Here is a 271,157-nt window from a genome sequence, read left to right as displayed (position 1 = left end):
AAAAAATATATAAATCAGGCCCTCAATAAATGTTTTGGAGAAAATTAAAACAGGATATGGGACTACAGGGTGACAAGTGACTGTTGAGCAGAGATCTGAAGGAACCGTAGAAACAAGCTGGGTAGATAACTGGGAAATGTAGCATTCCTGGACGGAACAGCAGCTGCAAAGGCCCTGAGGCTGGCACATGCTAACGTAATTGAGGAGCTGTGGAGAGGGCAGGGTGGCTGGAGCAGAGTGAGAGGGTGGTAAGAGATTAAATCATAATATGAAGCAGGTGGGGAATCTTGTAGGTTAGTAATAGCTAATATGTATTTTCCCTAGGCAAAATACCTTTTTATTATTCATTCAACAAATGCTTATTAGGAACTTGTTTGGGAATTCCGTGGCGGTCCATGGTTAGGACTCTGCGCTCTCACTACCGAGGGCCCTGGTTCAATCCCTGGTCAGGGAACTAAGATCCCACAAGCCTCTTGGCACAGGCCTCTCCCCCCGAAAAAAAAAAAAAAAAAGAACGTGCTTGTCAACGATCAGTCTCTGTGCTAGGGATAGAGCAGTAAAAAATTTTTTTTAAATTTTTAAATAAGAATTAAAAACAGCTGCCCTCTCATGGAGTTTAAATGGGTTTTACATGGATTATTTCTCTAACCCTTGCAAGAGTGGATAAATTCTTTAATATTCCCATTTCACAGCTAAAGAGTCTGAGGTCCAGAAAAGTTAAGTATCGATATTAGTGGCCTGAACAAAGTCTTATATCTTAGAAGTAGTGAAGCTAGGATTCAAATGCAGGCCCACGTGCTTCCTCAGGAGGTTATACTGCTGGTGGTACATTAAGCTCCTACTATGTGCTCTGACCTTGTCCACTGAGGTACATACCCTATGAACCTCAGAGATAGATATTTCCTCCCCTTTTACAGTATGACTCTGAGACTCAGAAAAGGGTAGCAATTCATCAGAGGTCAAAATATCATTCAAGGGACTTCCCTGGTGGTCCAGTGGTTAAGACTCCACACTCCCAATGCAGGGGGCCTGGGTTCGATCCCTGGTCAGGGAACTAGATCCCACATGCTGCAACTAAGAGATCACATGCCACACGTAAACATCCCTCATGCCGCGACTGAAACCTGGCACAGCCAAATAAATAAATAAATATTTTTAAAAAATATATCATTCAAAAAAATATGGAGGGACTTCCCTGGTGGCGCAGTGGTTAAGAATCTACCTGCTTGGGCTTCCCTGGTGGCACAGTGGTTGAGAATCTGCCTGCCAATGCAGGGGACACGGCTTCGAGCCCTGGTCTGGGAAGATCCCACATGCCGCGGAGCAGCTAGGCCCGTGAGCCACAACTACTGAGCCTGTGCGTCTGGAGCCTATGCCCCGCAACAAGAGAGGCCGCGACAGTGAAAGGCCCGCGCACTGCGATGAAGAGTGGCCCTCGCTTGCCGCAACTAGAGAAAGCCCTCACACAGAAACGAAGACCCAACACAGCCAAAAATAAAAATAAATAAATAAAAATTAAGACAGATAATGAAACTAAAGTAATTTATAAAAAAAAAATAATAATAATAATCCACCTGCCTATGCAGGGGACACGGGTTCGAGCCCTGGTCCAGGAAGATCCCACATGCCGCGGAGCAACTAAGCCCGTGAGCCACAACTACTGAGCCCGCGTGCCACAGCTGCTGAAGCCCACGCGCCTAGAGGCCATGCTCCGCGACAAGAGAAGCCACCGCAATGAGAAGCCCGCACACTGCAACGAAGAGTAGCCCCCGCTCAGCACAACTAGAGAAAGCCCGCACGCAGCAACAAAGACCCAACGCAGCCAAAAAAAAAAAAAAAAAAAAATATATATATATATATATATATATATGGATATGGAATAAATTATGTAAACATTTAGGGACTTAAAACAACAATAAATATTTATTATCTCTTAGAGTTTCTGTGAATTGGGAATTCAGGAGCTGTTTGGCTGGGCAGTTCTGGCTCAAGGTTTCCCATGGGGATGCGGTCAGATGACACGTGGGACTACAGTGTTCTGATGGCATGGTCGAGGTGGTGGGGCAGCTCCCCTTCCAAAGCGACTCACTCACATGGCTGGCGAGTTGATATTGGCTGGTGGCTGGGGACCTCAATTCCTCTCCCTCTGGGCCTAACCACCAGGTTGCTGGAATGTCCTCTTGACATGGCGTTGGCATCCCCCAGAGCAAGTGATCCTCAGAGTAAGCTGAGAGCGGGAATGCTTTTTATACCTCAGCCTTGAAAGTCACACATTGTCACCAATATCCTATTGGCCACACACTGGCCAGCTCTGTTCATCATGGGAGGGGATGATAACAAGGGTGTTACTACTAGAGGGCAAGGATCATTTGGGGACCATCTTGAAGGCAAGTTACCCCATCGACTATGCATCGTGCCCGGTGAAAATAAGGTGAACAAGGGAAACAGATCTGCCCTGAGTGGTGCTGACACTCTAGTAGCGGAGACAGACAGTATTTCATCAGTCAAAGACTTATTCACAAACTCAGCTACTCAACAAATATTTACCAAATCCTGACTATGCATTGGACTTTGTGCCAGGCCCTGGGGATAAAGTCATGATAAAAATGGACACTCTACTGCTTAAGAGGCAGTCACAGCCCAGTAGGAGAGATAAATTAGTCGAATAAAAATGAAGGGGAAAAAAAAAAAAAAAATGAAGGGGGACTTCCCTGGTGGTCCAGTGGTTAAGACTCTGCACTTCCACTGCAGGGGGTGCGGGTTCCATCCCTGGGAACTAAGATCCCACATGCCACACAGCACAGCCAAAAAAAAAGTAAAGGGGGGATGGGGGAAGGGGAGGAAGGGATAAATTAGGAGTTTGGGGTTAACATATACACACTACTATATGTAAAGTAGATAAACAACAAGGACCTACTGAATAGCACAGGGAAATATATTCAGTATCTTGTAATAACCTATAATGCAAAAGAATCTGAAAAAGAATATATATATGTGTATATATATATATATATATAACTGAGTCACTTTGCTGTACATATGAAACTAACACAACATTGTAAATCAACTATACTTCAATTAAGAAAAAAAAGAAATAGAAACTTTGAGAAGTGTTGTCAGGAAAAAGAAGAGGGAGCTATGATTAAGCCAGTGTCTGGCTTAATGTAGGAGTCAGGAAAAGATATTCTGAGAATGTAAACTCTCAGCTGAGCTTTACAGAGTCAATAAAGGTTAAAACTACCAAAGCAGGGAAAGAACCCCAGGCAGAGAGCATGGGCTGCACCTGCCAAGACCCAGAGTTTAAGTTCATTCTCTTTGTCTGACTCTGCCTCCCTGAGGGTCTCTCCTTGGCCCTCATCACCACCCCTCCCTCCCAGACTCTCTGTGGGAGGTTTAAAACGTCCTCAAATCCTTTGATATTCTTCATTTATATGGGGGGGGGGCAGGAATCTATGTCCCCTGTCTTTGAATCTGTCCTCTATGACTGCTTGATCAATAGAATATGATAGGGCTTCCCTGGTGGCGCAGTGGTTGAGAATCTGCCTGCCAGTGCAGGGGACACGGGTTTGAGCCCTGGTCCGGGAAGATCTCACATGCCGCAGAGCAACTAAGCCCGTGCACCACAACTACTGAGGCTGCGCTCTAGAGCCCATGAGCCACAACTACTGAGCCCACATGCCACAACTACTGAAGCCCGTGCGCCTAGAGCCTGTGCTCCGTGACAAGAGAAGCCACCGCAATGAGAAGCTGGCACCACAATGAAGAGTATCCCCCGCTCGCCACAACTAGAGGAAGCCCGCGCGCAGCAACAAGGACCCAACGTAGCCAAAAATAAATAAATAAATAAATAAATTTTTTTAAAACTAGAATATGATAGAAGTGAATGCTGGGCCAATTTCTGAGTCCAGCCCTTAAGAAATGGGCAGCCTCCCCTCAAAAAGCTAAACATCGAATTATCATAGGACCCAGCAGTTCCACTCTTAGGCATATACCCAAAGAATTGAAAGCAGAGACTCAAACAGATATTTGTATGCCAATCATTATGGCAACATTATTCACAATAGCCAAATGTGAAACAACCAAATCCATCCATCAGGTGATGAATGGATAAATAAAATGTGGTAAATCAATACAATGGAATAATATTCACCCATAAAAAAGGATGAAGCACTGATACATGCCTCAATTTGGATGAACCTTGAAAACATTATGCTAAGTGAAAGAACCCAGATACAAAAGGTGATGAAAAAAGAAGTAGGTAGTGGTGATGGTTGCATGACACTGTGAATGTACTTAATGCCACTGAATTGTTCACGTAAAAATGGTTAAAATGGTGGATTGTATGTTATACATTTTTACCACAATTTTTAAAAAATTAATAATGTAATATACCCAAAATGACTGAATTGTACACTTTAAATGAGTGAATTGCATGGTCTGCGCATATCTCAGTGAAGCTGTTTTTAAAAAAAGGAAGTGGTCAGCTTCCACTTTCTGTTTCTTGGGACACTTGCTCTTAACCCCAGCCTCCATACAAGCACAAGACAAAGCACCTTATGGAGACGTCCACATGGAGAGGAACCAAAGCTTCTGACCCTCAGCCCGGCCAACAGCCAGCACCGTCTTGCTGGCCACGTGAGTGAGCCGTCTTGGAAGGAGATCCTCTGGCAGACAGTCAAGTCACCCCAGAGGGAGGAGAGAGAAGCCATTCTTGCCAAGCCATGCCCAAAGTGCTGATCTGTAAGAAAAATAATTGTTTGCTGTGAATTCCCTGGTGGTCCAGTGGTTAGGACTTGGCCTCTTTCACTGCTGGGGCCCCAGTTCCCCTGGTTGGGGAACTAAGAACCAGCAAGCCCTGCGGCGCAAGGTTGCTGATCACTTGCTACAGAGCATTAGATAACCCGAATATTCTCCCCACCCAATTCTCTCTTCTCCTATTCTCTCCGTTTTTGCCCAACCCCAATTCTCTTTCTCTCCCTCACTCTAGTTCCTTTCTCTGCTGAAAGTGGCAGAAAAATAAACAGAAACTTTGAGAAGTGCTGTCACGGAAAAGAAGGAGCTATGACAGTGTCTGGCTTAGTGTAGGAGTCAGGAAATAATATTCTGAGAATGTGAACTCACTCTCCATTTTTCTGAATTTAGTCTCTCTGATAGTTTCATTCATTTACATTTCCCTGAGGACGTCCTCAATGCCCAGCCCTGTGCTAGGCAATATATAACCTCTAGGGGGAGTATTTTGTACTGTGGTTTCAGGGACCATCTCTCAGAGGAAGTAATGACCAAACAGACTCGGGAGGAACGAAAAGAAGTCAGGTGACTGTGCCATGGTGACCCCAGGGGACAAAGGGATCATTGAGAAACCAGATCATGAATTTTTTAAAAACTGAGATATAATTGACATATAACATTGGATTAGTTTTGTGTATGGTCTTTTTATTTTATTTTTTTATAAATTTATTTATGTATTTATTTATTTTTGGCTGCGTTGGGTCTTGCTGCACACGGGCTTTCTCTAGTTGCAGCGAGCAGGGGCTACTCTTCGTTGAGGTGTGCGGGCTTCTCACTGTGGTGGCTTCTCGTGTTGCAGAGCACGGGCTCTAGGTGCACGGGCTTCAGTAGTTGTGGCACAGCGGCTCAGTAGTTGTGGCTCATGGGCTCTAGAGCACAGGCTCAGTAGTTGTGGTGCACAGGCTTAGTAGCCCCGCGGCATGTGGGATCTTCCCGGACCAGGGCTCGAACCCATGTCCCCTGCACTGGCAGGCAGATTCTTAACCACTGCACCACTAGGGAAGTCCCTTTATTTTTTTTTAAGCCTGGAAATCTATTTGATAATTGCAATAGTGTGATCATTGTACTTTGAGGCAAATAGAGAATGTAAAAAATTCAGGATCCTAGGGAATTCCCTGGCGGTCCAGTGGTTAGGACTCTGTGCTTTCACTGCGGAGGGCCCAGGTTCAATCCCTGGTTGGGGAACTAAGACCCTGCAAGCCACTGGCTCAACAAAAAAAAAAAAAAAAAAAAATTCAGGATCCTGAGTACTAAAGATGCAAGTCTACTCTTCCAGAATGAGCACTGCTTTGCTTAGAATAATTTGAGGCTATCTTTGAAATGAGCAAGTTTGGGAAGCACATGCCTCTTCAGATTTGTCATGTTTCTTCCAAATATTGCTGGGACCCCTAGGAAAGGCCCTTTCCTAACTGCTTTCCTGACCCCCAATTCAGCCTCCAATCATGACCTTACCCCTTATCTTACTCTAGAGGATGAGATGCAGGTGCAGATGGTTTGAAGTTCAGGGACAGAATGAGAAGAGCCATTTGATCATTTTATTTTATTCTGTCAAAAATTTTTATTTTATATTTGGGACTTTTAATGGGCCCTTTTTTGTCCTATGAGTTATACTGTACTGTATCTTCATAATTAGTTAAGTTATGGTTTATGATATTGATTTATATAACTGATATGTTTGTATCATTATAGTTAATTTTTAATTCTAATGAAGGGAAAAAGTGACACCAATAAATCAAAGATGAAGTTAACCAATTAAAAAAACTTGGATCTTCAAGATTAAAAAAAAAAAAAATCTTCAAGCTTACAGAAAGTAGTCCAGGGCTTCCCTGGTGGCACAGTGGTTAAAAATCCGCCTGCCAACGCAGGGGACACGGGTTTGAGACCTGGTCTGGGAAGATTCCACATGCCGCGGAGCAACTAAGCCCATGAGCCACAACTACTGAGCCTGCACTCTAGAGCCCGCGAGCCACAACTACTGAAGCCCACATGCCACAACTACTGAAGCCCGCGTGCCTAGAGCCCATGCTCTGCAACAAGAAAAGCCACCACAATGAGAAGCCCACGCACTGCAATGAAGAGTAGCCCCCGCTCGCTGCAACTAGAGAAAGCCCATGCGCAGCAACAAAGACCCAACGCAGCCAAAAATAAATAAAAATAAAATAAATTTATAAAAAAAAGAAATAGTCCAATGAATATTTACATAACTTTATGTAGATTCATTAATTTTAAGTTTTGACACATTCTCTCTCTCTCTCACATGCACACACACATTACATATATATTTATATATATATAATTTTTTTTTTGCTAAACCATTTTAGAGTTAGTCATCCCAGGTCTTTAAATAAATGCAGGGAAAAGTTTTGAGAATTTTTTTTGAGAACTACAGATCTCACCAGGAAACTCTGGAAGGCCAGATTCTCTTAAACATTTCTGGTACATAAAAAGCCAAATATGCACAAATTTCTTAAACCAAAAGATTCATTCCTGGGACTTGTCTGGTGGCGCAGTGTTTAAGAATCCGTCTGCCAATGCAGGGGACACAGGTTTGAGCCCTGGTCCGGGAAGATCCCACGTGCCACGGAGCAGCTAAGCCCATGTGCCACAACTATTGAGCCTGTGCTCTAGAGCCCACGAGCCACAACTACTGAGCCTGTGTGCTGCAACTACTGAGCCCGCATGCCTTGAGCCCATGCTCCGCAAAAAGAGAAGCCACCACAATGAGAAGCCGGCGTACTGCAACAAAGAGTAGCCCCCGCTCAGCCACAACTAGAGAAAGCCCGTGCACAGCAACAAAGACCCAATGCAACCAAAAATAAATTAATTAATTAATTTAAAAAAATTCATTCCTGAGGTCTGGGTCACTTGAACATTTCTATATTTAACTCCAAATATTCCCCAGGGTTAAATGATGTCAACTAGGGAAAAAATTATGGTGACAAGGGGATTCACTAAGTTCTCTTTTTTTTTTTAATCAATATTTATTTATTTATTATTTTTGGCTGTGTCCGGTCTTAACTGCAGCATGCAGGCTTCTTTCTAATTGTGGCACACAGGCTCCAGAGCATGTGGGCTCTGTGGTTGAGGCACACCAGCTCTCTAGTTGTGGCACGCGGGCTCAGTAGTTGCGGTGCGCGGGCTTAGCTGCTCCGTGGCATGTGAGATCTTAGTTTCCCAAGCAGGGATGGAACCCGCATCCCCTAGATTACCAGGGAAGTCCCTCACTAAGTTGTCTTGATCATCACTGTGGCTGATGGCATTTTGCAAAGATGAGTACAATAATATCTCTCATCCTACATACTCTTCTCGCAACATCCCTTTGACACTACTTCCATTGAAGGGGTGGGAGGTCTATGTTTCCTTCCTTGAAACTGGACTGGATTTGGCGACTGTTTGACCAATAGAATGTGGCAAAAGGGACACTGCTTAACTTCCGAGCTAAGTCAGGAAAGAGGAGGCCACTTCCACCCTGTTCATGGGAACACTTGAGTCTGAGCCCTGAACTGCCTGATAAGCAGTCCTACTGCGCTGAGGCCACCATGTTGAGAGGAAGCCCAACCAGCCCATGAGGAGACACCGTGCGGAGAAGCCCTGAAACTACACAAAGATGGAGAGGTCCCTGCCCAGCCCCCAGCTCTCCATTCATCCACTGTTCCAGTTCTAATCATATGATCTGCAGTCATATGAGAAGTCCCAGGCCAGAATCAGCCATCCTGAATTCCTGACTCACAGATACTGTAACAGATAATAAAATGAAATTGGTGCAGCCACTATGGAAAACATCATGGAGGTTCCTTAAAAAACTAAAAATAGAGTTACCATACGATCCAGCAATCCCACTCCTGGGCATATATGTGGAAAAGATGAAAACTCTAATTCGAAAAGATACATACACCCCAATGTTCATAGCAGCACTATTTACAATAGCCAAGACATAGACGCATCCTAAATGTTCATCTACAGAGGAATGGGTAAAGAAGATGTGGTACAAATATACAATGGAATATTACTCAGCCATAAAAGAAGAATGATACAATGCCATTTGCAGCAACATGAATGGACCTAGAGATTATCATACTAAGTGAAGTAAGTCAGACAGAGAAAGACAAATATCATATGATATCACTTATATGTGGAATCTAAAAAAAGATACAAATGAACTTATTTACAAAACAGAAATAGACTCACAGACATAGAAAACAAACTTATGGTTACCAAAGGGAGAAGGGGGGAAGGGATAAATTAGGAGTATGGGATTAAAATATACACACTACTATATATAAAATAAACAAGATTCTACTGTGTAGCACAGGGAACTATATTCAATATTTTGTAGTAACCTATAATGGAAAAGAATCTGAGAAAGAATATATACGTATAACTGAATCACTTTGCTGTACAAGTGAAACTAATACCTCATTGTAAATCAACTATACTTCAATAAAAATTGTTTGTCTTGAAAAAAAAGAATAAATGTCAGCCACCTTAAAAAAAAAAGATAATCAAATGATTGTTGCTGCTTCAAGCCACTAAACTTCAGGGAAGTTTTTTTTTTTAATTGTGGTAAAATGCACATCACATAAAATGTACTAGCTCACCCATTTCTAAGTGTACAGTTTGGTATTGTTCAGTACATTTACCTCATCGTGCTACCAATCTCCAGAAATTTTTCATCTTGCAAAACTGGAACTCTATACCCATTAAACAATTCTCCATTTTTCCCTCCACCCAGCCCCTGGCAACCACCATTCTACTTTTAGTTTCTATGAGTTTGACTACTCTAGATACCTCATATAAGTGAAATCATACAGTATTTATCATTCTGTGACTGACTTATTTCATTTAGCATAAGGTCCACAAGGTTCATCCATGTGTAGCATGTGTCAGAATTTCCTTCCTTTTTAAGGCTGAATATATTGCACTGTAAGTACATACCACATTTTGTTTATCCATTCATCCATCAATAGACATTTGGGTTGTTTCTACCTTTTCCACTAGGATGAATAGTGCTGCTGTGAACATGGGTGCACAAATATCTCTTTGAAACAGCTTTCACTTCTCTTGGATATACACCCATGGGCAGTTTGGTTTTTAGCAACAGCTAATCAGAACAGCTGCCCAAACTGAGACTGTGTAACTTAAAAGGGTTGGAGACCAGTTATTCAGTAGATCAGGCTCCTGGGTTTAAGGATTACATAATTACTTCCACCCAGGTGACTGCTCACCGTTAACCAAGGCAGCGGTTCTCACCCACCTGCACATTAGCATTATCTGGAGAGCTTTTTAGCAAAGGCAGTGCCCAGGCCCCACCTTCAGAGACTGCTTAATTGGTCCAGGGTGGAGCTGAGACATTGGGATTTTTACAAAATGCTCCCCAGATGATTCTAAATTGCAGTCACTGTGGAGAACAGTGGAAGAAAGATCTGAGTCCTGCTTCATTCTAGCCTGAATTCTTTTCCTGTTCTTCCTGTTAGAACCATGTAACTCTTAGGGCTATTTAAAAGACACTGGGGGGACTTCCCCAGTGGCGCAGTGGTTAGGAATCCGCCTGCCAGTGCAGGGGGCACAGGTTGGAGCCCTGGTCCAGGAAGATTCCACATGCCACAGAGCAACTAAGCCTGTGAGCCACAACTACCAAGCCTGCGCTCTAGAGCCTGCGTGCCACAACTACTGAGCCCGCATGCCACAACTACTGAAGCCCGCGCACCTAGAGCCGGTGCTTTGCATCAAGAGAAGCCACTGCAATGAGAAGCCCGCACGCTGCAAGGAAGAGTAGCCCCTGCTCGCCGCAACTAGAGAAAGCCCACGAGCAGCAATGAAGACCCAATACAGCCAAAAATAAAAAAATAAGTAAATAAATTTATATAAATAAATAAATAAATAATAAATAAATAAAAGACACTGGGGGGAATTCCCTGGTGGTCCAGTAGTTAGAACTCAGCACTTTCACTGCCGTAGGCCCAGGTTCGATCCCCGGTCAGGGAACTAAGATTCTGCAAGCCACGTGGCAAGGCCATAAAAAAAGAAAAATTAATTAAACAACAAAAAAAGATATTGGATTGGGGGCATAAATTAAGAGTTTGGGATTAACATATACACACTACTAAATAAAAACTAGATAACCAACAAGGACCTACTGTATAGCACAGGGAACTATACTCAATATCTTGTAATAATCTATAAGAGAAAACATTCTCCAAAAAAATGTATAACTGAATCACTTTGCTGTGCACCTGAAACTAATACAACATTGTAAACCAACTATACTTCAATTAAAAAAAAAAAAAAGACATTGGCTTAAGCTCTGGGTATCTCTCATGGGTCTGCTTTTTTTTTTTAATTTTTAAAAATTTATATTTATTTTGGTTCTACCAGGTCGTAGTTGCAGCACATGGGACCTTTTAATTGCGGCATGCATGTGGTATTTAGTTCCCGGATTAGGGATCGAACCTGGGCCCCCTGCATTGGGAGTTCAGTGTCTTACCCACTGAACCACCAGGAAAGTACAGGTCAATTCACTTTCTGAGCCATTCTGTACACACGGTCTGCTGTTTAGAAGCTATGAGAGTCAAATAATACATGGAGATTTAAAAACTAATTTTTTAAAATAAATTTATTTTTTTTCGGCTGCGTTGGGTCTTCGTTGCTGCACGTGGGCTTTCTCTAGTTGCAGCGAGCGGGGGCTAATCTTCGTTGGGGTGCACGGGCTTCTCATTGCGGTGGCTTCTCTTGTTGCAGAGCAGGGCTCTGCGCATGTGGGCTTCAGTAGTTGTGGCATGCAGACTCAGTAGTTGTGGCACGCGGGCTCTAGAGTGCAGGCTCAGTAATTGTGGCGCAGGGGCTTAGTTGCTCCGCGGCATGTGGGATCTTCCCAGACCAGGGCTCGGACCCGTGCCCCCCCCCGCCCCCGCACTGGCAGGCAGCCTCCCAACCACTGCGTCACCAGGGAAGTCCCCAAAAATAATATGTTTTAATAAAAGTATAATATGATAAAGTACATACATTTCATTATACAGATTGATGAATTCACATCTGTATGAAGTGTTATGGGTCAAACTGTGTCTCCTAAGAAGATATGTTCAAGTCCCAATACCTGCTTTGTAGGAATGTGACCTTACTTGGAAATAGGGTCTTTGCAGATGTAATCAAATTAAGATGAAATCATTAGTGTGGGCCCTAATCCAATATGACTGGTGTCTTTCTTCCTTCCTTTCTTTCTTCCTTCCTTCCTTTCTTAATTGAAATATAGTTGATTTACAATGTTGTGTCAGTTTCTGGTGTACAGCAAAGTGATTCAGAATATATATATATATATATATATATATATTCTCTTTCAGATTCTTTTCCATTACAGTTTTCTCTGTCTGTGAGTCTCTGTTTTGTAAATAAGTTCATTTGCATCATTTTTTACATACATATATATCTATTTTTTTCAGATTCTTTTCCCTTATAATTTATTACAAAATATTGAGTATAGTTCCTGTGCTCTACAGTAGGTCCTTGTTGGTTATCTGGCTATGAGTTTATCATTGTTGAAGTTGGATGATGGGGACATGAGGGTTCATTTTACTCTTCCCTTTATTTTTGTGTATCTTTGAATTTTTCCATAATAAAAAGGTTTTGGGTTTTTTTTTAACTTTTTTCAAAGTTCTGATCTAAAGCTATCGAACTATGCCGTGCTACTATTTACAATCACAGGATCAAATGACCCAATGACAGGATCAAATTATCTCTGTGCAGGAAAGACTTTTAGAAGTCATGGAATGACTGGGCAGCAGAGGGCTATATCAAGTATCTTTTGGATAAGCCTTTGGAAATAAACACTTTTGCTGAGTTGCCTTATATTATTAAAGAGAAATGTAAATGGATCATAGAAGGGAAAATAAAGGAGTCAATCTCTTTTGAAGAGCGAAAACAGATCCTTAGCGTTGAATGATTTGTGAATATGTTGACCTTGAAATTGACCTTAAAGATCCATGGCATGTACTCATTTGCATTTGGTTAGGGAGTGACCTGAGCCTTTACCTGTGAGTATTTAGTAACTCTTGTCAAATGATCACTTTGTTAAAAAGAGCCCTGAAAAGTAAAGCTAACTGCTCTATAAATTATTTTCTCTGCACTTCTAGACTCATTCAACATCTAAAAGTGTCCCCTTTCCCTCTTTCCCCTTATACTTTTCTAAAGCTTATAGAGAAATTTCAATGTAATGATATATTCTCAAATTTATATATATTTAAACTTTTTTTTACAAAAGTGAAATTCACATAACATAAAATTCGCCATTTTATTTTATTTTTTGGCCACCCCACGTCATGCAGGATCTTATTTTCCTAACCAGGGATCGAACCCGTGCCCCTTGCAGTGGAAGCCCAGAGTCTTAACCACTGGACTGGGAGGGAAGTCCCTAAAATTAACCATTTTAAAGTGACCAGTTCAGTGGCATTTAGTACAGCCACCATTGGCAACCACCATCTCTATCAAGTTCCAAAACATTTTTATTACCCCAAACATAGTGGTATACATTTTGTAAATTTCCAGGAGTCTACCATGACTTTGCTATGCACACAATTCCAAAAGAACTGGAAAAGTTCAGCATGACAGCTTAATATACCTTAGTGTAAACTGTTCTTTCCATTATTTATGAACTATCTTTAACTGTGTTCATTAGGTAATCATTCATTACCAATGTAATGTTGCAGGACATCCTATCATCTCCACTCCCTATCCTCTAGTGCCGGTAACAACCTCCTCATTATTGTGATGCCCAAAAGTTCACGCAAATTTCCAAAATACCCCCAAGGGAGCAATATTGTCCCCTTGAGAATCAGTTGAGGACCAAAAATAATTTCCCTCCATAATTTTCAAAATGTCCTCTAGGGGGCGACATCATCTCCTCAAGAACTAGGTAGACCAAGGATCATCTCCTAAACTGGACTTCTTCACCTCCGACCTCCCCAATAAATCCAAGGTTGGATTAGCAAGAAAGAAGGTGGAAATCGCTATTGGGTTGGCAATCAGTAGGATCCAACACACCGTAATGTCTCTCTTTGGCCAATGGTCTCCTTTTTTCCCCAGGGTTTCCAGAGGTTGGAGCTTCTGGTGCTGCTTCTACACCGTGTGATGTGTCTTCTCTCTAAAGGACTGCTCATCCGTGGCGCAAATAACCCATCCTAGAGCCACCCCAGGAACTAGAAAAATCAAATCTTTTGCCAGAATTATGATGTTCCAAGAGTACAATGAAACAGGTGCCGTGGAGGCATTGGTTAGACTTATGGGCATTACAGAAGGTTCTGTCTCAGAAAAATACAGGAACCTGCCAGCTCAAAGATGTTTTGGAGATCCAAAAGAAGAGGTATGTTGGAATGCAATTTTTTTTCCAAAACAAAAGGCGAGTTGCTGAAACTTGTGTCTCCCCCGCCCACGCACTACAAAAAAGCCAAATGTTTGGAGGCCCTCTTGGAGTTTTGGAGGCAATTTGCATCATGGTTGGGAGACTTGCTCTCACTCATCAGCAAAGAAAACTCTAAAGCTTCTGAGCCCCATGCAAGAGGAGGTTCTCTAGCTGGTCCAAGATACAGTGTATCGGAGAGCGGAAATTTCCCTCTTAACCCCTCTTGAGTTCTTGTGGCTGGATTAGTAATAAAATTGACACAAAACAGATTAACAGGAGAAAAAGAGACACATCTTAATCCTTGCCCATGGAGGTCTCATAGAAATGGAACCTAAGAAGTGGCCAAAACAGGCAACTTCTAGACAAAAATTGTTTCTTTTAGACAAAGAAACAGTAAATTGGAGAGAAATTGACAAAACAAAGAAACTTAGGTTTGGGTGCTTCATTACTAAGGAATTTAAGCAAAGTTTGGGCTTGGGTAGTAAATTAGTAAAGAAGTAACTGTTTATATTGTTTATATAGCCTTCTTGGCCCTGAATTTCCTGTCTCTGGTGATAAGGGAGTCTTTCTACCTCTCAGTACAGGGAAGACACCTTTCACATGGGAGATATATTTCCTGTTTTCAGGGAGACAGAGAGGAAGGTCAAAGTGTCCCTCTTGTATCAGTCATTTTCTCAGTAACTTTCATTCGAAATAATCAATATGCTGTTGAGGTATATTTTGGGATGGCCTGCCCTAGGTCCCTACAAGTGCAAAGGACTCTGCCATTTGGGTCTTATAATGCGGTGATCCAGGGGCTCTCAAAAGTGGTGACTACACTACAGTTTGTCTGGTTTACTATTGATGTGCATTTAGGAAGTTTCCAGTTAGGGGCTCTTTCGAATAGTGCTGCTGTGAGCATTCTTGTTAGTACCTTTAAAAAAAATTTTCTTTTAAATTGAAGTGTAGTTGATTTACAATGTTGTGTTAATTTCTGCTGTACAGCAAAGTGACTGTTTTATATATATGTTCTTTTTTTTTTAATTTATTTATTTATTTTAGTTTTGGTTGCTTTGGGTCTTTGCTGCGCACGGGCTTTCTTTAATTCCTGCGAGCGGGGGCTACTCTTCGTTGCAGTGTCTGGGCCTCTCGTTGCGGTGGCTTCTCTTATTGCGGAGCACCGGCTCTAGGCGCAAAGGCTTCAGTAGTTGTGGCACGCGGGCTCAGTAGCTGTGGCTCACGGGCTCTAGAGCGCAGGCTCAGTAGCTGTGGCGCACGGACTTAGTTGCTCCGCGGCATGTGAGATCTTCCCGGACTAGGTCTCAAACCCGTGTCCCCTGCGTTGGCAGGCGGATTCTTAACCACTGCGCCACCAGGGAAGCCCTATATATTCTTTTTATATTCTCAGTTTTACATGTTTTCCATTATGGTTTATCGCACTGAATATAGTTCCCTGTGCTATACCGTAGGACCTTATTGTCCATCCATTCTATATGTAATAGTTTGCATCTACTAACCCTAATCTTGTTTGTGCCTTTTGTATGCACTTGTTGGATATATACTTTGGGGTTTGTCAATGAAAAAAATTAATCAGTTGATCTAGGAAAGAAATGGAAAATTTTATTTGAGCCAAATGGAAGATTATAACCTGGGAACAACCTCTCAGAAAGCTCTGAGAACTGTTCCACCCATTACAGGTCAAAGCACAGTTATATAGGTTTTTGAGACAGAAGACTGTACATTAAATGACATAGATAGTTTGCACAATCCACATCTGTGAGTACAAAGTGGTGGGTCATGTGGCCCCTTACAAGATCCAGAAGGAATGTTATCTTTTAAGGAGTTGTCTTGTTGATGCCTGGAGAATGTTTCTCTTTATGGTAGAACAGGTATTTCTGCCAATGGGGGAGGTTTGGTCGATGCCTAATGCAGATACACAGAGCGCTGCAGAGGGGAGAGAGGAGGCCAAAGGGCAGAGAAAAAAATTTTTATGTTTAAATTTTTCTTATCTTGCCATAAAACATGAATTTTATTTCACAGGTTGGAATTGCTGTATCTTGGTGTAGGTGTATGTTCAGCTGTAGTTGATAACTGCCAGGCTATTTTTCAAAGTGGCTCTAAGGGAACTCCTGTGTTTCTCCACTACTAGAATACTTCTGTATTTTGGTCACCAAATGCGTGGAGGTTTTCCCACACCAAGCAATTCTCCAACCGGTATGGGGTCCTACACTTCAATTCAGTTCTGACACTAGCTGGAGTTAGCATGAGATCCTGCAAGTTAAGGGCTCGTTGCAGGAAGGGGGACCCCTTCCAGGGCCCGAGAGAGGGCTCTTGTCTAACACTTGGAAATGAATTGTCCGAGGAGACACACGTGCTGACAAAAGCAAAAGACTTTATTGGGAAGGGGCACCTGGGTGGAGAGCAGCAAGGTAAGGGAACCCAGGAGAACTGCTCTGTCACATGGTTCGCAGTCTCAAGGTTTACAGTGACGGGGTTAGTTTCCGACTGTCTCTGGCCAATTATTCTGACTCAGGGTCCTTCATGGAGGCGCATGCATCTCTCAGCCAAGATGGATTCCAGCGTGAGGCTTTCTGGGAGGTTGGCAGGACATATCATCTCCTCCCTCCTCCTTTTGGCCCCTCCTGAATTCTTCTGGGTTAATTTTACAGGACATACTATGGGCTGGTGTGTCCTCCCTCCTTTGGGCCCCTCCCGCATTCTCCCAGTTAGTTTTCGGTGGCAGCACCCTGATCCTTATTGGGACCTCTTGCTGCGAAACAACTCATACAAGTGGTTATCATCATGTCTAGCCAAGGCGGGCGGTTTCGGTCAACGATTCCCTAACAGGCTCAGTTCCAGGAGACGGCCCACCTGCAACTTCAAGTGAAGTTGGCAAGTACCTACAGATTGGAGGTTCCCACAATCCCTTCTTCCAGTTCAATTAATTTGCTAGAGGGGCTCACAGAACTCAGGAAAACAGTTTACTTAGAAGATTACCAGTTTATTACAAAGAAGATGAAAGAATGCTAACAGAACAGGTAGATGAAGGGATGCATAGGGCAAGGTCCAGAAGGATCCAGAGCACAGAACACAGAAGCTTCAGGAATTCCCTGGTGGTCCAGTGGTTAGGACTCCGCGCTTTCACTGCCGAGGGTGCGGGTTCAATCTTTAATCCCTGTTTGGGGAACTAAGATCCCTCAAGCCATGTGGAGAGGCCAACAAACAAACAAACAAACAAAAAAACCCACAACACAGAAGCTTCCTTCCCCTTGGAGTTTGGAGTGTACCACCTTCTTGGAACATGGATGTTTTCTTATTCACCAACCCAGAAGTTCTCCAAACCCCAGAGCTCAGGGATTTTTAGGGAGGTGTCACTATATAGGCACGATTGATCAGATTAGATCATTGGCCATTGGTGATTAAGCTAATCTCCAGCCCTTCTCCTTTCTCCTAGGGGTTGGGGAGTAGGACTAAAAGTTGCAAACCTCTAATCTCCTGATTGGTTCCCCTGGCAACCAGCTTTGTGGCTTTCCAAAAGTCACCTCATTAACATAAACTCAGGTGTGGTTGAAAGGGGCTTGTATGAATAAGAAAAGGCACTTTTATCTATAGCTCTTATCACTTAGGAAAGTCCTAGGGCTTTAGGAGGTCAGTGCAAGGTACAGGGACAAAGACCAAATATGTATTTCTTAATATAAATCACAATACACATGGTTAGACCAATTTATAGTCCTGTCAGCAGTGTAGGAGAGTTCTAGTTGCTCCACATTAGCACCAATACCTGGTTTAGTCACACTGTGCAATACTACACAGAAATGAGAATGAATGAACTTCAACTAAATGTCACAAATCTAATGTTGAGTGAAGGAAGCCAGATACCAAAGAGTATAGGTTAGAAGTCAGAAGGGTTATTACCCTGGGAAGAGGTAGTGACTAGATGGGGACAGGAGGAGACTCTGGATTGGCTTATCATTTTCCGTTTTCTTTTTTTTGTTTGTTTTTTCCACCCTACCCCCTTTTTAAAAAATAATTTTCCGTTTCTTGATTTAGGTGCTGATTACATGGCATATTCACTTCATGTAAACCTATCAAGCTGTATAATGCTGAACTAAAACCAATAAAACACCGGGTTATTTTATCACCAAAATGGGTTTATCCAGGAACAGAAGAACTGCAATTCAGGGGTCATAATTTATGAGGAACTACAGGCAAGTCCAAAGAGCAAAGGAAGGGAGTCTGCTTTTATAGGGAAAAGGGGGGAGTTGGGAGGGGCTGTTCTACATGAAAGTTCGTTGGAGGAAAGTAGGAGTTCATGGGTGCCCATGACTTCTCATTGGCGGGGCTGTAACATTTCTCATTGGCTGGGCTGTTGCTAAGCGAGGAGAAATTCTTCCTTTGGTATAGTAAAGCCGTTGCCCCTCCTGTTTGGGAGTGCAAGGTAGTTTCTTTCCGTGGGGTACACAATTGGCATAAGGAGCAGGGCATGAGAGCTCCCTCTTCTGGCCTCTTGACTCCATCTTTTCTTTTTTTTTATAAATTTATTTATTTTTGGCTGCGTTGGGTCTTCGTTGCTGCCCTGGGCTTTCTCTAGTTGTGGCGAGCGGGGGCTGCTCTTCGTTGCGGTGCGCGGACTTCTCATTGCGACGACGTCTCTTGTTGCGGAGCACGGGCTCTAGGCACGTGGGCTTCAGTAGTTGTGGTACGCGGGCTCAGTAGTTGTGGTGCATGGGCTTAGTTGCTCCGCGTCACGTGGGATCTTCCCGGACCAGGGCTCGAACCCATGTCCCCTGCATTGCAGGCGGATTCTTTTTTTTTAAAGTTGAATTCATACTGTATTTTCAGGTTTTTTTTTAACTTTGGGTTTATTTATTTATTTATGGCTGTGTTGGGTCTTCGTTTCTGTGCGAGGGCTTTCTCTAGTTGCGGCAAGTGGGGGCCACTCTTCATCGCGATGCGCGGGCCTCTCATTATCGCGGCCTCTCTTGTTGCGGAGCACAGGCTCCAGACGCGCAGGCTCAGTAGTTGTGGGTCACAGGCCTAGTTGCTCCACGGCATGTGGGATCCTCCCAGACCAGGGCTCGAAGCCGTGTCCCCCGCATTGGCAGGCGGACTCTCAACCACTGCGCCACCAGGGAAGTCCCTGACTCCATCTTAAATGAGGTTTCTGTTTATTAATGTTCACAACACTTGTGATTATATTTTTTCTGTATGTATGCTAGTCTTTAATAAAGTAATAAAAATAAAAATAAGGGTAGTCTGTGGACCTCTGGTAAGCCTCAAGGAGAAATAAACCTTGGGGTTTTATAAAAAGCCATGGTCTGTCTGGTGATTGATTCTTCTAGTACTAATAATCAGCTCTTGGCATATTCATGGGTTCTGTGAAGACCACTGGCTGGCCACAGAATCCCAGGTGATGGTGCATTATCTGAGGCACCAAGAGATGAAGTGGGCAGGCCCAGCATCTAGTGAAAGTGTTATATTGGGGACTGAACCCAAGCTGGTCCTCAAGGCACAAGTAGTTCTGTGAAAAGGTCTCACACTTACCAGCCACTGGTGGCAGATTGTTTACCTTGGATCCTTTCCAATTGGAAGGGTCATCAATTCCCCTTCATTGGAATAATGATTGTCATCACTGTTGGGAACTTTTTTTTTTTTTTGCCTCTGCCCTATTTCTGCCAGCATCACCATCCCTGAACTTTACTATCTGTTTTCACAGTATAAATTTTTAAAAGTTAAAAACATCACCCTCACACAAAACCATGGTGAGCACGTATCAAAGATGTTACTTAACTTATCAATGGGGGAACTAGCAGAAAAATAAAGCTGGTTCAAGGGAGGACATGAGATATGAATATGTACAGACAGTGGGGAAAAAAAAGCCGGAATTAAGTTGGAAAGTTTGATACAAAACTGGTTAATGTCTTTCAGGGTTGTCTTTTCTGGCAGAAAAAAATCACTTTGAAACATGAGAATCTTCCATAACTTTACTGAGTCTGGACCCTAATCAACAATTAAATATTAAGTCCAAGTGTCATCTAGAATGTCAGAAGCTCGTGATGGACAACGTTGTAGTATGACACTGAAAAAGCATGGAGAAATCTTGCTTCCTGGGATTCGCTGATATTTTCATTTTCCTCATTACCTAAAAGCAGATGGCCCTCTAGAATTGTGGCTTATTGAAGCTTCAGAAATGGTGCCAACTGGAGACCACATCTTGAAAAGACGGTACCATCTTCCTAGACGTGGTCTGTGGTCTCACCTAGTATTGTTTTGTCTATAACTAGAATACACAGGGTTCAGAAATCAAGGCATAGAAGGGGAATGGCACGTTTCACAATTACACATAATGACCCACTTCTGTGCTTTTCCTTTCCATTCTCACAATCCTGCTCTACTAGCTCTCCGTGTGTTAAAAAAAAAAAAACCTTTTTTGGACAATTTAGTTATGAGCATGTGCCAATGTTTTATTACAATCATGCATGCAAGGAAAAAAGGTCTCTTGTAGGCCAACTGAAACATTTTCTCTTGGTAAGGTCATTTTATAGAAGAGAATTGTTAAATCACCCTATTAGACTACAGATTAGATCCAGAAAGAAAGATGATCCGGTTAAAGATAGCAGATTCTTGGCTGGCAGTCAGCTGACTGTTAACTGGGTGGGCCACTGATTTCCCAGAAGTTTCATTCCATCAAAATTCAATAGAAAATGGCTTAATCATTTCACTTTATCAGGAATGCCAATTTCTTCCCTGAAGGAGGTTGTAAATTACCCACACGAAGAGCTTGTGTCCCAGACCAGGTTTGGGACATTTTAAATTTTATAGTAAGATTAATATAGCGGGTGATCTGGCGCCTCTGTCTCCAGGGGTTTCTCTGTTCCTGGAAACTAAGTGGTCCTTGCCTTGTTTCAGGGCCTGAAATAAGCTATTTCTTCTGCCTGGAATTATCTCCTCTTCATGTCTCAGCTTAAACAACCCTGTCCCCCGCTTACTCTTCAACTTACGAGGTTCTTTCCCCTGGGGCATTATCAGTTTTTAAGCTCCAAAAAGAAACTATGTTCCACTCGCCCATCACAGGACTTGGCACTGTACAAGGAGCTCACAAAAGCATCGAATGAAGATCCTCTCTTGAAAACAGGACTGAACAGAATTTTTGCAGGAGGCAATGGAATACTAGCTCTGATTAAAAATCTTGTTATGCTCCTTAAGGCTAATCCTATGACCTTGAGCCAATTACCTAGACACCGCGAGGTTCAGTCTGCACCCATTAAACGGGCAGCTTGGACTTCCCTGGTGGCACAGTGGTTAAGAATCTGCCTGCCGATGCAGAGAACACGGGTTCGAACCCTGGTCCGGGAAGATCTCACACGCCGCGGAGCAACTAGGCCCGTGCGCCACAACTACTGAGCCTGCGTGCTGCAACTACTGAAGCCGGCGCGCCTAGAGCCCGCGCTCCGCAGCAAGAGAAGCACCGCAATGAGAAGCCCGCGCACCACAACGAAGAGTAGCCCCGCTCGCCGCAACTAGAGAAAGCCCGCGTGCAGCAACGAAGACCCAAAGCAGCCAATAAATAAATAAATAAAATAATTCTCACTTTAAAAAAAATTTAAAAACAAATGGGCAGCCAATAGTAGCTTCCCTTAGTACAGTCGTGAGGATCAAAAGATTTTACGTTTTTATACTCGAACCCAGTCAGTGCTCCCATGTCCAGCATTTAAGATCTTCCACTTACTAAGCGAGCTCTAGGTTCATAACTCCCCTAAAGCACTACCAAGGACCGCCCTCCCCGCCCACCCGCACCGCCCAAGGATAACATCATCAACCCAGGTCTCTAATGATGTCATCTCCGGGCCTGTTCAGCTTCATCCTCCGGAAACCTACAACTCCAGGCAACCGGTCTCCAGCCTTCGGTTATTTTTTTCTCTCCATAGCCCGAATTCCTTCTTTCCCATTCTTCCACCTAAAACTTTCGACTCTTCCCGCCTTCCCTCAAGGTAGCAATTTTCGGTTCTCCCCGCTTGCTCTCGAGCGAATTCCTCAAAGTATTTTACTCTCTTAATTAATCGCTTCACTAGCCCCACACTTCAGCTCTTTCCGTCTAAATCCTATTACCGCCGCCGGTTGTCAGTCGGCTGTTTCCGCCTCCTGTCACCCACCCTAGACACCGCCTTCGCTTCTTTCCGGATCACCTCAGTTCCTTGTTTTTTCCCAGTCCCGATTCGCTTCGGCTATTTCCGGCTCCCCGGGGCCTCCCATTCTTTCTCTAGCCCCACCCCCGTTAACAACTTCGGCTCTTTCCGCCCCTCGCGATCTTCAGCTCAGATCCTTCCGGCTTTTTCCGCCTTGCCTCGGCCTCACTCTCTCCCTTCGGCTCTTTCCGCGGCCCTTCGAGAGAGCAGTCTGTGCCTCTCTCCTCCACGTGACGCCGCCTCCACCTCCCAGTTCCCCCTCCCACCTCGCCCTTCCTCCCGCTTCAGCCTCTTGGCACGTCCGGGCCCGAGCCGCCATTTTGTGTGAATTTCTGACTGCGGCGGGGCCCGGGAAGCCGGGGCACCAAGGGCGGGCAGACAGACAGACCGTCGGCCTGTCTCCGCGGCCCGTTTCCTTTTCCTAAATTCCTTTTTTTTTTTTTTTTTTAAATCGCCCTCGCTCGCTCCATTGCGCGCGGCCCGCGCTAATTACACCGAACCACCCACCAGTGTCCGTGTCCCCCGGGTCTCCCATCCCCGGGCCCGCAGCGGTGTGTGTGTGTGTGTGTGGTGGGTTCTCTCGCCCCGATGAGGGCCCCGCGCCTGTGAGCGAGTGACCCCAGGGGCGGGCTGCGGAGAAAGCAGGCGGCGAGCGGCCCGCTGAGGCCTAGGCCGTGCGGCCTACGCGGAGGTCGGCGCAGAGGTGATTCCGAAACTGAAAAAATATATACCCATTCCTATCAGGAGCCCTCAGAGCTGAAGTGTGCCCCTCCCGCCACGCCCAAGCAGTCCTTTTTCGTGCATTAACATCCCCTCCCCCCCAAAGGAACTATGGAGGCCGCGCCCGGGACCCCCCCGCCGCCGCCATCAGAGTCGCTGCCGCCGCCATCGCCGCCACCGCCATCAACGCCTTCGCCTCCTCCGTGTTCCCCCGACGCCTGCCTGGCCACCCCGCACCTCCTCCACCACCGCCTCCCGCTCCCTGACGACAGGTCAGGCCCCCGGCCCGGCCGGGGCGGTGTCCCCGGGGGGAGGTTGAGGAGGAGGAGGAAGGGGGCGGCCGCCATGTTGGGCCGGGCCGCGGAGGAGGAGGAGGAGGAGGAGGAAGGGCGGGGTCGGTGGGTGTCTCTCGCTCGCTCGCTCTTTCTCACTTGCTTTCTCTCCCGGCCTCATGCGTTTCCCCCCCCTCGCGGCGCTCGCCCGCTCTCCCTCGCTCTCGCTCTGTCTTTTTTGGGCGCCATGCTGAGGGGAAGGTGAGGAGGCGCCCCCCGGACCCCCCGCGCCCGCCCTGGGGAGGGGGCGCCGGGGGCGGGGGGGCTTCGGAGGCCCACCGGGGTCCTGGCTGCCCCTGCTCCCGGAGCTGGCAGCCACGGGCCCGCCTGCCCGTCGCCTGGCTTCGGGGAAGGGAATGGGGGAGGGGCTCCCGGACCCTTTTGGGGGGATCTCGAGCAACAGCCCCGCTCTTAGGGGGTTTGGAGTCGGGGGGGGGGCTCCCAGACCCCGGCAGTATCCTTTCTCCTGGGGGAGGTGTGCCCTGCCCTATTTGGAGAGGTACCCTAGCTTTTGTAGGAGGCAGGAAGTGGGGGTTCGTTAATTTCTTTCCCCATCCTTACGGGGGGTGCTTTCGGTGGGGGCCTCTTGCACTTTTTTTTGGCGGGAGGTGTTTCCTAGCTATTCTCTAGGGGGCAAAATTGGGAGGATCTTTCGCCCCTTTGGAAGCCCCTGCCTCCTTTTGGGGAGAAGACCCTTCCCCATGCTTTCCTTAGAGGGAGGGGTCCTCCTGATTTTCGTAGGTAGGTGATGCGTTTATTGGCGGGGGTTGGGGGGGAAGCTGGTGAGGTTTGGTTTCCCTGCCTTGGAGAGGAGAGGAAGTTGGTCCCCTCTTTTTCGTGGGGTTCCCTCCTTTTTCGGGCTAAAATGGGGCGCCATCCCTTCCGGGAGAAAAAAAACGAGGTTTCCTTGTGCTTTGGCAAGGGGTGAAAGGCAGGGCCCCCCTCCCCTTTATTAAGTGCGAAATGGGCTCGCCCCATGTCCTTCTCTGGAGGGTGATAAAGGGGCCAGCCCGGCGCGTTTCAGCGAGAGGTTGGGGCCCCATTTACCCTGCGCTAGCAGAAGGTTGGGGTGCAGGGTTCGCCCACTCTTTTTTGGTGGGGCAGGGGAAGAGGTGGCTAGAGAGTGGATTTGGAAATCGTAGAAGGGTTTCAGCCGGCAGGAAAGTGAGTCTTGGAGGGAGTGGGGGTGGGGAGGGGAAGAGAAGGTCCTGGACAGATGGCTGGCCCGTCGCAGCCCGGGGCTGGGGAGTCGCAGAGGACCCTCCCTTAGACAGGGGTCTTAGCTAGGGCTTCCCATGCCAGGCACCACGGCCCCTTCTCCCCACTCCCACCTCCCCTTTTCCCTTTCTCCTTCACAGACCATACTTTGCCTTTTAAAAGAAATGCCACCCACATTCAGAGACACAAGTGCAGCAGTTTGGTGAGCTTTTACAAATTTTTTTTTTGTTTTGTTCTGTTTTGTTCTAATTAAATGTATCGTCCTGGGAATCGCAGCCCATCGCAGCCTGACTCCAGTTCAAGGAAATAAACAGATTAGCAAAGGTCTGTTCGCTAAGCCCACGTTGGGCTTCCGGGCCCCCTCTTGGGGGCAGGTGCATTACTCAAAGGTGCTTACACGCTTTATTCGACCTCTAAGGAGTTCTCTTATGTCAGAAGTGTATGTCTTACAATGGGTTGGGATGGTAAGTAGCCTCTTTTATTGAGTAATTCAATTATCTCCCTCTTTTTGTCCCTTTCCTGCCTGCCTTCCTCCTCGCCTTTAGACCAAAGTGATGCTTGAGAGCGTGAATTTATATGTTCAAATCAGGATTCTAACCCTGTTGAGCCCTTTTAGACTTGCACATCCTTTTCAATGTATAATTTTTAAAATTTGATGTACACAGTTTTCTCAAAAGAAAGTGTATTACTGTAACATGACAAAAACCTCTGTAGAAAGCCCATATGTTTTCAAGCCTTTGGTACCCCTCTTGACATTTCAGTCCATTGCTTTGTCTCCAGCCTTCATCTTTGAAGAAAGTGGATACTTCAAGTCCATTTGTAGGAGACGAGGTTACTGAATTTGGTTTATGATGCTTGCGTGCAAGTTAATGTTCTCCCTCCCCTCTGCCCCAACCGCCCCAAAAAGATTGTGGTTCAAGTAGATCCAATTTTCTCATTTGACTCCGATGTCTCTTATGGTGATGGACGTTTAAATTAAGCAAGTCATTTGTAAAGTACTGTTTAAGCACCAAATCTGTAAAGTGTGTCAAGCCTCAGTCTCCTCTCCCCGTCTCCACTGTTCCTTTGTTCGAAAGCACATGCCTGACCGTGAAAAGTCGATGCAAACGTGTTACACGCCCAGCCATGGTGGAGAGAACACTTCCTCCGGCCCCCAGTCCCCCCTTTCCTACATGTACAAGGAAAAAAACAGCAACAGAAATGACTTGCAGAACCAAACACTACTTCTGATGTGTTTTACAAGCATAAGTTCTTCCGTTAAAAGACAAAACACGTTGAAGTTCCATTTTCCCTTTTGCCCACTTTTGGTCCCTGACATACTTTGTTAGAGAAAACTTTTTAACACACAGTCCTCTTCCCCTCCCAAGATCCTGTTTCCTTTTTTCCATTCTTAGGAGAAAAAAAATTCACCGACATTTAGATGAGGAAACATGTAAACTGCAATTCAGTGGGCCACTTGTTTTGTTCTTCCTCTCGGTATGTTCACAACTTAACTGCCGTGATGATCTTAGGTATGTAAAATCATTTGTGGGAGGAAGAAGTGTCTACACAGTCCAGTATTCTTGCAAAACAATGTCTGAAGCACAAACTGAACACACTATCCAGTGCGCAGGGTCAGCCGAAAATGAATTGCATTTATTTGAAGTTTCCCATCCTTTGTAAAATTTCTCCTCCAGGAGCCAAGTGCAGAAACTGGATGCTAACAGATGAACCTTCCAAGTGACAAGGGCTACTAAGTGTAGAAGGATGCTTTTTTAACTTTACTTTTAAAATGAAATGTTAAGGAAATTGCATTTCTTTTATAAGTGAAAATTTTAGCTGTGATTAATGTTAAAATATTTCCTCAAGCACTTAAAAACGCTCAGGCATATCAACACATGGGTTTATTGTTTTTTCCTTCTCAAAGGAATCTCATCCATCAAATCCAAGAAGCCCCAGTAATTATGTCAAACTATTTCAGTAGTCTTTGTTTTTGAAATGTCACAGTACTACCTTTCCCCCCTCAAACTGATGTACCAGTATTAGTTAAATTTCAAATTAATGGATGTTGCAAAAAAAAAAAAAGGGTGTCACTCAGAATCCCTGATTTAACAGCAGCTCTTGTACACTTGTAATCTTTAAAATTTTTATGTTCTCTGGGGAGAGCTTTATCTGAAAGCAAATAAAAATCTCCCAGTAGAAACAAAATCACTTGTGACCATGAAAACATAGTTATTCTGGTCATAAACGCCTTTATATTTTTTATTCCCCTCAAATTTGCTCTTCAAAAGAAAAAAATGTGATTCCGCAAAAGGGCTTTCTAATTCATCATCTACTATCTCCCAGATAGGGTTTCGATTTGCTCTGAAGGTTTAAATTTTTGATTCTTAACAAGCCGGAGTTTTCTTAAAGTAGAGCTAGCTATTTTAGAAAACCACTAGTATGGCTTTGCCTCAGCCAGGAAGGCTGATCCCAAGGGAAAATTGTTTTGCACCTGTAGTAATGAAGGCTTTCCCAGCTGTTGACTGGCAAGTTAGAGATGAATGGTTGATTCTGAGTTTGTGATTTCCCCTCCAGTTGAACGTAGACAATTTCATATCGGGCTGGTTCAGTAATCTGTTGTTGAATAATACCTCTACCTCCGCTCCTTTCTCTTAGATCTTTTCCCTTCCCTGATGTGCGAAAAATGGATGTCTCAGGGTTGCCTTACTTGTTGTTTGCTTGTGTTACATTTTTGTGGTTATCAGGTTCCTAGAACCATCTTGTTGTGTAGGCCAGATCCAGTTACAGTAAATAACCTCTATGGCGAAAATCGCTAATGAAACTATTTCCAAGCCTCTGTGGGTAGCTTCAGGTCAAACCGTATTCCAGAGAACCTAATGTTGGTCCCTGTAGACGATATTTTCTGGTACCAGTGACTGGTTCTGACCCAGCTTAGGAGGTTAGAAGAAAATAATTCAGAGCAAATAGGAAGTGAAGTGGCTGAGTTTCTAAATGAGCAAGGTGCTCACCTGTACCTCGGTAACATAACTACTGACATAATAGGAGGAAAAAAAGGATTGTTTCTGAGATTTCTGGCAGTTGGTATTTAATAAGCTGATTCCAAGATCCAAGATCACGTGCAGCAACGAAGACCCAACGCAGCCAAACATAATAAATAAATAAAATAAATTTAAAAAACAAAAACAAAAACTGAGATTGTTTGGTATCATGGATTTGGCTTTCCAAATTTATCGGCTGAGTCTTTGCTGCAGGCCTCTTTTGCTTTTGATAGTTCATGAAGATGCAGTCTTGAAGACATTGTGCAAAGTTTTTTGCCTGGATTTAGTAACTATGAGGTTATGAGAGCAGTTCTTCAAATTTTTTTTTTTTTTTAGTTTATTTTTGGCTGCCTTGGGTTTTCGTTGCTGCACGTGGGCTTTCTTTAGTTGCGGTGAGCAGGGGCTACTCTTCGTTGCGGTACATGGGCTTCTCATTGCGGTGGCTTCTCTTGTTGCGGAGCACGGGCTCTTGGCCTGCGGGCTTCAGTAGTTGTGGCTCACGGGCTCTAGAGGATAGGCTCAGTAGTTGTGGCGCACGGGCTTAGTTGCTCCGCGGCATGTGGGATCTTACCGGACTAGGGCTTGAACCCGTGTCCCGTGCATTGGCAGGCACATTCTTAACCACTGAGCAACCAGGGAAGCCCATGAGGGCAGTTCTTAAAATACATTTCTGACCCTTAGTTGATGACCAAGATGAAGACATGGCCTCTTAGTTGGTGTAGACGTAGTTGCATCCTGCTTTTAGAATAATTTTTGTAGTAGTACATAGGTTATTTGCTCAGAGCATACTTTGCTTCTGTTGGCCAAATTGCTCTGGGTAGAGGATCTTTCTCTTGTTTTGTTTTTTTTTTGTTATTTTTCATCTGTGTGAGCTGGTGACTCAGCTCGCTATTTGTAAGGCAAATGGTGACATCTTTTGAACATTGGAGGTGGCAACAGGATACGAAGGAACAGCGTGGGTTTGGAGGCAGATAAGATTGTGTTCAGTGTGCAGTGGCCACCGAGGATAATGCCCTCCTCTCAGGGGCATTGCGGTCAAATGGGCATATGCAGAACACCCACACAATGCCTGGCATTCAGAGAATCTTGGTTTCTTTATCTTCCCGCTGTCCCTACTAGAGAAAAAACTCTAAATAGAATTTACAGTCTGGTATATAAACAGAAGTAAGAATAACATCTGTGTTTTTGAAGGAAGTCAATTTATCTTTCACTTCTTAGGTTTCTGGTCAGCAATTTAATTGCAAGGAGCTGATTGGGGTTTCAACTAAGTGGAAGCCATCTTAAGGCATTTCTTGCTGGCTCAGTGTCCTTATTATACGATGCTGCAACAGTCATGCTTTCTTGAGCTCGTGTTGGCTACCTTCCCCTGCTCATCTTTTGCAATTAGAGTCTGAGTCAGGGCTACAGCCTCGGTAGGCCTCCTGAGGCCAGGGAAGCCAGCGCTCTAGCACCTCACCCACTGCTAACCAGTCACGTCCCCTGAAGTAAGTCCTTTACCCTCACCAGAGTCCGAGAGAAATGAGCAAGGTCTGTCCCAGCTCCAAGATTCTCCCACCCCTTGGTGATTTGGCTGAGTCAGTTAAGGTTTTGTTCATTCAGCAGCCAGGCTTGTCTCGTGCTTTTCTTGGAGCCGAACAGTTTTCAAGGAGCCCTTCTCTCCTCGGGACTTTATTTAGAGTTGGGCAGAAGTTGGTACTGCCTTTACCAGGCCTCATGTTACCTTCCCGTATCTGCCCTGCTTTCTGCCACTTCTGGCCACAGCGAGGCATGGCTGCTGCTACTGCAGCTCCTGATACCCAGCTGCAGGGTAGATGCCTTGAAAATGAATTGTAAGGGCCGGCTAAATGGCTAGATCCCAGGAAGAGCCGGTAGAGAAACCTTGGCTCAGCAGCTTAGCTGAATTCCAGGCTGGATCCCTTGTCCCTGCTGAGTGATCCCAGAAAACCCTACACTTCAGAGCCATAAAGCTTAACAGAGCCTGGATGCCGCCTGCTCCCTCCCCACCAGGCAGGCCCAGTTCTGGTAGAGAGATGGTGGGGAGTGGTGGCTGGCTGTGGACGTGGGTGTCAGGCAGACGGGATGTGCCGCAAGAGTTACTCATCTCCTAGGTCGTCTCCTGGCCTTCCCAAAGGTGTGACAGTACCTCTTGGGCATTGTCATGTGAAGGTCAACGATTATCTGCCCGGGGCCGTCTGAGTGCTTTTCATGCATTAGCTCACCTTAGCCCTACTGCTGAGAAACTGAAACAGAGGTGAAGTCACTTGTTGAAGGTCACAGAGCTGTTGGGTGTGGAGGCAGTTAGAACCCAGCCAGCCTGTACCCAGCCCTGAGGTCTATACCCAGAGGCCGTCCTGGATCTGGCACAATATCTCTCAAACTGCAGCATGCAGGCATTAGTGGGATATAAGGTGCATTTATTGATTTGCCTCCTGTATGTGGAAAACAAATGGAAGAGGGTAGAAAAAGCAGAGTACCGCAGAGGTTAAATGTGGCTTTGTGAAAGTTTATAAGCTGAGTTTGATTGGAACATTCGTTTATCTTGTCTGCGGCTGCTTTTGGCGCTGAACAGCAGAGTTGACTAGGTGGGACAGAGACTGTGTGGCCCGCACGGCCTGAAGTGTTTTTTGCTGCCCTCTGTGCTGGTCTTGTGGGCCTAGTGCCTGGAGGGCGTACACAGCAGCCACCGTCGTTTATCTTTGTTGTGGTGGTGGAGGTGTTGGGGGCAATGGGAGGGGACTTTAAAGTTGTCCCCAGAGAGGGGGGGGCTGTGCTACTGCCTCTCCCTGACTTGTTGAGGTTCCATCATCCCTGTGTTCCACTCCTTCCAGTGGATGTAGAGGCCCACACCCAGGCTTTGGAACCTTTAAATTGAAGGGATGTTCATTCATTAGAAGGAACCGGAGACCTCTTGAAGCCCAGTGAGGAAATGGACGGCAGCTAACACATCCCTTCTATGGCCCGACCTAAGGGAGCTGGGCCCAGACGTGAGTGTCACTTGGCTAAACCTCCACTGCAGGTGGCTGGGATTATTGCCCTCCTCATTTTCCTAACAGACACCAGGGCTTAGGTTTCCTTGGGATTCCAGGCCCTGCCGTTGCACGGGGCACCAGAGCAGTCCCCGGAAGCACAGCCTTTCAGTGACAGAGGCAGCCCCTGGCTGCAGCCCTGAGGTGGCTGACTGGCAGCCATGTTCATCTGCTCGGTTGATGCACCAGTCACATAGGGGCTCTTGTCATTTATCCTCTGGTCTGTCAGGAAGCCCTCGATAAACACCTTGGTGAATGAGTTTGTGACCAAAGGCAACCCCTCAGTGACCTATTTAGAGTTTTAAGTGATCCAGGTTGCTGCCTGGGAAATGGTCCAATGTCTATGTTGATGAAATTGACAAAGAGGGTGTGGATGGCTGAGATTGATGCCTGTTTGTGTAGACCATATCCCAAGCACCCACCCAGTCTATACCTGGCCCTGTGCTGGGCCCTTGGAAACTCAGGGATGACTGCCAGCCTCTTTCTTCTCCGCCCTCCAGGAGCCCACCGTTGACTGGAAGTTAACAAATAATTGTATACAGATAATTGCGTATATGAACAAGAAATCTTTGCGTCCTAGGCCAGGTCTCTTTTAAGAGGAAAATGTTAATACTTTGTCTTGGCTGAATGGAACCAAATTGATTCCCCTGAAAAAATTACAAACAAGAAGTCTTAGCTCACAAGTTTCATGGTTCGATTTTCCTTTCTGGAATAATAAAAATCGTCTCTCTTTGGATGAGAACCAGCATCTTTCCAGCTTTAAGCAATCCAAAGCATGGTTGGCCGGAGAAGGTGGTTAGGAAATTCTTTGTTGCTGCGAAGCAGATTTCAGAGGTTCATCTGACAGGAAAAACTTGGATCAGAGAGATGCCTCTATCAAGAACACGAGCTGTTTTCAGAGTGAGTGGGAGTAGGAGAATAGCTATTTGAGCAAAGAAAAGGACACTTTTGACTCAGAGATTCATCTAGCAAGCTGGGTTTTTCTTGGTCAGCTTGTTTTAAACTCTACAGAAATGTTCTGCCTAAGAGGTTTGTGTGCTTGGACGAACCCCAGTGTGGATGCCACACACTTGGGAGTGTAGCGATCCTTCTAGCATTGGAGGACTTTGGAATTTTCTTCCCTTGGATTCATGTTGCTTTCTGTCCCTCTTGGGATAAGTCCTATTTGTTTTTTTGCTAGGATTCCTTGGACCTTTGTGGGCACGTCTTTTTTTTTTTTTTTAAGACACTATTTATTTATTTACTTACTTATTTTGGCTGCGTTGGGTTTTCATTGCTGGGCGTGGGCTTTCTCTAGTTGTGGGGAGCGGGGTTACTCTTCGTTGCGGTGCGCAGGCTTCTCATTGCGGTGGCTTCTCTTGTTGCAGAGCATGGGCTCTAGGTGCACGGGCTTCAGTAGCTGTGGCACGCAGGCTCAGTAGTTGTGGCTCACGGGCTCTAGAGCGCAGGCTCAGTAGTTGTGACGCCTGGGCTTAGTTGCTCCGTGGCATGTGGGATCTTCCCGGACCAGGGCTCAAACCTGTGTCCCCTGCATTGGCAGGCGGATTCTTAACCCCTGCACCACCAGGGAAGTCCCTTCTGGACACCTCTTATTCCCTAAACTATCCAGATGTCTTTTGGTCATATTTTTGAATGTCCCAATTCCATTCATTTGATGTTGGATGGCCTGGATTGGCTTTGTGTCTTTGCATGTTGATAGTTTTTACTCCTAAGCAGTTATTCTGGGCCAGGTTGGTGCTAAACACTTGATTTACATGGTCTCAGGGAATTCTTCCTACGAGGATATATATCCATCCTGGAGGTTCCTTTACTGCCTTCACTTCACAATTGAAATAGGGCACAGAGTGTTTAAGGAGCTTGCCCAGTGTCTTAGTATCTTACTTTGGCATTTTTTGCAGTACTGTTTCATTTAATCTGTTTTCTGTACCTATGTCTTACTTTTTTCCAACTCAAGTATAAATTTCAGGGTGAGAGTTGTTTTATTTGTTGGCCTGTTTAGTAAATTATTCTTTTTTGGATAATTTCTAATTGTCTCAAGGGTTGAGGTTAAGAGCTGGACCTGGAGTCAGAAAGTCCTGGACTCTGGTTCCAGTTCTGCTTCTTCCTGCTGTGACCCTGTGGGCATATTTCTTCCCATCTTTGAGCCTCAGTTTATTTGTCTGTAAAATGGGAATACTAATGAATTGCTACTGCATACGTTTGTTAATGCGTTTCAGTGACAGATGTGCAGAAGTGGAGAGCACAGCAGTGTGGTGCCTGGCATGGAAATTGCTGCTACAGGATGTTAGTAGTGAATATTTCCTATGGCTCTTGGATTTTATAAGACCCTGGGGTGCCCAGGAAGGTTTTGTAGTTGAGGAAACCACAGAAGAGAGGTGAGGGCTGGTGGAGGCCCCCACCTTGAACTCCAGCTCTTTGCTAGGGAAATTAACTTCTTGAGGACCTTGATGAGCTCTCTTCACTTTACTGAGAGGTTGTCCCCACCCAGGGCATCTTTTTTATTTTTTAACTTTTTCTTAGGGAAATTTTCTAACATATTTAAGAGAAGAGAAAATAGTATCATAGATTGTCTTATACCCATCACCAGTTTCAACAGTTATACACATTTTGCCAATTTTGGTTCGTCTCACTACCTCCCTTGAGTATTTTAAAGCACATCCCAGACCTCATCTTATTTCACCCATACATTCTTCAGTATGAATCTTTTTTTTTTTTTTAAGTATTTGTTTATTTATTTATTTATGGCTGTGTTGGGTCCTTGTTTCTGCGTGAGGGCTTTCTCCAGTTGCGGCAAGTGGGGGCCACTCTTCATCGCAGTGCGCGGGCCCCTCACTGTCGCGGCCTCTCTTGTTGCGGAGCACAGGCTCCAGACGCGCAGGCTCAGCAATTGTGGCTCACGGGCCCAGCCGCTCCGTGGCATGTGGGATCCTCCCAGACCAGGGACCGAACTCGTGTCCCCTGCATTGGCAGGCAGACTCTCAGCCACCGCGCCACCAGGGAAGCCCCTTCAGTATGAATCTTTAACTTAATTTTTTTTAACATAACCACAAAACCATAATCATGCCTAACAAAATTAACAATAATTACTTAGTATCTCAAATACCCAGTCCGGGTTCAGATTTCTCCAATTTCCCCCACGTTGACTTCTGGCAGTAGGTGTGTTCGTGTCAGGGTCCTGGCACTGGACAGGCTGTCTTGCTTCCGTTGAAGTGAGGGGTTCGGGCTGCGGCTTGGGCTTCTCCTGTGGTTGGTTTGTGCTTGCTGCTCAGGTGGTGTCTGTGATGTGGGCATGTTGCCATGGAAATGCTGTGATGTCACTGAGCCAGTTATGGCCACACCTGAGAATGTTGAGGGGGAGGGAGACACAGTGCTTCTTTGCTCTTGATCTGTGGTTGATGAACCTAGGTAGTAAGGACACTGAAAAACATGTGCAAGACCCAGAGGATTATTTCAAGAATTTTCTGCCTCTGAAAATCCCTCAGTGAGGTTCCCCTCGTGGCTGCTTCACCACGACCTAAATCGAGGGAAGGTCTCGGGGGCCTTCCTCAGCCATGAGCCCGGAGCCAGTTTTGTAAAGGAAAGGCTCCGTGCCTTCACTCCTAGTAAATGACTGTCCTGCAGGGTTGGATTTGGGGATCCTGGGCTTCTGCATTTAGGCCTGTTGTTTAACATTTGAAGAGGCGGAGCCTCCTTGTAATTTTTGTAATCTTGTCCCTAGTTAATGGGTCATTCAGAGCCTACCCAGGCAATTTGTTGAGAGTTTGGGCAGTTAATGATCATAACCCTGACCTTCACATTAACCTAGCCGCCTCTTGTCAAGGGCTCTCATGATCTTCAGGTAACAGCCACTGCTCCCATGGGTTTTCATCTTTTTTGTTTCTTGCCTGTCTCTCCTCTTTCTCTCTTTTTTTTCTTTTGTAAATCAGGTAGATCCATAAACCCAGGCCCCTTTCAGCTTCCATCCAACTCTGTCTAGAGGATTTCCGTGTTGCCAAACTTAATTTTTGTAAGGGACCTTTCTCCCTTTTTCCCGGGGCTCAGCTCTCGTTGTGCCTTTTCCTCCTGGTCAGCCACTTGGTTACTTTCTCATACCACCTAGATGAGAGCTGAGGAAGGGGAGATGTCGATTTGTCAGTTTCGTCAGCAGGATTTATTGGCAGAGGACGGTGGCATAGACGGGCCAAGAAAAGTGAGAACTTGTTGGCCAGCAGTTAGCAGTGGTCCCCGAGGGGAGTTGGCTGTAGCTTCTCCATAGAAAAAAATGCTTCCCAGTAAGCACTGCAGCTGGTTTAGGATTATCCATGTGGAGGTGTGCTCATGCTAGCTGGTTCTTAATACCAGTAACTATTATTTGTCTGGTACTTACTTTGTGCCTGCCCCCCCATGTCAAGGGTTTTATCCATGTTATCTCGTTTAACCCTCACAACCCCTTGAGGTAGGTACTACACTTATCCCGTTCTGCAGATGAGAAAACCGAGGCTCAGGTTCCGTACCAAGAGCACACGCTAGGGAAGACGCAGAGCTGGTTGAGTTACTTGGTCTACAAAAGGAAGCAGGATGCCCAAATCTGTAGACTGGTGGGTGGGCCCAGCCTCCTTTGAAGCATGAGGTTTCTTTCCAGTACTGTTTTTGCCAAGCCCATGGTATGTGATGAACCTGAAACACTTCTGTGCCCTGTGGAGTTGGCCCAGTAGGCATTCCTTAGAATGGGCACCCTGATCTCTTCTTTGACCCAAAAGGAGGAGTTGGCCATCACCAGCTCTGCGAGTGGAAACTTAAATGCCCTGGATGCTTAGTCCAGGAGGCACAAGGCAGAACTGAGCCCTCAGCAAGGCATTGGCCTTTTCCCGTTTCCTCCCTGGCATCCATTCCAAGTTGGTCGCCCAGCGTGGTTGGTTTCTAGTTCCTGATGGCTCTGGCGGACCAGCCCTGGTGCAGCCATCCCAGCGCGTTGCCGGTCCAGGCTCTGGGAATTAAGTGGTCTCTGCCCAGGCCGATGCTTCAGGGTTTCTCCTACATGCTTGTCTCAAGAAGGTTTGGCACGTCTAGATTGAAATGATTAGTGCAGTGGGGCTTCCCCCACTTTTCTTGGGGGATCATGTCACAGTCTATTCAGCGCGCTCCCTCGGTATTTAATCCCACTCTGACATGGATTTTGCTGGCAGTCTGTTCAGTGGCACCACTTAACCCCAGTTGCTGTTTTATGGAGGCAGCCTTTGTGTGGTTGTGTCAGTGGCCCACAGGATTCCTGCCTCTATCCCAGTTGGCTTGATTTTCTTTCTTTCTTTTTTTTCTTCTGGTAAACAGAGTCTGAAGAAAATAGGCCCTGTATTCATGCAGGACATTTAGCTTGGAATCTCCAGCGTTATCAAGGGGAACCTCCTCAGGTGACCAGAGCTGGGCCCAGGGCTTGGAAGAGTTGGAGAGCATGGTGGGCCAGATGGTAGTGAGAATGCGCAGTGGGCAGTCAAGTGTCACCATCCCCGCGTCCTCTCCAATATCCCATTCCCCTTCAGAAATCACCAGGGATTTTTTGATGCTATTTATTTTGCAGCTGCTCCCAACTCCAGGGGAACAAAGTTTCAAGTATTCACTACCCGGTTTGTAAAAAGTTGTAGATTCTCACTGAGCCCACATCTGCCTGGGGCTGTTAATATAGATAATGCAGAGAATTCCTCTTTGGCTAAAAGTCTTTGAAGGGTGGATTTGAATGCTGTACCTCCCTGCCTTTGGAATGAAAAGGCATTCTTCTGGAGCCATTCTTGAGGATGGTTGAAGCTCTTGGAGTTGCTTGGATGGTCTTTTGTTCCCCCCTCCCGCGAGTGTTAGCAGTGATGTGTAGCAGCAGGACAGGGATGGAGGCCTCAGCTGACCCTGGGCAAGCCCTTCACTGGCCGTGCCATGGCATCCTTGCCCGTGAACGTAGAGGTGGAGGAGTGTCTGCGGGTGCCAGCCTCTCTGGCTCAGCTGCCCCGGCCCTGTATCACAGACACTGCCCTGTGGCCTGGGTTTCTTGTAATCTGTATCTTTTCCTGCAAGGACAATGCAGAACAGGAGGTGGTCAAGGACCCGGCACAGAGAAGATGCTCAGAAATGTTTGTGGCATCAAGTAGGCGGTCGATGAGTGGGCTCCCCCTTCCCTTTCTGTCCTCACCAATTGAGGAAGAACGGCGAGCTTAGAGCCAGTTTCTGGCTTTTTCGTGTCACCCCGTCTATCTGACCTCGACAGATCCTTTCACCTACTATCCCTTTAAGTTCCTCCTGTTTGAAAATGAGGGGGTTGATGGTGCCCCGCTGTCCCTTCCACTCTGACACGCCTCTTCTGGTTCCAGGAGGGTCTTTTGCCCTTTGTGATCTTGGGCTTTCTTCTCATCCGGGCTTCTGGGCCCCCAGGCAGTTTCTGTCTTCCTGGGTTCCCTCCATCCCTGCCCTGGGATTCTGGGTACTTTCAGCTTTTTCCTTTCCAGACTAAAGTGTGGAGAGTGATGCTTTTGTTTAGCTTTTCTTCATAGAATACCAACCCCTTCCTCTCCGGTCTGTCGCTGGGCCTTCCCTAGTTCCGTAGCGTCTGTCTAGTCTGTCTGTCCCTGTATTTCTCCTGAGGTGTGGCGACCTGGCCTGCCCAGCAGTATTCCCAGCAGCAACACGTAGCTCCAGGAACCACTCTCCCAGTGTCCTGTAGAACTCCAGGCGGCGGCGGCGGCAGCAAGTTTGCCCTGCCCATTAGTAACAGCTTCCCCCTCAGCTTGGCGAGCTTGCCAAAACCAGTTTCCCCAGTTAGGTGGCGCTTTTACTGCGGACAAGGCCATTCTGGCAGAGTTGCCTCATCCCATGAGAGCTTTGCTCCCACGAGAGCGGCTCCTGGTGTGGGCCGCACCCAAGCCAGAAGGTGCCTCACTTGTCAGGAATGCCACCTCCTGCCTCCTCCACAGTTGACTCGACGTCTTCCCTCAGGGCTGGCCCACGACAGCCTGGCGGTTCCAGGGGAACAGCATGAGGCACCCATCGGTCACCTCTCTGTATTGTTTCCTTTGAAACGTCGGGAGGAGTTTTTGGTCCTGCATTCTGTTTGAGAGCTGCCCTTGACCTCTGCCAGGGTAACCGTGGGGCTGTACCATTTGGGTTTGAAGCTGCCCCGACCCCTTTGAGTTGGGAGTCAGAGTTAATGGAAGGGTCCCCTTGTTGGTGGGGAGCAGCGTGGAGGCGCACAAAGGGAGCAGTGCGAGAGAAAGGGCCGTGGAGGATCCTCAGAGAGGTCGGCCGTTGTTTCTCCACAAAGCCTGTTAGAACCTTCAGGGCTCCAGGGGCCGGGCTCGCCTGACGAGGTTGTTCCCACGCCGAGCGGCTCCCCTCTGAGCGGCCGAGGCCTCTTCGGCCTAGATTAGTTCTCTCTGTGGTTCGCCCACTAGGTCCTGGGTTCGTTACGTGACTCTTTATCTTCTCTTCATTCTCTTTGTGGGTCTTAGTTAATGGAGAAGGAAGGAGTTTTTTATGCTCTCACACATAGTTTGCCATCGTCATGCATGAGGAACTTGAGGAGCTTTTGATTTTTTTACATTTGTTTATTTTTTTAAAGCAACTCCTGCACTTGTGAGAACTGTGTCTGTGGGTTTGGCTCAAAAACTGGATTCTTTTTCCAGCTGCTCCTTTCTTAACCGTATTTATCCCCCCCACACCCCCCCACCCTGTATGTATTTTGATGTTCAGAACGTCCTGTCAGCAGCATCTGTCACATGTGGAGAGTGCTTTTATTTTGTAAAGTAAGGGAGATTGGGGTGACATGTGGGGGATTTTGCGGAGTCAGGAAGTTGTAGGACAGGGAGCCAGAAGGGATACCGGGAGGTGAGGCAAGTCAGGTGGGAAACAAGGGTGTCAGCAGCAGGTGGGGGGTGAGCCCTCGTGTGGGCGCTTCAGGAGGGGCCTGGTACCCTTCCCCTCTCTCCACCTGCTCAGCTCCCCGCCTCTGGCCCAGAGCCGTGGAGCTGGCGGAGCGGGTCAGGCCTCGAAACCCGGGGACCGGAGCCTGTTGGCTCGTGGCAGCACCTCTGGCATCCACAGCCCCACCCTGCCCCCCGCCAGGACAGACAGAGCCAATGCAGCCCTTTGGGGGAGATACAGGATGGGACGGGGAGCGGCCCCCGCCCCGTCTCTCCGGGCCTCTTGCCCTCAGCGCTGGGCCCCCCCGTTCCCGTCGCCCTGGGCCAGCCCACAGCCCCCGCGGCTCTCCCCTCAAACCCCGTGCTCACGTCGGCTTTGGGGTTGGTTCGTAGGGAAGATGGTGAGTTGGAAGAAGGCGAACTGGAGGATGACGGGGCCGAGGAGACCCAGGACGCCTCCGGAGGCCCCGAGAGGAGCCGGAAGGAGAAGGGGGAGAAGCACCACAGCGACTCAGATGAGGAGAAGTCTCACCGGAGGCTGAAGCGGAAACGCAAGAAAGAGCGGGAGAAGGAGAAGAGGAGATCCAAGAAGAGGAGGAAATCCAAGCACAAAGTAGGTCCTGGCGGATGTGCTGGGCCTCCTGGCGCTGGGCCCAGCCGAGCGCCCCAGGGGCCGAGCTCATCTTGTCCGACCAGAGGGCACTCTTAATCAGGCTGTTTTTCCTTTCCCCAAATTGGATAAAGACCTTTTCTAAAAGAGTTGGTAGCTCATGCTCCATTGCTGTTAGATGCCCCTAGGTGAGGCGTTTCGCACGGAGCTCTTCCGGCACATTCCAGCAGTGGCTGTGCAGGTGGCCAGCCCTCCGCAGAAGCTCTAATCCTCTGCCCCTGTCCTTGCAGCGCCACGCTTCTTCCAGCGATGACTTCTCTGACTTCTCAGATGACTCGGATTTCAGCCCCAGCGAGAAGGGGCACCGCAAGTACAGAGAGTACAGCCCCCCCTACGCGCCGGTGAGTGACTGCTGGTCAGGGGCCCCCATGGGGCTCGGAGCCGGGGGAAATGAAATCGCCCGTGTTTCCTGAGCACTGGCTGTGTGCTGGGCATTCTTACGTGGCACTTTACACGGATTTTAATTCTGTAAGATTAGGTATTGTTTTTATCCCCGCTTTATAGGTGAGGACACTGAGACTTCGAGAACTTCAGCCAGGTTGCATGGCTCTGAAGTACAGGAGCTGGGGTTGAGCCCAGTCAGTGGCTGATTGCCATACTTCTCTATGCCACCTTTTCCCATGGCCTTGGCAGGGCTCGTCATATCCCCTGTCTCCAAGAAAGATGATGATTTGTCCCTGTGAGAGCTGACTTTTCCACTGTTCAGCAGTGTCCTTTTGTGGAAAATTGGCAAGAGAATGAAATGGTTACGGGACTAAATCATCTTGGATGTCGTGGGGTCAGAAGTTATATACCACTGAGCTTAACCATAAATTTAAATTATTTGTGTGGTTTGTATATTGTTTTATTTTCCTCAGGCAAAACCAGTAAGAAGTAAATCAACATAGATTTTCAAGTTTTGATAAAAAGTATTTTTAAAGTTAGTAGTTCTTAAAGGTATCCTGTGACTCAGCATCATCCATCATAACAGATAATTTATTGTAAGGAATAAGTTGACATTGATCTACTAACGTAGATTCAGACTTTAAACCTGAGGGCAGCAGGGAATGGAGAGAATACCACCAGCTTTGATTGGGAACTAGGGGTTGAGGCATTTTAAGATCTGCTAAAGTGGGACTTCCCTTGTGGTCCAGTGGTTAAGAATCCATCTTCCAATGCAGGGGACACGGGTTCAATCCCTGATCGGGGAACTAAGATCCCACGTGCCGTGGGGCAACTAAGCCTGCGCACCGCAACGAAAACCCAGCGCAGCCAAAAAGAAAAAAGAAAAAAGGATCTGCTAAAGTAGTTGTGTACATCTCCATGTTTTATATTTTCTTTTTTTTTTATAATGAGTGTGGATTTTTTAAATGAATAGACTTTATCTTTAGAGCAGTTTTATTTTTTTTAATTTTATTGAATATAGTTGATTTACAGTGTTGTGTTAATTTCTTCTGTACAGCAAGGTGACTCAGTTATACGTACACATATTCCTTTTTCATATTCTTTTCCATTGTGGTTTGTCACAGGATATTGAATATAGTTCCCTGTGCTATGCAGTAGGACCTTGTTGTTTTTAGAGCAGTTTTAGGTTGGGAGAAAATGGAGCAGGTAGTCCAGTTCCCTCCCCACCCCACCCCACCCAGTTCCCCAGTTTTTAATGTCTTGCATTAGTGTGGCACGTTTGTTGTAATTGTTTAGCCAGCGTTGGTACATATTTGATGAGAGTCCATAGTTTACATTAGGGTCCCCCTTCGTGTTTTATAGTCCTTTGGGTTTTGACAAATGCATCTTGTTATATATGCACCATACACTATCATATAAAATAGTTTCAATTCCCTAAAAGTCCTCTTTTCTTTACCTACTCATCAGTCCCTCCCCCCAAGCCCCTCGCAACCACCAGTCTTTTTACTGTCTCTGTAGTTTTGCCTGTTCCAGAATGTCATTTAATTGGACTCATATGTAGCTTTTCCAGATTGACTTCTTTCACTTAACAATATTCGTTTACAGTCCCTCCATGTCTTTCTTATTTCTTTTAATTGTTGAATACTCCATTGTCTGAATGTACCAGTTTGTTTATACATTTACCTATTGAAGGATATCTTGGTGTCTTCCATTTGTGCATGTTATGTGTATTTTTAAACTTCATCCAGTATCTCTTGGAACTAGCACACTTTGGAAAGCATCATTTTAAATGGTTTTCTAGTTTGGTTGCCCGATAGTCATTAATTGAATTCTAAGGTCCCAGGAAAATTTTGACTGAGGAGCACCCCTCTTGCCTATCAGGCCTCCTCCCCAAATGAGATTGTTCTATATCCCTGGGAAATACACCCTTCTTTTCCCTGTCCAGTAATTCAGGGGTCATGGGGCCTGTGTTTCTCAATTGTCTTTAAAGCTGTGGCTCTTTCTGAAGAACAGAAACATCTGGACTCACAGCCCAGATCTCATTCAGGTGGCTGGGGGCTAGCATCTCACCCCAGGGACAGCAGAGACACCCAGACAGCTGTGCCAGTTCAGGGAATAGTGGGGATCTTGGTCTGAATCCGAGGCCCCAGGGCCAGCTCACTGTCCTCTCCCCATCAGTCCCACCAGCAGTACCCCCCGTCGCACACCGCGCCCCTGCCCAAGAAGGCCTACTCCAAGATGGACAGCAAGGGCTACGGCCTGTACGAAGACTACGAGAACGAGCAGTACGGGGAGTACGAGGGCGAGGAGGAGGAGGACATGGGCAAGGACGACTACGACGACTTCGCCAAGGAGCTGAACCAGTACCGGCGGGCCAAGGAGGGCAGCAGCCGGGGCCGAGGTGAGAGCCGCAGCTTCTCCTCCAGGTTGTCGGAGCGGACCCGGGGCTGGGGGTTGGGCGCTCAGTGCAGAGCCAGACAGACCTCATGGGCCACGTGCTCATGGAGCGTCAAGTCCGGGAGAAGAGATGGGCAGTCATGCAGGGCTGAGATAAGCATAGAAGGAGACAGGCAGGGAGCTCCATCCCAAGCACAGGGGACCGGAGTTCTGCCACGTGAGAAGAGGGTCCAGTGCTGAAGCCGTGGTTGGGAAGAAGCCAGACTGGCGTGAGGCAAGGAGAAGACTGCTGCGGCTCAAGGTGGTGGTGGTGGTGGTGGTGGTGGTTTTTGGCCACACCCCGTGCCGAGTCCTAACCACTGGACCACCAGGGAAGTCCCTGAAGGGTTGCTTTTTAAATTCACTTCCTGGTCAGCTGTGAAGAGATATAGAAGGGACAGCTCTCACCCCTGGGGCCGGTAACTGACAGCTGGCGCCTCCTCCCCCAGCCTCCCGTCTCCCATCACCTGACAAAGTGTGACTGCAGCCACGGGACGGCCACACCTCTGAACCTTGAACCTGTGGCAGTTAGGAGGATGGTGGGGGAGGGCAGAGCACCAGCGACCCAGCCCGGCCTCTTAGAACCATCTCCTGCCAGTGATATTTCCCAACCCCAGAGTGCTTCCAGAATTTTCCAGCCCAGCAGTTCTTAGCCCTGCTTGAGGCCCAGCTTGTTGTTTGAGTGGCTGGTCAGTCATTCTTTCTTTCGGTGGTCTTTCTTAGACTCCTCCCTAGATAGGCCCTGCTCTTTGGGGAGATTCTGGACTAGCCTGTCCAATAGAAATATAATGCAAGCCACCATGCAATTATAAATTTTCTAGTGGTCACATTAGAAAAGTAAAAGGAAACAGATGAAATTAATTTTAACAACACATTTTATAAATACATTCCAAATCTCATTTCGACATGTTAATCAAAATAGATAGATGTGATATTTTATATGCTCTCTCTCTCTCTTTTTTAACTAAGTCTTTGAAATTCAGTGTACACTTTATACTCACAGTGTTTCTTAGTTTGGCCAGCCACATTCAGGTACTCGGTAGCCACACGTGACTGCTGCCTCTGCGTTGGACAGCGCCTCAGTCAGGGTAGTGTAGTGAGTGCTACAGCAGGCGTGTGTCCACGGTGCTCAGCTACCCCTGTCCAGGGGCCCAGGGACCATGAATCAGCCTAGAGCAGCCGGGAAGGCTTCTTAGAACAGGAGGAGGAGGAGGAAATGATTGACCTTGGGCAGACAGTAGGTTAACTTCTCTTCTGCTGGTGGGTCCTGCTTGCTCAGATTCTCACTGTCTGAATCACCATGCAGGCAACCGAGGCCGTGGCAGGGGCTACCGAGGCCGTGGAAGCCGTGGAGGGTCTCGAGGCCGAGGCATGGGCAGGGGCAGCCGAGGCAGAGGCAGAGGCTCCATGGGAGGAGACCACCCGGAGGACGAAGAGGACTTCTATGAAGAGGACATGGAAGTAAGGCTTTCTCCAGCTTGGGGGGTGGTGGTGGGAGTGGGGTCGGGTGGCTGGTGGGCTGCAAGACTAAGTCTGTAAGACTAAGGTGGAAAGGAAGCATCAGGTGGCAGGTTTATGTGTTTAAAAATGTTCATTTATTATTTGGAATAGAGAAAACCTTCCTATGGTTCAAAATTGAAAAAGTACCAAAGGGTGAGCTGTCAGAAACATCTTCATCTCACCGCTCTCTCAGCGAGCGCCTTAGTTCCCATCCCTGAAGACAGGGTTCCCCAGGGTACTCGAAGCATTTAATGCCTTTGCAGTCAGGTGCCTGTTCAGTTACCTCCTGCACACGCACAAACGCATGTGCGCGCGAGGAGAACTACCACACTCACTGTTCTGTCCCTGCCCGAGACCTTGCCCCGCTGCCCCTTGTTCTAGTTGCACAGCTGTCCCTTGGGAGCTGCCCAGTGGGCTGGGAGCCCTACGAGTGAAGGCTGCGCGGGGCAGGACTAGGACCAGCCACCCCGTAGGCTGCGGCGTGTGAAGAGGGGGCACAGGTGGGAGTCACTGGGTTGCTCACTTGCTCTTCTGAGTTTGACATTGTCCCGAGTGTACAAAAAGGCCGAAAGGGGTGGAGTATATAGTTCAGGACATTGTTCATTGTTCGCCAAATGACACTTTCCTGCTTCCCTTCCCTCCGGAATTCCAGTACGGAGAAAGTGAGGAGCCGATGGGAGACGAGGACTATGACGACTACTCCAAGGAGCTGAACCAGTACCGCCGGTCCAAGGATGGCCGAGGACGAGGTGGGCGGGGGCCGCGAGGGGCGAGTCAGTGGGGCGCCTTCTGGCAGCTGCTGGCCTTGGGTCCTGGAGAGAGGCCTCAGGTGAACGCCGTTTCTCTCTTCTGCAGGGCTAAGTCGAGGCCGTGGCCGGGGTTCCCGAGGTCGAGGGAAAGGGATGGGCCGGGGCCGTGGTCGAGGTGGCAGCCGAGGAGGGATGAACAAGGGTGGAATGAATGACGACGAAGACTTCTACGACGAGGACATGGGCGTAAGTCGGCTCTTCATTCTGATCTGATGTTTTTACTCAAGGCTCCTTCTTGAAATTTTTTTTTTCTTTAATGAGTTATCCTCCGAGGCTGGTCCTGTCCCCCTGTTCCCATCAGCCGTTCCCCGTAGGGCCTGTCAGCACTAATTATCTTTCATGGGGGTTGCGCTGCTGGTGAGACCCTCTGTTTTTAAAACCATATCTTTGTAGCACCTGCAGTCACCTGTTCTCTGAGTCCCTGAGTTAGCCCTGGGGAGTTTTCCAGGAAGGCTTGTGCCGCCTCTTCTTGGAATGAATGTGTTCCCGCGCAGGTGTGTGGCGCGCGAGTCCTCCGCTGCCCACACTCCACGCTCCGGGGCTCAGACCCCACAGAGTTGGGTGCTGGATGGAAGCTGCTGGTCAGCACTCCTGTTACACGGGGGCGTGCTCATCCCTGCCAGCCAGCCTGTCTCACTTTCCCTCCCTCAGAGCCCATCTCCACCTGGCCTGCACAGGCCCCTCCCTACCCTTCCTCTCCATTTCCCTTTATAGTCACGCTCTGTGTTCCTAACAGGATGGCGGCGGAAGCTACCGGAGGGGTGACCATGACAAGCCCCACCAGCAGTCCGACAAGAAAGGCAAAGTCATCTGCAAATACTTCGTGGAAGGGCGGTGCACATGGGTAAGGGGCCAGTTCGAGTACCAGGGTGCCCAGAGCAGGGACACATGGGCCTCTGGGAATGTTCTGGAGGCCACACTCACTGGGGGCAGTGTTCTGGTGGGCTTGGAGTGATTGTCTGAGAGATGCCTGGAAGGCCTGGAAGACGTAGTTCACTCCTCAGAGTGACTGAAGAGCCAGGACAAGATTGGTGACGCATCTGGGTTTTTTTGGTTTGGGAGGGTTTTTTTTGGCCAAAATTTTCACCCAATCCATATGGCCTCAAACATTTTGTTAGAATTGATGCTCGTGCAAAGGTGTAATATATCGTGGTTGAGTTACTGAACTTCAGTGTCGGAGAGGGAATCATTAAGGCATCCAGACAGAAAAGGTGGTCAAGGTCAGCCTTGACCTTCACAGCAGAGTATAATGCCAGAAGATGGGCCAATGACCTGAAAGTTCTGAAGGAAACAAGTATAATCCAGTGTTAGTTCAACCAGGCAGCTTTTTATTCAGGTATACAGGCAGCAGGCAGATATTGGCAAGCAAGTACCCAGAGAGTACTGCACCTGTGTCCCTGTCTTAGGAAAAAATATTATTGTGTTTCAAACAAAGGTGTGTTTGTGTGTAAAAAAGTCCTTATTATAGTTGCAATTCATATTATTTTTAGAAACTTGAAATATACGTAAACAAAAAGGAGTAGCTATTCCTAAGAGAAAGGGGGAACGAGTATCGAACAGTTCTCTTTTCAGTTTACCTGGATGTTGTTTTGTTTGGATTGTACAGTTTGACTACAGATAGCAGAAAACTCAACTCCACTGGCTTAAACACATAGACGTTTGTCTCTCAGAATAGTCTGGGAGACCCCTGGTGGTCCAGTGATTAGGACTCTCCACTTCCACTGCGGCTGGCATGGGTTTGATCCCTGGTTGGTGAACTAAGATTCTGCATGCCGCATGGTGTGGCCAAAAAAAAAAAAGTCTGGGGCAGGGACGCGGGGGCATTACAGGGCTGGTACAGTTGTCAGTGGCACCATGGGGGACCCAAATTCCTTCTTACTTTTTATTCTGGCATCTTTAAGCGTGTGGCTTTCGTCCTCATGGTTGCTGAATGGCTGCTGTGCCTCCAGGCATCACATCCAAGGGCTAGGAGGAAGAAAACTGTGTGAAGGGATTTTTTAAAAAATCAGGGCAGTATTGTCTTCCCTGGGGAGTTTGGGGTTCTGTTAGAAATTGGGGTTCTGTTAGAAAGGAAGAAGCATGAAACTGGATACTGGCTGTTATGCAGCAAACAGTAAGTGGGTAAGAGAGGCGAAGGCAAGAGGAGGAAGAGTTAGAAAGAAGCAGTGAAAGGCAGCAGAATGGAGCCGGGAGGACTGAGGACATGGGGGAGGGAGGCAGGGGCAAGAGAAAGGGCCACACACTTTGGCAGAAGTTTCAGGTTGGTGAGAAACTGCATTTATGTGTCTGCCTTTCCTGGGCCTCCTGCCCTTTCTGGGGTCGGGGTGGGGGTTTGTTTCTGTCGTTGGTCCCTCTGTGCTTCAGCAGTGACAGAGCAGTACTTCCTTTTGCAAACAGCTTACCTTTTCACTGCTTCTCTTCCAGGGAGACCACTGTAATTTTAGCCACGACATTGAGCTACCAAAGAAGCGAGAACTGTGCAAGTTTTACATCACCGGATTTTGTGCCAGAGCTGAGAACTGCCCCTATATGCATGATATCCTTTGGTGCCCACATTTGACCTGATTGAGGGTGCAGAGCTCCTTTTCTCCTTATTGGTAATAACAGCTGATCTTCCCCACACTTTCGCTCTGTGTACCAGTAGTGTGCCAAGAGCTTTCTGTGCATCCATCTCTTAACCCTCACATCTGCCCTGTGATGGGTCTGCTCTTCCTAGTCTGCAGATGACTAAACGGAGGCACACATGTTATATGTTCCCTTTACATATACAGTTGACCCTTGAACAACATGGGTTTGAACTCTGCAGGTCCACTCAGAGATTGGATTGTTTTCAGTAGTAAATACTGCAGTACTACACGATCTGTGGTTGGTTGGATCCACAGATGCAGAACTGAGGGTATGGAGGACGGATTATAAATTATACTCAGATTTTTGACTGAGTTGGCGCCCCTAACCCCCATATTGTTCAAGGGTCAAGTGTACTCTCGAGACTGGCTTATACCATTGCCTGTTATCTTTCTGAGATTTTTCAAATGGCTGTGTAACCATGGGCAAATCGTTGAACTTTTCCCCTCTTCCTGTTGAGTGAGGATCTGAGGACACAGCCTCAAGGCCAGTGTGGTGGGGCGGGAAGCACTCCAGAGTGGGGGTGTCAAGAACTGGGGTCTCATCTTGGGTCAGCTGCCAACCTGCTGTGCAGCTCTGAGCCAGTCACTTCGCCTCTCTGGGCCTCAGTTTCCTTGTCTCTAAAACAGAGGGGCTTGGATTCTGTCCTTGGGTGGGTTTCATGAGGTGAGGCATTTGCCTTAACTTGCCGTGAACGTGATTTTCCGTGTAAGTTGTACCACACGACCGGGAACTGCATCAACGGCGATGACTGCATGTTCTCTCATGACCCCCTGACCGAAGAGACCAGAGAGCTCTTGGACAAGGTAACGTCCAGGCTGACAGCAGCCGTAGCTAATGGGGACCAGGAGGTGCACCTGCCACGGGCCTGGCACTGCAGCCCGCCTGTCTGGCCTCTGTGCAGGACCAGAATCCCCAGTTGTGTTGATTGGAGCTGGGCCATGTTCAGGAGGAAATGGGGACTGTATTCTCTGCAGGGAGAATTGAGGTGATCACATGTGTGTCTTCTCTCCGGCCGGGACGGTTTTCCCTGGAGGGGCGGCTCCTTAAAAGGAATGTTGCGTGGTGTGTCTCCAAACATACCTTGTGATTTCTTAACTGTCCTTTAGAGAGAGCCCGTGGTATACAAAGAGGAGGTGAGACTTCGGATGGGTTCTGTTCTTTAATTATTTTTTAAGTTATTTTTTTTATTTTTGGCTGTGCTGGGTCTTCATTGCTGCACGTGGGCTTTCTCTAGTCGCGGTGAGCAGGGACTACTCTTAGTTGCAGTGTGCGGGCTTCTCATTGCAGTGGCTTCTCTTTTTTGCAGAGCACGGGCTCTAGGCGTGCGGGCTTCGGTAGTTGTGGTGCCTGGGCTCTACCGCGCAGGCTCAGTAGTTGTGGTGCACGGGCTTAGTTGCTCCGCGGCACGTGGGATCTTCCCGGACCAGGGCTTGAACCCGTGTCCCCTGCATTGGCAGGCAGATTGTTAACCACTGTGCCACCAGGGAAGTCGCTGGATGGGTTCTGTTTTGATGGAAGGGTCAAATGTTTCTTTCCAAGTCTTAAGGATTCTTTTATGTAGTAGAAAAAGTATGGGGCAATTGGAGGCTCTCACGATGGGGAGACTTCCTCCAGTGAGGTGTCAGGGCTTCCTTACCAGCCAGATGACATTTGAAACTCATCCTCATGTCTGTTGTTCTCCCTGAGGAGTCAGGCTGAGGACTTTGGGGCCCCCGGTTCCTGTCCTTGATTTTCTGACATCCATCACAGGGTGAATGGGTGCGAGAACACGTGTCCTTTCACATGACGGCTTTCCTGCCTTCTCTCTGGTTCCCAGAAAGTTTAAGGAGATTGGCTGTTTTTTGAGAATGGAAAGAATCGGTACCTCAGCCAGGTTCAGGAATCCGCCCATGTGGGCCGGGGCTGCCTGAGGGGTTGAGGGGAAGCCCTGCACAAGTAAAGCAAGAGAACGTCCACTCCTCATTGGGAGAGCATTCATGGAGAAAGTTCTCATCTTTGCCAGGCCCTTTGGCCTATTATCCTAGGAATAGGATTTTGTAACTGGTAGCTGTCTGGAATCTGTGAGTCATTCTCAGGGTAAGGAGTGGGAAAAGTCATGGCGGCTTCATTTCTCATTTGAAGAACTAAAGAATCTCTGACTGAGGACTGCCCCCTGCTGGTGGTTCAGAGTTTGCTCTCTAGACCAGTGCTGTCCAGTAGGAACACCACAGAGCCACAAATTTAAATTTTTAGTAGCCACATTAAAAAAGTAAAAAGAGATGAAATTAGTGTTACCAGTATATCTTATTTAGCCCAGTATATCCATGTCCAAAGTACCAATTCAGCAGGTAATAAATGATGAAATAATTACGATATTTTGGGGGTTTTTTGTTTTTTTTTGTACCAAGTCTGAGCAATCTAGTGTTTATTTTCTACTTATAGCCCCATTTCAAGCACCCAATAGCCACACATGGCTAGTGACCACTATATCGGACAGCACAGCTCTAGACACCCTAATAACTCAAAGCAAATCAAGGTGGCACGTTTCCATTTCTGGCCACAAACATTTTGAGAGCATCAGTAACATCCCCTATCTAAAGTCAAGTCTCAGTAGGTTAAAAATGAGTGTTGAACCTGGAAAAACCATTCCAGAATCGAATTTGGGTGGTCAGAAAGTAAAACTTAAACCTTTACAATGGGCCCAGAGTAACCCTGATCAACATGTGGGGTCAGCCATTTCCTTCTCTCCTGGACAGAGTTGCAGCTTGATCAACTAGGGCTGGGGCCTGAGGCTCCTGGGCAGCCCTTGGGTCCAAGCTGTGAGGACAGGGCCTTCGTCATCCTCTCCTGAAATGTCTGTGCTCTCTTTTCCACCCTTTTCTTCAGCTTTATTTTCCTGCTTCTTGGTGACATTTCTGTCTGTCCAGATACATCAGCTTCCAATCATCCACTCTAGGTTTGAGACGTGCTTGCCTTTGGGGCTGTCAGTGACTGTAACGTGAGAGCGAGTGGCAAGAATAATGCAAAGAATTCCGTCCACCTGGATTCCTCTGTCAGCATTATTTTGCCCCCTTTGCTTTATCACTTTGCTCTCGTTTATTTTTTTTCCTTGAGCCATTTGAAAATAAGTTGCATACATTATGGTTCTTTACCATTAAATCCTTCAGTTACTGTTTTATACATATACTGTTTTATAGTCAGGTTTGTCAAGGTATAGTTTGTATCCAGTCTAAAAAAAAAAAAAAGTGTCCCTGTTTAGTTCTGTGAATTTTTTTTTTTTTTTTTTTTTGGCTGCGGTGGGCGTCATGCAGGATCTTAGTTCCCCAACCAGGGATCGAACCCATGCTCCCTGCAGTGGAAGCGCAGAGCTCTAACAACTGGACCGCCAGGGAATTCCCTAGTTCTGTGAATTTTGACAAACACAGAGAGTCATGTGACCACCTCACAGTCTAGGTAGAGGAAATTCATTCTTTCACCCCCAAAACCCCTCCCCTTTTGTAATCAGTGCCTCTCCCATCTCCAGCCCCTGGAAACCACTGATCTGTTTTCTGTCCCTGTAGTTTGCCTTTTCAAGAAAGTCATATAAATAGACATATGGTATGTAGCTTCTAAACATGTGTGCGGTTTATATGGCCTTTTGTTTTTTGTTTTTTTATAAATTTATATATTTTTTTAATTTATTTGTTCACTGTGTTGGGTCTTCGTTGCGGTGCGCGGGCTTCTCATTGCGGTGACCTCTTGTTGCGAGCGCGGGCTTCAGTAGTTGTGGCATGTGAGCTTCAGTAGTTGCGGCTCACGGGCTCTAGAGCGCAGGCTCAGTAGTTGTGGCGCACGGGTTTAGTTGCGCCACGGCATGTGGGATCTTCGCGGACCAGGTCTCGAACCCGTGTCCCCTGCATTGGCAGGCGGATTCTTAACTGCTGCGCCAGCAGGGAAGCCCTGTAATAGCCTTTTGAATCTGCCGTCTTTCATTCTGCCTAAGGTGTTTGAAATTCATCCACGTTGTTGCAAGTATTGGTAGTTCATCACTGTTTGTTCTTGAGTAGTACTCCACCGTGTGGATGATCTGAGATTGTTTATCTAGTCACCAGTTGAAGAACATTTGTTATCAGTTTGGGGCAAAAGCTTAGATTTTTTTTTTTTTTGTCCATGTTGTACAGGATCTTAGTTCGCCTGTAGGATCTTAGTTCCCCGACCAGGGATCGAACCCGTGCCCCCTGCAGTGGAAGCCCAGAGTCTTAACCACAGGACCACCAGGGAATTCCCAAAGCTTAGAATGTTTAACAAATGGACATGAGCTTATTTCCTTGGCCCAGTGAACCTTGGCCCACATGTCTATGTGTATCCGCAGGTGTGGCCATCCTTTTCCATTGAGAGGATGCCTTTGACTTTTGGAAACCCGGGAATCATTCAGAATCAGTGTTGGCGGGGGAGGTTGTGGGACCCAGCAAGGCCCTGGTTGTGTGGTGTGAGGGAGCTCCTTGCTGCAGAGGCCCAGGAAGGGGCGCGAGGGAGTTTCTAGGGGTAGATGTGCTGAAGGACTGCCTGGATGGTTTGGGTTCAGCTTTTCAGGGTGGGGGTGGGGTGTTGACATCTCCTATGTATCTTATGCATCAGTGTTCTGGGCTCTGATGCGATTCAGCCCCTGCTTTTGAGGCAGCACTTGCGGCCCAGTGGGGGTGGCGGGTAAAGAGATAAGTGCAGGGAGCTGGCTGTGTCCCGTGCTGGAGTCCTCGTCGGGGCGTCGTGGGGTCTGCGCGAGGGGTGAGGGGGGTGAAGTCCTGGAGCGGGAGCCCACCGTGAGGTGAGACTTCTCCCCAGCGTGGAATGGGTGTGGAAGCCCCGATTGCGGGGCACAGTGGGGAAGCGGAAGTGACGGGACCCAGGGAGGTGAGTGTGAGAGAGAGGGGGCCCGCCTTGCCTGGGGACCGGCGATACGCTCGTAGGGGCTGTCCTGTGGGCCAGTGCTTCAGTTCATTTGGTCACTGAGTTCATTGCGTGGCCCTATGTGTTGAGCACCGTGCCAGGCTGGGGGTGGCAGTGGAAGGATCACCTCAGCCTCTGTCCCCCGCGCAGGGGCCATTGGTTGGGTGTTCCCGAGTGCGGAGCCGTACAGAGATGTGTGACCCTATCTCGGGGGCGAGGGGAGTGTGGCGCATTTGGTGGCTGGACCATGGCATCCCCTCCCTGGGCGGGGAGGAAGTTGTGGTCAAGTTTGTTCCTGTTTAATGAGGTATAGCCTCCTCCTTAGGTTTTACCTACACCTGAGGGCATTTCGTTGCCATTGAGAGGATCTAGCAGTGCAGGGCTTTTGGCTCTGTGACCGGAGGCTGCTCTGCCTGAGTGCGAGTGCAGAGAGGCTGGGGCAGGGTCCTGCTGAGAGAAGGTGGGGCCCAGGCCGGAGGGCGGGGCTGAGCTGGGCAGCAGCTCCAGGGCGGAGTTTGGGGGTGGGGATAAGAGAAGGGAGGTGTGCGGGGTCTGCCCCTCACAGCCCAGCTAGTGGCCTGCGGAGGAGCAGGAGGCGCGTGGAATGAGGTGCGGCCAGATGGAGATGGTAGCTGTAGCTCTGGCCAGAGAGGTGGTGTGGGAGCCCCAGCCAAAGGCCGGGGCGGGGAGGCGGTGTGCAGGGGAGGCGAACCCAGAGGAGCACCAAGCAACTGGGTAGGCCCGTCAAAGCCTTAACTCCTTTAGTCCCCTGTGCCCCACCCTCTGGAGCCCGGGGAATGCAGGGGAAGGTGCGCTTGTCTGTTTTCTTTGCTCATTTATTTAACAAATGTATGGTCACGCCTGCTTTGTAGCAGGCACTGTCCTGGGCACCTGGGGACGCAGTGGTGAGGAGACAGGATCCAGTCATCAGGTAGACGCCGATTACACACTGGGATCGGGGCAGTGGAGGGAATGTGCAGGGAGCCCAGAGGCCCTCAAACAGGCTGCCATGGGGGGAGGCTCAGTGAGGAGGTGACACTCGCTGGCCCCCGGTGAATAACAGGCAGAAAGGAAGGGCCGGAGGCATGTGCTGGGCCGGTGTCACAGTGCGAGCAATAGCTACACACACGATTGAGGGACCAAAAGGGGCCAGCTGGCTGGAAGGGAAGCGGGCGGAACGTGGGGCAGTGGAGCAGTCAGGGCTGCCTCTGTGGCTGCGGCCTCTCCCCCGCCCCCGAGAGCAGTGCTAAAAGACACCATGAGGTGCGGGGCTCTCTCAGCACAGCTAGTCTCGGGCAGCGTTTCCCACACTGCGGTGGACACGTGTGAAATGTGGTCCTAGTTCAGCGGGTCCCCCTGTGCTGCTGGCCCACAGACAGACCACACCTTGAGTAGCAGGGCTCTAAGGGACAGATGTTTTCCACTGATCAGACTTCCAAGTTTTCCATCCCCCTTGAAGCCAAATTCTTCTTGGACCCTGCGTCCCTGGGTCCACATACCGTTGCTGATGGTTAGGAGGGAGAAAAGCTGGGAACTGCCTGACACCCGCCAGGAAGTCCTGCCTCCGCCACCCACGCCGCCACCACCATCCCTGGGCGGAGGAGCAGGAGGAGGAGTTGCCTTGAGCAGTGCTGAGGCTGAGGTGCCGGGGCATCTCAGAGCCCCGCGTTAGGATCCACTCAGGCATGTGTGCCGAGGTCCCCAAGGCCACCTGGGCCCAGGTTGGACAATTTGCTGGGGACACTCCCAGGGCCGAGCTGGCTGAGATTTAACTCCAGCGAAAGCACACAAAGCAGAATGCACAAAGAGAAAAGGCAGGCGGTAAAGGCTGAAACGAGGTACCAGCTTCCAAGAGTCCTCACCCCCTGGAGTCACATGGGACGTGTATAACTCCTCAGGTTGTGACAGAACGTGTAGAACGCTGTCCACCATGTGCGTGCAGTAGAGACTCAGTCAGTGCCCGGGGTTTTTATTGAGGGCAGCCTCTGCCTGGCACGTACCAAAATCCCAGACTCCCAGAAGGAAAAGGGATGTTCCGCAGAAAGCATGCTGTTTGTGCAAACGGTTTAGACACAGTGAGCCCCTCTTAGCAGTCAGGGAATCCTGGGAACCCTCTCGAAATCCAGGTTCTCAGGCACCAGCCAAAGACCAACATTGCAAGCTGGCCTTCCAAGAGAAGCAGGCAGGCCTGCAGTGTTAACTTCTGCCTAGGATCCTAATTGGTGAGACGTTCTGCTTGAATCCAGACTTTGGAATTGTCCACCTACCCTGTAACAGGCCTTATGGTGGGCCCTGCGGGTCTTGCCCTTGTGGAGTTGGTAGTCGTCGGGCCAGGAATAAACAAAGATACAACTAAATGTAAAATCTTACAAAGCTTGGCAGTGCTTTCAAGGGAGCTAATGGTGTTCCAGTAGTAAATACAGGAGACCTGGCCAGTCACTCTGAGTTGACCTTTAATAAGAGACCCCAGCAATTGGGGGATATGGAGCCATACATTAAGAATGGAGGGGAAAACAAATGCCTGGGGAGAGGCCTGGTCCAGGCCAGGACCCTGCTGGGGAAAGAGCTTAGCTGTCCGCAGAACTGAAACAGAGCTGGGTGCTTAGGGTGGAGGAGTCCGCACACCATAGAAGGAAATGAAGCTTCCAGGGTGCTGTGAAGTCCTCCCCAGACACCCAGCCCTGCTGTCAGGCCCTGTGGGTCCTCGTAAGTGATTGGGTTTTGATTGCAAGTGCGGTGAGGGGCCCTTAAAATTCAAACAGAACAATGAACTTTCTTTTTTTTATATAAATTTATTTTATTTTTATTTATTTTTGGCTGCGTTGGTTCTTTGTTGCTGCACGTGGGCTTTCTCTAGTTGCGGTGAGCGGGGGTTACTCTTCGTCGTAGTGCGTGGGCTTTTCATTGCGGTGGCTTCTTTTGTTGTGGAGCACAGGCTCTAGGCGTGAGGGCTTCAGTAGTTGTGGTGCGCGGGCTCAGTAGTTGTGGCTTGCGGGCTCTAGAGCACAAGCTCAGTAGTTGTGGTGCATGGGCTTAGTTGCTCCACGGCGTGTGGGATATTCCCGGACCAGGGCTTGAACCCGTGTCCACTGCATTGGCAGGCGGATTAACCACTGCACCGTCAGGGAAGCCCAGAACAATGAACTATTAATCAGCCATGAAATAGATAAAATAGATGATACAGCTACAACATGGATGAACCTTGAAAATGTCATGCTAAGTGAAAGAAGCCAGTCACAAAAGGCCACAATATTATAGAATTTCGTTTCTATGAAATGTCCAGAATAGACAAATCCATAGAGACAGAAAGTAGATTGGTGGTTGCCAGGGGCTGGGAGGGAGCAGGGCATGGGGAGTGACTGCTTAATGGGTATGGAGTCTTCTTCGGCACTGTGTTAGAACTAGATAGAGATGGTGGTTATACAACATCGCGAATGTACTTAACGTCCTTGAATTGTCCACTTGAAAATGGTGAAATAGTACATAGTATGTTGCATGTATTTTGCTGCCAAATAAGAATGGCTCCCCTGTCAGCTGTTGACCGAGAAGGGATGCGGCAGTGGTATGGGGCGATGACTTTTGTGCCAGAGAGGCTTTGTGGTCGTTGGCCTGATGCTGTAAGGCAGCAGTCCCCAACCTTTTTGGCACCAGGGACCGGTGTTGTGGAAGACAATTTTTCCACGGACCCGGTTGGGGATGGGGGATGGTTTCAGGGTGATTCAAGCGTGTTGCATTTATTGTGCACTTTATTTCTGTTATTATTACATTGTAATATATAATGAAATAATTATACATCTCACCGTAATGCAGAATCAGTGGGAGCCCTGAGCTTGTTTTCCTGCAACTAGATGGTCCCATCTGGGACTGATGGGAGACAGTGACACCCGAAGTGTGTTGCTTATGTCCAGTCTACTCCGTAAGATGCACCTTAATTGTCACTTGCCACTCACTGATAGGGTTTTGATATGAGTCTGTAAACAACCGATTTATTATGGTCTCTGTGCAGTCAAACCTCTCTGCTAATGATAATCTGTATCTGCAACCGCTCCCCAGCGCTAGCATCACCGCCTCAGGTCCACCTCAGATCATCAGGCGTTAGAGTCTCATAAGGAGCGCGCAGCCTAGGCCCCTCGCATGCGCAGTTCACAGTAGGGTTCGAGCTCCTATGAGAATCTAACGCCCCCGCTGATCTGACAGGAGGCCGAGCTCAGGCAGGAATGCTGTAAATACTGACGAAGCTTTGCTTCCTTGTCTGCTGCTCACCTCCTGCCGTGGGGCCCGGTTCCTAACAGGCCACAGACCAGTACCAGTCCGTGGCCCGGGGGTTGGGGACCCCTGCTGTAAGGGCCTCAGGGTATTGAAGAGTTATCCTCTGCAAATTCGGCTCTCAGCCCTGGAGGAGTGCATTCCAACCCGCCTCCTCCCCTGTCCTGACTCTCACTGTTTTGTCCTTCTGGCCCGCAGATGTTGGCTGATGACGCAGAGGCAGGCGCCGAGGATGAGAAGGAAGTTGAGGAGCTGAAGAAGCAGGGCATCAACCCCCTGCCCAAACCACCCCCTGGCGTGGGCCTCCTGCCCACCCCGCCCCGCCCACCTGGCCCCCCGGCCCCGACCTCTCCGAATGGCCGGCCCATGCAGGGTGGCCCCCCGCCCCCGCCCCCACCCCCGCCTCCGCCCCCCGGCCCCCCTCAGCTGCCCATGCCCGTGCACGAGCCGCTGTCCCCACAGCAGCTGCAGCAGCAGCAGGACATGTACAACAAGAAGATCCCCTCCTTGTTTGAGATCGTGGTGCGGCCCACAGGACAGCTGGCTGAGAAACTGGGTGTGAGGTGAGTGCCTGGGGGCTTTTCTGGCCTCAGCCAGGCTCCTCTGTGCCAGGGCCCTGTGGCCTGGAACCTAACCAGGCCAGCATCCTGCCTCTCTCCAAAGCCCTCAGAGGCCTGGTCTGGAGCCCTCTGCTGCTCAACCATGAGCCGGCCTCTGTGTCTCCTCAGGGATGTGGCTGCCACCCTTCCTCTGCAGCCCCTCTCACGGGCACCATTTTCTCCTTCCAGGTTCCCTGGACCCGGAGGACCCCCAGGGCCGATGGGCCCCGGGCCCAATATGGGACCCCCGGGGCCGATGGGGGCCCCGATGCATCCTGACATGCATCCCGACATGCACCCGGACATGCACCCTGATATGCATCCGGACATGCACCCCGACATGCCAATGGGCCCTGGCATGAATCCTGGCCCGCCCATGGGACCTGGTGGCCCTCCAATGATGCCCTATGGTCCTGGAGACTCCCCACATTCTGGAATGATGCCCCCCATCCCACCAGCCCAGAACTTCTATGAAAACTTTTACCAGCAGCAAGAGGGCATGGAGATGGAACCAGGACTCATTGGGGACGCAGGTATGCAGGGCTCAGGGTGGGGGCCAGCTGGGGCTGCTGGGGTCTGCACAGTGGAATGTAGTCAGGAAGATTTGGTTTTCCTTCCTCGGTCTGAGTCTTAGAAAACATGAATCCAACTCCATCTCTGTCCCGTGAGTGGTTGAACGTTTTCAGTGACGTGGGATTCACTGCCCTGTTGAGTCTAGGAGGAGTGTTATGATTGCCATCACTATAACTTATTTAATTTCTGTAAGTTTTGCTTGGTATGTGTGGAGTGGGAGCTTGGGAAGTTAGAGGGACGGGTGTGGAATGGTGTTGAACTTCCAGGCTGAGGTGCCCTCAACCAAAGCGGCCTCCTTCTGGGGTGGTTCTTGGCTTGGAGCTGCCTTGCGACTCTGCTTGTTCTGTCCCCACAACTGACCATCTTCCTTCTTCCTTTCCTTCCTTTCTTACAAAACGAGAACATGTGTTGGTAACAAACTAAACGTCCGACAGTCGGATGCTTGGACGACAGTGCCGCGTCAGTAGGAGGTGGTGTGCAGCCCTCAGAAGGACGAGATGTGTCATTGTTGCCAGGGGCCAGGCGTGCTTCTAGGCGTGGGGTCAGAGCAAGCAAAGCACGTAGTCCTTGCCTTAACTTCATTTGAGTGAAGGGAGACCGACAAGAAATGTGCAAACAAGGGCGTCAGGTCATTTCGGCATTGGGCATTGCTGGCGGTGAAATGGGGCACCGTGTGAGGGTGACGGGTGGAGGCCGGACCGGCTGGGTGCGTCACAGCCAGCGGAGGCCTGTCTGAGAGGTGAAGGCGGGGAGGGAGTCGTGGGCTTGGCTTAGGTGGCAGCTGCAGCAGGTGCGGAGGCCTCAGCCAGTCACCTTGTTTGTGGAAAACAAAGGTGTCCATGTGGCTTGGAAAGGGAGGACGGGGGAGAGAAGTCCCAGCACACAGGACCCTGCGGGCCATGGCGAGGTGGACTCGGTGGAAGAGTGACGGGGATAGTGGAGGAGCGCAAGGGCGATGGATGCGAGTAGGGGCCGGAGGGGAATCTTGGGAGCTTGTGGGCTGCCCTTGAGTCGCCCTGGGCAGAGGTGAGGTGGGTGGCAGCTGGGAGAGGACAGGGAGCCGCAGGGCTAGGTGTGGAGGTGGAGCCATAGGGCCAGCGTGGCCAGGCGGCGGGGGCGGATGGGGGCGGCGGGGGCGGATGCCGGCGAGTCGCTCTGGGTGTCCAGGCCGAGCCAGGTTGGGGCAGGGCAGCACTTCTGCTTTGGCCACGTTAAGCATGAGGTGCCCGTGCAGACGTCAGGGAGCTGACCAGGCTGGAGGTCAGTGTGGGAGTCTTTGGCATCTCAGTTGTGTTCAGAGGCATGAGAGCAGGTGTTTGGGGCAGGGAGCCAGGTGAGTGACATGTTCTCAAGTGAGAAAAGCAGGCGACCGGAGGGGGCTTCCTCCCCCTTTAAACAACGTGTATGAAACGTGCATGGAAAAGGTCTGGGTGGGGAAGAAAACCCGAAAGTCTGTCAAGCTGATAACAGTTGGTATCTCTGGAGTAATTCACTCTAATGCCCATATCATGAAATCTACCTTTTTAGTACTATTCAGTTGTTTTTAATATATTGAAAATAGCAGAACCGTCAAGAAATTCACTCTTGAATTCTGTGCAGGGGGGACTGGGTGGGACCGTTGTTTAAGGCGTGTCCTCACCTCCAAGCCAGGGTGTGGCTCAGAGCAGACTCGCCCATCAAGTTCACATGTTGTGAAGTTCAGGGGCTAGAAGAAAGTGACCTTTCACTTTATGCTTTATACACTTTGTGTATGACGTATTTACAGATTTAATCACTTTAATCCTGAAAGTTTAGTTTAAGTTACAGATTCACTTTCTTGGTAGTGCTGGCCACATTTTGGCTGCTCAGTAGGGGAGCCACATCATCTCACGGTGCAGATAGGGGATATTTCATCGTTGCAGAACGTTCTGTGGGACAGTGCTAACTGGACTTTGTCTCCGACCCACACACACGCGCGCACACACGAGCCTCCAGGCGTGTCGTTGAAGATCTGCCCACGATGTTCCCCTCGTCTTTGGCTCTGACTTGGGTAGGGTAGCATTTGTGAAGGGAGGTGGCTAGTGCCGGGTGCCTGCCCGCCCTTCAAGAATGAAGGCAAGCCCTTCCGCCTTGTGCTTCCTAGATGCTGTATGGGAGAAACACCCCCCCCCCCACCCCGTCCCTTTAAATGCAGCAGCACGCTCATAAACGTTTGTGGAGTTAGGAACCCATAAAGGGAGGAGGAGGAGGAATCACCCGTCAGCCTCTGGGTTGACATGTAGCCATAGCAACATTGTGGTGTATTTTCTTCTCTTCTTTACTAGTCTTTGTTTACCATGGTTGAACTCATATTCTGAGCTCACTGAGAGATTAGGGTGTGTTTTTCTTTATTGATTATTTATTTATTTATTTAAAGAAATCATAAAATTAATGCTCATCAAGAGTAATGAAGACAGATCAGCAATGTGTGGAGTAAAAAGTGAAAGAGCCCTCAGCCCCTCTCTCCTGTTCTCATCCCCAGAGGGACTGTTTTCTGTCTGTCTTTTCAAAACCTTTTCTTTGTGTTTTACAAACATCCGTACGACGTTCCATCCTGTTTTCACCTCATGAGCATTTGGCCATGTCACTAAACCTCACCGTGAACCCCATTCTCAGTGGCTGCATCCTAGGTGGGACCCTCCCCGCCCCCCATTGGCTGCTCCGTCCTCCGCTGCTGGGCTTTCCGTGGGGCCCCTCCTGGGGAGGGTAGGAAGGGACGGGCTACACATTCTCACCCATCGCCATCAGGGGGTGGTTTTCCAGTTAAGGGCACGGGTGGGTCGGAGTCGGTGCCGTGAGGCCCTGCCCGACATGAACCCTCGGTTCTTCCCTGCCACAGAGGACTACGGGCACTACGAAGAGCTGCCGGGGGAGCCTGGGGAGCACCTCTTCCCCGAGCACCCTCTGGAGCCTGACAGCTTCCCTGAGGGAGGGCCCCCAGGCCGGCCGAAGCCGGGCGCCGGTGTCCCCGACTTCCTGCCCTCGGCCCAGAGGGCCCTGTACCTGAGGATCCAGCAGAAGCAGCAGGAGGAGGAGGAGAGAGCGAGGAGGCTGGCTGAGAGCAGCAAGCAGGACCGGGAGAACGAGGAAGGCATGTGTCCCCCCCAGGGACAGGGGCCTTCCCCGACGGGCGCAGGCCCCCCGGGCCGCCGTGCAGGGGAGAGGTGGGGAGCACCTAGGTCGGGTTCTGTGTCAGAAAGGGACCTGTGGCCGGGGAGGACCCCTGCCCAGAGCTGCGGAGCTGCTGGGGCTGCTGCATGTCCCTGAGAAAATTAGACGTCGGGGCTGCCCTTCTGTGTCGTGGGGTTCGGGAGAGACCCTGATGCCATCGAGGAGGGAGGTGGGCTGGTCCCTGGAGGAGACAGCAGGCAATAGGATTCACCCCCTGCACCCTTACAGAGGAGGCTGTAGGGAGATTCTCAGTCCCCCTTTCCCCAGACCATGTTCTCGGGAAGCCAACAGATGAGAGCTAGTCATCGACATAAACCAGTAATAATCACAGGCACAGCTGCCAAGTCTCATGGTGCCGTGCCAGTGACCTGATGGTATCCACCCCGGGGTGAAAGGGGGCGGACAAAAACGGTATCTAGAACCTGAAGCCAAAGGCCATGGGTGGCCCTGACCAGAGCCGAGGAGCAAGTGGGACAGTGAGAACAGGGGACAGCCCCCTCCTCTAGGGGCTCCGGTTGCACCTGCCTAGAAAGTTGGACGTGGGCTAGCTTCTGAGTCTGCCCACCTGGCCCCGCCTCTTATCAGCTGGTGACTGCCCTGCCCTGGGTCGCGGGAACGTTTTGAGGGGCCTGGGAGGCACGTGTCTGTGAGCCCCAAGCGCAGTGAGAGCCAAGGCAGCAGTAGCTGTTCACAGGCACTCAGCCTGCCGTGCTGGGGCCTGAACCTGCCCAGGAGGTGAGGAGGTGGCGGCAGAGCCCTGGGCTCGGAGTCTGAGCTCAACCCTGGCTCCGCCCCCTATCTTATGGCACTGTCTGTGCCTCTGTTTTTCTCATCTGTCAAATGGGCGTGATGATGACGCTATATCCTGGGTGTTTGTGACAAATAAGACAAAGCACTTAGAATGGTGCCGGTATGCGGGGAAAGGTCCATAAATGATAGCCAGAGACCTGCCAAGATCGGTGCTTGGCCTGCCTGAGCTCACTGGCTCTTCGTGGCGTCCTGTGGTGGGGGTGGGGTGTTTTAAGAGAGGAGAAACAGGTTCTGAGAGGTAAGAGGCAGGGGAGTGGGCTGCCATGGGGTCCACGAGGGCTGGCGGCGGATGTGGTGGCCGCTCACCCTCTCCCTGCGCCTTTCTGCTTTTTCTCAGGTGACACTGGAAACTGGTACTCAAGTGATGAGGATGAGGGTGGGAGCAGCGTCACCTCCATCCTGAAGACCCTGAGGCAGCAGACGTCCAGCCGACCCCAGGCTTCCGTCGGGGAGCTGAGCAGCAGTGGGCTGGGGGACCCCCGCCTCCAGAAGGGACACCCCACAGGAGGGCGGCTGGCTGACCCCCGCCTCAGCCGGGACCCCAGACTTACCCGCCACGCCGAGGCTTCCAGCAGTTCAGGCCCAGGTGACACAGGACCCTCTGACCCTCGACTGGCTCGCTCCCTGTCCACCCCCAAGCCCGAAGGCGGCCTTCATTCCAGCCCCGCAGGCCCCAGTGGCTCCAAGGGGTCTGGGCCACCCCCTGCAGAAGAGGAGGAAGGGGAACGGGCCCTTCGGGAGAAGGCTGTGAACATTCCCCTGGACCCCCTCCCTGGGCACCCACTGCGGGACCCGCGATCGCAGCTGCAGCAGTTCAGCCACATCAAGAAGGATGTGACCCTGAGCAAGCCAAGCTTTGCCCGCACTGTGCTCTGGAACCCTGAGGACCTGATCCCCCTGCCCATCCCCAAGCAGGATGCAGTGCCCCCCGTCCCCGCGGCCCTGCAGTCCATGCCTGCCCTGGATCCCAGGCTGCACCGCACCACCACCTCGGGCCCCCCCAACCCCCGGCAGCGCCCAGGCACCTCTACAGATCCCAGCACATCTGGCTCCAACCTGCCTGACTTTGAGCTCCTCTCTCGCATCCTCAAGACTGTCAATGCCACTGGCCCCTCGGCAGCCCCTGGCCCCGGTGACAAGCCCAGTGACCCCCGAGTGCGGAAGACACCCAGCGACCCCCGGCTGCAGAAACCAGCAGACTCTGCTGCCTCCTCCCGGGCGGCCAAGCCTGGCCCCACCGAAGCGCCCTCTCCAGCTGCCAGCCCCAGTGGGGAGTCCTCCCCGCCAGCCACCGCCCCCTACGACCCCCGCGTGCTGGCAGCCGGAGGCCTGGGCCAGGGCAGCGGGAGTGGGCAGAGCAGCGTGCTGAGCGGCATCAGCCTCTACGACCCCAGGACTCCCAACGCCGGTGGCAAAGCTGCAGAGCCGGCCGCTGATGCAGGCACCCAGCCCAAGGGCCCTGAGGGCAACGGCAAGAGCTCCGCCACCAAGGCCAAGGAGCCCCCATTTGTCCGCAAGTCTGCCCTGGAACAACCTGAATCGGGGAAGTCCGGGGCAGATGGGGCCGCAGCCACGGCCACAGACAGGTACAACAGTTACAACCGGCCCCGGCCCAAGGCCGCTGCGGCCCCCGCCGCCGCCACGGGCGCCCCGCCAGCAGAGGGCGCTCCGCCCCAGCCCGGCGTGCACAACCTCCCGGTGCCCACCCTCTTCGGGACCGTGAAACAGGCACCCAAGACGGGCTCCGGAAGCCCATTTGCTGGCAACAGCCCGGCCCAAGAGGGTGAGCAGGACGCTGGGTCCCTGAAAGATGTTTTTAAAGGCTTTGACCCCACTGCCTCCCCCTTTTGCCAGTAGTGTTAAGCCGAAGTCGAGCGCTCCCTGCACCCAACCCTTCCCAGGGCAATATTTAAGGGCAGCAAGCAGAGTTGGGGACTTGGGGGGAGGGGGGAGGGGGTCTGGGTGTTCTTTCCTTTTTTCCTATTCTTTTTTCTTTTCTCCCCCCCCCCTTTTTTTTTTAAAGTAGTACTTTCTTTGAAACATATAAATTGTATATAACCATCTTTAACTTCTGGTCAGTGCTGCGGGGCTCCTAGGCTCCCGCCGAGAAAACCTACATGTGCATGTGTACAGTTGCGAGTCCCCTGGGTCTCAGCCCCAGCTGGCACTCCACCTGGCCTGGCCAGGCCTGATTTTCAGGGACTCCTTAAAGGCTGGGGCCCCAGTTTGGTGGCTGGGAGTCTGGTGGGTTTTCTGGGCAAAGCTTGGCCCCTCCCCCCCATCCTACCCCCCCCCCCCAGGACAAAGGGAACAGCAGGCATCGAGAAGGCACTGAGCGCTGCTCACCCTGTGGTGCATGAGCAAGAAGAGACGGAGCCGAGATGGTGGGCAGGAGCCGCATGGAAGCAGTTCTAGGCATTTCTGCGTCTCCTCTGCAGTGTGCAGGCCATGATGACCCGCTTCAGGGGCCAGCGGAAGTGAGAAAGTGTCAAGACAGAAGGAAAAGAGAAAGAGCCTTCGGAAGCTGCCTGGGCCGGGAGAAACAAAGTCCTTTTCCACTGCTGTCTCATCTGGATTCACACACCGGCCTCCTTGCCATCCTCCGTCCAGAGTTCATCCCAGAGCAAATGGCACCCTCCAGCCTGCGACAGAAGACTCCGGGTGAGAAATGGACCTGGAGTCGGCAAGGCTGGTGTGGCCAGGAGCTGCCTGCGAGAGGCAGAGCGCGCGCTTTCCGTCGGCTTAGCCCGTCCCGTCCTGTCTTGTCCCGGCCGTGCCTTTCCCCCTCGTGCTGGGCTCTGTCCTGGGCTCAGAAGGCAAAGCTCCCAGTGAGCCGGCCCCGGCCCTCTGGGGACAGTTCAAGGATCCATGGCATGGCCACGCCACCAGGCTCCTGATGGAGGGATCCCTGGGTGGTTCTCGGCAAAGTGTTTTGCTTTCTCCACTTTCTTCACACCTCCTTGCACCATATTTTTAGGGCCCGTGGTTTTGGTGTGTTTGGTTTTCTTCCAAGCCAACAGGTGCATGGGTTTGAGGCGTGTACAGAGTTGGATTTGTGGCTACTTCCAGGAGGGGGCCTGAGGACATGGTGGGAGACTAGCCAGGGCAGGGTGTGGGCTGCTGGGCCCTCTCCAGGAGAGGGACTGGGACCCCCACTGTGGGCAGGGGCCATGGGACCCAAAGCCTGTATCCTACTCTCCTCATCCGGCTGAGCCGGGAAGGGAGCATAGATGCCTGCCCAGGCTCCCCCCCACCTCCCCCAAGACCCTGGCTGAGGTCCCATCCTGTCCACAGAACCCCAGAGGAGGCCCACCCCGTGGACGTGGCCTGAGGGGAACTGGGCAAGGCCTGTGCGGCCAGGGCTCCTTCCCGCCTGTGTGTCAGTACTTGCCGGCTGTCTCCTGCCTTTTTCCTCCTCATCCCACCATCTCAACCACCTCGCTTAAGGGCCCTGACTCTTTCTTACTAATAATGAGGAAACATGGTGTCCCAGCCAAAGGGTTCCCCCTCCCACCTCCTTGGGGTAGGAGGTTAAAGAGGGTTCAATACCAAACGCCCTGCCCCAGAAGAGAAATAGTCATTGAGTTTGGGGCCAGGAGCAAGGGCGGGAGAGGCAGTGCGCCATGATCAGGTTGGTTTGGTTTGTCTTTGTGTCTTTTTGTTTTGTTTTAAACAATCATCAGTGAGATTTTTCTTCAGCCACCAGTGTTGGCCTTGAAGCAGAGGGCTGCAGCCCTTAGTGTTTGTAAAATAAGAAAGAATACACAGTGTGGCTGTGGTTGGGTTTTTTTTTCCCTCCTTTGAGAATTTTTTTTATAAAAGCAAAATTAAATACTTTTTTAAAACTGAAATCTGTGGATGAAATAGAAGCTGGAACCCTCCTCTTGGAATATTCAGCCTAAGAACCTCATGGGACTATGAATTCACCCGAAATTTTCATTTGCCATCAGGCCGAGCTTTTAAAGAAAAATTGTTCTCTAACCAGGATTGTAACAAAAGTGTAAATACTATTTCAGAGTTGAAAGTTGATGGTGCAAATATGTATATAACGTACTGTATTTTTACAATGATCGTCGCATGACTCTATTCCACCCCCTTTTTGTACTCCATATCTGTCTTCCAGAAACGTCACCTGCCCTTTCTCCTGTGGTCTCTTAATCCAATAATTGTATTACTGCCATTAAAGGATGCAGTTATTTTAAAAAGCCTGTGGGTCTTGTTTCTCCGTGCTGCCCCCACCATCCCTTGCCCCAGAAATGACGGGGCGGGGGTGAAACCTTGAAACCAGGGTCTCGGTGGCCAGTCCCAGGGTGACATTCATGGTGACACTGTGGGAATGGTGCCTCCCAACAGCCTCAGCTTCCCTTAGCGGCTGACGACTGCATTCCACAGTGCCTGAGCTCTGGCTCCGGGCCAGTCTCAGCCTTTAAGGACACAGGTGGCCCACACAGGCATGGTCCTGCCCCCGCACAGATCACAGAAGAGGCCAGTGATGAACTCAGGACAACTGGGCTGGCTTCTAGGGATGAGAAATGGGAGCCCTCCAACTGCTGAAGACTGTTTGTGTCACCTCAAAATTTATATGTTGAAACCTAGTCGCCCAATGCAATGGCGTTTGGAGGTGGGGCCTTTGGGAAGTGATGAGGTCAGGAGGATGAAACCCTTAAAGAATGGGGTGAGTGCCCTTATAAAAGAGACCCCACAGAGTATCTTCGCCCCTTCCACCGTGTGAAGATGTGGCAAGAAGACAGCCATCTGGGAACCAGGAAGAGGATCTTCACCAGACACTGAATCTGCTGGCACTTGATCTTGGACTTCCAGTCTCCAGAACTGTGGTATTTTGTTATAGCAGCCCCAGCGGACTCAGACATTACCCACTTGTTAACCAGGGGTCTTCTCGGGGGAAGCCGCACTCTGCGAGGGTGAGAAGGGAGCAGGACTTGGCCTGGAGAGTAGCCATGTCTTCTTTGGAATTGCGTTGGTTTCTGTGTTTCAATGGGCTTGTTTTAATTTTCCATGGCTGCCATATAAATTATAGAAGCCAAGTGGTTTAGAACAGGAACTCAGGGAGGGGGGGGGGAACAAAAAACAAAAACAGGAACTTGTTACATTAGTCCTGGAAGTCAGAAACATGACACGTCTCACTCAGCTAAAATCTAACGGTTGCCAGGGCTGCCTGCCTTTCTGGAAGAACAGGGAGATTCTGTTTACGTGTTTTTTTTCAGCTTCTGGAGGCCACCCACCCACGTTGCCTCGTGGCCCTCTTCTGTCTGCAAAGCCAGCCACATCACATGTCTCTGGCCCTTCTTCCATTGTCACATCTTTCTCTGACCACAGCTGGGAAAGGTTCTCTGCTTTTAAAGACCCATGTGATTAGATTGGGTAATCCAGGATCATCTCCCCATCTCAAGATCCTTCATCACATATGCCGAGTCACTTTTGCCATGTAAATTACATATTCATGGGTTCTGGGATAAAAACATGGACATCTCTGGGGAGCCGTCCTGCCCTTTAATTGGGATCCTGGGTATTTCTCAGAGAAGGGTTCTCACAGCCCTTACACTGGTTGCTGGTCTAAGCAGGTAAGCTCTAGGTCTCGGTCAAAAATTCAGGGTTCAGCCTTTGAATTTCTTCTAATTCATCCACATCGAGTAAGGATGATTTCACCTGTAACTCAAAACTCCAACTCGGGGACTTCCCTGGTGGTTCAGTGGTTAAGAATCCGCCTTCCAATGCAGGGGACGCAGGTTCGATCCCTGGTTAGGGAACAAAGATCCCACATGCTGCAGGGCAACTAAGCCCGCGCGCCACGAATGCTGAGCCGACACACTCTGGAGCCCACGTGCCACAACTAGAGAGAAGCCCACGTGCTGCAAGGAAAGTTCCCGTGTGCCGCAACTAAGACCCGACGCAGTCAAAAGTAAATAAATATTTTTTTAAAAACCCAAAAAACTCCAACTCAGCTGCCTTAAACAGGCAGGAGTCCATCATCTTAGGTAAGAAGGTAGGGTGGTTTCAGGGTTGGTAAAGTCAGAGTTAACTCCAAATTCACTCAGGTTCAGCCCGTCTTTCCACACTGCCGGTCTGGGGCAGCAGTACCCCTCGTGATGGCAAGATGGCTAGAGCATCTTCCAGCCTTCACCTCCTCACCCAGCCAAGTACAGAAGCAGAAAAGAAACTTTCTATGTATCTATGAGCAAGGAAACGCTTCCCGGAAGTCCCTCAGTCTTCCTTTCAGGTCTCATTGGCTGGATTAGATGGTGTGCCCCTCCCTACGTTGGTCCATGGCAAGAGGGGAAATAGAGGTCTGACATCTGGTTCTTAGACTAAGCAAAGATCCAGCGTCCTGGGGCCGAGCACATGGCTGCTTGGAAGGTGAACATGCAAACACCTGTGGGGCTCGTGCAGGAAGAAGGCGGCGCAGGAGTTGGAAGCCGCAGCGGCGGTACAGGCATCATTCAAGTGTTTGGGGCATGGACCTTCTCTGCACCAGAGCCTGTGCTTGGCACCGGGCTCCAGCAGGAATGACCCACTGTCTGGGGTGAGGTGTGCAAGGAGAAGGAAGGTGGCACCTGGGGCTTGGGAAGTTGGCAGGTCCTGGAGAGCCTTGAAGGCTGTGTTACAGACATGGGCAGGGAAGAGCTTGTATTCAAGCAACGACTGGAGTCAGAACGTTCCATCTGGCGGAGGGGTAGGACATGGGTTGGCCAGGGCAAGATGGGGTGGGGGTAGGGCGAGTGGGGAGCCTGGTGGGATGACAAAGCAGGAGGATCAAGGGGCTAGGCATCAGAGGGATTTGAGACTCAGAGAGTAGCGCACATAGGCGTTGTAACTGGGTCAGATGTGGCAGGTGACAGAGATGAGGGGTCAGGACAGGATGTCTGAGGCAGCCCAGAGGAGGGCAGTTCCCTTACTGAGGTGGCACATGGGAGGAGGAGGTGGTCTCGGAAGGGGCTGAGTGCGGCTTTGGACCTGGAGCTCTGCGCTGCAGGCTGTGAGAGGCCCCTCCACAGAGCTGGTCATCAAAGCTGCAGGAACGGATGGCGTCACTCGGGAAGCACGTGGAGCTCTGAGCAGCCTCGCTGTTGGAGGAAGAAATGGAAACTGAAACGGGACAGGAGTGGCCATCAAGCATCGGCTGGTGAGTGGGGCTGAGAGCCTTCCAATGGGACGTTGGGAACAGCAAAGAATGCCAGGTGTTCCTCGGGTGCCTGCCCTGCCCCACCACCTGGATTCTACAGGTGTGAACATTTACTGTACTTGCTTCATCATACATTTAGCCAACTGTCCATCCCTCCATCCACCCATACATCATTTTTTTGTTTTCTTTGTTTTATTTTGTTTGCTTTGCATGTGGGACCTTAGTTCCCCGACCAGGGATCGAACCCGTGCTCCCTGCAGTGGAAGCGCGGGGTCTTAACCACTGGACCTCCAGGGAAGTCCCATATTTTTGGATGCATTTCAAAATAAGTTCCAGACATCAGAACACCCTAAATCCTGCAGCATGTGTATCATTAACCAGAGTTCAATATTTATTTACGTTCCCTTTTTTTTTAAGGTGGAATTTCCATATCGTGAAATGCACAAATCTTACATGTACACTCGTGGAGTTTTGAGAAATGCATCCATCTAGGTACCCCAAACCCCTATGAATCTAGAGAACAAAGTTCCCTCATGCCCCTTCCTGGTAATTCCCTGCTCTTACCCTCCCACGGGCAACCACTCTTCTGGTTTCTTTCCTTCTTAGATTACTTCTGCATCCAAGTAATCTTGGATGGTCGGTGTCTGTATCGGCAGCTCATTGCTTTCATAGCGGTGTAGTGCCCCCTTGGACGGTGGACCACAATCACTCCCTCACCTGCTGAGGGATATTTGGCCGTTTCTACTTTGGGGCTGTTATAAATAAAACTGCTGTAAACATTTGTGTACAGGTCTCTGTGTGACCATAGCTGTTCATTTCTCTTGGGTAAATACCTAGGACGGAGATTGCTGGGTCATAGAGCAGGTGAACACGGAGTTTTATGAGACTGCCAAACTGTCTTCCAAACTGATCATACCATGTTACAATTCCCAGCACAGTGAATGAGACTTCCACTTGCTCTACATCTTTGCCAGCACTTTATTTTGTAATGTATTTAATATTACTATTTTTAATTGAGGTGAAATTCACATAAAATTAACCATTTTACAATGAACAATTCAGTAGCACTTAACGTACATTCACAATGTTGTACAGCCATCACCTTTTTTTTAGCTCCAAAATGTTTTCACCACCCCAAAAGAAAATTCATGGTTAAGCATTACATCTGAAAAGATCCTTTTTCCAAAAAAAGGTCATATTCACAGGTTCAGAGGCTTAGGATGTGAACATATATTTGGGGGGGCCACCCTTTAACCCCCTACACTACTCTTTCAGCTGGTTCCAGGGATGCGGGCAGAGAAGGGTCTGATGGTCCTGTAGGACCTTACCAACTCCCTCTGACATCTGTCCTGGGATGTGTGTGCCACGCTTGCTGCTACTAGAGTATTTCTCACCTAGCAATAAAACCTTTTGGATGAGATATGATCATTCAATAAGATCCCTAGGAACACCTTACTGGGTATTTGCAAAAGACCCACCTAGGGGAAAATGAGCTAGCTGCTTTTTCTCCCAAGAGCGTTGTCCATGGTGTGAGCCTGGTGAGCATTTCTTAACGATACTCGGAAACAAATTTTTTTTTTAATAAAGTTATTTATTTTATTTATTTATTTTTGGCTGCGTTGGGCCTTCGTTGCTGCGCGCGGGCTTTCTCTAGTTGCAGCGAGTGGGGGCTACTCTTCGTTGTGGTGCGCGGGCTTCTCATTGCAGTGGCTTCTCTTGTCGCGGAGCACAGGCTCTAGGTGCGCGGGCTTCAGTAGTTGTGGCACGTGTGCTCAGTAGTTGTGTCTCGTGGGCTCCAGAACGCAGGCTCGGTAGTTGTGGCGCACGGGCTTAGTTGCTCTGCGGCATGTGAGATCTTCCTGGACCAGGGCTTGAACCCGTGTCCCCTGAATTAGCAGGCGGATTCTTAACCACTGCACCACCAGGGAAGTCCCAACACCTTGATTTTAGATGTCTGATCTCTAGAATTGTTAACAAAAAAATTAATTTGCATTGCTTTCAGCCACTAACTTCGTGGTAATTTATAACATCAGCCATGGGAAACAAATACACAGACTAAACTAACCTGTGGTATTAAAGTTATTCAGGGGCTTACCCTTGGCAGTGGCTACAGTGACTAGGAAGGGGCTCGAGGGGTCCCCTGGGGGCAGTGATCATGTTTATTTCTCAATCGGGGAGCTGGTGATGTGGGGTGTGATTTTAAAAAAATTCATCAAGTTATGTGCTGTGATTTTTGTACTTTTCTGGATGTGTGTGATGCTTTAATAAAAAGTTAAATAAGAAATTCCAGGGCTTCCCTGGTGCTTCCACTGCAGGGAACACTAGGTTTACTCCCTGGTCAGGGAACTAAGATCCCGCAAGCTGTGCAGCCAAAAAACAAACAAACAAAACAAAACAAAAGAAAAACGTAGCTCCTAAGAAGATCAGATTATATACACAGAAAACTACGTAATTCTGTTCTACCATTCCATGCTAAATCCTCACTTTACAGGGAACGGAAAAAAACAGACAGGGAACTAACTTACCTGGGGTCACCTGAGTCGGTATAGAACAGACAGCCAGAACCATTTTAAGGCCTCATATGCTATCACATGTACTAAAACAATAACCGCTAACACATACACACACAGTACGTGAGATGGTGCTGGCCCTGGGCTGGGTGTTTGCATGCATTGAATAATTTTCAGAACTCCATGAAGTAGGTCTTATTATGTTCCCATTTCACAAATGAAGAAATTGAGGCCCAGAGAGACTAAGCAACTTGTCCTAGACCAACAGCTACTGAGTGGCAAAGTCAGTCTCCAAATACAGACAGTCTGGCTCCAGAGTCATCTTACTCTTGGGGAGAGAGAGCAGCTCCAAGGAAGAGATGCCATGCCCCAGGGCTTGCGGTTGTCAGAGGAATCCAGAGCGAGATGCCCTTCCTTCCCTCTTGATCAGTATCTGATCAGGAAAACTGAAACCACTCCAGGCATTTAAACCAGAGGGAATGTAATACAGGGAATTGGACACCAAGAGGCTGGAAGGGCTGGAGGAGTAAAAGAGGCATAATCGGGTTACCACCGATTCGTAGCTGCAGGAAGCTGCTAGGATCCCCAGGGTCAGTGTAACAAGAAAATGATGGTGTCACCCAGAGACTGCTATGTTGCTGAAGTAGGAACCAGGCTGCCTGAGCAGGGCTCCTGGAGCTTGAGCTTGACAACCATCCCTCAGGGCGTCACCAGAAGCCAGGGGGAAAAAAAGCTTCTTGCTTTTCATGCCTTCCAACTGCCAGAAGCTAACAGGAAACCAGCTGGCAAAGGAGATGGAGAAATGCAGTTTGCAGGCTTCTAGCCCCTGTTGTAGAGAGGAAGGTATAGGAGGGCAGCGAGTGTGGATCTAACATACTGACTCTCTTTTTCGTGCCCCAGGCATCTGCTGTCTTTGAGGGGCATGTGAAACCTTCTGCTGTGTGAGCTGTTACTCTTGTAGGGGACCCAGCCGTCACCCTGTGGTGTCCTCAGAGTCACAGCACAACTATAGAGGAGGGTCTGCAGTGAGGAGGAGATGGGACAAGCTGGTGGAGGAAGAGGGGAGGGGGACGATGACCCCTTCCCACTAAGCCCTGCTTCACCCTGGGCACCTCCCTTTCTCCCGTGTGTCCCAGAAATTGGAAGAGCAGGCTCTGCATCTTCCCTGAAAGGGCTCTACTTCACCTTTCTCTTCCCCACACAGCTCACTTTATCCAGCCTTCTGTCTGTTGCTTCTGCTACACCTCATGGATGATCTGATGTGTCTTCATGGAGGACTTAGTTAAGACAAATAGCTAGTGCTCCAAGCCAGTGGTCATCTAAGAGCTAAACACACAGAACCACATCTTGTGGGAGAGGAACGCAGGAAAGCCTGGAGAGGGAGTGGATGGATGGATGGGTGTCCAGGAAAGACCCAGCTCTCTGGGCATCTGCCAGGTGTATAGGACATATGATCGCCTTGTACAGTTGTGCAGGTTTAACACTGAACAAGGACATCGCACCTAAAAGGACATCATTCACATGGAAATCATAGATTTGTAGACTGATGATGACAATTTACTAGCATTTCGCAGAAAATTCTCTTGTTCTAACCAAATCAGTGTAGTAGGATAATTTTCAGGTAAGTGGAGACACTAAAGGAGAGTCTTGATCCTTGGATAGGCTGGGGGCCAAGGAAGTGGGAGGGAAAGGAAGGAACTGTGTGAGGGGACCCCCAAGAATCCCAGAGGGAGACACAAAGGTGGAGGGAGGGAAGGTCTGGCAGCCTGGGGGGCGAAGTCGTGAGATCAGAAAGGGGAGTTGCTTTTAGCAGAGAGATGGATGAGAAGTTCAGGGTTAGGTGGGGTCTGAGGGGCAGGGAGAACAAGGCTCCCATCCAGAGCCTTCAAACCCCTCCGTTTCATCTCCTCATGTCTCTTCCTTACCACAAGTGGGCGGAAAGTCTGTGTCCACCAGAGGGATATCCAGGTCCAGAGATGGATAGGACCCTGAAGCCGAGGCAAACATCTAGGAAGCCATAGGGAACAGAACAGCTCAGGGGGCAATGGGAAGGGCCCCAGCCACTCCCTGTGGCTTGGCCTGCCCTGACATTTCTGCTTTCAGAATGACGTTTCTTGGGAAATAGGTGAAGGTGGGCAAAGGATACAAACTTCCGGTTAGAAGATGAATGCATTGTGGGGATCTAATGAGTACAGGTAACAGTACTCTCTTGTATACTTGAAAATTGCTAAGACGGTAGATCTTTTAACTTTTTTTCTTTACCGTGCCACGCCGCTGGCAGGATCTTAGTTCCCCCACCAGGGACTGAACACGCGCCCTCGGCAGTGAAAGCACAGAAAAACAGATCTTAAATGTTCTCAACACACACTGAAAAGAATGGTACCCGTGTGAAGTGAGGGAGGCGCTAACATTATATTGTGATACACATTTCGCAATATATATGTATATCAAATCATCACACTGTACATCTTAAACCCAATCTTATTCACCAATTATATCTCAATAAAGCTGGGAAAAAACCCCAAAATGATATTTCTCCTCTCTCCCACCCCCCACCCCAGGTTACAAAAGCAATCTTTTTTAAAAAATTTTATTTATTTATTGGGTCTTCATTGCTGCGCGCGGGCTTTCTCTAGTTGCGGCGAGTGGGAGCTACTCTTCGTGAGGTGCACGGGCTTCTCATTGCGGTGGCTTCTCTTGTTGCGGAGCAAAGGCTCTAGGTGCGCGGGCTTCAGTAGTTGTGGCACGCGGGCTCTAGAGCGCAGGCTCAGTAGTTGTGGCGCACGGGCTTAGTTGCTCCGCGGCATGTGGGATCTTCCCGGAGCAGGGCTCGAACCCATGTGCCCTGAATTGGCAGGCGGATTCTTAACCACTGCGACACCAGGGAAGTCCCCAAAGCAATCTTAATGGTAAAATTTTTGGAAAACTCCCTCCTCCCCCCAAAAAAATGGGAAGAAGAAAATAAGTATTACCCAGAATCTCATAAAGCAAGTTATTCAGATTGTTGTCACAGGGAGACCTTGTTCCCTCACATGTAAAACCCTCACAACCCATAGCCTCCTCTTCCCTGGATTCACATGTTCACTTTCTGGAGTACATCCTTGAAGTCATTTTTACAAGGAAGAGAATACCTGGGTGTGGGGAGGATAAAAAGTGGAGAGGTGTTATTTAGTCAAGAAAAATGCTATATACCAGCAATAGCCAACCAGGAAATTAACAGAAAATCAGATAACCTTCCCAAGAGTGATAAAAAAGTAGAAGGTATCTCGGAAGTAACCTAATGAAGAACACACAAGGACTTTCTGGAGGTGTCAAATACTCCGAACTGAGTTACTTTTATTCAAAAAGCCCACTGCAGTAGAGAGAATGCTCTGAGCTCCAAAATCTGCAAGCAGGAATTCCCTGGCGGTCCAGTGGTTAAGACTCCGCTCTTTCACTGCCAAGGGTCCAGGTTCAATCCCTGGTCAGGGAACTAAGATCCTACAAGCCGTGTGGTGCAGCCAAAAAACGAAAAAAAAAAATCTGCAAGCATCTCAAAAATCAGACAGAAAAAGACATTGCTTGTCTAGGGTAAGAGGGTTTCGCAGTCAAGGGGAAGTTGCCTAGATGAGGAAAAGTAACCACGGTGGTTTGCAAGACACACAGGAAGTGTGTCTTCCTGGGGTCAGCGGGTTCTCAGGAGAAGCTGATGAGGGGGCATGTCCCACTTTTCAGTCCTTCGGAAGTGAGGGAAGCTACAGTTGAGGGCCTGGGGGGAGGAGACAAGCCAGACTTAAGTTTGCGTAGAGCAAAGCAGAGGGTGAGAGACGGGCTGTGAACACCTGGTTGGACAAAATGTTGAAATCTTGTTCAAGGACAACCTGAATAAATGCCTTATTGGTGGTTTTCACAACTTGACATTGTAATTCCCCTCCACACTCTGAAATGTCCTGCCACCAAAGCTGATCATTTATCTCCTTGGTTCATTGGGTTCATTGTTGTGTCCATGGGTGTTGGAACAGTCCCTGACATCTAGTCAGTTCCTTTTTTTTTTTTTTTTAATATATATATATATATATATTTATTTATTTGGTTGTACCAGGCCTTAGTTGTGGCAGGCAGGCTCCTTAGTTGCAGCACGTGGGCTTGTTAGTTGCAGCAGGCAGTCTCCTTAGTTGTGGCATGTGAACTCTTAGTTGCAGCATGCATGTGGGATCTCATTCCCTGACCAGGGATCAAACCCAAGCCCCCTGCATTGGGAGCACGGAGTCTTATCCATTGCGCCACCAGGGAAGTCCCCATCTAGTCAGTTCTTTTTTTTTTTTTTTTAATAAATTTATTTATTTATTTTTGGCTACGTTGCGTCTTCATTGCTGCAAGCGGGCTTTCTCTAGTTGCGGCGAGCAGGGGCCACTCTTCATTGCGGTGCGCGGGCTTCTTATTGCGGTGGTTTCTCTTGTTGCGGAGCATGGGGTCTAGGCGGGTGGGCTTCAGTAGTTGTGGCACATGGGCTCAGTAGTTGTGGCTTGCAGGCCCTAGAGCGCAGGCTCAGTAGTTGTGAGCACAGGCTTAGTTGCTCCGTGGCATGTGGGATCTTCCCGGATCAGGGCTTGAACCTGTGTCCCCGGCATTGGCAGGCGGATTCTTAGCCACTGCGCCACCCAGGAAGTCCCTTTTCTTTTTTTTTTTTAGTCAGTTCTTGATAAAAATATATTCTTTAAAAAAATGTTTAGGCACTAATTATTAAAGAAATGCAAATCAAAACTACAATGAGGTATCACCTCACACCAGTTAGAATGGGCATCATCAGAAAATCTACAAACAACAAATGCTGGAGAGGGTGTGGAGAAAAGGGAACCCTCTTGCACTGTTGGTGGGAATGTAAATTGATACAGCCACTATGGAGAACAGTATGGAGGTTCCTTAAAAAACTAAAAATAGAATTACCATATGATCCAGCAATCCCACTACTGGGCGTATACCCAGAGAAAACCATAATTCAAAAAGACACATGCACCCCAATGTTCGTTGCAGCACTGTTTACAATAGCCAGGTCATGGAAGCAACCTAAATGCCCATCGACAGATGAATGGTTAAAGAAGTTGTGGTACATATATACAATGGAATATTACTCAGCCATAAAAAGGAACGAAATTGAATCATTTGCTGAGACGTGGATGGATCTAGAGACTCTCATACAGAGTGAAGTAAGTCAGAAAGAGAAAAACAAATATCGTATATTAACGCATGTATGTGGAACCTAGAAAAATGGTACAGATGAACTGGTTTGCAGGGCAGAAGTTGAGACACAGATGTAGAGAACAGACATATGGACACCAAGGGGGGAAAACTGCGGTGGGGTGGGGATGGTGGTGTGATGAATTGGGCGATTGGGATTGATATGTATACACTGATGTGTATAAAATTGATGACTAATAAGAACCTGCAGTATAAAACAAACAAACAAACAAAACAACTAATACTAAACTTTCATTGGGTTATTTGTATGGAAATGTGTTAATATAAATGTTTCAGGCATTACATGAAATTTCTAAAAATCTTAAAAAAAAAAAAAAATGTTTAGGGAATTCCCTGGTGGTCCAGTGGTTAGGACTCCACACGCTCACTGCCGAGGGCCTAGGTTCAATCCCTGGTCAGGGAACTAAAATCCCACAAGCTGCGTGGCGTGGCAAAAAAAAAAAAAAAAAAAAAAAAAAATTAAAAAATGGAGATATAATTGACCTATAACACTGTATAAGTTTGTATTGTAACTGTGATGATTTGATACACATTGATCTATACATACAATTACATATTGCAGTATGATTACCACTGCAGTGTTGGAGCACCTCCATTGCATCACATAATTATATTTTCTTTTCTCGTGATGAATAAAAATATATTCACTGTAAAAGGATACCAATGCCTGATCTCACCCTCCGACCCGCAGGTCCTGACTATGTTGCTCCAAGATGGGGCTGGAGCATTAATGTTTTTCTTAAAGCTCCCGATTGATTCGTTTTAGAACCACTGATGGAATCACAAGTGCAGAGGCAACTGGCCAGCTCTGTCTCTTTAAAGAGGATTTGTTTTCTCTGCAATGACCCTTTAATCTTTTTTTTTCTTCTCTCCTTTCTCATCTGCCTACAACCTTACATCAGCCAAAAATGTGAAAAATGTGTTTCAAATATTTTCAGTTCCCATTTAAGCCCATTTAATGCTTAGCGCTCATTGCCAGCAGGCAGACTATCTAGTACAGCCCATTTGAATTCCCTCCCCAAGTTTAACCCCCCAACCTGCCTCTCCCTCCATAAAATCCAAGCTCTTCCCAGTAGGAGAGGAAGGAGCAGAGGTCAACAGGGGCCTGGCCTAGCCGGCCTTGCAGCCATGGTTCTGGAGGGTGATGGAAAGCTGTGGAAGATCTTCACCCTCATAGGAGGGTTTAAGCTGGGGAGAAACGTCACTTGATGCTCATTTAAAACCTCTTCCGGGGACTTCCCTGGTGGTCCAGTGGTTAAGACTCTGTGCTTCCAGTACAGGGGGCTGGGTTCAATCCCCGGTCCTGGAACTAGATCCGGCATGTCACAACTAAAAGATCCCGCATGCCACAACTAAAAGATCCCACACGTGGCAATGGCAATGAAGATCCCACGTGCCGCAACTAAGACCCGGTGCAGCCAAATTAATTAATTAATTAAAAAATCTTCCAGCTGCTAAGTCCGTTTTCCACTGAGCCCTCAGCACCACATTCAAAAGACATACATCAGATCATGCTACACCCCAGCTCAAATTCTCCCACTGGCTCCCATTACGCACTATGGCCCACCAGACCCCAATAACCCACCCCTGCCCCCCATTCTCTCTCTGACGTCCTCTCCTCCCACTCTCCCCATTGCTTAGTTCTGCTCTAACCATACTGGCCTCCTGGCTGTTTCCCCAGCGTGTCAAGCACACTCCGGCCTCAGGGCCTTTGCACTTGCTATCCGCTCTGACTGGAGCACCCCTCCTCCTCATGACCTCATGGCTGACTCCTTCTTGTTACTCAGATTACTACTCACATGTCACATCCTCAAAACTTAGCGATTTAAAACAATAAATGTATTATCACACATAGTTTCTGTGGGTCAGGAATCCTACAGGAGTGGCTTAGCTGGGTGGTTCAGGCTCGGGGTCTCCCATGACCTTGGGCTGGGGCTGGGATCATCCAAAGACTTGACAGGGACTGGAGGGCCCACTTCCAAGGAGGTTCACCTGTGTGGCTGGCAAGCTGTTGCTGGCTGTTGGCTAGGGCCTCAGTTCCTCTTCACGTGGGCCTCTCCGCAAAGATGCTTGAGTGTCCTCACAATGTGGCAGCCAGTTTCCCACAGAAAAGGTGATTCAAGAGACCAAGGTGGAAGTCGTAATGTCTTTTGGGATCCAGCCTTGGAAGTCACATTCTGTCACTTCCACAGCATTCTATTGGTCACACAGAGCAGTCCTGATTGGATGTGGCAAGAGACTATACAGGGGACTTCCCTGGTGGTCCAGTGGTTAAGACTCTGTGCTCCCAATGCAGGGGGCCCGGGTTCGATCCCTGGTCAGGGAACTAGATCCTGCACATGGCAACGAAGATCCCGTGTGCTGCAGCTAAGATCCGGCGCAGCCAAATAAATTAAAAAACAAAACAAAACAGGGACTTCCCTGGTGGCACAGTGGTTAAGAATCCATCTTCCAATGCAGGGGACACAGGTTCAAGCCCTGGTCCAGGAAGATACCACATGCCACAGAGCAGCTAAGCCCATGTGCCACAACTACTGAGCCTGTGCTCTAGAGCCTGTGAGCCACAACTACTGAGCCCATATGCCACAACTACTGAAGCCCACATGCCTAGAGCCCATGCTCCGCAACAAGAGAAACCACCGCAGTGAGAAGCCTGCTGACCGCAACAAAGAGTAGCCCCCGCTCGCCACAACTAGAGAAAGCCTGCACACAGCAACGAAGACCCAATGCAGCCAAAAATAAATAAATAAATTAATTAATTAATTAAAAACAAAACAAACAAAGAAGGGCTATACAAAGTGTGAAGATCACTGGATCATCTTAGAGGCTGGCGGCCACACTCTTTCATCATTTTCTAGCTCATCACCTTGACTTATTTTCTTCATGGATTTGACACTACCTGAAATTACATTAATTATTCCTTTGTCTCCCTTCCCCAATAGTGTCATATCCATAGGGGCTGGGACAGTTTTCTATTTTGTTCACTGCTATATCCTCAGTGTCTCAAACAGAGGTTGGTACATAGTAGGTAATCAATAAATATTTGCTGAATTAATAAATGGAGAATCTACTTTAGGGGCGGTCTTTAGATCATTGAATGGGCTTTTTTTCAGGTGTCCAGGTGAAAGATAACAAGGGTTTGGACTAGGGAAGGATTGGAAAGAAATAGATAGGTATTGATATGGTAACCTGTCCTCCTGCAAGTTTCTGATCTCTCCCTGCTACAATCCATCCTCCAAAGAGAGGCAGAGTGATTTTCTTAACAGATAAGTTAAACATTGTCTGTTCCCTGCATAAATCCTCCATAGCGCCATAGCTCCCTAGTGCACAGGATCAGGAATTAAAGGTGACCCAGGAGCTAAATGGGGTGATTTTGGAGGGTTAAGATTATCGATGCCTTGCTCTGGTTGGGATTAGGGAGAGCAGAGAGCTGCTTTTCTGGATTCAAAAGATCTCTACACACTCTAGGTCATCTCAGACAATATAATTATCACAGCTGCCCACAAGAAACTAAGGAAACTCTCTCATGATGGTAAATAATCGGCATTTATTTTATTGTTATGTTCAGTTTCCTACACTCACAGGAATATTTCCTGGGCCCCAGATTCTTTCTGCAAGTCTCTGATCATGCTTTACCTGGTCCATGCCTACTCATAGTTCCAGTTTCAACGTAGGCACCCCCTGTTGACCCCACATCCAGGCAGGGTTAGCTGCCTTATCTGGACTCCTCTAGTGTGCCAGACTTTCCCTAGAATTTACTTATTCAGCATATTTATTGCTTATTTTCTGCCTTCCCCTCTAGAACAGGGGTCCCCAACCCCCGGGCCGTGGACTGGTATCGGTTAGGAACAGGCACGCACAGCAGGAGGTGAGCAGCGAGCGAGCAAAGCTTCATCTGCCACTCCTCATCACTCGCATTACCACATGAACCACCCCTCCACCCCCCAATCTGTGGAAAACTGGTCTTCCATGAAACCGGTCCCTGGTGCCAAAAGTGTTGGGGATCACTGATCTAGAATGTAAGCTCCGTGAAAGCAAGGAAATTTCCAGTCCATGAACATGGATATACATGTCCATTTATTTAGATCTTCTTTAATGTGTCTCAACAGTATCTTATAGTTTTCAGTATAGAAACCTTGCACATCTTTTGTTAAATTTATTCCTAAGTATTTTTTTTAAGATTTTTTTGATGTGGACCATTTTATTTTAAGTCTTTATTGCATTTGTTACAATATTGCTTCTGTTTTATGTTTTGGTTTTTGGCTGCGAGGCATGTGGGATCTTAGCTCCCCAACCAGGGATTAAACCTGCACCCCCCTGCATTGGAAGGCGAAATCTTAACCACTGGATCACCAGGGAAGTCCCAGTACTTTTGTTTTTGATGTTAATTGTAAAGGGAATTATTTTAAATCTCACTTTACAATGGTTTCCTGCAAGTATATTAACATAAGACTGATTTTTGTATATTGATCATGTTGCTGACCATCTTGCAGCCTTGCTAAATTCATTTATTAGTTTCAGTAGTTATTTCGATTCCTTAGAATTTTCTATATTAACAATCACATCACAGGAATTCTCTGGCAGTACAGTGGTTAGGACTCCATGCTTTCACTGCTGAGGGCCCAGGTTCAGTCCCTGGTCAGAGAACTAAGATCCCACAAGACGAGCATCCAAAAAAAAAAAATTACATCACATGTAAATATCGACAGTTTTACTTCTTCCATCTGATCTTTATGCCCTTTATTGCTTTTTCTTGCCTTATTGCACTAGCTAGGATCTCCAATATAATTTTGATCAGAAGTGGTGGGAGTGGAAATCCTTGATTTATTTCCAATTTTAAGGGAAAAGTAGTAAATATTTTACAACTAAGAATGATGCTGGTTGTAGGTTTTTTTGTAGATGCCCTTTATCAGATTGAGGAAGTTCAGGGCAGAGAATTTTATCTGTTCACTGATTTATACCAAATGTGTAGCATAATGTTGTCAGAGAGCAATTTCTCAGTAAACACTTGTTAAATGAATGAATGCGTATAAGATGCATGGCACAGTGGCTAGTAATTTGGCGTTGGACTTTAATTAACTGTGTGCTTTAGGGCAACTAATTTAACCTCTCCTCTTCCTTCTCTGTAAAATGGGGATAATAATGGTACATATTACCTAGGGTTGAGGATTTAATGAGAGTATCCATGTAAAGGAAGAGCACAGTGTCTGACATGGTTAGTGCTCAACAAACATTAACTTTTATTACCTCACTTCTCTGAGCCTTATGTTTTTTTCCCTCTATAAAAGAGGGAATGTTCTAATCCTTAACTCCTAGGGTTATGATAGGGTTAAATGACATTATGCACATAATGTGCCTAGCACAATTCCTGGCACAGAGAAAGTCATTAATAAATGTTTGCTATTATTATTTACCAAGTCCCCTACCTATATTGAATGGAGGGACATGGAGATCTGTTGGTCAAGGACCCAGTCCACTGGAAGCTCACAGCCTAATGGCAGGGACAGATAAGTATAGAAATCATTACAACACAGTGTAATAAGGGCATATATAAAGCCATCTGTGGACCCAGAGGCAGAAGCTGGCTGCTGAAATCTGACAGTTAAATCAGGTCCCTCTCAACTCAGACATTGGCTTAGACCTAAAAGAAAACAATTGTTTATAGCAGGAAATATTGGAAACAATCTAGGGCTTGGAATAACTTGTGGTACGTCCTTATAATGCCTCAGTGTGAAGCTTTAAACTTGCTGCGGAACAGGGGATGGGGACTGGCTGGGGCACCGTATGTGAATTACTTTTCATTAGACCACTTTGTAACTTGCATCTTGTACCATGTTCAAAATAAATAAAAATTTTAAAATAAAAAAAAATTATGCTATGGAAAAATATTCAATGCCACCGGGCAATGTTCACGATAGACTGCTACCATATGAAAAAAATTAATTTGTCAAACGGCAACCTTTTACACCCGCCTAGAAAAAAGGCGGAATAGGGGTACAACAAAATATTAGCAGTAACCGCTCATTGGTGGGATTAATGTTGAATTTTACTTTCTCCTCTGGGCTCTTCGAGATTTTGCAAAGGTTCTACATTAAGCACCACGAGTTTTGTTTTGTTTTTTGGCTATTAAAGTTATTAACAAAAACTACAAGTCCCGGTAGACATCGCGCCTCCGACTTCTGAAGACCGGCCTTCCCCCTCGCAATGAACGCTGGGATTCGAAGTCCAGCCCCAGAAGCAAGGTGGGACGCACAGTACCGGCACAGATGACAGAGGAGGGATCACCGCTATTTCAACCAGTGGACAGTGCGCACCGGACCTGAGTGGCACACGCAAAACCAATAGATGAGCGGCTAAGCCTGAGTGACGTGCGCTTCAGCCTACGGGCGGCCCATGGGGCGGTGCGGTGCGCCGCGGCCGTAGTGCGAACCATGGGAGGTGGCTGGTGGTGGGCTCGGGCTGCCCGCCTTGCCCGGCTCCGCTTCCGGGGGGCGCTGCTGCCGCCTCCGCGGCCCCGGAGCGGGGGCGCCCGGGGGTCCTTTGCTCCTGGCCACGGCCCCCGCGCTGGGGCTTCGCCGTCCCCAGTGTCCGAGCTGGACCGCGCAGACGCCTGGCTCCTCCGGAAGGCTCATGAGACAGGTCTGGGGCTGTGGCTGGGGTCGGCCCGGATGGGAGAGGGGGTTCCGCATAGCTGAGCTGTCCGCGCGCGCGAGTGGAGGATGGTGGTGGGATTTCTGCTGGAAACGGGGCCCGGGCTCAGGAGGGAGAAGGGCTTCCGTGTAAGCGCAGGGAAGCGCTGGCTGCAAGAGCGCAGTCTGTCCGCATAGGAGAAGGGCTTGTGGATGGGACCGTGGGTCCGGTTTATGGGGTGCAGTAGGGATTGGAGAGGTTGGTCGGGCCAGGACGGGCAGCCTTATCAAACTGCGCTGTCTGGGTGGGAGAGGCTTCCAAAGAGGGCTATGGGCGGGGGAGTTGCCTACAAGAGGGGGCCTCGTTGGAGGGGCCAGTTCAGATTAAAGAGGCGACCACTCTGCATAAAGCGGGAGCGTGGAGCCCCACAGAAGAGGGAGGAAGTTGCGGATTAGAAGAGGGAACAACCAATAGAAGAAAATCTCTGGGCTGATTGGAGGGCGTGCTGCTCCTGGCTGCAGGGGCGGGGCCTCATGTGGGCGGTGGGGGTCCGGATTGGAGAGGACTGGTCTTGTAGGTACAGGATGGGGTAGGGGTGGGGGGATTGTAACCCGACTAGTCCCCGTTAGTGCCACACCAAGGACTTGAATGGATGTGAATGACCAAGGAAGAGCATACCCAGCAGCAGATAGTGAGGTTTCAGAAAACTGAAGGGGGAGGCTGGAGAGAGGCCTGGGGGAGTGGGGGGGTAAAAATTTGTCGGGAGGTCTGAGGAAGAAGTGAGGGGGCACCCCTTGGGGATACACATATGGGGAGGACGTTGACCAAGATGATCTCTTGGGACCTTGCTGTCCTCAGATTTAGGTTCTGCAATTTTGATCTTAGATCCTCCGCCAGATTCTGCAGACTCTTGAATCTTTGGTGTTGCAGAGTTTGGGGTGGGGAGGGGGGTCAGAGATGGAGACGAGAGAGGGTTTTGGGGGGATAGGGTTTGGTAGGCGGACCGCCAGGACAAGGTGGGGATTTGGGGCCAGACTGGGTGGTGAGATGAAGAGGCGCCCCTCAGTTTGACTGTCTGGGCTGGGGGGCTGCAGAGCAGGGTTTGGGCTGATGCTGATTTCTCCGCCCCGCCCCACCCCCTCCAGCCTTCCTCTCCTGGTTCCGCAATGGCCTCCTGGCATCAGGCATCGGGGTCATCTCCTTCATGCAGAGTGATATGGGTCGGGAGGCCGCCTACGGTGAGTGCAGACCCCAGTGTCGCCCCCACCAGGGAGTGTGGGCGCTCCCTCCCCCACTGGGGAAGGTAGACTCCTGCCCCCTCCCGTCACCCCCCCAGAGTAAACGTCGCTAGGACCCCTCGTTCTTCCCCCACCGGAAGCGGCCTCACCTTCACTTGTGAGTGTCCACCTTCTACCCACCCCATCCCTACCTCCTGGGCACTGGACCCACCAGAGGGGGTGGCTCAGGGCAGGGCTGTGGGTCCTCATCCTTTCCAATCTGACTTCTCAACAAAGATGAGGGTCCCTGTCCCAGCCCCACCCCCAGCCTGGTCCTGCCCCTGCCCCTCCGACCTTATCTTTGCTCTCAGACCAGCCCCCCACCTCCAAGCCTAGCCACCCCTCCGATTCCTTCTCCTGTCCCCGACCTTGGCTCTGTACTGTCCCTGACCCCTACCCCGCTCTTGAGTGTGCCCCATCCCCTTTCTAACGCCACCTCAGTCCCGTGAACGGCCTGGGTCCCCAGGATCAGCCTCCCTGACGCCAGCCCGCACTCTGTCCCACAGGCTTCTTCTTGTTGGGCGGCCTGTGTGTGGTGTGGGGCGGCGCCTCCTATGTGGTGGGCCTGGCGGCGCTGCGGGGGCCCATGCAGCTCTCGCTGGGGGGCGCGGCCGCAGGCGTGGGCGCCGTGCTGGCCGCCGGCCTGCTCTGGGCTTGTGCCGTTGGCCTCTACATGGGCCAGCTGGAGCTGGACGTGGAACTGGTGCCCGAAGACGACGGGACCGCCGCGGCGGAAGGGCCGGACGAGGCGGGCCGGCCGCCACCGGAGTGAGCCGCAGGGCCGCGGGGAACGGCCGGGCGCTGGACTGCCGGGGCCCAAGGACCGGGACATTAAAACCTGACCCTTCCCTCGCTCCCGATTCCGAGTGGTGGTTGCTTTTGCGGGGATGCCGAGCGAAGGAGGAGGTTAGGGGCGGAAGGCGCTGGGGGGCACGCAGAGATACCTAAGAAGGAAGAAAAGGAGAGAGGAGCTCCTTGACCCCAAAGAGGAGCCACAGAGCGGGAGCAGGCGTTTAATTCACCGGGGCTGAGAGCCCTGGTCCCCACCCATCCCCCAGGTCCGGCCACGTGGGGGGCTGTTCCAGTCCTCAGTCCCCCTTCCGCTGCACCCTGGTGCCCAGGGGCCCCGGGTAGGGCAGGCCCAGCGCGGGGTAGAAGGCCTCGGGGAGGGTGGGGCCTGGGCCCAGCCTCTGCAGGTGTGGGTACATGAGGCCCAGCTCGGCAGGGCCGTAGCGGATGGTGCCAGGCGCGCACAGGCCCCGCACCACGGGGGGCAGGAAGCCAGTGTGCAGGAGGGAAGGTGGGGGGTCCCCAGGAGGCGCCAGGCCCCACGGCCCCACCAGGTCCTGCTTCAGGGCCCCCGCCCGGATGACCGACGTGAACTCGGGCCTCGTTGGGGCCAGGTGGCCGGACGGCTCCTCATCCCCACTATCCTCCGGGTCTTCAGTCTCCCCCGGGCCGGGCTCCACTTTGATGGGTTTGCCCCTGGGCTGGGGGGCCTTGTCCTCCTGCGGGGGGGCGGCCTGCTTTCCTTCCACTGGAGGCTCTGGTTCTGCAAGAGGAAGATTCTGAAGGGCTCCGTGTACGCGCGTCCCCAGCCCTCAGCCTTCCCATCTGTGGAATAGAGCGGCGCCCGGTGGTCAAGACCCGAGACCGTGGATCTCTGCTGGAGGGGTTTTGTCCCCTTAGGGGACATTTGGCAAAGTCTGGAGGCATTTTTGGTTGTCACAACTGGGGAGGAGGATACTCCTGGATTCTAGTGGGTAGAAGTCAGGGATGCTGCTAAATGCCCTACAATGCATGGCACGGCCACCACCACAAAGCGTGACCATGCCCCAGACGTCAGAGGCTCTGGTCTGGACCCAGGCTGTCCAATGGGACTTCCTTCGAGGATGGAAGGAAGTTCCATATCTGCACTGGCCACCTATGGCCACCAAGCTCTTCAAACGTGGCGAGTACAACTAAGGAAATGGAATTTTAATTTTAATCTTACTGTAGATAGCCACATGTGAAGCTAGTGGCTTCCGAACCAGACAGCACAGGTCCCAGAGGCCACTCGGAGCCTCCCAGTGGCTGGGGTGGGAGGTGGGCTCACCTGTGGGTGCTGGCTCCGGGCTGGACGTGTCCTCATGGGCCACACTGGCCGGAAGCTGGAAGGCGTCCAGAGGTATCTGGCCCCCCTCAGCTTGACTGGGACAAGACAGATGGGATTGGGAGTTCGAGTCCCGGGCCACCCAGCCTCTGGTGAGGGGAGACTCCCTCCTGCCTGCCAGTCTTGTGAGTGTACACTTCCCCTCCCCCTCTGAGTGTAGACGCTTCCCCCCGCCCCCCCGCAGTGACTGGAGAGCCCCCTCCCGAAGCACTCAGGACTCATCATTGGACCCCAAACTCCAAGTTGGCTTCTAGCCCAGCTTGGCCCAGTCTCCCGAGGCCAAACCTTTGCAGCCCGTGGCCGCCTGGTTGTCACCACCTAAGTGTCCCCTGGGTACCTCATGCTCATCTGACCTCAGCATCTTCCTTCCAAACCTGCTCCTCTCAGAGGCTCAGACCCAGGCCCCGCAAAGCCAGAGGTGGCCAGATGGCCACCTCCCCTCCTCCGCCTGTGCTGCCTGGCATTTCCCAGGCCCTGCCCCTGGCCTCCCAGTCCCTGTCTTGTCCCACAGACCTCCCTCTACATGGCAGCCAGAGTGGTCTTTCCAAGAAGCAGATTTGACTGTGACTCTCTCCAGCCCTAAACCCTTCCATGGCTCCCCAGTGCCCCCACCATCATCCTCAGCTTCGTCTCTCGAGACTCTATACTCCAGCCTGGAGCACTCCCTTTAGCTCCTCAGATGGGTCCGGCTGTGACTCTGAGCCTTTGCCTATGCTGTGCCCTCGGCCTGGAACGTCCTTCCCACCTCCAGCTTCTTTCCATCATCTGCTCTGCTCTGTGGTGGCCCTCCCCTGGTAAGAGCCTGCCATGGCTCCCCAGTGCCCCAGAATCAACCTGGGCCTGAGGCCACTTCCTATCTGCCTCTTTCTCCCTGGAAGCGATGGTCACTCCCCCACCCACCCCTGGCCTCCTGCAAGCTCATTCCTCCTCCAGGCCTTTACTCTCACTGGACGCTATTCCCCTTCATGTTTTCACCACCACCGCCCACATCTGTCCTTTTCTAGAAGCCCTCCCTGCAGAGCCCCCACCCGAAGGTGGGGAGAGCTGGCAGAATCTTCTGGAGGGAGTTCTGAGCTCCCCGTGGGAGAGGAGAGGGGCGCAACCCTCACCTGAGCACGTAGCTGACCCAGAGCACGTGGCGCTCTCCAGGGCTCTTCCCACTCACGGCCACGGTGGCCACGGACTGCAGCCACACGAAGCCCCCGGCGCGCTGCAGCCAACGGTAGTAACCGGTCATCACCTGGCCCTTGTCCAGCACTGGGCCCAGCCCAGGGACCGGAGACACCGGAAGGGATGGGGTAGGGGCGGGATGAGGTGAGAGGGGCAGAGAGAGACAGGCAGTGGGAGAGAGGTGGACAGGGAGACGGGCAGAGAGGGGGCAACAGGGAAACGGGAAGGGTGAGACGGTGTGGAGAAGAGAAGGGCAAAGTACAGAGAGGGAGGCAGAGAGAGCCCGAGTCAGAAAGACCGAGAGGTGAGCCGGCATCAAGGCCCCTGGATTTTGAAGGGTGGGTCAGAGCGACCCCACGGTTCCCCTTACTCCCCACGCCCCCATCCTGAGCCGTTGCTCAGAGTCTCCTTGCTGCTCTTCCTGTGCTGGGTGGAGCCCCCGGAGGTGGCAGCAGGAGGGACTGTGGTCAGCCCGGGAGAAGGACTTCCAGGGAGTGGGGCAGTGGGTGTGCTCAAGTCTGGGGTGAGGGGTCCTCACGGTCCAGGTGGCTTTGGCGGATCCTGGTTGCATCCTGGCCGTGGACAAACTGGTAGCAGCTGCGGCCCACTAGCTCCGAGGGCCCCAGGTCCATGTGGTCGCTGACTCTGAGAGCAGGGGGCAACAGAGAGGAGGGGAGAAGGGGTCCCAGACCATGGGGTGGGGAGAAAGAGGCAGGGTTGGCTCTGGAATCCCTCAGGGTCCAAACCCTGGCTCTGGAGTGCTCTGGGTCTCAGTTTTTCCCTCTGTAAAATGGGTGGGAGAATATTTAAAATAATAGTGTCCCTCCTCGGGCAGCTATGGGCATTCAAACAGACGGCACTCCTGGGTGTGGGGTGGCCCGGGCACTCCGGAGGCGCTCGGTGCGTGGAGAATATTTCGCTATTTAATTTCCCCCCACTGCGTGGTGCGGGAGAGTGGACGAGAGATGAGAGGCCGGAGAGGCAGAAAGAAATAGGAGCAGGGAAGGGCGGAGCTCTGCACAAGGGAGGGCCTGGGCCTCTCGGAATCGAGCACAGCCCCGCCTCCATTCCAGAGGCCCCGCCCCAGGCCCCGCCCTAGCCTCCGCCTTCACTCCCTCTTCCAGTTCGCCCTCCGCTACTTTCCCTCCTCACGCGGCTCCCCAGGGCCCCAGCCGCCCCCACCCCTCAACCCCGAGCTCCTCTGACTTCCTGCCTACCCCGCTCTCCCGTGCGCCCCCATCCTCCCACCTCAGCCCCCAACCCCGGTACCTGCTCTCACAAGCAAGGATGGTGAGACCCAGGCTGAGTCGGAAGACGATCATGTGTCCGTGCAGCGGCAGCTCAGCCAGTGGGGCCGGGGGCAACGTGTGGCCAAGGGCCACAAGGCCCAGGGCGCGGGCCCGAAGGCGACCGGTCACATGGATGACCTGCAGGTGGCGGGCGCGATCGGAGGAGGGCAAGGCGGGGCCAGTGGGGCGGGAGGACCACAACCTGGCCACAGGGCCTGGCTCTGGCTGTCATCGCCAAGAACTGGGGCCCGTGGACAGAGCTGGCATGAATACAGGCGCTCTCCTCGGGCCAGGGAGGGGACCCGGGAGTCAGAGGCTGGGGCGGAGAGCTCACACCCACCTTGTACCCTGAGGCCTTGACGTGCAGCCCCCTCTTGGTGAGGGTGGATTTCATACGGATGAAGAAGGAGCGCTCCTGGACCCGGGAGGAGGGGGGCACCTCGGTGGGGCTGGCCTCTGGGGCAAAGAGTGAAGGAATGTTATGGGGTCCTGAAGAGGACACGCACAGGCCACCCCTGCCCTCTACGGAGCTATCCAGACACAGGGTCATGGCCACAGTCACACAGACGTACCTACTGGTTCTACAAGCCCACTGACATCCTACACCAACCTCCCCTCCCAGCAGCACCCAGCCTGGTCTTTCTAAAGCTCAGATCTGACCCCATCCCTCCTCTGCTCTGAACCTGCCATGGCTCCCTAGTACCCTTGGGGGAAAGCCCAGCTCCTCCTCACCATGGCCTAAAACTTTGGCAAGAACTGCCTCCTGCTGACATCATCTCTAGCCACAACCTCCAGGTCTCAGATCAGACATCTCCTCCAGGAAGTCCTCCCTGACCCCCAGGCTGGGTCAGCTGCCCCTCTGGGGTCTCCTACCCCAGCCCTGCCCACTCTGGGTCATCACTGTCTGGGGACAGGGTCAGTCTCCCTCACTGGACTGTGAGCCCTGGGAGGGTGGGGCTGGGGCTCTTGTCACCACTGTGTCCCCAGCCCTGCCCAACAGAGGGCTGAGCACAGAGTGGGGGCTTGGGCTATAGCAACAAATAAGCCACACAAATACAGATTATTCTATAAACCCTGTGAAATTGTCTAATAAATATGCTCACACCCAGATGACCCTGTGCCTCAAACTGAGATGTAAATATAATCACGCTCCCTAACAGTCCCACACGTGTCACAAACATCTCCCCAAGCTTGCAAGCACTGCTGATAGCTCAGATGGTTTGGGTATTAAGCAAACCCCATATAAGAAAAGCTTATTTATGAGAAAGATAACCTCAGTCCCCCAATATCTCAGAGCTAAAAGGAACTTTCAGGGTAATCTCCAACACCCTCCCCAAAATGGAGTGGAATTTTCCACTGGAGAGAAGGAGTAGAAGCACAGACGCTGGAGTCAGACAAGCCTGGGCTGGAGTCCAGCTCAATCACACAGCTGACCTGGGACACTTAACCTCTCTATGCTGTGCCCCAGTTTCCTCCTCTATAACATGGAGATAGTCATAGCTCCTGCTTTGTGGGCTTGTGGTTAGGATTTAATAAAATTATGTACTTAAAGGCAGGGCACGTGTAAATGCCCAATAAGCACACGTTGTTATTATTATTTACCAAAGCCTGGTTCCATCTGTCGCCCACAGGCACCCACCTCCACTCTGCAGCCAGAGGGGTCTTTCTAAAGTTCAAATCTTGGGGATCCAGGCAATCTTAGGGAGCCACGTCTCGCTACCTCAATTTAGACTCTGATTCATTTTACAAAAACTTGCTTGCAAAACTCTAACAAGAGTGTTTTTGTATAAAGGAGACATAGTTGGATACACTGTACCCAGCATCCCCTAAGCTACCCTCAGGCCTCTTTCTTTGGGGATCCTGAGAATTACCGATCTCAGGGGTATCCGCAAGCGAGGAGGACGATGAGGAGGAGGAAGAAGAGGAGGGGACGGAGGGCGGGGTGGGGGGCCCGGGGGTCGGGGCCCGCAACCCCAGTTGCTCCAGCACCTCGGAGTGGTCTCCCGGATGAATGTAGTCGAAGAGGCTGCTGCCCGTCAGCTCCACCTGCCGGCGAAGGAGGGGGATGCAGGGGGCGGGTGAGGTGCGCGCGCAGTCACTCGCCCGCCTGTTCTGCCACAGACTCACTCGCCTGCAAGCAGGTGTGTGTTTTTATTAGAATATATATATATATTTAAACCCTTTTAAAGGCGGATATAAACAGGCGCTTCCCGTGCCCTCCCACTTCAAACCCAGAGATTATGAAGGATTTTCTGCCCCTGCCTACAGTATAAAGAAGCTGTGTATGTGGTTGGGATGGGGGTGTCGTAAGCTTTCATTTACGCAGCTCTTGCTTACTCACTCACCCCCATACAGCAAACAACTGCGCCCTGAAATGACTCACAGGATGGAAATCAGGACACAAGCAGTGGAATGGCTTTCAAACTCTTTAAAGAGTTAGAACCTTTTAATTAGACAGACTTTTACATTCAATTCATCCCTCAAATCTCTCACAGCAGTCCCCTTATCTCCACACCTTCCCAGTCCCGGCACCCATCTTCTCCCTGCTGTGTTTCTGTCCCAGCGTCCTCACTGGTCTTCTGGCCTTCAGTCCCCACGTACATACCCCTCCCTAAGTTACTCCCCTGACCATGGCCCTCCTCCTCTCAGAAACCTCCCATGGGACTTCCCTGGTGGTGCAGTGGTGAAGAATCCGCCTGCCAATGCAGGGGACACGGGTTCGAGCCCTGGTCCGGGAAGATCTCACGTGCCACGGAGCAACTAAGCCCGTGCGCCACAACTACTGAGCCTGCGCTCTAGAGCCCGCGAGCCCCAACTACTGAGCCCACAACTACAGAAGCCCGTGTGCCTAGAGCCCGTGCTCCGCAACAAGAGAAGCCACCGCAATGAGAAGCCCGCGCACCGCAACGAAGAGTATCCCGCTCACCACGACTAGAGAAAGCCCGCGCGCAGCAACGGAAAGCCAACGCAGCCAAAAATAAAAATAAATAAAATAAAATTTTAAAAAAAGGAAAGAAACCTCCCATGGCTCCCACTGCCCCTGGGCTTGGGGTCACATGCTTCCCTCTATCCCTTAAACACTCCCCCCCACACACACCAGCTTCGAGCCTTTCCCCCCACTCTCCCTTCCTCTTGTCCATATTCTCCCTTCAGGGTCTTCCTCCTCCAGGAACCTCCAACAACTCACTGAAGAGCTGCTCACGAAGGCCAAATACCAACGCACTGAATTTTCTAAATTTACCATTTGTCAAAATCTTTGTAAAAATGATAAAAGTTGACAGCAATTTGTACTGATTGGATTGGCAAGGCCTAAGATGCTGCAAGGAGCCAAGACTCCAGGGATGGGGGCTTTTGGCTTCTCTTTGCCCTCCTTTTACCTTTCAGCCACCAGCTGCAGGAGCTGGAACAGAAACAGTGGGTTGAAATAAAGGCAAAATGCAAACTAGTCAACTAAAATGCCACAGAAAATCTTCCAAGCTGGAAAACCCAAGCCCTTCCGGTACAAATTGCTGTAATCCTTTAAAAGTGTTAAGAATAAACAAGTTTTGGTAAATACGGTACAGTTGGCAACCACTCATAGGCAAATTTATCTTTCTGCTATTTTGCTTTCTCCAAATCGACCTCTTACTTTAATAACCCTCCTCTGCCTGGGAGGAGGAGCCATGTTAGGTGCCATGTGGGGTTCCAAGGAACACACTTTGGGAACCAAAGATCCAGTCCTTTTTTTTTTTTTTTCATGCTGGGATGGTGAGGCCAGGAGAGAGGAGGGCCGGCAAGGGAGATGGCAGCTGAGCCAGTCCAGGCAGGCTGCTGCGGGCCCCTTACCTGTGAGAGACCCAGATAAATGGAGACTGTCTCTGAGATGTAGAGGAACTTCCCTTCCTGGTTCAAGGCAAACACGAAGCCGTCCAGGGACTAGAGTGGGGAGAGACGGGGTCGGGGAGAGGAGGGCCTGGCATCTGTAAGAGGTTCTGAAATCTGGACCTCAGCCTGGGATGGATTATTCTGGGGTAAAGCGCTTCAGTGGCCCTGGGGGGGGAGCAGGAGGGGGAGACTGAGCATTCAGCCTCCCAGTTCTGGGGCTCCCCCACGGGACCGATGCTGGAGAAAAGGGTGCGGTTCTCCCGAGACGGCCACCAGGTGGCAGCAAGGAGCAGCAGGCAGGGAAGGGGCCTCACCTGCAGGATGTGTCCTCCCAGGTGCTGCTCGAAGACTTCGGAGACCAGCGCCACGGGGCCCCTGCGGCCTGGGGCTAGGGAAGAGGGAGGGCTGAGGCCAGGGCCTGTTGGTTTGACCCCTGACCTTCTGGGCAGACCCCCAGGGAGCCAGGCTACATATCTCCCTCTCTTCTCCCCAGTCCTGTAGCCATCTTGGGGGGTTGGGGGGACGTGGGCCCTGTCAGGGAGAGACCTGGGGTGTGGGGAGGGGTGGGTGGGGCAGGGGTGGGCGGGACAGACAAACTGAGACACACAGAGACACAGAGACACCAGGGGATGCAGAAAGGGATTCATTCATTCATTCACCCATTCATCCATTCAGTCATTCAGCAAACTCCCTGAGCATCAGCAGTGCTCCAGGCCCTGCGCTGGGTAGTGCTGGGGACACATAGGTGACCAGGACAACCCAGCCCTGCCCTCACAGGGTACCCAAGCCAGGGCAGTTATAAACAAGCAAGAAACTAACAAATATAGAACTATCATTTGTGGCCAGTGCTATGAAGAATCGAATAGATGGTGTGAAATAAAGAAGCATGGGGGGTTTCCCTGGTGGCACAGTGGTTAAGAATCCGCCTGCCAATGCAGGGGACATGGGTTCGAGCCCTGGTCCAGGAAGATCCCACATGCTGTGGAGCAACTAAGCCCGTGTGCCACAACTACTGAGCCTGCACTCTAGAGCCTGCAAGCCACAACTATTGAGCCAACGTGCCACAACTACTGAAGCCTGCGCCCCTAGAGCCTGTGCTCCGCAACAAGAGAAGACACCGCAATGAGAAGCCCGTGCACCGCAACGAAGACTAGCCCCCGGCTCGCCGCAACTGAAGAAAGCCCGCGTGCAGCAACAAAGACCCAACGCAGCCAAAATATTTTATTTATTTATTTAAAATAAATAAATAAATAAAAGAAGAAGCATGGGGTAAGGCCTGTTGAAGGAGGGGGTGTTTGAGCTCAGACCTGAAGGGTGAGAAGGAGGCAGATAGGAGACAGAAAAGGAGAGAGACAGAGAGACAGAGAAAGAGACATTGAGAGACAAAGACAGACAAATAGATGGACAGAGAGATATAAGGAAATAGAGAAAGAAATAAGGACGTTACAACTCAACAACAAAAGGATGAACAATCCAATTCAAAAATGCGCAAAGGATTTGAACAGACATTCTTACAAAGAAGATGCACAAATGGCCGATAAGCACATGAAAAGATGTTCAACATCATTAGTCATTAGCAAAATGCAAATCAAAACCACAATGAGAGATCACTTCACACCCACTAGGATGGTTCGAATTTTTTTAAAAAATAGAAAATAAGTGTTGGCGAGGATGTGGAGAAATTGGAACCCCCGTGCATTGCTGGTGAGAATGTGAAACGATGCGCCACTCTGGAAAATAGTTTGGCAATTCCTCAATAAGTCAAACATAGAATTACCATATAACCCAGCAATTCCACTCCTAGGTATACACCCCAAAGAATTGAAAACAGGTGCTCTAACAAATACTTGTACATGAATGTTCATAGCAGCATTACTCCTAATAGCCAAAAGGTGGAAACAACCCAAATGTCCATTAACTGATGAATGGATAAATAAAATGTGCTATATTCATAGAATGGAAGATTATTCATCCATAAAAAGAAATGGAGTACCGATCCATGCTACGACGTGAATGAACTTTGAAAACATTATGCTAAGTGAAAGAAGCTGAACACAGAGGCTACACAGTGTAGGATTCAATTTATATGAAACGTTCAGAAGAGGCAAATCCAGAGATGGAAAGCAGATCAGTGGTTGCCAGGGGCTGGGGGGAGGGGGAGGAGGAATGGGGAGGGACTGCTAATGGGACAGGGTTTTTGGAGGGTGATGAAAATGTTTGGGAACTAGATAGAAGTGCTGGTTGTACATCACTGTGAATGTGCTAAGTGCCACCGAATTGCACACTGTAAAATGGTGACTTTCATGTTATAGAAATTTTACCCCAATAAAATTTTTTTAAAAAGAGAGAGGGGTAGAGACATATATAGACACAGAGAAACTGAGACAGAGATAGGTAAAGACAGAGAGACATAAAGAGATGGAGGGACAGAGGGAAAGAGATGCACAGAGACAGATACAGAGAAAGTGGCAGGAAGACAGAGATGGCGAAGTAGACAGAAACAGAGACACAGGCCGACCCATCCCCCGCAGTGAGGACCAGAGGGCTCCAGACATCCATGCTGGGCGTGGGCAGAGGCCCTGTGTTCCTGGACCCTGTTCCCACTCAGGATGCCCTCCCTGACCCTGCAGAGAACGACCCCCGCAAGGGGTCCGTGCCCAGATTGGGGAGCCAGTGACCTCGAGGGTCCCCAAGCACCTGGCTCCTGCAGGGCTGAGGGTCCAGTTCTGGTGTTAAGCCCCAGGACTGTTCCTCTCTGGCTGTGTGCCCTGGGACCAGTGCCTTCACTTCTCTGTGCCTCAGTTTCCTCCTCTGTCAGGTGGGTTTGCTAAGCGAGCTGATCTCACAGGGGTGTTGAGCATTCAGTTGGCTTAGGGAGCTGAAAGGGCCTACCAGGCGCCCGCATGCAGCAGGTGCTCTGAAACAGAGCTGGGATCAGTATTAATAGCGTGATTACTATTGTTATTTCCAGACCATCAAAACACCAGGCGGCGAAACGCCGCCCCCTCCCCCCCAATCAGGACGCAGCTCCCAAGCCCCGCCCCCAGCCCCTTAATGTTTGGTCACGCCTCCTCTCCCAGGAGCACCCCCAACAACCCCACGGCTGTTCACACCCTTTTTCCACCCCCGCCTGGAGCTCCAGGAACAATAACCGGGGGGGGGGGGGTGATGGGGACCCCTCCCCCGAGATGCAGCAGGAACCAGCCGGGTGACAGGCGGGAACAATACCGCCTGCTAATTGTCGCAATTTTCCCCTGTCATTTTTGCTAATTCCTTCATTTTCCCTCTCACAGGATCAGCCCAGGTCAGACTGAACGGCTGCAATTAACAGCCTTAATGGGCACGTCGGGAGGGGGGTGTGTATAGGGGGAGGGCTCAGCCACTTGCTGTTCCCCCATCCTTTCCCCGGCCTCTGTCCCCATCCCTGACTGATGTGTCTTATTACCCCTGGCCTCCCCCTGCCCCAAATCCACCAACTCCCTGACTCCTCTCTCTGTGTTCCCTCCTCTCTCCCACAAATACCTCAACTCCTGTGTCCCCCAAATTCAGCTGCGGGCTCTTCCCTACTCTCAGATCTGCCCCCTCCTCACATCCGGACCCCAACCATCATTCGCTCATTCAACAAACATTTGCTGAGTTTCTTATCAGAGCCTGCCTCTGCTGGAACAAAACTGTCCCAGTTGTCATCTTCCCCCACACACAGAGGGGGCGCTGAGGGGCCGAGGGGAGAAGCCAGGACTTCTCCCAGGGGTTCCCCTCCACCTCCCATTCTCAACTGCCCTGAGGGATTTGCTGCCCTGGGCTAGGGCAGCTAATGGAGGGCTGGGACTTCATTAGCTTTGGAAGTCTGGGAGAGGGAGCCCCCTGCCATAATCAGAGTGCCTTGCTCCCTGGGAGCAGGCCTGAGGACTGGAGTGGGTGCATTTCTGCCTGTACTTTCCTCAGCTGCATCTGTGAAATGGGTCTAGGGCTGGAGCTGAATGGGTTCATGCATGCAAATGGCACACAGCCAGGTACACAGTAGGTGAGTCCTGCACTATTCTTAGGATAAGCTCTACTTCGGGCACCTCTACCTTTTGGGGAGGCTTCCTTACCATCCACCTTGACTCTTGCTTTCTCCCACGCCTTCACCCATATTCTGCAAGTCCTGAGGCTGGCCCCTCACTGCATCACCTGAATCTGACCACCTCTCACCCCACTGCCCCCACCCTGGTCTAGCTGCCCCACCTCCCACCTGGACCACTGCTCTTGCCTCTTCACTGGGCTCCCAGCTTCTGCCCTCACATCCACCACCTCTGTGACTCCCATCTCACTCGGGGTACAGCCAAAGTCTTCACCACGGCCCGAGAGGCCCTGCAGGACCTGGCCCCTGACCTGCTGACCACTTCCTGCCTCACTTACTCCTCTCTGGAGCCCCTGACCTCACAACTGTGGCTTGCATCTAGCAAGCTGATTGCTGCCTGCCTCAGGGCCTTTGCACTTGCTGTTCCCTCTGCCTGGAAAACTCTCCTTCCAGCTTTTCTCCTAGCTTTTGCTCCCTCACCTCCTTCCAGTCTCAGCTCAAAGGTCACTTACTCAGAGGGGCCGTGCCTGACCTGTGAGTTGTGATGTCCCCCCTCCTCCCCTCACGCAGTTCTATAGTCACCCAAGAAATATTTAGTGACCCCTTACTGTGTCCCAGGCACTATTCTAGGCTCAGCACACAAGGTGCTGTAGGGGAGAAACACAATAAACAAGAGAAATAAAAAATATATAGTATTAGATGATGATTAGTACTATGGAAAGAAATAAGGCAGGAAAGGACGATAGGACATGCTGGGAGCAGGGGATTGTCTTTTTTTTTTTTTTTAAGCACCTACTATATGCCACGTGCTATTCTCTCTCTCTTTTTTTAAAAGTCTTTATTGAATTTGCCACAGTATTACTTCTGTTTTTTTTTTTTTTTTTTTACTTCTGTTTTATGTTTTGTTTTTTTGGCCCCGGGCATGTGGGATCTTAGCTCCCTGACCAGGGATTGAACCTGCACCCCCTACATTGGAGGGCGAAGTCTTAACCACTGGACCACCAGGGAAATCCCAGGGTTGTCATTTTTAATAGAGTGGTCAGGGAAGGCTTGACTGAAAAGCCCACATTCTAAGGGAAGGGAGTTCCTGGTGGAAGCCCAGCAAGTGCAAAGGCCCTGAGGTGGGAACAGGCTTCTCTGAACAGCAAGGTGGCCCATGTGGGGGGGGGGTGTTGAAGAGGTCAGAGGGGTAGAAAGGTGATATCAGGGAGGTGGGGGACAGGGGACCTACAATGTCAGGTGTGTAGGCCCACCTTTGAGGGCAGGGACTTTGTCCTGTTCCCTGCTGTGTCCCCAGCACCTAGAACGGTGCCTGGCACAGGGAAGGTATTCATTGGGCGTTTGTTGAATGAATGACAAACACTGATAGGAGATCAAGGCTGTCTCCTCCCCAGACTTAGAGCCCCCTGGCTAGACTTCAACATCTGTCATCCCATTTCACAGATGGTAGAAAGGCCCAGAGAGAGGCCGAGACCTGTAACATAGGACCCATCCCTGGAGACCCACAAACATGCCAAGGATGGTGGTTGAGAAGGTGGGCTCTGGAGCCAGGCCACTTGAGTCTGAATCTCAGCTGGGCCCCTTCTCGGCTATGTGACCTTGGGCATAGAACTTCACCTCTCTGGGTCTCAGTTTTCCCCTTCTATAAAATGGGAACATAGCCTTGCCTCCCTCCAAAGATTTTTGAGAGGATTAGCAAGTGAATTTGGATGCAGCACTCAACACTGTGTCTGACTGGTATGTTATTGCTATTATCTTTGAGGAGAACACGGGAGCTCCCTCCTTTACAGAGAGCTTGAGGGCACAATGCTTTGCTCTCTGACGGCAGCTAAGTCACTGTCCTCAGTTTTCCCACCTGAACTATTGAAGCAGGTGCTTGGCCTCTTGTTGGGGACCCGGGAGAGCAGGAGATGCTCCCAATTTCTTAATTTTGGGGGTACAGCGGGAGTCCACGCAGTTCCTCCCCTGCACACTGTCCTGCCCCTCCCCCTTCCCACGTACGGGCAGGGAGGTTGCTGAGGTCAGTGGTCTTGAATTACCCGTCGAATTACCCATCCCGGCAAGCACGGAGGGGGGAGGCCGGACGCCGGTGGGCCTCTCTCAGCGTCCCCCCCCCTTTCTCTCCCCGGGGCTTGGGGACAATAGACAAGATGTTTATCCCCCGCCGGCGCACATGTTGTTCGCGGTAATGACAGTAATCAGCGGCGCTAATGCCGCATTCTCTCCGCGCCAGTCAATTCGCCTAATTACCGCCTGGGAAGCCGGATTATTTAAATTTAAATGGTGATTTATTGCGAGTTTAATCAATGCTATTTTCTCTCCCCCCTCCCCCCTGAGACCAGGGCAGGAGGGGAATTGGAGCCCCTCCAACCCCACCTTAAGGACAATCCTTCTTGGGGGCGGGGGGAAGTAGCCTAGGGTGCCCTGTCCCTGTCACCTGCGACCTCAGATGAAGACGATTCGCTCTCTTCTCGTAATAAGAGTAAAGCAATAAAACATAAAATAGAAGTAATAACAATCACATAACACTTCTATATAATTAAGTCTGAATAATATAATGAAAGTAGATATCTATCTATCTATCTATATATATCTGTTTTACATATTCTATATTTTAACATATTATTGATTGCATTTCGTTATTGTGTCTTGGCCAGTAGGATGTCAGCCTGTCCAGGGCAGGCACTTTTATGCAGTTTGTTTCCTGCTGGATCTCGAGGGCTCAGAACCGTAGCAGGCACACAGTAGATGCTCAATAAACCTGCAGGTAACCATTGATAACAGTGCTTGCTAGACATTGATCGTTTACTCTGTGCCAGGTGTGTTTAGGGTCTTTACACATGTACATATTACCTGGTAGATCTTCTTCTCTTCTCAGCCCTGCGGGTGGGGGAGGGGCTTCATCATGATTCCCATTTCACAAGTGAGGCACAGAGAGGTGAGGCGACCTGCCCAGGGTCACAACGGTGGGGACTGGCTGAGTGGGGACAGGGACCCCGTCTTTCTGAAGCTCACCATCTTACCTGCCATATAATCCTGTCTCCCTCCCGCATCCCAAACTGGGAATTCAGACTCTAGAGGTTCCCTCTGGGGTCCCTCAGGTCTGAGTGCGGGAGTTTCTTGCCCATTAGTGGATAGGAGGCCCAGGCTGGGTCCCCTCTGTCCCGTCCATGGAGCTGTGATAATCTCCTTTGTGATAATAATGATTCATTTTCCCTGATAACAATAATAGCATTAACTGGTGGTATGATCCAGTGTGGCCAGGCCCGTGATTAGGCCAGAATTCATGAAATCGTTCCCTACCTGGTGAGCCCGTTTTAGAGATGAATAAACTGAGGCTTGGACAGTAGAAGCCGCCTGATAGGAACACACAAAAGGTCTGACTCCAAATCCTGTACTCCCTCCGGGGGCAGGAGCTGGGCGAGAGCCGGCGCGCACCCTCAGATACCGGGTGCCCTGCACCGGGGGAGCTCACCTGGACCCCCCGACCCCCGCGCATGCGCACTCACCTAGGCCAGCCTGCGGCCCCGCGGACCTCAACCCCCAGGGCGGCGCCCCGAGAGCGGCGAAGCGGCGCAGGCGGAGGTAGGTGACGCTGAGGCGCACGATGGACGCCTTGTCCAGCTGGCTGGAGATGGCTCCGGGCAGCGGGAGTAGCTTGGCCAGCTCGAAGAACTCCAGGTTCTCCTTTCCGCGCCGCGAGCGCGCCGCGTTACGGGACTTCTCCTTGCGCTGCGCCTGCAGGCTGGGCGGGCGGCGCGGAGGGAGCGTCAGCGGGGCCCGGGACTCAGGGGTCTGGGGTTGGGGGGCGAGCCTCGCCTCTTGGGGCCTCGGGAACGGGACGGGATGTTGAAAGTGGATTCAACACTCCGGAGGTGGGGCAGAGCCTGAGTGTGACTTCTACACCCGGCCGTGGAGCAGAACCTGGGGTGTAAATTCTGGGGGAAGGAGGAGGAAGAGGAGAGAGATAAGAATGTTGGGTAGGAATTCCGAGGAAGGGGGCTAGGAACAGAACGTCAGGTGTGTGGGGTGGGTGTTACAGAACAACAGTTGAGCAACTCCGGGTAAGAAATTCTGGCCCGAGGGGGCGGGGCAGAAGGTGAGTGTGAATCCTCCCGGACACCGCCTTGGGGGCGGGGCCACAGCCCGAGGGGCGGAGCTTTGCTCACCAGGGTCCGGGCGGGGTCTTGACCACGAACCCCGGCAGAAAGTCCCAAGGGACGCTGCCGCCGCGACCTCCCCCGCACCTGACCTCGCCTCCACCGCCACTGCTGGGGTAGGGGGCCGCCATCTCCGCGGAGACCCGCTCAGGCGGGCTCAGAGCAGCCTGCGGAACTCGAGAGCCGCGTCTCCTGCAGCGGGAAGGAGCGGGAGGCAGCGCTCAGCGCCCGAGGGGGCCGGTGGGGCACCTGCTAGGGAAACCGAGGTCCGCGTGGGGCGCAGGGTCCCAGCAAGGAGCTGCGGCTGGATGCTGCCTCAGTTTCCCCTCCCTGGGGGCCCCGCTACACAGTCCGAAGCTCTCACCGCGCCGGGCTCTGGGAGAAGCTCAGGGCGAGGACGTGCCCCGCCGCCGCCTCCCCCGCGCCGCCCGCTAGAGCGCCCGCCTCACGCCCGCGCCGGGCCGGCTCCCGCATACCAATAGGCGCACGCGGCGCGCATACGGATCCGACTGGCCCGCGCGCTGCGTGCCAAGCATGCCCAAGCCGGGCGGGGGGCGGGCGCCTCGCCGGGGCCCGGGCGCGCCCGGCTGCAGTCCCCAGAGCCCTCTGCCCCGGGGAATCCGCCCCCCAGAAGCCCATCCCAGGAGTCCGGTTCCTTGCATCTGCCGTGCGCCTATTTCCCGGGCTGGGCTAAGGAGGTAGGGGGGACAGAGGCCAGGGACCCCACCCTATGCTCTGCCCAAGGACCACCCCCAGCCCCTCGGGGTGATGCCACGTGTCCGGGCAGCCAAATCTCCGCAACCACAACTTCCTCCCTGAAGGCCCGGACGTGCGAGCCTCAATCCCAGATGCAGTGGCCAGAGCCTCAGCCCGAGGACGCCCCCAGGATGGACCAGACACTCGGGCCCCAAGTGTCCTGGTAACCAGATCCCCCAGAACAAGGAACGTGTTGAATTAGGTCTTCATTCCTCCAGGACTAGGCATTCAGGATCCACCCCCGCTCCCCATATCCACACCGCCCCCAAGCCTCCCCAACCAAGTGTCCCGATGCCCTAGACCTTGGCGTCCAGATCCGCCAGCCCCCTATTTCTCCAGGACCCAACATCTGTGCGCCCCCTCCCTCAGCCTCGGGATATAGGCGTTCCGTTGCCCTAGCTCCCAGCACACTGGAGTTCCGGTCCCCTTCTCCTCCAGGACCCAGGAGTTCCCTGTCCTCTCATGCCAGCCCCCAGGCGTTCCCTACCCGCAGTACCCACAGCCTCGTTACCTGGCCACGGGTCAGGCTCCGGGCGCGGCGTGGGGCCGGCCGGGCGGCGCAGCGGAGGAGCGGCCCCATAGACCCCGGGGCGGGCCGGGCTCGGCGAGTCGCGCGGGCTGTGGCGCTAGGCTCTCAGCGCCCACCGAGGCCTCGCAGACTTCGAGACGCGGGGACAGCGCTGGCGGGCGGGGGCGGGGCCTGCTGGAGCCCCGCCCACAGACTCTCCGCCCTTGGGTCCAGCCCAGCTCCGGCCACTCTGGCCTTTTCCGTGATAGGGGGTTCCAAGCAAGGGAGTCCCGGGCTGCTCAGGTGTCCGAGTCCCCTCACCCCACCAGAACGAGAACGTCGAAGTCAGCTTCCCCACCCCGAGAGAAGAACACCAGAGTCCGGGCACCATCTCTATACCCCACTGGGAGGGACTATCATCCCATCTTCCCCAAGAGAACCCGGCACCCCAGCAGCCCCTCGGGATAAGGCGGGCACCTTGCACCTGAGTCTCTTTTAGGGGTGGAGACCCAGACGTCGGTGCCCTCTCCAGGGGCGCAAATCCAGGTGTTAGAGACTCTTTTCCAGGAGAGAATTTAAGGGTGTCAGCAAGACCCCCTGGACAAGAAGGTGACCTTGCACCCAAGCTCTGCCCCCCTCCTTATAAGAGCAGGATTTGACATCTGGACCTCCCAGGGACTGGGACACAGGTATCCGAGGAACTTCAGAGACCAGGATCCTGGGGTCTTATATCCACCACTGCTCCCACAGGAACCCCGACATCAGAGCTTCCCATTAGACCATAAATGGGAACTAAGGAGTTATAGCACCTCCCACAGAGAAATGGGAACCCAGGTGACTGAGCCAGGCCTTTCCCACTCTGGTAGGAGATACTACACCTCTCTCTCCCAAGCCCCTCCAGCAGCCTGGCATGGGGGTTTCCAGGCGCTTAAGTGCTCCTAGGAGACCACAATGCAACTAATGAAGGTGGGACAGGAGTCTTAGGAGAGGCAGGTGGGTGGAGGCTGGCAGAGAGCAAGGGTTCCTCTGGTTGGACAGAGGAACCGAGGCACACACCTCTGAACCCTCATGTGCACTGGCTGATGGGAACACTCTTCAAGTGGCTCTGGATAACCACACTGAACAACTTGGGAACTAATCTTTTATGTTCTGCTAATTTTTTTCCCCACAGCAAGGTTCTGAGCTGGGCTCTATTACTAAGCCCATTTTACAGCTAGGAAAACTGAGGCATAGAGACTAGATAGCCTGTTGATGATGGTCTGTCAGCCAATAATATTTCCCTGTTTTTTCCCAGAGAGACTTGTTAGGGTGTCAGGGTAAGGGATTCAAGCTCAGAGCACTGGCTCTTAACTTCTGATGCTACTTCCTGGCTGTGTGACCTGAGCAGGTGCCATGCCAGGCCTTGAGAAGTGCACTTATACTATACAATTTGTTTATGATCACACACACACACACACACACACACACACACACACACAGATCTTGTTGAGGTTAAGAGCCTATTTCTGAGGTTCAGACCGCAGTTCTACCCCTTACTGCTGTGTGACTTTGGACAAGTAACTTCACCACTCTGGGCCTTTTCCCTTGTAAAGTGGGGATAATTTCATTTTAGTACCCACCTCCTAGCATCATTGTGAGCATTAAATAAGTTCAGCCAGCAGTTCTCAAAGTGTGACCTGGGCACTGGTTCCTGAGACCATGTCAGGGGGTCCGTGAGGTCAAATTTTCATACTGAGACATTTTCTGCCTTTTTCACTTCATTCTCCCATGAGTGCCAGGTGGGGTTTTCCAGAAGCTGCGTGGCATGTGATATCACAGCAGACTGCATGCAGAAGCAGCCAGGAGGATCCAACTGTCTTCTGTTATGCTGGACTTTGAGGAGGTTTGCAAAAGTATAAAATAATGACATTATTCTCACTAAAATTTTTCATAAAATATGTTATTTATATTAGCCTGTAATGTGTTTATTATTGCTATTTAAAAATGAATTTTGAATCATCTTCAAGAATTTCCAGTTTTATTTTTATAAATTTATTTATTTATTTATTTTTGGCTGCGTTGGGTCTTCGTTGCTGCGTGTGGGCCTTCTCTAGTTGCGGTGAGCGGAGGGGCCACTCTTCGTTGCAGTGCACATACTTATTGCAGTGGCTTCTCTTGTTGCAGAGCGCGGGCTCTAGACGAGGGCCTCAGTAGTTGTGGCACGCGGGCTCAGTAGTTGTGGCTCATGGGCTCTAGAGCACAGGCTCAGTAGTTGAGGCACACGGGCTTAGTTGCTCTGCAACATGTGGGACCTTCCCAGACCAGGGCTCAAACCCGTGTCCCTTGCATTGACAGGCGGATTCTTAACCACTGCGCCACCAGGGAAGTCCCAAGAACTTCCAGTTTTAATTTCTGATATGGCTTATGAAACAGAAATAAAAGCTCTTTGGTTTTCCCTAAGAATGTAAAGAGACCAAAAAATCTGAGAATCGCTGAGTTAAGCCATTTGAAGCTGAGGATAGAGCCAGGCATTAAATATGCTAGATGTGATATGTACATCCAAAGACACATCGCCCTCATATACCCAGACGCAAATCATGTTACCTCTACACCACTCAGGGAGTCACTGAAAAACACACACCATTTGGGGTCTCAGCTTCCCATCAGTGAAATGGGTGGGCTGCTCTGTGATGTCTGTGCCCTTCTGCAGCTCTGGTAATACAGTTGGGAAAAAATAGGACAGCTTCTGGGTCAGGGTGTGCATCAGGCGGGGCCCCAGGAGGAGACACCTGGGGCCCTCCAGCTGGGAACCGAGGGGCATTTCAAAAAGGACTCTTGACAAAGGTTTGGGGGAAATCTAGGAGGGCTGGTGTTACCATCTGGGGCCTGAAGGGGTAGGGAGGGGGTTGTTAAGGGACCCTGGGACTGTGGCAGTCGAGACCTTCATGGTCTCATATCCGACACCTCCTGCCCTAGCCTGGGTTCTCAGCTGCTCAGCTGCATTCAGCTCTCCTTGGCCTTCCTCAGCTTTGGAGACGTTTCCCATCAAAGCTCGGAGACCCCACCACTCCCAAAGCTGCCTGGGTGGAAGAGATGGGGGAGGATGGTATATGTCCTTGAGAGGTGGTGAGCTCCCTGTAACCAGGGGGAATCAAGGAGAGGGACAAGGGTTTTAGTAGGCAATAAGAACATGGATGTGTGTGTGTGTGTGTGTATGTGTTTGGAGGGTTCCAATGACTCCTCCTTAAACAGTCTCACTTTTCCCTATTAAGAGAGTATACTTTTAGGGACTTCCCTGGTGGCGCAGTGGTTAAGAATCTGCCTGCCAATGCAGGGGACACGGGTTTGAGCCTTGGTCCGGGAAGATCCCACATGCTGCGGAGCAACTAAGCCCGTGCGCCACAACTACTGAGCCCGTGTGCCACAACTACTGAAGCCCACGCGTGCCTAGAGCCCGTGCTCTGCAACAAGAGAAGCCACTGCAATGAGAAGCCTGCACACCGCAACGAAGAGTAGCCCCCACTCGCCAAAACTAGAGAAAGACCGCGCGCAGCAACGAAGACCCAACTCAGCCATAAATAAATAAATTTATTTTAAAAAACTATACTCTTTTTAAAAATTAATGAATTAATTTTATTTTTGGCTGTGTTGGGTCTTCTTTGTTGCTGCGCGTGGGCTTTCTCTCTAATTGTGTTGAGCAGGAGCTACTCTTCGTTGTGTTGCGCAGGCTTCTCACTGCGGTGACTTCCTTATTGCGGAGCACGGGCTCTAGGCACGTGAGCTTCAGTGGTTGTGGCACGTGGGCTCAGTAGTTGTGGCTCGTGGGGTCTAGAGTGCAGGCTCAGTAGTTGTGGCGCACGGGCTTAGTTGCCCCGTGGCATGTGAGATCTTCCTGGACCAGGGATCGAACCCATGTCCCCTGCATTGGCAGGCAGATTCTTAACCACTGGATCACCAGGGAAGTCCCAGAATTCTTTTAAACTAAATTTTTAAACCATGTATGCGTTTGACGAGAATGTATAAGTAAACATAACGCAATTCCTCAATCCTAAAAAAGGTATGAATACCTACTATGTGCCAGGGGCTGGGGAGACATCAGTGAACAAAACAGACAAGGTCCTTATGTGTGTATATGGGGGGCAAACAAGTAAACAAGTAAATTAAAAAGATGATTTCTGCTCATACTGAGTGCTGTGAAGGAAATAAAACAGGGTGAGGCGAGAGAGTGACTAGAGGGTAGTTATGGTGGCAGGAAGCCTTCTCAAGGGTGGTGACATTTGCTGGGAAGCCTGAGATGAGATGAATCTATAGGAAAAGTGCTCCAGGCAGGAGGAATGGCAAGTGCAAAGGCCCTGAGGTGGAATGGAAGAACTAGGGAGGAAAAAAAAAAAAGCCTGTGTGTATCTGGGCCAGCTGCAGTGGGCAGGGACTTGCGGGGAGGGGTTTGGCTTTCACTGGGACTGCAGGTTGTTAGGTTGGGGAGGGGCCTGATCTAATTCCATTTATTTATTTATTTATCTATCTATCTATCTATCGATTTATTTATTTATTTATTTTGGCTGCTCTCTGTGCAACATGTGGGATCGTAGTTCCCCAACCAGGGATCGAACCCACACCCCCTGCACTGGAAATGCGGAGTCTTAACCAATGGACCACCAGGGAAGTCCTGATTTTTTTTTTTTTTTTAAGTGTGATGAAGACATTTATTTTACCTCTAAGAAACTCATGTTACAAACTGATTTAGATACTATTCATTTAAATAGGGTACAACTTTAATGTAATAAAAATATGTCTGAATATATGAAAAAGACTGAATCCTTTTTATTTTAATTTCTATTTTATCATTTTCGTTTTATTTATTTATTTATTTTTGGCTGCGTTGGGTCTTCGTTGCTGCACACGAGCTTTGTCAAGTTGCAGCGAGTGGGGGCTCCTGTTCGTTGCGGTGCGCGGGCTTCTCATTGCAGTGGCATCTCTTGCTGCAGAGCACGGGCTCTAGGCACACGGGCTTCAGTAGTTGTGGCACGTGGGTTCAGTAGTTGAGGGTCGTGGGCTCTAGAGCGCAGGCTCAGTAGTTGTGGTGCAAGGGCTTAGTTGCCCCGCGGCACATGGGATCTTCCCGGACCAGGGCTCGAACCCGTGTCCCCTGCATTGGCAGGTGGATTCTTATCCCCTGCGCCACACGGAAGCCCCCCTGATTCCTATTTTTGAAGACAATTTGGGCTGCTGGGTGGAGAAGGAAGTGTAAGGGGTGAGAGCAGAAGCCAGGAGCCCAGCTGAGGAGGCGACTGGAAGAGTCCAGGAGAAAGGTGATGGTGGCCCCCAGGGAGGCAGTGGGGGTTGGGAGAGATGGTCGGATACTGGGGATATTTCAAAGGCAGGGCTGCCGGGATTGGCTGGCAACCAGATGTGGGGATGACAGAAAGAGAGGAGGAGTCAAGGGGATGCGGTAGTTCTGGCTCCAGTGCCTGGAGGATGGAGCTGCCCTTGAATAGATGAAACAGGAAGGGCTGGGGAAGCAGGTGTTGGGTCTGAGCTCCCAAGGGGGTTATAGCGAATGAAATCCCTCAAAGCTGAGTCTCATTGTTCTTGAGACCTCCTGGCACAGACCTCTGACTCCCTGAATCTCCAGCATACTCCAAGCTTTCACTTTCTGGAAAGTCCTACCACACATCTGATCTTCATCTTTCCTGTTTTCACTCCTGCACTTTGCAAGCTTATAGTGAGAGTTCCTGGAGCCAGACCTTGTTGGAGGCCAGGATTCTGAGAGTCAGGTTGTCAAGGAGCTGTCTCCCCTGACCACCAGGGGTGCTAATGGGGTACAGCACCCCAGGAGTGTATTCCTTGAGCGGAGAAGCTCGTGTTCAGGTCTGAGAGTATTCGGGGGCTTCCTTGGTGGCGCAGTGGTTGAGAATCTGCCTGCTAATGCAGGGGACACGGGTTTGAGCCCTGGTCTGGGACGATCCCACATGCCGCGGAGCAACTAGGCCCGTGAGCCATAACTACTGAGCCTGCGCGTCTGGAGCCTGTGCTCCGCAGCAAGAGAGGCCACGATAGTGAGAGGCCCGCGCACCGCGATGAAGAGTGGCCCCCGCTTGCCACAACTAGAGAAAGCCCTCGCACAGAAACGAAGACCCAACACAGCCAAAAATAAATAAATAAATAAATTTTTTTAAAAAACAAAAAACTGTTTTCGTTTAAAGCACATTAAATGGACAATGAAGGGTCATTTGAGGACTGGGCAGCCCAATGTGGCCCCTGAGTTGTTCTGTTTTTGGTTTTGATCCAGCCAGCAAACATTTATTGAGCACCTACTGTGTGCCAGAAGCTCCAGGGATCCAACAGGGAAGAAACAGGCAGAGATTCTTGTCACTGGACCTCGCATCCAGGTGGGGGTGTAGGACAACAGATAAAACAAGAAAATATCTGCATCAGGTGGAGCTAAGTGCTAGAGAAAAATAAAGCGGGGGAGTGTGCGTGCATATGTGCACGCGCGCGATTTTAGGTAGGCTAGTAAAGTACTGACAATTACTGGGAAGAATAAAGGAAGTGGGGAAATGAAAGAAAACACCACCCATCAACTCGATAAATAGCCCCACATCCAAGTGTCACCCAGCCTGACACTTGGGTGTTGTCCCGGGCGCCTCCTATCTTCCAGCCCCATCTTGTCCTCTTCAGGCCACCCAAGGTGTCAGGGAACAACTCTAACTTCACAGCAGACATCAAGGCCTACCTGTCACCTGTCCATAGGTGCCGAAAGAGGACAGCAAGCCTCAGGGAACAGAGAGAGATGCTCGTTACAGCACAGCCCACAGTGGGAGTGTTGGCATTGTTGGGCTGGTCCCCTGCCCCCAAGGGACACCAGGCAAGACCATGGACCCAGGTGGAGGCTACAGCACTACATGAGTAGCAAGCAGCAAACTAGCCAGTGTGCTCCCCTAGGGAGGGGGCAGTGCCTGGTGGTCACTCTGTTGTCACCTTTACGCATTTGCTTAGGGGACCAGCTACAGAGACCTCAGGGTTTGGGCCAGTGGGCCAGTGGTCCTGCCTACCCAGGAGGGGCCTGTGGGGATGCCCAGGGAGCTCGGCTGACTGCTCTCCCAGCCCAAGGGCTGTTCCTACCAGGGACAAAGGGACTCTCTCCACTACTGACACTGCAGAGTCCCCCTGGAGAAGGGACAAGAGGCTGAGCACCAGCAGGGTGAAGGTGGGGCAATGATGAGATACCTCTGCAATTATTAATTAATTAATTAATTAATTAATTAATTTTTGGCTGCACTGCTCAGCACGCGCCCTCTTAGTTCCCTGACCAGGGATCGAACCCGCGCCTCCCGCAGTGGAAGTGCGGAGCTCTAACCACTGGACCGCCAGGGAAGTCCCTTCGATTATTAAATGTGCCTGCTTCTCACTGTCCCTGACTTCCCAACCGCCCACTTGGGCGTCTCTGACTTTATTCCAGCCCCGAGCTGCCCTTCAAGGTCATAAGCACAATACCGATGACAACAATAAGAATAATAGTATCATGGGGAAGAGTTGTAGGGGGTTGAGTAGTGCCCTCACCCCACCCCAAGCGATATGTCCATGTCCTAACCCTGGAACTTGTGAACGTAACCTTATTTGGCAAAAGGGTCTTTTCAGATGTAATTAAGGATCTTGATATGAGATCATCCTGGATTATCTGGATGGGCCCTAACTCCAGCGACAAGTGTCCTTATAAGAGATAGAACACGAGCGAATGCCCTGGCGGTCCAGTGGTTGGGACTCCCTCGCTTTCACTGCCAAGGGCCCGGGTTCAATCCCTGGTTGGGGAACTAAGATCCCACAAGCTGCCATGCGGCCAAAATAAATAAATACATAAATGAAAAAGAAGAGGAGACGCCCAGGAAAAATACAAATACACAGGGAGAAAGAAGAGGAGGCCATGCGAAAACGGTGGCAGAGATTGGAGGGAGGCCAAGGAACGTCTGGAGCCACCAAAGGCTGGAAGAGGCGAGGAACAGCTCTCCTCTAGAGACTTCGGAGAAGCACAGCCCTGATGACACATTGATCTGGGGCTTCTGGCTGGTAGAGCTGTGAGGGGAGGCATTTCTGTTGTTATGACCAGTCTGCGCTCATTTGTTACAGTAGCCACAGGAAGAGCCATGGGCTTTGGGGTTCAAATCCTGGCTCCCACTTACTAGTTTGTGATGTTGGACAAATCACTTGGCCCTTTTGTGCTTTGGTTTCCTCATCTGGAAAGTGGGGATAATGGTAATGCTTACTTCATAGAGTGTGTGTGAAAATCGATACATGAAAAATTATGAAAACAGGGCCTGATACCTTGTAAGTGTCCAAAAATTGTTCGCTTTTTTTTTTAAGATACTTTTTTCTTCTTTAATCAATTTATAAAAATTGAAGTGTGGTTGATTTACTGTTAGCTTTTATTTTTATTTTTAAAAATTAATTAATTAATTATTTTTGCAGTAGGTCCTTATTGGTCACCCATTTTATTATTTATTTATTTATTTAAAAATTTATGTATTTATTTATTTATTTTTGGCTGCATTGGGTCTTCGTTGCTGCGCGCGGGCTTTCTGTAGTTGCGGCGAGCGGGGGCTACTCTTCGTTGCGGTGCACGGCCTTCTCATTGCTGTGGCTTCTCTTGTTGCGGGGCATGGGCTCTAGGCTCGCGGCCTTTGGTAGTTGTGGCTGGCGGGCTCTAGAGCGCAGGCTCAGTAGTTGTGGTGCACAGGCTTAGTTGCTCCGCAGCATGTGGGATCTTCCCGGACCAGGGCTCGAACCCGTGTCCCCTGCATTGGCAGGCGGATTCTTAACCACTGCGCCACCAGGGAAGCCCCGCTATTTTAAATATAGCAGTGTGTACATGTCAATCCCAAACTCCCTGTTAGCTTCTATGAATATGATTTGTCTTGCTAACATTTATGGCAACTGCATGCATGCTCTTTAATCCCCACCTAGGAAGCAGAGTTCCGGTGAGCAGTATCTCTCAAATCCCCACTTTCTTCTCCCTCCTCCTCAGCTCCTGCAAATCCGACGCAGTCTCTCCCATGCTCAAACTACCCCATGGCTCTCCAGGGCCCCCAGGACAAACTTTGAGCTTATTACCTCGCCCTGAATAAATGGATGGAGGGCTGGTTGGATGAGTAGCTCACCCCCTGCTTCTCAGCCTGCTCCTGGGACACTTCCCACCCCGTTCTCACCCTCCCTTAAAACGTCACCGACCCGGCTTCCAACACTTCCCAGGCCCGACCACTGCTGGGCAGGGCGGCGCTCTGCTGACCCCTGGTGGCCGCATGGAGTAACACACCGCGTTCTCCACTTCCGGGCAGTCGGCCTGGAGCTGGTAAGAGCCTAGTAGGTGCTCGGTGTTGGCTGCAACTCGGGGAACAGACGGTGATTAGATACACTTTGTGTCAACCCTGGAGTCGTCCCATCTCCTCTCTCTCACAGCCACGTGCAATCTTGAGCAGATTCTGTCGCCCTGACCTTTAAGATATCCGGACTCCCACCTCCTCTCTTCACGTCCACTGTCCTGGCTTTGGTCTCATCCACCATCACTTTCCTCCCCACTCCAGGCTGTCTTATCGATTTCTCCTTTTGCCTGGGGCTTCACAGCACTGTTACTGAATCTGTTTTTTACCTAAAATTTTGATCACGGATTTTGGGGAGCTGACTTTGATTTTTTAAAACATGAATTGAAATATATTTTATCCTGATCACTGAGTTTGTGTCCCTTTAAGTTTTGTATTGGAGGCAAGTCATCCTGGTCTCTGCCTGCTGCAATGATGTCACGTCCCCAGAGAGGTCTTCGTGACCACCCCAAATAACATCCCTGCTCCCCCTTAATACCTTATCTACACCCGACATTACGGCATACATTCATTTCTTTGCCTGTTTACTGTGTCTGTTCCACTAGGGGTCAGCTCCCAGCTGTGTCCCAGGGGGCCTGGCACAGAGTAAACACTCAGGAAGCATGAGTTAAATGAGCGAATACAATCTGAACGAGTAACAGAAAAGTGCTGTTGAAGAAGAGAACATTTTTTTTTTCTTTGAAAGCAAAGGAGTTCATCTTGGTCTCGGGGGGAGGGGGTGACTTTCCCAAGGAAGAGTCCGTGGAGCTGAAATCTAAAAGTTAGGGAGGGAGTTAGCAAGGAGGGGTGGGCAGCTTTCCAGGAGGGAACAGCATGTGCAAAAGGCCTGAGGTGGGCAGGCCCTTGAGGAGTCAGAGGGCTGGACCGAAAGGTGTAAGGTAAGACTCCCTGGGGAGTCGGCGGGGGCTTCACAGGACCTGCTGAAGAGTTTGCCTCTGAGGGCACTGGGGAACCCCAGAAGGTGTTAAGGGAGGGGTGGCAGGGCCAGATCTGTTTTGAAAAGCTTGCTCTGGCTGCCACAGGGAGATAGAAGGGAGGGGGTGAGACTGGAGGCTGGGAGACCTGGGAGGAGGCCAAGGAGGAAGACGGTGAGATTCAATCAGGATGGTGGCAGGAAATGAGGAGGAAGAAAATGGTGGGATCTGAGAGCTACATGGAAGGTAAAACGGAACTTGGAGGTGGGCCGGGTTGATGGGAAAGAGAGAGTAACACCCTGAGGAGGTCTCCAGGGTCTCTGGCTTTGGGGAAGCATGGGGGATGAACACGTTTGGAGAAAGGGGTCGGGAGTGTGGCTGTGGGTATGTCACGGTCAGCAAGCGGAGTGTCACAGGCAGGTGAATAGGAATGTGGCCCTCGGAGCGGAGGTCTGTGCTGGAGTCACATGGGAGAGTTTGGCTTATAGACTCAAGTCAAGGGCAAGGTTGAGACCGACCATTGCGTTCTACAGACCGAGGACCTTGGTGGGCACCTTGTTCAAGGCACCTTGGTGGGCATTCTGAGAGGACATATGGGGGAGCCACAAGCCCTGCCCCCCCAAAGCTCTCCACTTGGGTGGATGGGGCTGAGAGGTATAAGTATACAAGTACACGTGACTTGAGACAAAGGTTTATGTCAGCACACATATTGAGTGCCAACTGTATACTGTATAAATTGTTTTGAAAAAGAACAAATGCTGAAGCATTTATGGGAGTCACACGAATCCCCATAGCAGGCAAATGGTTGTTGGGTGTGTCAATGTGTAAAAGGGTCTGGGAAGAATTTCTAGAGGAAGACTGACTTTGAAGGATAGGCGAGGATCTGATGGGCAGAGCTGAGGTTTGGGGGTGTGTGGATAGAAGGAATTCCAGGCAGAGGGAACAGCACAAGCAAAGACTTGGAAGCCGGAAGGAGCCAAGTGCATTCAGAGAATATGATCTTGACAGATGCTGGGAGTCTGACTGGAGGAGTGGGAGAGAAGGGCAGGCTGGGTCCAGAGGGAGGGGCCCCTGGCTGGCCCGCGGTAGACCTGTGAGTGACTGCTGGCTCCTGTCGATGGGCAGCGACTGCCTGGAGGGGCGTGTAGGGCCCGAGGTCCGGCGGGGGAGGGTTGTGATCAATGACTGCGCCTGCCATGGGCACGGGAGGGGAGAGAGGCATCTCGTTCGGTGACTAGTCCCCACTGCTGCTGCAGGTAACGCAAAGCCAGGTCTTCCTTCTGGAGTAACTTCGGGGTACGAAGACTGAGGACGGGGAGGCCACTGAAGGTGTGGGAGTGTCCATCAGAGTCCAGGTGAGCCAGAATTAGGACCTGGGCCAGAACGGAGGCGGTGGGAACAGAGAGGTCACGGCTGCAGGTGGCATCTGGGAGGTGACCTGGAGAGCCTAGAAGGAAGGAGGGGTGAGGAGGGAACAGGGATAGAGCGGACCGAGCCTGAGTGGCTGAGGTGTCTTCGAGGGGCAGTCAACCTCCATCCCTGGAGCTGCTGTCCTGAGAGGCTGACTCTCTTGGGTCACCCAGGGGTAAACCCTGGCATCTGACCCCAGAGCCACTGGCGTGGCCTCCGCTCAGACAACAGGGAGTGACGGGGAAGGACAGGAGCTACCGTTCGGTGTCTCCTTGGCCTGCTGGGTCCCTGTGGCCACAGGGGTCTCTGGGTGGTGCTTCGCATGATGACCTAAAGTAAACTGCAGGAGTGACTGTAGACTTGGGGGGAAGCAGATCGCTCTGCGAGAGGAGAGGAGAGGAGAGGAGGTCAGCGCTGGCCCTGCGCAGGCGGGAGCTCCCGGCAGCGGTCCCGGGAACGGAGGCGGAAGGTGCCAGCAGCTCCCCACGGGGCCCAGCTCTGCTGGAGAATGCCTGCTCCCAGGGGCGCTGTGGGACCCTCTCCCTCCATGGCCAGAGACCCACCGCGCTCCTCCTGAGGGTCTGAGGATGGAGCCAGCGTCCCCACGGGGCCTGGCCTGCTGGCCTGCCCGGTGCGGGTGTGCTCAGGGCCCGGGGAGGAGGGGCCACCTTCATCTCTCTCAGGTTTGGTTTTTTACAAGATTGATTTATTAACTATGATACAGATCACATAAGGCCTTTTCAGTTTTTTACACCATTCCCATTGAGACAAGTACAATACTCTGTAGCAAATACATGATTTTAAAAAACAAAACCAAACAAAAACACCTCAGTCAGAGATGCCTCAGCCTTAGTTGATGGGTGACCATGCACTAATCAGGTTGGAGCCTCAAAAAACCCACGACGTGTTTAAAAAAAAAGTTTGGAAATTAAGCAAACATTCCTAATACCAACTAGAGGATGTCCTGGTTAAAGCCCCTAAAATACAAAGAAATAATTGTTATACTTTCTTTACATACAGTTCACTTTTGCTGCGAAACAGAATTTTGGGCACACAGCCGGACTACTAACACATTTCAATACCATTGTTTTTTTTTTTTTTTCCTCAGGAAACTCAAAATATTTGTTAATTCAACATATATAAAGATCATTTAACATGTGAAAATACAAGTACCAGAAAAATAAGCTGGCAGCAGCACTATTCCAAATTTTCAAACAAGTTTTATTCCCATACAATTCAGACTTTTTAAAAATTTTTTTAAATGTACACAGGGAACATGATTCTTTTTTTATGCAAACAATAACTTACGCCCTGTCTCGACTACATTGAAGTGTAACATCACTGCTGTTGGAGCTTGCAGGGGGGGGCTGCTGGGCAGGAGCGGCAGTCACCTCTGACCCTCGAGGAGTCTGCATCTGCAGGCGGGCGGCCGGTTGAAAGATGGCTCTCAGAGGTGAGAAGAATCCTTCCCTTCTAAGACAGCGGCTGCAGGCCCAGCCCGGGATCTTAGACGAGAGTGGCCCTTCCCCTCATGCCAGGCCTTCTCTGGTGCGATCACCAGCAGTCACGGATGTGACTTAGGCTTCCGGCATACACGACTCAGTCGTCCTTTCACCTAAGCACGAACGAGCGGCTTGAACCTGCCCAGCAACTGGAGTGAGGGCAACTCTTCCATCCACTGTCTGCGGAAACCAGCGGTGCCAAGGAACGAGCACCGTGACTGTCCCCAGCAAGCTGGGCCCGTTCCCAGGCCCCGCGGCACGCCGTGCCCATCGCACACGAGGAAGGTGGAGCGAGGGAACTTGGTCCGCAGCAACCCACCCAAATCCCTGGAGCTTCCTCCTCTTGGAAAAGCAGAGCCCTCAGTGGCAGAGCCAACACTTCCTCCAGCAAACATACCCCCAGCAGTGTGGTTCTCCTCGCAGGAGAGGACTGGGGAGGGCAAAGATGGAGATGACCTTGGATTACAAATGCAGCTGACTGGTTTCTGAGTTTCAGGGCTGAGGCTGGAACACCCGTGGCCTAGGGGATGGCATCCCTCCAGGTCCCCCCCACCCCCGGCCCCCCGGAGGAGCCAAGGCGCAGGGACGAGGGAAGTCGTGCTCTCCCAGCCCCTTCTGGCCGGTGTGCTGCCCCTATGCTGTCACCCTCTGTCCACCCTGGCAAGGACAAACACATTCTGCTAGAAGAATCTCACCTGCAGCATGCATTCTGCTTTAAGCAGGAAGACCAAGATGGCAGTGGGATGTAGGAAAACCCAGGAAACAGTACTCAGTATTTCACATTCCTCCTCAAAACGTCAAGTGATGGGAAGAACTTGACAGAACGCAGGAATAAATGTGCTGTGATACCCACATGCAACACAACCAAGAACTGAGGGCAAATTCACAAGCCACACCTCCTAACCTTGGACCACTTCCCCCTGTGGAAGCATCGGTGCTGCAGATCCAGAACCAGCCTTATACTTACAATTGAGGGCTGTTCATTTCCAGCTCTTGGTGCCTACACTCTCGTGGATGTAGAAAGAACACTGGACAGGGAAAGAGCTTCCGGACACACCGCTATTTTGCTGTGAGGCACGAAACAAGCCCCATACCCCCACTAACATGCTTACCCATTTTGGCAAAAGATAATTAATGCCTGCCACTCCCTCAATTCCTAGAGCTGTGGTGCAGCTCACATGAGAATGACTTGTCAGAGAACTTTCCAGAGCTTAACACTAGATGAACGGGAGGCGGGGGGTGGGAGGCATTCCAGTTACGGGTAGCCTGCCCCAACACACTCCCACACTCGCCTTCGTGGGTCCCCTCCAAGTGCCCATTTGGTCCAAATGCTGACCCCCCCCCCACCCCCAGAGGCCAAAGCCCAGGGCCCAGCACTGCTACTGGTACCGATGCCAACTGGGAATGAATGTCCTCCAGCCCGAGAAGCAGAAAATGTAAGAGTTAGCAAAGCAAACAAAGAGGAACCCCTGGAGCTTCCTGTCCAATTGTGGTTTTTGGGGCATGAGCCACCAGCCCGCACCTGCACAGGTAAAGTCCTGGCAAGACATTGGGGGCGGGCACGTGAGGGGGTCCCTGCAGCTGCCCAGAGTGTCTAGCCGGAGGCACCGTGGGACCAGAGGCTAACCTGTGGAAGCCTGGTCTCTTCTATTCCCACATGGGTAATGATGCAATGCACAGGTGTTTGCCCTCACTGTGGCCCTTCCCCATCCAGAAAAATCACCTACCACTTACAGGACTGTGCAGTCTCAGGGATGGGGGTGGCCTGGGAAGGTGGGACAGCTGGGGTCTTGTAAAGTTCCTGGTGCAGAGCCAAGGTTGCAGCTAGCCCAGTGTGCCAGCACAAAGGGGTGGCAGTATAGACTGGGCAGTGGGAGGGATCCGGGCCACTTCTGTTTTAGTTCACACATGGGACAGCGGCCCCAGGCCACCCCCACCCCAAACTGGGACTGACTGGGAGTAGGTGAGCATGACCTAGAAAAGGCAGAGATTAATGGAGTAATTTCCTCACCTGCCTGGGGCTCAGAGCTGAGGGAGTTAGAGGGCCAGAGAAGCACGAGTCTGCCAACCTCAGTCAAAACTAAACACAAACACTGCCTTCCAGCCAAGCCCCGACCTATAAAGCATGAAGCACAGATCCACCAGAAGAGAAGAAATCCGGCATCCAACATTTACATAAGACATTCGTGTACCTTGGATTTGTTTTTTGACTTGTATCCCTAAGGAGGCGGTAAAACTTGCAGGGATAATTTAGTTTTTCCAAGCACCTTATTTTGTCAAACAAGACCTAGAAACAGTGAGATATCCAGCTTATCCAGAGGAAGAAGTCAGTGAGCAAAGGGCCTACCCCGCCCTCCCAACAGCCAACAGGAAGCGTTTGGGGCTGGGAGTGGCTGAGATTGTTCCGAGGCATGTTTTACTTTGTCAGGTCACCCGGCTGAGGCAACCCAGGGCATCCTCGAAAATACCACAGGTGCTGCTTCTTAAAGTGCAAAGAGACCCCAGAGGATTATGCAGCGTGTGGGCCTCCACCCCACGCCCAGGGTACCTTAGTGTCAGGCTTCTTCACTGCAGAGGCCATGGCCCAGCCACGGGGAATGGAGGGCAGCCAGTATCTGTAGCAGCCTTAGCAGGGTCGCTGTGTTTGGAGGGCGGAGGTGGGAATGAGAAGGGTTCTCAGGGGCCAGTGGAAAGGCCAGGAAGGGCGGGGGAAGGCCACGGGAGGAGGATGGTGTCAGGCAGGCACGATGCCCTCCTCAAGACTCTCACGGTCTCTGTACCTTTAGCTCCTCTGGGCTCTGACAGCCTGGGAGCGTGAAGGATGGCCCTACATGGCACCAGCAGACCACCGTACTTCAGAGTTCCCCACACACGGCCCACTTCCCACAAATACCCCTGCTGGCGCAGTATGAAAATGATTCCACTTCAACACCAAACACACTGAACCAAACCCCAAGTGCACCCTGGCACCCTCCAGCTGCCCCCCCCGCCCCCAACCTCGCGCACGCACGCACGCACACAGCAGCAGCGTTTCTGTAGCATTGTAGTGTGTTCCAAGGCAGACCAGTATCTAGGCTGGTCTCCCTAGCTCTTCCCACCAAGGGCTCAAACCGTCTTCTTGGGGTGGGGGGGGGCATCTAGTGACAGGACGTAAGTGGGACCCCAACAGGCTCTCGGGCAACCACCCCCGGGCAGGCACCCTCGTTCTGCTGTCACCAAGACGGGTCCGTGTCCACCTGTCTGCCTCTCGGCAGAGGTGGGGAGAGAGCTAAATCTCGACGTCTGTAGCTTTCTTCCTTTTCTTTTTAAAAATCATTGGAGGGGGTCTTCCCATCTTTCTTCCAGTGTTCCTTTGTTTTAAAGGGAACGTATCCCCAGAGCCTGTGAAGCGAGGAGGGGGTGCGCGGGGGGTGGAAGCGGCGACACCCTCTCTCGGTCCAGGCATGAAGCTACCCTCCCTCTGTTCTGATCTGATCTGAGGGCGAACGCCCTCAGCACTGTACCTCGGAGTGGCAGAGCCGTGGCCTACATGTTCCCAAGGAGGCTGCTAGACAGGCTGCACGGACAACGGGGGTGGGGTGCAGATACAGAAGGTGGGAAGTGGCAACAGACGGGAAGTGTTCTCTTTAGGGGCTGCCGGCCCTGCCCTGGGGCAGCCTGAAGCCCCAAATCTCCTCCTCCCCTGGCCAAAGCCCGTGCTCTGTCCAGTGGGCAGACGCCCTGAGGCTGGTGTGCGCAGACAGGTGAGGGAGGGGGTCCGGGGAGCAGTGAGCGGGTGGAGGGCCACAGGGCCACTGCCTGGCTAGTTCAGTCCTCAAAAGGGTCCAAGTCAAAGGGCAGGGCCCCGGCTGTGGCCTGCAGCCAGCCCCAGGTCTGCAGTGCTGGGCTCAGGGCACTGGACGGCCCAGCCTCCGGCGGACTGTTGGCTGGTGGTGCTACCGCTGAGACCTCGAGAAGGTGAGAGGAGAGAGGGGACACCCTCCCCACCCCTGCCCCAGGAGACCCGGTTTTGTTCAAGGCCAAACGCTACCCCGTCAAAGAGAGAAGACCGTGTCTCCTTTCGCCCTGGGCCTCGGGGGCTCACAGCGTGTGTTCGGCTTGAAGCTGGGAGGGGAGCAGTGGCTGCATCGGGGACTGGGGGGTGGGCGGAGGCGACTGGGGCGGTGATGGCTGACTTGTGACAGGTGTGGACGTGAGGAAGGGCACGGTGGAAGCCAGGGCAGAGGGGGAGCTGGGCGTGGCGCCGGGAGGCTCGCTGATGGGCCGGTTGTGGAAGAAGAAGGGGCACTGCTGGATGAAGAGCTCAATGATTGTCTGGTAGGTCCGTGTGGCCGTGAGGGCGTCCATGGTGCTGAAGTCGGGTCTCATCAAGGTGGGCCAGAAGCAGATGGACAGGTTCTCACTGGTCATGAGATTCACCTTGTTGTTGTGGCTGACTCTGTAGGCGACACACCAAACTCAAGGTCAGAGCCCCGCAGCAGGCCTGGTCGAGGATCTCGACCGCCTGTGCTCATGGTCACTGCCTCGCCGGCTGCTCTCCTGGCCCGCCCACCCGCAGCCCGAGAACAGAAAAGGCCCAGCACAGCTCTCCGGGGCCCTGGCCTGCGAGTTGAGGCCCGAGCCCCTCCACACCCCGTCCTCTGTTCCAGTGTCTCCACGCGGCTCTGAGGCCCAGCTCACGGGAGGCACCCCGCCCCCCCCAGCCCCGTGGGTGGGCAGGATGCCTCAGGGACTCTCCCCAGGCCCCCAAAGCGGGGCAATGCTCTGGCTGTACAGAGAAGAAGCGTGTGTATCCCAAGCCAGGGTTCATAAAACACCCCTTCGTCAGGAGAGGAATAGGTCTGGCTGGAAAGCAAACCTATTCTGTGTGTGAATAAATGTGGGAACCACGCGGCTAACTGGTTTCCTGACTGTGGCTCCGGGCACTGGCTTGACTGGAGTCCACTCTTTCACACTGCACACCTGTCTCGGCCCAGCGTTCTGTCACGCCAGTCAGGAAACACGAATCCTGGAGAAAGGACTCTGGGTGTGCGGGGGCCATGCAGGCCTCTCTCAGGCAGAACCAGGGCAAGAACCTGAGGTGGAGAAGCCAAGAGCCCAGGATGCTCCTGGCGAGCCGGCACCCCCACAGGCTGAGGACGGAGCCTCGCTCAGCCTCACTCTACAGCCAGCTGGCCCGGACTGGGGGTTTTCAAAGGAGGGGAGACCAAACAGCAAGCCCTGCAACGTACTTGTTCAGGTGAGAGATGACATATTTGAAGACTTCATGGTTTTCCTTTGGGAATTTCTTGAGTACCTCCTTAAGGGCGTGTAACTTCTGCTCCCGGTCATTGATTTCTGAGGAAAGAGAAAACCAAGACCAAGGCTGGTGGGCCTGGGGCTCAAAGCAGATACTGGTCCTGGGCAGTTGGTCAAACTGGTGGGTTGGTGGCCAGGGAAGAGTACGCTGTATACTCTACCTTCTCTGAGGGAAGCCCAACCCCATCCTCTCCCTGCAAGCCAGTTCCCAAGGCTGGCACACCCGGCAGTGGCATGGGGCTAGGGGTCAGGCCTACCTCCGTGTCCCAGGCCCCTGCTGAAGGGGAGCGCTGTACGCCTGGGGCTTCCTGGCCCCCCCACCCGAGACTCCACGATCCAGAGAGAATCTACCATAAAGAACACCATTCTTTGCTCATCCAGTTGCCCCTGGAGACAGGCATCCCAATGCAGAAAGCCTGCCTGCTTCCTGACCAGACGGGTGAGCGCTGCCACCCACCCACGCCAACAGACGGTCTAGGGAGGGAGTTTGTCACAAGACCAGGGCTCCGTCCTTTTCCTGGAGTCACAGGGACCCTCCACATATCTCCCTATTGGAGGAGCTGATGGAAACAGTGGGGGAATTCTTATGTAGTTCATCAAAGGGACTACATACCCCCTTCCCCCACTACCGCCCAGAGTTTGCCCATCATGGGATCCTAATGTACTGAGAGAGGGAAAATAAGCTAACCCAAATGAAACGCTTAATCCATGCCAGGCCTGGTTCAGCGAGTCCTCACAATCCTACGAGGCTGGGGCTGTTATCACCCCACTTCAAGGATAAGGAATCTGAGGCCCAGAGAGGTTGCAGAAATCAGCCTCTTGGTCTGGGAACCAAACCCTCTCCAGATGGCTTCAGAGTCTGCGTGAGGACCACTGTGCTCCCTGGGGCCCTGGCTCCCCCTTCCTGAGGAGACCTGGCCTGCCTTGTCTGGGAGAGCCGCCCTGGGCTAGTGAGACAAAAATGGTCCAGAGACCACTTGGAACCAGTTGGTCGAGAGATCTCTCTGAGCATGGAAAGATATCCCTATGGCCACTTGTCGGAACTGAAGGCTATCTCTAGGACTCCAGGGCTCATAAAAATCACAGGAGGATCCCATGAAGAGATGGCAGCTCTCCCACAACTGATGGCTGTGGGTGGGTGGACAGGGGGTTCGTTAAGAAATATGATGGTTCCTAACTGGTCTGGGGACATGGGCTCCTTTAGGATGGATGAAAGCTCTGGACCCTCTCCCACAAATAAACTGTGTATAGCCCTGTCTACGGTTCCTGGAGCTTCACAGACTCTCTAGACCCATGTATTCTTTAGGAAGCCTGCGGCCTCCTAGTTAAGAACTTCTGTAGGAGGTGACGTTCCTAGAGGGTCACAGTCTGGGAGCCTCAAGCTAGACTTAGAAGGACAGATGGAACATAAACGGCTGGTGGGGAGGTGTGGGGAGGTACAGGGAGGAAGGGTTGTGTGGTGGTCTAGATCTTGTCTCTGACACCACAGCTGTGTGATCTTGGGGAAGTGACACGTCTGAGCGGCAGTCTCCTTGTCTATAAAAGAGGCTCATGACAGTGCCTCCTTTACTTGGCAACACACCACACCATGAAATGAAGAGCTCACAGCCAGACACACAACAAGCACCTGGGAGCAAGTCTGAGTTTCAGGGGACCAGTGGAAGAGGCGGCTGCAAAGATGGCAGGCATGGAGCTATTGAGAGTGTTCGCTGGCAGGCTAACGAGCATGAAACCGGTGAATGCTTTGACTTGAGAGCGTGGCTTGATAAAAACAGTGTTTTGGTAACATTTGTCTGTTAGAAGATGACTACAAACCCCCCACAGGAACTAATTATGTGGCGCCATTATCAGTTTCATTTCTCTGAACCCAAGACTTATTTTAAGGGTTCAACTTCAGGGGCACACTTTTTGTCTGGCCTTGAGTTTCAAAGTCCTTTACTGTTACGTTTCAATAAAAAGTTTACTTAAAAGAAGGAAACTGCTCAGGGTGGGGGCGGGGGTGGAGGGAGGAACAACTGTCCTGGAAAACACGAGAAGCACGCGCGCTGAGCCTCACTTAGAACAGCTGCGCCCTTGCAGACGGGGCTTGGCACAGGCCTCTCCGAGGTGCCTGCACGACAAGAACACAGCTGTGTACGAACGGCAGCACCTTCACGTGAGAGCCCAGCCTCACCCGTCCTCCTGGCTGGACGCAGGAAACGGGGCTGCTACTGGCACCGCCGGCCCGGGACGTCCCCTCTCCTTCCTATCCGCTGAGCAACAAGGGCGGCTGCTCCTTCTCTCTCTTCCAGGCGGTGGGCCGGGGGGATTACAGAACCTGCTCGGATAGTGATTCAAGGGCCACCCTCAGGAATGCCAGCCTCTCTCCCCGTCCCGGTGTAGCACGTCAGCAAGGCGCCTAACAAGGACCTAGATGGCCAAGCTCCCCGGGCTTCGTCTCCCTCTCCCCCGCCGGCTGCTCGGGGCAGGTGCTCGGGAGCGCCGGGGAGCAGCAGAAGGCTGGCAGGAGGAGGGGAGGACGGCACAGCGAACAACGGGAAGCCTCCCAGTGCAAAGCCGGGCCCCGTGAAAAACAAGGTCCACCTCGCGGACATCCTTCTGACCTGACCTGTCCTTCTGTCTTCATTTCCCTCCAGCAAGCAAACCACCACCAGTGTTGAGGGACCCACTCAAACTGGCAGTCTTTCCATGGTAGTCACGACACCAGTGACTTTTTACCTCTGGAGGGTGCAGGAATGTCGGCGGGGCAACTTCACAGTTGCTGTTTGTGCAGCCCTCCCACCACCTGAGGGAAGGTGGGGCTGGTTTATCCAACAGGCTGGCTGAGAAAACCCACTCAAGAGGCAACACCAAGGACACAAGGCTGGTGAGGGGAAGGAGGGTGGGCACCAAGCTCTGTCTCCAAGTCCAGCACTCCTGCTCTGGATCCCCTGCCTGCCACCATGCTCAGAGCCCTCGCCAGCTTCAATAATCCTCTTTGAAAGGGGTGAGGGGCTCTATAGGGCTCAGGCCTCCTCAGCTAAAAAACCATACTTTTGAAACCATGTGTCTGTCAACTGAGACATCAATACAGGTTCAGGAGAGGCATCTGAGGTCAGCTGAATCAAGACGAAGTCTGGGGACTTCCCTGGTGGTCCAGTGGGTAGGGCTCCATGCTCCCAATACAGGGGGCCTGGGTTCGATCTCCGGTCGGGGAACTAGATCCCACATGCCGCAACTAAGAAGTCCGCTTGCTGCAACTAAGAGATCCTGCACGCCACAACAAAGATCCCGCGTGCTGCAGCACGAAGGCCTGGCACAGCCAAAATAACTAACTAGATAGATAGATAGATAGCTAATTTTAAAAAAAAAGACGAACTCTGGATACAGACCAGGGAACTTGGAACTGAGGTCCCAAGAACTTTGGAGCAAGAGGAGAGGACAGGACTTCCCTGGTGGCGCAGTGGTTAAGAATCCGCCTGCCAATGCAGGGAACATGGGTTTGAGCCCTGGTCCAGGAAGATCCCACATGCCGCGGAGCAATTAAGCCTGTGCGCCACAACTACTGAGCCTGCGCTCTAGAGCCCGCGAGCCACAACTGCTGAAGCCTGTGCGCCTAGAGCCCGGGCTCCACAACAAGAAGAGCCACTGCTATGAGAAGCACACGCACTGCAACGAAGAGTAGCCCCCGCTCGCCGCAACTAGAGAAAGCCCACGTGCAGCAACGAAGACCCAACGCAGCCAAAAATAAATAAATTAATAAATTAAAAAAAAAAAAAAGAGAGGCTAGCCAGAGGCCACTGGGGACCTCAGAGGCTAGCTTGCTACACCCCTCACAGTATACAGATAAACCAAGGCCCAAAGAAGTAAGAATGCTGGTCCAAGGTCACACAAATTGGTGTCAGGGGCCCTAATCCCAAACATTGTTCTTGCCCTGGCTGTGTCACTCTGCTGCCATCTCTGGTACCCAGGCTGTCAACCAGGCTCTAGGCTTGGATCTGCTACCGCTCAACTCAGTGCCTAGAGGAAAATCCCTGATGGATTTTGACCACCATGCACATCTGCACCACCAAAAAAGGAAAACACCGGCTCAGGTCACACCCGCTCAGTGATGCATGCAGGCACACATGGCATGCAACTGCCACCTGTCCTTCTGGTGGGAAATGACTCCAAGGCTGAACTCTCACTCTGTTGGGCCCAGAATGGAAGTTTCAGGGTGTCCTTCTCCTGGAGGTATGACCTTGCAGTAACCTGTCCGATGTCTCCTACCCAGCAGATGAAGGCAGGGACGGCACACTTGCCTGTCTGCTGCCATCTGTCCCGGTCCCACACAGGGCCTGGCACACGCTAGGAGACGAGGAACACCCCCGTGCTCTCAAGCAGCTAACTGGACAGACAAGAGGAAGCAGGACCCCAGGATTAGCAACATCACAAGGCAGCATGTGAACACGAGCCCAGTGAGCAGCCAGACTGGTCCGCCAGGTGACCTTGCCAGTCAGTCATTTATTAATCTCTAGCCCCAAGCTGTCTCATCTGTAGATGGAAAGGGTGAGACGATAAGCCAGCATCCTGAACCATCGGGGGTCATGTATCCCTTTGACGATCTTTTTTTTTGGGGGGGGGGGCCACACTGTGTGGCTTGTGGAATCTTATTTCCCTGACCAGGGATCGAACCCGGGCCCTTGGCAGTGAAAGTGCGGAGTCCTAACCACTGGACCGCCAGGGAAGTCCCATCCCTTTGACAATCTGATGAAAGACAATGGTCTTCTCCGTAGACTTAAATGCATACACAGAACTCACAAGCAGTTTATGGGGGCTAACGAGGCTCTGAAGCCAAAGGTCCTTAGGCTCAGAGCCTCTGGACCAAGACACAGGCAGCTCTAGGGCCTTTTCTGGCACAAAAGACATAGGACAGTGTGTGTGCGGACTGCTGGACCAGAGGGATTCCGGATAGGTGGTGGTGGGGTTTTGGGGGGGGCTGTGAGAGGGAAAGAAGATGTGGGGCAAGAATAAATGATACTGTTTCTTGAAGGCTGGGGTGAAACGTAAGGACGAGACAGAACGGGGAATTCAAGCCCCCTTTAGCTGCCTCCTGAAATCCTGGTCCTCTCTGAAGCCAAGCTCAGGTGCCATCTCTTCCACGAGGCCTTCTACCTTCCTCTCTCCTTACTGCGTTTCTGCACTTCCAGCTCAGGTTGCTTCACACTGTCTGGAAGAGAACTTAAATGAGCACCCGGGGAGGGCAGGAACAATGTCTCAGCACAGAAGGTCACGCCCAGCTTGCCACTCCCTAGCAGTACGGGCTGCGGCTGCTGCTATTCATTTCTCAATCTCCCACACATCACCTTGAATGTGGTAGGAAAATAACTGGTGAATAATCACAAAAATCTCAATTTGTAGGCACAATTTCAGCAATGTTCACTATTGTGAAATTTTGGAGCTTACAAAACAATTTGATAGTGACCTTGATATTTGTTGTGATGGGATCGGAAACCATTTCCAAGCCCTTAACACACACAGACACAACAGCTCTTAGGTACTACGTGGAAAGAGCTGGTCAAGTTGACATTGCCATGGAAACCCAGCCAGGCTGAGAATAGCTACTTTTGGGCATGAGAACCTTTGTTCCATCATGTCCTTTAACACTAACTTTGGCACTGCCTGGTCGGTATTTCTGGCTCAGTTAAGCTCTGACACACACAGCCCCACTCTCACTCAACTGTTAAGGCCGTGAGAGGTGCCATGTCAGTGAGATACACTTCTCTCTACCAGGTTCAAGACAACGGAGTTCCAGCTGACTAGCTTGGGGCACAGGAAACACACAATGGGAAGAGGAAGCGGAAAATCTCCACCCTTTTCCAGACTGCAGTAGCAGCAAGAAGCTCCCTTCCTCAGCAGGGGCAGGCGGAGGAAGCTGCTGTAGGAAGGCAGCTGATTCCCTATCAATAACACCTTCCTCTCCTGCCCCCCATGACCCTCCCAAAACAAAAAGATGCTATGTCAGCAATTCCCGCAGAAACAATGGGATTCTTTCTGTGGGGTGCCAGGGCTCTAAAAGCCTCTAGATGGCGCCAAGTCAAGACAAACGCTGTCAGGAATCTCTGGGCTTCCAGCAAGCTGGGTACCAGCCCACACCTTCTCTTCCTAACTTCTGCCCAGAGACAAGCTTAGCTTGGATGGAAAGAAAGCTGGCTCTGGATGGAGATTTCCCATGTGTTTCACATCTGAGCCAGCCTGGAGCCTGCTAGAGAAGTGACTGCTGGGAGGACCTCTATCTTTGGGTGGCAGGACCAGAGCAGAAGCTGGCACCTGTCCCCACCCCCTAACTCACCTGGAGAAACCCAGACTCCTGTCCTGAGAAGGCAGATGGGGAAGAAAGCCAGGGAACCCTATGACAGTCCCAGAAGCTGCCAGTGCTTCTACCCCATCCCTGGGGGCTTGGATAAGACTGGGGGTGTCAACAATTTCAATCAGCTAAGACGGTGTGCGTAAAATATGGTGGTGAAGGCGGCACCTAGACTGTGGAAACATCATCACAGGAAAGGCAGCCCACAGAACAGTGACTCTGGGGGCTTTGTAGCGCTGACAGCAGTCAGGTTCTGACAGGGACACCCCTCCCCTCCACAGTTGGGCTTCTGTCAGCACCTCTATTTCCCGAAGCCACTAAGAGTCTATGACCCACATCTTAAAGTCCTGCGAATTTGTGACAGCCCCCCGATTTTTGCCCACACCATCAGCTTTGTGAGTAAATCGTGTTTGCTTAAAACTCCCTCTTTTGAGTTGGGCAGTGGCAAGATAAGACTAATGTGCTGGGGTCCCAGGAACACAGCTCCCTTTCCACTTCCCCACCCCCCTGGTCGCTGGCAAAGACACTCCCTTCTGTAGCTGCACAGCAGCGGTTGCTTCTGGGGTCTTGGCCCACCACAGGTACAAAGTAGAAGGCTGCCTTTGGCTAAAAAAGTTCAGAAGTGTCACCCCATGGAAAGCTTGGAGAGGTCAGGCCCCCCCCAGAGCACTACACGAAGTCCAGGAAAGGCTGCCCAGTGGGAAGGTTCCCACATGGTGGACAAATGCCTCTGGAGAGAGGCGAGCCAGGGCAGAAACAGCTCTCGGGGCAGGCAGGATGCCGTGCAAGGTGACCATTAAAACCAGAGATGCTAACTTGCTGCAGCCTCAAGTGATCATGTGGTCAGGACCACTGGAGCTGTCCTCTTCCCTCAAGAGGATGGCTTCCTCAGAGGCTATCTGGCCCTGCACCACACGTTAAATTCCTTCTAAGAGAGCTGGGAGAAGAGGGGTGAGTGAGAGGAGGGCAAAGGAAAGTAATATACCTACCACTTAACAGGTCTGTGACATAGCCTTGCCTCCAGACCTCTCCTAATCTCATTTAATAAGTACGAGAAGGGATGGTAACAGAGGAAACTAAGGGCCAGGGAAGGTCACGCTGGCCATGCACACACCGTGAACAAGCAACGGAGCAGAGATCTGCCCCAAGGCCGACATCAAAACCAGGCTCTCAACTCACGGAGTTCTGGGGCCACCCGCAACTTTCTTGACAGAACCCTCAGAGAAGCACCTCTGGTCAACCAAGGCAGGGGCCTAATGTGTCAGCCCCTTCGGTGCCACCTTGCTAGCTCCCTTTCCTTATGTCCTTCACATCTCAGTTCCAAGAGTCAAAGTGTCAGCTCTCTGAGGGCAGGACCCATTCTTACGGTGCTGCACCCCCTCCCTCAATTTGCCCAACACAGAGTCCGCCTGGGGCGCTGCCAGGGGCCCACAAGCTACACACGGTTGCCGCTACTCACTGTGTGCCTCCACCAGATCAATCTGCATGTTGTATGGGACCAGGGGGTCTGGCAGTTCTGAGAAAAAGCTCTTCATGGCCCCTGCCACAGTGTTCACTGTGAAGTCCTTCTCTGCCAAATCCAGGTTGTGATCTGAAAGGAAGTTGGGAGAGTGAGGCCAGATCAGTCTAAGCTGGGCAGAAGCAAGGAACACTCAGCGCTGGGGATAAGCAGAGAAACGAGGACCCAGGGACGCTGCCCAGGGCAGGCGTGGAGCCTGGGCAGGGACTCGGGATCATCACAGACTGGACAGAAGGTGGCATCCCTGGGTGCTGCTAAAAAAAAAGAAAAGAAATTCTGAGATTCACAGACAGAGGCTGACACCCAACCTTCCAAGGTCAGCCTCTGAGCAGAGGAGCTGCACCCCCATTCTGTGCCGTCTAACTCCCCGTGTTTGGCCTGGATGTGCTGCTACCTTTTCCTTACACCCTCGCACTCAGGGAAAACAGGAGGAGGCTTTCCCAAAAGGCCAGCTCCCTTTTCCTGGAAGGTTACAAAAACGTTACCAACAACCTGGACTGCCATCTCCATCCCTGCTCCTTGTGGTGATCGGGCAACGAGGCTCATTTCCCCTTGCTGGTCCCTTCCAGCTCATGATACCTCTGACCTCTGTCTCTAATTTTTCTTTACATACTTTATTGCATTTCTGATCGTAACAAATCATCTACTGATAGATATCAGCTGTTTCTATTTGGGGGTTGTATGTAACCCATGTTACAGATTCTGGCATATAATCAAGTGTATACCCAAGGGTGGCTTTACCCTCATTTTGACCTCCTGCTTCCTATCCTGCAAGACGAACGCACATTTTCCTTCTCTCCTGGGTCACCTCCTCCCGCTGCCAGCCAGCACAGACTGACTGTGGTGTTACGAAGCGCTGTGGGGCCCAGGGTGCTGGGGTGGGGTGCCTGCTCCCAGTGCACACTGGTTAGCTGCTTGGTCCTGCAGGCCCGCACAGGCTGCCTGGCTTGGTCTCCTGAGGCCCAGTCACATGCTCAGTTGGACCCTACTTTGATCCCCAGCTTACTTTCCTCTTTGGTCAGTGACATCTGTGAATTTTTACTGCTTTGGCTCATTTGCTTCTGGCATTGGTGGGTGTTCAGTTCTAAGAGTTAGAGTTTGGCTGTTGGGTTAGGGTGAAATAGATTTGGCCATCTGGCTGTAGGCCTCTCAGACCTGATCTAGCTTAGGAGACAGAAGTCCCTGCCAAGAGCCAGTCTAACTCATGAAGAGTTCAGCTTTGGGAGTCTGGGGCCCAAGGCTCAGCTCATCACAAAATGCTCCCTTGCTTTGTTTCTCTCCTGCAGGGACTCTGTGAGGAGGGTACTCATGGTTGAGGGTACTCCTGTGGCCCTGGCAAAAGAGGATTGTCATCTCAACCCAACCTTTACATCATGTGCCTGAGATTAACCCCTGCACAGCCCAGTCCAAGGCAAGCAAGGCCCTTTCCTGGTGAACGCGGCACGTGCCGGGGCGAGCTGGGACAGTGTCTGTGGATGGTGAGGTGCGGGAGCAGCCCGGCTGAAGCAGGTTTGGCGGGGATGACACTTCTGTTTGCTGACAGGGGCCAAACACTTTCTCCTTCTCAGTCACCCAGCCAGCACCTCTTGGCTTTGGGGCTGTGTGGCAGGAGCACCCCCGAGGGGCTCCACTGGCAGTTCGGCTGTTGCGTCTGCCCTGACTGGCCTCCGGTGCTCGGCTGGGCTGTGGCCTTACCTTGATCAAACTGTCTTTGCAGACTCTCCATCTCTGACTTGTTCCCGCTGACCCGGTAGATGCCTTCAGTGCTCAGTCCTGAGAAGAAACAAGCAGGTGTCTTAGGAGCAGGAGGTGGAGAGCAGAGAATGAGGAGGACTGCACTTGAGGAAAGAAGGCGAGACTCCATGAGACACCCACTGGGAGAGAGGAACAGGGCTAAAGCGCTCCTGCCTTGCCGAGATGCTTCAACCCACTTTTGCCCATTTTCTTTTTCACTTAAAAATGTAAAAATATTTGTTTTTTGTAAAAATTAAAATGATACAGAAACACATGAGACAAAGATACTTTTTGTCCACATTTTGATGTATACTCTGGAATTTTAATTTTTTTTAACAAAATGGAGAGAACACTGTTTTAACCCACCCATTTCATTTACAAAGTATGTTGTGAATGTTGTGAAGTATGTTGTAAATCATTAAATGTTTTTTTACAATATGATTTTAAAGACATCAAAGTATACAGTAACTTAAAAACAATCTATTGTTAATCATTTAGGTTTTTCCAAGTTTTCACTGTTAGGAATAACCCACAATTATATTTTTTGATAGCTAGTTAAGTTTAAAAGATTCTTGGCAGTGTGTATTTCTTACTTTGTGAATTTCCTATTTATGTTCTTGTTCATTTTCCTATAGGAGTGGTTCTTCTCATTTTGTACTTGAATATTAAGGAACTGACTACGTTAATGTTATATATCTTTACATTTTTTCCCTTTTGTTATCTGTCTTCTAATTTTGTGTACTGAATTTTTTGGAAGTACATAATTCAAAAATTTTAGGTTTTCAAGACTCATCAATTTCTTTCTGATGTCTTCATTTGTTTTTATGGTTAGAGAGGATTTTCCTGTTCCTAGATCAGATAGTCTCTATTTCTTCTATTTCTTCTTTCTTTTCTTTCTTTCTCTCTCTCTCTCTCTTTCTTCCTTTCTTTCTCCCTCCCTCTCTCTTTCTTTTCTTTCTCTCTTTCTTATTTATTCATTCATTCATTTATTTATTGGCTCTGTTGGGTCTTCGTTTCTGTGCAAGGGCTTTCTCTAGTTGCGGCGAGCGGGGGCCACTTTTCATCGCGGTGCGCGGGGCTCTCACTGTCGCGGCCTCTCTTGTTGCGGAGCACAGGCTCCAGACGCGCAGGCTCAGTAGTTGTGGTGCACGGTCCCAGTTGCTCCGCGCATGTGGGATCTTCCCAGACCAGGGCTCGAACCCGTGTCCCCTGCATTGGCAGGCAGATTCTCAACCACTGCGCCACCAGGAAAGCCCTCTTCTATTTCTTCCTTCTTGCTCTTTTACAACTTTTTTTTTTACGTTTAGCTCTGTGATTCTTTTGGAACTTACTTGGTGTACAGTGTTAGGTAAGGAAAAAAGCAATGCTAAAATTCAATTAAATAATAACATGGGAGGATATAAAGTACCAAGTGAGAGAATGACTCCCTCCACCCTTCACTCCCCACCCCTCGGCACAGGAAGTACTGTGCAGCTTGCAGTGGACTCCAAGCACTGTCTCTCAGCTTGGTTCTCCTTCTCTCCAGGAAGGAAAGTCCACTGTTGTGCCCCTAAGACCATGGATCTAAAGGACAATGACGTCACTGTGAAAACCAAGATGGGATCTCATGGCCAAACCAACCCTGGCTCCCTTCTGAAGATCATGGTTTTGAGCAACTCTGACCAGCTGAAGGGGCACTGAGGAAGCACCCTGGAGCCACCACTGAACACCAGAAGGCAGTGCGGACAGTGGAGAGAGGACTAGGCCCTGAAGTCCATTAGGAGGCTCTTGAGAGCCAAGTGTCTCAACGCCAGTTATCACCGTAATTGATGCCTCTGGAGAGGCACCCATCAGGCGAGATAAAAGCAGTCAGCCTGTTTCTGGAGCCCCAGATTGGTGGCAAGTGAACTGTGAAGAACATCAAAGCAAAAGTCATCAATTCCCTAGCCTAAACGCTGTTGACTGCACATGGGCCCTTTCACCCCAGAGAAAAGGGGGTTAACGGACCAGCCTCAAGGACACCCTACTGTGCAATGCCCAGCTACAAAGGAGCTGCGCCATCACTGTACTCGGCACAAGAAGTGCAGACACTATCCAAACTTGAGGCCCTGGACACACCCCAGCCCAGTGGTGGCCTTTCCCACTGCCCTCCCTTTTGGAGTTAATATTTCCTGCATGGTCACCATGTTGTGCACTGGGCTACATACTTTCCCACATCCACCACTCATTTATTAGATGAATGATGATGCCATCGAATCCTCAACCCCTTATGGTGGGGCTACTGGATGGAGAGAGAATACAGATGAGAAAAGGGAGATTCAGAAAGGTGAAATCCGCACCCTAAACTGCATAGCTGGTAAGAGGCAGAGTGGTCTAAGTCCAGGGCCTCTGCTACTCTTCTGCCTCCACACTGTTCCAGAAGATGCTTGACATTCATCCACCATCAGGCTGGGGCCCAGACCACAGTCTCCCCCCCGCCAATCCCCTCAAAGAAACACCACATTTGAGTGAAACCCACTGGCCCTCAGTATTCTGGGTAGCCAATTTTGAGATGGTCCATCCCCTCTATTGCTGTCAACCTCCAGAAGTTAGAGGTCAGGACGGCCCCCGTTTACCATCCCTAGTTAGTAATTTTACAATGGTCTCTTTCCTCAGTGACTTTTCTAAACTATTCTCAGACATATTTAAACTTTCTACCTATTTCACATCTCGGGTAACACGTCACATGCTTACACATGAAATCACCCACGTTTTGACAAGCCCTGGGTATGTGTCAACAGATTCAAATCTTCACCCCCTAGGTTTAAAAAAATCACTACACTTTTCTCTTTACCTGAGTATCAGCCCTCTCTAATACAAAGAAAACAATGCTACAAACGGCAGGAGCTTAAAAAGTCCTCGATGAGGTAGCAATGTCCACAGTTGCTGAGCCCCAGTGTGGAGAGGCACTCTCTGAACTGGAGAAGATCCTGACAGCCTCAGGCCATTCATCATCTTCTGGCAACCCTGACCTTCAGCGCGGACAGGAGTCCTCTGCATTGTCTCCTAATGACCACCTGCCCCGGTATTACAGGGCAGAAAACAAACTGCAAATTAGCTATCGGGAAATTATCAGAGGTGCGGCCCTGCTGAAACCTCACTAGATGGATGATCACAAAAATGGAAGCATTTGAAAGCGCAAGGCCAGCTCCATAGCATCAATTAATCATCAACTTAGTATTTCCTGTAATCTGGACATGTGTTTATATTACGAAATCCCACTTTAAAATAGCAATTCTGCCACTGCTCTACACAACAACATGGCATAATTTAGGAAAGGTATCATCTGCTTGGCCAGTACAATTTTTCACAACTACTAATTAGACATCAATTAAATAAAAACAAAAATCTTAGAGCAGACTGCAAACTGCAGGCTGCTCGTGAAACAGAGAGCTAGCAACACAGGTGAGAACGAGGATGCCTGACAGAGCAAGGGCAGCTTGCCAAGGAGCCCAAGACCGGAGCAGGGAAAGGGCTGGGGGCCTGGAGCAGGCCCCTAGGCAGAGATGCTGGATTCCAAGGGGTGTGCGTCCTGGGACCCACAGACCCACACAGAAACGCTCAGGGGCTGACTCTGGCTCACATCTGCCAGCAGAAAGCAGTACCCCTTAGCCACAAGATCTGTTCCATGGCTAGAGGTCCCACTGAGAAAGCTTCAATCTTAAGCTCTGAGGCATCTCTACATACCAGAAATCTCCAAAGACCCATTACCATAGCAGAATCTCGGCAATAGGTCTTTTTTTTTTTTTTTTTTTTTTTTTTAACAGAGCCCTACTGATTTCTTTGGGAATCTTTTAATCTTTGGGAATAGAACAAGAGAAACAAGTTAACATGTGGGAATAGAACAAGAGACAGTTCAGAATAGCCAAGGCTGCTATCTTCAAAAATCTAAACAATTTCTATGTAGAACAGTCTTGTTCCAATGGCTCTAGAGAACAGAGCTATGACTAGAATGGGAATGACAGGAAGGCAAATATTCTCTCAATATATAAAATAATAATAGCTACAGCTGTCACTCATTATAAAGGGCCAGAGCTTTTGAACTCCCTTCTCACTGGATAGCCATCTGTCTGGGACGCTGTTCAAAAAGATTAATACCTGGTCTAAGAAGACAGCTAATAACACCAGTAATAAACCATTTATTGAACGCTTACTATGTGTGAGGCACATAATGCTAAGTCCTTACCGTGCATTTTTACATCAGTTCTCACAATAGCTCCTTCACAGAGATTATTACTAATCTCATTTTACAGATGGGAATGCAGAGGCTAAGAGGTAAAGTAACACGCACGAGGTCAGAGAGCTAGTGAATTGCAATCTGAACCCCATCTGCTTCCAGAGCCTGTGTTCTTCTACTACTGCATTTTAAGTCACTAGTTTTCAAACTTGAGCATGCAGCAGAATCACCTGGAGGGCTGGTTATACTATAGGTTGCAGGGCTGCACCTGTAGGGGTTCTGATTCTGTTGGTTGGGAGTGGGCCCCAAAATCTGCATTTCCAACACATTCCCAGGTGACGCTGATGCTGCTGGCCCAGGAACCATACTGTGGGAACCGCCACCACTCTAGAAGACGGTCCAGGCCTCTAAGGTCTCTCTGACTCTTAAAATCTATGATTCAATAACATTGGGGGGCAATACACAAGGAAAAATAAATACCAGATACTTCAGGAACAAAGCATCTCCAAAAAGTGTTAAAACTGGTGCTTTTTATTTGTTAGCAAGCCTCTACACATTATTTAAACCACGACCATGTGTGATTTTTCAAAAGGACATTAAAAAAGAGAAAAGCAAAGAGGCCTTATTTTTTCTTTCAATAAATATTTACTGGGCTTCCCTGGTGGCGCAGTGGTTAAGAATCCACCTGCCAATGCAGGGGACACGGGTTCAAGCCCTGGTCTGGGAAGATCCCACATGCCGCAGAGCAACTAAGCCCGTGCGCCACAACTACTGAGCCTGCGCTCTAGAGCCCACGAGCCACAACTACTGAAGCCCACGCACCTAGAGCCCATGCTCCGCAACAAGAGAAGCCACCGCAATGAGAAGCCCACGCACCGCAACGAAGAGTAGCCCCCGCTCGCTGCAACTAGAGAAAGCCCGTGCGCAGCAACAAAGACCTAACGCAGCCAAAAATAAAAATAAATAAAATAAAATAAATTAAAAAAAAAAATTTACTGAGCACCCAACATGGCAGGTAAGATCCTTCACAGAGCTTTCAGCTGTGGTCTTCCTCAAAACTATTTTGGCGACAGAAGGCTAGATGACCCAGCAATGCCAGCCACGAGGCGTTCCCTATGGGCTAAGAACTGGCATATTTTACCCTTGACTTCCCCATCACAGCGGCCAAGAGATGCCTGTGGCACTTGCCACACCAGGGGCACCAGGAGAATGGACAGGTGACCTGCAGGAGCTTGGAAACCGAGAGGAGAACCACCTTCTGCTCTGGTACATGTCTGATTTTCTGAAACGTCCAAAAAAGTTTTTATTCCTGGATCCCAAGCACCACTTCTCGGCACCGGCATTCTTGGCCTGAAGTCTTTCCGTAGTCTGCCCCGGCCAGGCTTCGCCCCTGCTCGGTCACACCAGGACTCAGTTCCTCCTAAGTTTCCTTTCTAGCAACAAATCAATACTTCCTCCAAGACAAACTCTGACTTGTTTATTTTTCACTTTCTATATTTAGATATAAAACTCAGCGCTTTAGTCCTTAAAAAATTTTTTTAATTGGTGCTGCCAGTGCTGTAAAACGCCCCACATCAGACTAAACTACTTCTGTCAACTTTTAAGGAAATGCATCTAACAGACCATTCTCCTTTTCTTTCCTGTATCCCAGAGGTAAGTCTCAGGCAGGCTAAGTTTCAAGACCAGAGGGGTGCTGAGAACTCTGGGAGAAAAGGAAACTCCGTCGAGCATAAAGTCCAAATTGTCTTGAAGGGGGCTGACCTCTCTGGGTCAAATGCCAACAGTGTCACTGCAGTCTGTCTCCTCCTGAGGGTCACACTGCAGCACCCCCGCCACGACGGAAGGTGAAAGGGCTGGGGTGTGGCTGAGCGTTTAGCATGGAGTCACAAGCCACTTACCGGCTGTAAGATCCCGGGCAATCGCGCTTCCTTTCCTTTTCTGCACAACACAGAACGGTCCCCACCGTACACCCTGGTGGGGTGCACTGAACGAGGTCTTAGCACAGGGCTAAGGGAGCAGCTATTATCCTAACGATCTAAGTGGAAAGCAAGCTAGCAAGTGGAGGAGCACCTGAATTTTGCTGTCAGGGAGATCCGGGTTCGGATCCTGACTCTAACTTCTGCACATCTGACTCTACAGTGGATTAACCCCCACCTTCTTAGACTACTGCAAGGAACAAATGAGATAACCTACGTAAAGCCCACAGCATAATGCCTTCCCCCTGCCCTTTCTCTACATTTTAACAAGCTTCAACAGCAGCGCCTCCCTGTAGGCATGGCCTGCTCTGAGGGCTCGGCCAAAACAGGCCAGTTGGCAGAAAAATATTAAAAACACACACGGGCTTTGACACCAAAGTAACCTCAGTTTTGATCCTGGCTCTGTCTTACAGCTGCTGGGTGACTGAGGACAAATCACTCCACCTCTCAAAGCCTTGGTTCCTCATCAAATACGGGGTTGTTTACTAATGACTATCAAGATGTTGTGAATACTGAGATTACACATATGAAAGCACGTAACACAAATGGCTGGCACACTGAAATAATAATGATAATAATAAAACAACAATAATAACAGTTAACTTTTGCTGAGGGCTTACTATGTGCCAGGCACTTTCCTAAGCTCTGCACTAGAATTATCATAGCGAATCCACCCAATAATTCCTTGAGGTAAATATTATTATTTTTATTCCCATTTTACAGAGAGCAAATAGAGGCTCAGAGAGGCTAAGCCCAAGGCCACAGAGCTGTGTGTACATGGTGGGGGGAGCAGGCTCTGAACTGGCTCACTCGAGTCTCTGTCTTGGATGACCGTGCACTTATTTCTATTTACTTTTTCACATCTTTATTGGAGTATAATTGCTTTACAATGGTGTGTTAGTTTCTACTGTACAACAAAGTGAATCAGCTATATGCATACCTATATCCCCACATCCCCTCCCTCTTGAGCCTCCCTCCCACCTTGACTGTGCATTTAAACATCATGCTACTCCCGCCAATGTTAATTCCCTGTTCCCTTATCCTTTAAATATTACATGTAGGCTTTACCCTATAAATGCCAGATTCATTACGGGTTAGAAGGATTTTCCATTCCTCCCTTGTTTACTCGTACGCATTCATCTCTTCATTCACACCCCACTCAGTGTTCTCATCTGTCAGTTGGAGGATAAGCAGGGAGAGCCAGAGAAAAAATGCTGCCTCCTCTCTCGACAGACAGCAGCCAATGGACAGTGTCCGTGCTTTATTCCTATGATGAAGTTCTACTATTGACAACATTAAAGAATCCCAACTAGATCTCCCTGTTGCCTTCCTGTTTTGGATGTGCTTGGAATGATTTTCTGGCTCTTCTATTACTTGAACACTAGGGTCACTCTGGCCCCTCCAGTGCCCCTTTGTTAGCTGTCTTCCCTTGGTAAATCCCTCGCCAATCAAGATCTGTTTCTGGCAATGCCAGACCTCCTTTCTCCCCATGACAGAATGCCACTAGCACTCTATTATGACTGCCTGACCGGGTGTTAGCCCCACAACTAGGCATTGTGGCTTTATAAATTTCCAACGCCATTGCATGTACACACGGCCACGTCATAAATCTCAAGGCTGAGGAGGAAGGGAGAAGAGATCTGAAAGGGAAGAGATGAAAATATCACACCAAGTCTGGGGCATCATATGGCTCTAGCATCTGGCTGATCCTTTATAAGCTACCCATGTATTTACTGTCATTAACTGTGAAAGAGGGCTTCTGGACCCTGCTCTGAGCCAAATGAGGGACTCTGTTTTTTTCCTGGCTTTCAAGAAAACGCATAGCCCAATATACGTGTTTAAGAAAACCACTATGACAAAGTGAACCTTAGGCCAGCCCAGAGTTAATACTGCTCTTTCTGGGCAGCACGGGACGGAGGGGAGAGGAGTGTGACCTATAACTGAGGTGAGCAGACTGTACTCTGCAAAGCAGCAACGAATGTTCAAAGCCAAGAGCAGCTGGGAGACCCTACTGCCAAGAATGCGAGCGTCCTTCGGGCTCCAAGTGTGACTTCGTTAGCACACTCAAGCCCAGTGGCACGGGGGTGATGGCAGTGTGACTCGGAGGCGAGCTAGTGCCACTGCAATGGGGGGGGGGTCCTCACTGACTAAACAAAGAGCCACCAACAAAGAAACAGTCAAACTAACACACAGGTACAATACACACCCCCCCGTGCATACAATGCCAACTTCCCTTCCACAGCAGGCCCCCAAGTAAAGCCCCTTGAGGTCATAGGCAGATTCCTCTCAAGCATTAATGAGGGCAGAGGTTACCTTCTTTCCAGTTCCTCATTCCCAATGAACCACGAAAGGTTCTGTGATGTCACCAATCACAGCCCAGTGTCCCTCCTTTCCTGGCCTCTCTTTCCTCACTAAGAAAGTACACTTCATAGGTTAGAAGGCTGTTAACACTCTGGCATTAAATCTGATCGTGGTCCCCACCAGCCACCAGCCTACAATCTGTGCTCTGCATCTAGGATACAACACAAAGTTGTCCACGTGTGGCCTGGGTGGCCTGCATCACCACCTGATCCTGCGGCCCGCCCCCAACCCACTTCACTCCAATCACGCTGGCCTTTCAGAGCCTCGAAGCGTGAGCCCCTCCTGCCTCCGAGCCTTCCTATAAGTTGTTCCTTCTACTTCTACCTCCACCTTTTTGGCTGGCTAAACATTGCTCCCTCAGAGGTCTCCACTGACCCCCAGATCTAAATTAAGTCAGTTATAATAATAAAAACTGCTTACATTTATGCAATCCTCATATTTTGGGCCAGGCACAGTGATAAGCGTTTTACATGCATTATCTCCAAAACCCTTACGACAGCCCTATGAGTTGTATACTACCATTATGACTATTCCCATACAGACTCCAAAGCCTGCGTCTAACCACCGCACTACACTACCCCCATACTTTCTCCATATAGCACTGGGCAAAACTTGAGAGTTACTGTACAGCTGTGTGATTATTCGCTGCTTGCTGGTCCCCCAAGGAGAGAACAGGCATGTTTTCCGATTACCGTTCTATGTACTTGGACTTGGCACAGTAACTCGTGCCTGGAGAAGGCATTCAGTAACTATCCACAGAAAGGAGGGAAGGAGGAACACATGCCTCAAAATAAAAGTGCAGTTTCTCTGGCTGAAGAGAGGAAGGAAGCAGACTGAAGTAGTTTGTTCTCAACCACGCTTGCGCCTCAAGGCATACTGGCAGGCCTTCCAGCCCACAGAATATGGGAGAGAAAGCCTCAGGCCTGGCCAGCACAGAAAAGGTGCTTCATACACAAGCGCACCCAACTCCTCCCTTCCTTTACGGACTGGTTTCCCTGCCTCCGCTACTCCCTAGAGAAGTCATGGGGACTGAGTGAATTCCTGATCTCACCAGGGCAAGCCATCTGCTGTTCTACATGTGATCTCTAGATCTGGCCTGCTCACTTTTCCAGAGCAGGGCAACGGCTTCGCTTTGCCTGGGATCCCCCCCAAGAGGGTTGCACCCTTTCCCAGAAGCTGGACAGAAACACGCACGCATGCGCACGCGCTCACGCCCCCCATGAGAGGGAGAGGGAGGGAGAGCGCGAGGGCCCTCGGTGGAGAGCGGGTGCGGCTCCGCAGGGCGGCTGTGACAGGACACAGCCTGCTGCGCTGCCTGTCGGGGCAAAAGCAGTCTCATCTCCTCTGCGCTGGCGAAGGGCGAGCCGGTCTGTCCACCAAAGCTCACTGCTGTGGAGAGGGAGAGTGCAACGGGACAGCCGGGCAAGGCAGGCCTGTCGGAACTGTCTTGGGGATTTGGGCTTCCACCCAGATGATTTCTGTCTTGGATGGAAGGGCGGGATTACTCTGTGAAACAGACTTCACTTCGCTTTGGCTGCTGGGCTCTCCAGGCAGCTTGCCAGGGCATGCTGTTCCGATCAGGGCACTGGGTCCCAAGGAAATCCGCTAGCACTGCCGAGTCACAAGCTACATGAACGCTGCTTATCTGAAAGAGCCCAAAGTGGAGCTGACTGCCTGCTTTTATGGCAAGAAGGCATTTCTGGAATGCAAATGACTTGTGTTTAACTTATAAGCAAGCAGAATACAGGAGGGTGGTGAGAAATGGGCACATGGGAAGTAGTCCAAAAATGTGGAGAAAGCTTTGTTTTAAAACTATTTGGATAACGAGAAAGCAACTAGCTAACCTAGAATTATAGGGGGAGGGAGAGATTAAGTAACACAGAACCCCCATAAAATCATAGCATATGAAACCACATACCTCGTATTTTAGCACTTTACCATCAATTCAAAGCAGCATAAATATGGCAGTTACTCACATAAAGCCCGTTGGTATATTCGAGCTGTAACTAACTGCACCTATTAAACTATTATAGCGATAGACAGGAGTATCTCTACTGAAATTAGCTGCCTTTTCTGAAAGACAGAATTACAGAGATCTAGGCTGACTGCAGGGAAATAACTGACTAGATTTAACAGCTCTAGTCCCACCAATTCTCTTCCATGATAACTGTAGAAAGTGGCTATGATAAATGTGGATGGAAATATGGAGGCTTTTTTTAGGGCAGTCCCAAGTGGGAAGGAACTTGGTAAAGTTCTGAATCGGTTCAGTCTGATGCTACAAAGCTCACAGCTTCGCCAGCCTGAAGCGCAGAAGAAAGGGCTGGAATGTGGGTCCTTTCCATTCTGATGGCTGTGAGTGGCCTCAGCCCAAAGAACTCCAGGATTTGTTCCCTCTCTTATAAAAAGGGATTAATGCTGCCCTCTAAGTCACGGGAGAGCAGCTAAGAAGGCAGGTAGGTGCTCTAGGAAGAAAAAGCCCTGCATGAGCACAGCCCTCCCGGCATGGCAGGAGGCACACCGGCCGAGGGTGCGGCTCTTCTGGCTGCTCCTTCCCAGCCTCAGAGGTCACGGGCCAATTCAGCCCTAGGTGTCCACAGAGGGGCTAAGGAAGCCCACTGGCAAGGTTTTAAACGCAGGAACCCTGTAGGGAGGGCAGGGACAGTGTGGTATAAAGGAAATATATATTTGGTCTTTGTCCCTAGTTCCTGGTACAGAGCTCCTAAAACCCTCAGGAATTTCCTGAGTGATAGGAGTGTCTTTTGTTATTCATAACAAGCCCCTTGTTACCCGATACCTGAGTTTATGATAATGAGGTGGACTCTTGCGGGGGGGGGGGGGGGGGGGGGGCTACATAGCTTCAAGATGGGGGCTAGTCACCAGAAAGACCCAGCCTTGATGAAAGAGTAGAACTTTCAGCCCCACCCCCACCTCCAGGGAGGGTAGAGGGGCTGGAGATTGAACTCAGTCACCAATGGTCAATGATTAATCAATCATGCCTATTTAATGGAACCTTTATATAAAAACCCTAAACAACAGGGTTCGGAGAGCTTCCACGTTGGTGAACACATCGAGGGTGGCGTGCCCAGAGTGGGCATGGAAGCTCTGTGTCCCTTACCCCATACTTTGCCCTAGGCATCTCTTCCATTTGGCTGTTCCGGAGTTGTATCCTTTATAGTAAACTGTAATAGTAAGACAGTTGAACCCTGAACACCGTGGGGGTTAGGGGTGCTGAATCTCGACACAGTTGAAAATCCGCCCATAACTTATAGTCGACACTCCATATCTGCGGTTCTTCTGTATCGGTGGTCCAGCATCCACAGATTCACCCAAACGCAGACTGGGGAGTACGGCTGTACTTACTATTGAAAAATATTTGAGTATAAGTGGACCCACGCAGTTCAAACTGTGTTGTTCAAGGATCAACTGCATAGCATTTTCCTGAGCTCTGTGAGTTGTTCTAATAAATTATCGAACCTGGGGGGAGGTTGTGGGAACCCCCGACTTTCTGGCCAAGTCAGACAGAGTGTGCACAGCCCAGGGACTTGCAACTGGCGTGGTGAAGTGAGGGTGGTTCTGTGGGATTGAGCCCTAAACCTGTAGAGCCTGATGATAACTCTGGGTGGTTAGTGCCAGAACTGGGTGGCAGGACACCTGGCTGGTGGCGGAGAATTGACGTGGTATTGGAAAAGACCCCACACAGTTGGTGTCAGGAGGGAAAGAAACCCCCCCGTGCAGTCAGAGGGAGGGGATGTTGGTGCGGGAGGCCAGAGGCCGACATCAGCTGCCCCGTCCCACTGCTCCATTAGTTGGCAGGGCCCAACTGACCTGTCTTCTTTGGGCTTCAAATCACCCCAGTGAAGGGAGGCGATGTGGCCAAAAGGGTAACAAGAGCTCTGGGCTAGAGTCCCAGCTCCAATCTCCATCTTTCTGAATCCCCTTTTCCTCTTCAGAAAATTGGAAATCACACCCTTCTCAGAAGACTGCTATGAGAATGGGATGAGACTCATGGAAACACTCAGCACTGGGCCTGGCAACGTGAGGTCCTAATTGGCACTTGGCACGTGTTCTCTCTTAATATGCACAACTACCCTTGCAAGGAAGCCAAGGAAACACAGACTCAGAGAAGGTAAGGAACGTACTGAGGGTCACGCCTGCCTCGCTGCCCACAGGTGCCGTAGAAGGCTCTGTGCCGCACGCTAGGGCTAAATAAAGAGCATTTCCCAATTAGATTAAGCAGCCTGGGAGTTCACCAACAGCTGTAGGAAATCAGCTCGAGAAAGAGTCTGGCCTTTTGTCCTGCTGTCTCCCATCAGGGCAACACTGTAATTTGCTCTCAGTTAGTTATAAAGCTGAAATATATGCATATTACTTATTCCGAACACTTAGCAGCCATTTTCCATTTACTAGTTTGGTGGGGTTTTTTGGAAGGCAGTTCCAGGAAAGACTGGGTTGGTGTTTTCTGAGGAATGGTACACCACACATCAAAGTGCTCACTGACACTGGGCGTCTGTTTCTCGCGGTCACTGAACACACAAGGGAGACAGATGTGTGCTAAGCCATCTCTCTGTGGGGAGGGATAAAACCGAGGGAGTTATTAAACTCCAGCACCCAGGAGGGTTGTCTATTTTCAATCTGTAATATGGAGGTGAGATACTGAAAATAAAGCCAGGAGCTAATGTTACCACATTATACGTTTTATTAGCTGCTATTACTGCTGTTTGTCATGAGTATACGAGATCAGTGACTCTCTATTCTGGAAAGGATCCAATGGGAGCGGATGGGCACACAGTGAAACTGGAGGTGGGCTATAAGCAGTTTGGGCCACCAAGTCGCATGGAATCACTGGGAAGCTATGAGGCCTCCTGTCTTGGAGAGCTGGGAAGAGAAAACTATTTGATCTAGTCTCAATCACTTCAATGCTACTCATCCTTCAAGTCCTAACAAATCTATCTCCCAGCCCTCACTGATCTCTCTTTTGCCAGCTCTAAGAGGCTTAGGGTCAAATCTTTTAATCTTTATTGGATCATAAACTCCTTGAGGACAAAGGTGTGCCATCATCCCCGCTTGCTCTGGATCATATGGAAGGTATTCCACCAACACTCGGCTGCACAGTAGTCTTTAACCTTTGGGGAGGAGGAGACTCCTCTTACTTTGATACCCTAATGAAGGCTGTAGATTCTGGTGCATCCACATTGTGCGTGCACGCACACACACATACAATCTCACCAACAGCTGTAGGAAATCAGGGGTTCACAGGCCTCCAGAAGCCTATCCATAGTCCCTAGGTTATGCGCCCCTAAGTAAAAATAAACCCACACAGTTCTTCAAGTCACAGATTCCAGGGGTTTGAGAATCTGCTTTTCCCCAATTTCCCTGCTCTGACCGTACTAGGTCCCTTGAACAACAAATATTTACGTAAACTCCAAAGATAGCTCTTGTGGCAGCAGCCCCCTACAGCATTCAAAGGGAAACAAAATTTTATGCAATCAATTTAAGAGCCTGGGCAGGGAAAAAGAGAAGCAAAAAAAGCGAAAGTGTAGACAGACTTGCCAAGAAGAGATCTTTAAGTGATCAATCCTCAAGAATTCATCTTGCATCTAGTGACTATTTCCTTATCTGCCCTAATCTAACTAATTTAGTACATCGGACAAAAAAATCACTTATTCCTTCAATAAATACCCAAGTGCCTACTGCACGTCAGGTGCTGTGCCAGGTGATGGCAAAGAAGAGACAGTCTCTGCTCTTGAGTTCCTTAGTGTAGCAGCGTTGCAGGAAACAAAGCAGCAAAGTGACAAAGACAATGAATGCAGCGTGGTGACAACAGGGCTGCATACCAGTAGTAGACAGCCTACTGGTTCTGCCAGTAGTGACACCTTACCTTGCCTTGGGCAGGTGGGAGGGTGGGTATTCAGGGAAGGATTCCTGAAAATGGAGATAAACTCAGAAGCCAAATCCAACCCAAGAATACTTGTAGCAAAGAGATCTAACAATGGCACAAGTAGATCTTTTTCAGAGGGCAAGGAGAGAAAATTGGTTGCTTCTTTGAGGCTGACAACACCTCACAGACAACAGTTCATTCAACTGTTAGACAGTCAAGCTCTCTGTCTTTACATCCTTGAAGGAAGAGTGTTCGCTAACAGTCTGCCCATTGCTGCTCAGATTAGCCTGGATGTAAATGTTTACTTAGAGTCACGGAGACTCCAACGCTGTCTCCGCCCAGCCTCTGCTGGCTCCCGGTAGCTGAACAATAGCTCGAGCAGTCCCAGGGTGCATCAGGGAGAAGAGAAATCACCAGGTAATGAGGAATCTTTGTCAGAGCAGGTCTCTGCTCTAAGGACCTCTGAAATGATACAGGCTGCAGTGGACTGAAAAATTTAAAGTGCCAAATCCCCTGGGGTGAAACATCTATCCACCTATCCTCCATTTATTATTACCATCATAATTATTATAACAGCTTTTTTTCTTTTTTTTTGGCCGTGCTGCGTGGCTTGCAGGATCTTAGTTCCCCGACCAGGGATCGAAGCCGGACCACAGCAGTGAAAGCGCCGAGTCTTAACCACTGGACCGCCAGGGAATTCCCTTATTTTTGAACTCTAAACTCTAAAGTGATTTATAGGCAATTCCCCCAACTCAGAAAAGGTGCACCTGAATCTTCATGGCCAGCCACACCCTCGGGACACCAAGTCTCCCATTAGCCCTGGCAGCCGGATTCACTCGCTTTCTTTCCCCCTGCTCTGCTGATTCGCAGCTCCCTTCCTTCTGAGCCCCTCTATTTAAGTATCCTACCTCGAAAGCTTCACTTTCCAGGGACTGTTAGCAATACACCCTCTACCCCTCACACTAAGAACACGGGGAAATTAGTGCTCACTCAGATGTTGCAACCTTGCTCAAGACCTTAGTATTATATGCATCTTTTTACTTCTCCCTTTCTTTAGATACAATTCCACGTTTCCACTGAATGGCACTTTGAGGAAAGAGGTCTTCTGAATGTCTCTACACCATTCATTCGTTCATAATCATTTATTAGAGCCCTGTGTCTTGGTTTGGAGGATACAATGATGAAGACCCAGTCCCTTCCCTCAAGGAACTTAGGATCCATTGAGGAAGGAAGACAATCAGAGTCCAGAGTGTAAGTGTTCACAGAGCACTGCCCAGAGCACTACAGAACACAGGGTGGTGGGCACTGGCTCAGAGGGGAGGCCAGAGAAGGACGCCAGGAGGGGACTCTTGAAAGGGAACAGCAAGTAAAGGTAGAGCGGGTGAGAAATATCACAAAAGCTTAAGAAGCGGCATGCCGCTCTAATCTGTGCGGCTGAAGTTTATCATCGTGGATGAAAATGGCAAGAGGTGGGCTTCCCTGGTGGTGTAGTGGTTGAGAAGCCGCCTGCCAATGCAGGGGACACGGGTTCAAGCCCTGGTCTGGGAAGATCCCACATGTCGCGGAGCAACTGGGCCCGTGAGCCACAACTACTGAGCCTGTGCGTCTGGAGCCTGTGCTCCGCGACAAGAGAGGCCGCCATAGTGAGAGGCCCGCTCGCCGCAACTAGAGAAAGCCCTCGCACAGAAACGAAGACCCAACACAGCCAAAAATAAATAAATAAATACATAAATTTATTAAAAAAAAAAAGAAAATGGCAAGAGGTGAGGCTAGATGATGGACAGGGGCCAGTTTTGCTGGCAACAGCATTAAACTTTATCCTGGAGGTAATGGAGAGCCACTGAAGAATTTTAAACGTGGGAAGGTGATGTGATCTCATTTATTTTACAAAGATATTTGCAGCAGTGTGGCTAAAGGATTGAACGGACATGAGACCAGAAGGAGAAAGACCAATTGCCAAGAGGCTATGATCATAAACCAGGAAGAGAGTGAGATTAATTGCAGTGGCAGGGGCCAGATTCAAGACCCACTCAAGTGGTAAAAACAACAGCATCGATTGATTAGGTTGACTGATATGGGAAGGTAACAAGGGAGTGCCCTCCAAGAGCTTCAGCGAATTCTCTCAGATAAAAACCTTCAAACCCTGCCTTCCCACTGATAACAAGGGTTGATAAGCTTTCTCAAGAGCACCAAAATCCTTTTTCCAAATAAAATCTTAAACTGAGCTTTAAGGGTGAAGGACCCAGAATCCTAGTGGCCTGCGTTCCCCGTTTCCACACAGAAAACCTTCCTTAGAATCCTAGGGATCCAAGACAGACAATCTGAAAACCCCTGTCCAAGTCTAAATGCCAGAACCTGACATTCAAAGGATTCTAGGGCAACATAGCTATGTGGTCAACAGCACCTCTCACCTCTACACCTGAATCTTGTTCAGTCCACCTTCCCTACCTAGAAGATTCTTCTCCATCCTTTCTTTGTTACAGAATCCAACTTATGTTTCAGGCCAAGCCCCCAGCCCAGACAAGTACCAAGCCAGCTCAAGGGATTTCCTTCCTTCCCTGACTTCCACCTAACGTTTCGGCCTCATGGACTTGAGGCAAACTCACTGCCGTGAACTATTAACTATTAATTTCCTCTTCCATGTAGCTCTCTTTCCAATTGGACCTGGCCTTAGGCTCAGGATCTCCACAGCATTGAAAACGCCTTGCACTCAATAGGCCCAGATATTTACAGATTGACAAACTAATTTATTACACTCACCCGACCTCATCAACCTTAGAAAGTAAACACAAACAACAGCAATGACTAATTATGAGAAAAATGAGGAGAAAAAAATACACAGAGATATCATGACCTTGAATTGAAAGACCATACACTACACAAAGATGTTGAACTGCATTTTAAACATAAACCAAATAAAAATCTCAATGGCATGAGGACTTCCCTGGTGGCGCAGTGGTTAAGACTCCACGCTCCCAATGCAGGGGGCCCGGGTTCGATCCCTGGTCAGGGAACTAGATCCCACATGCATGCCGCAAGTAAGAGTTCGCATGCCACAACTAAGGAGCCCGCATGCCACAACTAAGACCCGGCACAACCAAATAAATAAATAAGTAAATATTTTTTAAACATCTCAATGGAATGGTTAAATGCACTAAAGAAAATAATTCAAAAAGTCACATTAAGATACTCTGTAAAAAAGAAAAAAATAGCAAAACTATCTTTAAAAGATCCCATAAAAAATATCACACAGAGGCAGTCTGGAAGGTTACCCTGTAGACCTCGGTGGCTGCTGGGCGTATAAGCTAGGCAATGGGGCTGTAGAAAAATGGAAGCTTTGCCGCCAACTACTTCCTTTACTAACTTGGTCTTGACTATAATCTTCACTAGACTGAGAGCCCTGCTAGGGAAATATGAACTGTCTTATTCATCTTTGAACCTCCAGCACCTAAGGGGAGCTGGCATATAACAGGTTTTTAATTACTTGTTTAGGATAGTGTGAGGCTATAGAATATTCTGGTAAAGAGTTGAAAATGATTAATTCTACCAGTTATTAGAACACATTATAAAATAAGAATTCACGAACCATGATTTTGGTATAAAAACGAGAGTGAAATCTGTAAAACAAACATCTTAGAAAAGACCCAATTTTTAGGATTTAACGGTTGATAAAGTAATTGTCACAAGACACAGGGGATGATACAAAAGGTAGTACTATGATAACTGAATAAAAATTTAGATCCATGCTTCATATTTGGACAGGCTACCAAAGACTTATCAGGACTATGCATTTCTGTAAGTTTTTGAGACTTTTATAGTCTCACCCTGGGTTCATGTTGGCTTATGCCTATTCTATCTTTTCAAAGAATTCACATATTGATCTTAAAACCCAGGTAAAATCTTCTTCCACTAAGCTCCAACAAACCACATCAACTCTTCCACTGAACTGAAACTGCCCTGACAAGCAAATACTACCCCCTAAATCCAGAGGGTCAGCTGAGTCAGTCAGAAATTGAAAATAATTTTGTCACACAGTTTTTCAATGGAGGTTGACCTATGGTGTAAAGGAAGACAAAGAAAGATGCCACCTGCTCAAGTTTGCAAAATAAATTAGCAATTGAATTTCCTATTTATAGTAATCGCATCTCTGATGATATGACACATGGTGGTATTTGGGCAACAGGGTATCACAGCAATAAATCATTACTGAAAGCCTACTACCTGGGTGACACTACACTAGGGATATAAAAATCACCAACACTGTCATATCCTCTCAGGAGGTGACAATTTAGGGAGAGAAGGTAAAGATGTGAAAAGTGTAATCAAATTAAAGATGAGCTATAAGGTAGGACATGTGACTGCTAAGCAGAGTACACAGACAATATTGGCACAGAAGTCCAGAAGAGGGAGGGCGGGGTCAACAGAAGTAAGGATGGCCAATCAGTGAGAAGGCATAATTCAAGCTGGATCTTTGATAACAAATTGATTTGCTGAGGCCAGAGCGGAGGAAGGAAGCAGAGGGTGAAGGGAAACAAAAGGGCAGAAAGTAGTGAGGTGGGGTAGGGGCTTGGAGTGAAGTCCAACATGAGAATTTTCTACTGAGAGGGCCCACTTACAGAAGGCCCCGCCCGTCTGGTTCAAAATAAGGACTTACCAATTTGGTGTCTCTTCAATATCATATCTGGAATGTCTTCCCCCAGCATTGTATTTACCAGTGCCCCTTTAGAATAGATCAGTAACTACCTTTAACATTTCCTCCATGTGTCAGGGATGTTTAAGATTTAAGAGGTGGCCATTCTGGACTTTACATGCTTACCTAAATTTGCATAAATCAATCTCTTGGTATTGTCAGGACATGGATTCGGCCATGATAATAAGACTGTATCACGTTAAGAGGGCTGGCTCTTGTAATTTAGCCATTATTTCTAACTCATGATCAAACGGGACATCCCACACAGATGTGCTACTAGCACTAGCAAAGTCAATAGGTATGTGCATGCCAGCAAGTGCTCAGAATACATCTTAATCTCCGATCAATTTTTTGACCACAAGGAAAATTTCTGACCACAGGAAATGCTCAAACAACCCAACTATGCTTTGACTCACAGAAAGTTTCCAGATAGAATCTCCACAGCAAAATAAAGGAATCCTGGATGCTGAAAATCCTGGAGTCACACACCACACAAAACAATTCCTTGGAATCCACCACTCCACCACCCTCCTAAAGCAGGCCAGGAAGGATAAAACAGAAATCTGTTTCTTTTTTACTTTAAACAAACAATTTTACTGAAAAAGATACAATTATCTAAAATAGGGACTGGCCTGAAAACAATTAGAAATAAGCAGTGGAAAGTACAGATTAGGATGCAATGAGAAGGAGGCTCAAGGAAAAGAAATCATGAGTGAGAGGCAGGCTGGAATGACAGAGAACTGGACTTTTCCTCAGCTGTAAACCTTCTGAGCTTGTCTTATCGACTGGGTGTGTGAGGCCTGTGCTAGGGTATTCCCAAACATGGCAGCGTGCGCTATAAAACCAGAAACTCCATTTGACACAGCAGCTGGCTCTCAGACACACCATTATTCTTCAAGGGCCTCAAGGTGAGAGACACCGTCACACATTCACAGCCTTTCCGAGTGCCAACAGCATCACTAGTCCAATATTGGCAAGACAGGATGGGGCTCCAGAGCCAGCATGAGGCTCTCAGGAAACCTCAGCTGCATCTGGCAGGAGAGGGAGGAAAGCCTTCAACTCTCGGGGTCTTAATCTATAAAACCAAAGAGTTGGACTAGATGCTTTAAAAAACAAAAAACTCTCATTGAAGTATAATACACATTTATAAGTTTATAGAGAAGTGTACAATGATAAATTTTCACACACTCAACACACCATGTAAACAGCACCCAGACCAAGATACAGAACATTTCCAGCATTCCAGAAGCCCCCTTCTAGTCTCTATTCCTCACCAAGGATCACCACTGTCCTGATTTATAATAGCACAGGTAAGTTTTTCTGTTTTTCTTCTTTATATAAACAGAATCACACAGTATATATTCTTTTGTCTCTGGCTTCTTTTGTTCCACACGTTCGTGAGATTCACCCATATCGCAGAGCTGAATTAGATGATTTTTTGAAAATAAATTTATTTATTTCTTTATTTTTGGCTGCGTTGGGTCTTCGTTGCTGCGCGCGGGCTTTCCCTAGTTGCGGTGAGCGGGGGCTACTCTGTAGTTGGGTGCGCGGGCTTCTCACTGCGGTGGATTCTCTTATTGCGGAGCACGGGCTGTAGGCGTGCGGGCTTCAGTAGTTGTGGCTCGTGGGCTCTAGAGCTCAGGCTCAGTAGTTGTGGCGAACGGGCTTAGGTGCTCTGCGGCATGTGGGATCTTCCGGGACCAGGGCTCGAACCCGTGTCCCCTGCATTGGCAGGCGGATTCTTAACCACTGTGCCACCAGGGAAGTCCCTGAACTACATGATTTTTAAGGCATCTCGCAATTCTAACGTATGACCATTTAAAAAACATGTGCTACCCTTATACACTGAACAGTATTTTGGCAATATCCATCAAAACACAAAACGTACCCTTCGGTCCACTCTGGGGTATTCATCCTACAGATATATTTGTACACCTGTGTTTGAGTGTGTATACACATGCCTATAGACAGATATCCACTGCAGTACTGTTTATAATAAAAGACTAGAAACAATGTCCCTCAACAGCAAATAAATTATGATATATCCAGACCAAGAAATACTATGCCGTGAAAGGGAGGAGGAGGAGGAAGCAGAAGCAGAAGAGGAAAAAGAAGTAGTGGTGGTAGTAGTAATAAGCAGTCTATACCTACCAATATGGGAAAATGTACACAACATGTTTTTTAGGTGGAAATAAATAAGTCACAGGACAGTATGTTTAGTGCTGCTCCAACTGTGTATAAACACATTGTGCGCGTGATGCTTACTATGTATATGTATATGCACAGAAAATAAATCTCTGCAAGGGAACCATTCAAACTCCTAACAGCAGATATCTACGAGGAATGAGAAAGCAACTTTACTTTTCCACTTCAAACAATTCTATACAGTTTAATTTTTTTTAAGTAATATACATTTATTGTTAAACTTCTTTTCATACAATATAGCAATTACGTATAAACAGTAAAAGCCCGATTTTCCAACACTACCCCTATCAAAAATCTCCCTCCCCTCCCAGAGCCACCTGGGAGGCACTCCTGAAACCCTTGCCATTTTCAGACATTTTTCACATCAAGTCATAAGCATATACCTTGACATAAGCACAGGTTTACTTCACCTTATAATGGGATCACACTACACACATAATTTTGCAACTTGCTCTTCCCACCTTACAATAAATCATGGACATACAGTCCCATATTGGCTAGATAAACCTCATCTTTTTAACATCTACTAGAACTCCACTGTACAGGTGCACTATTCTATTAACAGACATCCTTGTACACACCTTTGTGTGGACATATACAAACACTTCCATAGGACGATAAATTCCCAGAAGGGCCAGTGGCTGGGACTGAGAACGTAAGCGGTTTAAATTTTTAACAGATACTGCCAAATTATCTTTTTTAATGGCTATGTCTATTTATATTCCCACCAACAGTACACAAGTGCACCAAATTCTAAGCATTCTGCCTTTGATTATTTTTAACAAGGAGTACCTATTTTACAACAAGAACAACAAATGCTTTAAAAAGGAGTAGAAATCTTTAGGTTTAGAACCTAGCGAAAAAAAGTCTTAAGTTTAACCTATTTTAAAAGCTGGTCTCCCAATTGCCAGATTTACTTAGCAGGCCAAAGAAAGCACCTGACTTACCGCTATGCACATCCCCACCCACGAAGAATGCTGGCCCTCGACATTTTGATCAGAAACTATCAAGCCACCATGACTTCTGGTTGCCAAGGTCCATGCTACAATCAAGCAAGAGAAGTATAGTTTGTGTTGCCATGAATCGTGTTTCTCCGCCATATCAAGACTTCCACTGTAAAATTATTTGGGCTTTGGTTCCTTGCTTCTAGGAAATGCCAAATGTTGTAAACAGGGCTAGCATTTCAAAGCACAGACAACCAGGGCTGTTATGCTAGTTTTAGGAAGGCAGGCTTTTTTTTTAAGTCAGCAAGGCCGTTGTAGACAAGATAGTCTAATAAGCTTCCCATTTAAAAGTTGGGGACACTCAGGTCTTAAGATATAAAGATTAAGAGCTTGAGTTCTGGAATTAGATAGATCAACATTTGAGCTGAATCTGCTATTTATGAGTTAAGCCACTTTTGGGCAAATGACTTAATTTTTCTCAATACCAGCTCACCATTAATATAGGAAAATAATAGTCTCTGCCTCATAAGACTCTATGGGGATTAAGTAAGATCATGAAGAAGAGAGAAAAGCTCAGAACCTTTTTCCTCTGCAAAATCACTCAGGAAGTTCTATGCAGAGTTGGGCACAGACATTCCAATCCACTGGTATGCTAAAAGAAAAACGTACAAATTCAAACACCAGAAATTCTAAATGGAACACTTGCCAACTCTGCTGAAACAACTGACAGGTAGCCATGGTTGTCCTTAATTAGTAGTTCTGTCAGTGTCCCACTCTCCTTTCCTGGGAACAAGGAAGAATAAACTCCTTTGCTCCCACTGTGGTTGGGCAAAGTCATGTGACCAGTTCTGACCAGTGGCTTGTGAGCCGAAGTGAGGTGAAGCTGAAACATTTAATTGCTGGAATGAGATCCTCCAGAAGTTTCTTTCCCTTCGCACCTAGCGTCGTTCAAGAGGGTGGCTGCTCCATCAGCTGGGTCCCTGAATGAGGACAGTGCAGAGCAAAGCTGCCAGAACAAATATCATAAATGAGTGGGAAAAAAAAATCTTTGCTCTTTTAAGCCACTGAAATTGTAAGCTGGCCTCATCTGACTGATATACTATGGCCAGCTGGAAAAGAAGAATTTAGCTAAAGAAATGACAGTAATAATTAAGGCTGGGGTGAAAAATAAAATCTATTCTCTAAAAAGAATCTTTCTTTATGTAGACTAAAGAATGAAAATCTACGAAATTCACCATACTACAAAACCTAAGGAAGCCACAAGGGTCTGTGTGGGTCTGTTACCTACAAACTCACAGAGCTTCCTGTTTTGGTGACGGGACCGGCCTGCATTTACTCCGGCCACACACACTGCTGGATCATAAAGGAGACATAGCTTTCTCAAGTTTCTCAGCAGAGTGATATATACACACAAGAAGATGGGTAACCGAGCACAGAGATCTAACTGAAACGCTCATAAAATCAGAGGGAGACAGAAATAGGCTAATGGAGAGAACACAGGAAAGGGTCTAAACACATCCCTCTCACTAACCCCTCAAGCTGCTCCCTCAACAAGATCAGATTACCTTTAAATGACACAAAAGCAGCAATTTCCCAACCAATGGTAGTGAGGAAGTTCTCATGAGTAGGCAAAAAATAAGGACTGTTTAAAAAATGAGTTTTTCAGAAAGCTAAATTTATTAAAGTCAGAAGACTGTACTTCGTTTTAAAATGGCAGAACAAAGACTTTACCCCTTCTCCACTAGAGAACCACACAAAAGCAACCAGGAGAATGAGAAACAGAAACATCACGTCTTTGACAAAACTAGAGACATCTGTGACCCCAAACCCCAATATGTGAGTAAGAACCACCAAATGCTGTAAAGGTCAAACAAGGGTGTGGGAAAGCGATGAGAGAGAACGCCTGTTGTTACAGATGTCAGACAAAGCATGCAAGTCCACTTCTAAAACGTAAATGCTTCATTCCAAGGGGGCAATACCAGCAATCCATTGTTTCTAACAGTGGGAACTGGCTCAGGGACTGGTGACTGAGGTTTCCTCAGACCCAGTCCGGCATGAAGAATCATATACACAAGCCAAACCTACAGGAAGCAGTCTGTCAAGGAGGTAGGGTGACAGAGAGAGAATGCCTGGGGCATTACAACTGCCATTTCCAGATGTCTGAGGGCAAGAAAGGCTAGTAGAATACTCAAGAAAAACCCCTGCTAGGCTAGCCCCTTCCCAAAAGAATTTTCTACAGACTGCTAGACTGGAAGGAATCACCTCATTCAAAGATGAATGACAATTTTATAAAAGGATCGAGCACATATTGAACTGTACATTTAAAAAATGATTGATGGTAAACTTTATGTTATGTATATTTTATCACAATTTTTTTAAAAAAGGAACCAGCACAAAACCAGCAAAAACACAAAACAAACAAACAAAAAACCCTCAAAAAAACCCACAAGAAAAACCAATTGCAAAGAACATTTATCCAAAAATGCTTCCATTAGGGACTTCCCTGGTGGCGCAGTGGTTAAAGAATCTGCCTGCCAATGCAGGGGACACGGGTTCGAGCCCTGGTCTGGGAAGATCCCATATGCCACGGAGCAACTAAGCCCATGCACCACAACTACTGAGCCTACACTCTAGAGCCCACGAGCCACAACTACTGAGCCTGCAAGCCACAGCTACTGAAGCCTGCGCGCCTAGAGCCCATGCTCCGCAACAAGAGAAGCCACCACAATGAGAAGCCTGTGCCCCGCAATGAAGAGTAGCCCCTGCTTGCTGCAACTACAGAAAGCCCGCGTGCAGTAAGACCTAACACAGCCAAAAAATTAAAAACCAAAAAAAACCCCCAAAACGCTGCCATTAGTAAATAAAAATATATTCCCATGAAATAAAAAACAAATGAACCACACAATCTCTTCTATGAAACAATGTGTAAAGCAGAGATACACTAAGAAAAGACAAGAGACAACAAAAGTAGATAAAACACTTAAGGGCAGAGCTAGGGAAGTAGAAGAGAAAAATAAATCTTTTTCCATTACAGAAACCAAAAACACATGGAAAAGAAATGACATTGCTGAAAACCCTGTAAGGGACATGTAGAGTCGAAGTTAGGATGACTTCAATATACAGATTAAAAGGGCTCACTATGTTCCAGGAAAAACTGACTTAATTCAATTAACAAGGTATGTCCTGGTAAACTTATTAAACTTTAAAAAGAGAGAGGGAGGGAGGGAAAGAAATCTTCAAGGCATTTAGGCAAAACACAGGCTGGCCTCAGATTTCTCCCATGCACAGCCCACACTAGAAGATAGCAGAACTGTGTCCATAAAGTCTTCGAGGAAAGAAAGGTTAACCCAATTTTATATACAGCAATACTGCCATTTGAATATAAAGACAATTAACATTTTTGAACATTCAAGAGGAAAAAAAAATCTCTATAGAATGACCGCATTTACAAACGCTGATGCAAAAACTATTAGCAAATAGCATTCAACAGCACATTTAAAAATAATATTCTATAACCAAGGGACCTGTTTTTACTCACAACACTTCTGACACCAAATGTGTGTGGGTTTTTTCTCATACCAACCAATTCTCCAACTCTCTGCACACCAGCTAGATGTCCAACAATTCAATTCAATTCTGACACTAACTACACCTGAAGTCAGTGCAGACCTCCAGGTTAAGGGTTCAGTCCCAACAAGACTGGTCCCCACTTCGGGCACGAGTCACAAGTCCCAGGCCTCCTGTACTTCTGACCGACAGGCTATAAATCAGGAGTTCCCACGACCCCCTCCTCAGGTCTGATAATTTGCCAAAACAGCTCACAAACGCAAGAACACATTTTACTTAATATTACTAGCTTATTATGAAGGATACAACTCAGGAACAGGCAAATGGAAGAGATGCATAGGGCAACGTGTAGGGAAAGAGGCGTGGAGCTTCTATGCCCTCTCTGAGCACCCTCCCAGCACCTCAACCAGGAAGCTCTTTGAACTCCATCATTTAGGGGTTTTTATGGAGGCTTCATTACATAGGTATGACTGGTTAAACTAACTGGCCATTGGTGACTGAACTCACTCTCCAGACACTTGCCTCTCCCCAGAGGTTCGGGGGTGGGGCTAAAAATTCCAACCCTCTAGTTGTGCCTGGGTCTTTCTGGTGACCAGCCCCATCCTGAATCTATCTAGGGGCCCTAAGTCACCAGTCATCTCATTAGCCTACAAAAGACACTCACCTGTCCAGAGATTCCAAGGGTTTTAGGAGCTGTGTGCCAGAACCTGAGGACGGAGACCAAATAATCTATTTCCCAGTGTATCACACCAAGTATGATTTATTCTAGGACTCCTGGAGTGGGTCAACAGCAGAAAATTATTAATTTAATGTATTTCCAAATAGATCAAAAGAGAAAAATTATAATGACTGCATCTTTACAAAAGCTCAAAGGATATTTGATATAATTTAACTCCACTCTCGATAAACCAAAAAACTCTTAGTAAACAAGGATGGATGGATAAGTAAGTCCTTAAAAATGAAAAAAAAAATTTTTCCTGTCTCATCCCAGAGCCAACAAGGAACAAGGTAAGAATATGCACTATTACTAGCATTATATAATATTGTCCTGGAGGTACTACTGGCCAATATAATTAGTCCAAAGGCGGGAAAAAATCAGAGGAATAAACATGAGGAAAAGAAGTTAAATGATAAATATTTACAGGTGTCATGATTTACCTAAAAAAACCCAAGAAGCTCTATATCTTGACTGTGGAGATGATTACAAAACTATACACATTTGTCAAAACTCATTGGGTGGGACTTCCCTAGTGGTCCAGTGGTTAAGAATCTGCCTTCTAATGCAGGGGACACGGGTTTGATCCCCGGTCAGGGAACTAAGATCCCCGACTAAGCCCGCCTGCTGCAAGTAGAGAGCCCACGTGCCGCAACTACAGAGCCTGTGCGCCACAACTAGAGAGAAGCCCGCCCACCACAGCGAAAGATCCCGCATGCCACAACAAAGATCCTTCATGCCGCTACTAAGACCCAATGCGGCCATAAATCAATCAATCAATCAATCAATATTTTAAAAAAAACAAAACTCACTGGGTGTAAACTTAAAATTGGTGAGTTTTATTATATATATATTACATTTCAATAAACCCAAGTGAATCATTTGAAAAACTATTACAAGCAATAAATATTCAAGTAAGGAGTCTGGATATAAAGTTAATATGCAGAAATCAAAAGTCTTCATCTATATAAACACACACCTATTAGTCCCTTTCATCGTACAACCAAAAAAAAAAAAAAAGCCACAAAGCATGAAGAAAAGTTTAAAACACTACTGAGAGACAAAAAAGAAAATGTAACATCATAAAGATATCAACAGTTAATGTATGATTTAAGGGTTACAAAAGGCTTATTTTAAAAGTTAAACAGATTCTGAAGTTCATACGGAAAATTAAACAAGAAAAGCCAAGATAATTCCAAAGTGGCTACCTATAAAACTCAGTCATTAAAACAGTGTAGTTCAGGCACATGGATGGATGGGTAGCTAGTTAGCTAGATCAAAGAGATGAGAGGGTTCAGAAAGACACTCCAATACATACTGGAATTCAGTAGTGTATACTGCAATATATACAAGTGGCTTTCAAATCAGTAGAAGATGCAATAAATAATGCTGTCACATCTGAAATAATGTTGCATCTTCCACAAAATAAATTTCAGATAAAAATAAAACCATAAAACACTAGAAAAAAGCTATGGTAGACTTTCAAAAATAATCTTGGAGTGCGGTAACCCTTTCTAAGTGAGTATATCAAAAGCCCAGAAGCCAAAAGAAACAATAAAAAATTCAACTGTAAAAACAAACAAATGAACAAATGAATTCTATAAAAAACAAAGATTATAAATAAATCAAACAATTAGATATCTGCAACTTATATACAGACAAAGGGAGTTTGCTAGTTTAGGGGAACTGGGATAGAAGGCTAAGAGGGAGACTTACTTTTTCACTGCATACTGTCCCGCATTTTACACCAAACACATAATAAAAAAAAATTAATAGAAGGCTAGCTTATATTTTGAAATCATCTTTCCTACTACTTCGAGGTTGATGAAGTAGTCTCACTTTTATGAAATAACAGTCATAAAAGATATTTTTTAAAAATTTAATATCCTTGCTTGGCAGAACAAAAAGCTGGCAACCCTGTCACCCTCAAAATGCTGAGGGTAACAGCACTAGTCCACCAAATCAAAAAGTCTGGGAGCCGCTGTAGTTCCGGTCATGATTAAATTGACAACCTCTTAACAGGCAAGATACGCAAGATGTAAGACCAAAGTTGTGATCACCCCGCTCCCTACCTGGGAAGGCACAGCTACCAATCACCTCTAATCTTTTTTTTTTTTTTTAACTCATTCATTCATTCATCCATTTATTTATTTATATATTTATGGCTGCACTGGGTCTTCGTTGCTCCACCTGGGCTTTCTCTAGTTGTGGCGAGCAGGGGCTACTCTTCGTTGTGGTGCGCAGGCTGCTCACTGCGGTGGCTTCTCTTGAAAGAAGAGCACGGGCTCTAGGCGCGCAGGCTTCAGTCGTTGCAGCACACGGGCTCAGTAGTTGTGGCTCACGGACTTAGCTGCTCCGTGGCATGTAGGATCTTCCCGGACCAGGGCTCGAACCCGTGTCCCCTGCATTGGCAGGTGGATTCTTAACCACTGTACCACCAGGGAAGTCCCCACCTCTAATCTTTATGGCATTATTAGATGGCCTACCTCACAAGGCTGCTGTAAAGATTAGATGAGATACAGCACCTAGCACACACCTATTCAAGAGTAACTGAAGGCCTTACTTCTACCTTTCAAATTATAAGACCAACACACCTCAGGACAAGAATAGCTGCAAAGTTTCATAATCTAAAAATACTTCTATGTGTCTCTTCTTTGATCTTCAATATCACACGCCATGTAGCATAGGTAAGGCAGATATTACATCCATCCTGCACTGAAGAAATTACGGATAAGAGCAATGAGGTGACTCCAGCTCCCCTGTTGGGTTCTCCTAGTCTTGAACACAGGCGTATCCCTCCCCCATTCTCATTTCCTAACTCCTAACGGCAGGGGGCCATGTTCTAGTCACTGTCTTCTGGATTACTGAACATGCTCTATCGACATCCTCATGGCCTGAATGAGCGAGCAACAGATCCAGAACTCAGAGTCACATGTTCTGAAGCCTGCCGTCTATCACCTGCCACCATACCAAAATGGTTACTAGGCCCAGCGTCACAAATCTGAAGTAACTGAGAAAGCCTATTTGGAGGAATAAAACATCTAAGCTAGTTTAAATCAGACTTTTGGGGAAAAAAAAGATGAAGGATGGTACCATCTGAATAGCAGTGTTAGAAGGTCTGTTTTAAGAACTGCTAAAAGTCACTGGTGATTAGTATGTTGAGAGCTATAAATAAGTACTTCTCAAATGCTCAGAAATAGCTGGTTAAATCTAAGAGAATATTTGGATATATCAAAATATTGTTTTTATCAGCACCCCCATTTAACAGATGAGGAAACTAATGCTTAGATAGGGTAAGTAACCTGCCCCAGATCACAGAGCTAATGAGGCGGCAGGACTAAGCCTGGCATCCAAGCAGACTGACTCCAGGGGGTTGTTCTTCTCTCTTTTTTTTTTTTGGGCTGCGTTGGGTCTTCGTTGCTGCGCGCAGGCTTTCTCTAGTTGCGGCGAGCGGGGGCTACTCTTCGTTGTGGTGAGCGGGCTTCTCATTGTGGTGGCTTCTCTTGTTGCAGAGCACGGGATCTAGGCGCGTGGGCTTCAGTAGTTGTGGCACGCGGGCTCAGTAGTTGTGGCGCACGGGCTTAGTTGCTCCGCGGCATGTGGGATCTCCCTGGACCAGGGCTCCAACCTGTGTCCCCCTGCATTGGCAGGTGGATTCTTAACCACTGTGCCACCAAGGAAGCCCTTGCTTATATTATTTAAATGCTGTGCAAGTCCTTCCCTTCAAAGATCACTCTGAGGATAGAGCTTCCTTACTCCAAACACAGGAAATATGAAATAGTGATGTTCAGATTAGAAAGATATTGTCGGCCTTACATAATTGCTGCCAAGAAGGCTGTTGAAAGGCTAGCTGTGTGTGGGCAAGGGACAACTCCTCACCGTGAGGATGAAATGAAATAATGCTTATAAAGAGCTTAGGGCCAGGCCTCCTTAATGTTAATTATCCTCATCACTATTGTTGTTAAAACAGCCATTACCACATTCCTTCCCTCTGATGATGTGCATCTCGGCCCATTATAATGTTTTCCACACTAGGCTAACTTACTGTTAATACCTACACTTACTGTACTGCCCCACAATCCTTCCCTCAGTAGCTGTTATCACACGGATGGGGGCAGTTTAGAACCAAGGGGCTTCTTAGAATCAATAATTGTTATATTTAATTCAATTCAGATTGGGTATTTTCACCTTGTTTTTCTTCATTTGGTCTTAGTGATATTAAAACAACAACAACAACAACAACTACTACATAACCTACATTTTTCAAGGCTCAGAAGAATTTTGAATTTACCCAGATTTGGGGTCCTTCACTCCCTTCACGGGTTATAAAGGCATACATGCTCTTCACAGAGAGCCCAGGCCAGGAAGTGGAATACCTCATTACGGATTAAGTTTCCACAAAAACACTCTCTTGCTGCCACAACCCAAATGCTGGCTCCTGACAACCACAAAAGAAGAAAGAGTTTTCTGTTGTGGCTTTTGAAACACAAAAAATAGATCACAAAACAGAAACACGGATTGTAGTTGCAGTTATCAGGAGCTACATGCTAGAAAGGTCTTGTTTCAACCAAATTGCAGCTTCCCCGAAAAGATAAATTGTGTGAGTTTGTTTTTAAACTGTTGGGAGGCCACCAAATTTAAATAGACAAAGGATTCCAGCCAAGGGTGAAAGAACGCAAACTGGGGTGAAATCACAAGGCCTTGCCCCATCTCTGTTTGAAAAAGGGGGATTCAATTGTCTGATACCCAAGTCATCTTACATTTCAAACAAATAAACCACCTGAGAGAGCCAGGTACAACACAAAAGAGTGAGCTTATCTTTTTAGACCAGGATTCTCAAGTGATATTCTTCCACGTCTTCTTCCACCAGCTTCAGTCCTTCTGACTTTCTGTTGCCTCAATTCCCATTCCTACTGACCCAATTGTTCTGTCCTGGTCATGTGAACACAGAGATCCCTGACTGAGGTCTCTGGAGAGCTAGGCCCCATGGGGATGCATAAATGAAGGAAGGATCAGCCCATACCTTAAGGATCTCAGGGGTTTTGATGCCTGCATCAATCACCTTGCCATCTGTATTCTTCTGCTTGGGCTACCATGACAAAATACCACAGACTGGGTAGTCCAAGATCGAGGTGCTGGCCAATTTGGTTTCTGGTGAGAGCTCTCTCATGTCTCCTCTTATAAGGACACTAATCCTTTTAGACAGGGCCCACCCTTATGACTTCATTTAACCCTAATACAAGGGAAAACCTGCTGTGACAAAGGCATGTTTAGAGAGGGAAGGTTTAGAAAGAGTGGGGATTTGTCAGGTGGGAGGGGAAACAACATAAGAGTCAGTAAGAACAGTGATGAGCAAAGACATGGAGGCATGAAACTGAAAAGTGTGAGGAAAGATGAGTAACCCATCTGCTTACCATTTCTTGCATTCTTCCAGTTTTTGCTCTAATCCAGGCTGCCCTCCTATGCTGAGTTATACACCTCTACCCTTTCAGGTTTAAACTAAGGGTCTAGGTGAACCCGTGCCAGCATAATGCAGGACTGGGTACATATGCAGAGAAAGGAAGGGCAGAATGGAGGAAGATCTGCAGAAAGGCAGCTAGATCAAGTGCATTTCACTCCTCAAGGGTCAGAACTGTTCTCCACACAGTGGTCAGAGTTATTTTATTAAACAAAGGCCAATTACTGTCCCTTCACTCAAAACCTTCCAATGGCTTCTGACCTCACTCAGAGTGAAAACCAAGGTCCTTACCAGGAATGTTCCAGTCTCAGGAATTTTACACTTGCTGTTCTGTCTGGAAGATTCTTCCCTGGGGAATCGCATGGCTCCCTCCCTCATTTACTTCAGGCTCGCATCAAAAGGCACTCTCCCCCAGCCCTCCATATCTAAAATTTTAACACTCACTCCAGACGTTTCACATACCACTCTCCTGCTTCATTTTTTTCCTCTCAAGCACTAATCACTAAGATTCTTTATATTTTGTTTGTCATTGTCTCCCCCACAAGACTGCGATGCACGGTGCATGAGGGCAAGGATTTTTATCTCTTTTTTCCAATACTGTATCATCAGCATCTTGAACAGCACATGGCACACAGTATAGAAGGTGCTCAATTATCTATGGACCGAATGAATGAGAGAAGGACAGGATCCTCACAGTTCGACGCACTCCAGTCCTCCGGCACTCTGGAATCAGGCAGAGAAATAAATGCACAGAGTTATCTAAAGAGTGAGGTTATATGGAGGTGAAGATGGCTCTGTAGAAAAAAAGAGTCCCAAGTATTTATCACAGGCTGAGTAGGCATGGAGAAGATCTAAAACATGTAACAAACATCCCTGACTGTAAGGGGTGAACATCTAAACAGAGAATCAAAAGCAACTCATGAAATAATCAGAGGACAAGCAAGAAGTTAATACTGAAGATTTCATCACAAAATGACAAGGTCTCCCCTTTCCTGAGTGTTTAGTATGTGCCAGGCCAAGTATCTTATACACGATCTCCTTCAACCCTCACAGGCCTAACCAGGTGGGTATTATCGTTAGCCGCATCTTGCAGAGGAAGCACGGCGCTCAGAGGTGTGAAGCGGTGTAACTAAGGAGAGGAGCAGCAGAGCTGGGGTTCTCAACGGGGTGTGACCCGTTCCGAAGTCTACGCTTGACCCGCCTGGCCATCAAGCTCTCTGAAACTCAGAAAGGGGAGGGAGTCAATGGGCTACTCTTCCTGGAGGGAGAAGCCTGGGCTAGACTTTGAAGGTGAGGGGCCTCTGCAGAGGGGGAGGGGAACCAAGGCCAGCGGACAGCAGGGCTTGGCAAATGAGGCTCCAGCAAGCTGAGAGGCCCAACTAGAGTGGAAGATGCACTTCAGTGTCAGTGCTAAAAGCAGCAGCAACAAATGCTAATTGATCATTTACAACCTGCCAGGTACTGTTATAAGGTTTTTAACATACTGAATCACCTCAATGATTCAAAGTACTATCATTATCCTCATCTTACAGTCAAGGAAACTGAGTCACAGAGAGGTTAAACATTTGTTCATAAGCAGCAGAACAGAGATTTGAATCCAGGCAGTTTGGCTCCAGGTTCACCCTGTACAGATTAGTCAGTAGCAAGAAAAAAGGGGGAAAAAGCCCACCAGAACATATGCAACACGTATGTGCATATGTGCACAGTCCCCACAGGCACATGGCAAAAGCTCTCACTTGGCTTCTCCGTGGACCGTCCCCCAGTTACTAATAACAGTTGCACTCTGTCCTCTCCCCATCTCCACCCCCTGCCTTAATCTGCCCTGATGTGCTTGTTGCCAGGCTGTCTCCCAAAAGGCCTCTGATCTAATGGCAAGCGCTTCTCCCCAAAGATGCTACCCTCAATTAGTGGTGAAATGTAAATCTGCCACGCAGAAAGCACTCTGCTCATTTCCCCGGGCAAACGAGCTCCATCAGGAAGAAGGTCACAGCTCTAAGTATTCTGTCAGAGAACATTTTTACAGAGGGCTTCCATTTGCGCAGAGGAGCCGTGGGTCACCTCTGACCTGCGAACAAAGCAGACAAGCTGATCTCCAGCCACGGCTGCAGGGCTCCACACTCACACTCAGACACACTGGGGGAAGAGCTTCACTTCCAGACTCTGCCTCACCCTTCCTCCCCTCACAAACTGCCCACAGGGTTGAACCTTTCATTTTAGAGTCTCACTGGTAGGTGTCAATAAGAACACCTATTTATCTGTGCTACAAATGGCCAAAACCGAATCAGGGAGCAATGCCCCATGACAGCCCATAAAGTAAAAACCATAGGGTTATCAAGATCTGTGCTAACCACAGTCTCAACTCGGAACCACGAGGAGAGCCCCAGCAAAGAAAAGGGCTACACCACAAGGTATTGGAAGAATTCAAGATTCTTCCAGCCAGGCACACTTTGCAAACCGGAATGATCTAGCTGCTAAAATAATGTATGACACAGCTCTGTGTACCCACATACACCCTTGCCAGAACGACCCCTTACCCCTTAAAAGATAGGAAACACAAAGCCATAAATAGGTAGCAGAGATCCTCTTACTGCTTTAGCTCGCAGCCTCATAGACTTATTGCCCCTTCAGGAACTGATATGTGCTTCAAGACATCTTTTAAACCAACATGTTCAACATGTTAAAATTAATTATTAAAAACTGCCTCACTCCTGGGTATATACCTGAAGTAGATGAGTGCACATACATGCACCAATATTCACGTGCAAGAATGTTCACAGCAGCACTATTCATAACAGCCCCCAAAGTGGAAAGTGCCCAAATATCCAGGAAGAGTAGAATGAATAAATAAATTGTGGACTAGTCACATGATGGAACAGTATACAGCAATGAGAATGAATGAATCACACAACCACGAGGGAGTTTACAGATCCACCTACAGATGAATGTCACAGACATAATGCTGCGTGAAAGAAGCTAGACCACAACTATGCATTTGGTATGAGTCCATTATTAAAGTACAAAAGCAGGCAAAACTATTCTGTAACTGTCAGAAGCCAGGGGCAGAAGCCAGGGTAGTAAGTTTTGCAGGCAGCTGGTCATCTTCTCTTTCTTGGTCTGGGTACTGGTTATACAGGTGTATTCAGTTAGTGGCTATTCATTGAGCTGTACTTATGATGAGTGCACTTTTCTTAATGGATACTATACTTCAATGAGAAGTTTTTAAAAACTGCTTACAGGGAATTCCCTGGCTGTCCAGTGGTTAGGACTCCATGCTTTCACTGCTGAGGGCGCGGGTTCAATCCCTGGTCGGGGAACTAAGATCCTGCAGGCTGTATGACCAAAAATAAATAAATTAAAAAAAAAAAAAAAACGCTTGATTCTGTTCCCTCCTCACCCGGTTAAAAACAAAAAACAAACAAAAAAAACCCTGCCTACAGACATTGTCTAATGTCATCCATTACTGTTCTGGGTAAGTGTCCTATTTGGATTTCCACAACCGCAGTAAATCAGTAACATGAGCCACCAAAATAATGGCCAACATGGACTGAGTGATTACTACGTATTAGGCATTATGCTAAGAACATTACAAACAGGAGTTCATTTAATTCTAAAAAATTCCCTTTGAAAGAGCTATTATTTTTATTCCCAATTTGAAGGAACAGGAAAATGAGGCTTAGACAGTTTAAGGCCAGCTACTGCGTGGGAAAGTCAGGACACTAGAGGTGACTCAAAAGCTCGTGGACTTAACACCTGGCTACTTGAATGGGAAAGGGGTTCGGGTTATAAACACAGAAGTTGCACTAGGCCCCCAAACTTTTTTCTTTTTCATGACACTGACCTTTTTACTGAGTCCAGGCCAGCTGTCTTGTAAGATGTATCCCATTCTGGATTTGTCTGATTATCTACTCATGATAAGATTCAGATTAAATACTTTTGGCAACAAGGCACATAATGTTAGGCTGAACAGCTAACGGGGGTGCCAGTCCTGATCACCTTTTGTTAAGGTGGTAACCCCCATATCTCTCCATTATAAAGGCACATTTCTCCTTTGTAATTAGTAATTAATGTGCTGGGTGGTATTCTGAGACCATGCAAATATCAAGTTCCCTCAACACCTTTCCTCAGTGATTTTTAAAAAAATCAACCATTGAGGCATAATTTATATACAATAAACTGTATCCATTAGAAGCATACAGTTTGGTAATTTTGAAGTATGAGTACATGAGTAAAATCATCACCACAATCAAGATATGGAATATTTCCATCACCCCCAAAAGTTTTCCCATGCCCCTCTGCAAGCAATTTTTCTTGCCACTCCCAGCTCCTAGGCAACCATAACCACTGACCTGCCTCCTGTCACTATAGATTAGTTTGCATTTTCCAGAGCCATGTATAAATGGAATCATAATTTGTAGTCTTCTGTGTCTGGCTTCTATCACTCTCAGCATATAATGATTCTGAGACCTGACAATGTTGCTGTGTGTAGCAGTAATTCATTCCTTTTGGCCCCTGAGTAGTATTCCAGGGGATGGATGGACCAGTTTGTTTATTCACCTGAACAGCAGCGGTGAGGGTTCTAACTGCTCCATATCATCACTTGGTCCTGTCAGTCGTTTTATTCTCCAGTGATTTTTAAAATCCAATAATGTTCCTTGCCTGAATTAATTATTCATTCGTGTGATTATATCTATTTCCCTCACCCCTGGTCATCATGAGGGCAACTTTAGTTCAACACAATGCCTAGCATTAATTAATATATTAATAAATTAATCCAATAAATATCTGCTGAATGAATGGAATCTGCCATCCATCCATCCCCCCCCCCCCCACCAAAAGATGGTAAGCTAAATATTTTTAAACCTACTAACGACTTATCAGGACATTTCTCTCTTTCTACAACCACTTGGTGCTGTATCTGGATTCTCCCACTCCATCAGGGATGAGAGGTCAAGCTTGACCTGATTCTGCTGCCCATCAAGGAGTGCCCCTGGAAGGCAGACAGAAGAAGTCCCTCTCAGGACTTCCCTGGCAGTCCAGTGGTTAAGACTTCGCCTTCCAATGCAGGAGGTGTGGGTTTGATCCCTGGTTGGGGAGCTAAGATCCCACATGCCTCGCGGCCAAAAAACCAAAACATAAAACAGAAGCAACACTGTAACAAATTCAATAAAAACTTTAAAAATGGTCCACATCAAAAAAAAAAATCTTAAAAAAAAAAAGAAGAAAGAAAGAAAAGAAAAAGTCCCTCTTGCAATACAAAGCCTGCTAAGTGCAGGCACTTAAACCCCAGTGCAGGGTAGTGTGGTTCGATTCCAGGCCCTCCAGCAAAGCGCTTTTGAAAATAAATGTGAATCTCAGGGGCAATGTTGTGCCCAGGTAGGCACTGCCTTGAAAGGCAGGGTCCTGCTTCTGTTACCAGACTGTGGGGTAGGATTCCTCCCAGAGAGCAGGGGAAGAGAAGATAAATGCTGCCACCTTCTCTCCAGCCAAGCCAACCCTGCACTTTATTGACACCGAGGTCCTCCCTACAGTGATAAAAGACCGTGATGTACCCTGACTGCCTCCCAAGGGCCACCTTCCCACATCTGGCTTCTTACAGCAACAAAACAATCTCTTGTGAAATGAGATCACACATGCCAAGTGCCCAGTACAATGCTTGGATCATAGCAAGCACTCAATAAATGTGTCAGGAATAGAAAATGGGGGAAGTTAACGTGATGGCAGACCATCTTTGGCATTATTATTTTAAACAGCTGCAGGTCTCCTTGACTACAGGGAGTTTTTCACTCTACAGGGACCAACAGAAAGTAAGATGCACTAACAAAACCATGGCCTACCAATTATTTATATGGTATGGTCTGAATACATTGTAATTTGAGATGCAAAAGAGGGGCCTTCTGTCCAAATGGACCTACTTCTCCCTGGGAACAATTCCTATTCTCAGCCCTCTGTGGCACTTGCTAGAGGTGCTGGGGATTGGTCACCTCTCAGTAAGCAAAGCAATTAAGAAAAGGATGGCTGGATGTGAAATGATTTTTGCCACTGTCACCCTGCCCCCTCTCACTGTCAAAAGAAAAAGGTTAAAAATCACAGAAAGAGGGAGCAAGGAGGTTTGGTCTCACACATTATTCGAAGAAATCATTCCTAGAGAATGCTATTCTTAGTTAAATAAATGGCTGACAAGTGAGGCTGCGGGCCTGGGGAATACATGCAGCAGAGCCCAGATGCGCAGGGCACTAGGCATTCAGCCTCCAGGATACTAGACCTTCTGGGATGGGGAGGAGTGACACTTGGAAGAAGCTCCTTCAGGGAGTTTCTATGCTGTAGGGCGTGGATACTTCCCCCCAACTTCGGGAAGGAAGCGTTGACTCAAAATTGGCCCAGAGACTCGGGGTATAACACCTTAGTTTTGTGACCGTAGTGAGGTGTACAGATAGCGTACTTATCCTGAGAAATTATTCTCAGGAGGATTGTGAGTAGGCTCTAAAAGTAAGCCTCACCCCAACTCCAGTGAGATAAACTGTCCAGAATTGAATATTCCTACTTCCTGCTACACATCAGAGATCTCAGATTAGCTTGGCCAATGCTCTCCTTCACTGAGGAGTCACACTGCTATCGAAGGGGAGCAGTGACTCTATTGCCCTGACCAATTTTCCACATGGATGAAAACTGGAAGAAAAAGCTTTCTAACCAGAAATACAAAGTCAAATCTGACCCCCAGTTAGTCCTCCCACCCCGCTGCCATGGTGACCCCAGAGCAGCTGCAGTAGTTACATGCCCTTTTCCAGCCTTCCCATGTAACCAGAGCTGAGAAAGTGAAAATCTAATATCCTATTAGCACAGAAAGCACAGAGTCTGTCCCCGGGCCTGGGCTGGGCTAAAAGCATCTGCAAATCAATCTGAAAGCTGTTCTACCTACTGGCCATTTCTTGAACACATTCCAATTTTAGAAAACATGGAAAAAGGATAAATGAACTGGTCAGAAAGCTCAGGAAAAAAAAAAAGGTGCAGGGACTTCCCTGGTGGCACAGTGGTTAAGAATCCACCTGCCAATGCAGGGGACATGGGGTTCGAGCCCTGGTCCGGGAAGATCCCACATGCAGCACAGCAACCAAGCCTGTGCGCCACAACTACTGAGCCTGCACTCTAGAGCCCACGAGCCACAACTACTGGGCCCACGGCGCCTAGAGCCTGTGCTCCACAACAAGAAAAGCCACCGCAATAAGAAGCCCGCGCACCACAATGAAGAGTAGTCCCCGCTCTCTGCAACTAGAGAAAGCTTGCGCGCAGCAACGAAGATGCAACACAGCCAAAAATAAATAAATTTTTTTTTTTTTTTTTTTTTTTTTGCGAGGGCTTTCTCTAGTTGTGGCAAGTGGGGGCCACTCTTCATCACGGTGCGCGGGCCTCTCACTATCGCGGCCTCTCGTTGCGGAGCACAGGCTCCAGACGCGCAGGCTCAGTAGTTGTGGCTCACGGGCCCAGTTGCTCCGCGGCATGTGGGATCCTCCCAGACCAGGGCTCGAACCCGTGTCCCCTGCATTGGCAGGCAGACCCTCAACCACTGCGCCACCAGGGAAGCCCCAAAAATAAATAATTTTTTAAAAAATTTTAAAAAAACAAGCAAAAAACAGGTGCAAACTAGAACCAATCTCCACCCACAATGTTATGAGCCAACCTAAGAACATGGGGGAGGAGCTCCAACAGAGTCCTGGTAATAGCAGGAGCAGCACATTTTGAGGCAAGAAGGCAGCAATCCTTTCTTTGTGATTCGTGTTTAGGAGGAGTCAGCAATTTACTCACAAAACATGGGACAGGAACCTGCCACCCCTGGAAGGCAGAACAGGCTGCAAACAAAGCTTCTCCTCCCATACTCCCAGAGAACCCCTTTGAGCCCAACCCTTGCCACCCTCTTCTCAGGTCAAACGTTAAAATGCAGTTGGCTTGGAGATGAAATTTTAAAAGATGATGCACAAGATACACAGTGTTAAATTAAAACAAACAAAAAACAAGCTGTGGAACAGTAGTACATGATCTCATGCTTTTAAACATTTTGGGGGACAGTATTCGCAGAAAACATAATCCAACTATTAACGCAGATTACTTCTGGAGACTTGGGATTATAAGGGACTTTCACTTTGTTACATACCTATATAACATCTACCTATGTTTATAATGATTAAATTTTTTACAGTGAGCAAGTATATTACTCTTATAATAAGATTTTTTTTTTTTTACATTTTTGGCTGCGCTGCGCGGCACACGGGATCTTAATTCCCTGACCAGGGACTGAACCGGTGCCCCCTGCATTGGAAGCACAGAGTCTTAACCACTGGACTGCCAGGGAAGTCCCAGAAAAAATATTTTTAAGGTGATGGGATGGTTTAAGTCGTCCCAATTCATAACGGTCACACCATTTCCTCTCTACTGCAAGGTTTTGGTTCGGTTTCTACTGTGACACTGGCTGTGAAGCGGCAGGTGGGTAGCAACACAGGCCCTGAGGCATGAAAGGCCTAACCATGGCTGGCAGGACTATGAACTCCCAAGCACTGCCCTTGAAAGTGATGATGCAATATTTTATTTGCCAGGATGAGCACAGTGCCAAGGTGCATGAGAGGGACACAAAAACAGGGACACAATGACTTCTGACTTTGAACTGCGTGGGGCAGTCCTGACAAACAAGTTTTATTTGGAATATCATCTCTAATTGGTTAGAAGTGACTGCCTGGACTACCACATGGAAACTGGGTCATGTGGCAATTCTACCACGAGTCAGAGAGGGAGAGATGGGATGGGGCGGTCAGGTGGCAGCACAGGCTTTCCCTAAGAAAAGCACAAGTTCAGTAGAAAGCAGCCAGAGCTGGGGAAAACACCTGACTGACTAATTCATTCAGCCAGTCACCAGAATCTCAGAGAGTCCCGATGCCCAATTCACAGATGTGCTGTGTCCAGGGAGGGAGGCAGCAGTCCTGCTGCCCTGGGCACCGTGTCTGCAGCCCCAGCCCTCGGCTCAGACAGGAGCCACATGAGGAGGTGGCTACGGGTGGTGTCAGAAGGGGGCTGAGGACACTGGAGAGGAACAGACAGCACACCACACAAGGGTACAGTCTATACGACAACTGTCTAGACTCTTCAAAAAAGGTCATCACTAAAATAAAAAGGCAGAGAGAACTGTTCTCGACTGAAAGGGACTAAGGAGGCAATAGCTAAATGCACTGTGAATATTGATTGGATCCTAGAACAAAAGACTCAGCTGTAAGAGACAGTTTTAAGTCAACTGCGTACATCTAAACATAGATCTATATGAAATGCTCTTGAATTAATGCTAATATTCTTAAAAGTGATGATGTTATTGTAGTTACAGAGGAGAAAGTCCTTAAGCTTAGGGATATATGCTGAGATTTTTAGAAGTAAAGTGACATGGTGTCCGCAGCTCACTTTCAAATGGTTTAACAACAATACAAATTGTGGGGAGAAAGAGCAAATGTGGCAAAATGTTAACCACTGGTGAATACTGGGTGATTCCTGTAGTACTCTTTCAATGGATTTGACCACTTTCAAATTTAAAAGTTAGGGAGAAAAGAAAAAGGTCATAACTCGGTAAAGTCTGACCGGCAATAGGAAGGAAGACCGAATGTACCACGGGGGAAGCTAACCGCGACGACCAGCACGCACTGAGCACTTCCGCGTGCCAGGCGCCACACTCGGCACCCGATGTGCAAGTCCCCCTGAACCCTGGCAGCCCAAGCAGGCAGGTCCTGTCATCACCCTCAGTTTACAGATGAGCAAATGGCAGAACAAAGATTCTAAATGCGGTCTAATTGCAGACCTGAAGCTCTATATCACTCTTCCCAAATGCCTCTCCTAGTGAATCTGTTTTATTTTAAGTACATCAGGAGAAAATGCTACAGGGGCCTAAGAACGGGGAATGGTTAAATAATCTGTGATACAGCCATTTAATGGAACATTGTATGGCAATTAAAAGTCCTATTTTCACAGAGTATTTAATGACAGGGGAACATGGTCACAAAATAATGTCTGGTTTAAAAAGTAATGGTTCTCAAAAAATGGTCCTCCAACCTAACTCTCAGTTACTGAGTTCTTTTTCCTGCAGGAAAACGGGAGTAGGTAAGCTGGTAAACCCAGGGCTCTTTAGCCTCATCTGAGTGATGCTAAAATTTTTTTGAGAACTATAATACCACATATTCTGAATTATGTAAAACTAAAAACCTATACACATGCAGAGAAATAAGACTATAAGGAAATACATCAAAATATCAACAGTGGTTTTCATTAAGTGGAAGATAATGAATCTTTAAATTCTTTTTCAGTTTTTGCCTTTTGTTGAATTTCTACAATGAACATGCTTTAATTTTATGAAGAGGAAAACAAGTTCTTTTAGGAAACTGAGTACACAAAAGACAACTGCCCCCAACATACACATTAAACTCACAGATACCATATCTAATTATTTTCCTGAAATTCTATAAAAGTACAAACTAATGCCAATGAGGGGAAGCATATGACCAGAATTTAAAAGGAAAAGGAAAGAAAGAAGAAGAAAACAATGGAATTAAGGTATTCCAGGTTGAAAACCAATCATTCCATTAACAACTAATGTGTATTGTGTGCCAGGTTCTCCGAGACAAGGGGAACAGAGAATCCTGTTCTCAGGATTGAAATGTGCCGGGAAGAACTACCAGGAAGGTTACATTCAAAGTGCTGCTGGGGGTGGAAGAGTCCTGAAGAATGAGGACACGTTCCAGAGGCAAGGAGGAACGTGGGACACATTTCAAACCACACGAAGGGTATATGCAAAGCAGAGAAATACAAAGAAATTCTGCTCTGGCCATATCCTTCTAATACATGGTGTGTATTCTTGTAAAACAATTTTAAAATTAATGCCTGTGGTAGTATAAAACAGAAAGAATGGGGAGGGAGGGTCGGAGGGAGGGAGAGAAGGCAGGCAGACAACCACAGCATAACAGTACTGCAGTAGTGCGTGTAGGAGGGAGGAGTCGAGAGTGCGCCGGCATCTGGTAGGCAGTGAGGAAGCAAGAAGAGGTTTATAGTAGAGGAAACGCCACGTAATCAGGATGGACTGAGAAGGAGGGTGACAGTGGGGCAGTGGAAATGAAGTGGAGGAGACAGAGCCAAGAGATGACAAAGGACAGCGACACACTTGGGAACTGATTAGATGAGTCAGAGAGGACCCTGAAGTTCCAAGCTTTTGGGTGTCAGGGTGAGCAGTGGTGCAATCTAACAGAGCTTTAAGAGAAGCAGCAGCTCAGCAGTGGCTGGTGGTGAACTGGGGGCAGGGTTGAAGAGGTCTTCGCACCTGAAAGGATTCACAGGTAGAAGAACACCTGTAGAAGCACAGGTAGAAGAGAGGCAGTGGACATAATAAAAAGCTAATCACAGTCTAAGAGTCAGAGAAGCAAGGTGGGTATGGTAGATCAAGCCCACAGATGTGCTCAGCGAGAGGGCATGCGGGTAAAGTTCAGGCATTTGGTGCTACCACGGGTGAGCCAGTCAAGGAGCCCACTGAAAAGGGAAGCTCACCCTGACAGGAGAATCCTAACTAATAAATGAAGAAGGAATTAGGGTGATCATTGTCTCAGGGAAGAATCATCAGTGGATGCTAAAACTAGTGGGTGAAAATATTAGGAGAAAACAGATACTTACACAGTCTGAAAGCATTTCCCTACAAAATACTTATTCATACAATGGGGGAAGAGTAGCTTTACAGTGGAGAAGCTTGGCAGACACCACTACCTTAATCAAGGGATCAAAGAGAAAATCTCCAGTGATGGGACAAACTGACAACACATGCCAATTGGTATGATGCACCGAGAAGGACACAGCCTCGCTTCCCTGCTGTTACTGCCACAAGCGCAAACATGAACCTAATCATGAAGAAACAAACAAAAAAAATCCAAGTTGAGGAACCTCCTACAACATAACTGATCTGTATTTTTTAAAATTATCAAGACCATGAAAAACAGATAAACTGAACTGTTCTAATTAAAGGAGACAAAAGAGACTTGATAATTAAATGTACCATTTAATGTGGTCTGAGATTAGCTCCTGGACCAAAAAAAATTTTGTCTTTTGCTATTAAAGGATGTTAATGTGACCAATGATGAAATGAAAATGTCTACAGATTAGATAGGTTAGTATTGGGTCAATGTTAATGTCTTAATTTTGATAACTGCATGGTGCTTACATAAAGGGAATGTTTTTAGTAAATACCCACTGAAGTATTTAGAAGTAAAGGTGCATCATATCTGCAACTTCCAAACAGTTCAGAAAAAAAGATACACACACACACACACACACACACACGATACAGGGAATGTGGTAAAATGTTAACATTTAAGGAACCTGGGAATTATAACTTTCAATTTCTTACAACTTAAAATTTTGGTAACTTTCCTATAAATCTGAAATCACTTCAAAATAAAGTTAGGGACCCCCCAAATGATATAAACTATCTCTCTGAAGTGCTAGGTCAACAAGGAGAGGCTTGAATCACTCAAACTTGCTTCCTGAAGATTTCCTCCTTGCCCAATGCAGAGGTGCCAGGAAGAAACTGATATAAAACCAATGTCAAGAAGATGGACACTGACAAAAGGCTTTGGGTACAGATGGTCTAAACAAACTACAGATCTGCTATGATTATGCCAAGTGCTTACTGTCATTCACTCCTGGTGTGCTACTGAGAAAACCCTGGAAATAACTACAGAGTCTTTAGAGAGCTTCAATTTGAAACCCATTTCCCCTGATTTGGCACATCCTGAGTAAATATGAGCACCACCACTCAGCTTAACGTGCCGCTGCTGAAATTATTAGCAGAGCTTGGTAGGCTGTCCACACCACACAGTACTTAATATCATTGCAGGTAATACCGGAATTAGAAAGAACACATAGGGAGGTTATAATCCCTACCTTGGTTTCAAATTAGTAGCAGCCTATATCCTTGAGCTCACCTCTTAATGCTCAAGGGTCCACATAACCATGTGCCCACTATACCACCTCCTCAAAGCTCATCAGCTTTGAAAGTATCCAGGAGAAAATCAAGGGAAACAATGACATGAAACTGGAAGCTCCGGGGGTTACAAAAGAAATGCCAAGGATGGGAATTCCCTGGCAGTCCAGTGGTTAGGACTCTGAGCTTCCACTGCCGGGGCCTGGGTTCAATCCCTGGTCAGGGAACTAAGATCTCACAAGCCATGCGGCATGGCCAAAAAGGAAAAAAAAAAAAAAAAAGAAAAGAAAAAGAAATGCCAAGGAGACACATTATGGGAGCTCTAAATGAACAAAATAAATGTTTTTAACACAGGTAAAATTTTAACATTTCAAGAGCAATACAGAAAATTTTAAGACAGTCGGCCTTTGTGATAACACCAAGTTGCCAATGGAACTGAAATGCAGCTGCTTGACTAGATGATATCTAAGCATCTTAGCTGGTTTTTTACTGCAGGAAAAAAATTCTATCAATATATGAATTTCAGGCGCCTGATCGATGGCCATCTAAACATTCCTTTTATTAAACCAAAATGTGTTACCATTTGGGTCCAGGACAGCGCTGAAGTCACTGATAAATAAAACCCTTTCCCTGCTGAGAGACCTGTAGGGGACAAACAGGCTGCATGCTACGACAGGGAGCTGCGGGAGCACAGAAAAGGTATTCTAACCGGCCACAACTGCAGCCCTGACAACAGGACTGCTCCCACACACTGAAAGGCCTAACATATCTTGCATGACAGCCTCAAAACTACATGAAGATGGAGGATCCACAAGTCTGACAGCTGTCGGGATTACTCGGCTCCTTCCCAGAAGGCATCTCACGGAAACAAGAAATAATTCCAGAACCTCCAGATGGCTTAGCCTCTAGAAAGCGTCCTGTAAACAGTGAAAGCTGTAATCGGCTCTGAGGTAACACTTACCTGTGGCTTCAATGTACTCAATACATCTCTCGATAAATACAGGAATCGGTTTCTCTGGAGTCACCACGGTTGTTAAGGGCACCCCAAAATAGTTACTCTCCCAGGTCGCCTTTGTGATGGATGGCCGGGGTTTGGGCTTTGGTTTCTGTCCAGGAAAGAGAAAAGAAAGCACAAAAACAAAGTGATTCTCAACATACAACTCAAACATCAGTAAGGCTTCCAGAGGTGAACTCTCAGTGGTGTGGAAACTGTTACAAAGATTCCAAGCAGGATAAAGAGACCCACTTACTCATCTCATTCCTCCAAGTATCACACAAGATGCCGGCAAGTTGCCACATAGTCACACCTTGGGTGTGAAACTGCATTATCAGAACAAAGGTGTTTATAAGAAGCAGGCCATGTTTATTTAATAGCAATGAGATGACTGTCCAACATCCTTTATCAGGGGTACAATGGAGTAAACAGGAAAATTTCCAAACATTCCATACAGATAATAGATATTATACACTCAAGGATGGCTAACATCTTCTTAAAAGATTAAAAAAGTGGAATTGAAAACTAATAATTTCCTCCTTCGAGAAAAGAGAGCGTGCATTCTGCTGAAAGCCCAAGAGAAGAATTCCCTTTGATACATCAGCCTGGGGTTAATTCCCAATGGCTTCTGCATTAGGAAAGGGTAAAACCAACTAATCAGACATGACAAATAAGACAATTCTTTGTCTTTTCCTTCCTAGCAGTCACCTTCCTCACGTGGTAGGAGTAGCAGCAGCAACAACTACTTGCGGGCTGCCACGTACCAAGCCGGCCCCAGACGTTATTTCTATTAAACCTTATGGCGTTCCATTTTACCAAGGAAAGATGTCTCACATGACACAACTAACAAGTGACAGTGCCGGGATTCAAACCCAGGAGGGTCTGTCTCCAAAGCCCACGCTCATAAACATTATTGAGATATTTTGCTCCAAAATTATTCAATCCTTTTATTTTGAAGATCACATGAGGAGGAAAAAATGCTCTAAACCAATGGTAAATTTCCTAAAGCTACAGAAATACACCTAAAATGTTGGGCTTTTGTTAAAATATCTACTAAAGAGGAGGATAACCAAACAGAATCAAGGTAAATGGACCCAAGTGTGTCTCCAGCAATTCAGTTTCATTTGCAAGTTAATGAGACTAATTTAGAAGGGCAGGTTTATTTAAAAATATGCCCCACTTAGAACTTAAAAGTATTTAGGGATCTCTGCATAAAATCCACTAAAGAGGACAGCTAACTAGCTTCTGGGTCAGGGTCAACCATTCCCTTTCCTTATCCTGCTCATCCTCATTCCTTTTGGTACCCCCTTTATATGAGAACAAATCACTTCCTGTTTAGTCTGAAATTCACTGAGGACTTCCTGTGCAAACAAGTGGCAAAAAAAAAAAACAAAAAAAACCAGCTGAGAATAAACTGTACATGAAAGAAGGAACGAGGCCATGTCTGGACTGCTGGTTGACACTATCTGAAATGACAACCCAAAGGCAAAGATGATCCAGTCCTCACAAAGCCCGCTGACTGATCTGGTGCGGAGGACTGTAATGCAATGTGAATGGATCCGAGGGTCCCAGAGAAGAACGTGCACGCCACAAAGCCTGTCACTGCGATATGCCTGCTCCTGGTAAAACCAGTGACACAGCCTCTCAGGCTGCAGGGAGTGGCTGCTGCTCGCTCCCCTGTGCAGACTGCCTGAGGCAAACAGGCTCTGATTTCACACTTTTTACCAAAGAAGTACAGAAAAGCAAATTAATGATTTATCTTGACATGAAATAATTTAACCAATCTAGACTCTGCCTAGCATCTTCTACTTACAAGAAGTACAACATAAAGAATTGAAGCTTTCAAATCTAACAGACCTGGGTTTGAATCCTGACTGAGAAGTTCTGTGACTTTGGTCAAGTAATTTAGCACCTTGGGGACAGCACCCTCCTCACGAGGTGGTCCTGAGGGTGAAATGATACGATATACTGGAAGTGGCTCAGTGCCTAGAGCGCAGTAGTTGCCCAACAATGTGAGAAGGGCTGAGTGTTTTCCATTGTTACACACCGTAGCAACCGGTAACAATGCATCAAGTGAGGCTCTCCCTTAAAAATGCCATGCCATTTAAACTGTTGGCTGAAGAATCTGAACACACAAGGAAGACCATCCAGATTTAAGTGACATTCTTCTGGCCAACCCCAACCAGGCAGCATTTGCCAGGCAAAACTAACATAACAATAGCATTGTTCTTCAATAAAACCTTGAAGCTTCCAAATAAACTGCTGTTATGGAATAAAAAAAAATGGAACTTTAAGAGAGCTACCAGGAAGCTACTTTCAATCACTATAATGCCTTCTGACCATAGTTCTAGTAAACAGACAATAAATTTTAATCTCATGCTTCCTCCACCCTCTCAATACTAGAGCAAGATGATGAGGTGTGTTCTAACAGTCTAAGTGAGCTAGAAAATTCAGGCTCCATCAACTGAATACTTATTAAGCACCGGATCCTTGCTTAAGTTCTTTATATGTATTATTTCATTCCAGATTCACAACAGATCTGTAGATATGGGTGTTAAAACTCCATTTTACAGATGAAGACGCTGAATCCCAGAAAAATTCAGTTACTTGCCCAAGTCAGTTCTGACTACAAAACCTGCGTTCTTAACCACTATGGTTCATTACCTTCCTCTGAAAGTTCCTGGGATATGCAGAATAAATAAATGGACGATTAAATAAATGACTAAGGGGGTACACTGACAATCTGAAGAACTTCTAAAGGTAATAAAGACCACATAAAATACCAGGGATCTTTAAGCTGGGCAAGGGAAGAATGGGGCATGATGACAGCTATTTCAAATAGCTACAGGACTATCTCATGAATAGAGAGCAGATGATTTTGTATAGTCATGTTGGGATAGATAAGAGGAAGACAAAGAGGCAATTTTGGCCAGAGAAATTTAAAAAACAAAAAAACCCCAGCTGTTTACAAAGGAAAGGACTGCTCTGTAAGTATTCGAAGCAGAGGCTGCAACCTACCCGCCATACTCATTGTCAAGGAGATTCTGCTGTCAGATGGAAGGCTAAATTAGAGAGTTGCTTTTTTTTTTTTTTTAAGGTAACTTAAAAAAAAAAAATTATTTATTTATTTTTGGCTGCGTTGGGTCTTCGTCGCTGCACACGGGCTTTCTCTAGTTGCGGCAAGCAGGGGCTGCTCTTCGTTGGGGTACGCGGGCTTCTCACTGTGGTGGCTTCTCCTGCTGCGGAGCACGGGCTCTAGGCGCGCGGAGGGGCTTCAGTAGTTGTGGAGCACGGGCTTAGTTACTCCGCGGCATGTGGGATCTTCCCGGACCAGGGCTCGAACCCATGTCCCCTGCATTGGCAGGCGGATTCTTAACCACTGCTCCACCAGGGAAGTCCCAGAGAGCTGCTCTTATCCCTCTCACCTCAAAGAGTCTAATAAGATCTAACCTAGTTCAGCACTTCAACTTACAAAACAGAGAGTAAGCTTTGGCAACGGCATCAACTCCCGTCGTTGAATGACATGGATATTCATTCTCATTCTCCGTAAGATTTAAACAAACTCTGCTTTACAGAATGTCAAAATACCTCCTTGAAATAACTGAAGGCTCTCTAGGGTGTCACAAAATCAGGCAGGGATTCTTGCACAACTAATTCTAAACCTTCCTAGGAAGGAAATCAGACTTTGTGGTGCATGCCAAGAATTGGACCAGATTGTTGACAAAGCAAGCAACACCTCAGGCATCTGAAGGGTTACTGGGCACATGTCAAGATGGAAATGCCATTCTTCTGAGTGGCCTGCCAGATGTCTCAGTCCCAGGTCAGATATGTGTCACTCATTAGGGAGTCAGTGGAGCACTCCCAGCAGCAGGTCCCTGGAGAGAAGAAAATAACACCATCCCAACATCTATCTTCTTTTGGGCTCACTCATTAGCAGGCTGAACTGAAAAAAGCATCTAGCCAGAGGAAACCAAGCCCTGAGAACAAACTACACATCTGCACGTCTAAGTTTAGAGTCTGACTGGGTCCAAAATGGAAAATAATAGTGATTAATCACGAGTGGCCATGTGCTAGACACACTGTGCTAGGTGCTCTGCACAGTTATCTGAAACCTCACAACCACCCTTCGAGGTAAGGGTTATTAACCCCATTTTACAGATGAGAAAACAAAGGCTCAGACAGATTAACACCCAGCACTGAGAGAGCCAGGATTCAGAGGCCAGTGATGTATGAATGTCAAAGCCCCATGTTCCTTCCCCTACATGAACTATCTCCATGATGAAACACACTGCTGACATAAACAAAGGACTGGGTCAGCTCAAATCATCTTCACCTTGTCCTTTGGACAGATATTTTTTGAATAAATAACACAGTCCATTGTTCTTTACTTCACAGTTTCCTTAAAAACATGCCGAATTCTTAGTCTTGATACTAACCAGGTGGCAAAGGAAACAAAGAAATAAACCAATAGCTTATGCCAGTGTTGCACTGGGGAGAAATGGTGATTGGAATTTGCCTCTGGCCTCTCGGCCTTTCTGAAACAAGAAAAGAGCATAAGGGGGAAACTCCTGCTTATGGGACAGTACGCCCACTCCACAGCTCCTCCAAGTCCACGGGGCAAGAAAATGATTAGAATGCCAGCCAAAGAATAAGTAACAGCCAGGAGAAGGACCCCTTCTATCAGCCTGTAAAATGACTGGGTTCCAGAGCCTGATGTGCAACTGACACTCAATAAATTTCTTGAACAAAAACAGTTTCCAATAATGCACAAGGCCAATGTTTCTTTATATTTTTTTCAAGTTTAGCTGAGATGATGACTATCTCTGTGGGTACCAGAGTATTTTTTTCGTCTTCTAACATTGTGCTGCTCTTACTAGGATGTGAGGTGAGGTTCAGAACGTCATGTTCATACTGACAGTAGTACATCACAGACTCCGATTTAAAAAACAGATGAGGTCATGAATTCCCTGTATCACTCTGCGAGCACTGAACAAGGGATAGTCATCTACATACACATATGACCATTTTCCTAATGGGCTAAGTTTCCAGTGTGCAGGAATCTAGGCATTTTTCCTTTTTAATGAATTATACCCAAGGTCACCTAACAGACTAGCAGCAGAGCTAATACTGAAGTCATCTCTCGCCTTCAATGAACTTACAATCTAATGGGTATTAGAGAAGATATATGTCTACAGCAAGCAAAGGTGATCTAGATATCAGATAAAAACCAACTGAGTCACAAAGAAAAAAAAGTCTCCCACAGCCTCAATGGAGAGGTCAGCCACTCCTTCTGGATAAAGAATATTCTATCTTCTATGGAAACAGCAGGTACAGCTATTCAGTGATCCTAAACTGCCAACTTCAAATATTCTCTCCCCGTCTCCATAAATACCCTTATCCATGTCAAATTACTTATCCAGAGTTTAGGGTCAGAAAACGTGGTCATTGGAGTTGTACCACCTAGCACAGCCTTTTAAATGCTTGGTAACATACCTAATAAAGCAAATAAAAAACAGACTCCAGTCCGCGTTTCTGTTTTTAAGGAGGAATGCCACATACAGGATGTAGTCTGGAACAGGGACAGTGTCCTCTGAACGGGGCAATTCTCCCTCTTGAGAGTGAAACTGATAGAAGCAAAGCCCTAGAGGGTCACACACATGGGTTGCCAAGTTGTAGAGTGGCACACCCTGAACCAACTGTAACTGGTAGGAATCTTAGAAAAACCAAAAGATTCCATAAACTACATGACTCTAGCTTTCCCCCAACGTGTTTTCTTGCATTCTGTATTCAACATTACAGCTTTCTGATTGGTGATGATTCTCTCGTATTTCCAACACAGCTTCAAAAGGACCTTTTCAATTAAGTTACTCGCTCATGCCCCAAATGCATTCTTGGCTGACTGGTGCTCCCCCTTCTGGCTCTGAAAAAATCTAGGCCCAAGTTCAAGAGAAAACCTGGGGATGGATCTGTTCTGACTGGCAAAGTCTATTATGAAAGCACAAATGCTCAGCCTTGTCTCCTTCAAGCTGGCAGTTAGTACTATGACCCGGTCACTCTCCAACTTGGAGCATCTTTATTTAGGGATGAACCAGGAAGTAGCACGAAGTCTCCTAGCATCCCTAACCCTCCCTCTTGCATGGCGGGAAAAGAAAGACATGTCATCCCCTCATAGGCACCAAATAAATTGAGACCATAGCTTTTTGCCCTATAAAGGCATGAATCTGGGTCAATCCCTGTTGCCTTCTCAGGCTGAATGGCCAATGCAGTAGGGGGCTAAGCAGGGAGGAGGGTCCACTAGTTCCAGGAAATGTTTATAAACATTCCTGCCTGGTTCGACACCCACTGACTCTGGACTTTCCAGAGCTGTGGGGGTCAGTTTTTACCTGTTAGCCTCCTCTCAAATACTGTATAAAAAGTATTCAGAAGGCCTTTCTCTATGGAAGTAGAGGTGATCCCTGACTCGAGCTGAAATAATCTGAGTTCCTACAAAGATATTTCAGTATCACTAGGTGGTAGAGAAGAACAAGTTGGCCCAGTGAAGATCAGAGCAATTCTCTGTTCTTTGAAAAATAGATTTGGGTTGCCTATTGTAATTTTTTTTTTTTTTTTTTAAAGAACAGGTGTGCTCTAAGCTAAAGCAGATAGTTAAAGATAGCCTATTTTTGTCACCAAAAACAAACTACAGCAGTTCTTTGGGCTTAAAATAAACTGAGAACCGAGTGACACCAGTTCAAAACAATTTCTCAAAGTTCCAGTTGCTATTTCAGTGTCTCCATGCCTTTTTTGTCCTCTACTCAAGTAGACACTGAAGCTAGAAACAAACAGCACCATGCTGTTCTTAGGGGGCAGTGTGGGGAAATAGATGTTTTTAGATAATAACCAAGTCCTTTGTCTAAAATGAACAAATTGACTGGATTGATTGAGTACGCCAACTGTGTGCCTGGCTAGTGAACATGACCATCTTTCTTGGAGACGGGACTCTAAAAACCCACTGGAAGCAGCAGTCAGAAGACTGGGGTTCCAAAATCTCAACTCCTCCACTCAGTAACTACACTAATTTGGGGGCACTGAGACTCAGTTTCCTCATCTCTAAAACCAGGATTTTAAAAAATCACTTCCTTAAGATTGTTAAGCGAAATAGATGAAAAATTGATGTGAAAATACCTGGTACTGTACCTGGCATACAGTAGGTATTCAATAAATGCAGCAAAGTACAAAATCTTTCACATGGGATCCGTAGCCCTCTGTTATTCTGCCCAGTTCTCCCTCACCCTCTACAGTAGCCACTCTAGGTCTCTTTCAAGTCTTAGCACATGCCACATTTTTTTCAGCTCCAAGTTCCACACTGTTTTCTCAAAAGCTCGACCCAGGAAGCCTCCATCTTCACTGACTTTGCCTGCTTCACCCTTTCAGTCTCAGCTTTATATATCATTTCCTCCGGGAGCTTTCCCGGATATCCTAGGTGAGGGTAAAACTCCTTGCTATACCATTCCTTAGCACCCTGTACCTCCACTCCGGCAACATTCAAAATGCATGTAAATACATGTATAAAATCTATCATTCTCTGTTATGGTAAACTAGATGAACGCGACTACCACACATATGATACTTAGCACAACACCAGGCATACAAGTGCTCAGGAAATGCCCGTGCGTGGAGCTGAATGTTTCCTTCCTAAAAGAATGAATGAACATGTGCTTTGGAGCAAGAGTACTTCTTTTAAAAGATAAAACTCTTTCTGGAATCAGAAAATCCAAGGTCCAGTCAGCGCCCCTACCCCACTTTTAAGACCAAGGTATTTATCTGGACTTAGAGCTCATGGGGCAGGGCTAGCCTTTTCTGAAGCACACACTGAGAGTCTTTCCCGAGCAGGTTACAAAGAGCTCATATTTCATACCATTCAGCTTGTCAAAATGCAACATCCCTCCCTGTGGAGCGAGCAGTCCAATTCCCCAGCTGGTTTTTATTCACACTAGAAACTTTAACTCCGTTCTAGGCCTCACAAAATGAGAGCTGTGTCCACACAAAGCCACAACAACCAGCCAATTCACTGAATCCAATGAAATAAGCCAATTCACTGGGGGGGGGACACAAACTGTCAAACTGGTTACTTGGTGCCTTATAGACCAAACAATGCGTGATTGAATTGGTTTGCTTTTCAATAGGTTGTCTTGTCATGTGGTAGCTAGAGTGAGTGAAAGATTTTCTTTATCATTCTGTTTTGTCTTTTTTTTTTTTAAAAAAAAACACAAAATAAGAGCACATCAGATAGAAGGGTAAAATAGCCAGTAATGTCTTCTCTAAATCTGTGGTCAAGCACAACGAATTCAGCAATTTGAGCTTGCCCAAACAGCACATTGTGTGGAGCAAGGCACCCCAGCCTGTTTTTTGGCTTTAAAATAAGACCCTGCTGGTCCTGATCTCATCTTTGCAAACGCATGGCACTGGGAGACAGAGACCATGTGCAACGACAACTCTTTACGGACAAAGCATCTATTCATGGACCCCACTGAAGTGCAAGCGTAGATTTTCAATTTCATTCAGCTGAGTGCGGAAGGCTCCCACTATGAGGGTGGGTTGCTAAACGGTTCAGCTGGGAAAAGGACCCAGAATGAGAGTCAGCTTTACAGTTTGCACTTTCATTAGTAGAAATGAAAGCCATTCCCTCACTCCAACTCCAATTTTACAGTAAGGAGCTAATCTAGCATATTAGCCAAGGGCACTGAGCAATTTCTCTTTCTCCACATCACACAGGTACCCAGAGCATAGCTTTTTTGGTTGTTGTTAGGGCTGTTGCTAGGGTAAGGGCGGAGAAAGCAGCTAAGTAACACACAGGGTTAAAACTTATACAAAAGGGAGGGACAATGTTGGTCCCTCAAGCTCTCAGCTAGACCAGACCAGTTTTCTCCTCTCCTTGAATACAACATGCATATTTTCACCTTCAAGCCTTTCCCTACCTCACACCACTTCTTCAATTCTACTCATTCTTCAAGGTCAAGTTAAATAATAATAACTAATGCTTATCTAGCATGCAGTATGCTCAGTGTTTTACAGGCACAATCTCATTCCATCTCTCACACCGTATGAGAAAGGTGCTACTAAGTTCGCCCCTTTTGCAGAAGGGACGTGGAGACGTGAATCAAGTGCCCGAAGGCCCAGCAAGGAAGAGGAGGAATTGGGTTTTGACTTAGGCCCCCTGATTCCCAGAGCTCCTGATCGCCACACACTGCACTACCTTAACCACCCCCAGCACAGGATATCTGCTCTGCCCCACACAGACCCCCTCCCCTCACCCTCTCAGGCAGACCACCTATTTTCAGAAGCTGTGTAGGTCTTGCTGCCTCAACTGGGTGCTAAGGTCTGGGCAAGAAGGGTCTGTGCCATTTCCCCAGTGGTGTGTGGCATGCAGGAGGAACTAAGTGTGTTTTCCATTACCAAATGGCCCTCCCCTCACTTCAAATAAATACTGTACTGCTTTGTCATGCCAATAAAAATCAAAGGCCAAATTCCCCATGTGTAGGGGCTGGCTTGGCATTCTCTGCCCCATGGTACCTTGCTTTTCCAGTAAACAAGTGTCAGTCTGATTTCTTACCGGCAGCAAATTTTAATAGGAGGTTTGCTCCAACCAGGAACAGAATGAAAACTTTGCTTATCTCTGCACTAGGATGACAAAGCAGCTATGCTCATTTTAAGGCACCATTTTCCAAGGCAGGAAAAGACAATTTCACCTTTTACTCACTCTTTCCAAAGGATACTCCTAAATGACTTCTGGCACACTATTGCTCTTGGGCCAGAGGTATCATTTTTATTTGACTAGGAGAGGTGTGGCCCACATAACCCAGATAGACGGGAAGTGGATCACTTCTTGCACGCTGACCCAGCAATCCAGCGTGAGGCAGCTCTAGGTTAGGAGGCACTCATTACCAGCGTGGAGGCGGCCGTCTCAGAGGCTCACTGTAACCAGCCGTTCTCCGCTGAGCCTGCTCTTTAAAGCACAGCTTGTTTGGGAATGTGTTTTAAAAGCTTTATTTTCAACAGTATTAAAAACGTAGCTTGAAGTCGGAAAACCCGTTATGATTCGCAGTGTGATATTATGCCACCTTCTTAATTCCCAGGTGTGCAGACACCTCCACACTTCGAAGACTGTCAGCATTTAGATACGCTGTGCTGGCAACAGTCTTCACTGGGAGTGGAGGAGGAAGAGAAGAAGGCCAAAATGTTCAAAATGTTTGGATTCCAGTATCATCAAACAGGAGAGCTCTGGGGAAATACTGGCAGGCTGGTCAGGCTACTTTCTGGCTTCCTAATGAGAACTGCTTTCCACTGGTCTGCCCGCTACTAACTTGGAGAAGAAAATACTGCAGGCAGATAAAGGTACAGAAATGTAAAAGCAAACCATAGGGAGAGCAAACAGAAGAATGCCTATGATATTTATTGACATACAGCTCAGAATGGGAGGGGAACAGAACACACAATGATACTGCCCTGCCCTTTCTGAAATTCTATAGGTAAGAAAATTCTGGAAGCTCTGGCCAGTGGTGATTGAGAAGCATGCTGTATGCTATCAGGGAACACAAAGTGAATAGGTTTTCCCTGTGAGGGCCATGGCACCATGTTCCTCCATCTCCAAGGACCCTCTTAACCAATATGAGCTGCGGAACTGGCCTCCAGATAGTATTTTACAACAGAACTGTCAGCTCTCAAAACAGCCTGGACTCAAGATCCTTCTGATTTGGTATGTCTTGTAATAACTTAAGTTTTGGGGAATCTTTCTTCCAAAGTTCCCTAAAACGCTTTCAGACAAGTGACTTTGTTCTCTGCCATTTCATGGTAGGGAGAGGAGCAAAAGCTTTCAATGCAGAGAAACCATCCTGTATACACAATGCTGGGGGCGGGCCCGAATGTAACAGAGTCTGTTGACAGAGTTCTGTTGTGGTGTCTCACCAAGATGTCTTTCTCTGAAAAACAAAAGGCATTTCCCCTACTCTAAATGGGGAAAAAATAAAGTTGAGAAATACCTTTTCTATCTCAAAGCCTAAGCCCAAGAGGACAGGGCACACTGCCCTGCACAGTGCAATTCCACGCAAGATAGAGACTTCATTTGCTCCTACATTTGGGGCTGTTTCCTCTACATCTGACAGCAGGCCTGAATTCCTAACACACATGGTTTACTTTTTCTTTCTTTTCCCCTTCCTGCCCCACTTGTGGTCCCTAAATCAAATCTGAAGCTCTCACTGATAGCAGCAGCAACTCACTCAAGGAGCTGGAGGGCACTCCAATTTTACAAACACGGGACAGGTTTATAACTCACAGAGACAAGATTATTTTTCATTTAGGTACTTGAAGACCCTTCACTGATTTATGTGTGCAAATAAAATAACCATCTAATTTTTCCTAATCTAAAATGTAGCAACCTTTACAGATCAGCAAGGGGGAAAAGGAGCATTTAAGAGATGTATGGATGAAATGTTTGTTTCTCAGTCAAAGACTGAGGGCTGTGATTCTGGGTTCTGCTGTTTAAGTGAAGAAAGGCCAAGCACATTGTCACTGGCTTGGCTGTTTGTCAGGACACTGACAAGTCCTACATGATCTGCTCATTTTGGTAATTACCTAACTATTGTTTTGGACAAAGACAACTCGGGCTATCTATCCAAAGTCCTTACCACTTGAGAGCTACCAGTAGTAGCTATCTGAGACACTGCTTATTTTTTAATGCTAAGTCAAAGAGTAAAGACATACACCCACACACCCTCAGGGCAGTTTTTTACCAGAGTAAGCTGTCCTTGAAAATCTTCATCATCATCAATGAACTCTTACCAAGACACTGTGCAAGCCACTCCTATAACTCATTCCTAAACTCGTGTCTTACCTTAGTGTTCCTTCTTAGACTGCGAAGAATATTCCTCCTCCTTGGGTCTTCATCTGTCTCATATGGAATGACGGCACTGTCCCCTTTATAACCCTGGGATGCCTGATCCTCCTCTTTCTTTCGGATGGGCCCAAGCTCATCATCGCTCCCCACGGTGAAGCTGGTTCGGTAACTAGCAAACCTCCCCAGCCGGCTGCATCTCGTCCTGTACAGCACTGGCTTGCTCACGATGGATACCTTGCGTCCTCGCTCTAGAGAACTAGTGTCCATTTCGCTGTCGGAACCATTCCCACTGCCGTTGGACTGGGCTTTGTTGATATTCCGAATGGTGATGATTTTGCCTTGGGTGCTGTCGTGGGGCACTGAGTATATGTTTTCTTCTTCATTCCTCGGCTTGACCACAGCGTCCATGGGTTCGGCGTAATCAGAAGGATCGAACCCATCTGGAGGCAGCCAGGCGCTAGAAGACACAGACTTCCTCTGTCCATCTCTATGGCCTGGGTCTAAATAAGACAGGTCCCCCTTTGTAATCTCAAAATGGACAGGAGGCTTTGGTTTGACTGGCGGAGGTACTTTGTTGTTCAGTTTACTCTCAAAATTGCTCATGATGAAAGACAGCCCATCATTTCCCTCCAGTTCCATAGAGAGCTTAGAATGGTCTTTGGACAGAGAGGGCAGTGATGTGTCTTCTCGAAACAGGCTATAAGAAGGGGGCTCGATATCTTCTTCAGAATCCTGCAGGTTTGAGTTGCAGAGCGGAGAGCCTGCCCGGGGGGAGTTAAACACCTCTTCTGTGGTGCTGCAGGCCTCGGCAGCATTGTCGTACATATGAGTAGCCTCGATTATGTTCTTTTTGTCCACCACATCTTTAAAAAACGGGTGGAAGAGCTCAAGTTTATGCTGGGGTTGGCTACAGGGGATACTTGTGAACTTTCCGTCAATTTCTTGAGCGATCTCCTCCCCCTCAGTCAGCTGCTCCCGACTTACGTCATTATCCAGGACATCTACGGCGCCGTCTGTGAGTGCAACCAGCTGGATGGGGATAATATCCTGCACTTCACAAAGAAAGGCACGCAACATAGCCAAGGAGGCCTTACGTTTGGCTGAATAAAAAACAATGTACCCATGGACCAATCGGCTTTTTCTGATGCTAAATGAGGAATGGTATGAAAGAAGAGAGAGTTCAATGCGCTTCTTGTGTAGTCCGATTGGTAGTTCAAGTAAAACAGAGTTGCTGCTTCCGCAATGGGAAGACTTACAGGTTTGGGACTGAAGGACGGGAAAGAGTATGTCATCTGCACTAAACGGATCTCCACACATCAGACACATGACAATTCGCAGGTCAACATCAGCCAGATCTTTGATGCTAGCAGTAGAACTGACCAGGTTTAAGTTACGCTTGGAGTCCAGGAGTCCTTTCAGAACTTGACTGATTTGCTTTTCGTTAATGTTGCGTCCGTAACCAATGCCAGCGGAAGCAGGGTCGAGAAAGACACACTGAAGTTTGCTAGCAATCTGCTGACCTTGCTGTATTAAGCTATGCAGGGTCTCTCCACTGGTGTCTCCTCTTTTGTTAACCAAAATTAAGGTCAGGGGGAGATGCACTAAATGATTATCTCGCCTGCCAAGTGTGGACTCTCTGCTCTTCTCTATACTCTCCACCACATAGGATAGAGACTCCTTTGAATTGTAAAGGCAGAGACAACCATGGGGCTGAAACGTTGGTGTTTGGAAAGAGTTCACAGGAAGCCTGACATTCCCTTCTATTGGCCTCAGGGAGAGCTCATACATTTTACCATCTATTACATACTTATCATCATTTGTACAAAGAGCTCGAATCTCATTGGCCAACTCTCGTGCAAGGCCATCCTTGCCCAAGATCACCAAGTTGATTCTATCAATGTTGGGGTCAGAAAGTGAATTTTTCTGATTCCGGTCAGATGGTCGGATAAACCGAGAACTAATCAAGTGCTCGATCTTAGCATCCACACAGGCAGGGCAGCTAGGGCATGTTTCCTTTGTTGGGTGGTACACAAAATGAATGTGCTTCAGAATAAGGGCATCACGCTCCGCTTGGAGCTTCTGTAATGCCTTAAATCGCTGTTCCTCCCCCAGAACATCCTGAATGACACCCATCTTCTCCTTGCTGGGCTTAGCATCCAGCTCCAGCTCATAAAACAATTCCGAATATTCCAAAAGCAGCTCCTGAAACTCTTCCTTTGCTTTGTCTATAATTTGCTTTTGGTGTTTGCCATAAATATCCATGTATACAGATTCTTCTAGCCACTGATAGAAATCTTCATTCATAATAAAACTGCGGGCCTCTTCCCAAGGCTTTCCAGGAGTTATGAAAGGAGAGGTCTCCAGGTTTTCTTTGAATGCCCTTCTCATCTCAGCTCTTTTCCTCTCGTTCCGCAGCTTCTCTAAGTGGGCCTCGTACAGCTGCTCTGCAGGGACGGTATCCATTAAGTCAAAGGGAATCCGCTCGTTCTCGATGTTGTCAATGTGGCTGGTGGCATCCCACGGTGTCTCTTCAAGCACAACAAACCACTTTAAGAATTCTGGCTTGGTCTCCAAGAGCTTTTTGGCTTTTATGCAGCTCAGGTGGTCTATTTCATCTAGATTGGGTATAAGAGCTTCAAAAGCTAGTGGGAGGGCTGCCAGGTACAGCTTCCTCCTGCGCTCAATATGCTCATGCTTGAGGCGATGGATGTGCTGGAGAAACAGCTTCTTGGCTTTCTGAGTCCCTTCCAGGTAGACATAGTCCTGGTACTCAGGAGAGGCCTGCATCTTTCGGCTGACACTCAACCAATTCTCATTGTGGTTTTTCACAATGCGACTCACCAGCCACTCATACTTGTCTTTTGCTGTAGCTATCTGCTGACTCTGCTGCTTGAGAGCTTCAAAATAAGGAATGATTTTCGTCTTTCCCCGACTTTTATCAATGAGTTGCACTAAGGTGCTGAAAGCTAAGTCCACATTTACATTGGATCTTGCTGAGGTCTCCACAACCTGGAGGTTCTTTTTGCTTAAGGCAAAAGTATGTGCATCTCTAATGTACCGCTCAACACCCTCATCGCACTTAGTCAGGACCACCACTATGGGCTTTTTTGTTTTTGCAAGCTGATTGTAGAGATTAGAGACAAACTTGAGCTGGTCATCAAAGTTCCTATTCATGCCCCTGCTAACATCAATACCAAGAAGAAAACCATCAATTAGCAGCTTTCCATCTGGCATCTGTTTCTGCTCAAAGTCCTGCTCCAGCCCCAGCTGGTCAGTGCAAAAGTACATGAGTTTTTCAGCTGATGCGAGCTTGGTTGCAGCAGCTCTCTTGATATAGGGCTGCAGGGCCGTGCTCCGGTGAGGCTGAAAAGTCTGATCATCAATGAATTCAGTCTGCTCCACAACGTGCATCTTACATTCCACACAGTCCTCCAGGGAACGGCTAACTTCCCCCCAGTAGAGAAAGTGGTCATTATTGACCACTCGCCCACCAAAGTCACTGGTGCTGAGGACAGAGGTATGGTCCAAGTGAAATTCGTCAGCACTCGGGCGCACAAAGCGGTTGCACAGACAAGACTTCCCAATGCCGCACTGGCCCTTCTCCTTCTCCGTCCCAGACAATCCCACCACACTGATGTTGTAGGTGGGAATGCGGACATCTTGCTTTCTTGCCATCATCATCGTCGACACATCCTGCCACAATCAGCTACTTCCAAGATCAGATTAGTGTTTTCCAGTGGACCCAATGGCTTCCCCACATTATCAGTGGGGGCCGGCTGCCCACGAAGCAAAAGTGTCAGATCTCATCGTGCTTGTATACCAGTACGAGGTTAGTTTTTGCCACTTCTCATCGCCAAATAGCCAACATTTCTTCCTAGGTGGGGGAGGAAAAAAGAAAACCAATCAGCATCATAATTTTGAAACCAATTTTAATCACCAAACAATAGGAAAAATCAATTTTATTGTTCAACAAATAATTACAGTAAACATCAAATGTACGACGCCTTAAGCTGGGTAAAGACATAAGAGCAAATAAGACTGACATCTGGACTTCCCTGGTGGCGCAGTGGTTTAGAATCCGCTTGCCAATGCAGGGGACACAGGTTCAAGCCCTGGTCCGGGAAGATCCCACATGCCGCAGAGCAACTAAGCCCATGTGCCGCAACTACTAAGCCCACGTGCTGCAACTACTGAAGCCCACATGCCTAGAGCCCATGCTCCGCAACAAGAGAAGCCACCGCAATGAGAAGGCCGCGCACCGCAACGAAGAGTAGCCCCTGCTCGCCGCAACTACAGAAAGCCTGCACACAGCAACGAAGACCCAATGCAGCCAAAAATAAAAAAATAAATAAAAAAGAGAATCTGCCAACAGCAAAGAATGTAAGAAGTGGTGAAATAACCAAAGCATTTGCACTAAAGGCAATCTACAAAGCAAGGCAGTTTACAATTATTAAAAAAAAAAAAAAAAAAAAAAAGACTGACATCCGTTGTACCCTCAGAGGTACAGAGTCATCTAATGGAGGAAGACACATAAGCAAGCAGTGTGCTAAGGGCTAAAACAAGGGCTTGCAAGCTCCTTGGAAAAGTGGCTGATTCCAGGGCTAGGGCAGGGTTGGTACAATATGGGCCTGGAACATCTTATTGTACAAGAAAGGAAGGAAGTGCTTGAAAAAATGATAGGGTACCTCACAAGGACACGGGAGCCAGTTTGAAGGGGCACCCACTGGTCAAATCTGGGACACTTTGAACATCAAAATAATTAAGTACAGTAATGAATTACAATCCACTGCAGAAGTAAGAACCTGAGTTCATAATACTGGATCAGACAAGAATCATCACTTGATGCTAATCTAGGGGGGGAAATTTTGATTAGGAGCAGGATTTTGCGCAGAAATGAGGTCTCCTGATAGACTACTTATTGCAAATGGAAGAAGAAAAACAAACACACACTAATTACACAGTGGAGATGTTGGGCAACACTTTGGGTAATGAAAATTATTACCACCAAAGAGCCAGAAGGACATCATGGGCCTCCAGATGTGATACCCCAGGAGGATACAACATCACTATGCAGTATGATGGCCTAGAATGCACTACCTCAACCTAATCACAAGGAAACATCAGAGAAACACAAAATGAGCAAGATTCTATTACGGCCGGGGGTGCGGGGTGGGGAGGCATTTCTGTACTTAAAAAAAAAAAAATCAGTGTCATAATAGACAGAATGGCTTTGTAAATAAATATTTCAGATTAAAGGAGGCTACAGAGACATCCTAACTAAATGCAATTATCTGATCCTAGACTGAATTCTGTATGGGGCGGGCATGGAGAGGCAGGAGGAGGAAGGCTATTCAGAACATCATTAGATCAATTAATAACATTGGACTATGAATGGAATTAGATAAAAGTATTCTATCAGTGTAAATTTATGAAGTTTACAACTATCATGTGAGAGAAAAGCCCTACTTTTAGGAAATACACACTGAAGTATTTAGAGGAAAAAGACCATAATGTATGTGGCTGGTCCAAAAAAAAAATCACACCTATATATTGAGAGAGACTAAGAATGCAAACAAGGTAAAATGTTAACAACAGGTGAATCTGGGTAAAATGTACAGGATATTCCTTTGTGCTATTTTAATTTTTGCAACTTCTCTAAGTTTGTAATTATTTCCAAATAAAAGGTTTTTTTTGTTTGTTTTTTAAAGGGTATGAATATGGGGTGGCTTCCCTGACAAGAATGTAAGCTCTGTGAGGGTAAGGCCCACCCCTGCCTTCTTCACTTCTGTGTCCTCAAGCTACGAGAACATGTTTGACACAAATATTTACTGAAGGAATGAATAAATGAATGACTATTAGAGCTTATTAAAGGGTCCCCAAACCCAGCCTTTCAGATTTAGGAAAGCCTTGCTGGAGGAAGTTCCATCTCAGGTGAGACCTAAAGTAGAGGGGCCGAACTGTGCAGACTCCTCTCTCTCCAGAAAAGGGCACTGCCCGTGGGAGAACCAGCTGAACTTAAGTGTGTACAGGGAGGAGATGGGTGAGATGCATTAGCAAGTAAGCAGGGACCAGATTAAGCCACTTTCAAAGAGCTTCGATTCTTCCCCAAAGGCTATGGGGAGTCACAGACTGTGCCTGTGAAGTGGCACCTTAAAGGACCTATAGCTGAAGTCATAAAATGTTATGATGATGTCTTACAAAGTCTTTAGCAGCTTCCCAGCTGAAGTAAGTAAAATATGTAGTCTTTGGCTGCCTCTACATAAATGTTCTTCTGGTTGCTACAGTTTATACTGCACTGCAGTCTACTTACACATGTAAATATAACTGTGCAATTGCTGAACCTGTAGCCAAATGAACAGTCTCCTGAGACACTCCAAAGAGAAGAATTTAAAATAAACAGCAATTTTCTTTTGAATCTCATTTATGCTTGGTAGGAACCCAGCATTTCCACAACCTTAATATTTTTTTGTGAGCCTATCTCACAAGAAGTGCCACAGGAAGTCAGACCACCATACGTTATTCTGACTGATACAAGGGGGCAACAAATGGGAGAGCACAATTGTCCCCTATGATGATAACCCTGAAAGGTCAAAGACCTTTCCCAAAAATCCGTGTCTTCCTTTGATAACCCAGAAAGCCAAACCCTCTATTGAGACAAAATGTGGCTAGATGGTATGTAAAAATTGTCTGACCATTTCTCAAAAGAGAAATCTCAATGCCTGTAAGTAATCGCCTCCAGATAACCTAGTGGCATGCTCCTATAGAAGCCAAGCTCCAGGCTTCAGGAGGAGCAAGCAGGATAGCTATGGGAAAGAGAAAAAAACCCAACCTTCCCCATCCCCCACTTCCCTAGGTGATTGCATACATAAGTAAAATTATAAGACGCTTATGAACATCTAAAGCATGTTTACACACAACCTCTGAAATACCTGAAAAGGAAAGATTTATATGAAATCAAAGTGCTTTTTGCACATTATTCTGTAGTACACATATACAATTATTTTTAAATTTATTAATTTGTTTATTATTTATTTTTGGCTGTGTTGGGTCTTCGTTGCTGCGCGCGGGCTTCCTTTAGTTGCGGCGAGCGGGGGCTACTCTTCGTTGCGGTGCGCGGGCTTCTCATCGCGATGGCTTCTCTTGTTGCGGAGCACAGGCTCTAGGCGCGCGGGCTTCAGTAGTTGTGGCATGCGGGCTTCAGTAGTTGTGGCTCGCGGGCTCTAGAGTGCAGACTCAGTAGTTGTGGCGCACGGGCTTAGTTGCTCCGCAGCATGTGGGATCTTCCCGGACCAGGGCTCGAACCCGTGTCCCCTACATTGGCAGGCGGATTCTTAACCTCCAGGGAAGTCCCTACAATTTTGTTTTAATGAGGCTTTAACAGAGCCTCAGGTAGGAACGCTGACGAAGGTTTAAGGAAGTCAAGAGTGCTCACCTAACAGAGCCCTTCTCTATCATTCCTCATCCCAGGGTCTGGCAGGAGTCAAGGCCACCCACTTGACCAATCTTGAAATGCAACTTGGCGACACAGGTCCTACTTCAAGCAACTGCTGCACGCAGCTGGCAAATCATCCCACTTACCCTCTGTAAAGTGGGCCGAATAATCTACCTCTTCACAGAAATCTCAGGAAAACAAAACCACAACCTGCTCTTAAACCTCAAGAAATAAAGATATTGGTTTAATTTTGAACTAAACTAAAATGTATAGTCCATTCAACACCTTGTTACTTACAATTTTTTTATGGCAGGATAGTCTATTTAGTCCATTCAAGTCAAAGTCTCAGTTATCTGAAGGATGCTAAAGAAAAGAAAACACTCTCAACTCTCAAGAATGTAGCAACTGATATTTTAAACCCAGAATGCTGCTGGCTGAACTAAAAAAGCTACAAGAAATGAGAATTAGGTGGCATGGGAGTGGTTAATTTTTGGACACCTGGTAACTTTCCACTTGTTAGAAACCTAACAGTTTCCCTGGTATAAGTATACTCTTCTTACATGTCTGTCTTTGATGTCTGGATAATGCAGTTTTACTAGTTCCTCAATTGGACTGAATTACATGGTAAACAAAGACTGTTATAAATCTAAAAACATCTCAAACACTTGGTTTAAAGGAAATAACCTTAAGTGCTTGGTCACAAACACGTTCAACTTTTCTAAGAGGTGGGTAAAAAAAATTAGCTGAGTCACTAAATTTAATGATCTGAAGGCCACAAAGAAAGAGAAAGTAGAAGACAGGGCATGTCCAAGACTTCGCAATGTCTTTAGAGTGTAAATCTGATGGGAACTGGTGTTCTTAGTGGGCAACTAAGCTACTCAAACAGCAAAATCTGAACACCCATTCTAATAATTTGCCAATACTAATCCTTTTAAAACTGAAGAATTACAGTAGAGGAGGAAAAAAGTATTCTTTAAAACAGTAACTCCGGGCTTCCCTGGTGGCACAGTGGTTGGGAGTCCGCCTGCCAATGCAGGGGACACGGGTTCGAGCCCTGGCCTGGGAGGATCCCACATGCCGCGGAGCAACTAAGCCAGTGCGCCACAGCTGCTGAGCCTGCGCTATAGAGCTCGCGTGCCACAACTACTGAGACCTCGTGTCACAACTACTGAAGCCCATGCTCCTGGAGCCCGTGCTCCGCAACGGGGGAGGCCACGGCAGTGAGAAGCCCGTGCACCGCAACGACGAGCGGCCCCCGCTCGCCGCAACCAGAGAAAGCCTGCGCACAGCAGCGAAGACCCAATGCAGCCAAAAAAATTAGAAATTAATTAATTAAAAAAAATAACAGTAACTCCTTTTATCTTTAAGCTTTACTGAGCTACTTGTATTAGAAAAATTAAAACACAGAACCTAACATTTAGCTTCACATTTGAAGCCATAAGTCCACTTCTTTAGGAAGGAAAATACTCCAGGAGTATTTTCAATTCTTTGTCACAAATATAGGCTGAACATAATGCAGGGACTTCCCTGGCGGTCCAGTGCTTGAGACTTCGTCTTCCCACGCAGGGGGTGCAGGTTCGATCCCTGGTCGGGGAGCTGGGATCCCACATGTCTTGCGGCCAGGAAACCAAGACATAGGACAGAGGCAATACTGTTAACAAGTTCAATAATTTTCAATTTTCAATTTCAATTTTCACTTTGAAAATGGTCCACATCAAAAAAACCAACAAACAAAACCATAATGCAAACATCTGAGAGCTTTTTTAGAACCTGTCACCAAGATTCCGGAGTTATTTGACTTGTTTAACCAAGACAGTAGCTCCACAAAGAGCGCCTCAACTGGAAGGTAGGAGGAGGGGTGTCTTCTTTTTTAACACCTCTACAAAACACCCAGGACAAGAAGTGGTAACATTCCCAAGAGAGTACACATTTCATAGGACACAGAAATGCCACTGTGATCCAGCATTACTATGACTGCTCAAGTTCATACCATCAGCAGCTCAGTGTGTGTTTCACCCTTCCATCCGCAACCTCACATCCCCTACCCCCACCCCCAAGAGGAAATGTTTCTGGGCTCTGTAATCTAGAATGCCCTGTTAAGACACAGATCTATCTACCTACCAGCACTATTCATAACCAAAACTACTCTCTCTGCCTATGACACTAGCCAACAAATTCTGAAAATGCATTTCGTTTCGAACAACCATATACAGAACACCACCAAACTAATAATAATATAACACTGTATAATAATTATATATTATATGATAATATAAGGAAATAATTTCATAGTGAGCTACTAGCAAAGGAAGCAAAATCCTTGTTACCATAATTTTTCTTAATTCCAATAGGAGAAAGGAATGGAAATATGCATTTTAATTTAACAGAAAGCAGAGCATTTTCTAAATGTCCTTAATACCTCATACTTCTGAACACATTAAATTTCTGAATGGATTTTCAAAACTATGAATTACCATCAACAGCTGGTTAAAATGTCTGCATTAAGTAGATACATGATAAGACTCATTGCTCTACAGAGGGGAGGGGAAGAACAAAAGGAAGGGATCTAACCAGGAAGCATTTTCCCTGTAAGAAAGATTCCTTAAGAATTTTTCAGAGGAATTTACTTTCCAAACAGGCCAGAAAGGATGCGATATAAAAGCTCCAGTAAGAAGAGAATACGACTCTCTGGTCTACTTAAACAAAATAGTCTTTAAAAACCCAATGTTTCTATTTTCACATTATTAAATGTTAAAGTAAAATTTCCTAAGGTTTTTGTTTGTTTTCCTTTACAAAAAGAAATTAAAGTTGGAAGTGGAATCCAAGGTCCTCGTTTATCCAATTCATTCATCTGTGAAATCCAAATAAATTTACAGAACCTTCAGGTTAGTGATGTGCACAAATGATGTATCAGAGTATTTAGCTATAAATAGGAATTATCATCCTTATAAATCTGACACCAAAATAAAGAGGGAGTCTTCACTTCCTCCGTGTGATTTCTATTGAAACGTGAAGAAATGCCCTTGCTCTGCTCATCTCTTTACCGCGTGAGAAGTATCTTTTGAAATGACTACATCTGAAATGACTACATCAAACTTAACAAGCACAACACAGCCTCTAACACTGAATAAAAGAGAAAGGTAAGCCATTTGATGGCCCCAGTTACAGAGCAGCTAAATTCTCTCCTTCCTTCATAATATTTCAGAGACGTTAACCATTTTTGTATCACTCTAGTCTCTAATCCTTAGAATTAAGAACTGAACTGTCCATCAACCAAATCAAATACATATTTATACCTAAGACAATGTGATGAAACAAAGAAGAAACAGGACCCTGTCCTTGCTGGTGAGAATCTAATAATTTACTAGAAATACAATATTTTAACTTAAAAAATAACTAGATCACAGACAATAAATGGCATAGACCATTTCCTGGGATCCAGAGAAAGGAAGAGGAGATCATTCAGATCTGGGATAGACTGCGAATGGTGGGATAGACTGGGAATGGTGTCAGAGCAGAAGTAAAATCTGAATTGGTACATAAAAGACTGGCAGGGCTTGGAGAGATGGCCCAGGTATTCTAAAGACATAAAAGGGTATGAATGGCGGTGACCAAAATGGAACAGCAGCAGATACGTTTTGGGACATACTGACTGGCACAGAGTTTTCGTGCATGGAAGGTAGAAGACAAGAAGGTCAGCAGGGCTCAGACTATGAACAGACTGTATTTTTACCTGTGAGAATCTAACGTGAAAATAATCTTTTATCCCACCAGTGTTATTTATTGTTGGTAACACTGTTACCTCAACTCCTCACCTAACAAATTAACACAGTCTAAGGAGATGATCATCTTACGTGAAAGAAAACACCATTTGAATATGGCAGTTATATTTCTACCGTTCAGTCCAATGCAAATTCAAATAACATGGTAGGGAAGGGGCAGAAAGCCACAGATTTTACAAAGGAAGCAAACAGCAAATATTTGCCCAGAATAGTACTAGTGGTTGCTCCCACTAGCACAGGCTACATACACCTACTCCTGTTTAGCGTAGGAGGGAGGATTTCCTCAAAGCCACAGAATCTTACTACATCCCCAGGGCTCTGGGTACAGGAAATCTCTGAAATGGGTCATCTGGATCTTTGGAAAGACTGATTTAAGTGTTTAACCATCTGGTCTTGAAACATGTAATCTCATACAACAGATGGGCTATTCTTGGACAATGGGTATGTATGTGCACTCAGCTCTTACTATGCGCTATGCAATGGACAGCACGCTCCAGAGGGCCCAATGAAGAAAACACAAAGGGATCAAAAACAGTTTTCAAGGACTGATAACTCAGATGTCTGTTTTGAAAATAATCTGGCCCAAAGTTAATTTTTTAAAGAACAGCTATGAAAAATTCTCTGACATTACATATATAATTTTTACAAATGTTTCTTAATGCTCCTCTTTCTTTCTTTTTTTTTTTTTAAGATTTATTATTTACTTATTTATTTTTGGCTGCATTGGGTCTTAGTTGCAGCATGCGGGGTCTTCACTGCGGCACGCGGGATCTTTCGTTGAGGCGCGCAGGCTCTTCGTTGTAGTGCGCAGGCTTCTCTCTAGTTGCGGCGTGTGGGTTTTCTCTTCTCTAGTTGTGGTGAGCAGGCTCCAGGGCACGTGGGCTCTGTAGTTTGCGGCACGTGGGCTCTAGCTGAGGCGCAAGAGCTCAGTAGTTGCGGCGCGCGGGCTTAGTTGCCCCGCGGCATGTGGGATCTTAGTTCCCTGACCAGGTATCAACCCGTGTCCCCTGCACTGTAAGGCGGACTCTTTACCACTGGACCACCGGGGAAGTCCCAACGCGCCTCTTGATTTATTTTCCCCCCAAACCCTGGTAAAGGTACCTCAAATTCCAGCCTAGAAAAACACAGCTACGTTATCTTACCATCATAGCCGGCCCACAAAGAATAAAGTAAATAGCCCATTTTTCAGCATGACACAGTTCTCATGCAGAACTCTACAAGCCAGTCCCAAAGAAACAAAATTTCTAAGCCAAGTTATTCACAGGATGAAATCAAATTCCCCTGATGAATGAAGGGAGCTGCTTTCAGCAAAAGCACTTCCTTAAACTTTATCCTCAGCAGCTTTCTCGCAGGTAACTCTGGAGTTCTGATCAGGCTATCTGATCAAAGCAACTATAAACAAAGACAAAAGTGAAGGCTGAGAAATCTTTCTCACGGATGCAGCACAATTTCTCTGGGTTACCTATATTAAGAACGATAAAAACAACACACAATTTCTGATAACCTGCAAATATATTCCACGCCAAAGGAAATGCAACACCAAGGCCAACTGGAAACTGAAATTACTCGAATCCACCTTGGTATCACAGCCTATCTACCATTAATACAGTGAGCTAAGATTCTTACCAAACCAAGATACAAAAACATATACGTATAGCTGATTCACTTTGTTATAAGGCAGAAACTAACACACCACTGTAAAGCAATTATATTCCAATAAAGATGCTTAAAAACAAAACAAAACAAAAAACACAGCCACATCTTAACCTCTGAATTTCCTGGTATTCGGGCCAATTTTACATTGATTTTTGAAATGGTAAAGAAAACCTATAAAATTATCTCAGCAGTTGCTTCTGAGCACTTCTGATCTATTCAGTTTTTTTTTAAAGTTCAGTAGAAAATAAAAAGTTTTTTTGCAAGAACATTCTCCAAAAAAATTTATCTGAATATACAAGAGTGGAGGTACAGCCAAATGTGTCTTGCAGAGGAAGAAACAGGCATTTCTGTCAATTGGGAAAAATAGGTCGGCTTGCTTTCAAGTCCAACAGTAAGCCTTACTATTCTGTTCTCCTGGTGGCAGTCTAAGATGACATGAGGATTTCAGCCCATTATCTCTAACTATTCCTCACTACTCATTTGCATTATTCTATAAATTGCCAGTCCTAAAGCAGACTACTGCTAGTAATAAAAATTATGCCACATGTATAAACTTTTTAAATAAGAACGGTTGGTTTTATTTTATCTAATTCACCTGTACTGAAGATAAGAACAATGGTCACAGAGAAACATAACAGAACAACCTCTAAATCCAGCAAATTTTAGTAGGGAACAATTTGAATTCACAGATTAAAGAACTTATTTAGGACTCACACTAGCAAACCAATACTTATATTTCTCCTTTCCATTTTCTAGCCTCCACACTTACTTATATACTTGCCTTGCTTCAAATAAAGTTAAAAGCAGAGGTCTTAGAGAAATGGAAAATGAACAGTTACAAGACAGAACATGGGAAGGAGCCTGGAATTAGCACAAAATCATGCCTTAGGCTCAATTCATCATATCTGAAAATCTGCTAAATTGAGGTGTTTATCCCTATCTTCTAGAGGTGATGGATTTATGAATTAATACATTTAACACAAAATGGATTTTCTGAATGAGAAGACGTTACATGTAAGCACTATTAACAAAAAGGTACTATGAAAAATATTTCTTACTCAAATATTTATCACCTCACTATCTGAAAAGCATATTTCAGGTTCCTACTTTGAAGCTAGGAAAGGAGGTATGATAGAAAAAGGATACGAGCGGAGCTTCTGTTCTATTTCTTGACCTGGGTTGGTTACACGGGTAGGGTATTCACTTCATAATTGTTCAGACTGTACATGCTTTATACACTTTTCTCTACAGTTTTTAAAAAAGGATACAATTCAGAGAAATGAAGAAACACAGGTTCACATAGCTACGAAGTAGAGCTGGGATGTGAACACGCCCCTCTCTCAACCACGGGGACACATTCTCCCCCTTGTATACTAGGCCTCTGCCTGGGGTCCTGTCAAACAGGTGACTCTAATCCTCACGCACCAACGAGAAGAACAGTTGAGGAGCGTGCCCTGGAGGGCCCCGGATGTAACTGGCAGATCTTCAGGGCTATGGAGAAGGCTGAACAGGTGGAACACCAGACCTTCCGGCCTTAAAACAGAGCAACTCAATTTGATCTATTTTATATGTTGGGATTCCACATATAAAGAAAAAAATTTTTTCAACTTCTATAGTTTTTTAAAAAGCTCAAAAAACTTCATGGTTCAAAAACCAATTTAATAAGCAGACATTTGGTGGTCTAATTCCCAAGATTTTGCCAAGAGACAAGAGTCAAAAAGAGTCTCCTGTCTGTCCCCCAAAGGCTCCCTTCTCTTCTCATTCAGGAAACTTACGCAGATTAGTGACTACCGAGACAGAGAGAAAGGAAACAACTTGGCTAGTAAGGGATGGTGCCCCGTCTGACAGGCCCAGGTCTGACACCTCCCCACCTCCCCCCAGGCCTGTCCTGCTGCTGTAACATGCTGTCCTGGCCAGAGAACTGGAACGGCGAGCATGAGGTGTGTATGGTGGGAGAGGTCGGGGGCAAACCTGTTTTGTGGTGGGCCCTGTCACAATAAGGAGAGTCTAGACTTCATCCTCTGAGGAGCCCCCAGGATTCTGAGCAAGAATGGCATGGTCAGTCTGGGCTGAAAGAGGGAATTCTGAAAGCAATCTTTGTACTCTCCCTCTCCCTCCATATCTCTCTCTGCTATTTTACCCTCACCTTACTGGGTAAATGCTTTCCGTGTAAAGGCCACTTCAAACCTGGTCATAATAAGCACCATGAAAAACAACTGCTTACGATGGAAACGCTGACACAGTGGTGGTGTAAGATGTCCCTTTGAAAAGCCTTGTCAGGGCTCAGTCTTTGTAATTTAGTGGTGGCTCACAGGAAGTGCCTGAGAGCCAGATTCTTTCTGACTGTGCTCAAGGCCATAATTTCCTTCCCATACTTAAACCGATGACCCTGTGTCTCACTGTCAAGGGAGTCGGCCAAGGGGAAAGGGCAGATAAATAAGAAGCAAAATCTGAAGAAAACTGGCCAAAAAAAATTCCTAAGATTCTTCTTGGGATTAACAACTAAAAAGACTTCTAGATAAACCAATCTGTTGTCTCTCCAAATGAAAGCCCCTTGAATGCAGAGCTGTGGAGAGCTGTCAGCCAACTCCTTCAGGTAACAGATGAGGAAGCTTAAGAGGAAAAGGGAAGTCACAGAAGCTGCCATCAGACCTGTGCTAGGGCCTCTCCTGCCTCTCCCCACTCCACCCCACCCCAGGGCTGTTTCTACACACCACTCTCTGCCATGGGTGGGTGGCAGAGACGATAAGGTTAATGAAATCCGAGAATCAAAATGATCAGGAAGGGGACAAAAACAACCTCTGTCCCTCATCATATGTATACTTTCATGAGCTTCTGCTATATGTTCCATATAGCACCTATCTACTACCCATTACTTCAAGATAAATTTCAAACTATAAAAGTAACATGTCCTGTTGAGGAGTCCAAAAATAACTAAGAAAACACTTGTAGTCATATAAGGAATTTAATAAATGGCATTTTCTATAAAATGCTAGCTTCATGATTTTCCCTTAGATGACAGACCAGAATAGTAACTAGTTCCTCCTTATCAACCACCATTCCTTGAAAGTCCTTGGCCAGTAATTTTCATGAAAACGAATGAGTCATCTCTTACCACTACTTCAGCCCTCATACTTAAGAAGGAAAACAGGTTCAACCTACTCTTCCATGACAGCTGTCCTACCTACAAGAGGAAATCACCTTGACCTCATGTATTTGGCTGCTGTTCGGAAAACAATGTCTCTGAGTTCAAATTATCAAAAATATACTTACATTAGGTGACAACATACCTTTCTCAGTTACCTGTGCACAGAACGCTCACACTGTTTCATCCCAACATAAACCCACTGACTGTTTCCCTCATTGACCTCACCTCCCACTCCCCAGGTTACACATGGCCCTGGGAACATATCACAGTTACTTTCTTTGGAAAAGTCTTAAAATCAGTGTACAAGAAATAGCTACTGATTTCTAACTCACACTAGAAAGAACGGAATAGAAAAATATACCACCATTTTAAAACCTTGTCAGCAGACTGACTTTAACTACCTACAGCATCAGCTATGCTTAAATGAAAACTTTTATAACATGGCTAATGTGACTACTATAGTCTGCAGAAGGAAGAGAGGATTTGGTAACGAACAGAGGTGACTCAACCAAGCTCCTTCACTTTCTGCACGTATCTTCCCAACTCCTCAGACCACTCACTTGCTCCTGCAATCCAACTGCTATTTCAACTTTCTGCTCAGAAAACCCACTGTGTTTAAGAGAGCCTGTCAGGGGCTTAATTTTGTTGTCCATAACAGATGATCCCTCTGGCTATCAACTCCCCTAAACAGCACAGGTGTCAGCCTGTAAACTTATATAACGTGTCTATACCAAAATGCTCTGTCAAACACACCAGCCCTTCAGGTCTTCCTCATTAAGGACATCCCGAGTTACACTTGGATGAAGAGGTGATATACACTTTCCTGAGCCTTTTTGTCCAGTGAAGAATCTTACACAATACATACAGTATGGTGGGATTTCTCTCACTGTTTTTTTTTTTTTTGTGGGGGGGGGGGCGGGCGGGGGTGGTTGTACTAACTTGTCAGTCTTTGAATGTATATATTCCTCCACTGTCTTATTTAAAACATTAGAGCAGACCATTTCAAAGATGACGATTAAAATCTATGTAATCATGGCTTGTCAAGTCTTATAATTACATGAGTTAAAAAAACTTAAGCTACTGAACTCCATTTTCCATATTGACTATCTAACAAAAGCTCAACTCAACCAGTTGAATCATGAGAACTAAAAGCCTAGTCAGGAGCAATCAAAAGGCAATTGAGCTTGAAAGCTGTATGTCCACATTCCACACAGTTAAGGCTGCAGTAAGCCAATGGCCTGGACAGGGCTAGAATGTGTTCGATACAGCCTTTTCACACCCCTTCTTGATTCCTCCTCCAAAACCCATATTCCTACAGGCGCAAACCACACTCTACAATCTAATACAGTAAAACCAGTGTTGTCTGGAGTCACAAAGTTTTATATGTGCTTGCTTCTAATTAAAGACCATTCGATTTTAAGAACTTAATAAAAAGGCCATAAACCTGTATCATTCCACAAGAATGCCAAGAATGCTAAGTACCTAAATAATATTCTTCCAAACTGACCTTTATTAAGGGCTGCCTCTACTACTTTGCCAACTAACACGTCAGGAGCAGAAACATTCCTATCACAGGCTACTCAACTCCGTTTTAAAAAGCAAAGTCAGGGCTTCCCTGTTGGCACAGTGGTTAAGAATCCGCCTACCAATGCAGGGGACATGGGTTCGAGCCCTGGTCCGGGAAGATCCCACATGCCACGGAACAACTAAGCCCGTGCGCCACAACTACTGAGCCTGCGCTCTAGAACCCGCGGGCCACCACTACTGAAGCCCATGCGCCTAGAGCCCATGCTCCGCAACAAGAGAAGCCACCGCAATGAGAAGCCCGTGCACCGCAACGAAGAGTAGCCCCCGCTCGCTGCAACTAGAGAAAGCCCGCTCACAGCAACGCAGCCAAAAATAAAATAAATAAAATAAATAAATTCATATATATATATAAAAAAAAAACCAGCAAAGGCAAGTGAAAAGGCCTTCTTCAGGTAACCAAAGCAACTCAAATTCCTACAGGGAAAAGTACTAGTACTATCAGTCTTTAAAGTGGCAAAATCAAAGTTTAAAAAACCACTTACAGTGCCTGCAAATGATTCAGAAGAATTCTGAGAAAGGTAATATCAACATTTTAGTGGTAGAACACTTGGAGAGTAGGCAAGAGGCCTGGACTTTCTCCCTAACTAGGTCATTAAATCTCACAGAGGGGAGGGGAGGGGAGGGGAGGGGAGGGGAGGGGAGGGGAGGGGAGGGGAGGGGAGGGGAGGCACACACAGACACAAACTAGTTAAATGGCATCTCACAGCCAAGCTGTCTTGACAGCTTTCATCCGTCAGCAGGATCCCTGGACAATGATGTTCTTCAAGGAGACAGGTAGGTCTCTTGGGGCTAATGATAACCTAAGTGCATGCAATTATAATCAGACTGATAACAATCAACCCCTATCCTTGGAACAGACACTCAAATTCAACAGCTGAGAAAGAAAACATATCTGCTTCCAGGCAAGCTAGATCCCTACAGCGTCAAGTGTTCCTTCCCACCCTACTCTTGCTCTCTGCAATCCATACTCTGTAGAGTAGCAAATTATCTTTTTAAAGTACAGATCTGTTCTTGCTGATCTCCTGCTTACAACCCCTCAGAGCTTCCCTCTGCCCTTCTAATAAAACCCCAAATTCTTATACATCCCTATGTGACCTCGTCTCCACCACTCTACTTCTTTCTCACTGGACTCTAAAACCACTGTGGCCTTTAACCAGTTCCCTGGGCGCCCCTATTCACTTATTCTCATTCAACCATTCAACCATTCAACAAAAAAAATACTGAGCCTTTGTAAATTACCGACTATTGTGCCAGGCACTACACTAGGCACTGGGGATATGGCAATGAACAAAAGAGACAAAGATCCTTGCCCTCCTGGAGTTCATATTCTAACAAAGGGTAACAGACAATTACAAAACAGAAAAGTGAGGGGGTTAATAATGTGGGAGGCTGAGAGGAGAGTGTTCCAGGTAAACAGCAACTACAAAGACTGTTAAGGCCAAGTAATATTTTTCCTTTAATGTGTTTCTTGTTAAATTGTTGACTCCAAGAAGATGGGGACCTAGTGTCATATCTATTCCACTCCCCATTCAACCTCAGTACTGCACATAATACCTGGCTCAATAGTTACTTGCTGAATGGGATACGTGAATTTGTATCTAAAGAAAAAGCCAAAAAGGTGTCCCGAAGTAATAAAAGTGTCACCTCAAGTTATCAAGGCCCCTGCAGAGGTTACACAGGTTTCAGATTTACTAATAAAGTTTATGATCAGAGTTAATTTAGTGCCCCTTTGAGAGAGATCCACACAATATTATGATGAGTCTTACTAAGGTACCATCCCAGAGAGCAGTAAAAGCATAAAAAGTAGAGAACAGAGACCTTCAAAGATCATAAAGTAATTAACACATTCAATTTATGTGGAAAAACTAACAGAAAATGAGAATTCATTATTTCTTCCAATGGCCTGCCCCAACCCACTGATATATACCAGTTAAAAGCTTATCTCGGATTGCATTTTCCTCTCCAACTCCACTACCGTGGCCTTAGCTGCGTCCTTTTTATTCCAAAACTTGGACTATCATGTGCATTTCCTCACTGGTCTCTCCCAGGCCAAATCATTGCTCTGTGTTAATTTTAGAACAGTTTTGTCGCAACACCTCCACCCCAATTTGACTCCAACCTACCTTTCCAACCTTATTTCCAACTATCCTTCAATAAGAATTCCAAGCTCCAGATAAACTGTTCCCTGAACCTGCCTTGTACATTCCTGCTTTCACACCTCTACCCAGGCCACACCCCTTAGCTGGAATGCCATTACACTTTTCCACCTATCTGAATGTTATCAGTTTAAAATAATGCCTTCTCCGCTCAGGTCCACTATGACAAATTCATCATTCCCAAGTAATGTTAGCATTCATTTGGCCATACCTACACTTTCTATACTCTTCTCTGTATCACCAGAACTGAAAGCCTGCAAACTACATTTCCCAGACTCCTTTGCTAGCTGGCTTCCAGCTAAGAATCTGCCAAAGGCTAGAGACTGGATGGCAGGAAGAGGGATACAACACTTTTCCTGCTTCTGGTTATGTCTGCAGCAGCAACGAGCAACTGTGGAGGACTGCAGGCAACTGCACACACACCACAGGTTCTAGCAGCATCAGCGGAGCACTGGTTTCTGGGTTCCTGCTGAACTGTGGCAATATGGCTCCAAGCTCATCTGTGAGTGCAGACTCCTGGGCTCCAGCCCAAAGGCAGCTTTCTGATCTTTGGCTAAGAACCCCCTTCTCCCTTGTGCTCCCCCCCACACACCTCCTTTCCTCCTTTTGCTCCTCCAGCCCTTCCACCACCTCTGTAACAAATCCCTCTCTGCTTGAAGTATCTAGAGTGGTTCCCACTTTCCTGATTGGACAGTAACTGATCCAACAGCAGATAATGAAGAAATAAAAATAGTAATATCAACTAAATGAAAAATAAAACATAAAATGGCGAAAGAATGAAGACCACCCATTTTTTTTAATTTCATAAAATGACATCTTAGAAAATGTCTCCCTAGGTATATTACAATGTCATTTTTGAGTTCTAAAGATTAAAATGCTTGTTTAGCTGTATATTTATTTAGGTGTACATTTTTTTTTAAAGGAAGTCAGTATCGCTTCTCTCTTTGACTCACTGAGTTTCTAGGGAATAGAGAGAATCCTTCTATGTGTTTCCTTCTGTTTCCCCAGAACCTCACACACAGGAGGTACTTCTTAGGTGTCTGGTGTCTGACTGATGTCTATTATACAGCTGTGGGATTCACAGAGATTGGGAGTGAAGGCCAAGCAAATAGCCTAGTTCTAAAAAGCAACTTGAATACAAATCTCATCCAAAACACTCAACAAAGGATTCCAAAGCTCTTTCAAGTCCTGAAATGCAGCCACTAGGGAAGGAAGGCGGAGGAGTTCAATTGGCACATGAGGCAGGGACTTTTGCGTCCTCTTTGCCGAAGCCACCCTCGAACCTCTACTTCTGATGAGGGTCTCTATTTTTTTGTTAAACATCTAGCCTGAAAACCCCATTACAAAAAACTGCCCAGAACACAGTTTACCTTTCTTAGAAGGATGAAGAACTGAATCAATCTAGAACAGATGCAAACCTCCAGCTCCTGAAAGTCTGTGTTTCCAACCTGCTCAGAGGTCATTTAGACATCTCTAAGTCTTATCTTAAATTCAATTTCAGGTATTATCTTAAACGTAGATAAGGGTAAGAAGTGCTAGAGAGTGTAAATTTTTTAAAAGGCTAAATAAAAACCCAGTAACTCTGGAGGTTAACAATTATTAAAACCACACCTATGGCCCTTCATCACATCATCTGCTGACCCAGTTTTCCATTAACAAAAAAATGTTTCATGAAATGGAAACCTTAGAGAAGATATAACCTCCAACCAGAGCACAAAGAAGCTTGATTCTCACTGATTTCCAGGCTGAATGATGAAACTGGGCCATCAGCTGTTGTCATTTTCATACTTCATCTGCCAACAAACCTAATAGATAAATGCTTTAACATTTTTAGCTAGTCCATTATTACTTCTAACAACCTTACCACAGGAAACCATGCCGTACAACCCAATATAAACATTTTCCAAGTGTTAGGCACAATAAATTCCTTTCAGAGACTGGAAAATGAAAAGGTCTGATAAAATGGGATTTACTGAATGCTTCATAGATAATCAACTCTCAACAAACTGGAATATACAAAAATGTATCTAGCAATTACCACAGGAAATCACATCTTTCTCTGATAATTAAGCCAGCACTTCACAATGAGGGGCTTCAGGTTCATCACTTATTTAACATTTACTGAAGGCCTTCTTGGGGCCAGATGAGAAATAAAAGGACAGAGCAGGAGTCCCATGCCAACATGAAGTCTTCCCACTGCACGGTATGTGGGGTAAATGATGGAACAGAAAATGCACTAGAATTGGCTTTAAATACACACACACGCCTACACTAGTTGTTTTCCCATTTAGTCATCTCTCTTTTATACAAGTAATAATAGCAAATATTCATGAGCCAGGCACAGTACCAAATAAACAATATACATATGTGATTTCATTTCATTTTTCACAATAACCGAAGTCAGGTACTATTATAATCCCCATTTTACAGATGAGAAAACAGCCTCAGAGAGGTCAAGTGACTCATTCTAGATCACCCAGCTTTGTGTGGCCCTAGCTGCCTGCTTCTGAAACCTACGCACATGGCTTAACCCCAACACTGCAGTGTTGCAAAGACTGAATGGACAAAAACAGCTGTGCAGCTTGAGCTTTCTGGAGAAAACAGAAGCTACTACCGCTATAATCCATTTGCTATTTCAGCAGAGCTCTCCACTATAAGAGGAACAGGCTTTCATCTACCTCGAGGCAAAACTTTAATAATACACTCCCCATAAAAATGTGTGCGTGCCTGATGTTGCTCAAAGTACTATTACATACCTTGTCTTACGGCTTCTTAAACCCACTTGGGAAGGGAAAGTAGGTCAGGATTCAATATGCTGTCTCCTCAATGGGCACACTGATGTCACCCAAGACTCAGAAGAAACAGAATGTCTCTCATGGTTTTAACCACAAAGACCATTTCCAAAATGAGATTTGATGGAAAATGGTTGTCTTTAAAATTCAGTAATTTGCAATTAAGAATTAATATGACTTCAGTCATCTGAGCATTAAATTGTGAGAAAACACTAACTTGCACCTTTCTTCAGTTCTCAAACAATGTAAGGGAGAAGATGCTATAAGTCTCTGCCCTTGAATTTAACCTCTTTTTTTTTTTTCTCAACCCATTGCAAAAACTGATTTCTACTCACACAGAAAGTACACCTGAAAAGTCACCAAAAAAAAAAGTAATTATGTGACTCCACTATTATAGAAATACTCTTTCAAGGCTCTGGAAGAAGCATCTTCCTTACTGATCAGACAGCTGTGTTCATATGAATCCTGAGGGGTTTGGCCCCCAATAAGGACAATCATAAAATTAAATTCTATGGAAAGAAAGTCAGTCTCAAATATAAAGGAATTAAAATATCTATACTAAAAATCAGTGGGTAGGTAAAAATTCATCTTTTATCTCAATCCCAAGAACTCACAAACAGCAGAGTAAGACGTAACACAGGAGACAGCAGGAAAGGATGGAAGTCTTTCCTTTCACCAAAAGTGAAAAACACCAGAATAGTGTAAACAAAGTCAATTCCATTTAAAGTTTCAAGGAAAAAAGAATAAAAACATCTCAAAGAATGAATCAGAAGTGACATTTTATTCATAAATCAGAGCTATCTTAGAAATTTCACAGCATTGCTTAACACTCAAAAACTCTAACCTCAAGGTAAGACTCTCACCTTATCAGGTCATTTTTGACAAAATTCACCAGATATAAAAGGAATCTTGACTTTATCCATGAGCTTCCGAATTGTGTAGAAAATGATTTCCCTTGAAACCCACAGGCAATGGATTGCATCCTAATTGCATCATTTGCTTTCTGTTTTGAGGGTTCTGGGACAATTTTAAAGACAAGGGAGTTGTGCTTTAAAATTTTCATCCTAATCACAAAATGCAAGCACTTGAAGAAAAACTGTCTCCTGAATTTATGGTCAAAAAGCCCCATATCAGTAGAGAAGTTTTATTTTCCCCAACATGCAGTCTTCACCAGAATGAAATTACATTTAAGAATTTAAGAGACAAGGCTTCCCTGGTGGCGCAGTGGTTAAGAATCCACCTGCCAACGCAGGGGACACGGGTTCGAGCCCTGGTCTGGGAAGATCCCACATGCCGCGGAGCAACTAAGCCCGCGCGCCACAACTACTGAAGCCTGTACGCCTAGAGCCTGCACTCTGCAACAAGAGAAGCCACCACAATTAGAAGTCCACACACAGCAACAAAGACCCAACACAGCCAAAAATAAATAAATAAAATAAAGAATTTAAGAGACAGCCTGAAATCTTCAGGGGGAAAAAAAACAGAACTCAATTAAAAGGCTGAAACAAACCCAATGTAGAAAAAATTCAGAAACATTCATAAGTAAATGTACTCTCCTCAAATACATTTTTAGTTGGGGAAGATGGTATTACAGATCTATATCCCAATCCTGTTAAGGGATTCACTTATAATGGAAAGAATTAAGTGCCTGACTCTACCTAAACCCTGGGATCATTAGTTCATACTCCTACTGGTGCAAAAAGCTTCTATCCAATCTCCCTATGCTAATGTGCTTACAATATGGCATGAAACCTCACTGGGGATTGGCTAATGTAAAAATGCTGGCAGTGACCTTCATACACATTTTAAACATTTTTAATCTGTTTAAGTTGTAGGTCAAAGACGGGGGGGGGGTGGAGGGTACTCAAAATATTGATAAATAAGAGAAGAGCACTTTATAATCTTCAAAGCACTTTCTCATTTAATCCTCACAACAATCCCAAGCAGAGATTGGTGCCCCATCCTCCAGATCACAGAATTTTAAGGCTGGTGAAGGGACTAACCCACCCAATATATTCTACTGGAACAGAAGCAGGGGGCCTTGTCTGGTTGTTCCCTATCATTCTCATAGCACCTGGTACACAGCAGATGCTCATCAACACCATCACTATTACATATTCAAAAAGTCCAACCCACTTTCCAGAGAAGATAACCCCAGTCCAGAAGTGATATGACCTGGCCAAGGCCATAATGCTGGCTACCTATTTCCCACACTCCTGCTTCCTAATTCAGGGTGGGTTCTTCTCCCTACCCAGGCTGTCACTGAGGCTATAAAAGGGGTTCCCCAAACTCCCTCCCAGAATTCAGAACTCACACTGGCATCTGATCATTTTTTCTGTTTTCAGTAATTTTAACCTGTATCTTTTTCCTCCCTTTAGCAGATATTCGGTTCCATCTTATGCATCATTCTTCACTTTAGTGCCTAACTCTATACAAAGGACTGTGCCTCTGGAGGACAAAAGATGAATGAGAGTGAGTGCTTTCAAGGGATTTATAAACTGATGACAATTAAGAAAGGCAGCATCAGGAAGGAGCTCTGAAGCACAGAGAACTGGACCTGCAAATTATGAAGAAAGGAGAGTCTAGGCAGAGGGACCAACATGAGGTGATAAAACCTTAAAACATGTCTGGAAGAAAACAAGCGATTCAGCCTCATTGGAAGTTATAGTAGAGGTAAGAGGAGGCTGAGTGATGACCTAGAATCAGTCTGGGAATATGTGGGCAAGAAGCTGGCGTTTAATTCTTCAGGTAGACTCTTACTCCCTCTGATACCTCTCTTCCTTTCCTACTTGTCCCACTTCCTCCCAGCTTAAAGAATAAATAAATAGATAAGGGTAGCACACAAAAGCTTTTGAGTATTCACTCTATATCCTCATTACGTTCTTTTTATTTGGAAAAGTTCTCTCAGTAATATATTACTATAATGGATAATTTCAGATCAAGGGTACCAATTGTGACTCTATACTGACTTAATAGGTCAATTAACCAATTCTTAATCATTTGGCAGTTAAGGGTCCCTTTGACAATCTGATGAAAATATGGACCCTCTCTCTCAGAAAAATGCACTTAAACAAAAAAATTCAGGAACCCAGATTAAGAACCTTTCCCTAGTAAAAATTACGGAACAAACAGGACTAACCAAAAAAAAAAAGACATAACCGCAGTTTCTAATACTAACCAGGAGTACCCAATTCCCCCCATTCACATATGTAGAATCTCTCTTCTGAATGACGTAGTAATTATCCTTAGTGAATAAATAAAATGAGAGAATTTCTCCAAGTTTTATAATCTCCATCAGCTAGTAACAAAACAGCTTCTACTTATTGCGCTTGACTACGTCATGACAGGCCCTCTGCAAAGCAGCTGATATGCAGTATATAATACTAAAGTCCTATATAATAGTTATATCTCAGAGGAAACCGAAGCTCAGAGGGATCAACTGACCTGACTCAAGCCTATTCAGCTGGCAAATGGCAGAGCTGGGTTTAGAACTCTGGCATTTTGACTTCCAAAGGCCATCTATACTGCCTCCCAGCAAAAAGGACCTTGTCACTATATTGATTATGGGGAGCGATCAAAAGATACTGCCATCTCCTAGTAAGTAAACAGTCCAGTCCAAGGTTCCAGTTCAGTATTACACACCCTACGTACAGGTGGCCAATAAATACGTGCTGAGTGACTATGGGCAAAGAGAACCTTGCCCACGGAAGGGGGGAAATGGTGTCAACAGTCTTTGAAAGAGTTCCACGTGAATGCGTGTGTCACAGCTTGGACCTCAGTCATTGTTGTATTTCCAACTGGGCCTCTCCAGCTTGTCAATGACCCTAAGCACCTCATCTATGTTACACCCTTGCATGCAAAGGTTTGCAAAATATCAATGACGTAATGAGATAAATCAACAGTGAAATTTCTTTTTTTTATTATTTATTTATTTATTTATGGCTGCCTTGGATCTTCGTTGCTGCGCGTGGGTTTTCTCTAGTTGCGGCGAGCGGGGGCTACTCATCGTTGTCGTGTGTGGGCTTCTCATTACGGTGGCCTCTCCTGTTGCAGAGCACAGGCTCAAAGTGCACAGGCTTCAGTAGTTGTGGGTGGCGGGCTCTAGAGCGCAGAGCGCAGGCTCAGTAGTTGTGGCTCACTGGCCCAGTTGCTCCGCGGCATGTGGGATCTTCCCGGACCAGGGATCGAACCTGTGTCCCCTGCATTGGCAGGCAGATTCGTAACCACTGCGTCACCAGGGAAACCCTAACGGTGAAATTTCAATAAAATAAAGTCTGGATAATTTTCCCCTCATGTTCCTATTCTACCCCGTACATCTTCCAAGACTATAGCCATGACACTACATGACAGTTGTTCCCATGAGACTATTAGCTACCATTTCTGAGCACTTACGTTGTATATCACTGAAAGCCTATTTAAGGCCAGAACCTAGTCATTTTCATCTTTATATGACCACTGCTCAGCTACTTAGACCTAGGAAAGTAGTAATCATATTTCAAATACAAAGACATTTTTACTAAACAATGAGAGAATACATGAAGGCTTAAGAGCCATAAACCAAGCTTCCAAAAAGAAAACTTACACACTCCTCCCTCCCTTAGATGTTCAACAGTAGACGCCTCCAAATAAATATCAGGGAAAGGGACTTCCCTGGTGGCGCAGAGCTTAAGAATCCACCTGCCAATGCAGGGGACACGGGTTCGAGCCCTGGTCCGGTAAGATCCCACATGCCGCGGAGGAACTAAGCCCGTGAGCCACAGCTACTGAGCCTGTGCTCTAGAGCCCTGGAACCACAACTACTGAGCCCGCTCGCCTAGAGCCCGTGCTCCGCAACAAGAGAAGCCACCACAATGAGAAGCCCGCACACCACAACGAAGAGTAGCCCCCGCTCACCACAACTAAAGAAAGCCCGCGCACAGCAACAAAGACCCAACACAGCCGAAAAAAATAAATTAAAAAAAAAAATCAACTGACATGCTTGTTTAAAAATAAATAAATAAATAAACAAATATATATATATACATATATATATATATATGTATATATCAGGGAAAAACAAAACGCAGTGCCCAATCTAAAACGGTGAAATAAAAGGGAGACGAGGGCTTCCCTGGTGGCGCAGTGGTTGAGAATCTGCCTGCCAATGCAGGGGACACGGGTTCGAGCCCTGGTCTGGGAAGATCCCACATGCCGCGGAGCAACTGGGCCCGTGAGCCACAACTACTGAGCCTGTGCGTCTGGGGCCTGTGCTCCGCAACAAGAGAGGCCGCGATAGTGAGAGGCCCGCGCACCGCGATGAAGAGTGGCCCCCACTCGCCACAACTAGAAGAAAGCCCTCGCACAGAAACGAAAACCCAACACAGCCATAAATAAATAAATAAATAAATAAATAATTAAAAAAAAAAAAAAAAAGGGAGACAAAATGAGGCCATGGGTGTCAGTGTTACTCTAAACCAGTGGTTCTAATCTTTTTTGGGTCATGGATCCCTTTGAGAATTAAAAGAAAGCTACAGATCCTCTCTTCACAGAAAATAAACAGAACCAAAATTCAGCACATACTCTTGACAGCATCATGGACATTCCCCCATCTCAATCCCTTAAGGGTCCATAGACCCTTGAGTTCGTAACTTTTCCTTAGAATCTGCATCTCTAAGCCCCGTCTAACTGGATGCAACCCAAATTCATCAACCTTTTTGTTCGTTAGAGGTCATACCCACATACGGGAAATTGAAGACAGAGGTAATAGCTTTAGCACTGGCAATGTCTCACTGCCCACCACAACAAAGGGTCCCTGCTACTCTCACTACCTGATTCATGTTATTATGCCACAGTAAAAAACTGGGGGGTAAGCATGTTCATTCTCCCCCAAACAGAATGTAAGAAATTCAAAAGCAGGTATCATATCTGACAATATTAATTATCTAGATAATGGTTTACTTAAAGAACAGATTTAAAACAACCTACACGTTATCTCTTATTGTAAAGTGAGATATAAATTAATGTAGTACAGGAAAAGATAGTCTGGTACATAACTAGCAGATTTTAAAACAAAATATTTTCCTGAATTGGACCCCTGGGAGCTTGAAATACAAGACTAAGTTTGTTAAAAATGTGCTTTCTCATCTCTATAGTCCTGATTTCTCTCTCTATGGCAGGGATTTGGCCATCTATGGTATATATGCCACTATACAGCAAACTACAGCCACCATTCCCTAAAGGAATGAGGGAAACTGCCAGTGGGGTCTGAGAGGGTGAGGGGGTGTGAGTAGGAGTCTTGCTTCTTGTTGTAAAGATATTTATTCAAGAAACATTTCCTAAACGTCAATGATGCCTAGATCCCTGGTTATATGCTTAGAGATAAAATGGTGAAAAGCACAGCCCCTGTCTTCAAGGTGTTAAGACGTTGTTGGATAAAGAGAGAAGAAAGCAGACAATGAGAACACAGAGGAATAAGTACCACGTTAGGGATAAACTCAGGCAAGGGGCTGACCACTGCAGGTCAGGGGAGGCTTTCTGAGGGAAATAAAATCTAAGGCAGACCTAAAGAATTAAAAGGAATTAGTTAAGTTTTGTGTTTTTGTTTTTTTGGTTTGTTTGTTTGTGGGGGTTGTTTTTGGTTTTGTTTTGGTTTTGGTTTCGGTTTGGTTTGGTTGGGGGTAAGGGGTGGCAGGAAAATATACCATAAAAAAGAAAACAGTATATGAAAAGAGTCAGAAGCAAGGATCTCTGGAAGAGCTACAGTCATCCAACGTGGCTGGAACACTGAGTTTAATGAGGGAAGTGGACAGAGAGAGAGGCAGAGCTCCCAGAGGGCCCTTATATAATCTAAATTTATGTAAACCCCACCCCACTTAGTGAACTCACAGCCCTTAAATGCTCTTGCTCTTCCTGGCTTTTTCTTTTTTTTTTTTTAAACTTATTTTAGAATAATTTTAGACTTACACGTGTCAAAACAAAGAAATTATCTCCGGTACAAAAAACTAAACTGCAGACTTTATTTGGATTTCAGTTTTTCCATTAATTCTCTTTTCTGTTCCAGGATCCAATGCCACACTCCACTTAATTCAAAGACTTTAAAAAATTCCTTCCTTTACTCCTGAGCACCACAGTTTTATCATTTTTCATCACTCTATCCATGTCTCGCTAGGCCCCAACATCACCAGCCCACTTAGAATGTAAATACTACATCATTTCAGAACAGAATGGAAGTTCCCAAAAACAAATGATTTGGAGTAGGGAAAACCATTAGGGATTCAAGGAAATTTAATAAAAACTAAATCAGTGACATCTTTACATGGGAAAAGCGTATGCACGTGAGCACGCACATACACACGCCCCCTAGCCTCCCCCTTTACAAAAAGAACTTGGCCTATGGTGCTGCTTCCACTATGGAAGAGAAAAGAAATGACAGCAGATCCGTTTCTGCTTCTTTAGTCTTGCTAGCAAGTAATAAATCCTTTAATCTCTCTCTCTTCAAATACCCCAATCATCCCAAGAAGGAATCAAGCCAAAAACACCGGAACACCCGACTCATCCTCAAAACAAAATGCCAGCAAAATCATCTGGGATATGGAAGTGGAAAGAATGATGATTCATCCTCTTAGATTTTCACTAAGGACTCTAATCATTTGGACAGAATTCCACTTTGTCACAACAATCTTCATAAAGCTACCTGACCAACATTAGTCATACTTCTATTAAATTTATGACCCTTTCTATTATATTTATTCTAAGCCTCCATCTCCGAAAATTCCCAAACCTACAACGAGCCTGGTGAATTTCAATTTGTAGAATCAAGGATGAATCCTTTGCAGAAATCACTGAAATGCCAATGAAAACTGGCAATTTTTTCTACAACTAAAACACAATTCTGAAAAATGGCTATTCCTAGGAAGTAGAATTTAAGGAATATTTTAACTTTCTTTACATATTTCAGCTATTTATCTGAGGGCTATTTATCAAACATTCATCAAATACATAAGAAGCATGGTCCTATGTCAGAGTTAGGAGAGGGAGGAAAAGAAGAATCTCTCCCTTGTGGAGGATACAGTCTACATCTGCACTCCCTAATGCTTTGCCCATTTAAAGTTTAATCAAAATTAAATAAAATTTAAAATTCTGTTTCTCAGTCACACTAGCTACATTTCAAGTAGAAACACGCAGCTGATGGCCGTTGTAAAGGACAGAGGTGATTAGACAGGGCTGATCTAAAAGAAGCCCTGATGCTGATTCAGAGCTTGGAAATAGAGAAAGGATCTGGGCAAGGTTTCCGGGAAGACATGCATCTGACATGGTTATTAAAGTGAGCATTCCAGGCTGGCTGATGACACACAACACATGCCACTGGCTTTTCCCTTGAACATCATGCAATACCAAAATTCCCAGGGCCATTCCCCAAAAATCAAAAGCAAATTTTTCAAGGAGGCATAATAGAAAGAATTGGGTAACAGGCTTTGACTGTATTTTGCTAAGATAAGATTAGATGAAAAAACTAGATTATAAAGTCCAATTAGGACCTCACTAAAAAGGAGGGGCAGAAAATGGAACTGGAATTAACTGCTAGATCATTCTGGAAATCTTTAACAGGTAAGCTAAACTAGGGATCAAGGGGACAAATGAAAGAATGTACCATGTTCATCCAAATACCCTTCAGTGGGAGAAACATTTCCCAATAATCAAGGTCAATAATTAAGGTGAAACTGCAGAGACAGAGAGAGAAAAGAGAGCACACACACAAAACCAGCCTGGTAAAACTGTATAACAATTTGGTACTTTCTAAGGGGCAGGTGTTTTTTTCTTACTCTCTTTTCTCTGAATCCACCTACATTACCTAAACACATGCTGCCCTCAGTTCCTTCATCTGTAAAATGGGCACAGGAATAGTACCAGTACCTATTTCTGAGGTCTGTTAAGGTGGATTCCTTGAGTTAATACATGTAAAGTGCATAAAACAGTGCCTAGCACATAGAAAGGACTAAAGAAGTATTGGCTATTATTACTGCAGAAGTCTCTGAGGACCTAGTTTCACTTGGTGAGAGAGTAAAAGGATTTCCCTAGAGGTGAGCTCACAGGGGAGAGGGATATTGTATTGACTGTCATATTGGGAGGGGGGTTTTGAAAAGTCACATCTGTCCCAAGCTGAGCGAGCTACACAGACATCTTTCAACCATGTCCTATGTGCTATTATAACACCCAAAGCCATGGGGGGGACAGCTGCCAGAACTTCGGCAAGCTTTAGGATTTAGCTGTGGACCCTGGATATCAGGACTTAGGATATCAAAGTCCAGTTTTTTTCAAAAATCCATCTTGGCTTACCAGCTGGACTAGTCTATCCTTCATTCAGGCATTAATTAGGCACCAGTGACAAGTTAGGCACTTTATGAGGAAAAGTGAAAAACAAAAAAGAACAAATTCCTAGCTTTTTTTTTTTTTTAAACAAATTCCTAGCTTTAAGAAGCAGAAGACGGGAATTCCCTGGTGGTCTAGGGGTTAGTACTCGGCACTTTCACTGCCGTGGCCGGGGTTCAATCCTTTGTCAGGGAACTAAGATCCCACAAGCCATGGCAGCCAAAAAAAAAGAAAAAAGAAAAAGAAAAGAAGTAGTAGAAGACAACTATTCTACTTCTAGGAATTTCTCCTCCAGGTATAATCTCACACATGCAAATTGACATATATTCACATTTCCCCTACGGCACTCATTGCAAAAGCAAAGAACTGGAAACAAATCCAATATCCATCAATAGGAGACTGGTTAATTACAGTGTTATCTGTGTAGTGGAATACCACGAGGCTGTAAAAAAAGAACAAGGAAGCTTCCTTTGTGCTAACACTGAACATCTCCCAAAATATTAAGTAGAAGAAAGGAAGATGCAGAACAGTAATCATAGTATGCTACTTTTCATGTAAAGGGGGCGGGGTGGAATGCATACATACTTCTATTTGCTTGTTTATATGTGCATAAAGTATCTCTGGGAGGAAAAAAATATCTCTGGTAGAACACTGATGTCTCCAAAGGGGACAAGTGGGCAGCTGGGGGACAGGGATAAGGGAACAGTATGGGTGTTTTGTGACTGCTGATTCAGAACCATACAAACATATCACTACACACACAAAAAAGTGATATGTATAACATCACCAGCAAAGTGTTAATGGAACAGAGCTGAGGAAAAACCCCAGGAAGAAAGGTGTCAATAGTGGACACTTGAGAGGATGCTGAAGAATGAGCAGGAAATTCACCAATCAGAGGATAGGTAAGGGAACTCTCAAGAGGAACCAGCTTCATCAAAAACACAGAGGCAGAGCTTCTCTGGTGGTGCAGTGGTTAAAAATCCGCCTGCCAATGCAGGGGACGTGGGTTCGAGCCCTGGTCCAGGAAGATCCCACATGCAGCAGAGCAACTAAGCCCAGGCGCCACAACTGAGCCTGCGCTCTAGAGCCCGTGAGCCAAAACTACTGAGCCCACACACTTTAGAGCCTGTGCTCAGCAACAAGAGAAGCCACTGCAATGAGAAGCCTGCGCACCGCAACGAAGAGTAGCTCCCACTCCCTGCAACTAGAGAAAGCCCACACAGCAATGAAGACCCAACACAGCCAAAAATTAATTAATTAATTAATTTAAAAAACACACAGAGGCAGAAAAAGAACAGAGCGTGTTCTGGAGACTGGGAAGGCACGATGGGCCAAAGCGTATAAAGGATTCCATAGAACACACTAGTGATCTGGACTTAATCTTACAGACCATAGAAAAGCACCAAAGGTTTTAAAGCAGGGGAGCAACAGTCAGGTTTTTGTTTAGTGCCTCCAGTGACTTGTTGAGAATAAACGAGAGAGGAAAGAATGAAGAGGACACCTTTGTAGGAAACTTCTGCAATCAAGCACAATACCCTACTTCTCAGAATTCCCAGTGGCACAAAGCACAGGGGATTTCGCTTAACTGGATTAATACTCAACTAATCATTTGAGAATAACAAGCTCTATCAACTGAACACTTACTATATGCCAAACGTTTTTCATACATTACCCCGGTTTCTCAAAACAACCCTGTGAGACAGCTATTAGTATCTTTACTTTACACATGAGAAAACTAAGGCTCAGAGAAGAGCTTAAGGTTACAATAAATGCAGGAACTGAGACAGGTATCTGTCTATTGAATACCTGTGCACATACTACTCGTGTTGGCCTGTGGCAGTTTTCCCCAGTCTATGTAAAAATGAGAATTAGAAACATACACCTACATATGTCCACGTAAAGCTGCCAACTTCCTTGAAACTGGCTATCTTTTGGGAATTTCCTGGCCGTCCAGTGGTTAAGACTCTGCGCTTCCACTGCAGGGGTCGCTGGTTGGGGAACTAAGATCCCGAAAGCCTCGCGGCCAAAAAAGAGAAAATGGCTGTCTTCTATTCTAATAGTGGGTCCTTTTTCTTCAACGAAATAACGGTGAGTAGTTTCCCTTTCTTTCTTTTTTTTTAATGTCCTCCCTGGCGAAACTAAAAATTGGTAAATTAATATTTTTTTTTCCCACCACCATATTGTCAACTGGTCTGTAAAAGCCAAGTCTGGAACTACTGCACTAATAATGACATTACAGAGCATTTACCATGACGCAGGCATGATCTTAAGCTTCTTAAATACACTATCTGTTTTAATTTGCACAGTGACCCTATGAGTAGACACTATTATATTCCCCTTTTTATAGATGAGGTGCCTGAAGGCACCGAAGTTTAAGTGTGTTGTCTGAGGGTGCAGAGCTGGCAAGAGGTGGGACTGGGGCTCGAGCCGAGGCCATGCATCACGGTGGGAGAAAGAGTAACTGAGGCCTCAGTGCTAACACTGTGAATACTAAACAGACCTCAACAACTGCTACTCGGCCTATGACCTACAACATTTAGATGTGTGAGACCCTGCTAAGACCCTAAAATTGGCTGCTACCTGGGGTGCGTTACAAGATTACAGATCAATAGCACGTGCTGTTCTACTGATTCAAAACTTCATCAGGCTTCCTCTAACATGCTGGCCTACTTAAACAGTTTAATTAATCAAACTGTGCTTTTTCATCCTCCCAGAAAACTGAAAGACTGTCCAATGTTACAGAATTCCACATCCACTGTTGGCATTTAGTTCTCCAAAAAAAATCCGGACACAAAAAGCCTTTGTAGCAGGCAGAATAGGTATTTAGGCCCATTTTATAGACAAGAACTCAAGATAAATGACTTGTCCAAGGTCACAAAGTTGGTAAGAAGCAAAATGAAAACGGCAGAAAGGGTTTTTACATCACTTGAAGAAACCCAAGAATCTAAGGACTAAAGGATTCCAGAGACTTTATTTTTCCTGGTTTCTCTCAAAAAATCATATATTTAATTCAACAAATACTGTGCTTCTATTGACGTGTTCTAGGACAAATGTGATGGGTTCACAGAATAAACGGGGAAACAAAACAAAAAAACCCTGTGGAGCTTCCAAGCTACTTTGCAATTTCTTCCTCATGTCTAAATGTAAACCCCTCACACTGCAAATGAACATCAGGTCTTCGATGTTCTCCCTAGTGAAAGAAAGAATGACCAATAAATGAACAGGTATATGTGTGTGCAAATGTCCTGTTAGTAACAACAATAAAAACAAAGAAGGTAAAATTGTTAATTTCCAAATTATTCCGTATTCAAGATAAAACATGAACTTGGACCACTTTCTTTCTCATAATAAGATGATATCTGTCTTCCTAGTCAACGCATTCTTGTGTTGAAATGTTCAGTCGCACTTAATTCTTTAAGATAAGATCGGGGGAAAAAAAAAATCAGGCCACTGGCCTTCTAAATTTTTTACTTTCTGGTACAGAAACAGGGTGTTCCTTGTGTCACCTGTAAGGGAAGAACTGCTTTTGTTTTATAAATGGCATATAAACTCTCAGAGAGGAGGAGGCATGTTTTGTACAACTGGTACTCTAAGCAGTGTAGACACCCAAACATTGGTTGAACGGGGATGAAAAGGGAAAAATAAAACTTGTCTCCCGATACCTCTATCCTTCGGAGCTCAGAGAACCAGTTTGTTCCCTCTTCTGCTTAATAGTCCTTAATTATTTAAGTTATTTAAATATTTAAGTAAAATTAATCAACTATATTAAATAAATAAAATTATTTAAATCCGATTTAAAGAATTTTTTGGTCCATAAAAGGGAAGATATAACTAGTTCCATGTCCATTCCTGATTTTGACCAAGAAAAGGAAAAAGTAATGTACTAATGGCTCCTTTAAAACAAGCATGGTTGGGGTGGGGGACACCTTGGTATAGCTACAGCTATCAGCCATGAAGTAGACTTTTATCTTCCTCATCTCTGGGGTAAAATCAGTTCTGTAAAGTGTACAGCACACCAGAGAAAGTGGCAGAAAGCAGGGGCTCCAAGCAAAGGCTCTGAACCAGACTGCCTCCGGGACCTATCAGCCCTGTGGCCTTGGGTAAGTTCCCTCAGGAAGCCGCAGCTCCCTCACTAGAAAATGAAATACCACATACCTCAGAGCAGAGGATTACGGTGAGGAGAATATGAGGGAACACTCAGGAGTCTCCTGGTACTTAATAAGCATACTGTTGTTATTAACTGATAATACTGCTATAATTAATTCAATTATTGTGCTAAAAAAGGGTAACTGCCTTACCTTCAAAGGTACTAGAGTCGGCCTCTTGCCTTCTGAGATGGCCCACACTCTGTCTGTGGAGTGTGTTTCTTCCTGAATAAACCTTCTAAAAATAAAAAAAGGTACTAGAGTCCAACAGACCTCACTATTACTAATTTCTTGCTTTTCAGCTCAATTTTTCCTTCATATGTTTTCAAGAAAAACCAAACATAATACAACTGCTCTGCCAAAAAAAAAAAAAAAATTGTTTAACCTTTTTTTCCTCTGAATCAAAAACAGTAAAATCATTATGGAAAATGGGAAAACTCAGAAAAAAAATTTAATCACTCAAAATTCTACAACATAGAGATAAATACTAACAGCACTTTGGCATATTTCTTCCACTTTTTCCCATATATATTTTAAAATAACTGGAACCACACTGTTTATAGTTCTATATCCTGCTTTTTTCTCATACTTAATTTTATTTTGTGTGCACTTTCCCATGTCAAGAATGCTCCAGAAACATCCCTTTTACATGACTCCAGACTTTTCCATAAAGTGACCATTCCCTTAAAGTTAAAACATTTAGATTGCTTCTCTTCTTTCCAATACACATCACTATAATTAACACCTTTGTATAAAATCTTGGTGGTCATCTCTAGTTTTTGGTCCATATAGATACCTATAACTAGATCAAGGATTGTGTCTCTTAAAACATTGCCAAACCGCTTTCCAGAAAGTTCACACCAGTTTGCGTGCCTGACAGTCCCATCATGATGTCACAGCAGTGACCATACCTATTTCCTTTTAATTCCAAGTAAACAGAGACCCAAAAACTCTGGAATTACAACACAAATAGGAAAGATCTGTTATTACAAGATGCTTTTGACACTTGTAATTTGTATGAGATCACTATTATCCCATTCATTATCAGGTATATGACCTCGAACAAACTTGGAAAAGTTATAAATATGATCCTACACATTCACATTTGTATATTAAAGTCATGACTGAAGTGCCTTACAGACAGAGACTCTCAAACAGTTTCCAACTTATGAAGAATTGTGTGGAAAGGAAATTATGCCCCATCATATGAAAAAGGGATCTGTACAAGATGTAGAAAATTCAGAAATGTACACTTAAGATTTATGTACTTTTCTACAAGTAAGTTGCTACTTAATTTAAAAACAAAGTAAACAAAAAGAAAAAATGTTAAGGGAATCTGTACATAAGAAAATATGTATTCCTTGCATACACACATGTAACATCAAATCACAACTACTTTAGCTCAACTGACCATTTTTAAGCCTTCATGGCTGTTGACTAATACTAGGCATATGCTACAACCCACTCCCGCAGCAGTCAGGGTCCTTTTTCCTCATTTATCAAAGGTTTTATGTGCATTCCTCAACTGACTGACCAATCAGTGGAAGAAATTTCCTATAGGTCAGCAGCATTAAAATATTCAATGATATCAGTCCGTTAAAAATGATATTACAGGGCTTCCCTGGTGGCGCAGTGGTTGAGAATCTGCCTGCCAATGCAGGGGACACAGGTTCGAGCCCTGGTCTGGGAAGATCCCACATGCCGCGGAGCAACTAAGCCCGTGTGCCACAACTACTGAGCCTGCGCGTCTGGAGCTTGTGCTGCGCAACAACAGAGGCCGCGGTAGTGAGAGGCCCACGCACCGCGATGAAGAGTGGCCCCCGCTTGCCGCAACAAGAGAAAGCCCTCGCACAGAAACGAAGACCCAGCACAGCCAAAAATAAATAAATAAATAAATAAAAGTGAAATTCTTTAAAAAAAAATGATATTACAAAAGCAGCATCTACCAGCCTTCCACCTAAAAACTTAATAAGCATTTCTGAAAAATAAAGACCTAGTGATACTTTTTTCCCCCCAATAAATTTATTTATTTATTTATTTTTGGCTGCGTTGGGTCTTCGTTGCTGCGTGCGGGCTTTCTCTAGTTGCGGAGAGCGGGGGTTACCCTTCGCTATGGTGCACGGGCTTCTCATTGTGGTGGTTTCTCTTGTTGCGGAGGACGGGCTCTAGGCACATGGGCTTCAGAAGTTGTGGCACGCGGGCTCAGTAGTCGTGGCTCGTGGGCTCTAGAGCGCAGGCTCAGTATTTGTGGCACGTGGGCTTAGTTGCTCCGTGGCATATGGGATCCTACCGGACCAGGGCTCGAACCTGCATCCCCCGCATTGGCAGGCGGACTCTTAACCACTGCGCCACCAAGGAAGTCCAAGACCTAGTGACACTTTTAATCACCAAGCATTTAGGTACACCACTCCCAGTGACACAATTCCCTTGAAGTGAAAGCCACTCTAGCTGAAGATGCTGATTTCAAGAATCTAATAATCTTGTATTAATGCAGTGCTGACTTTCATTTGTACACAATCAATTTGTTACTGAACAAAGAATCCTCTTTAATTGCCCGTGGCAATTAACAGTAATCATTTTCCTTGTCTTATTCCTAAGCAGTGCAGGCTGCAATAGATGAAGCCTCGGTTTTGACCTTTCTTTTAAATGGAGATGGGAAGAAGTACAATGCAACAATATTTTTTTTACAGTTCAGGAGGCTATTAGCTGTAGCTGGAAAACACTCTCTCACCCCAACATTATTTAATAACTTTCTGAATTGTAATTAAAAAAAAAAGTATTATAGGGAGCTCCACACAAACAAGTCAAGGGGCAAAGTATATTTTTATCTATACATTTGTAGTTGTCTAGAGAGTTTTCTCAGAAGAAAATCAATTAGGAGCTATTCAGATACTTTTCTATTTGCCAAAGAAAATATAGATTTTTTTTTTCTTGGCTGCGCTGGGTCTTCGTTGCTGTGCGCGGGCTTTCTCTAGTTGCTTCGGGGGGGGCTACTCTTTGATGCGGTGCGTGGGCTTCTCATTGTGGTGGCTTCTCTTGCTGCAGAGCACGGGCTTCAGTAGTTGTGGCTCGCGGGCTCTAGAGCGCAGGCTCAGCAGTTGCGGTGCACGGGCTTTGCTGCTCCCCTGCATGTGGGATCTTCCTGGACCTGGGATCGAACCCACGTCCCCTGCATTGGCAGGCGGATTCTTAACCACTGTGGCACCAGGGAAGTCCCGAAATATAGATTTCAGGCCATTACATGACCAAACATTTCCATCTTATTTCTGTTAGACAAATTTACTTACACTTTTGTTACACCTGGGTGTGAATCCAGGTCAGAAATAAAATGCTCAACTTCATCAATATGCTGACTAGAAAGACAAGCTGGTATTTGTGGCCGTGGATTCCTTTTAAAATACTGTGATATGGAACCTAATGTGTGTTCAGTCTCTGAATATGAAAATCTTTAAGATTAATATGGGGCTGCCTCCAAAGCAGCTAGAAATTAATAATAGTCTATTGAACATTCACTTCCCTCACCCTACCCCATATTATATATATAGTTAATTGTTTATAACTGACTATGAATTCCTCAAGAGATTAGAAATACAGCTTGTTCTTACATCCCAGACAGGCAAGGCAGTCTAATAAAATAAACACAAATTTTAGAATCAGACAGACATGGATTTATAACATAGCCCTAGCATCTATTAGCTGTGTAGCCCTGGTCAAGACACTTAGGATATATGTGTGTATATATGTATAGGGATTAAATGCTGACCAAGAGGGCATGCCATCTAAGAGTTTCAAGCCTAAAAATAGCCATTATGGTCAGTGTACACATCTCCCCAACTCCCCCCCTCCCACCCCAAAAAAGAAAAAAGTCTTTGGCACCAGCTTGGCTTCAATCAGCATGTATGTAGTGGGGGCCTACTATGTACAAGATATTTTGTTAGGTATGATGGGAAATAATGGGAACCAACTGGTATAATCCCTTCATTTTTCTAATGAAGAAACTGTAGCCCAGAGAAGTGAAAATGATTTGGCCAAAGTCACTCAGCTAGTAAGCAGCAGAGCCAGGGCTAGAACCCAGGTTTCTTCTTTATCAATTCAACCTTGTTTATGCCATAGGAAGCTGCCTCTCAATTGTTCAAGTTTGATTACCAAACACAAATATTACAATAGTGGCTAGCAAGAGAACATTTTCCAAATAAGAAGGCAGACACTAGGAGAGCAAAAAAAGTATGAGGGTAGGAACTTCCCTGGTGGTGCAGTGGTTAAGACTCCACGCTCGCAATGCAGGGGGCCCAGGTTCAATCGCTGGTCAGGGAACTATATCCCACATGCATGCCGCAACTAGAAGTTCGCAAGCCACAACTAAGGAGCCCACGTGCCGCAACTAAGGAGCTGACAAGCTGCAACTAAGATCTGGTGCAACCAATAATTAAAAAAAAAAAAAAAAGTATGAGGGCTTCCCTGGCAGTCCAGTGATTAAGACTCTGCCCTTCCACTGCAGGGGCGCAGGTTCAATTCCTGGTCAGGGAACTAAGATCCCGCATGTCGTCCAGCACAGCAAAAATAAATAAATAAAAAATTTTAAAAAGTATGAAATACCTATAGATGCATAATGCAACATCACAACTGCCACAAATTTCATAAAATGAAAATGTTCATTTCAAAAAGGATGAAGGAGATAGGCAAGTCTGGCTACTTTTGACTAAAATAAATATTACTTTCCTGTGAGGATGCTTCATGGCTGGTTCTCTGCTAATATATCAACTTAATGGTGTCTCTTAACATCAGCGAAGCAAATAAATGAAGATTAGACTGACAGATGCCAAGTATTATTTTCAAGAATTCTTCATAGATGAAGCCTGATAAAGCATAGTATCAAAAATTAAATTGAAATAAACTTTCAGGATGATGAACATGAATGATTTGTTTGCATTTCTTAATACCAGCATTCAAGTGCTATTCAGACCACTGCTATTTGAGAGCCTGGGTCAACAATGACTCAGCTTGAAAAATTCCATACTGTTTTTAAGAGGTATATGGTTTTAGTTATGTAGTTAATACAATCTGGATGCCCCTTTCTCCCCAAATTATAAACTAATCTTCATGTGAATGCCTGAAAAAGAGGCAAGTGTTTATTTTATTTTTGAAAAAGCATACAACAAAGGTAATCCAATTCATTTTACTGCATCCCCTGGGGAAAGAGCCCCCCCACTGCCTGGCCCATTCTGGGTTACAGGATCTGATGGGGGGGGGGCGGTGGGCGGTGGTTAAGAGTAGCACCAGGAGTCCAGTCCCAGTCCCAGCTCTGATGTGGTATGTGATCCAGGGCGAGAATCTACAATCAGAGCTGAATGGCACACAAGACTTCAGGCTACGAATGTGAAGCCCAGAGAGGTAAAGCGTTCTGTCCAAGTGTCCCTCTAATTAGGTTAAGGCCTAGACCAGAAGGTCTCCTACCCGTATGCCCATTACTTTTTCAACTATGACAGGAAGCCTGTCAGCATGCCCCTCGCAAGCTTTCCATTTCCCCAACTGTAAATGAGGAGGCTAGACGAGGCACTGAGCTTCAAACTGTTGTTCCAAACCCAAGGGTTTTCTGCTGGTCGCCTTCCCTCTTCAAGCAGAGAATCTCCAAGTTTACCTATTTCATATAGTGTGGAAAAGAAATTTTAAACGACTGAACTAGATGATAAATAAAATGTCACAGTGACTGAGTATGTTAACACACTGTTTAGACTGCCAGTTGGTGAATGACAAGAGTCAAAGCAGATCACAGGAAGGCCCTACAAGAGACCTAACACCTCTCAGAACACCACAGCAGACGGAAGAGGGGAAAGCAGACAAGACTAGAGGGAAACAGACAACTAGTCTCATCTTTTCAGTCTCCAACTGTATTGACCTGATATGTTTCCTCATCACATACAGACTGACCAAACACCTATGAGGCTGTAGTTTACAGTCACCTATGCAACCCTCACTCTTCCCAGACTGTCCTTTGTCAAAAGTCACCATCAGGCCCATGGATCTGCACAAGGACAACTTGCATGTGTCCAGTATCAAGAGGAATGACTATTTTCTGATCTTTTTATTGTCCTAAATCTTTGGCCTTCATCATAGCAAGAAAAAAAGGGGCAGAGAGTAAGGGAGGGGGGACATAGCCAAAAAGAAAGGCTAGTATAAAAAAAGACAGGAACTTTAATCAGTCCAGTAATACAAAGATTTTCTAGGCAGGGCAAGAGCCCTTGAAGACATATTACGAGGTCGAAAACAGTCGTCTACCGCCATCCCCCACTCCACACCCCACCCCCAACTGGCACATTAAATGTTCCAGAAGGCCAAGGCTACCACCTCAGATTTCTGTAGCACCCAATTCCTTCATGAAAGCAAATGTTGATACAGGGGTTGGAGCCTCTGCTACCATCAGAGAAATCTGACAAGCTCTGGAACATCAGTTACCAGTTTAGGAAGAAAAATCAGCTCTTTGTTCTTCTGTCTCCTCTCTTCCTATTATGTAAACGTAAGCTTTGGGCACGCAGAAACTTTCTATGCTGCCAGTGATGTTAAAACCCTGGAACACGAATTTAAGCAGTACTGCATACACAGTTGTTTTTATTCTTAATTAGCTGCCACTTCCAAATTAAGAATAAAAAACAACTATTTATACCAACATGAGGAACATAAACTCAAACAAATTCAGAGAATTAATCATGGTTCACAAGGCCAAAACTCAGAAATGAACAGAAACTAACAGAAATGAACCAAAATTCTTAAAGTCAATAATGAAGACAAATGCCACAGATGATTAAAATTACCAGACTCTGCTTGTCACAAAACTTAAAGTCCTAAGAACTTAGAAACTAAAGGAGCCATATGGATCTACTATCCAGCCCCCCTCACCGTCTCACATACAAATGCCCTAACATTTGATGAGTCAATAGTTCAATTCTGTAGATGACAGTGAATGTTTTTTATTTCACATGCATTCACACAGAACTATTCTAAATAAGTGCTGAAGTAAACAAAGTTTGATTATAGCTCAGTTAAGAAATAAAGTCCTTCCAGTAAACGCTCCTTCACAGCTCGATGGCTGCTTTAATATGCAATTGCCCTAGGCCACAGGGGGAAAAAAAAATCAGGCTTTTGATTTACTTAAGAAATAAAATAAATAAACCTAGAACATGCAAAAGCTTCCTTCTCCCAAGGTAAGGAAGGAAAACGCTTGTCTGGTTTTCTGTAAAAACCACCTCTTCCTCTGAATGAATTTCCTAAACCCTACCCCCAACATAAGATCACTGAAGCTCAAGGAAAAGGCAGCAAAGGTACATTTCGCAGGCAATAAACCAAAAACCCAATCATATCAGCCAGTTCCTGGCACCCATTTCTCACTCTACCAAATCAGGGCAGTCAAAAGGCTGGGGGAGTGTCAGGGTGCACTCACATACTCCTGGTACACCAATAAGCCCCCTCCCTTTCCCAAACATGGATCTACCTGTAAGCACTCAGCTCCTGTGGCTAGGAGCGCCTGCAATACCACAGGGCAGAAATCTAAGTGACACTTGGCACTCTGTTTCAACAAACAACTGCAAAGAGCTTTCCAAACCCAGGCCCTCACCATTTTGAAGACCAGGAAGCTGAATCCTTCCTGGGTCAGAGGTGAAAAAGAAATAAGCCCACTTTCCACCACCCCTCCCAAAGGTCACAAAGCAAACCAGAGGCCATTAGGGAAGGCAAGACTGCTTCTGCAGACCCAGAGCAGTAAACACCAAGTGCGACCACAACCCCCGGTGGGACTGGGGAGAACTCGAGAACTGGCATTTCCCCAGCCGAAGGTAAAACAAATATATGACTTGTCAGCTGGAAGAAAACCAAAAAAGCATACTCCTAAATTCTCCCAAAGGGTGCTGGCTTGTAGGTGAAAGGGGGAGAGGGTACAACTGTCTCTTTACAATAGCTCAGAGAAGGAGGGAGGGAAAGTGAGAAAGAGAAGACAGACCTGTGAGCAGCTGCACGCTCCTTTTCCGAAGGACACAAAACTGCAAAGCCCAGGGACCCGAAGGGGCTGGGGAGCAAAATGGGAGCGGGAAAGGAAGCGGGGCAGTGGAAAGGAGATCTACCCCCACCACCACTAACCTTGGCAGAAATGGGGGAGATGGGGGAGACACTCCCAGACTCAAGAGCAGTAACCAATCAACCAACCCCCACCTATTTACTCAGATCTCACAGGATCCCTCGAGATAAAACCCTCAGGGTCAGAGAGCTGAGAGAATCTGCAGTCTAAACCTGAGCCTGCAGAAGCCTAGGCCCAACCCAGCCCCTTCCCCTCCAAAGCTGAGGGATGGAGACCAGAGAAAGGCATGCCTAAAGAAGGGAAGCACCCAGTGGGAATGGGCAGGTCAAGCGGAGAAGCTGGGAGAAGCAAATCTGATAGGAACTAAATGGGAAAAGAAGAAGCCTAGCAAGATACAAGGGGAAAGAAAAGATGAGGGAGAAAACAAGGCAATGAAGAACAGATCTGGGAGAGGAATCACAAAAGGGAGGGAGACTCTAGCCCAGAACTGAGATAGCTCCAAAAGGAAGCTGGGGTGGGGGGAGTGACAAGTAGGAATGGTTGGGAAAACATCTCTATACTGGGCAGAGCAGGGAGAAGGAGACTCAATAAGGGGGTAAGAGGTAGGGCAAAAAGGGGAAGACAAATACGAGCAAGGAGAGAGTGGAGGTTGAGAGCTGAATCAAAATGGTGGGGTGATAGAAGATCAGGTGGAAAACTTAGAATTGAGAGGCAACAGAGGTGCGAGGCAGTCACAAGATGACCAGAGTTAAAGAGGACCACACCGAGAGGGGACAGCAGTAAGAAAATTAAAATGGGTCCAAAAAATAGGTGGACAAGTGGACAGCTCCAAAAGGGGCAGAGCTGTGAGGAAAGCATTAAATAGAGAGGATGGGGCAGAACTGAACAAATGAAAGAGCAGGTGCAAAAAGGATATGGGGCAAGTCTGAGGTGCAAAATGGGAAGGGAAGGGGTGATGGATCAGAAACAAGTTATCGACGGTTCAGTGAGGTGAAGGACAAATCTAAAAAGGGCCAAAATGAAGAGGACAGGACTTGGAGAAACAGGCTGGAAGCAGGTCTTACACAGAGAAGTACTGAAGGGGAGACAGGTCAAAGGAAGCTGGAGCAAATGAATGGAACCGCTCAAAAGAGGGCCAATAAGGAGGTGGGAAAGAGAGGAAACGGCAAGGAGAACACTGGGGCGGAACTGGGGACTGCAGGGCTTGAGGCTGCGGAGAGGCTGAGTTCGGGAGAAAGGTCAGAGAAGTGAAAGGCAGAAACGAGAGAGCTGCAGGGTCAGAGAAGGGGGAGGAGGCTGCCTCATGGAAGGCAAAGTCAGAAAGCAAGCAGGCTGGAGGGCACAGCAAGATCTGAGATTGGATGAGGGGCAGAGTGGGGAGGCAGAAAGGTCTGGAAGAGAGGAAAGGATCTGAATGGCAAACGAGAGCAAGGTCTGAGCAGGGGAGGAGGCAAGCATGGTGCATCGGAGTCCGAGAGGGGGCAGGGAACTGAACTGAGGCAGACGAGGGTCAGAGAGTCCAGGGGTATGGGGGGGCGGTGGAGCAGGTTTTGTCAGCGGGCAGTAGGGCCCAAGAGGGACGTGGAATTAAGGCCAAGGAGAAGACCTGGGAGCAGCAGTGCCAAGACGAACCGGGTCTTGGATGAATCACCAAGGAGGTGGAACCACAGGTCCTAGAGGGACAGCTCCTGGCGGTGAAACAGCGGAGGGTTACAGAACATGGGTCAAAGAAGGGGACAGATCCAGGGTGGGGAGAGAGGAATCGAAGAAGGCAGAAGGATCACGAATCTCAAAGTGCGGGTCCAGAATTAAGGGATGCGGAAGGGTCACTGAGGAGGTGGATCCCATGAGCACTGCAGAATCTAGGAGGGGCGAAGGGCATCACTGAGGGGCGGAAGAGGGAAGGGGGAGGCGCAGAATTGGGAGCAGAGTGGGGGGGGAGGCCGAGGCAGACACCGAGATCCCAATGGGTTGGAGAGTGGGGGCAGACGCGGCGACAGCAGGGCTGGGCGGGCAGGGGCAAGTCCGAAGAGCAGACGGGCCCCGGCGGGCCGGGCCGCAGCGCGAATCGGCGGGGTCGGCGGGGCCCGGGGGGGCTGGGGGGCCGCTCCCTCCCCTCCCCCTCCGGCTCCTCCATTGTTCGCGGGCTCCGGGCCCCGCCGTCCCCGCCTCCCCCGGACCCCGCAGCGGGGCGGCGCCCGGCCTCGCCGCCGGGGCCCGCGAGCTCGCGCACTCACCAGCTGGGCGCCCTCAGCGCGGCCCTGGCCTCCGGGATCCCGGCAGCGGCGACGGCGGCCCCGGCGCCATGTTCTGCTACTCCTCGTTCAGCGGCAGCTGAGGCGGCGGCGGCGGCAGCTCCGGCGGCGGGGGGCCGGGCAGACCCTCCCTCGCGGGCTCCCTCCTCCGCCTCCTCCACCTCCTCCTCCCGCCGCTCCGCGGCTCTCCCTCGGGGCGGGGGGCGGGGAGGGGAAGGGGGGAGGGGCGGGAACCAGGGGGAGGGCGGATCAGCCTTGCTCGCTCCTTCCCTCCCTCCTTCGCAATGGCGGCGGCGGCGCCTCCTTCCTGCGGTCGCCGCTCCCGCGCACGCTCCCCCCTCGCTGCTGCGCGTGCGTGGCGCGGGGACCGTTGCGGGGGGATAACGGCCCCTCAGGGCGCGCCGCGAGGGGATAACCGGCGCGTGGCACGGGAGAAGCGAGAGCGCGTGCGCGCCCGAGGGACTCACTGCCACCGCATCGGCCGCGTCCAGGGAACGGGTGCGGAGGGCGCAGTGCGCGTGCGCCCCCAAGAAATGCCGCTAGTGCGGTGGCTGCGGCTCGAGACAGAGCGCGAGGCGACCCGCGACCGGGCAGAGGAATGGGGTGGCCAAGTGCGCGTGCGCGGGAGGGGTTGCCAGCCGCCGCGGCTACTCGCGCGAGGCGGAGGGAGTGGTCCTCGAGAGGCGCGCGCACCCTTGCGCGCGCCAGAAGCAGCCGAAACCCTCCTCGCCCTGGCTCTTGGAGAAAACGGGAGGGGAGAGGCATGGCCCAGCTTTGGGGGCGGGAGCGAAGGGCGCGATCCCGCTCGCGCGGGACCTGAGCAGCCAATGAGAGGCAAGGGGCGGTGGGTTTGCCGCGCGAGCGCAGCCCCGGGGAAAACGGAGGAGGAGAGAGGGAGCGACGTAACTTGGGGCGGTGGGGCGGGGCTGAGGAGGAGGGAGCGCACCCAGTGGAGGAGTTGATTGGGGAACACGAAGAGGCGTGGCCCGCCTTAGCCCAATAGGAGCCTAGCACTTCGTCGATCGGGAAGAAGGGGCGGGGCTGAGGAGCGCGTGCTCTTTTACCTGGCAGAGAAGAAAATCTGCAGGTAACGAGTGCCTTATTACAACTTGCTTTGGGTTCTGTGATCGCCTGATCCCGGAAGAGGCGCGAGGGCCTGGTCCCGCATGCAGCCCTGGCCTCCAAGTCGGCATTGTGTAAATGACTGCAAATCAAATGTCAGTTCGGGAGCCCGGAGGGGAAAGAGTAGTGATGGGAAGGGGCACCGCTGTAACCCCTGAATTCCTCTGAACTGAAGAGGGGTTCCTCTGGGACCCCTCCGGAAGTACGGGTCTTGGAAGATGAGCGTTCTGGGAGCCCAGTCAATATTTAAGGAGTGCATGAAGAAAAGCTATGCTTCTTATTGCATTTTTCATTTCTTTACTCAGTCTCCTCATCTAAAAAATGGAATGATAATCTTAGCTCTTTAGTAAGGTTTGCAGGGAGAATTAAATGAGTTCTATTTGTAAAGCGCTGAAAATCATGCCTTGCTCTATAAACGCTGATAAATAAAATTACATGCGCTCAAGTTTTGTTTTGTTTTTGAGGTCATATCTCAATGCTTTTTTAAAAAATTGAAGTGTGGGGCTTCCCTGGTGGCTCAGTGGTTAAGAATCCTCCTGCCAATACAGGGGACACGGGTTCGAGCCCTGGTCCGAGAAGATCCCACATGCCGCGGAGTAACTAAGCCCGTGCACCACAAGTACTGAGCTTGTGTGCCACAACTACTGAAGCCTGCGCGCCTAGAGCCTGTGCTCCGTAACAAGAGAAGCCACCGCAATGAGAAGCCCTCGCACTGCAACAAAGAGTAGCCCCCCGCTCGCAGCAACTAGAGAAAGCCCGCGCACAGCAACGAAGACTCAATGCAGCCAAAAAATACGTAAATAAATAAATTAAATAAATCTATAAAAAAATAAAATAAAATAAAATTGAAGTGTGCTCAAGTTTTAAAGCATCCCATCAAATAAAGGTTTTCTGATTACTGATGACGGTCGTTTCCACTGACTCCCTTTTTTTTAAAATTTAACACTTTTAATGCATTAACTTTGATTTTTAGATGCTCATGACTTGTTTTTGGGGGGGCGCCCCACGTGGCATGCGGGATCCTAGTTCCCCCAGCAGGGATCCAACCCGTGCCCCCTGCAGTGGAAGCGGGAGTCTTAACCACTGGACCGCCAGAGAAGTCCCTGTTCATGACTTTTTTTAAAGTTTGTTTTTAGCGCTGTGGGCTAAACAAATCCAATGCGTGGGCCAGATTTTCTTTAGGTGCCACTGCAAGCCCTGGTTTGTAAGTGATTTTGAGATCTATCACTTGAGAACACCAGAAAAACGGGAGAAGGGACATCGGATTCCCCTACCTCAAATGAATACGTGTTTATAACTCCAGTGCCGTGTTCTAGGCCCTTCCAATCTTGGGAAATTTTTGAACTGGCAGCACCTAGAGAAGAGAGAAGCCTGGGCTCACTCTGGCTCCAGATGCCCCTCTCCCCTTCTTTTGGAGCCCATCGACCCTGTCTTATCATTCAAGTCTCACTCGAAGTCACTTCCTCAGGGCGGCCTTGCAGATTTGGCCTAACCCTCATATTTTGATAAAAATGGGCACTTTATGCTAGGCAACATTCTAAAGCACTTTAAACATATTAACTCACTTAACCCTCAGAACACCTTACAAGTAGGTGAGAGTTGTTATTCTGCTAAACTAAGGCACAGAGAGGTTACACAGCTAGTGAGTGGCAGATGTGAGATTCAAACCCAGACAACTGGGGTCAGATAGCTGCACACCTAGTACTTCTTCACAGCACTCCATCAGGGGTTGAAGTTCGGTATGGGTATCACCATTTTTTTCTTTTTTTTTTTTTTTTTGGCTGTGTTGGGTCTTTGTTGCTGCACGTGGGCTTTCTCTAGTTGCGGAGAGCCGGGGCTACTCTTCATTGCGGTGCACGGGCTTCTCATTGCGGTGGCTTCTCTTGTTGTGGAGCACGGGCTCTAGGCGCGCAGGCTTCACTAGTTGTGGCACGCGGGCTCAGTAGTTGTGGCTCGCAGGCTCAGTAGTTGTGGCGCACGGGCTTAGTTGCTCCACGGCATAGGGGATCTTCCCGGACCAGGGCTCGAACCCGTGTCCCTTGCATTGGCAGGCGGATTCTTAACCACTGCGCCACCAGGGAAGTCCCTGGTATCACCATTTTATGTGTGAGCCCTTTGAAGGCAGGAATTCTAGCTGGTTCCTCAGTCTGGAAAATGGCCCACAATAAATACTTGCTAATGAATGAATGAATCTAATTCTAAACAAAGGGGATGACGGCTGGCACTGCAGGCGTGGTAGCCAAGACACAGCCCTTGTTTAATGACTAACTCCTTTCCCTCTTTCAGATACTAGCTCAGATGTCCCCTCTTCCGGGAGGCCCTCCCTGAGGCCCTGCCAGTCTCCCTCTAGGCTTCCACAGCACCTTCGGGTCCTCCAGCCAAGCCCTGACCACCCCTGGGTTGTTCCCCTATACTGATAGGTCTTTCTATCCCACTGGCCTGTGAGCCCCATGAGGACAGGGTGGGGATGTCCCAATCAACGTTGATGTTCCTAGCACAGGTCCAGGCACAAGGCAGGGGCTCAGGCAGTGTTTCCCTGGATGAACGAAGGGAATCATCAAGGAGGGCCTTCCCAGCTCTGCATTTCTTTCCAGTGCACAAGAGGTCGGGTGTTGGTTGAGCAAGCCAACCACAGGAAGCAGGCTTCCCTGGGGGCAGCCGCCTCCGCGCACCTGGCTAACCTCCACTCCAGGATAAATAGACAAGCGAGTAAACAATTAGCTGACAGAGAGAGGTGCCGACTGCCGGCCTAGGCCACTGTCAAGATTTCCCAAGCATGGACCTAGAGGCCCGAATAGCTGGGACTGGAGGTCACACCAACCTTGGAGCTGGAATAGGTGTGAGGCGGGACCTGGGGATCTGGATCCGCATCGGGGAGATGCACAGGCAGAAAAATCCACAAAAGAGTTCTGCAAAGAGAGTGGAAGTGCTGGGGCATATTCTCTCTCCACTCCTCAGAGTCAGAAAGAATCAGAGGGTGGGGACCAGGTCTCAGCTTGACCAAGGAGTCGGTGAGCTCACAGCGCCGCCTACAAACCGAACTGAGGAAGCTGCAGCTAGCTGATGCTGCGGGTGTTATGTCAAAGAGAGGTGAACGCTTCCGCCATTGGCCGGAAGAGCAGCCAATCACGAGGAAGGAACGGGAGGCGGGGATGCCTAGGCTCAGTGCAAAATCCCAGCGCCTGGCCAGTGTTTGACACATAGTGGCACACGCTAACTGTCTGATGGAAGGATGGATGATGAACCTCCCAATTTTTATGAACTTTAAAAATGGAGGGAATTCCCTGGTGGTCCAGGGGTTCGGACTCCGCGCTTCCACTGCAGGGGGCACGAGTTTGATCCCTGACGGGGGAACTAAGTTCCCTCATGCTGCGTGGCACGGCCAAAAAAGAGAGAGAGAGAGAGAGAGAGAGAGAGAGAGAGAGAGAGAGAGAGAGAGAGAGAGAGAGATCCCATTAAAAAAAATAATTAAAAAAAAACAAAATAAAACATGCACACCGAGAAGTGCACAAATCACAAGTGTACAGGTCGATGAATATTCCAAGACAACACGCCCTTGTAACCAGCACCCAGATAAAAAAACAGAATGTGACCAATCTCTGAGAAGCCCCCCCACCCTGTCCCCTTCCAATCACTCCTCTCCCCCCTACAAGGAGACCCCCTATCCTGATTTCTATGCTTATTTTAGTTTTAGTTTTGCCTGTTTTAATACTTTACATAAACGGAATTAAATGGTCTCTTTTGATCAACATAGTTTGTTGGATTTATCCACGTTACTTTGTGTAAATGGAGATCGTTCATTCTCAGTGCTGTGTAGTATTCTACTGTGTGAAGAATCCACGATGTATTTATACATTCTACTGTTGGTGAGCATCTGGGTAGTTTCCACTTTTTGGTTATTATGAATAGCGCTGCTATGAACAGTCTAGAACATGTCTTTTGGTAAATATTTGTACTCATTCCTGCTAGGTATGTACGTGAGAGTGAAATTGCTGGTCACAGGGTGTGCATGTGTACTTCAACCAGTTTCCCAAAGTGGATGCACCTATTTACATCCCCAGAGACATGCAGAAGAATTTCAGCTGCTCCACGTTTTCCCAAACACTTGATATTGTCCATCTTTTTAATTTTGGCCATTCTAATGGCTGTGTAGTGGTATCCAGCTGTGGTCTTAATTTGTCTTATCCCATTGATTAATGAGGTTGAGCATCGTTTCATATATACATGAGCCATTTGAATAGCATCTTTTGTGAAATGCTGTTCAAATCTTTTGCCCACTTTTAATTGTGTTATATATTCTTTTAATTATTCTTAATTACCAATAATACATGAATTTCTTGTGCTTACAAAATTTTAAAATACACCAGATAAGATGCACTCTCCTTGGACAACCCAACCCCATCCCCTCGCCTTTCTAGAAATGTGTTTTCTTCCAGACATCTCTATATATTTGCCTGAATGCACATATTTTGTTATGTGACTGCATATGAACTAGCTGACTTTTCCCCTATCAATGCATATTTTGCCTCTGTCCAATTTTTCCCTATGACAAGCATGTTGAAATGACACCTCAAAGGAAAGGGTCTTTCCATGTTCTGTAGTAAAGAGGAAGTGCTGGGACTAGTCCTTTCTGTCTATATCTATATTCCATAGATGAGATTCTTGAGAGCAGGCCATGAGATTCTTGAGAGCAGAGACAAGGTCTGTTTCCTGCTTGCACACTCTGCCTAACTCTGTCCCTAACTCCTCAGCTAGGCTAGGTGCCTCTGCTTTAAGCAATTGTGGTAGCCAGGCCTCCAAGACGGACCCCGCTTATTCTCACCTAGTATTCAGGTCCCCTCCTACCTTGGATAGGGCAGTTCCAGGTACCAATAAGATAATGTGGAAATAACAGGGTGTGACTTTGAGGCCAGGTCATAAAACATATTGCAGCTTCTGGCCTTGCCCTTTCTTGGATCATTCACTCTGGGGGAAAACAGCTCATGTGTCCTTGTGGAGAGGGCCACCTGCGAGGAACTGAGGCCTCCTGCCAACAGCCAGCATTAATCAGCCAACCCCATGAGTGAGCCCCTGGGAGGGAGATCCTTCAGGGCCAGTCGACTGAGCCTTCAAATGACTGCATTCTCAGCTGACATCTTTTTTTTTTTTTTTTTTAATATTTATTTATTTGGTTGCGCAGGGTCTTAGTTGTGGGAGGTGGGCTCCTTAGTTGTGGCATGTGAACTCTTAGTTGCGGCATGCATGTGGGATCTAGTTCTCTGACCAGGGGTCGAACCCGGGCCCCCTGCATTGGGAGCGTGGAGTCTTAACCACTGCACCACCAGGGAAGTCCCCCAGCTGACATCTTGACTGCAACCTCATGAGAGACACCAAACCAGAATCACCTAGGTAAGCTGCTCCCAAATTCCCGATCCACAGAAGCTGTGTGAGATAAGAAATATTTATTGTTATTTGCTCAGTAATTTGTTATTTATTTGCATATGTCATTTAAGTCTATTTCCCCTGCCAAACCATGAATGACGTCAGGGTGGGGACAGTGTCTGTTTTCTTTTATTATGGCAATTTCCAAACATAAAGTTTGAAAGTTTTACACAGTGAATGCCCATATACTCAGCATCTAGATTCTATAATTTTGCTTCTTTTCTTTTCACCTCTCTATCCTTTAATCAATCCACTAATCTAACTTACTTTTCTGATATATTTTAAAATTAATTTTAGGGACTCCCCTGGTGGTCCAGGGTTAAGAATCCGTGCTTCCACTGCAGGGGGCTCGGGTTTGATCCCTGGCCGGGAAACTAAGATCCCGCATGCTGCATGGCGCGGCCAAAAACAAACAAAAAAGAGACAAAAAAACAAAAAACAAACCAATATGCATATCATCAAATAGAGCTCAATATTTACTGACTATTTTTGTTCAGGTAAATTTTATGTAAGGTGAAATGCACAAATCTTGTGTATCATTTGTTGATTTTTGATGTATATCTACATCCATGTAACTAAAACCTCTTTCAAAGTATAGAATATTACTATGCCAAATCCAACATAATCCTCACCTCCTAGCCCCCTGCCCACAGAGACAATCACTGTTCCTGTTTTTACATCATAGATTAGTTTTACCAATTTTAGTCTTCATGGTCATTCAAACAAATCACATAGTAACTACTCATTCGTGTAAGACTTCTTTTACTTAGCATTACACATGTCTGTTTTCTTGATATCTATTACTTCATTCATTCAGCAGATGTTTATCAAACAAACACCAGACTTGTGCCAGGCACTGAGCTGGGCACTGGAGATCAGGGCTGGGACCAAGGGGAGGCAAGCCAAGTGCTCACTTTCAGGCTCTTGCAAGGGCTGGGTCAGCACCTAAGAGTGAGTGCCTTTTCAACTTTTTTTTTTTTTTGGCTGCGCCCCGCGGCATATGGGATCTTAGTTCCCTGACCGGGGATCGAACCCACACCCCCTGCATTGGAAGCATGGAGTCTTAACCACTGGACCGCCAGGGAAGTCCCGAGTGAGTGCCTTTTTCACCCTGGGCACATTGCTTACCTTATCCTGGTCCCAACCCTGTTGGAGATAAAGCAGTGCAAGAGACGGAAATGATCTCTGACCTCTTGTTGCCCCTGCAATTATTCAATAGCTATGTGTTGGTTCTTCTGCCAATACTACACTTTTAATTTACATTGTTCTAGGATATGGTTTGTTTTTATTAGGGCGTCTCCCCCCAGTATCAATACCTTTACTGAGTGCTTACTATGTGCCACCGTGTTCTAGGTGATGTAGATACAGTTAATAGACAGGGTCCCTGCTCTCAACAGGGACCTAAGGGGAGATCCAGACAACAGACCCACACACCCCAAATAAATCATTAACAGTCGTAAAAAGGCTTAAAAAAATCAAACTAACTGCTGACCTAGAGAATTTGAGGGGTCGGAGAGGGGGACTTTTGTATGTTGGGTCCTCTATACAGTACTGTGGAGGTGCTGTTTAAGCTAGAGGAAGAAAAGAGGTCAGCCAACAAATAAATGGGGGAAGGATTTCCAGGGAACAGCGCAAAGGAAAGGCACTGAGGTGGGAAAGCACTTGGCCTGTTTGGGTAACTGAAAGAAGGCAGGTCTGCCTCTGGATAGGAAGTAAGAAGACCCCTATTACCTGATGTATGTTAACAGTGAACATTCATGATTTTAATATTTATTGAGCACTTACCATGTGTTGAGCACTGTGCTAAGTACTTTGGAAACTTACCGAAGCTTTACAACAACCCTACTGAGGTGACCCCTTGATCACCCCTCTTTTACAGATGAAGAAATTGAGTTAAGAGGTGAAATTGCTGGCCCAAAGTGCTAGGAAATGCGATGGCAGGATTTGCACACAGTTCTGACTTCCAAATTCATGCTCTTAAACCACTGTCCGTCTCCCACAGAAAACACTCAACACATTTTAAACAAAGTACTGGGTGAACACGGAAAGACAGTTACATTTCTAGCTCCCCCAACGCAGTTTCTTATTTAAAACAACTATTCCCAGCGTGTCCTTTCCGCCTTGGCGGGGAGGTGGAGGGAGGCTGGAGGAAATACATTTCCCAGGACGCAGCGCTCGCCTCGCTGGCCGTCAAGCTTGTCGGGAATTGTAGTCCTCCGAGGACTACAATTGGCCCACGGCTGGGAGCCGTGTATTTGGAGTCCGAACTGTGCGGTAGGTAGCCATGTATTTGGAGTCCAGACTGTGCGGTAGGAAAAGGACAGTCGCGCAGCATGCTGGGAAGCGAGACCGGCTCTTTTCCCAGGCTTGCCTCCCAGACAAGCGAACCCATTTTTTTTCGGACTACAATTCCCAGCGGGCTGTGCGCGAGAGGGCGGGCGAGTTCGTCTCCCGGAAGTCCGCTCTAGCCCTCGGTCCCCCAACAGCTGCCAGAGCCGGAGCCACCCAGAAGCCGCGGGACCAGGGCCGCTGGGGTCCGGACGGGGGTCGCCATGGTAACGGGGGCGCGCCCACGCTGGGGACGGGGGAAGGGTGGGTCCACGTGCAGGTACTGGAGACTCGTTGGGATACTGACAAGCCGCCCCTGCTGCTGTGCGATGGTCTGGGCCGGGCGCGGGCTCTCGGGATTGGGGCCGATCAAAGGCCGGGGAAGGGGGGAACTGGGAGGTGGTTCTGGGCGCTGGAGTGTACCAGGGTTCTCGAGGCCAGGGAGCTTTGGAGACCAGGTGGCAAGGGGAGAGGGCTGTGCGGGAGGGAGACACTGGAGATGGCTGGAGGGTTTTGAAACTGGGAGGCAAGAGATCAGGGAGGATCTCAGATGGGCAGAAGGAATTGGAGGTGGGGAGGGGATATCCTAAGAGGAGGACTCTCTGGGAGCGTGGCAGGAGAGTTGAAGAATGGGAGACATTGTGATAGGAGAGAGGGGGTCTCTAGAGGCAGGAAGCTGACATTGCAGGCGGAGGGGGGTGTTGGAACTGGGCCGGATACTGCTGATGAGAGAGGTATCTCAAGGGGAAGAGACTGGACCCTGGGAACGGGAAGTAGACAGCTGTAGAGAATGGGGCTTTAATGTCAGGGAAAGTGTGCAATAAAAGGGGGAAGACTTGGCGTAGGGAATGAATGCTAGAAATGAGTGGGAAGCAATGGAGTAGGTCTTTGCAAGAGGAGGGGTCTTGGAGAATAGGGAGTAGGCATGGAAGTGGGAGAGGTGGGGATGGGGCTTTGGGAGCAAGGACTGGGCATTGGATTTGTCACCCCTCCCCGGGGATCGGGATGGGGCGACCTGACAGAGGGCACTGAAATGGAGAAAGCGGGAGTCAAAAGGGAGCAACTCCAGGGTAGGGGGCTTGGAGACGGAGAAGGTTGGGGAGCATCAAGAGGGGACATCAGAGGGGCGAGGATACAGGAGGGAAGGGACTTCTCATTGTGGATTCCCTGAGGTGGAGATATTCTAACTGGGAGGAGAAACAGGAAGAGGTGTGTGAGGGAATTTAGGAGGAAGAGGCAGAGCTCTCCCTCAGCTGTGTAGACTGGCTTCTATGTCTCTCCTCCCTAGATACCCCATCTATCTCTGGCTCTGCCCCCAGGCTGTGGCTGCATGGCGTGGGTCCCCCCAACTCCCACCCCACGCCCTTTCCCTGCCTGCCAGGACCCCTGCCCTGCTAGGAAGTGGTTTTCCCTGGCTCAGCAGAAAGGGTTCTTGGAAGGAGAGTGTAATATCATGTTTCTGTGCAGCCTGATTGGTTGGGGGAGTAGGGATGGAGTGTGTGGAGAGTGAGGCTTAGGAAAGAGAGCGGACTCTCGCCGTTGGGTGGAGGCTCCCACAAGTGAGGGTAAGGGGGTTCAGAGCAAAGCCTTTGGACTCCCAGCTCTGCTTTCTGGCTGTGAGACTTCCTTTCTCTGAGCCTCAGTTTCTTCATCTGTAAAATGGGCATAAGCATGCCCATCTCAAACAGAACTGAGCCTAAAGGCAGGCTTCCTAGCTACGTGAACTTGGGCCATGGTTTTCTCAAAATCAAATGCCGATGAATTATAATATTACTAAGACCTAATATTTGTATAACACTTAGTATGTACTAGTCACTGTATTATACCTCTTATATTTAATAACTCATGCAACAGTTTCCTGAGGGAGGTACTCTCGTTATATCCATTATACAGAGGGAGAAACTGAGGTCCGGAGAGGTTAAGTAACTTGCCTGCAGACACACAGCCAGCAGTGCCAGGATTCATTCGGGCTCTGTAGTCTGTGTTCTTAGCCACTTGGTCAAATGCCTCAGTCATAATAGCTAATTTTATTGAGCACTCAGTATGTAATAGGCACTATACATAGCACTTCCGGGATCAACTTGTTCAGTGTTTATAGTAGCCCTATGAGAGTTGAGCTGGCTTTTCAGAATCATAAAAACACATTTCCTAGCCATCACTGATGATGATCGTAGCCGACACCGAGCGAACCTACTAGTGCCAGCTACTAGACTAAATTTATCAACTTATTTAACCTTCAGAACACCCTGACAAAGTGGGTCTTCTATGGAAACTTGTTTTGCCGCGGTGAGGGTGGGGGGGAACTGAGGCTTAGAGGGGCGGATCTTTTGTCCAAGGTCAGGGAGACGAGAGTTGGTGGAGCCTGGGACTTAGTGCCCTAGAAATGACTGCAGAGTTGGCCAGAGAAATCACAGGGGTGTTGGAGGGACCTGGGACAGGAGTGTGTGGCCAGGCCAACCTGGCTGGGCTCTGGGGCGTGGCTGAGACCCTTGGAAGACAGGCCGAAGGGACACGTGGGCCCTGTCTCCCCTGTGGGGATGGGTGGGGCTGTTGGGCAGGGCCGCCCAGCCCTGGCCCGCCCTCCCCACCCCTCTCCCTCCTTCCTCCTCCTGCTGCCCCCAGATCCGCTTCATCCTCATCCAGAACCGGGCAGGCAAGACCCGCCTGGCCAAGTGGTACATGCAGTTTGATGACGATGAGAAGCAGAAGCTGATCGAGGAGGTGCACGCCGTGGTCACTGTCCGAGATGCCAAACACACCAACTTTGTGGAGGTGACGGGAAACTCCCCCTCCCCCCCCGCCCCCGGCCAAAATGCCCCCCTCCCCCACTCCCTTGCTTCCTTTTGACCCCTCCTTCCCAGCCTCCTGCCCAACCTCTAATGGCAATAACCCCTCACGCCCTCCTTCCTTCCCACATTCATTTATTCAACATGCTTGCCGTCTTCCTTCCTTTGGGGGGTACTTTTTAGTGTGAAAATTTTCCGGCGTACAGGTTAGTACGAGAGAGAAGTTGATTGCAAACTACCCAGACTTCATAGTATTAAGAGTTTGCTTTTGTTTTTATTTTTATAAATTTATTTATTTATTTATCTAATTTTGGCTGTGTTGGGTCTTCGTTGCTGCACGGGCTTTCTCTAGTTGCGGCGAGCGGGGTCTACTCTTCCTTGCGGTGCGTGGGCTACTCTTCCTTGCGGTGCGTGGGCTTCTCTTGTTGCGGAGCACGGGCTCTAGGCGCATGGGCTTCAGTAGTTGTGGCTCGCAGGCTCTAGAGCGCAGGCTCAGTAGCTGTGGCACACGGGCTTAGTTGCTCCACAGCATGTGGGATCTTCCCGGACCAGGGCTCAAACCCGTGTTCCCTGCATTGGCAGGCGGATTCTTAACCACTGCGCCACCAGGGAAGTCCTGCATTTTTGTTTTACCTTTATTCTCTTTTTTTCGGCCGAACAACTTTTTTTTTTCTGGTGCCTTTAAAAAACTTACTATAAAGATGCTCAAACACACAAGAGTAGGGAATGGTATAATGAACCATCCCTTGCTGTAGTGTTTTCCATTAAGTTACAGAGATCACTGGGGAATTCCCTGGCGATCCAGTGGTTAGGATTTCTCACTCTCACTGCCAAGGGCCCGGGTTCAATCCCTGGTTGGGGAACTAAGATCCCATAAACCGTGCAGTGCAGCCAAAAAAATATATAAGTTACAGAGACCATGACGTTTCATCCCTAAATATTTCAGGATACATCTCAGAAAATAAAGACACTTCCTTCCATGACCAAAGTATCATCAGGCCTGATAAAATGAGTCATACTTCCTTACTGTTATTACTCTAATACCCAATCAATACTTAAATTTCCCCCAAATCATCAAAACTGATTGTCCAAAGCCAGTCAAGGATCTTGGCATTGCTTTTGGTTTCCATGTCTCTTTGGTCTCTTTATTGACATGCCTCCAGCTTTAATTCCCACGGGATTAGCCTGTTCAAGAGACCAGGCTGATTGTCCTGTAGAATTCAACAAATATTAATCGGGGGACTGCTGTGTGCCGGGCACTGTTCTAGGCACTGGTGATACAGCAGGGAACGAAACAGACCCAGTCCCTGTCCTTGGAGAGCTGACAGCTGACATTCTAGTGGGTGGGAGACTCTTAGTAAAGATATAGTGTATCAGGTGGTGATAGGTGTCAGGGAGAAAAAAGAAGCAGCTGTGGGGGATGGAATTGCTGGGGTGTGTACAGCAGGGGTTGGAACGCAGGTTTAAATGGTTTGGTCAGGAGGTCTTCATTGAAGAGGGGCCATTTGAGCCCAGACCTGAAGGAATTGAGGAGTAGAAGGAGATGATATCTGAGAAAGGAACATTCCAACCCAGGGAACAGCAAGTGCAAAGGCCCTGAGGCAGCAGGAATGTACGGGGGCATTCCTAGAATAGCAAGAAGGCCAGTGTATCTGAGGTGGAGTAAGCCAGGGAGGACGGTGGGAGCAGATGAGATCACTGCAGAAGGCGCAGGGTGTTGTGGGCCATGGTGAGGACTTGGGCTCTTGCTCTGAGTGAGACGGGAGCCACGGAAGGATTTTGAGCTGAGGAGGGACATGGGTTGACTTAGGCTTTAGGGATCCCTCTCTAGGGGGCAAGAGCAGAAGCAGGGGGACCACTCAGGAGGTGACCTCTGAGGTTCAGGTGAGAGATGCTGGTGACTGGCACTGGCATGGAAGCAGTAGGGGTGCTGAGAAGCATTTTGAAGGTAGAGCCAACTGAAGGGCCAAAGATTGGATAGGTGTGTGAAAGAAAATGGAGCCACCAGTAGGGGGCGCTGTCCCTTTCTCGGATGGGGCCGACTCAGGAAAGAGCAGGTTGAGGTGAAGATCAGCACTGGGGTGTCTGTTCTCATCCCAACCGAGATGTCCAGGAGGGGCTGAGGGGAGAGGAGCGGGGAGGTCAAGGGATGCCCACTCTCCCGGGGCATCCTGCTGCCGGCGCAGGGTGGGTCCCACACTGAGTGCTAGAAACAGCAGCAACTGAGGGACCCAGAGAGGCGCAGGGAGGCCCGAATAGACAGGAGTAGCCAGAAAGGCTGGCTGGTCAGGTGAAACTGTCACAAGGGGGCCTGACCATCTTAGGTTCCTCCCAATCCAGGCCCACTCCAGCATGTAGCCCTGTGCAGGGCAGTGCTGGTGACACAGTGGTGACAGGAAGGAACCAGGAGGATGACAGCAGGAAAGGGCGAATTTCAAGTAGAGAAGAGTGCTGCTCAGGGTCAGACCTGCCAAGGCCACACCAGCTATGACAGTCAGCTGGTAACTTCTCCAGATCAAGTTTTCCTGCCCTCTTGGCTCCCTGTCTTGAACCTTCCACTCCAGAGCAGAGGCCTTCAAACATGTGATCATGTATCTGTATCAGTTTTTTAAAAAAGTAGAGTTAGCACCCTGATATATTCTTTTTTCTTTAATTTTTTTTAATTACTATTTTTAAAATTGGGGTATAGTTGTTTTAGTTTCTACTGTTCAGCAAAGTGGAGTTCCCTGTGCTATACAGCAGGTTCTCATTAGTTATCTATTTTATACATTTTAGTGTATATATGTCAATCCCAATCTCCCAATTCATCCCACCACCACCCCCCCTTTCCCCCGTTGGTGTCCATATGTTTGTTCTCTATGTCTATGTCTCTATTTCTGCCTTGCAAACTGGTTCCTCTGTACCATTTTTCTAGATTCCACATATATGCGTTAATACACAATATTTGTTTTTCTCTTTCTGACTTACTTCACTCTGTACGACAGTCTCTAGGTCCATCCACATCTCTACAAATGACTCAATTTCGTTCCTTTTTATGGCTGAGTAATATTCCTTTGTATATGTGTACCACATCTTTATCCATTCATCTGTCGATGGGAATTTAGGTTGCTTCCATGACCTGGCTATTGTAAATAGTGCTGCAATGAACATTGAGGTGCACGTGTCTTTTTTTTTTTTTTGGCTGCATTGGGTCTTCGTTGCTGCACGTGGGCTTTCTCTAGTTGTGGCGAGCGGGGGCTACTCTTTGTTGCGATGCACGGGCTTCTCATTGAGGTGGCTTCTTGTTGCGGAGCATGGGCTCTAGGCACGCGGGCTTTAGTAGTTGTGGCACTCAGGCTCAGTAGTTGTGGCACACGGGCTTAGTTGCTCCGCAGCATGTGGGATCTTCCCGAACCAAGGATCGAACCCATGTCCCCTGCATTGGCAGGCAGATTCTTAACCCCTGCGCCACCAGGGAAGTCCCCCGCATGTGTCTTTTTGAATTATGGTTTTCTCTGGGTATATGCCCAGTAGTGGGACTGCTGGGTCATATGGTAATTCTAGTTTTAGTTTTTTAGGGAACATCCATTACTGTTCTCTACAGTGGCTGTATCAATTTACATTCCCATGAACAGTGCAAGAGGGTTCCCTTTTCTCCACACCCTCTCCAGCATTTATTGTTTGTAGATTTTTTGATGCTGGCATTCTGACTGGTGTGAGGTGATACCTCATTGTAGTTTTGATTTGCATTTCTGTGATAATTAGTGATGTTGAGCATCTTTTCATGTGCCTCTTGGCCATCTGTAAATCTTCTTTGGAGAAATATCTACTTAGGTCTTCTGCCCATTTTTTGTTTGGGTTGTTTTTTTTTTTGATATTGAGCTGCATGAGCTGTTTCTATATTTTGGAGATTAATCCTTTGTCTGTTGATTCATTTGCAAATATTTTCTCCCACTCTGAGGGTTGTCTTTTCATCTTGTTTATGGTTTCCTTTGCTATGCAAAAGCTTTTAAGTTTCATTAGGTCCATTTGTTTATTTTTGTTTTCATTTCCATTACTCTAGGAGGTGGGTCAAAAAAGATCTTGCTGTGATTTATGTCAAAGAGTGTTCTTCCTATGATTTCCTCTAAGAGTTTTGTAGTGTCCGGTCTTACATTTAGGTCTTTAATCCAGTTTGAGTTTATTTTTGTTTATGGTGTTCGGGAGTGTTCTAATTTCATTCTTTTACATGTAACTGTCCAGTTTTCCCAGCACCACTTATGGAAGAGGCTGTCTTTTCTCCACTGTATATCCTTGCCTCCTTTGTCATAGATTAGTTGACCATAGATGCATGGGTTTATCTCTAGGCTTTCTACGCTGTTCCATTGATATATATTTTTGTTTTAGTGCCAGTACCATACTGTCTTTATTATTGTAGCTTTGTAGTATAGTCTGACGTCAGGGAGTCTGATTCTTCCAGCTCTGTTTTTTTTTCTTAAGATTGCTTTGGCTATTCGGTGTCTTTTGTGTCTCCATACAAATGTTAAGATTTTTTTGTTCTAGTTCTGTGAAAAATGCCATTGGTAATTTGATAGGGATTACATTGAATCTGTAGATTGCTTTGGGTAGTACAGTCATTTTCACAGTATTGATTCTTCTAATCCAAGAACATGGTATATCTCTCCATCTGTTTGTGTCATCTTTGATTTCTTTCATCAATGTCTTATAGTTTTCTGACTGCAGGTCTTTTACCTCCTTAGGTAGGTTTATTCTTGATATATTCTTACTAATCCATGGATTATGTGCAGGAACTATTGTAATAATATTAGAAAACATACTGGGAATCCCCTGGCGGTCCAGTGGTTAGGACTCTGCACTTTCACTGCCAAGGGTGCAGGTTCAATCCCTGGTCAGGGAACTAAGATCCCACAAGCTGAGCAGCGTGGCCAAAAAAAAAAAAAAAAAAAAAAAAAAGTTAGAAAACATGCTTAAAGTATAGGAATTAACAAAAGGATAAACTAGGAAAAAAATAAATAAAAATCAGGGACTTGAGGACTTCCCTGGTGGTGCAGTGGTTAGAAATCCGCCTGCCAATGCAGGGGACACGGGTTTGAGCCCTCGTCCAGGAAGATCCCACATGCCATGGAGCAACTAAGCCCGTGAGCCACAACTACTGAGCCTGTGCTCTAGAGCCCTCGAGCTGCAACTACTGAGCCCATTTGCTGCAACTACTGAAGCCCATGCGCCTAGAGCCCATGCTCCGCAACAAGAGAAGCCAAGCGTAATGAGAAGCCCACACACTGCAACAAAGAATAGCCCCCACTCGCTGCAACTAGAGAAAGCCTGCGCGCAGCAACGAAGACCCAACACAGTGAAAAAAAATAATATAAATAAAAATAAATTTATAAAAAAAAGAAAAAAAAATCAGAGACTTGTGTTGGCTTTTGCAGTTGCCACCAGGTGGCGACACACGCACACATGCCAGGCTGGATTTTTCAGATTTTGGCCAAAGACATGGAGCTTTGCAAGCCAGTATGCATATCTCTATGTGTCTACCACTTTATCTACTTACACATGCGTATAAAATTAGAGTCTGTGTCCCTGGTTCATGCATATTTATTCGTGGATTGTGTGTATGTGATAAGGTAGTAATATTTGTATTTATATTATGGTTCAGTTAAGGGCAAGGCTGAGATTGTCTTGGTTACAGGTGGTTAGTGTGCACTGCCCAGCGCAAAGCCTGCCACACAATAAGTACTCAGGCAGTGTTTGTGGAACGATTGAGTAGATTAGTTCCAGGCTGAGGAGTTTGACTCTCTCCAGAGGCAACAGGGAGCCACAGAAAGGGGGGAATGGACACCATGGAACACCCCTGCCTCTCTCTCTGGGCTCTGGGCTTTTGCATAGCCTGTTCCCTCTGCCTAAAGCACTCCTGCCCGTTCACTTCTACTCATCCTCCAGATCTCAGTCCAGATGCCCCCTCCTCCAGGAAGCCCTCCCGGACCCCCATCCTGGGTCAGCTGCCTGCCCCCTCGGGGCTCCCACAGTCTAGCCCTGCCCACTCAGGGGATGACTGAGGATGAATCTGTCTCCACTGGACAGTGAGCCCTAGGCAGGGAGGGCCAGGACCACTGTGTCCCCAGCACAAGGCCAGACACAGAGCAGAGCCTCAGGGACCACACGTGGAACGCAGGACTGAATATGTTGGCTCCACCCTGCCCAGCACGTTGGGTCCTGCGCACGCCCTGTCACTGACTACCTGCCTCTCTGCCCCGCAGTTCCGGAACTTCAAGATCATTTACCGACGCTACGCCGGCCTCTACTTCTGCATCTGTGTGGATGTCAATGACAACAACCTGGCCTACCTGGAGGCCATCCACAACTTTGTGGAGGTGCGCAGGCGGGCGGGCGCCGTCCCTCGTCCCCTCTGTTGGGATGCACGGGCCCTCCTTGCCCTCCCCTCAGAGGCCGGGGGCGGAGGGCCACTGTCTTTCTCTGCCCACCTCGATGTTTGCTCTGGTCTCTGTCTCTCCCCTTTCCTCAGCTTCTCTCTGCTTTTTTTTTTTTTTTTTTTTGCCGTCTCATTCTGATGCCCTCTGTTCCTGTCTCTGTGTGTGTGTCTCTCTCTCCCTGCTCATCTCTCACCACCTCTGTCTTCCTCTCCCAGGTCTTGAACGAATATTTCCACAACGTCTGTGAACTGGACCTGGTGTTCAACTTCTACAAGGTGGGCTCCTGGTGAAGATGAGGACGAGATGAGGAGGAGGGAGCCGGAGGAGGGGGAAGGGGGGTGGGCCGGACCCCCGCAGCCGCCCCGGTGCCTCTGCGAGGGTCTGTTTCCTGGCACTCAAGCATTAGAGCCCCCAGCTCCCAAGGTTTAGACCAGCATCCTGGGGGGGGTCTCCCCACCTGTCACACCAGGGTCTCCCCTCACCCTCCCTTCACTCAGGTTTACACGGTCGTGGACGAGATGTTCCTGGCCGGCGAAATCCGGGAGACCAGCCAGACGAAGGTGCTCAAACAGCTTCTAATGCTGCAGTCGCTGGAGTGAGGCCTGGCCGGCCCCTCCCGCCCCGGTCCCGCCCCGGTCCCGCCCGCGGTCCAGCCTGCTCCCTTCCCCTTTCCAGGCCCGGGGCCCACCCCAGCGGCCCCCTCCCTCAGCTGCCCCGGAGGAAGGCACCCAGCCGGCTCTGGGCCACAAGGGAGGGGGCCGCCCCCCACGGCCTCTGGGCCCCAGCTGTGGGCGGAGGCCACTCGCGTGTACCGAGTAACCATGCCGTTGTCGTGTGATGCCGTGAGTGCGTGCGTGGAGCCCCCAGTAAACCTGTGGTCCCCGCCTGGCCTCGTGTCTTTTGAGCCGTTGCCTATCTTCCCTGGGAACCAGGGGCAACTCCGGACGCCCTGCCATCAGTGCATCAGGCAGTCAGTCAACGAACGCTCCTCGTGAGAATCCCCTGGTGGTCCAGTGGTTAGGACTCTGAGCTTTTGCGGCAGGGGGCCTGGGTTCAGTCCCTGGTCGGGGAACTATGATCCCACCAGCCGTGCAGGGCGGTCAAAAAGAAAAAAGCTCCAACCAACTGCTCGTGCTGAGGGTGGGGGAGGGGGAGTGCAGGTGCTTTCCCACCCGTTTCTGCCCACAGAGGGCTGCTGAGGCTGGAAGCGGTGACGGATCTCGACACTGAGCACTTGCTACTAAAATAACGATGCTCAGGGCCAGCACCGATGCCTCTCAGGCGCCGTTCTAAGCCTTGACTCGTAGTACCTTACTTAATCCTCACAAGATGATGAGGAAGGGACGGTTAGTAGCCCCATTTTCCAGAGGAGATCACTGAGCTCAGAGAAGGTTACAGGACTCGTTCAAGGTCACGTGGAGAGTCTGCAGATGAACCAGGTTGGTTTTGAGCCCAGGAAGGCGGCTCCAGAATCCTTGTTCTTAACCACTAGGCCGGAGGTGCAGGCGCTGGGCCCAGTGTTCAGTGGTTCTCAGCCGTGGCACTGCTGGCACTTGGGGTAGGAAGATTCTTCACTGTGTAAGACTGTCCACCTCCATCTGCCAAGTGCCAGCACCGAGTGGCCCTCAGCACTTGTGACAACAGAAAACACTCCTGCATATTTCTTTTTTTTCTTTTCTTTTCTTTCTGGCTGCACCGTGTGGCTTCTGGGATGTTAGTTCCCCGACCAGGAACTGAACCCAGCACCATGGCAGTGAAAGCGCCGAGTCCTAACCACTAGACCACCAGGGAACTCCCCCCATGTGTTTCTAGTGCCCTCTGGAGGGGCTGTGCCCCCTCCCCCCATGCCCACTGAGAGCAGAGTGATGGTCGCTGGCTGCAGCCATGACTGGCATCCTTGGCAGAGCTGAGAATGCTAGGCACGTCCCGTCAGCTTCCATTAATGTGACACAGCTTCGCGTCAGTCTCCCAACTGCAGGGGGTAGGTTGTGTCCCAGCTCAGCTACATACACACTATGCAACCTTGGGGTAAGTCACTTAACCTCTCTTGCCTCTGTTTCTTCATCTGGAAAGTGAGTCGACTATGGTTTTTAATCTCATGGTGTGTTCTTGAGGAGTAAATGAGTTAATCCCGGGACAGTTTAGGGTAGTACCTCGCATCAGTAAGCATGCATTCACTGCACAGACATTAAGTGCCTGCTGTGTGCAAAGCCCTGTGAGAGAAAAGATGTTTATAGATGTGAACGGTGAGCACTGACTATAATCATTGTCATTTTACACGTGCGACACTGAAGCTTGGGGAGGTGAATTCCCTTCTAGATACAATCACTCCAACAGTGTAGTCGTTTCTTGTTGCTGCTGTAACAAGTTATCACAAACTTAGTGGCTTAAACTAACAGGACTTTGAGACTGACCACCCTGGAGGGGTGAGGGTGTCGGGGGTGAGGGGCACCCAGGCTGAGGCCTGGATCTTCGGCTGGGTGACGGGGTGGGAGGTAAGGTCCTTCCTGAGATGGGGAAAGAGCAGGTTGGAGGAATATGCCAAGGTTATTAGAACATGGAGAGTGTTTTAACTTCCTAAGGCTGCTGTAACAAATGACTACAAGCTAGGTGGCTTAGAACAAGAGGAATTGATTCCGTCTCAGTTCTAGAGGCTAGAAATTTGAAATCCAGGTGTCAGCAGGGCCGTGTTCCCTCTGAAGCCTCTGGGGGAAGATGCTTCCTTATCTCTTCCAGCTTCTCATGGCCCCTGACATTCCTTGGCTTGTGGCTGCATCTCTCCAATCTCTGCCTGGTCTTTCCTCTATGTCTGCATCTTCTACTTTTCTATCTCTTATAGGGACACTTGTCATTGGATTTAGGGCCCACCCAGATAATTGAGGACGATCTCATCTCAAGGTGTTTAACTTAGTTACATCTGCAAAGATGTAATTTTTTTCCAAATAAAGTCACACTCCTAGGCTCCAGGATGTAGACATGTTTTGGGGGCTACCATCAACCCACTAGAGTGAGTGTGAGCTCTTGGGGGTCACCCAGGAAAGGACCAGGAGGCCTTTGGACACACAGACCTGAGGCTCACAGAAGGAAGGATGCAGAGAGCGTTTGCTTATTTGTGTATTCAACAAATGTTTCTCGGGCACCTACTATGTGCCAGTCACTGTTTTAGTACCAGGGGATACAGCAGTGAGCAGAACAAATCCCCTGCCCTCAGAGAGCTCAGTCCCCTGAGGGTGATGGGGCAATGCATAAAGAAGCAAGTCCATGTCTGGTATGTCAGAAAGTGAGGAGTGCTATGGAGGCAAATCAAACAATGAGGACAGAAGGAAGCCTGGCAGATGGCACTGCTATTCTAGATGGATGGTCAGGAGGACCTGGCTGGAGGAGGTGACATTTGAGCTTAGACTGAAGGAGGTGAGGGAAGGAGCCATGGGAAATTTCAGGGGAAGAGTATTGTAGGCAGAGGAAACAGCAAGTGCAAAGGCCCTGGGGCAGAACATGCAAGGAGGCCAGTATAGCCGGAACAGAGTGAGCAAAAGGGACAGTGGAGGCGACGTGTTCATAAAATAGAAGGATTAGAGGTGGAAGACAGAACACACAAGGTCAGACCTGCTGTGGTGAGGACATTGGGTTTATTCTGTGTGAGATGAGAGCCATCCGGAAGGACTTTTTTTTGGAGGGTTTGGGAGGGGGTGGTAACGACCTTATTGAGATATAACTCACATACCATACATTGTATGGTATGTAATTCACCCATTTAAAATGTACAGTTCAGTTGGTTTTTCTTTCTTTCTTTTTTTTGCCACGCAGCTTGCAGGATCTTAGTTCCCCAACCAGGGATCGAACCTGGGCCCTCGGCAGTGAAAGCGCCGAGTCCTAACCATTGGACCACCAGGGAATTCCCCAATTCAGGAGTTTTTTTTTGTTTGTTTGTTTGTTTGTTTGTTTTAAGAATATTCAGAGTTGTTTTACTGTCATCACAATCCACTTCAGAACATTTCATCACCCCCCAAAAAAACCAGTACCCTTAGCTATCATCCCTCAATCCCTCCATCCCCTTTCCCCAGCCCTAGGTAATCTACTAATCCACAGTCTACTCTCTGTCTCTGTGGATTTGCCCATTCTGGACATTTGATAGAAATGGAATCATACAATATGTGGGGCACGGGAATGTTTTGAGCCAAAGAGGGACGACAGTCTGCCACATCTGACACAGGAAGTCAAGGGTGGGAGCCGGGAGCCAGTGAGGAGGTGACCGCAATGATCCAGGCAAGAGGTGATGCTGGCTTGGGACAAGGTGGGGGCAAGGCGATGGAAGTAGAGAGAAGTGATTGGATTCTGGACACATTTTAAAGGTGGAATCAGTAGGATTTGCTGACGATTTGATGTAGGGCGGGAGAGAAGTCAGGGATCACTCACAATTTTACAACCTGAGCATCTGGAAGACCGGAATCACCTTTTCCAGAAGCAAGAAGACAGTGGGGGGAATATGTCAAGTTTGAGCTCTTGGGCCTCCAAGGGGAGATGCTGCGGCGGGAGTGATTGTGTGGGTCTGGGGTTCGGGAGAGAGATCCAGGGCGAAGATAGACATTTGAAAGCACCAGATGTTATTTACTGCCATGAGATCAGCTGAGATCACCAAGGGAACAGGTGTGAAGACAGAAGAGATCTGCAGAATGAGATCAGGGAAAAGAGAAGAAATCAGAAAACGAAACAGAGAAGGAACAGCCAATGAGAAGGAAAACCATCTAGTGCAGCATCCTGGAATCAAGAGGAAAAAGTGTGCTCAGGAGGAGAGTATATTCACGCGTTAAATACTGTTGAGATCACCGCAGCTCTATGAGAATGGCTCATTTAAAAATACCGAATGCGTGGGATTTCCCTGGCCGTCCAGTGTTTAAGACTCCGCGCTTCCAATGCAAGGGGCGTGGGTTCCATCCCTGGTTGGGGAACTAAGATCCCACACGCCTCCTGGTACGGCCAGGAAAAAAAAAAAATACCGAGTGCAGGCAAGCACCCAGGGCAACCGGAACTCTCGTACATTGCTGGTGGGAACACAAAATGGGGCAGGTTCTCTGGAATGGTCTGGCAGGTTCTTATAAAGTTAAACATTACACTTACTTTATGACTCAGCAATCCCTCTCCTATTTGTTTACCCAAGAGAAATAAAAACTGATGTGCAAAATTTCTACATGAACCTAAGTTAAGTGAAGACCTATGTGCATGCAAAAACTTGTCCATGAATGCTCATAGCAGCATTATTCACAGTGGCCAAAAGGTGGAGACAACGCAGAGGCCCATCAACTGATGAAAGGATAAATAAGATATTCTATGTCCACACAATCAATTCTTTTTCAGCCATAAAAAGAAAGAAGCATTGATATGTACTAGAACATGGATGAACTCTGAAAAGGTATGCTGACTGACAGAAGCCAGTCATAAAAGACCACGTTTTGTATGATTCCATTTATATGAAATTTCCAGAAGAGGCAAATCCCTGTTGACAGAAAGTAAATTAATGATTGGGAAGGGTTGCGGAGAATGGGCTTTGGAGGTTGATAGCCAGAGGGTACGGGGCTTCTTTTCGAGGTGATGAAAATGTTCTAAAATTGGTTGTGGTGATGGTTGCACAACTCCATGAACATATGAAAAATCATTGAATTGTACACTTTTTTTTTGTCTTTTCTATTTTTGTTTTTGTTTGTTTTTTTGGGTTTTTAAAAAAGATTTAATTTTATTTATTTTTTTGGCTGTGTTGGGTCTTCGTTGCTGCGCGCGGGCTTTCTCTAGTTGTGGCGAGTGGGGGCTACTCTTAGTTGCGGTGTGCGGGCTTCTCATTGCGGTGGCTTCTCTTGTTGCGGAGCACGGGCTCTAGGCCCGCGGGCTTCAGTAGTTGTGTTGTGCGCGGGCTCAGTAGTTGTGGCATGCGGGCTTCAGTAGTTGTGGCTCGCGGGCTCTAGAGCGCAGGCTCAGTAGTTGTGGCGCACAAGGCTTAGTTGCTCCGCGGCATGTGGGATCTTCCGGGACCAGGGCTCGAACCCGTGTCCCCTGCATTGGCAGGTGGATTCTCATCCACTGCACCACGGGGAAGTCCCTGTATTTTTGAATTGTATGCTTTAAATGGGCTTATTGAATGGTATGTGAGCTATAGCTTAATAATGCTTAATCACAATAATGAATGAATAAGTGAATAAAATAAATAAATAAAATTTATCTTGCAGTTGCAAACAGAAAAACAAAACCCCAAACCCCAGCGTGTTTCTGTTTACAGTGGCTTTATTCATAAGCACCCCAAATCGGAAGCAATCCAAATGTCCTTCAACAAGTAAATGGATAAACAAACTGCGGTCCATCCAGGCAATGGACTATTTTTCAGCATGGGTAAGGAAAGCAGCTGATACACTCAACAACGTGGATGAATCTCAAATCTCAAATCTTTATGCTGAGGGAGAAAAGCCAAACCTGGAAAGCTACATGCTGTATAATTCCATCATACGACATTGTTATAAAAGCGAAGTGACTGGGAATTCCCTGGCGGTCCAGTGGTTAGGACTCTGCAGTTTCACTGCCAAGGGCCTGGGTTCAATCCCCAGTCAGGGAACTAAGATACTGTAAGATGTGTGGCGAGACCAAAAAAAAAAAAAAACGCCAAGTGACTGAGGACAGATCAGGGGTTTCCAGGGGCTGGGAGTGAGCTGGGGGCTCAGTCAAAGCGGAGCACGAGGGAACTTTTGAGGGGTGATGGAATTCTTCCATATCTCCATTGTGAGGGTGGTTATCTGACCTTCTGCCCTGTCAAAGCTAATGGAAGTGTCCACTAAAAAGGGTGAATTTTAGTATATGCACGTTATACCCCCATCATCTGACAAAAACGCTTCTGAAGCCCAAATGTTGATCAACTGATGAATGGATAAACAAAACCTGGTATAGCCATACAAGAGAGTATTATCCAGCCATTGAAAGGAATGAAGTTCTGGGAATTACCTGGCAGTCCAGTGGTTAGGACTCTGCGCTTCCACTGCAGGGGGCACTGGTTCAATCCCTGGTCCAGGAACTAAGATCCCACACGCCAGCACATCAGAAAAAAAAAAAAAGAAAGAAAGTAAAAAGGAAGGAATGAAGTTCTGATGTGTTCTACGACATGGATGAACCTTAAAAACATTATGTCATGTGAAAGAAGCCAGACACAAGAGGCCACAGAATGTATGATTCCATGTAGTATAGAAAATATCTAGAATAGGCAACTCCCTAGATACGGAAAGTGCATTAGTGGTTGTCAGGGACTGGGTTGATGAGGGAGGAATGGGGAGTCACTGTTTAACACACACAGGGTTTCCTTTTTTGGGTGATGAAAACGTTCTGGAGCTGGATAGTGATGATGGTTGCACAATCTAGTGACTATATGAAAAACGACTGAATCGCTCACTTTAAAAAGGTGAATTTGGGGGACTTCCCTGGTGGCTCAGTGGTTAAGAATCTGCCTGCCAATGCAGGGGACATGGGTTCGATCCCTGGTTCGGGAAGTCCCACACGCCACGGAGCAACTAAGCCCGTGAGCCACAACTACTGAGCCCATGTGCTGCAACTACTGAAGCCCACGCGCCTAGAGCCCATGCTCCGCAACAAGAGAAGCCACAACAATAAGAAGCCCATGCACCGCAACGAAGTGTAGCCCCCGCTCGCTGTAACTAGAGAAAGCCCACGCACAGCAATGAAGACCCAACGCAGCCAAAAATCAATCAATCAATAAATAAAATTTAAAAAAAAAAAAGGTGAATTTGGGGAATTCCCTGGTGGTCCAATGGTTAGGACTCAGCACTTTCACTGCGGGGGCCTGGCTTCGATCCCTGGTTAAAAAAAAAGGTGAATTTTATGTGGTATATATATTCAATGGAATACTACTCAGCCATTACAAAGAATGAAGTAATGCCATTTGCAGCAACATGGATGGACCTAGAGATTATCATACTAAGCGAAGTAAGTCAGACAGGGAAAGACAAGTATCATATGATATCACTTATATGTGGAATCTAAAATATGACACAAATGAACATATCTACAAAGCAAAAGCTGACCCACAGACATAGAGAACAGACTTGTGGTTGCCAAGGGGGAGGGGGTGGGGGAGGGAAGGACTGGGAGTTTGGGGTTAGCGGATGTAAACTATTACAATGAGATGGAGGGGCAACAGGGTCCTACTGTGTAGCTCAGGGAACTATATTCAATATACTGTGATAGGGATTTCCCTGGTGGCGCAGTGGTTAAGACTCCATGCTCCCGATGCAGAGGGCCTGCGGTTCAATATTGCGTCAGGGAACTAGATCCCGCATGCATGCCACAACTAAGAGTTCGCATGCCACAACTAAGAGTTCGCATGCCGCAACTAAGAGTTCGCATGCCACAACTAAGAGTTCGCATGCCGCAACTAAGAGTTCACATGCCACAACTAAGGAGTCCACGTGCCGCAACTAAGACCCGGCGCAACCAAATAAATAAATATTAAAAAATATATACCCTGTGATAAACCATGGTGGAGGAGAATATGAAAAAGTATATATATATGTGTGTAGCTGAGTCACTTTGCTGTGCAGCAGAAATTAAACACAGCATTGTAGATCAACTATACGTTAACAAAAATTTTTTTTAAAAGGTGAACTTTACGGTATGTATATTTCAAAAAAACAAAACAAAACCAAAAAAGCTCAGCAGTCAAATAGGAGAAGTGCTGAGAACAAGCCACTGGATTTGGTAAGGTGCGGGTCAGAGGGGCCGGTGGAGTGAGGAGGATGAAACCCACAGGAGTGGCTTCCGGAGAGGCGGGAGAGGGGGGAGGAATGGGGCGCAAACCCCGATCAACCCCTTGGAGGAAGTTTTGCTATAAAAGACAGAAATAGAGCAGTGGCTGGAAGGGCATCATGCAGGGTCAAGGAGATGGGGATTGTGCTTTTTTTTTTTTGAAATAGACAATATTGCAGCGTGTTTCATGCAGTTGGGAATGGTGCAACTGGCAAGGGGGACTTGAAAATGCAGGAAAGTGTCAGGGGTTGGGGAGGAAGAAAGGGGGGATCCAGGCAACGAGGGGACATGGGCTCATTCCTAGGATCAGTTGGGAAGGCAGGGTGGGCGGGCACCGAAGCAGTTGGAGGTGGTGGTGGAATTCACGACAGTTCTTTCTCTGATGGAGTCTGTCTCCACGTTGACATGGGAAGCAAGGCCATTGGCTGAGAGGGAGAGGGGCGGCTGCCACCAGGGCTGGTCCCCCTGAGACTGAATAGGGTGGTGGAACTTGTGGGGTGGAGCCCAACCTCCGCTTCCACTCCACTTCAGCTCGTTGTTGCCATGTGGAGAGGTGGGCCCAGTATGGCTGGATCTGATTTTTCAAGAGACATTGGTGGGACTTCCCTGGTGATCCAGTGGTTAAGACTCTGTGCTCCCAGTGCAGTGGGCACAGGTTCAGTCCTTGGTCGGGGATCCCGCATGCCACACGGTCAAAAAAAAAAAAAAGACATTGACAATCTAGAGGGTTTTTTAATTATTTTTTTTTAACTAAAAATTTTTAATTGAAGTATGGTTGATTTACAACAACCTAGAGTTTTTTTGGTTTGTTTATTTATTTATTTATTTATTTATTTTTGGCTGTGTTGGGTCTTCGTTTCTGTGCGAGGGCTTTCTCCAGTTGTGGCAAGCAGGGGCCACTCTTCATCGCAGTGCACGGGCCTCTCACTGTCGCGGCCTCTCTTGTTGCGGAGCACAGGCTCCAGACGCGCAGGCTCAGTAGTTTTGGCTCACGGGCCTAGTTGCTCCACGGCATGTGGGATCTTCCCAGACCAGGGCTCGAACCCGTGTCCCCTGCATTGGCAGGCAGATTCTCAACCACTGCGCCACCAGGGAAGCTCTAGAGTTTTTTTTAATGTGAAGTCCTCTCGTGTTTTAATGTTTGCTTAAAAAAAAAATTTTTTTTTTAAAGAAAACACGTCCAGTGGTTAGACTGAGCCATGTGTTTGCAGTCTCTGGTGCAAGTGGACTTAAAGCAGAAGCCAGACTTAGCTCTGGGCTTTCAAGGAAGTCCAGTGTTTAACTGGGAGACACAGAGGAACTTGAGAAAACCACCAAACGAGGAAGCTGCTGAAATGTTACTGGCCGGCCTGCTCCAGGCCCCGCAGGTTCTAAGTTTTTTTTTGTTTTTTAAAAAATCTATTTATTTTACTTATTTTATTTTTGGCTGTGTTGGGTCTTCGTTGCTGCACGCGGGCTTTCTCTAGTTGCGGCAAGCGGGGGCTACGCTCCGTTGTGGTGCACGGGCTTCTCATTGCGGTGGCTTCTCTTGTTGCAGAGCACGGGCTCTAGGCGCCCAGCCTTCAGTAGTTGTAGCACGCGGGCTCAGTAGTTGTGGCGCACAGGCTTAGTTGCTCCGCAGCATGTGGGATCTTCCCGGACCAGGGCTCGAACCCATGACCCCTGCATTGGCAGGCGGATTCTTAACCACTGCGCCACCAGGGAAGCCCTGTTCTAAGGTTTTTAAAGGCATCATCCCACTTAATCTTCAGAACAACGCTGCCAAGTATAATAGCTAATTGGCATTATCGTTGCCATCACCAGGATGAGCTTCTCTTTGCAGATAAGGAAACTCTGGTTCCGAGAGGAGAGACCATTTGCCCAAAGACACGCAATAGGATGAGACTGGAATGCTGGAGGCAGGTTGTTTCTGTTTTCTTTAAGGGGACAGATGTTGGAGAGGGATCCCCCCAAAAGGTAAGAAAGGAAGTAGGAAAGAATTTCAGAGACGGAGTGAGATTTATCTTATAGTTAATGTAATTCCTCTCAGTAGCCACCCTCCCCCCCACCAAAAACAAACTTTCCATTCTTAAGAAACTGATTATCAAGTTTATGTTGTGTTATGGTTTGAATTGAGTCCCCCCTCCAAACAAGAGTCCACCCCTCCATCACCTCAGAATATAACCTCATTTGGAGATTGGGTCTGTTTTTTTGTTACGTTTTTTTTGGCCGTACCACACGGCATGTAGGATCTTATTTCCCCAACCAGGGATGGAACCTGTGCCCCCTTGCAGTGGAAGCTCGGAGTCTTAACCACTGGACTGCCAGGGAAGTCCTGGACATTGCGTCTTTACAGAGGTGATCAAGTTAAAATGAGACCATTAGAGTGGGCCCTAATCCAATAGGACTGATGTCCTTTAAGAAGGGGAGATTTAGGGAATTCCCTGTGGTCCAGTGGTTAGGAGCCAGTGCTTTCATTGCCATGGCCCGAGTTCGGGGAACTAAGATCCTGCAAGGCGAATGCGAGGCCTAAATAAATAAATAAATAATAAAAGAAAGGGAGATTTGGACACAGAGACAGGCTCAGAGGAAAGACGAAGTGAAGAGACACAGGGAGAAGATGGCCCTCTACAAACCAAGAAGAAAAGTCTGGAACAGATTCTCCCTTCCAGCCCTGCTACACCTTGATCTTGGACTTCTAGCCTCCAGAACCATGAGCCAGTAAGTTTCTGTTGTTGAGGCTCCCAGTCTGTGGGACTTTCTTCAAGCAGCCTTAGGAAACGAATTCATGTTGGAAAACAAAGGGACAAGGAGAGGCAAGATAACCTTTTTTTTTTTTTATACATTTATTTATTTTATTTATTTATTATTTTTGGCTGCGTTGGGTCTTCGTTGCTACTCTACATTGTGCTGCATGGGCTTTTCACTGCAGTGCCTTCTCTTGCTGCGGAGCATGGGCTCTAGGCACACGGGCTTCAGTAGTTGTGGCACGCTGGCTCAGTAGTTGTGGAGCCCAGGCTTAGTTGCTCCGCGGCATGTGGGATCTTCCCGGACCATGGCTCGAACCCGTGTCCCCTGCATTGGCAGGCAGATTCTTAACCACTGCGCCACGAGGGAAGGCCAAGGCAAGATAATCTTGAGGAAGAATATGAGAGGGCTTGCCTAAGCAGTCTTCCAGATCATTATTGTTCAGCCTGAACAACTAAGAGACCATGGTGTTTGCATAATATTAGACAAGCAGATTAACAAAAAAAAACCAGAGGGCCCAGAAACAGACCCACGCATCCAAGGAGATCTGATACAAAACAGAGGTTGCCTTTCAGGTCATGGGGGCAGGGTGTGGGTTATCCGTGTGGGGCGGGAGATCCGATCTCTACCTCACATCATACACAAAAGTCATCCTCGGTAGGTTGTAAGACAAAATGCTTAGAAGAAAACATGAGAGAATAGTTTTATGACCTTGAGGTTAAGAAGGACGGCTGCATTAAAAATAATTGTAATTATGGGACTTCCCTGGCGGTCCAGTGGTTAAGACTCCCCTGCTCCCAATGCAGGGGGCCCAGGTTCGATCCCTGGTCAGGGAACTAGATCCCACACACAGCGCGGCCAATAATAATAATAATAATAATAATAAATTCAGTTTTGAAAGAATGCATTCCTATATTCCAAATTCGATAGCTACAAAAATGGGTACAGTGAAAAAAATGTGCCCCTTAATCCTTATCCCCCAACCACCTTGTTCCCTTCCTTGGAGTCAACTGGTATAACCAATTTTTTGTTATCCTTCCAGATATACATTATGCCTAGAGAAGCAATATGAACACACACACACACACACCCTCCCCCACTCTTTTAATGCAGACGATGGCATATTGATCACACAATTTCTTCACCTTGGAGATGATTCCAAAGGAGTAGGTAAAGAACTTCGTTATTCCTTTAGCAGTGTGTGTGGTAGAGAAAGATTTCTTAGGATACAAAAAGTACTAACCATAAAATAAAAGACTGCATTAAAAGTAAAACCTCTGGGCATCAAAAGATCCCAAAAACAAAATGAAAATATGAGCCACAAGTTGTGAGAGGATATTTACAACACATGTAACTGACAGAGGGATTCATATCCACAATATATAAAGAACTCCTACAAATCAATAAGAAAAAGACAAAGAGCAGAATGGGAAAATGTGCAAAAGAGGGAGGGGAAAACAGCTTCAGAAGTCCTGGAAGATGGGGAAAGGGGGCAGGTCATGCACATGGGGTGGGGGATTGGATCTCTACCTCAAGCCACACACTCAAAATAGCTGAGATGTGGCCCATCAGTAGTAGTTATCGGTGACCTGAGTGAAGGAGGGCCTGGCAGAAGGGTGTGGGAGCCTCAGTAACCCAGCTGAGAGTGAATTCAAGGTGGAGATGGGAGAGATTATTTCTTTCTGGCCTGGGGAAGGGAGAGGCCGGCCCAGCCCAGAGGGAAAATGTTAGGTGAAAGACTGGCTCCTGTGCCTGACACCTGCCTGAGTCTTGTCGAGGTTGGGTCAGCCTTGCCTTTCCTTCCCTGTGGTGCAATCCTGCCCTTGTCTGACAACATCCTCTTTATTTATTTTTTTGATATCTTTATTGGAGTATAATGGCTTTACAATGTTGGTTAGTTTCTGCTGTACAACAAAGTGAATCAGCTATATGCATACATATATCCCCATAACCCCTTCCTCCTGAGCCTCTCTCCCACCCTCCCTATCCCACCCCTCTAGGTCGTCACAAAGCAATGAGCTGATCTCCCTGTGCTATGCAGCAGCTTCCCACTAGCCATCCATTTTACATTTGGTAGTGTATATATGTCAGTGCTACTCTCTCATTTTGTCCCAGCTTCCCCTCCCGCCCCCGACGTGTCCTCAAGTCTGTTTTCTACATCTGTGTCTTTATTCCTGCCCTGCCACTAGGTTCATCAGTACTGTTTTTTTAGATTCCATATATATGTGTTAGCATACGGTATTTGTTTTTCTCTTGCTGACTTACTTCACTCTGTATGACAGACTCCAAGTCCATCCACCTCATTACAAATAATTCAATTTCGTTCCTTTTTATGGCTGAGTAATATTCCATTGTATATGTGCGCCACATCTTCTTTATCCATTCTTCTGTCGATGGACACTTAGGTTGCTTCCATGTCCTGGCTATTGTAAATAGTGCTGCAATGAACATTGTGGTGCATGACTCTTTTTGAATTATGGTTTTCTCAGGGTATATGCCCTGTAATGGGATTGCTGGGTCGTATGGTAGTTCTATTTTTAGTTTTTTAAGGAACCTCCATACTGTCCTCTGTAGTGGCTCTTAGCAATTTACATTCCCGCCAACAGTGCAGGAGGGTTCCCTTTTCTCCACACCCTCTCCAGCGTTTATGACAACATCTTCTTTAACTGACATAGTACAGGTCGGGCACTTTCTCATGTGTGGCTGGGGGCTGAGTGCTTTGAGTACCCTATTTCCTTTAGTGGCATGGAAACCACCGTCCTTCCAGGTGCTTAGGCTGGAAACTTTGAAGGGACCCATGCGTCTTCTCTGCTTCTCACACCCCACGTCCCAGCCAGCAGGAAATCCCGTTGGTTTGACCTTCAACATGTATCCAAAGTCTGACTCCCAAACTACCACCCTGGTCCAGCTGCCAGCATCTCCCACCTGGACTATGGAAGTCGCTTCCTTGCTGCTTCTGCCCTTGCCTGCAACAGAAAATCCCCTGCCTGCTAGCAGAAGCCTTCTACGGGAAGTGAATGATGTCACTTCCCTCCTCAAATTCCTCCTGTGGCTTCCGCCTCAGTCAGCACAACCCATGAGGTCCCTGTCCCCTCTCTAACCTCCTCTCTCCACCTCCCCTTCGCTCACTCTATTCCAGGCACACTGGCCTCATTGCTCTGCTTTGACCTTACTGGGCACAGTCCTACCTCAGGGCCTTTGCACTTGCTGTTCCTCTGTCTGGGACCCCCTTCCCCTGGATTTTTGTGTGGCTCATTTGTTCACCTCCTTCAGGTCTCTGCTCAAACGTCACCTCCTCAGTTGGGCCTTCCTGACCTCACCAAAGAAAATAGTTATCCTTGTCTTCATACATCGTATCACCATTTATCTCAGAACCTATTTTATTTCTTGATTTCTTCCCACTACATTTATTACCACTAGATGTGATCAATAGATAGAAAGACAGTGTCATCACTAGAGTGTCAGCTCCACAGGGCAAGGATAGCTGTCTTGTTCACTGCTCTCTTTCATGCTGAAAAGGATAGATATTCAATAATCACGCTTAATAGATACTCAATAAATAGTAAGTAAATGAAGGAACAAATAGCCCTAAAAGGTAGGTACTATGACTATCCCATTTTGCTGATGAGGAGGCTCAGGGTGAAGTCACCCACCCAAGACCTTCCCACTTGTTGAGTTCTTATGGCAGGTCAGCCCTGGACATGCAGGCTCTCGAAGGAGGTCAGGATTGTCTCCCCCACTTGGCAGGTGAGGGGCCTGAGGATCAGAGATGTGAAGTCACTTAGCTGGAGCCACACAGCCAGGAAGTTCCGGGATTGAAGGAGGTCTGTCTGCAGCCAGGGCTATCCTCTCGCCTTTACTGGCTGGAGAGTCTCCGTGCCAAAGCCTTCATCGAAAGATTGAGTATCCTCTTGTCATGTGTTGTCGTTTTGAGTGTTTTTGTTTGTTTGTTTGTTTTTCGTTATCAACTCATTGGCTCACCCTGGGGCCTCTCTACCCCATCCAGTGCCCACCCCTGCATTTATTTTTGAAGCAAATCCCAGGAGTCATATCATCCGTGTGCACATTCCTTGGTGTCCAGGCAGCCTTAGAAGTGCTGACTCTTCAAACACGAGAATCATGAAATGACAGATTGGTCAGCCTCTGGAAGTGATGCCGTGATCTCCACGATGCTGGTTGACTTCGTGGAATTGATTAGAGTTGTGACCAACAGTGAAGACACCAAAGCCAGATGGCCTGGGTTCAAAACCAGCTTCCCCACTCACTGGCTGGCTGCACAGCTTCGGGAGCGAGCCTCAGTTTTCTCATCTGTCAAATGGGGGCAATAATAGCAGTCCCTACTACACAGGGCTATTGCGAGGGGTTAAATGAACGAATATGCACCAAGCATTTAGAACAGAACCTGCACTTAGTGAGAGCAAATATTTGTCTTTGAGATTTCAAATCCTTGAGCTATAAAACTCCAAGCAGTCATCTAAAACAAACACCAGAGCACAATTTCCTGTGGCACGATCAGTGAAGATGACTAAACCAGTATTTTGGTACATATTTTGAAAAATGCCAAAATGCTATTAGTAACACAAATATTTCAGTTTGAAAAAAAAAAAGATGGTGTTTGAGGTCCATCTTCTCCACTTTGTTTCACACCTTAAGAGTCAAGCCCGATCCATCAACTGATGAATGGATAAACAAAATGTGGTGGATCCATACAATGCAATATTATTCAGCCTTGAAAAGGAATGAAGTTCTGATCCATGCTACAACATGGATGAACCTTGCCAGACACAAAGACCACCTAGCACATAGCCTATGATTCCTTTTTTTTTTTTTTTTTGGCTGCACCTTGCGGTTTGCAGGATCTTATTTCCCGCGCCCAGGGATTGAACCCGTGCCCTCGGCAGTGAAAGCGCAGAGTCCTAACCACTGGACCTCCAGGGAATTCCCTATGATTCCATTTATATGAAATCTCCAGTATAGGCAAATCCATAGAGACAGAAAATAGATTGGTGGTTGCCAAGGGCTGGGAAGGATGGAGAGAGAGGGAAGTGATGGCTAAGGGGTGTCAGGTTTCTTTTGGGGGTAAAGAAAATGTTCTAAAATGGATTCTGGTGATGATTGCACAACTCTGTGAGTATGTTAAAAACCATTGAATTGTACACTTTTAAAAGGATTCCCCCAAAGATATATGCTATGTGAGTCCATTTATATAACATTCTTAACATGACCAAATTCTGGAAAAGGAGAAGAGATTAGCGGTCCCCAGGGGTTAAGGAGGGGGGTGGGACTAGAGAAAGTGGGCTTGGCTGTAAAAGGACACCAGGCAGGATCCTTGGGATGGAAACGTCTGTCTCTTGACCACTTCAGTGTCAACATCCTGGATGTGGTACTGAACAGCCAGTCCTCATTGTTTGCGGATTTCCTATTTGTGAAAGCAAATACAGAGAAATCCTAAAATCAATACTGGCGGCAATTTCGAAGTCATTTCCAGACATGCGCAGAGCGGCCAAAGAAATTGAGTCGCCCGACACACGCATTCGCAGCTGAGGTCGACCGAGGTGAGGCTCTGCCCGCTCAGTTCAGCTCCCACACTGTAAACAAACGTCCCTTTCACGGTCTATTTGTTGCCACGTTTTTCACATTTTTGCGCTTTTTGTTAGTGATTTTGCCGTTTAAAATGGCTCCCAAGCCCTAGTGCTGAAGTGCTGCTCAGCGTCCCGAAGAGCAAGAAGGCTGCGGTGTGCCTGGCGGAGAAAATGCGTAAGATTTTTATATGTTATATAAGCTTCCTTCAGGCGCGAGTGTAGTGTTGTTCTCCTGAGTTCAGTGTGAGCGAATCAACAATGTACATTACAGAAAGTATCTTTAAACAGAAAGACACATAAAACAAAGCTATATATTGACGGGTTCAGGAAATGCTGTCACCAGAATTTCGCGGGAACCTAACTCCGTATTCCCCTAGGAGCGGTGGTTCAGTATTCGCGAATTCAGCGTTTGCTGTAACTTTATAGAACACCACTGCCTCTAATAAGGAGAATCAACTGTAGTTTTTATAAGACGTTCCCATCAGGGGGAAACCGGGTAAAAGGCACACAAGATCTCTTTGTATTATTGCTTCAAAGTGCATGTGAATTTACAGTTATCTCAGAAGAAAAAGTTCAATTAAAAAAAAAAAAGACGGGGGGTGGGGGTGGGATGAATTGGGAGATTGAGATAGACATATATACACTAATATGTATAAAATAGATAACTGAAACTATACCCCAATTAAAAAAAAAAAAAAAAAAGGAAGCAATGCTTGGCTTCTCCGGTGAGCCAGGAAAAGTGACCCTTCACCAGTAAGATACTTGTAAGGTTTTTAGCAGCGAGGCATGGGGTCAGAAAGCTTTCTAAATGAGTGAGCCCCGTTCCTCTAAATTATGAGGTAGTCTGCAACTCTCTGGGTGCAGCTCAAGGCCAATGATGCAAATGTCTGATTACCAAGAAATACTGAAGCACAAAATACCAGTATTTTGGTGATTAAAAATAGCATGCTATGGGACTTTCCTGGTGGTCCAGTGGTTAAGACTCTGCGCTTCCACTGCAGGGGATAAGGGTTGATCCCTGGTCGGGGAACTAAGATCCCACATGCAGCGCAGCACGGCTGAAAAAAAAAAAAGCATGCTAGCCTGGAGTACTGAAAACAGCTTTTGTAATCACTACACCACACACATACACACATACCCTGATTTTGGAGATTTATCTATCTTTTCAACAAACACTCCCTGAGTACTTCCTGTGTGCCCACCCTGTGCTGGGCACTGCTGGGGACCCAGAGGTGACCAAGATATTCCCAGTCCTGCCTTCATGGGGCTCATAGTCCAGTGGTGGAAACAGACCCATCCCAAACCAGGCAGGACTGGAAGAGGGGAGCCCAGGATCCACTGAGGGATCCCAGAGTAAGTATTGCATCCAGGTTGGAAGGAGAAATCAGAGAGGGCTTCCTGGAAGAGGGGGCATTTGGGCTGCACTATCAAGGATGAATAAACACAAGCCAAAGGGAAGAAGGGTAAGGAAGGAGTTCCAGGAGAGGGGTGCAAATGTGCAAATACCAGGAAGGAAAAGGCATGTGGCATAATCTGGGGGAAATGACTGTATTTCTTTGTGGCTGCAGTATTATGAGAATAATAATAGCAAAGACTTAAAAAGCACCTATTAGTTTCCAGACTTTGTTCTAAGCACTTTGCACGAGCTAGCTCATTCATTCCTCAC

The 271,157-nt window shown here is 47.7% G+C and overlaps 5 protein-coding genes and 1 non-coding gene across 12 annotated transcripts; 3 read left to right on the top strand and 3 right to left on the bottom strand.

The window, feature by feature from the left end:
* Positions 1-23,175: 23,175 nt before the first annotated feature.
* ZC3H4 (zinc finger CCCH-type containing 4) lies at positions 23,176-65,511 on the top strand. Of its 7 annotated transcripts, none has more exons than XM_061172797.1 (15): positions 23,176-23,336; positions 38,931-39,150; positions 39,438-39,548; positions 41,770-41,992; positions 43,334-43,488; positions 44,180-44,276; positions 44,383-44,522; positions 45,073-45,180; positions 46,761-46,872; positions 47,658-47,767; positions 56,334-56,698; positions 56,924-57,267; positions 60,165-60,416; positions 61,644-63,089; positions 63,745-65,511. In XM_061172797.1, the coding sequence occupies exons 1-15, from the start codon at positions 23,176-23,178 to the stop codon at positions 63,756-63,758; spliced, it is 3,858 nt and encodes a 1,285-aa protein (XP_061028780.1). In that variant the 3' UTR covers positions 63,759-65,511. The 7 variants fall into 7 exon arrangements, with proteins under 7 accessions (XP_061028780.1, XP_061028779.1, XP_061028785.1 ...); XM_061172799.1 differs by adding an exon at positions 24,755-24,816 and having other exon boundaries at positions 23,261-23,336; positions 61,644-65,511; XM_061172798.1 differs by lacking the exon at positions 23,176-23,336 and adding exons at positions 23,521-23,597; positions 24,755-24,816 and having other exon boundaries at positions 61,644-65,511.
* A 17,103-nt stretch (positions 65,512-82,614) lies between these two features.
* On the top strand, positions 82,615-84,962 carry TMEM160 (transmembrane protein 160). Its single transcript, XM_061173429.1, has 3 exons — positions 82,615-82,834; positions 83,971-84,063; positions 84,609-84,962. Exons 1-3 carry the CDS (start codon positions 82,627-82,629, stop codon positions 84,872-84,874), a joined length of 567 nt encoding a protein of 188 aa, XP_061029412.1. The 5' UTR covers positions 82,615-82,626; the 3' UTR covers positions 84,875-84,962.
* A 220-nt stretch (positions 84,963-85,182) lies between these two features.
* NPAS1 (neuronal PAS domain protein 1) lies at positions 85,183-100,931 on the bottom strand. Its single transcript, XM_061173291.1, has 11 exons — positions 100,810-100,931; positions 100,150-100,385; positions 92,892-92,965; positions 92,539-92,628; positions 90,585-90,759; positions 89,054-89,169; positions 88,694-88,851; positions 87,963-88,069; positions 87,364-87,511; positions 86,198-86,292; positions 85,183-85,654 (listed from the first exon to the last, which is right to left on the bottom strand). Exons 1-11 carry the CDS (start codon positions 100,929-100,931, stop codon positions 85,191-85,193), a joined length of 1,785 nt encoding a protein of 594 aa, XP_061029274.1. The 3' UTR covers positions 85,183-85,190.
* Positions 100,932-114,938: 14,007 nt separating this feature from the next.
* ARHGAP35 (Rho GTPase activating protein 35) lies at positions 114,939-235,041 on the bottom strand. The gene is made up of 7 exons (XM_061174288.1): positions 234,305-235,041; positions 187,954-191,830; positions 176,052-176,196; positions 130,078-130,155; positions 128,323-128,454; positions 120,472-120,577; positions 114,939-119,678 (listed from the first exon to the last, which is right to left on the bottom strand). Exons 2-7 carry the CDS (start codon positions 191,635-191,637, stop codon positions 119,321-119,323), a joined length of 4,503 nt encoding a protein of 1,500 aa, XP_061030271.1. The 5' UTR covers positions 191,638-191,830; positions 234,305-235,041; the 3' UTR covers positions 114,939-119,320.
* Positions 235,042-243,327: 8,286 nt separating this feature from the next.
* AP2S1 (adaptor related protein complex 2 subunit sigma 1) lies at positions 243,328-253,277 on the top strand. The gene is made up of 5 exons (XM_061173035.1): positions 243,328-243,420; positions 245,816-245,965; positions 252,216-252,329; positions 252,605-252,664; positions 252,887-253,277. The coding sequence occupies exons 1-5, from the start codon at positions 243,418-243,420 to the stop codon at positions 252,986-252,988; spliced, it is 429 nt and encodes a 142-aa protein (XP_061029018.1). The 5' UTR covers positions 243,328-243,417; the 3' UTR covers positions 252,989-253,277.
* Positions 253,278-256,211: 2,934 nt separating this feature from the next.
* Positions 256,212-256,284, bottom strand: TRNAE-UUC (transfer RNA glutamic acid (anticodon UUC)). Its single transcript has one exon. It is a non-coding gene; the product is annotated as a tRNA-Glu (tRNA).
* Positions 256,285-271,157: the final 14,873 nt, after the last annotated feature.

The sequence above is a fragment of the Eubalaena glacialis genome, chromosome 18 (genome assembly GCF_028564815.1).
Source record: "Eubalaena glacialis isolate mEubGla1 chromosome 18, mEubGla1.1.hap2.+ XY, whole genome shotgun sequence".
Classification (NCBI taxonomy): domain Eukaryota; kingdom Metazoa; phylum Chordata; class Mammalia; order Artiodactyla; family Balaenidae; genus Eubalaena; species Eubalaena glacialis.
The sequence above is the reverse complement of the archived record's forward strand: the minus strand, read 5'-3'. Positions and strand labels throughout refer to the sequence as shown.

Excerpts from the sequence above, each read along its gene's own strand:
- NPAS1 (XM_061173291.1), bottom strand. The coding sequence starts at position 100,931 with ATGGCGGCCCCCTACCCCAGCAGTGGCGGTGGAGGCGAGGTCAGGTGC. Across the intron at positions 90,760-92,538 it reads TTTATCTGGGTCTCTCACAG|GTGGAGCTGACGGGCAGCAG; the intron begins GTAAGGGGCCCG and ends CTTCGCCGGCAG. Across the intron at positions 85,655-86,197 it reads CCCGGAGCCAGCACCCACAG|AACCAGAGCCTCCAGTGGAA; the intron begins GTGAGCCCACCT and ends TTCCTCTTGCAG.
- AP2S1 (XM_061173035.1), top strand. Across the intron at positions 252,330-252,604 it reads CCATCCACAACTTTGTGGAG|GTCTTGAACGAATATTTCCA; the intron begins GTGCGCAGGCGG and ends TTCCTCTCCCAG. Across the intron at positions 252,665-252,886 it reads TGGTGTTCAACTTCTACAAG|GTTTACACGGTCGTGGACGA; the intron begins GTGGGCTCCTGG and ends CCCTTCACTCAG.
- TMEM160 (XM_061173429.1), top strand. The coding sequence starts at position 82,627 with ATGGGAGGTGGCTGGTGGTGGGCTCGGGCTGCCCGCCTTGCCCGGCTC. Across the intron at positions 82,835-83,970 it reads CCGGAAGGCTCATGAGACAG|CCTTCCTCTCCTGGTTCCGC; the intron begins GTCTGGGGCTGT and ends CACCCCCTCCAG. Across the intron at positions 84,064-84,608 it reads GGGTCGGGAGGCCGCCTACG|GCTTCTTCTTGTTGGGCGGC; the intron begins GTGAGTGCAGAC and ends TCTGTCCCACAG.
- ARHGAP35 (XM_061174288.1), bottom strand. The coding sequence starts at position 191,637 with ATGATGATGGCAAGAAAGCAAGATGTCCGCATTCCCACCTACAACATC. Across the intron at positions 176,197-187,953 it reads GTCTAAGAAGGAACACTAAG|AAACCAAAGCCCAAACCCCG; the intron begins GTAAGACACGAG and ends TTTCCTGGACAG. Across the intron at positions 120,578-128,322 it reads TGATCTGGTGGAGGCACACA|AAATCAATGACCGGGAGCAG; the intron begins GTGAGTAGCGGC and ends CTCTTTCCTCAG.
- ZC3H4 (XM_061172796.1), top strand. The coding sequence starts at position 23,176 with ATGGAGGCCGCGCCCGGGACCCCCCCGCCGCCGCCATCAGAGTCGCTG. Across the intron at positions 39,151-39,437 it reads GGAGGAAATCCAAGCACAAA|CGCCACGCTTCTTCCAGCGA; the intron begins GTAGGTCCTGGC and ends CTGTCCTTGCAG. Across the intron at positions 56,699-56,923 it reads GCTGAGAAACTGGGTGTGAG|GTTCCCTGGACCCGGAGGAC; the intron begins GTGAGTGCCTGG and ends TTCTCCTTCCAG.